Raw genomic sequence first — 288,358 nt, 5'->3', positions numbered from 1 at the left:
TGCAATATGAGGGGTGGGTGCATATGACTACCAGCAGTGGCCTGCAATATGAGGGGTGGGTGCAGAGGACTCCCAGCAGTGTCCAGACATATGAGGGGTGGGTGCATATGACTCCCAGCAGTGGCCTGCAATATGAGGGGTGGGTGCATATGACTACCAGCAGTGGACAGAGATATGGGGGTGGGTGCAGAGGACTCCCAGCAGTGGACAGAGATGTGAGGGGTGGGTGCAGAGGACCCCCATCAGTGGACAGAGATATGGGTGGGTGTACATCATTATCAGATGACCACACCTACATGGTGGTATGGACGCATCCCTAACTTTGGACTATGATTTTAGTGCTATTACAACACATCACTGACAGCAGTGTGCCACTCCCAGGAGGATGGATGTCTTTCACACACTGCATGACACACCACATGTGGGTATGAGGACTTTTACACATGCATACCCACCCATGGCGGATGCAGCATAATACACACCCTGATTTCATGCCAACAGACTGTATAGTCATGTAACTGCATACAAAACTAAGATAGCCAAAGGGAACACACACTGTCACGCACATCCCAGGAGTGATAGGAATGTTCAGGTGCTGGTCCAGCCACCAAGATGTTGTCTCTCATGGAAGCAATAGGGTTATATTCCACTAGATACAATTCCCACAATTGTCAGTCAGGTGCCCAAATACCCTGCATAACAAGAACCATTTGTGTGGTAGGCCGTGATTACACACATGCATAGTGCTGAAAAGGGCCAATTTGTCCCTGAAGGCATTCCTACATACCCAAAACACAAGTACAGTGACTAGCAAGGATGGCACAGACGATTCAGCAGGAGACATCGGTGAGCAGGCATGGCCATTGTTGAAGGCATCCCTCACCAACAAAGGAAATGTTGACACAGGTCAGCACAACAATTGTGCAACTGTTTGCAGGGAAGATGTCAGGTGCCACAGAGGAAGGAACACTCCTTGGGACAATGTCTCCAAACAAAAAGAACACACACTACCAATGATTCTTTGCAGAGACATTGTGATGGCACACAGATACCATGATCCACCTCATGACCATCATACAAAAACATTTCTCAGAACCCTAACACATTACCAGAACACCAACTTCAGGAGCCTCATCACCAACATCAAGTACCTGAAATGCAATAGTGTTGAAAGTAAAAGAAAAGTCTTTATTCAGCAGCAAAAAAAAAATAATTAAGAAGAGGCTATGTACAAAGGCCAATGGCCAGTCCATTTCTCAAGTCCAAGGGTGGACGTAGGGGACCGCGTCCACCCCTACCTTGCCTGCACAAAGGAACCTCAAGGTTTGTCGACCGGGGGGGCATCATCTGTGGCAGTACCAGGCACCTCAGGGACAGGAGGGGGAAGGGTAGGTGTTGTGGGTGCAGGGGGGATGTCTCCACCACAGGGGGTGGGGCAGCGCCGAAGGTGGAGGCGAGCTCGGCGCTGCACACCACTGCCAGTGCCTCCATCCGAACCCCTGCACCTGAGGATTCCCCAGGGTCAACAGAGGGTGTGGTGGGTGAGGGATGGGGTGCAGCGCTCTTGGGGGAGGGGTGGACATGGTGGGGGACTCAACTCCCGTGCCCGGGGACTTCCTCGCCCGCTTGTGGGTTGGTGGCTCAGTGGGGGCGAGGTCCAGCCCACACATACAGATCTCCTTGTGTGAGAGTTTGGCAGGGGAGTGGTTTTGGAGGAACAGGGTTGTGAGGACTGCGGACTGCATCTGTGGCTGCGTGTATGTCGTCTGCCCCCAGACCCTGTGGGTGTGCCTACAGCCCCCTGAGAGTGCGTGCCACGAGGTGTGCGCTGTGCCTTACTTGGGGGTGTGCTGGATGTGTCTGGTGGGGTGCGTGCCTGTGACTGTCTGGGTGTGCGTTGAGCAGGCATGGGAGAGGGCAGTGGGGATGGGGACGAAGCGCTGCAGGAGAGAAACTGCTGCCGTCAGGAAGGAGTCCATGGACAGCAGAAACCTGCGTTGGTCAGACATCGTTGCTGACATGCCCTCCATGAACGACACCATCTGTGTGAGCAGTTTAGTGTGTCCATGGAGGACATTCAGCACCGATGCCTGCCCAACCTGCAACTGCCACAGTATGTCCACAGACTCTTCACTGAGAGCAGCAGGGGTGACAGGGGCAGGGGGTGCGGTGCCTGGGCCCGAAGGAGACATGGTGGGCCTCTGCATGGACAGAAGGGACGGGAGCAACTGGGAGGGCGGAGATGGTAATGGAGGAGGCGGGGACAAATGTGGGGATGCTGCCAGTTGGTGTTGCAGCCTCCGCCTCCTCAAGGATGTCAGCCTCGGACCCGTCGGCGTCGTAGCTGCTCTCAGGTCCTCCGACTGACTCCCCTCGCCCTCCGTGCCACTGGGTCCTTCTGAATCCACAGCACTGGTGGCACTGTCGCTGGGTCCCTCCTCCAGGTCCATGCAGGTGTCTCCCTCGGTTGCGGATGATGATGCTGTGGGCAAGGAGAACAAACAGAAATGCATCAGTCACCTGTATACATCTGACACATGAGCACAAGAACAATTGGTCACAGTGCATATCAGGCAATGTATCATGAATAACAGCTAGATAACTCCGCACATATGTAAGCCCTGTACTGCCCAGATGGTAGACCCACTATGCCACTTGGACACAAGGAAAAAAAGAACACAAAAGGCCACAACTTGAATGAGGAATACACAGAGAAGCTAGTGTCTGTGAACCGGTGAGCACAGTAAATACAATGAAGTCATGCCACCTCTTGTTTACCCTGAAAGAAACAGTAGTGGTGCACCCAACGTAAACTGACATACCTCAATACTCAAGGTGTCACCACACTCAGAGACCAATAAGTACTTTGGAACACAAAACAAAAAAATTGTTGCTACCTTGGGACTCACAATACTTTACACAATCTACATGTTTTGGATGTGCCAATTCGCCATTTCGTGAAAAGAACACTCATGTGCCTGCACAAAATATGTCGCACAAGGCAGTGCACACAAAAGTACATTTACACTGTCATTGAAGAAGCTGGCACCTTTTCTAAGAAGCCACTGTTAGAAATAAATGGTGTTGCAGAAAGTACATATACATGGGCCCACGGAGGTCTTGATGTCTTGAGACTCGTCAGTTTGTATCACCAACAACAAAGGAGTCTCACAAAATCAAGAGCACCGTGGGAACATGTATATGGAGAATCTGCAACACCATTTAATTCTAACAGTGGCTTCTTAGAAAATGTGCCAGTGTGTTCCAGGAAAGTGGAAATGTCATTTGGTGTGCACTTCCTTTGGAGACTTTTTTCATGCAGGCACATCAGTGTTCTTAACACAAATAATCAAATTTCCACATTTAAAACATGAAGAACTGTTGACAAGTGCTGTGAGTGCCAAGGTACGATTTTTTTAGAGTAACAACTTGAATTATGTCAGTTGTCACATCGCCATCCGTCACCTGATTACACAGTTGGCTACACATATGACCTACTGCCTGTCATCTTGAGTGGCACACATGTCCACACTCAGGACAATGCATAAGCTAATGGGCCTGCAATTGGGTTGAAAAAAAGCCTAGCTGTACTGTGGGGACACCCTCATGGCAAGCCAGAATGTACACACAGATGTCAGCACACAAAGTCCAAACTGCGTTGCATCTGAACCACACACAGGTGCAACAAATGTATGAGCAGGAATCATGTTTTTAAAAAACTGACACAGGCTGCAAAGCATGAACATTAAGCACTGGCCTGCATCACAGGGGCACTGCACGGTGATTCTTTGTACAGCCAAGTCGCACAAACAAGTCAGACCTGGCAATGAAAAATCAGGGTTGCACATGTATGCCTCTCCCACACACCCCACCCCATACCAGAGTCAATGTGATTGATACAGATCAAGAAGTGACACCTCTTATTCAGGGTTAAAATAACTGTGCTGGAAAAATAGCTTCATTTACATAACATCACCTCGTGGGGCTGGCAACACATATTTGTGACAAACAACCATCAACAGATTGTTGTGAATAGCCACACAGGCACTGCCCAGCGTGAGTATGCACAAGCAAAATGGTGTATCCCTGTCCAGTGGACACATGTAACACACATTTTGCAAAATACTAACTAGGCCAGGGAACAATGCCACAGAGGCAGACCTATGCTGAACCCACAGAGAATGTGCACAGTGTTGGATGACACATATGATTAGGAGGCCAGGGTGTCTCAGGGGACTGTAGTGGGCACACTATCCGTGGTCCTGGAATGAGCTGACTGCACCATGTTCAACCGTCATGGCAATATGCATATCTCCCACTCATGCACATCATGTCTGAGGCCACAACATTGGTCATGCATGCTGCAAGGGTGTTCAGTTGAAACCTCACACTCCTATGTTGAGAATCATCATCAGTGACAACAAATATGGACCCCCAACATAGTGAACAGGTCATGGCACAGTCAAGGTACCAACACAAGTCACAGACCACCCTCCCACATGATGCAGAAAGCAATGTGCACTTAGATTTACTGGCACCCTAGATGACCATGTGCAAATGTGATTACACACAGACCAGGGTACACATGTCAAGGAGGAGAAGGGATGAAAAAGAGTACCATGTGACATTGGGGAACCGAAAAAACACTGCACATATAAACTCTGGGAGTGTATCCAGGCTACAGAGCACTTCCAAAAGCTGGCGACACATAACACGACAAACAGCCATGTACCTACCCCCTCCTTGCTGCAGTCTCTCCTGTAACTGCCTATCGAGCTCAGGGAATACCACCGCCAGGACACGTCTCATGTGGGGGGTCAGGCGTCGGCGGCCGCCGTGGGGGCGAGGACTGTCGAGCCCCAGCTGGACCCGGGTGATCCGCCGGGTCCAGCACCGGATGTCCTGCCACCTCTTGCGGACCTGTGGCAGCTGCCGACTACGCTCCCCCTCAGATCTCACGGCCCTGACGATGTTTTTCCAGATCACCCCCTTCTCGTAAGGCAGTTACCTGTCAGGATGACAAAGTGACACAGCATCAATACACCTGCTCCATGTCCCAGAGACACACATTTGAACATCATTGAAATGTTGAACAGGGCATAGGATGCAGACAGGAATTACATCATACACAATAAGAAATTGGCCTGTGTGCAAGCCCCAATGCACTACCTGGCATTGAAAGTCAACAGGTTGGCATGAGGGGTGCGACACACTCACTGATCATGCCACACACTGTGCAGCACATGCAACAGCAGGCTGAAGGCCAGCACGTGCCAAGCAGTCACATGTCCCACTCCACTGACGCACCATCAGCATATTAGACAGACACACCCAAGAACAGATCACTCGCCTGTCATTGACAACAGCGGATACAACTCTCACTCTGCACATGTGCCACTTGCCAGTGGGGTGTCACAGGTGTCATGCTAGCTCTGCAAGTCAGACACACAGCACGGCTTACTTGTCACATCAGATGGGTTGATCTGAACCGATCGATCCCCCAGGGACCTCCACGAGCCAGGAGCCCACCCAGGGAGACACACGAGGAGACCAGGCATCCGGCGGGTTGCAGAGGTAGACAACACCTGTTCCATTATCATGCCTCCCTATAGGCGGTCACCGGCGCCCCCGCGCCCCCCTCCTCCTCCGACTCTCCTCCCCCCCTCCCCTTCCCGCACCTGCGCAACCCCCGACATCATCCCACACGACGGTCCAGCTCCCAGGCACAAGACCACTGTTACTCATCATCCGCGACATAGTGCACCCCCCCCAGTTTATATATCCCCAGTTTGTTGAAGATTAGTTCATGGCTGCACCCCATAACTTGACGATACACCTCACAGGGGATCAGACGCACTACAGGGCCCTTATGCGGCGCGGTGACCACCACGCGCACTGGTAGGGCATGCCCAGACGCAGACCCCGGACACCTGTTTGCAGCTTAGCAAGAGTAAAGACACACACCCCCACTGGTCCCCGAGACCAGGAGCCCGCTTGGGGGCGCGAATGGGCGTTCCTGCCTTGTACATTTACACACCAGTAGTATTACAGAATGTGCCTATGTATGTAATGTTACAACAAATGCCAATAAAAAGAACTTTAAAAAAAATCAGATGGGTTGATCTGTTGCCTCCTCCATGCAGCTGTGGTGCAACACTTCACATAGACACTCACCCACATGACAAGGAACATTCACACACATCAATGTCCATGAGGTCATACACATCATTTGGACACTCTCACCACAGGTCCACTCAACTCATACACATCTGTGGGTACAGTCACCTTTTACACCGGGGGGGACCACTGAATCACCTCAGGACAATAGGAAAAAAAGCCACCAAGGATTTGCCAGGCTGAAAGTGTCATGCACTATGCAGTGAAAGTCACAGTAAGCACAATGCAAGTGAGGAGTGCACACAGGAACTACATCATGCTCTGCATGAGAGAAATCAGCATGTCCCCCCCCGGGACCCACTCTAAACAACATTGCATAGGCACCTGGACACAATATTGACAGTCACACAACAGGTGCATAGGCAAAGATAGTGGACTCAGCACTCATCTGCTCCCCTGGTCTCCCATACAGCTTGGTGTACTGTGGGAGGAGGCAGTCCAGCAAGGCCTCATTCTCCTCCTGGGTGAATGGCTGGGCTCTCTCCACAGTACGTGACATGGTCCAGAGGAAGCAGTGACAGCAGCAGTGTGGTCGACTGGAAAGTTGTGCAGGCAAGTGCCCTTTCATGGGTTCTGGCTGCCTTATATCTGTCTTGCTGAGGGGCATTCATTTAGAGGAGTACATAGTGATTGGTCAGACACATTCGCATCCTACGTTTACTCCAATCCCTTTAAACATACACCAATGACTTTAAACATACACCAATGACAGCATTCGCATTGTTCAAATTTTGAGCATCATGTCAAGTCAACAACCACTTTGCAACATTGTATTTTGTGGCCAACTGACTGTTCCAGGACACATGATCGACACTTTTCAACTAAAAACTCTGTCTCCATGACAACCAGCATGCATTTAGGGCCTAATACTTGTCCCTTATGTGTCCCCTATGTAATTTTGAAATCCACACACAGGTACGGTGCGTTTCACATGTACCCCTACGGCACAAGTACAATGGTGAAACGAAGCGTACACACGCGATGATAGCGGGTGTACGGTGCGTTTCACACGTACCCCTACGGCACAAGTACAATGGTGAAACGAAGCGTACACACGCGATGATAGCGGGTGTGCGGTGCGTTTCACACATACCCCTACAGCACAAGTACAATGGTGAAACGTAGCGTACACACGCGATGATAGCGGGTGTACGGTGCGTTTCACACGTACCCCTACAGCACAAGTAAAATGGTGAAACGGAGCGTACACACGCGATGATAGCGGGTGTACGGTGTGTTTCACACATACCCCTACGGCACAAGTACAATGGTGAAACGAAGCGTACACACGCGATGATAGCGGGTGTACGGTGCATTTGTAGTACAGTGCGTTTGACACGTACGGGTATGCACTAGTTCACACGTACGGGTACGCACTAGTAGTACAGTGCGTTTGACACGTACGGGTACGCACTAGTTCACACGTACGGGTACGCACTAGTAGTACAGTGCATTTGACACGTACGGGTATGCACTAGTTCACACGTACGAGTACGCATTTCACACGCTTACAATGTCAGGCGCACACATGCCAGGAATGGAGGACTATGAGTCGCACAAGGATGTCCATCAAGTACTTGTCATTGCATACTGTCATGTGCAGGCCCTAGGTGTGGCAGCCAGTGATATTGCACAGGTCATCTCATCTAGTTGCACAATTGATGTGTGATGACCTGTGGACACATGTCATGTGTGATGGGTCACTATGTGGCACACATCACCTTGACACTTGCCACATGTGTGTCTGTAGTCCTACTGCGTCATGCACAGCAGCAGTGGGATGGCACAGTCATCAACACCCGCACCTGTCTCCTGATGCCAGGGACAGGGACACTCTATCAACTGACATGACACGATCAGCATGCCCCTTTGTGACTATGTCAGGTGTGTGTCATGTGTTTTCATGAGCTGGAAGTCAGTGCTCCGTCAACTGCATCTGCTGTTGGTGCATCCAACATGGGTCTGTGTGGAGATGGGCATGGAACACAACTACGCACACCATGCCACATGTGGATTCCCACCGATGTAGGGTCTGTGTGCATCGGACATCATATTTTCCCAGTCATACATGTCTGCGTTGTCTCAATGGCTGTGTCTTTCTCTTGTCACGTGTACCCCTTCATCGCAATGTGTTTGATATGTACATTTGAAATTCCATGTGACCTGTGTGTGTGGCTTGCAGTCAGCTGTGTGGGTGAGATAACATCCTTCCAATGCAGCTATGTGGTTGTGTGTCACTCCGGTGATATCTGTGGCTCTTCACTCAGACCAGCCACCAACTCATTTCAGGGCATGTCATGTAGACTTGACAATCAACAGGTGTATCTGGCTTTTTGTAGGAGTGCCAGCAAGCTGGCATATGTGTCCTGTATGTATTGCACACACCCGACTCCATAGTTACCTGATGAGTATTAACAGTGTAGCATGTGCTATGTTCATTGACATTGATATTGGCAGACTCTCAAGCTTCATTCTTACAAACAATGTCTTGCAGGGCACAGCCTGTCCCAAGAACAATGCCAGACTTGGGTGCCATCAGGGAACGTGCCTACATCCAACGTTACAGATTCACTTGCAAGTCGATTGAGGACTTGACAGACAAGCTGGCACCACACCTGCAACTGCGACACAGGTATCCTACTGCACTGACCCCCAAGATGAAGGTGATGGCAGCCCTACATTTTTTTGCCACAGGTACGTTTCAATTCACCATAGCTGATGTTGGTGGCATGTCACAGACAATGTTCAGCCGTGTCCTGCGTGATGTTTTAGCAGCCATGTTGGAGCACCTTGATGAATTCATCCAATTTCCTACTCCTGAGGAGTTGACAGATGTCAAGGGTGACTTCTATGCCCTGGGAGGGATGCCCCATGTAATTGGGTCCATTGATGGTACACATGTGGCTTTGGTACCACCACAGGCACAGGAACAAGCCTATCGCAATAGAAAACATTACCACTCGATAAATGCCCTTGTGGTGTGTCTTGCTAACATGCTGATTTGCCATGTCTGTGCACATTTTCCAGGATCAGCACACGATGCCTACATCATGAAGCGTAGCAGGGTGCCACAAATGATGCTGCGGCTGCACAACGAATGAGCATGTCTTGTTGGTGGGTATACTCTGTTTGTCCTGTGTGTTGCGGTATCTTTGGCTCTTACGGCATCTCCTGACCCACTTTTTTACATGATGTTTCCATGTAGGGATATCCCAACATGCCATGGCTGCTGACACCTCTCCGCAACCCAAGAACAGCTGCAGATCACCGGTACAACAATGCACATGGGCAGACCAAGCGAGTGATTGAGAGGACGTTTGGACTCCTGAAGAGCCGATTCCGGTGCTTGGACAAGACAGGCGGGTCCCTCCCTTATGCCCCGGAGAAGGTCTGCCGAATCTTCCTCGTGTGCTGCATGCTGCACAACATGGCAGTTGAGAAGGCAGTGCCATTCATCCTGGATCCGGATGAGCAGGAACCTGTGGAGGATCAAGGGCTTGCTCACGAGGCTAGTGATGAGGAGGAGGATGATATCCGGATTCAGCTCATACGCAACTTCTCATAATGGTGAGTCACTGGGTATGAGTGTGCAAGCTTGTAGCATTGAGTGGCATGTGTTGCAATGTGTGTGTCCAGCTGACTGAATGCAAAGTGACTTTGATGTGTGTTCTGATGTGTCCCTCGAGTGATGATGTCATACCACACAGTTTTGCGGAGAGACTTTCTTTGAAATTTACATGTGTCCAACATTGTTCATGTTTTGTAAATGTCCATGTGTGCGGCGAGAATTGTTTTAGGTGACTTCTTGTGTGTCTGTCATTCCCAGGTTTTTGCGCATGTTGTCTGCTCCTGTCATCGTTGTCCTCCTGCCATCCCTCATGAGGATTGCAACGTGTGCAGAATCAGCGTTACATGCATGGACATGTGGAAATGTCAGTTTGGGTAAGGATTGCAGCAAGGCTTTTTGGTGGTGGTACAGGTTGGGAATGTGTGGGCCTGCTTCTGTGCATGTTGTGGTACCATGCATACATGTCTTCTCACCATGGAGCATATAACATGTAGCATCACTCCCATGACATGATAGTCACCCTTCTTGACAGTCATCTGTAGTGGAGCGTGGCGTCTGATGAAGGCATCAATGTGTGTAAACCTTGCCTCTGAAACATTGCGGATGCTACGGGTGGACATAGTGTGGGACATCACAACAACAGGCTCTATGGGGAATGGCAGCCTCTCCGTGTGCAGCAGGATGTGTTTGGCTCATCCCCTTAACTTGTGTGCCAGTTCATTGGGATTTACATCATCCGTGTTGTGAAGGGGGTGTCCAGCGTATGTCCCACATGTTCTGTCAACTGACCTGTGAGTCTGTTAATATGGATGCATAACCCTTTGTGTGTGTATGTGGAATAAAGGTCTTCAGCACAATCCAAAGTGCCTCATCTCTGTCACTGCAGCTCTCTTGACAGTTTGCATGCGTCATCTATGGCATACTTGTCAAATATTGAGCATATGTGTATGTGTACTTCGGCAACATGCATGCAGTTCTTCATGGCTAATAATATCTATTGTGCATGAAGTCCCTGATTGTGTATGTATTTGTGCAGGTTGCTCCCCACAACGGGACGTGAACACATGCTGATGGTGTGTCTCCTGTGCGCAGCTCCGCATTTTGTTGCCTGACCCTGTGACGGTCATTTTTGGTGATTGGTCATACATTTCCTTGTAGTGACCCATGAGTTACCTGACACTCCTTCCTTTACATACACCTGTTGCACTGTGCCTTTCTGACCTCCTTGTCTTTGTGTGCTACTTTTTGCCTAGTTTCTCACACCTTCCGCCTGCTGCTGCCTCACCTGCGGCACCGCCCCGCAGAGTGCCCTGATTCTGCAACCCACACGCCTCCAAAATGCTCCTCCCTTCCCCCCTCCACCCATTCTTAATGCAGCCAGCAGCTTGTCTGTGCCACTGTTGCGCCAACGCCGTGCCAAAGGCAGGACCGTCTGCGCCTGCAACGTGCACAGTGCACGAGTCTCTGGTCTTTGCATGACCCACGTCACACAACAGGCTCATGCTGCAGCCAACCTCCAAGCAATGTCCTCCAGACAATCATCCGCCTGCTATCAGGCAACCCCTCAGCGCGCACACGACACCTTCGCATGGTGAGTGTGCAACTCCAACTGCCTACACAGCGCTGCCCAGCTTACCAGACCCTGTCAGAACAACCAGGTCATGTGCCTCCTACTCCACACCCGCTCCGTCCACCAGCACGCCATTGGACTCTGTTACCTCCTCAACACAACAGCCCCACACATCACCTTCATGACAGTAACCTGGACATAAGCATCCTTAGCACACGACTTCTTCATTGCCATCTCAGACGGATACAAGATCACCCGCAGGGACGGCACCAACAATCCCGGAGGATGAATTGCAATTTATTCACAAGTACACCCTCAGAGTCACAAATCCGGGTTTGCACCAACTCCCTGGCAACCCTCAGAGTAACACTCATCTACAGATCTCCAGGCCTACATCGATAATTGCGCTAAGCCATCAACACGTACATCTGCACGCACGCCCTCCCCTCCACAGGCTACATGTGGCTGGGGGCCAGTAACTTCTGGCTGGAGGAGAACCACACCACCATCCATCATTGGTCCATCAACATTTTAATCGACGTCTCCGACAAGCAACACACTCCCCCACACCCCGCTAACGATCCCCCAAAGATGCTTGATGTAAGTCACCACAGACAAGCTGTGTGGGACACTCAAAACAACACCAACGCAACACCCTGAAACCTCACGCACTGGATCAGCAACTGATCCAACAATCTTGCCTTATTGACGGACTTTCCTGTGAAGCACAACAACAGTTAAGGCACCTGGGACAAGGCAGACCTACTGGACTCCTACAGACCTAGCCGGACTCTTGTGCAAACCTTGCAACACAAAGAGCCATCATTTACGTTACAGGCCTGGCAAAGACCACACACAGACATCACCATATTATCAGCAAGGACAAGTGGAGATCCTTCAGATAGTGCCGAGACACCAAAACACACAACATCAAGGAGTTCATCAGCATTGTGAGTGAACTGACAGCAGATCTGCATCCAAGACACCCCACTCTTGCGAGGCAGATCACATCCCTTGCAACTTTGTACCACTGCTAGCTCATGGCCGTACACAACAGCCTTGGCACACAGAGGCAGACAGCACTATTTTCCGCAGGACAAACCCCCCTCAGGTTCTGGACTCCCATCAGCAACAAGTACACCACCTGGCTCATGTGCACCATCCACTCTGGCTCTCCATCAGAAGCCTTCCCACACAACATCTCAACCACATCATTCCCCATCCTTGAAGCCCACGTCCAATGCATCATGAATGTCTCCTTTGAGTTAGCCACATTCCATGGGTGCTGGAGGCATGCAGAGACCCAGGCCCTTCTTAAACAACAGACGGCAGTACCGCAGGATCTCCTGGTACATCACCCTGCTTCCCTACCCAGCAAATGTCATCCGGAAGACACTCAGCAAGCAAATGACAAATTTCCTCCACGCAACCAGCTCCAGGCAACCAGCACCAGACCATATTCCACAGTAATCACACCACTGCAACCGTCATCATTGCCACCACCTACGACAACTTTGCCCTGCTCAACAATGGTGAGCCCACCCCCCTTGACCTCTTAACGGCATTGTACACCATGTGCTACCACACTGTCAGCTCACACATCTCCAACACTGGTATCCAGAGGAAGGCCCAGGTTTAAATCAGAAAGTAGCTCACCAGCAAGGCCCAGGGAGTCGGCCTTGCATGTAGTACACTGGGGTCATGTGGCACATGCCCCAGGGCTCTTCTCTCAGCGTGACAATCTTCAATGTCTCCATGACCCCCTTCTCCACCATCACATGCGCACACAACCTCATCATCATCTCGTATGCCAATGACACCCAGCTGCTCCTCAAACTCACCAAAGAGCCAGCCATTGCCAGATCCAAACTTCAAGAAGGCATGAGATCCGTTGACGAATGGCTGAACATCAGCCACCTGAGGCTGGACTTCAACAGGACTGAGGTCATCATCTGAGGATTGTCCCCTTATGGCTGGGTCAAATCCTTGTGTCCCACTGGTCTGGGCACCGCACCAGCACCCAGTGGCCACGCACGCAAGCTGGTGTTCATCATGGACCCATCGCTCACAATTACCATGCAACTCACCACCATCTGTACCTCATGCTGCAACACCCTCTGCATGCTGCAAATGATCCACAGATAGATCCACTACAAGGCAAGAAAGACCGTCCCCCAGGTCCAAGACACCAGCCGGCTCAACTACAGCACCGGCCTCTACGTAGAACAACAGCAAAACTTCAGGAGAACTTATCCACATCCAGGGTGCATCCGCACACCTCATCTTCAACATCCCCAGCCCTAAGGAACTTCGATTTTCGATTGTGATCGTATCGACCCGCCATTTTGTGCTCCGCCGCCATCTTGTGTTGCCCTCACTCAGGCAGCACGACGATCGAAGTCTTTTTCTGCTTTTTCTGCAGCTTCGTGTCAAAATTAGCCTTCTGCCTCTATATGCAAAGCTGGTGTTAGGTTTGGCCGAGTACACTAATCCCTGTCTGGTTTTTCTAATCCCCGTCTCAACTATCTGTTGGTTCACACTATCCTCCTCTGACTTTATCTTATCGTCTGGCCTTCGCTGTCCTTTGCTAGCATTCTCTCGTTTCACAACTGTCCTCCAATACACACAAACGTATCTCGGCACCTGCAAGTTAGTTGTGGATCTGTTAATGAATTAGTTTGAAGGAGGGGTGACAAACACAGTTGAAGGAAAGGCTTCTTCGAGTCATCTGATACTTTGTTTTCAAAGCTTTCCTATTGGTGCTGTCCTGTTTTACAACTTTTCTTATAGGCTCTTTTCTTTATGTTCTGGGTGTGTATTAGGTTAATATATATTTCACCTATGTGGTATATAAGACTGTGCGCCACGGAGTGAAGTGGCAGTCTCCTGAGAACCTACCTCGTGTACTTCTGGGACAACTGTACTAGCTGCAGCTAATAAATCTGATCTTTTACGCCGACAGAGTGTCCCCGTGGCTCTGTGTAGCTAAGCAGGAGAACCCAGGAGATTAAGGCGTACCCTGCGCCGCCAGGTCCAAAAGGTTCTGGTTCTTCAACTGGCGCCCAACGTGGGGCAGCTTCAGTGGTACCGGTTCTGTCCGAAGGTCGTGAGGAACCCCGCAAGAAAATTCTGGAGGAATCGCGAGTCACGTCAAGCGACCCCTGTATGTCGAAAGTGGTCCGAAGGTCTTTTGCAGCGCGGTTACTCCTTCCTGACGGCTACTAACGACTGCTGCCCTGACTGCCGCCCTGCCTTGGCCCTTCCTTTGATGATGTATGGTGAGGCAAGACGATAGACGGGCCTCTGTTGGTGTAAGAAGACGTCCTTAGTTAAGTATTTCGTGGGTCGTGCCCACAATTTTTGTCCTTTGTTCCTTAGTACCTCTGGTTCTTAGATTTGACTATTGCAATAGCCGAAGCCGAGGGTAAGTGCATTTGTGCTGCGTAAACTGAGTTTTACTCCCTTGAAGTTTGTGAACAGTCAGGTGAAATCTGACTAAGTTTGGAAAACTTTGTTGCTTTGGTTGTAATAGGGATTCCCGGCTTGAGGACTCTTGTCCGATTCCTTCGGTTGGAACTCCCACATATGAGCTCTATTCAAAACATGGTATTGGCCCCATTGCCTTTAACGAGACATGGACCCGATACACAAAGAAAGATGGTGTTTTAAAATGGCCAGAAAATGGTAGTTTCGATTCTGATGTGCTAGATAATTTTTATTCAAAAGAAAAGCCCGGCCGGCAATGTTTGACTCTTTCCGCCTTTGGCGTAGGTAAGCCAAACAGAGAGAAATTAAGCAAGCAAAACGAGATAGGAAAGCACAGGGTATGACTATTATACAGGCTGCCCAACAATTCAAAGATGATGAAATTAATAATGCGATGGAAATTTCAGAAAGACAGCATCGTATGACGATAGATAAATGTTATCCGGTATTGCCTGTTTCCCCTTCTGATAACAAGAAAGATTTAGAAGAAGATCCCCTAATGTCCCATTTATTGAGGTTGCCTCCGCTCTATGTACAAGGTACTAATGCACCCCAGTTGTTACAGCCTGTTCAGCTGCCAGTGGTACCTCCGCCTGTTCCGGCTCTTCCGCATTTGCCTCCTCCAGTTTTACCGCCTCTGCCAGTTTTGCCTTTAACTTCAACTTCTTTGCCCTCATCTCCTGATCTTCGATCTCCTTTGCCTTCTGCTCCTCCTGCAATTACCGGTTCTCCTTCCACTATTTAGCCTAATACCTTGTCCCCTATTCTTATGTCCAATTCTCCGTCTGTGCGTAAGCGTCTTACGGACACCGTCACTGGTATTCTACCTCCTTTCTTTGAAGCTTTAAATGTGTCTCCGGCTTTTGCTCGAAGACAATCTCGCAGTCAGTTCCCAGATTTTGAAGAACGAGAAATGTTGGACTCTCTCGCACGTAAATGGATCAAGAAGGGTCCTCAGTATAGTGTACCTGACATTATGCCTACTTTCTCACAATGGAATGCGCCTACGCAAAGATATGTTTTTAATGCAATGTGTGATACTCTCATTAAAGAATGGGAAGATGTGAATTTGAGTCCAATCCCACAAGATCTGTTAGATGTTCAACTGATTTTGATAAAGGACTTGTTGTGGGTTCTAAGGTTGAGAAAGCTGTAAGGACACTTATTTCTTATAGATCCTTATTGTCCTCTCAGGCTTTCCTTGATTCCGATCCATCGGTTAGACTGACACTGAAAAATTATCCCATGAGAGAGGTTCCTCCAGTATGGAAAGAAGAGGTCGCAGCAGTAGGTGCTAATCCAGCTATTCCTGCTCATTTTCAACGTATATGGGTACATGTTCCATGGAAACGATCTGAAGTTTTGGCTCTTAACCAGACTCTACCGGATCCTCGTAAGAATCCTGCAGGTTATTATAAAGAATTATCACAGACAGTTGACGCTTGCATCATGAACCTAGCTAATATCGATATGTTGATGGGAAATGTAGTCCCACAGACAACATGGGCTAGGATTCGTAAAGAGAATCACGCCCAGGAACTAGGTGCTAATTGGGATGTTATAACTGCCACAGATAGAGACCAAGTGGGTGGTGCAAAGCCTGACGCTTTGATTTCGGAACTCCCTGGTAGGATTATTGCATTAATGAAAACGATGATGCCTGCATTGAGAGTTAATTGGGATAAATTAGCAGCATGCAAACAGAAGAAAGATGAGAGTGTCTCTGATTTCCTCACTCGTTTTGAAGAGACATTTATTGATCACAGTGGTCAAAATATGGCTACAGAGGGTGGTCAGCGATTTTTTGTGGACAAATTTGTATTTAATTTGCTTCCCGAGTTGTCACACAAATTGAAAGATTCTGAAAGTTCATGGGCTGTTTCTTCCTCTGCCCAGATATTGGCTGCTGCACAATATTATGAAAACAGAGATAAAGAAGAAAAAGAAAAACAAGAGAAAAAGACAAAAGAATTAAAAACAAAGGTTCTTTTGCAACAAGCTTATCCTCCTCGCTATGTTCAGCCTCAGTTTCAACAGCCTCCACAGTTTCAGAGGTTGTATCAAAAACCTGAGCCATATATTCCTCGACCTTTGTTAGGTCCTAATCAATGTGCCTATTGTAGAGAAGAAGGTCATTTTAAAAGTAATTGTCCGGTTTTATTGCAGCGCAATGGAGCATTATCTGCTTCACGAGGTCTTGCTGGCCTCCAGTCCGCAAACAGAGGTAGAGGTCGAGGTATGTCAACCCAAGAACAACGTTCCCTTCCTCCTCCCAATTCTGTGAATTATTTTGATCAGCAAAATATCAGGACTACACAGTATTACAATGAGGATTGTTATGAAGAAGGCGAGAATGAAAGTCTTCATGCTAACTAGGACAGCCATGGACAAAGTAAGGGAGTTGTGTCGATTCCAGTAGATCAGAATGGACCCTATGTTAATGTCACTACAATGGGTGTTTCAGAGCCATTTCTCCTAGATACTGGTGCGATGAGAAGTTCTATCATTCATTCTAAACTCCCTGGGGCACCTTTGTCTGGCTTAACGAATGTTTCCGTAGGATTTTCTGGCGCCCCTGTTCGTAATCCGGTTTCTTGCCCTTTGCCTATTTCAATTGGCCCTTATGATTTGGAAGCTCCACTTCCCTTGACGAATGGTTGCGGTGAGAATCTGTTGGGTCTGGACTTGTTGAAAAGAATGCATGCTACGATATATTGTTCTCCTTCTGGTGTATATCTTACTTTAGGACAAAAACTGATCTCTCCAATGTATTTGTCCAAAGATCAGTTTCTACCTGAATTGCTTTCTCTTCCGGCAACGCTTTGGGCCACGGGTCCGAATGATGTGGGTTGTCTTGAGATTCCACCTTTTGTTGTCACTCTTAAGCCTAATGTTGAATTGCCATGTATTCCGCAGTATAGAATTTCTACTGAAGGTGAAAAAGCGCTTTTGGAAATCATTCAAGATTTGATTCAGAAGGGTGTGGTTGAGGAAACGAGAGGTAACATATGCAATAGTCCTATTCTTCCTGTTCTTAAACGCACTGATCCTTCTCAGCCTCCTGTATATCGTTTCGTGATTGATTTCCGGGAGGTAAACAAAATTGTTGTACCACAATTTCCTGTAGTTCCAGATATCACTGCTTTGTTGATGATAATACCTTCCACAGCGACTTGGTTTTCTGTTATCGATCTAAAGAATGCCTTCTTTAGTATTCCCATTGCTGAAGAGAGTAAGGATATTTTTGGCTTCTCCCTTGGAGTCCGAAGCTTCCGGTTTAAGCGCGCACCTCAGGGCTATTGTGAAAGTCCCTCTATTTACAGTCAAGCTTTAAAATGTCATCTTGATGCTTTTCATTTGCCGTCTGGTGCTGCTCTTATCCAATACATGGATGACTTGTTGATTGCTGCTGATTCAGAAGATATTTGCAAAGATGTGACTGTTGCATTGTTACGCCATCTGTTTGATCTGAATCATAAGGTTTCACCTTCAAAATAACAATATGTTCGTAGAGAGGTTACCTATTTGGGTCATCTCCTATCAAAGGAGGGACGACGATTAACCCCAGAACGAATTCAGGTGATTGCGCAAATGTCTGTGCCATCCACACAAAGGGAGGTACGTGCCTTTCTGGGTATTACTTCTTATTGTAGACAGTGGATCCCTAACTTCTCTTTGTTGGCCAAGCCTCTGTTGGCACTCACTATGAAAGATACGCCTCAGCCCCTTCCATGGACTGATGAATGTCAGAAGAGTTTTACTGACTTACGTACTGCTCTATGTTCCGCTCCTGTATTGGGTACTCCCGATTACAGTAAGCCCTTCACACTCTACGTTTATGAAAAAGAAGGTTGTGCGTTGTCAGTTTTAACGCAGCGATTTGGAGACAAACAGCAGCCATGTGCATATTTTTCGGCTACGTTAGACCCAGTAGCTAAAGCATTGCCTAGTTGTCTCAAAGCAACAGCAGCAGCAGCGATTTCTATTCGACAGTCTGCTGGAATAGGGTTAGATAACACACTTATTGTTATGGTGCCGCATGCAGTGGGTACCTTACTAAACCGAACAAAAACGCAGCATCTTACGAGTGCTCGTTTGTCTGGATATGAGTTGACGCTTTTGGCTAGTCACGTGCACATCAAACGATGTAATACTTTAAATCCAGCTACTTTGTTGCCTCTTCCATTAGACAAAGTTGACCAAGAACAACATGATTGTTTCCTCCGTACCAAGGAAGAGACAAAAGGAAGAATTGATCTGAAAGATACGCCGCTAGAGAATCCGGATGGAATTCTATGGGTGGATGGTTCTTCTTTCAAGCTTCCTAATGGAGATACAGTTTCAGCCTATGCTGTTACTACTTTACATACAGTTGTGGAAACCGCACGTATCAGACTCAATTCAGCTCAAGCAGCAGAATTGATAGCTTTAACGAGAGCATGTGTGTTGTCAAAAGGAAAGAGAGTGAACGTGTACACCGACAGTCAATACGCCTTTGGTGTAGTGTTTAATTTTGGACGTCTTTGGAAAGAAAGGGGTTTCTTTACTTCTCATGGCACTAAAATACAACATGGTCAATTAGTGACTGATCTTCTTGAGTCACTTTCTTTGCCTGCCCAAATAGCAATTGTGAAATGTAGTGCGCACAAAAAGATTACAGATGATTTTGGTCGAGGAAATGCATTTGCAGATGGAGTAGCGAAAGAGACAGCGAGAGATGCTACAAGTCGAATGTATGTGGTGGGTCCTGCAAATTGGGTTATAGAGAGAGGAATGTATGAGGATACAGTGGAAAGTGTAAGAGCGATTCAGAAAGAGGCTACAGAGAAAGAGTTGAGCAAGTGGAAAGAAAGTACAGGAATGTTGGATGAGATGGGATGTTGGGTGGAATTGTCTGAGCACCAACGTTGGCTGTTACCAGACGCCTATGTGCTGCCAGTAGTCACTATGGCGCATGGTCCAGCCCACCTAAGTGCAAAAGGTATATGCAAGCTTCTGGCTCCAGTGTGGCAAAATGAAGGAATCCCGAAGTGTGCAGACAATGTAGTGAAACATTGTATTGTTTGTTTGATGTACAATCCGGGAAAGGGAACCCCAACTCCAGCAGGTCACTTTGCTCCTCCGACATATCCATTTGAGGTGTTGCAGATCGATTATATTCATATGGAGCGATGCAACAACCTCAAATAATTTCAGGTGGTAGTATGCTCCTTTTCAAGATGGATAGAAGCATACCCTCTAAAAGACAACCCAGCCTTATCCACAGCTAAAGTTCTACTAAAAGAATTTTTCCCTAGGTTTGGTTTGCCACGCATTGTCTGGAGTGACAATGGGAGCGAATTTGTGGGCCAAGTCATGCAAAAAGATTGTGCGGGTCTTGGTAACAAACAAAAGTTCCATACGGCAAATCATCCACAGTCAGCGGGTTTAGTAGAATGCTATAACGGTACACTAAAGTTAAAACTAGCAAAAGTTCAGGCTAGTACAGGACTCAATTGGCCCGATGCTTTACCATTGGCTCTTCTGTCCACCAGAACTGCAGTACACTCTTGTTTGGGACTTAGCCCTTACGAAGTGGTTTTTGGACGCCCGGCTAACGTATGGGGAGTCCCTCGCCCTAAGAAATACTCAGACTTGCCATATCCAATGCTGATTGACTACTTGCATGACCTTACAACTAAATTACGTGTTCTCCATCAACAGGTTCAGAGTGCTTTGCCGGAGGTTTCCACAGACCCAGGTCATTCCATCCGACCAGGTGATTGGGTCTGTACAAAGAATTTCCAAAGGACGAAAAATTTAGAGCCCAGGTGGAAGGAGCCTTGGTTAGTACTTTTAACTACAAGAACAGCAGTCAAAGTCGAAGGAAAGAAAAATTGGATCCACGGTGTGCATTGTAAGAAAGTGCCTTTGCCTCTACCTTTCGATCAGTGGGTTCGTAGGGGTGTTGGTGACTCTGAAAGTGAAAAAGTTCCACGATTCATACCTTTTAGTGATGCACACCTGAATGGAACATTGTCTGAGAAAGAGGACGACGACATTCTTCAGGAAGCAATACCATCACATCGTCGCTTGAATACGACCAATCCGCGAACATTGTTCCGAGACCAAACAATATCTGATAAAGAACATTATCATTTGAGACCTAGACCAAAGAACTCTTAAGATTTCTCTCTCCTATGTAGTATTCTGTCCCGGTTGCAAGGTCACGGTAGGAGTCTTAGTTGCGGCCTGAGTAGTGGCAATAAGCCTGCAGGACTTGCAGTGTCATAGAACGGCAGACAATCGTGACTAAGTGATTGAGGAAGATTGCCGTGAGCATCCACTTAGAAAGATGGAGACTACATTAGGCAAAAGAGAAAGTAAAGATAAAAAGAATCATTGTAAAGAAATGTATAGTCGTTGCGGTATTGCTTTATGTATTATTATTTTATTGTGTATTCTTTTGGCGTGTATAAATTGGATTGTTATTGCTCTGCAGCAAAAAGTTGTCTCTCCTTCTACCTCTTCGTCTTCTTCTACTGTCTCTCCACATCTGTTTCATACCCTTCCTCAACATGAACTCATTGGAAGAACTGAATATTATAACAATTCCTTTGTCCAGTTGTTACATCAACATCAATTAGTGATCAATACAACTGACTGTTGGGTGTGTGGACTCATGCCACATACCGTAGAAAAAGGAATGCCATATTTAGTTCTTCCATTCTCCTATGAAGGTTCTGCTTGGGCTTATTTTGTTATCTTCTCCAATGCCTATCAAAGCAAATTCAGACGATCCGTTAGTTCACGTATTAGTGATCCGGATTTTAGTCATAGTTCGTTGATAAAAGGAATGGTAGCTATGGCTAAAATCATGGAAAATAGTAAGATCTCCATTGACGAAAGAAAAGCGTACACTAACTGGAACGTCACCCATTATGTCACTAGCCTTAATGATAAAGTTAAAAAAGGAAAATCTTCACCGATTTGGACTATACCACATCAGGGCAATTTCTGTTTACAGATAAATGGTCAGTCTGCTGACACTGTACAAAGAAATAGCTGTTCCCACACATATGTCTACTCCTCTCAAAACTCGCCTCCTCTAGTGCCGTCTCAAGGCACATATTTCATTTGCTATAATAGGGCTTACACATGGTTGCCAACTGGTTTCTCCGGTACTTGCTATATAGCTTTCCTTCTTCCCCCTACATACACCGCTTCTGCAAATCATCATCGAAACAGATATGGCAGAGGGATTATTAATTCCAAGGACACAGCAGGACAAGAGGGAGGAGATTTCCTCAAAGGATTTCTTCCTTTTTGGGGTCCAATGGTCAACAGCAGAAATATAAGGCAATTGGTTCGTGTCGTAGAAACCACCATAGACATCACTGTAGGAGCCTTAAGTAATATCACAGCAGAACTACAGGCAGATCGTCTTATGACTTTACAAAACCGAGTTGCCTTAGACTTTGTTCTTGCAGACCGTGGTGGAGTATGCAAATTGATCGGGTCAAGTTGCTGTATTTTCATACCTAACGACGCTCCGACAGTATACCAAGCTATCTCTAAGTTACACATGATCTCTGAGTCGATTAATCAGGACGAAGGAGATTGGAGTGGTTTTGGGGACTTCTGTCCAAATGGGGTTGGAAAATATTGACATTCCTTGGAGTAGTTTTAGCCATCGTATTCTCTTGTTGCCTTTGTATTACAACAAACAAATGATGGACGGAATGCTGACAATGCATACATTCTCCCCCAGTCAAGAGATCTGGGTTAAATCCATCGTTCTTTTGCCCACTACACCACCCCAGTTTAGACATGGCCATATGCAAATCAGTCTTGACCCTGTGCCTCATGGGAACAGTCCAGCCCGAACTGCCAAGCCATGTCTTCCCTGGACCAGAATCAAGCATCCTAGGACCGGTTTCTGGCTATCAGAATATATTTAATATTGTTGTTGTGTACTTGGTTTGTTTAATTATGCTGTCTAAATATATGTCCATATAATTGATGTATATATTTTAGACCACATAATTAAATATGTGATATAATAAAGTGGATTATTTATGTTGTGATAGTTGTTTTAGTAGAATTGTGGGTTAATATTTAGAAAAGGGTTTAGAAGAGAGTTTGAGCTATCTGCCAAGCCATGTCTTCCCTGGACCGGAATCAAGCATCCTAGGACCGGTTTCTGGCTATCAGCCGTCATCAGGGTATTCCCAGACGTGGGACCCGTGCTCACTACGCCACTGGAGTCAAGCTATCCTGGTTGATGACGGCTGATAGCCAGAAACCGGTCCTAGGATGCTTGATTCTGGTCCAGGGAAGACATGGCTTGGCAGTTCGGGCTGGACTGTTCCCATGAGGCACAGGGTCAAGACTGATTTGCATATGGCCATATGGCCATGTCTAAACTGGGGTGGTGTAGTGGGCAAAAGAACGATGGATTTAACCCAGATCTCTTGACTGGGGGAGAATGTCTGCATTGTCAGCATTCCGTCCATCATTTGTTTGTTGTAATGCTTTTCGCCCTAAGTGGGATGGGTATTCCCAGACGTGGGACCCGTGCTCACTACGCCACTGGAGTCAAGCTATCCTGGCTGATGACGGCTGATAGCCAGAAACCGGTCCTAGGATGCTTGATTCCGGTCCAGGGAAGACATGGCTTGGCAGTTCGGGCTGGACTGTTCCCATGAGGCACAGGGTCAAGACTGATTTGCATATGGCCATGTCTAAACTGGGGTGGTGTAGTGGGCAAAAGAACGATGGATTTAACCCAGATCTCTTGAGTGGGGGAGAATGTCTGCATTGTCAGCATTCCATCCATCATTTGTTTGTTGTAACGCTTTTCGCCCTAAGTGGTATGGGTATTCCCAGACGTGGCACCCGTGCTCACTACGCCACTGGAGTCAAGCTATCCTGGCTGATGACGGCTGATAGCCAGAAACCGGTCCTAGGATGCTTGATTCCGGTCCAGGGAAGACATGGCTTGGCAGTTCGGGATGGACTGTTCCCATGAGGCATAGGGTCAAGACTGATTTGCATATGGCCATGTCTAAACTGGGGTGGTGTAGTGGGCAAAAGAACGATGGATTTAACCCAGATCTCTTGACTGGGGGAGAATGTCTGCATTGTCAGCATTCCGTCCATCATTTGTTTGTTGTAACGCTTTTCGCCCTTAGTGGGATGGGTATTCCCAGACGTGGGACCCGTGCTCACTACGCCACTGGAGTCAAGCTATCCTGGCTGATGACGGCTGATAGCCAGAAACCGGTCCTAGGATGCTTGATTCCGGTCCAGGGAAGACATGGCTTGGCAGTTCGGGCTGGACTGTTCCCATGAGGCACAGGGTCAAGACTGATTTGCATATGGCCATGTCTAAACTGGGGTGGTGTAGTGGGCAAAAGAACGATGGATTTAACCCAGATCTCTTGACTGGGGGAGAATGTCTGCATTGTCAGCATTCCGTCCATCATTTGTTTGTTGTAACGCTTTTCGCCCTAAGTGGGATGGGTATTCCCAGACGTGGGACCCGTGCTCACTACGCCACTGGAGTCAAGCTATCCTGGCTGATGACGGCTGATAGCGGCTGATAGCCAGAAACCGGTCCTAGGATGCTTGATTCCGGTCCAGGGAAGACATGGCTTGGCAGTTCGGGCTGGACTGTTCCCATGAGGCACAGGGTCAAGACTGATTTGCATATGGCCATGTTTAAACTGGGGTGGTGTAGTGGGCAAAAGAATGATGGATTTAACCCAGATCTCTTGACTGGGGGAGAATGTCTGCATTGTCAGCATTCCGTCCATCATTTGTTTGTTGTAACGCTTTTCGCCCTAAGTGGGATGGGTATTCCCAGACGTGGGACCTGTGCTCACTACGCCACTGGAGTCAAGCTATCCTGGCTGATGACGGCTGATAGCCAGAAACCGGTCCTAGGATGCTTGATTCCGGTCCAGGGAAGACATGGCTTGGCAGTTCGGGCTGGACTGTTCCCATGAGGCACAGGGTCAAGACTGATTTGCATATGGCCATGTCTAAACTGGGGTGGTGTAGTGGGCAAAAGAACGATGGATTTAACCCAGATCTCTTGAGTGGGGGAGAATGTCTGCATTGTCAGCATTCCGTCCATCATTTGTTTGTTGTAACGCTTTTCGCCCTAAGTGGGATGGGTATTCCCAGACGTGGGACCCGTGCTCACTACGCCACTGGAGTCAAGCTATCCTGGCTGATGACGGCTGATAGCCAGAAACCGGTCCTAGGATGCTTGATTCCGGTCCAGGGAAGACATGGCTTGGCAGTTCGGGCTGGACTGTTCCCATGAGGCACAGGGTCAAGACTGATTTGCATATGGCCATGTCTAAACTGGGGTGGTGTAGTGGGCAAAAGAACGATGGATTTAACCCAGATCTCTTGACTGGGGGAGAATGTCTGCATTGTCAGCATTCCGTCCATCATTTGTTTGTTGTAACGCTTTTCGCCCTAAGTGGGATGGGTATTCCCAGACGTGGGACCCGTGCTCACTACGCCACTGGAGTCAAGCTATCCTGGCTGATGACGGCTGATAGCCAGAAACCGGTCCTAGGATGCTTGATTCCGGTCCAGGGAAGACATGGCTTGGCAGTTCGGGCTGGACTGTTCCCATGAGGCACAGGGTCAAGACTGATTTGCATATGGCCATGTCTAAACTGGGGTGGTGTAGTGGGCAAAAGAACGATGGATTTAACCCAGATCTCTTGACTGGGGGAGAATGTCTGCATTGTCAGCATTCCGTCCATCATTTGTTTGTTGTAACGCTTTTCGCCCTAAGTGGGATGGGTATTCCCAGACGTGGGACCCGTGCTCACTACGCCACTGGAGTCAAGCTATCCTGACTGATGACGGCTGATAGCCAGAAACCGGTCCTAGGATGCTTGATTCCGGTCCAGGGAAGACATGGCTTGGCAGTTCGGGCTGGACTGTTCCCATGAGGCACAGGGTCAAGACTGATTTGCATATGGCCATGTCTAAACTGGGGTGGTGTAGTGGGCAAAAGAACGATGGATTTAACCCAGATCTCTTGCCTGGGGGAGAATGTCTGCATTGTCAGCATTCCGTCCATCATTTGTTTGTTGTAACGCTTGTTGCCTTTGTATGCACTGTGGCCCCGCCATCTGCGACCTTTGTGCCACTATGTGCATCCCTAAACCCAAGTCACAAAGAACAGAGAATATCAGAATGATGCTACAGCAACAGCTCGATGACCTTATGGCCATCGACATTGACTCAGATTAATGTGAGTCTGAGTATCTTGCCTGAGTTCTGGCAAAAGGAGGGTCTGAGGAATTTCGATTTTCGATTGTGATCGTATCGACCCGCCATTTTGTGTTCCGCCGCCATCTTGTGTTGCCCTCACTCAGGCAGCACGACGATCGAAGTCTTTTTCTGCTTTTTCTGCAGCTTCATGTCAAAATTAGCCTTCTGCCTCTATTTGCAAAGCTGGTGTTAGGTTTGGCCGAGTACACTAATCCCTGTCTGGTTTTTCTAATCCCCGTCTCAAATATCTGTTGGTTCACACTATTCTCCTCTGACTTTATCTTATCGTCTGGCCTTCGCTGTCCTCTGCTAGCATTCTCTTGTTTCACAACTGTCCTCCAATACACACAAATGTATCTCGGCACCTGCAAGTTAGTTGTGGATCTGTTAATGAATTAGTTTGAAGGAGAGGTGACAAACACAGTTGAAGGAAAGGCTTCTTCGAGTCATCTGATACTTTGTTTTCAAACCTTTCCTATTGGTGCTGTCCTGTTTTTCAACTTTTCTTATTGGGTCTTTTCTTTATGTTCTGGGTGTGTATTTGGTTAATGTATATTTCACCTATGTGGTATATAAGACTGTGCGCCACGGAGTGAAGTGGCAGTCTCCTGAGAACCTACCTCGTGTACTTCTGGGACAACTGTACTAGCTGCAGCTAATAAATCTGATCTTTTACGCCGACAGAGTGTCCCCGTGTCTCTGTGTAGCTAAGCAGGAGAACCCAGGAGATTAAGGCGTACCCTGCGCTGCCAGGTCCAAAAGGTTCTGGTTCTTCAGCCCCAGCCACATCGCCGTCCACCTTAGATAGCTAGAATGGCTCACTGTCTGCTGCAGGATCACCTTCAGACTCCTCAACCACACTTAGGAGGCAGTCCACAACCCAAGGCCCAAAAAAAACCTTGGATGTCTGTCATCCAACACCCCGTTGGCCCAACTCCATGCAGCCCACCTTGCCCTGGCCACCATTCATCACATCCACATAAAAATTGCATGCAGGAGATAGTTCTCCAGCCTCGTCAAACAGACCTGGGACTCCCTCCCCGGGCACATCAACATGACCCATGACGTCTACACCTTCATGATACTCTTCCAAATTGGTCTGTCTCAGCAGTATTGCAAGCCCTCCCTCAGCAGCTTGAGGCCATCACGGGTGAGTATTGGGCTCCATGTCTGTATTTGGTGATACATTGAGACACGTGTGTCCTCGACCGGACTCAGATCCAAGTGTATGGATGGCTGGAGTTAGTTCCACACTCAGGCATACTTTCACATATTCCCACACGTATGTTGTGGACTCATGCTAAATGACTGCAACATAAAATTTCACGTATTAATTATTTAATTATAGCTCTGTAGCGTGATTTGTGCACTGAAAAAGGTGCAATGCAGGGACCATAGAATCCAAAGTTTACAGGGGGAGATGGGATCCTTGGCATTTGAAGTCATCAGAGTCCAGACCACAGTGTTTGGCATCATTAGTCAGACTGTGACCAGCAGGTCCATGTGGCAGATGATGTCAGTCAATGAGGTGATGCTGTCGCACATGAAGGCCAGGCCAGGTGACCTGGGAGATGTGGATGTGCCGCTGCCTCTCACGGTCTTTTCTGTGGACGACCCACCTTCCTCGGGGGACCCTCAGATGCAGGCCTTGACGATGCTTGGGACGCTCCATCGAACAAATCCTCCTCCTCCTCCCTCCCTGTGGCTGGTGGTGGTCTTCGCCTGGTGGCACAGGGAAGGTTGCCCATGTTGTCGGCGATCCGACGAAGTGAATGGCTTATGTCCCTTTGCACCACCAGGAGCTCATCCAGTCTTGCCTCCATCCGTCCTTGGTGTTCTTGTTGACTGGCGTGTTGCTCGGCCTGCTGGTTCTTGATCTCTGTGAGGGTCACTACTACCTGGCTGAACTCCCTGGTGTCACACCGGTATGCATCCATGATGTTGTGTATGTGTGACATACCGGTCCCTTCAGCTGGCTGGTCAGGTTCTTGCCTCTGCCTGCCTCCACTCCCACCACCCCTGCCCACACGAGCCTGGCCTGCCATTGTGGGCACATCGGGTCTACAGGATCCCTGAGGGATGGCAGTGGCGGTGTTGTTTGCCTCCTTCTGGGTGCCCGGCGCTCCTTGTCCCTCCTGGTCAGACTGGCTCAGTTGTTCACTGCGGGCAGGGCTCCTTGGTGTCTCCTGGGATGTGGCAGGAATGGGGGTGGTGATTGGCACAGATGGTCCTGAACCAGGTTCTGCAGGGGCTTGGTCACCAGAGGGTCCAGGTCGGTCGGGGTCATCCGCAGAGTGTTGAGAGGCGTCGCTGCCGGTGGGATCAGGTTCCTCCCGGGCCAGGGACTGTGAATCTTCACCCCCATTGTTGGGGGTAGATTCATCACGTTGCCCTGTGTGTAAGAGACAAACAATGTTAATGCTGTTTCATGCAACATGCATGTATCATACACATTCAAGTTGGCACTGTTCCTCCAGGTAGTTGTATGTGCCTAGCATTCTCCTCAATGTTCACTTGTGGATGGGTATGTTGCGGGGGACAGATTGATATGTTCTCCTGAGTCTTTGACATGTAGATTTTTGGCTTGGATGCTTCTTCGGCTATGTATTGGTGTTGTTGTGTTACATGTCCATTGTGACAGTGGGTAAATCCATTGCCTGTCCCGGGGTGTCTGCTTGTGTAAGGGGTGTGTGTGACAGGGCCTGCTGGTGGGTGTAGTGTGATTTGGCACTAGGGCTCCCAGGTGATGTAGCTGTTCCCCCATGGAGCATGCTGCCATGACAGTGAGTGTGAGTTCCTGTCCTAGATATCTGACCTTGTTGGCTTGGTGTTTGTGTTTGCACTGGTCACAGGAGGGCCTTGTGCTGCCTACACCCGGGCCGAGTGTGAGCTATCTTGTCAGTACTTTCCCAATCCCGGTGCATTGCGCATGGTGCATGGGTATGTACCTGGGCCATATGGGATGAGGGCAATTGTGTCTGATTTGGAGTTCAACAATGTGTTTTGTGCCACCCACCCTCCCAGCATACCGGACATCCATTCTTGGGTTGCTGCTTCGTGTAGCATGGGACATAGCATGGCCTTGCTTTCTCAATGGAGCATACACATGTTAGTGGCATTAGCGTTATTTTTGACTGTGGTTCTGGCCGGTGAGGGCTTGGGGGTAGTTGCGTGCATTTGGTGTAGTTGGGGTGTGGATGCCATTACCCCCATGTTACCTAAGTTGTTTGTGTACTTACCAGGCTCTGGAACTCCTTGCAGTCCATGTACTCCCACCGGCGGAAGCAGGGCCATCACCTTCTCCTCCCAGGGATGGAAATGTACTGGTCTGCAGGGCGCACCACCTCCAGTGATGTTGCTCTGGGCGTAGTCATCATTCATTTTGAGCTTGACTGCCCTCCGCAGATCGTACCACCTGGCTTGGCATTCATTCCTGGTCCTTCTGATGGGTGCAACAGCATTCACCCTATCGACGATCCTCTGCCACAGGCGTGATTTTTCAGCTATGCTGGTCTGTCTGACCAATGTACCAAACAGCTGTGGCTCGACTCTGATGACTCATTTACAAAGATCTCTAGCTCCTCCCTTTTAGAACTTTGGATTCTTGTCTGTGGGCATGGCGTGGGGTGAGGGTGTGGATGGTTGTGGGTGTGTGGGTCTGAATGTGACGGTGTGGCTCTGAATGTGAAGAGGGGGTATGTGTGAAGGAGGTTGTGTGAAGGTGTATATGTTAAGGTGGATGGGTGCAGTTGTTGGTGTGTGCTCTCTAGCTGCAGTGAGTCTGTTGCAAAGGCTCATGGTTTGTGTGTGTGGGCCCTTTTTATTGGTCCATTTGTGGGTGGGCCTCAGTTTGAATTTTTGGTGGGTGTGTTATAAGGGGTGGTTGTGAGTTTGCCCCTCTGTTTGCCTATTTGGATGTGTCCAGGTCAGTCATTTCCATTTTTTGTGCGCTGTAGACGTGTTTTGTGGTGTTGTGTGAGTCGAATAGACCCTCCTTGTGCTGTTTTACAGTGTCCGTGGTTCAGTACTGTACAGGGGTACGAGTCGTACAGGCACACACCCCCATGCATTGTGTATATACGGTGCGTACATGGACATTGCTATGTACGGTGCATACACCGCCATTGCTATGAACGGTGCATACACCACCATTGCGTATGTATGGTGCGTACACCGCCATTGCATATGTACGGTGCGTACACCGCCATTGCTATGTATGGTGCGTACACCGCCATTGCTATGTACGGTGCGTACACCGCCATTGCGTATGTACGTGCGTACACCGACATTGCTATGTACGGTGCGTACTACAACATTGGTGCGTACAACAACATTGCGTATGTACGGTGCGTACACCGCCATTGCGTATGTACGGTGCGTAATACAACATTGGTGCGTACAACAACATTGCGTATGTACGGTGCGTACACCGACATTGCATATGCACAAGTCATTCCCCGTGTACGGGATGTTTTCCGTACGAATCGTAAATCGGAAAGCCAGTCCGGATCGTACTTGTACGCTCGGCCTGTATTTTTATGATTCGTACGGAAACGTGTCCGGGTCCGTTTCGTAGAACTTTTCCCGCTACGATTCGTACGGATCGGGCCGATCCGTATGACTTGTACGATTCGTACGGAAAAAAATACGGATACGAGTCGTACGGGAAAAAAAATATCGGAATCGACCCCCTAATAAATAATAATTTTGATTAATTTTAAAAGGGAATAAAAATATAAAAAATGATACATAGATAAATATATATATGTATATATACATACACCTGTAACATAAAAATCAAATAAATAACTATTTATTATAAATAAAAATATTTAATATTTTTTAAATCTTCATTATGCACTACATTGAGTGCAATAGTAGAGAAAGTGTTAGATAGAGGAGAGGAATAATGTACTATTCCCACTCCAATGAGTGCCACAGAAGGGAAAGTGTTGGATAGCTGAGGGTAAAAAAAATACTATTCCCACTCCAGCTAGTGCAACAGTAGGGAAAGTGTTGTATAACAGAGGGGATAAAATTACTATACGCACTCCAGCGAGTGCAACAGTAGGAAGAGTGTTGGATAGCGTAGTGGATAAAATTACTATTCCCACTCCAGCGAGTGCAACAGTAGGGAAAGTGTTGAATAGCAGAGGGGAATAATTTACTATTCCCACTCTAGCAAGTACAACAGTAGGGAAAGTGTTGGATTCAGAGAGGAATAATATACTATTCCCACTCCAACGAGTGCAACAGTAGCGGAATAGTTAAATAGCAGAGGGTAAACAATTACTATTCCCACTCCAGCAGGTGCAACAGTAGAGAAAGTGTTGGATAGCAGAGGGGATAAAATTACTATTCCCACTCCAGCAAGTGCAACAGTAGGGAAAGTATTGGATAGCCGAAGGGAATAATTTACTATTCCCACTCCAACGAGTGCAACAGTAGAGAAAGTGTTAGATAGCAGAGGGTAAAAAATTACTGTTCCCACTCCAGCGAGTGCAACAGTAGGGAAAGTGTTGGATAGCGGAGGGTAATCATTTACTATTCCCATTCCAACAAGTACAACAGTAGGGAAATTGTTGGATAGTGGAGGGTAAAAAATTACTATTCCCACTCCAGCAATTGCAACAGTGGGAAAGTGTTGGATCGTGAAGGGAAATAATTTACTATTCCCACTCCAGCAAGTGCAACAGTAGGGAAAGTGTTGGATAGCGGAGGGATAAAAATTACTATTCCCACTCCAGCAAGTGCAACAGTAGGGAAAGTGTTGGATAGCGGAGGGAAATAATTGACTATTCACACTACAGCAAGTGCAACAGTAGGGAAAGTGTTGGATAGAGGAGTGATACAAATTACTTTTCCCACTCCAGCAAGTGCAACAGTAGGGAAAGTGTTGGATGCAGAGGGGTAAAAATTACTATTCCCACCCAGCGGGTGCAACAGTAGGGAAAGTGTTGGATAGTGGAGAGGAATAACTTACTATTACCACTCCAATGAGTGCAACAGTAGGGAAAATGTTGGCTAGCAAAGGGTATAAAATTACTATGTCCACTCCAGGGAGTGCAACAGTAGGGAAAGTGTTGGATAGCATAGTAGAATAAATTAGTATTCCCACAGAACAAAATTCAAATTTAAAAACAAACAAAATATCAACTACAATACAAAATATAATAAAAACCCAAAAACAAAACATATATAAAACATATAAAAATTAACAAAACATAAAAATTGTATTAATGTAGCAAAAGTCTAAAATTAAAAATAAATATTATTTTTTTTCAATGTATCAAACAATTTACAAACAAATAAATATTTTGTAATAAAAATTAATCTTAATCCAAAAATAAAATGTACATAAATGTAATATTTATTATCCTACCCTATAACACCACACAATTTACAACACACATCTAAATTAAACAAAAAAGTGTACTGCCATAACTAACACAATTAGTTATCTATTAAACAAATATTAAAAATTTTAATACACATTTAAAAATGTTAAAATTAATTGTACAAACCAAACGTTACAGCTATTGAACCTATATCCTCAAACAAAATAAAAACTAAACAATTACCAAAAATATTTATCAATTAATAAATGATTATTAATGAAAAAGTAATGATTAATTAAATTAAACGAAATTACTTTCCACCCTCTACCCCAATAAACACAAAACACACACCTAAAAATATTTAAAGAATTTCCATAACTCATTTTTCATTAATAAAGCCCAAAGATTGGAGAGGTGCACCATCAGTTTGATATTGGAGGATATAGTTCCAATAAATCACGTAGTATATAGGTGTTAGTCTTTTAAACAGTCTTTTATTAGAAGATCCAGATTAAAGAAACTTTCAGCCAACGCGTTTCATTCAAACAGATGAACTTCTTCAGGGCAAAATAAGTTCACTTGCCACCGGAGCGGACGGCTGCTCGACACTTCTTTACCGAGATTCAACAGTACACTGGCCCTTATCAAGGAGGCCTACGAGGCTGATTGACTCATGACTACTACCACTTGGATGTCCTCACTTATTTTGCCCTGAAGAAGTTCATCTGTTTGAACGAAACGCGTTGGCTGAAAGTTTCTTTAATCTGGATCTTCTAATAAAAAACTGTTTAAAAGACTAACACCAACATACTACGTGATTTATTGGAACTATATCCTCCCATATCAAACTGGTGGTGCACCTCTCCAATCTTTGGGCTCTGTATCTTCCTGCTTTGCAGATAGCACCAAACAGCGGCTGGTGCTGGAGCAGTCTGTGCACACCTAAAACAACCATATTAAGGGAACACTACAGGTTGAGTGCGGTCATCGTGTACGCCGTTGTCCGCCTCTTTACGACATTTTTCATTAATAAATTAATATCAATTAACAACAAATCATTAATATTTTTTTTTTATTACTTCCCACCATTTACCACTCTAGACCCCACAACTCACACATAAAAATTATTACACAATTGGCATATTTAAATATTAATGAATTAGGATTAATAAACAAATAATTAATTATTTATTTATAAATAAATTACCTCCCACCATATTCCCCTATAAATGCCACTACCAATTTAGTAAAACATGACACAATTAACATAATTAATTAAAAATTAATTAATTAATAACAATTAACAAGCAAAATATGAATACTTATAAAAAAATTATTCGCACAATTAACACTATAAAATAACATTAATTAAATATATTAAAAAGATTAATAAATGTATTAAAATTAAATTACTTCTCACCCTATTCCCCTACTACAATGTCCACGATTGAACTCAGATGTTTTTGGATGATGGTCACAGTTCTTAGTTGTGGAAGTGAACTTTTGCACATGAATGTTTTGGCGCTTGTGACCCTTGACTCAATTTATGACAGGGATAAGAACCCGAGATTCCTTTAGCACATGTTGTATGATGACAGGCAGGTACCATCTGGACAGGCCTTGCAAGGAATCTTTCTAGCTGCAGTATTTTCTCTGTGGTTTAGGCAGAGGGCTTTGCATAGTACCACTGTGTGGGCTGACAAGGCTACGCTTTCCCCTGGCTTGCAGTAGATGGCAGGAGATAGACTTTCAGGCACGGTAGATTCATAATATCAAGTAGTAAATGTCGACTTGCACTAATATCGAGTGCAAAATATTGAGAAACATGAATATTGACTGCAAGAATATCGTGGTCAAGAATATCAAGTTTCAGGTAAGAAATATACATTTTTAAAATATCGAAGTAATTAATATTGTTTGCAAAAACTATATTTGTAAAAAAATATCATTTTTTTAGTTAGTGTTATGTATTTTAGTATGTTTTCTAAATGTATGTGCTCTATTTTTTTAAGTATTGTATTTGTTTTTTAATGTATATGTTACATTTTTAGAAGTTATTAATTTTATTTTAATTAAATTTATCGTTTTAGTTCCATAGCGGGTTTTGGGTTTATGGGGTAATAGGGTGGGAATTAATTTAATTACAATAAATTGAATATTCATTTTTATTTATTAGTATTTTATTTATTTTTGATTTTATAGTGTTAATTGTGTAAATTAATTTATAATTAACTAATTATTAATTGTCTGTTAATTTATTGATTAATTAATTGGTAAATATGTTAATTGTGTCATTTTTTTAGGCGCGGGTTCTGGGTTTATAGGGGAATAGGGTGAGAAGTAATTTAATTTTAATACATATATTAAAAAGATTAATAAATGTATTAAAATTAAATTACTTCTCACCCTATTCCCCTATAAACCCAGAAAAATAAATAAAATACTAATAAATAAAAATGAATATTCAATTTATTGTAATTAAATTAATTCCCACCCTATTACCCTATAAACCCAAAACCCGCTATGGAACTAGAACCATAAATATAATTAAAATAAAATTAATAACTTCTAAAAATGTAACATATACATTAAAAAACAAATGCAATACTTAAAAAAATAGAGCACATACATTTAGAAAACATACTAAAATACATAACACTAACTAAAAAAATGATATTTTTTACAAATATAGTTTTTGTAAACAATATTAATTACTTCGATATTTTAAAAATGTATATTTCTTACCTGAAACTTGATATTCTTGACCACGATATTCTTGCAGTCAATATTCATGTTTCTCAATATTTTGCACTCGATATTAGTGCAAGTCGACATTTACTACTTGATATTCTGACTCTACCGTGCCTGAAAGTCTATCTCCTGCCATCTACTGCAAGCCAGGGGAAAGCGTAGCCTTGTCAGCCCACACAGTGGTACTATACAAAGCCCTCTGCCTAAACCACAGAGAAAATACTGCAGCTAGAAAGATTCCTTGCAAGGCCTGTCCAGATGGTACCTGCCTGTCATCATACAACATGTGCTAAAGGAATCTCGGGTTCTTATCCCTGTCATAAATTGAGTCAATGGTCACAAGTGCCAAAACATTCATGTGCAAAAGTTCACTTCCACAACTAAGAACTGTGACCATCATCCAAAAAAATCTGAGTTCAATCGTGGACATTGTAGCACCTCCTGCACTAGCAACTAATCAACAAATGGGAAAGATTTTCCCAGCAGGTTCGTGTTCACTGGGAAGAGTTATTTTCACTCAGTATGAAAATGCCTTTTTCTCATATTTCTTTTATATTTCACATTATGGGCCCGATTTCGATCTCGCTCGGAGGCGCTCGTGATGGCATCCATCAGTAGCGAGGCCAAGTCGTACGCGTGATTTCCGGGCTAGTCATACAGCTGTACGAGCGAGTATGATGCGATAATCGTTTCGCACTCCTAGCGACTCGAACACGTCAGCGACCCTCTCCGGATGACTCTGCCATGGCCGACACGCACAGCGTAACGGTGCGGATTCCCGGTCGACCAAGTACGATGCGTACACCGAGCAGCTAGATGACTGGAAAAAGCTCCAGGAAGTGGACTTTGGGGATTCATAGCGGGCCCTCCTTCACCCGGGCCCCTACAACTCGATCACTTGGGGATACCCAAGGGTTCCCCCTACACATGCATGCACAGAGTGGGCAGGACCGAGGTGTCCCCTTGACAGGGGGTGCCCTTGTCCTAGACGTGTGTTTATTGTCTTTGGGAGCCTATATACACAACGTACACCAGGCACCCATGGACTTCAATGGGGCTCCGAGCGACCCGAGTCCGAGAAATACAGTGCATTCTAGCATATATATATATATATATATATATATATATATGTATATAGAGATATATATATATATATATATATATATATATATATATATATATATTACACCACGAAAGAAGTCCTTCCGATCTCCGGGCCCGTAGGTAGGTGGTGCGTTGTGCCAGCGGAGTGTGCCGGACTGATTAATTCTCTCCCAAACAAAGTAAAGCGCACACTCAGGGAGAATATGCATGGCAGATGAAAATGCATTTCAGTTATGCTTTTCGGCATTTTGATATATCTCAAAAAAGAAGTTGCCCTCAAAGAAGACGCGCTCCCAGATAGGTTGTTGCTACTTTAATGAGATCTGCAGTGATGCCAGCAATCGACATGTAAACCCTTCAATGCAGCCTGACGCATTTCGGGCACCTCCGTCCTTGTTCACAGGCCAAGGAACGAGCAAGCGGTAATTCTTTTCAAATTATTTGATGAGAGTTCAGCCCCCAGTGGGTGTCATATGACTGAAAGGATCCCAGTGGGTGTCATGTGACTTATTGGACCCCCGGCCCCAGGGACCACCATGCCCCCGGGGCTTTACACATGAAGGGAGGGGGGCCACACGGCCCCCTCCTGGAGCCCTCCTTGGCCCTGGGGACCGCCACCCCCCAGGGCCGGCTCCAGCAATGTCCCCGAGTGCCCAACCCCAGGACATTGCAGTTTGTAATGTCATTGCAAACTTCTGCTTTGCTTCGTGGAAGCGAGAGCAAGAAACCTGCTCTCGCTTCCATGAAGCAAAGCAAAATTGCTTTTGGATAAGGAGAGCTGTATCTTTGCAGCTCCCCTGTCCAAAAGCAATGCTGACTCCCACAAGATGCCGGGACCGCGCGGGCACTGGGGCTCCCCCTGCGGTCCCCAACATGAGGGCCAGCCCCGGGGGATAGGGTCCTCTGGGCCAGAAGTGGCCCAGGAAAGGGGGGCCACACAGCCCCCTCCCGTATAAATTATTTAAAAATAAACGAGGCCGGGCCCCGAAGGCTAAAAGTGCCATCAGTGATGTCACTGACCATGTCATGAGTGATGTAATATGTGATGTCATCACCAGTGCATTGCGGGGGCGCAAGTTATAGGTAGCTAAACTTACTATAACAGCTGAATTTCTCTGGTTTTGGACATGTGAAATGTCCAAATAACTATAATGTCCCTGAAACCTATGTTTTTTCAGTGAATTTTTAAGGTTTTTTAAATGCTAATTACTAACTATAACGTCCCTGAAACCTGTGTTTTTTTCTGTGAATTTCAAAGGTTTTTCAAATGCGAATTTCTAACTATAACATCCCTGAAGCCTATGTTTTTTTCAGTGAATATATATATATATATATATATATATATATATATATATATATATATATATTCACTTAAAAAACCATAGGTTTCACACATGTTATAGTTAGGTGGATATTTCACTCGTAAAAAAACAATGAAATTCCCCCGTTATAGTTACTTCGGATAACTATAACTCGCGCGCCCGCAATCCTCTGCTCATGACGTCACGTATTACATCACTCATGACATGGTCAGTGGCATCACTCATGACATCACTGATGACATCATCCTTGTGATAGAGTGGCGGTCGCGCGAGTTATAGTTATCCGAAGTAACTATAACGGGGGAATTTCATTGGTTTTTTACGAGTGAAATATCCACCTAACTATAACATGTGTGAAACCTATGGTTTTTTAAGTGAATTTGCAAGGTTTTTTAAATGCTAATTCCTAACTATAACGTGTGTGAAACCTATGGTTTTTTCAGTGAATTTGTATGTTTTTTTAAATACTAAGTTATGTATGTATTTTTATATTTTTTATATATATATTTTTCAATAAACTACGTATTAAAAAATATTTATTTTTTTTGGTTTTTCACGTGCGCGCACGGTGCGTGCACCCCCGCGATTTAAAAAAAAAAAAAATTAAATGTTTTTATCTACCTTTGGGGTCCTTCAGGGACCCCCTGACAAAGGCTAGGGGGTCAGGAACTCTCTACCCTGCCCTCTTTTCACGTTCGCCACCTTCCTTTTCCACTCTCGCACTGAAAACAAACAAAATAGCGGCCGCCACTTCCTGATTTCGACCGATTTGGACGTTGACTGGCATGTAACAACCAATCAGAATTACGCGCGCGCACGGTGTGCGCATGGTGCTCGCGGCTATAGATATGTATGTGCTTTTAAATGCAATTTTCTCCGGAAATACTGAACAGATTGACTCCATATATGCAAAAGGCACTTCCCTGACCTGAGGACTACCTCTCTGCCAAATTTCAAGTAATTCTGTTCAGTTGTTCGGGCTGTACCTTCGACTAAAGGTCCTATGGGAAAATGCATGGGGAAAACGCGTTTTGGGACCCCCCTTTTTTCTCAGCCCCCGCTTGACGAATCCCCCCGAGACTTTCAGGGTAGGAGCTGAGCGGAGCGCCCCATTAGTTTTGAAAATTTCGCGACGATTCGTCAACATGCGCCAAAGTTATTCAAAATAGAATTTTGAGATTTCCTATGGAAACACGGTCCTAACTATAACTATCTACTGGCGACCAGTAGATAATATATATATATATATATATACATATATCAATAACGTTTTGCTTAGCAAAATGAGAGTGCACTCACACAGCAGCTGACCACAAAGAGTCTTTATTCTCCACAAACGGATATTCAGCACTCTGAATTTCAATTGGCCTGACGCGTTTCGGAGTTCTTAATCTCCTTCCTCATAGGCTGAAATAGTTCAGGGTTCCCGCCATCACACAATCAATAATTAACTGCCTTCCAATAGGCTGCTCAGATGAGCTTTATCCCTCGTTGCATCATGGGATTTGTAGTGTGTGATCGGCGCTATCTTCCCGATAATGTTACCCCAATGGGTTTCTGGGCGCTGGTCCGTTCAAATCCCCAAGGACTGCTGCTCCATAAGTGAGGCTTGGCAGATTCCAAACCCCATGGCCCCGTTCACATCCATCGGGTGGTGCGCTCTCCACGGCCCAAGCCTCACTTATGGAGCAGCAGTCCTTGGGGATTTGAACGGACCAGCGCCCAGAAACCCATTGGGGTAACATTATCGGGAAGATAGCGCCGATCACACACTACAAATCCCATGATGCAACGAGGGATGAAGCTCATCTGGGCAGCCTATTGGAAGGCAGTTAATTATTGATTGTGTGATGGCGGGAACCCTGAACTATTTCAGCCTATGAGGAAGGAGATTAAGAACTCCGAAACGCGTCAGGCCAATTGAAATTCAGAGTGTTGAATATCCGTTTGTGGAGAATAAAGACTCTTTGTGGTCAGCTGCTGTGTGAGTGCGCTCTCATTTTGCTAAGCAAAACGTTATTGATGTATTCTCGGCAGCTTGGGCCGTGGAGAGCGCACCACCGATGGATGTGAACGGGGCCATGGGGTTTGGAATCTGCCAAGCCTCACTTATGGAGCAGCAGTCCTTGGGGATTTGAACGGACCAGCGCCCAGAAACCCATTGGGGTAACATTATCGGGAAGATAGCGCCGATCGCACACTACAAATCCCATGATGCAACGAGGGATGAAGCTCATCTGGGCAGCCTATTGGAAGGCAGTTAATTATTGATTGTGTGATGGCGGGAGCCCTGAACTATTTCAGCCTATGAGGAAGGAGATTAAGAACTCCGAAACGCGTCAGGCCAATTGAATTTCAGAGTGCTGAATATCCGTTTGTGGAGAATAAAGACTCTTTGTGGTCAGCTGCTGTGTGAGTGCGCTCTCATTTTGCTAAGCAAAACGTTATTGATGTATTCTCGGCAGCTTGGGCCGTGGAGAGCGCACCACCCGATGGATGTGAACGGGGCCATGGGGTTTGGAATCTGCCAAGCCTCACTTATGGAGCAGCAGTCCTTGGGGATTTGAACGGACCAGCGCCCAGAAACCCATTGGGGTAACATTATCGGGAAGATAGCGCCGATCACACACTACAAATCCCATGATGCAACGAGGGATAAAGCTCATCTGAGCAGCCTATTGGAAGGCAGTTAATTATTGATTGTGTGATGGCGGGAACCCTGAACTATTTCAGCCTATGAGGAAGGAGATTAAGAACTCCGAAAAGCGTCAGGCCAATTGAAATTCAGAGTGCTGAATATCCGTTTGTGGAGAATAAAGACTCTTTGTGGTCAGCTGCTGTGTGAGTGCGCTCTCGTTTTGCTAAGCAAAACGTTATTGATGTATTCTCGGCAGCTTGGGCCGTGGAGAGCGCACCACCCGATGGATGTGAACGGGGCCATGGGGTTTGGAATCTGCCAAGCCTCACTTATGGAGCAGCAGTCCTTGGGGATTTGAACGGACCAGCGCCCAGAAACCCATTGGGGTAACATTATCGGGAAGATAGCGCCGATCACACACTACAAATCCCATGATGCAACGAGGGATGAAGCTCATCTGGGCAGCCTATTGGAAGGCAGTTAATTATTGATTGTGTGATGGCGGGAACCCTGAACTATTTCAGCCTATGAGGAAGGAGATTAAGAACTCCGAAACGCGTCAGGCCAATTGAAATTCAGAGTGCTGAATATCCGTTTGTGGAGAATAAAGACTCTTTGTGGTCAGCTGCTGTGTGAGTGCGCTCTCATTTTGCTAAGCAAAACGTTATTGATATATACATATATATATATATATATATATATATATATATATATATATATATATATATATATATATATATATCCGTCTCAAAACTCCATTTCGCAGCGCAAATGAAGAGACTGCACACAGCAAGGTACTCGGTTCTTTTTTATTCACCGAGAATTTCCCACAGGACGCGTTTCGGCTTGTGTGCCTTTTTTGACTGATTAACAAAGTGCATTTGCATAGACCATGATTATATCCGGGACACATTAAGGGTTTCCGGGTCAAACCCAATGGACATGGTAGACAGACTCAAAACATTAGTGTGCATAGAGGTGCCACGAGTAAAACAAGGGGAAGAAAAATGTGTTTCTTACTTTAACTCATTATTTGTTTAAAACAAATTATAAACAAATCCTGTCTCAGAAATAGAAGAAAATTCATTTTTTCTTTTTTTCAATTATGTTTCAAAACAAATTACAAACTTTTCATTGTGTATACTGCAGTGAAAAATAAAATGATTAATTCATTGTTCAATTTGATTCTTTCACAACAATTCAAAAGAACCCATTTAAACCACTGCAGATTAAAACACCCATAATAGAGCCCTGAATGGGCATATGTATATTCATTATCATGGCAATCTACTGGGGGGGATTAAAGACTCTTGCCCCCATGTTAAGGTGTCTAAGGGAGGTGAGACAGACATAACAGTTTTCAACTATTTAACTGTTCTGCAGCATTGTAAATTTCAAACATCAGCAACCATCAAATTTTCCCAATTTTACCCTAGGTGGCTTGCGAGTTCTTCTCCTGTGTTCAAGCCATCAGGGAAAGTGGTTTGTAAATCAATAATGAACCTAGATTCAAGTCGCCTCAATCGTAATTCCCGGTTGCCACCCCGTTCACAAGCTAGTACATGATCAAGACAAAAAAATGTCAACAAATTCCTAATACTGTTATGGAATTTGGCAAAGCGCCTGGCTACAGGATAAGTAAAATCTAGATTCTCGATGGCTCGTGCATGCTCTAAGATACGGCGCTTTGTAGGGTGGTTCGTGCTCCCAATGTACTGCTTGCCACAAGGACAGAGCAAGCTGTACACACAAAACGGCGTATTGCAAGTCAAAAACTTGTTGATGGCTCTGGGCTTAGGCATGTTAGGAATTCTATACGAGAGAACCTTTCTACTTCCTTTACAAGCCTTACATTTAAGGCATGGAAAAAAGCCTGTTAGAGTGTTGATACGTGAAACAAATGGGATTGATTTGTGATGACTTCTCACTAATGTGTCTTTTAGGGATTTGCTCCTTCTAAATGTCACTTGTGGATGAGCAGGAAGAGAATTTCCTATAATCCCATCAGCTCTCAGAATGTGCCAATTCCGGCACAACATTTTTCTCAAGGGGCCTGTTTCATCTGAAAAGGTTGTAATGAATCTAGAGGTTTCCCGATCTTCCTTATTAGGGTTCTCCTTCTTCTATAGTAGGCTTTGTCTTGGAATCCTGTTTACCTTATTTAAGGTTTTGGCCAACAATTCCGGGCAGGACAAAGGGGTTACAGGGGTTTCAATCGACAGGAACCCCTGAGAAACAATCAACCTCAGAATGGAGGACAGGAATACCTCACCACAAGGAGCAAACAATATTGGAGGTAAATGAACTTCCCATAATAAATCTTTCTCAAAAAATGTTAAGCAAGGAAGAGCAAGATGTTCTACAGAGAGGTTTTAGCTTTGCACCCACAGCTCCACATAACATGTTCGAATTAGAGAGTGACCTTAAAAACTTCTTCAGAAAAATAAGATTAAATAGGTTTTTTGAAAATAAAGCATATGTACCCCGCCAAATGTATCTGGTCTTAAGCCGAAGTCAACTTTTAATCCCAATTTGGCCCAAGTTGACCAAAATGTCGAAATTTTGAAAAAGTAGTCGAAATGGAGATCAAAAATATGAGAAAGGCAGTACATAACAATCAAAACAATAATCTGTCGGTAGATCACAGAAAGGCATTAAAAACTTTACAGAACTGTGATCAAATCACCATAAAACCCGCCGATAAGGGCGGGGGGGATTTTGATTTTTGATTCACCCGACTATGAAGACAGGATGAGAGAACTTCTCAATGTGAGAGACCATTACCAGCGGATTAAGTTCTCTAAAATAGGGGACCTAAAAAAAGAAGTGGAGGCCCTCCTTAGCACAGGTAAGGAGGAAGGCTGGATTTGTGAAAATGAATATACATTTTTAATGGATTCACATCCAGTCATGAAAAAAAGAGAAAACACCGGGCACAGTGTATATAACCAGTAGATTACCTGTCAACTCCAAATTCATCAAGAATACTAATAGCTATACATAGCGAATACATACATTTGTAAAAGAGAAGGAAAAATTAGAAAAAACGAATAGAACAAATTCTATTGTATATTTTTGTGCTTTTTTATTTTAATATAAAAATCTTATTTTTAAATAAATTAATCTAGCTGTGAACATATACAATTGTGATAATCAATAAGCAATCATAATATCAGTATACATACAGATTATATTCCCAATAAGTCTTGATATATCTTGATATAGATAATCCACTTCTATAGCCCCTATTTTTTCATTCTCTAAATTTGATCATAATAATGAATACTGAGCATATCAAAAGAACAATTGAGCATTTCAAAAGAACAATTCATACATATCAAAACATAATTATTTCTCAACAGGCGATTGATAGGCACTGAACATTTCAAAAGAACAATGTATACATATCACAACATGATTATTTCTTTACAGGCGGTTGGTAGACACAAAGCGTTTCGGCTAAGCCTTCGTCAGGAACCCGCTCAAGGTTGTATACTACATGCAAGGAATAATTAAAAGAAATTAAAAACCAATATTAGAATTAGGAGTCAACATGGAAATCTATACTTATTTACAAATTTTAATGTTAACATACAAATAATTAATCCAAAAAAGATCCAGTTTAAGGCTTTCACACTGAACTAAGGCAACCACTTGTAAGTTGGAAACACTCCATTTCTAAGGGGCACTGAAATTCTAAGAATGTCACATGGCTAACTAAAGCCTCTACTCTCTCACATTCAATGTTTATTCCAGAATTTTGTTTATGCATGATTAGAGTTACAATCTGTACACCTACCTCTTATATTCTTATATCTTTGGATGTAGACGTTATCCCTCCAAACCAGATACATCGATACCAATCGTATTTCCAAATCGTCTATATATGATAGAGACAGGAATATAATTGAATAATCTAAAAAGGCCTTGTAGGTGTTAAATAATCTACACAGATAGCAATATTGATAAGTAAATTCAATGCACCTGTTAAAGTTCTAATCTCTGATCAGTAGCATAGATCAATTAAATAATGGTCAACAGTACTCTCCGTACTTGTTTCAAAATGCTGTTCAGTAATAGCGCCAACTGATGAAAACAGAAGTAAAGATACGGAGAAGAAGAAAATTAGAACCTACAGGTGTGTTTTAGGGCTATGTATAATACTAAATCAATGCGCATATATAATTATGGATGCTTATTTATGAATAGAGTTTCTTGTAACTCGATACCATGGATACTCACTTCCTAAAACGACTAAATTTCAACTAAGTATATGTTTATTGAAATATTAGAAAGTCATACTTTCTTCCCATTTTTCGCATGATGTAAGGTATCAATGGCCCTATGTTCACATCCAGTCATTCCAGCCATCTATGGATTACCTAAAATCCATAAAAACGTATCCAACCCGCCAATGCGGCCTCTTGTGAGCAGCATTGGATCGGCATTAGAACCACTAAGTAGATACGTGGATTTCTTCCTTAGACCCATAGTACAAAGACAAAGGTCATATCCGAAAGATACTGCTCAAACAATTTAAATTTTTGAGGGACAGGGCTTCAATGGGGTGACCCAAATCTTGGTCACCCTAGATATTGAAGCCCTGTACACCAATATCCTCCAGGATGATACTATAGAGGTAATTTCCGCAATTTTAGATGGGGAAGAATTAAATGGAGGAAATAAAGGTTTCATCATGTCCTGTATCAGGATGGTACTAAAAAACAACATATTCCTGTTCAAGGATGAACTATACCTGCAGACGAAGAGGACCGTATGGGGGCCACTTGTGCCCCCAGTCTGGCCTGCCTCTATGTAGGAGACTTTCAGCGGCGGCACATATTCAATGAGATTGCCCCATACTTCGAGAACGTCACCTGCTGGCACCATTTCATAGATTATATTATCTTCATATGGAACAGTGCCAGCACTGATCTAACAGAATTTTTGGAGTGGATTAACCTGGGGGACCCCAATTTGAAATTCGCGGCCCGCTACAGTGACTCAAGTGTAGAGTTTTTAGATATAAAGAATAAAAACGTAAATGACGAACTGCATGTGGAGCTCTATACCAAGCCCACGGATAAGAATACCCTTTTACAATATACAAGTAATCAACCTCATTCGCAGAAAGACAATATACCCTTCGGGGAATTTTTAAGTCTGAGAAGGAACTGCACGACCATCGCAGATTTTTATTATCACGCTGAGTCCCTAAAAAAGAAACTAAAAGCAAGAGGTTACCCCAATAAATGAATTAAAAATTCTCTCAGAAGAGCGAGATTTTATGACCGAGACTGCTGATTAGAACCCAAAAAAGAAAAAAGAAATATAGCTACAGGAAGAGTAGTATATGTAACACAATTCTCAAATATAGTGAATAGGAACTGGATAATACTCAATTATGGCACTAATACCCAGTTACAAAAAACACTTTTTTCGTTCAGACGAAACAAAACCATTAGAAATTCACTTGTGAGGACTTACAAAACAACAGTTGAAAATCAAAGCACACTAACGGGTGAAAGATCTAAAGGTAACAATAAATATGGGACATGTTCGATGTTATTGTAATCTCTGCTATTGTAATAAAACCCGCGGACAAGGGTGGAGGGATTGTAATTCAGAATGCAGTTGATTACGATCTCGAATGCAGACGTTTGCTTAACGATGCTAAGAACTACATCCCTCTAACTACCGATCCCTCTGTGACTTTGAAAACCACTATATGCAACCTTGTTGAACATGCTGAGTCAAGTGGCTTTATAAGCAAACAAGAGGCGGATTTTTTGACAAAAGGCAAAGGTATTATCCCATATTTTTATACTTTGCCGAAAATCCATAAAAACAAGTCACCTCCTCCGGGTCGTCCAATTGTATCGGGCATTGGTTCTCTTCTAGAGCCTCTGTCGATCTTTTGCGACTTCTTTCTTAAACCTATAATACAGGAAACACCAACTTACCTAAAAGATACTAAGAGCTTTCTGGCAGCATTACAGGAATTAAGGATAGACCCTGACAATACTATACTTGTCTCTCTGGATATCGAGAGTCTTTATACGAGCATCCCACAAGACAACACCATCCAGGTTATTGGGGAAGCTCTTGACTCCGTTGACTGGCAGTTTCAAACACCTAAAGGATTTATCATTGATTGTGCCACTTTGGCCCTGAAGAAGAATTTTTTTGAATATCAAGGAACCCTGTACCTCCAATCAACTGGTACTTCGATGGGCAGCACTTTTGCGCCCAGTGTGGCAGGTCTTTATGTTTTTGACTTCGAACGTAAATTCATTTTAAGTCCACAAAATCCTTTTTCTTCTTATCTTTCCTTTTGGAAAAGATATATTGATGATATTTTCATCATCTGGCAGGGCCCTGAAAATATTCTTCATGATTTCCTATTATGGATAAACACCTGTGATCCTCATCTGTTATTTACCAACTCCTTCCATAAAGAAGAAATGATATTTCTGGATGTGGTAGTTACTAAAAGGGATGGTATTTTGGTCACAAAAACTTACCATAAACCGACAGCCAAAAACAATCTTCTGGCTTTCTCCAGTTTTCACCCCCGACCACTCCGTGAAAATCTTCCCTATGGCCAGTATCTCCGCATCAGGCGGAACTGTAGCAAGGTGGAGGACTTTCGTAAACAGGCCAGTGATCTGACACTTAAACTCAAACAGAGGGGCTATCCTGAAAAAATCCTAACGAAAAGCTATAAACGAGCCAGAAATCAACCAAGAGAGGTCCTCTTGCAAACCTTTCATAAAGAACCCACGGATCCACCACTGACGTGTGTAACCACCTACAACGTTGCATCTAACGCTGTTGCAAAATCAGTTAAAAAGCATTGGAGGATCCTGACGAGCAACAACAAGAACTGGGAAAGACCCCTCTTTGCATATAAGAAAGCCACAAGCATTAAAGACTCTCTCGTTCATACAAGACCGAGGACCCCAAGAAAACCTACTGTTTCCTCTGTTCTTGACACTTGGGGGTTACCACCTGTACATGGCCACTATCCCTGTGGGTCGTGCAGTGTGTGCCACCTCACGTCACCTACGAAAACCTTACTACTGGAAACGGGCAAGGTGTGGACTCAACGTAGCCATACCAATTGTAACACGACCGATGTGGTCTATTTAATCACATGCCCTTGTGATTTGAAATATGTGGGCATGACCACACGCAAGGTCAAGTTACGTATTGGAGAGCATCGAAGCAACATTCGGTGCAGAAAAAGTATGACGAAATTAACGGAACATTTTCTGCGATTCCAACACACTGCGGATGATCTGCACTGGACCATCATAGAGCAATCTAAACCCTCCATACTGTTTGAAAAAGAACAGCGATGGGTTTACCGCCTCTCGACACACCTCCGGGGACTCAATGATATGATCCCGTGGGGATCTGTTTTGAGACGAACTTAATGTTGCCTGGATGTCTGGATCTTACTGCCTCAGTACTGTTTCCCGGAAAAACCTGAACAGTCCCGATTTACTTGACCTCACTACCCGACTATTTTGGTCACTAAGTGGGTATTTAATATAGGCCTGATAAGGGACGTTACTTACCACTTTGATCTGGGGTGCTGGGAACATTTCTGATTATTTCCGGACCATTTCTAATCCAACTTTGGGTTTTTGTTTGCGCCTAATCGAGGTTGTCGATAAAGTTTTCAACAAAGGCTAATTGGAACTTAGTCCTTCATCTCACTCTAGGACTAGCGTGATAGTCCGCTTTCCATGTCTATAGCACGGATGCGTGCGCATACCGGCAGTGGTAGACCCTTCCTGGTTTCCCGCCATGGCTACTATTTAAACGCGAATACTTACTTTCACCTTGACTCCGGGCTCGGCGGTCATATGTAGGTGAATTTGCCTGGCTGAGGACTTGGACGATGTGAGTACCGCTGTAAAACGATCTTTTAGTCTCCTTCGAAACGGAACTTTGAAACTTATTGGGTTAACGGACTATAGGAGTCTGACATTTACCTCTTTGTCTGTCTCCACCATAGTTGTTCTGTAGTCCCGCCACCCGTTCGTTTGCCCAAGGAGCACTTCCTCGTCTTCATTTACGTAAGCCTCATTTAAACAATTTTTCTGTTGTTTTTATTCCGTCTTTCAAACTATGCCGAAGTATTGGGGATTATGCATTGCCCCCTCTCAAACGACATATATTTGCATGTGCCATATTATTTTAAAAGAGATCACCGCATAGTCAATAAGTAATTTTTACATACCCAGACCCTTGAGAGAATCGCTCAAATGCTGGTTTGCTCCTAATTGGTTGCAGACGTATCTGGATGATTGAAAAGAAACTGAGTTTTTTGTCCACACGGACTGTCCCGTGTTATATTACGAGTCTTGTATAAACATAGGGACAATCTGAATGACTGTTTGTTTGAGACTTGATCTGGTTTTTTGATATACACAATATACTTAATATTTGTATGTGGATTCTAACGTACATACATTTTTTTCAGACAGACGAGGTTGCCCTCTAATTTACGGAAGACCCCTGATGTAACCGTGAGTGTATCGGTTCAATCACACCTGAGGTTTGGATTAGCCTTAGCGTGCTTATACCGCCAAGGTGTTTTTTCTCTTGATTAGGTCCTGATGAAAGCTTGGTGAAACACAACAATAAGCTGAAACATGTTGACCATATGATCATTAGCAGGATTGACCTGACCAATTTAAAGTTCAGGAATTGATATCCACCACTTTTTTAATTTGTTCATATGACGCCATCATTAAAGTTTTCTGGCTGACGCCATGTGACTTTTAAATTCACTTTTTGATTTATCACACACTTCTCTTTCTAATCTGATTATAGCTGCTCCGCTATATTAAAGGCGTCGAAGCACACCAGAGGCGCACAAGGCACCACTGGCAAAACCCCATGATGAAGCATGTCACCAACTATGTTGGTGAGTGAGGGTTTTATTTTAATATCAGATTGATTTTGTCTCATTTACACTCAGAACTGTGTTTTAGAATTCGACCGGCTGGTTGTACTTCTTTCTACATACACTCTTATGTTGTTTTTTGTACATGTTCGATGTGCCCACAATGTTTAGAAGGAAAAAGTATCACTTTTGCTGGGAAAAATTTGATTGCAACATCCTTAAATAACGGTTGCAGCAAAAATGTTTTTTATTTTCTGGTCGTCCATGCGTACTGGGGTATGTGGGGGAAACAAGTAGAGAACTCTGCATATGTCTTCTGGAGCACAAGTCCGCAATCAGAACTAACAAAGAAAATGACCCACTGACAGACCACTTTCGAAGAATGAACCACGACTGTAGTGATTTTAAATGGTTCATACTGGAAAAAATCGTGATAGATAGAAGAGGAGGAGATCTGGACCAAAGAAGGAAAAAAAGGGAACAATGGTTTATATGTCCTCTTAATACAGTGGAAGGAGGTCTAAATTCAAGGGAGGATTGGATGAAACTTATACTGATACAATAAGGAGAACAGTATTTAATAATGATTTTGAGGACATTCTAGAATTGGGGTTGCCTACACGTTGACAGCTAGAACTGTGTAGACCACAGGGTAGGACCCAGTACTCCCTCGGATAGTAAGATGACATCCAGATAGAGATCAATCTGTTGGGCAGAGTCAGCACAAGTCCGCCAGGGCAACGCGACGAAAAGTGAACATTGGCATCCCAATAAACAACTCTTTTGTGCGTTTTTCTGTCCACATGCGAAGGAAATGTCATAACACAACTTACAATGATCATGAGAATGACAGTAAGGGCGAAGGGAGCTCAGGAGTTCCATAGGAGCTAGAATATTGTCAGTAGGTTTCAAGGGGGAGTAGTAACAATAAAGTTACAAAAAATTGGCCTGACCAGGTGACTTGATAAACCAATCACACAAGGGCATGGAGAAGCGGCAGGAAGACCCGAGTCATGTGACGAGGGAGACCAATCAGGAAGCAGGAGACATAAGTTAAATAGAGTCAGTCAGGAACAGCGATCGGTGTACAACATTGAACCCGACACTCGTATTCTCGAGGAAACACCGTTGAACTATAGGTAAGGCGGAAAATGCTAGCCAGCAGGGTGGGGGCTAGGACATAGAATCCAACGATAGAATGAACGCGGGCCGTTTTTTAAATATGTTTATGTTCTTTGTTCCATTTAAAGCTGCACGCTAAAGAAGAGAAATATAAGCCTCGCGGTGCTGCGATATTTATAAACAACTTCCAGAAATTAAATACGGGAGTTACCATCAAAAACGGAAATAAGGTTAAAAAATAATGGATAGTATTCGTCGCTATAGAAAGAAAGTGATATGTAGCACCATCTCAAAATAAGGCAGACAATAAGACAATGTGGATCTTTTTTAGATTCGTGAGGGGCGGAGCACCTTATATAAAAAAAAGGACATCGAACCCACGAACTGTTAGAGAGATTTCTCTTTAAAGTATAAAATTAGAGCCACGAGCATGCATCGAATTCATCATAAATTGAGGTGAGAAAACGTTATGCTTACCCAGAAGCTGGGGGACTCGTGTATAATCTAGAAGTGTAGGGGTACCGGACTTAAAAACAGTCAATAGTAGGGATCCCCACTGATAAATGTCTTTTTGTTTGGTTTTTCCGTGTGTTTCATCTGTCTCTATAATAGGAACGGTCAAACAAAATAGGAGAAAAGCGAGTGAAAAACCTTTAAATGAACAAAGTCCCACGAATTAAGGTACCTATTACAACTGACAGGCCTTGGATGGTCTTAGGAGGGACTGCATTTTCCAGAACAGATAGAAAACAACAGGTGGGCTATCTCAAACACCGACAGAACGATAGGTCAGATATTTGAAACCCTGAGGGAGGGTTTTGCCCACGTACCCTAATCTGCTGAGGGGGATATCCAGGTGCTCGCCCAATAAAGGAAAGGGGACAGCACTGTATCAAGAGAGTCTGGAGACTGGAAACAGATCAAGAGTTCGAGCATGTTAGAAAATTATTGTAATAAGAGAAAAAAATTATTATTCTGATCAATGATTATATATATTTGTTTCATTTAGGAGAGAGGAAATAGGATTGACATAAGAGAGAGACAGAATCATTGTGTCTTGACAAAGATGGTACAATTAATTTGAAGCCATCGAAATGCGTCGACGCTGTTGAAGACACAATCTGTTTGTCTCTATTATGCTGGTCATAATTGTGAATTGTTGTTAATCAATTCCCTCCTGATTGACATGTCCTGTATGTCTTTTTAAAATTTAAAAAAGAAAAATACCTTTTTATTGTGTATTATTGTGATGCTATATGCGGTTTTAATCTTTTTGGAATAATACGGACAAATTTATTTCAATAAAATGTTTTTGTAATATATGCATTGGATATAGTATTCAATATTTTATTGTATTGTTAACTACTGTATTTGGACATTGGAACTGTTGGGTCAAGGGAATTTCTTTTATTTTGATGAATCTTCATACCATTTTCCCAAATAAGTGTGCCGGTGATACCTGTTGCACATGGAAAGTTGGGATGATCCGTCGAGCGGGGTCCAAGAAAACGAGCTGTAAAAAAAAAAATTGTTTCCCATGTCAGTTCCTCTATGACATTTGATAAACATTTCTACAACCTGAACTACTGGATGGAATGACACCAAATTTGGCAGAATGAAGGTAGATTTGGTTACGCAGATTGTGCTTTTTGTTATTTGGCGTAAATCCGTATAGTAGTTGTTGAAAAATTTAGGAGAATAAAGTTAGTGATATCTGTGGCTGTGGATATTTCTTGACAATTTCATGATTAATTGCGAATGTGCGTGTGAAAAGTCCAGCTAACTATAACGCCTCTGAAACCTATGGTTTTTTCAGTGAATTTCAAAGGTTTTTTAAATGCTAATTCCTAAATATAACGTGCCTGAAACCTATGGTTTTTTTCAGTGAATTTCAAAGTTTTTTTAAATGCTAATTTCTAACTATGCCTACAGAGATAGGACATGTGAAGAAAGATGAAAAAAAGCACAGAAAGAAAAAAAAGAAATGCAGAAAGAAGCAACAGAAGTCCTCAAAGACGCAGAAAAGTGCAGGAAGAAGGATAACGTGCAGAAAGAACAAACAGAAGAGCAGAAAGAAGACTTGTTGCAAAATCATCCTATACCCTCAACTTTTTCAGACGGATTCTGGTGGTAACTGAGTCTGACTAACCAGTCCTAGAGCCAGTGCTATGTTAAAAGACACTCAGAATATGTGATCAGCATGACCTCCTCTGTAAGCCCCTAGTATATAATAGGGCAGGGGATTAAAACTACCTCTTAAAACACGTCACAGGGCATGTTTGCACAAGTCACCTCAGGCCCTTCCCTTCCCCCTCTCCTCCGATGTCTTTGTGCATGCCCCTGCTCCATCCTTTTTGACCACCATGTTCCATGGACCTGCCACTCCTATCTACTCTGAGTGTTCTGTTGAGCTGCCACTCCCCTCCCACCTGCCTAGCATTGTCAGATGACTGCAACCTGTCCCTGCCACCTCCACCCTGCCTGTCCACATGCCATGCCCCTATCCCCTTCCTCCTGTCCTCCATGGTCCATTTTACTGCCACACCCTTCTCCCTCCCTGGTCTGTTGTGCTGCAACTGCTCCTCCTGCCTGCCCCACGTGGTCTGTTGTGAGGTCCCTTCCCCTGAACTCTCTTGTCTGTGCCCAGGTCCTGACCTTCCCTTCTATCCTCCATGGTCCTTTGTGCATGCCCCTGCACCCTCCTTCTTGCCCATCATAGCCATTGTGCTGCCACTAACCCTCCCGCTTGCCATGCATGGTCTTCTGTGCTGCCATGGCCCCTCCCACCTTCCCTGTGTGGTCAGCTAGCTGCCCCTGACCCCCTCCCATCTTCCCTCCATGATCTGTGTGTATGCCATCATAGTCTCACTGTTGCTCTCCATGGTGTGTCTTGTTTCTAGTGCCCATCCTGCCTGACCTTCATGGTCATCTTGCTGCTCCTGCCCTGCCCCCTTGCCCCCAGCCCTCTGTTTCCATGTGCAGACCCCTATTCCCTCCTTCCTGGCTTGTCTGTTCCATTGTAATGCCCCTGATCTGCCCCTCCTGCCCTTTATGGTCTGTTATGCTGCAGCTTTCTCTCCTGTCTGTCCATTATGGTCAGCTAGCTACCACTGCCTCTTTCCCCTGTTCTCTGTTGTCCATGTGCATGGTCCTGTCCCCTCCCTATTGCTTTCTATGGATTGTTGTGCTGCACTCCCGTCCCGCATGCCCTGTGTGGTGTATTGTGCTTCTGCAAACCCTGATGCCTGCCCTGTAGGGTCAGTTTGGTGCACCTCTCCATGTCCCTCCTGTCCTCTGTTATCCGAGTCCATGTCCCTACCTCAATTCCTCCTGCCAACCATGATCCAATGTACCATACTTGCGAACATTTTGAACTTGGTAAGAGGGAGATTTTGAAAAAAAAACTGGGGTATTGATTTTCCCCTTTGAGTTACATTGAAAAAGAGGAGATTGTAGACAGGAGACAGATCAAATAAAGCCCATTTGAGCTTAAAGACATTGGACGTTTCCTGGCTAAAACGGGTCTATTGGCATGTATGGTTGTACGACCACTGCCTCTTCCTTCTGCCCACAATGCTCTATTATATTGCCACAGCCTCTATTGCCAGTCCTGTATTGTTGGTTTGTTGCCCCTGCCCCCCTTTCCACTGCCCTCCATAGTCTATTGTGTTGCCACTGCCCTTCCTGGTTGCCCAGTGTGGTCAAATTGTTGCCTCTGCACTCTCCTACCTGCCTTCAATTTTCAGAGTCCGTGCCCCTGGCCTCTGCCTCTCAACAGTATCCCAATGAACAACTAGATTGCTTACATTCTATATTTATTACAAAAGTGTGGAACGCCTGACGTCATCTTGATGTAATCAAAACTGTAATACCTAGAGCATTTCCTTTAGAAATTACATATATGAGAGTGTCTTATTTGCATCAGAATTATAGTTAGTGCGCTAAAAAACTAAAATGAGGACATATTTTCTGAGTTTTCAAATAGCGACAAAGAACTTTTAAATTATTTGTAATCTTTATGTTTTTTTATCCAGTTGACCACTTGATTAAATGTTGCACTTAGGGGAGAGGATGTGGTGTTACTTCCAGAGCTGCAGACTTTGCAACTGGGGAACCAGGTTGGAGTTTCTGCTTCAGCTCAACATTCGGGCGCCGATCACGATCCTGTAAAAACCGGGTACGAACCGTCGGACGGAGCATATTCTCCGTCCGACGCGTACCCGGTCGTCAAAATATACAAACATGGAATTACGATTCGCACGGGAACACCATTTCCGTACGAATCGTAAAAAACCCCGACCGAACAAAATAAACCTACAAATGCGATCCGGGAAAGCGCCGACCTGACGTCGGGACGCTCGCAGCCTGCCATTCACGAACCAGGGATTACGATTCGCACCGACGTCATCCCGCACGGTGAATATTTTCCGGCAGCCAAAAACTGCCGGGAAATCAGGACGACGCGAACAAGGACTACCAGTACGCGACGGACAGCCAGGACGACGCGAACAAGGAGGACCAGTACGCGACAGGACGACGCGAACAAGGAGTACCAGTACGCGACGGACAGACAGGACGACACGAACAAGGAGGACCAGTACGCGACAGGACGACGCGAACAAGGAGGACCAGTACGCGACGGACAGACATGGACCCGAACCTACGAGTCATCCCGGCCCTCATAGCAGTCGACCTCCTCCACAGGTTCGGACGCAGATGCCGCAGAAGGTCAGAACAACTAAGGGAGGGGAGAGAGTGGGGTGGGGGGGGGTGGCAGGACCAGGGCAGGCCTCAAACCCCCCACCAAAGTCACACAGCACACATGCCCTGGACATACCTGACTCCCAGGCCCTGGTCACTACGATGGGGTGGGGGCGTGTCCAGATAAGCCAGCGACCGCCACAACGGAAGTTCATCACGACGCAAACAGGCAACACAACCAGACAGGTACGTCCCGTACCCACGCCTGAAGAGCGTGGGTACGAGTCGAACCACGCCCACACCCACGTCACCCCAACAATGGCGGGACGGCTCGTACCCACGTGGCAAAGGCCTGGGTACGGCCCGCACAAGCATCACATAGCGTGGGGACGGATATGTACGGACCCTACCCCCACCCCGTATGCATGGAGCGTACCCCCCCACCCCAACAGTGTAAGTACGACACGTACCCACACCCGCGTACGTATGGAGCGTACCCCCACCCCAACAGTGTAAGTACGACCCGTACCCACACCCGCGTACGTATGGAGCGTACCCCCACCCCAACAGTGTAAGTACGACTCGTACCCCCACCCGCGTACGTATGGAGCGTACCCCCACCCCAACAGTGTAAGTACGACTCGTACCCCCACCCACGTACGTATGGAGCGTAGCCCCACCCCAACAGTGTAAGTATGACCCGTACACACACCCACGTATGTATGGAGCGTACCCCCACCCCAACAGTGTAAGTACGACCCGTACCCACCCGCGTACGTATGGAGCGTACCCCCACCCCAACAGTGTAAGTACGACTCGTACCCTCACCTCGAATGCATGGAGCGTAGCCCCACCCCAACAGTGTAAGTACGACCCATACCCACACCCGCGTACGTATGGAGCGTACCCCCACCCCAACAGTGTAAGTACGACTCGTACCCCCACCCGCGTACGTATGGAGCGTACCCCCACCCCAACAGTGTAAGTACGACTCGTACCCCCACCCGCGTACGTATGGAGCGTAGCCCCACCCCAACAGTGTAAGTACGACCCGTACCCACCCGCGTACGTATGGAGCGTACCCCCACCCCAACAGTGTAAGTACGACTCGTACCCTCACCTCGAATGCATGGAGCGTAGCCCCACCCCAACAGTGTAAGTACGACACGTACCCCCACCTCGAATGCATGGAGCGTACCCACATCCGTGAATGTCATGAGCGTACATATTGTGAAATTGGAGAGGTGGGTGCAGAGTCCTCCCAGCAGTGCCCTGTGACAGGAGGGGTGTGTGCAGAGTCCTCCCAGCAGTGCCCTGTGACAGGAGGGGTGTGTGCAGAGTCCTCCCAGCAGTGCCCTGAGACAGGAGGGGTGTGTGCAGAGTCCTCCCAGCAGTGCCCTGTGACAGGAGGGGTGTGTGCAGAGTCCTCCCAGCAGTGCCCTGAGACAGGAGGGGTGTGTGCAGAGTCCTCCCAGCAGTGGCCTGAGACAAGAGGGGTGTGTGCAGAGTCCTCCCAGCAGTGCCCTGTGACAGGAGGGGTGTGTGCAGAGTCCTCCCAGCAGTGCCCAGACACAGGAGGGGTGTGTGCAGAGTCCTCCCAGCAGTGCCCTGTGACAGGAGGGGTGTGTGCAGAGTCCTCCCAGCAGTGCCCAGACACAGGAGGGGTGTGTGCAGAGTCCTCCCAGCAGTGCCCTGAGACAGGAGGGGTGTGTGCAGAGTCCTCCCAGCAGTGGCCTGAGACAGGAGGGATGTGTGCAGAGTCCTCCCAGCAGTGCCCTGTGACAGGAGGGGTGTGTGCAGAGTCCTCCCAGCAGTGCCCAGACACAGGAGGGGTGGGTGCAGAGTCCTCCCAGCAGTGCCCAGAGACAGGAGGGGTGGAGGCCTATCACTCCCAGCAGTGCCCTGAGACAGGAGGGGTGTGTGCAGAGTCCTCCCAGCAGTGCCCTGTGACAGGAGGGGTGTGTGCAGAGTCCTCCCAGCAGTGCCCTGTGACAGGAGGGGTGTGTGCAGAGTCCTCCCAGCAGTGCCCTGAGACAGGAGGGGTGTGTGCAGAGTCCTCCCAGCAGTGCCCTGAGACAGGAGGGGTGGGGGCCTATCACTCCCAGCAGTGCCCTGAGACAGGAGGGGTGGGGGCCTATCACTCCCAGCAGTGCCCTGAGACAGGAGGGGTGGGTGCCTATCACTCCCAGCAGTGCCCTGAGACAGGAGGGGTGGGGGCCCATCACTCCCAGCAGTGCCCATGGAACGCAAAGGGTGGAGTAGTCACAGATACCATGCCCACAAATGTCAGTCAGGTGCACAAACACCCTGCAGTACATGTACCACATGTGTTCGAGGCTGGGAGTATACGCATGCGTAGCGCAGAAAAGAAAACATGTACACATGAAGTCATGTCAATAGGCCACATACACAAGTACAATGACTACCAAGGATGCCACGAATGACGCAGGTGGAGACATCGCTCAGCATGCATGTGCAAAGGTGAAGGACTACGTCACACACCCAGCTAATGGACACACAGCTCTGTGCCAAAGTCAGGGGACACCCTGCAGGGAAGAAGTCAGGGTATACAGAGGAAGGAATACACCTTGGGACAATTGCAACATGCAGCAACTGCTTACATGAATGGAGAAAGGTAGCTAACACCGTGTGATGGCACACAGATCCCAGGGTCCCCCCTATGAGCAGCACACTACTACATTTCCCACACACCCAACACATGACCAACACCCACAACCATGTAGCAGCCCCACCAACAGCAAGGCCAGCTATGCAGGAGTGTTCCAAGGGCAAAAATAAATAGCTTTATTCAGCATGAGAAAAAAACTAGTATGACGTGAGTCCAATTTTAACAAAGGCCATAGGGCAGTCCAGGAGTCCCAGCTGGATGGGGGACACAGTGGGATGCGTGTCCCCTAGCTTGCCTGCACAGTTACAATCCGTTGTCTTCCACAGGGGTCAGGGCATCATGTGGGGGGGAAGAAACGGGCACCGCAGGGACAGGAGGGTGAAGGGTAGGTGTCGTGGGTGCAGGGATGGAGGACTCCACCACAGGGGGTGGGGCAGGGCCAAAGGCGGAGGCCAGGATCTCGCTGCACACCTTAGCAAGGTCCTCCAGGGACTCCCCTGCACCCGAAGGAACCACAGGCCCCAAGGAGGGGGGGGGGTCAGAGGGATGGGTCGCAGCGCCACTGTGGGAGGGTGTGGACAGGGGGGGGGAATCAAGCACCCTGACCGGGGACCTCCTTGACCGCTTGCGGGGTGGTGTCACTGTGGGGCTCAGGGACAGAGCGGCCATGAAGGAGTCTTTGGGGGAGATGTGGCCAGGAGAGCTGAGGGGAGGGGATTTGGAGGGAGTGGATTGGGTGGAATGCGGACTCCCACTCTGGCTGCGTGTCACATGTTTGCCCCCCGACCCAGTGGGTGTGCCTACTGCACCCTGTGTGTGCGTGTCAGGAGGTGTGCGGCGGACCTTCCCTGCTGGTGTGGTGCCTGTGTCTGTTGTGGTGGGTGCATGCTTACGTCTGGCTGTATGTTGGACAGGCATGGGAGTGGGAAGTGTGGAAGGAGCAGGGGTAGGGGGTGGGACGTAGCGCTGCAGGAGACCCACTGCTGCAGTCAGTGTGGAGTCTATGGACCTCAGCAAGTTGCGTTGGTCAGCCTGCGATGAATGAATGCCCTCCAAGTATGCCTCCATGTTGTTGAGGACCTGGCTGTGGCCATGGAGGACATTAAGGATCGCAGTCTGACCAATCTGCAACTGCCGCTGGATGTCCACAGACTCAGCATTGGCGGCAGCAGTGGAGACAGGGGCAGGGGGTGCGGTGCCTGGCAGGAAGGAGACATGTGGTGACCGGGCACGTTGGGAAGGGACACGAGCACGTGGGAGGCGGCTGATGGCAATGGAGGGGGCGGTGCCAGATGTAGGGCTGCTGTCAGATGGTGGTGCAGCCACCGCCCACTCGGAGAGATCATCCTCGGACCCGTCAGCTTCATACTCTGTTGTGCCAGTCGACAGGTCCCCAGGTTGACTCTCCTCTGCCTCAGTCCCACTCGAAGTGCCAGCCCCAATGTCACCGCTGGCACTGGTGCTCGGTCGCTCCGCGCCGTCTGTGTCCATGTCTCCCTCCGCGTCCCCCGACGATGATGTGGGCAGGGTGAAGAGACAGAAATTAATCATACACCTGTATACATATGTCACATGAGTCAAATCTACTTAGGTTACAGTGCATAGCCTGAAACAAAGGATGAGTTACAACTACAAAACAAGGTACATATGTAGGCCCTGCAAGACACAGTTGTGTGACCCACCATGCCATGGAAAAACTATGGAGAGCATGACACAATAGCAAATGAGATGACATGGCAATCTGACTGAGGAGCAAGGCCCTGGGGACAATACAGCACTGCATCTGCACCACACAGCGTGGCAGGAAATTGGGATGAGCAGGGACCAAATCCAGGAACTAGAGGCACATGCAGCATAGGTAATACTGAGAACATGCCCACCCTGACTGGCACGCTGCACCTTGAGTGTATGTCCAGACAAACATCACACACTGGCCAGTCCGAGCAAGGAGATGACAGGTCTTGACATGTAGGCCATGGCCGCCCCACCCACCCCCTACATGAGACACATCTGTGGAGACACAGGAAGCACTTACATCTCTTAGTCTGGGTGAAATACACATGGGATGCAATAATTCAAGATTGCACACCAAATACCCAAGGTGCGCCTGTCCAAAGAATCATGTACAAATGGGCATCATCAGATAATTGCTACAAGACACACAGGCAATGGCCACCGTGAGTATGTACTTGGAAAATCATGTCAGGCTGGACAGTGGACACTTGTAATACATCTCACGTCAATAAACATGGTGCCAGGGGACAATGGCACAGAGCACAACCTATGCTGTAGACACAGAGATTGTCGGCATTCTCGGATTACACACATGATACCTAGGAAAAGATGCCCCTGGGGACAGTAGTGGCCACACAACTCCATGCTCCTGAATGGAAATGACTGCAACACACGCTAACATCCCAGCACTATGCGTAACGCACACTCATGCACATCATGTGACAGGCCACCACATGGGACATGCCTGCTGGAAGGCCTCGCACTCAAGAGATTAACTCCCATGTCTGAAATCAGCATTAGTGCCAACTGACATGGAACCCACAAGTCCAGATCTGGACAGGGCACAGGCAAGGTCACTGAACCTCTTACACACCACCCCCACACATGATGCTGCAGGCATTGTACACTTGGAGAAGGTGTCAGGCTACATAACTTTGTGATGGAGTGACTACACAGAGACCAGGGAACACATTGCAAGGTGGGGAAGGGAGGCAGGAGAGGCCTGCAACACTGTGGGTAACAGGATCGTCACAGCACCATAAACCCTGGAAGTGTATCCATGGAACAGTGCACTTACAAATGCTGGTGAAACACAACAAACACACACATGTACCTACCCCCTTCCGGCTGCTGCATGTCCTGTAGACGCCTGTCCAAGTCAGGAAAGACCACCGCCAGCACACGTTTCTGGATGTGGGAGAGACGGCGGCGCCCGCGGTTCTTGTGGCTCTCAGGTGAGTCCCCCAGCAGGAGCCGTGCGATCCTCCGCGTCCAGCACCGGATATCCTGCCAGCGATTCCTCACCTGGGACAGGTGCCGCCTCCGACCATCCGCACTCCTCACGGCGCTGACGGCGTCCAGCCATATCTGCTCCTTGGCAGAGGCGTCTACCTGTGAGGATGAACAAGTGACACTACATCAATACACCTTGCACATGTCACGGGGACACAGATTAGAACACATTTGCTGTTTACAACAAGGCATAGTATGCATCCAACGCATTGCAACTTTGTCATAGGGACATGATCCTGTGGGGGAAGGCCAAAAGCAGTACGTGCCATTGAAAGGACACAGGTGGAATGAGGGCAACTACACAATCAATGATCCAGGCTCACACTGTGCATCACACCCACCCCTCCTGTCTCAGGGCACTGCTGGGAGGACTCTGCACACTCCCCTCCTGTCTCAGGGCACTGCTGGGAGTGATAGGCCCCCACCCCTCCTGTCTCAGGGCACTGCTGGGAGGACTCTGCACACTCCCCTCCTGTCTCAGGGCACTGCTGGGAGTGATAGGCCCCCACCCCTCCTGTCTCAGGGCACTGCTGGGAGTGATAGGCCCCCACCCCTCCTGTCTCAGGCCACTGCTGGGAGTGATAGGCCCCCACCCCTCCTGTCTCAGGGCACTGCTGGGAGACATCAGGCATCCCCCCCCTGGGAACCCCCCTACAGTACAAAGCATGTGTGTCACACCTGGACACAATGGCAGAAGTCACAGTCACTAAAAAGGGACACAGTCTGTGCCAGTGGACACTGAACTCACCTGATAACCTGGTCGCCCATACAGCATGGGGTACCGTGGGAGGATCACATCCACCAAAGCCATGTTCTCCTCCAGGGTGAATGGCTGTGACCTCTCCACAGCCCTTGACATGGTTCCAGGGAATCAGTAGCAGCAGCTGGGCGTGGAATACAAAGATGTGCAGGCAAGTGCTCCCTCATGGGACCTGGCTGCCTTATATCTGCCTTGCTGGCCCATCTCATGCACAGGAGTACAGAGTGATTGGTCACTCACATTTGCATCCTATGTTTCCTCCAATCCCTTCAAACCTAGCAGTCTGTGTGTTCTCTATCGGTTTCATTCTCCTGCATGATGTCAGCCCCACAAACACATTGCAACAAAGTAGATTCATTCCAACTGACTTCTGCTGTGCACCTTCCAGAACAAATTCAAATTTTGAACTTGGTCTCCATGACAACCAGCATGCATGTAGGCCTTAATACTTGTCCCTCATGTGTCCCCTATGTAATTTGGAGCTCCACACACAGGTACGGTGCGTTCCGGGGCCCTAGGGCACCCCAAATGCATTGCAACGGACCGTACACGCGTGCCTACGTTCACTATCACTATGGGTGTCCTCGCGTATGCGTACTCGTAGTGGTACGGGCCGTACACATGCCTGTACGCTCCCTATCACTATGGGTGTCCTCGCGTATGCGTACTCGTAGTGGTACGGGCCGTACACACCCCTGTACGCTCCCTATCACTATGGGTGTCCTCGCGTATGCGTACTCGTAGTAGTACGGGCCGTACACACGCCTGTACGCTCCCTATCACTATGGGTGTCCTCGCGTATGCGTACTCGTAGTGGTACGGGCCGTACACACGCCTGTACGTTCCCTATCACTACGTGTACGCATACGCGAGGACACCCATAGTGATAGGGAGCGTACAGGCGTGTGTACGGCCCGTACCACTACGAGTACGCATACGCGAGGACACCCATAGTGATAGGGAGCGTACAGGCGTGTGTACGGCCCGTACCACTATGGGTGTTCTTGCGTATGCCTACTCGTAGTGGTACGGGCCGTACACATGCCTGTACGCTCGCCATCACGATGGGTACACATACGGCAGCACTCCCATAGTGATATGGGAACGTACACAGGCCCTCTTCGCAGCAGTACAGCGGTTTTCACACATCACAGTGGTGACAGGCGGCACAGAGGTAGGGATAGGGCGGACATACTTGTCCATGGATGGACATACTTGTCCATGGATGGACATACTTGTCCATGAATGGACATACTTGTCCATTAATTGACATCAAGGCATCGTCTGTGCATTACTACATGTGTGGGGCACAGGTGTGACGGCCTGTGATGTGGAACATTACTCCTGAGTCGAGAAGGCACCAGATGTATGATGAGATGTCTACAGATGTACTGTGTGATGGTGCAATGTGTGCCAGGCATGCCCTTGACTCCTTTGACATGTGTGCATGTCGTACTGCACACTTGGGGTGAGCGTCACTGGCATGGCACGGACACCAACACACGGAAGTGTCCCCTGATGCCCGGTACAGGGGTTATCACACCTGACTTGTCACTACCCACGGTGCACAATGTGACTATGTCATGTATGTGAGGGGGCTTCCCATCAGGTTGATGTTGGAGCACCCTCAAAAGCTGCAGCCGTTGCAGCAACCAACATGTGTCTGTGTGTAGATTGTCATTGCACACTGTTCCGCACACCATGCCACATGTGGTATCGGATGTGAGGTGCACATGTATGCATGGGACACGGAGTAGCGTGACAAGGACATGTCTGCATCCTCACAATGAATGTGTGGTGAGTCATGACATGTGCACCTTCATGGCAAGGTGTGTGGGCTGTCCTAGTGTAATGTCATGTGACCTGTGGCTCTAGTGTTCCGCTACCAGTCTCTGCAATCGGCATCCTACTTCTGCTGATGTGTGGGCGTATGTCACTCCTGTCTTGCGTCTGGCTGTTCACTTGCACTGGGACACAGCTATTCCCATGGCGTGGCATGGGGAGGTTCTCAATCTCTGTGTGTAGCTGGGTCTTGGTAGGAGTGTCACCTTGCATCCATACGTGTCCTGGGCATGTAGCACATACCTGACTCCCTATGTAGCATATGTGTATTGACAGATTAACATGTGCTCAGTACATATGAATTGTTGTCGTAGTGCACTCACTCTTCCTTGTCACTTCCAAATTACTGCAGAGCGCCGCCTCTTGCCCGACCAATTCCGGACTTGGCTGCCATGCAGGAGAATGACAGCATCCGGCTCTACCGCTTCACCCAACCGTTGATTCTGGAGTTGACGGCGAGACTGGCACCACACCTGCAACCGCAGCACAGGTATCCTACGGCACTGACACCCCAGCTGAAGGTAATGGATGCCCTACATTTTCTTGCCACGGGTACCTTTCAAAATACCATAGCTCATGTTGGTGGCATGTCCCAGAGCATGTTCTGCCGTGTGCTGCATGATTTCTTAGAGGCCATGTTGATTCACCTGGATGACTTCATCAAGTTCCCAACCCCTGAACAGTTGACTGCGGTCAAGCGTGGATTCTATGCCCTGGGAGGGATGCCCCATGTCATTGGGTCCATAGATGGGACACATGTAGCTTTGGTACCACCACAAGCACGGGAGGTGGCGTACCGCAATCGGAAGCACTACCACTCCATCAATGCCCTTGTGGTGTGTCAGTCCAACATGGTGATTTCACATGTCTGAGCTCGTTTTCCAGGATCAGCACACGATGCCTACATCATGAGGCGTAGCAGGATGCCTGAAATGATGATGCAGCTGCGCAACGAAAGAGCATGTGTTGTTGGTGGGTACAGTCTGTCTGTCCTGTAATTTGCATAGTCTACCAGCACGACCGCTTCACCAGTTCTAACGATGTCCATGTGCTTCCCATGTAGGGGACGCTGGATATCCCAACATGCCATGGCTGCTCACACCTCTCCGCAACCCCATCACGCCGGTTCAGCTCCGCTACAACACCGCCCATGGCTGGACAAGGCGAGTGATAGAGAGGACGTTTGGCCTGCTGAAGAGCCGATTTAGGTGCCTACACAAGACCGGCGGCGCGCTCCCATATGCCCCTGCGAAGGTCTGCAAAATCTTCATGGTCTGCTGCATGCTGCACAACATGGCAGTTGAGAGAGCTGTTCCACTCATCCTGGATCAACATGACGAGGACCATCCACCCGTGGAGGACGAAGGGCTTGGCAATGGGGCTAGTGATGTGGAGGATGTGGAGCCGCAAGAGGACATCCGGACTCGGCTCATACGCGACTTCTTTGCTTAGTGGTGAGTACCAGTGTCTGAGTGTGCACGCATTGGTCCCCGTGTGGCATGTGTTGTGATGTGTGTCTCCACCTGCATGTATGGCACGTGAGTCAGAGGTGTGTGTGGGTGTGTCACTGGAGTGATGGTGGCAGTGATGGTTGTATTTCCCCAGTCATAATTGTGACCTAGCATGTTGTCATCCATACATGTGTCGAGTAAATGCACATGCAAGTGGCTGTGCTTTTTGTGGCTGACTTCTTGTGTGTCTCTATTCCCCAGGTACTTGCGCATGCCGTCTGCTGCTTGCATTGTTGTGGCACTGCTATTCCTCATGGACACGTCATCGTGGGCTGACTCAGCGTTACAGGCACGGACACGTTTGGAAGTCTCCATAGGGTAAGGGATGCATCTGGGGTGTATTGGGTATGGCAGTTGTTCACGATGTATGCACACTGCCCCTGTCGATGTTTGGTTCCTCTGCAGCCATGTAGCATCCCCATGGGACACGACATGCAGCTGTGTACACCTGACTAGATGGTCTGCCTGGTTGACAGTCATCAGTGATGGGATAGTGGATTGTGATGATGGCATCAATGTGTGTGACACTGCCCTCGGACACATACGGTTAGCATTGGCTTGACATGGTGTGGGACTTCCACATCAGCGGATCAATGGTGTATGGCAGTCTCTCCGTGAGCAGCTGTGGGTGTTTAGCTGTTAGCCGACAATTGTGTGCCAGTTCCATGGCTAACACGCATTTGTGCTGCAGAAGGGGGGTTCCAGTGTTGGACCCACATGTTACTCCACAAGATGTGTTCATGTGTACTTCAAGTTGCCTCTGCAATCCCGAAAACATGACTAATAAAGGTGTCCCTATGCCTCCAAGGTGCCTCTTCTCCGTCAATGCTGGTGTGTTGCCACGGTGCATCCAGCATGTCTGGCATGGTTTTCCCTGATAGTGGCTATGTGTCGATGTGTCGAGTAGCAAGATGCAAGCTGTGTGTGTGGGCTGAGACTGTGTATTGGGCATGATGTCCATGACTGTGTGGGTATTGTGACATGTGCCATCCCCATGCATCCAACGTTAGCCAGGCCCCCATTCTCTGCATCCACCGGACTCAAGCTTGCAGGACATGGTTCTGCCACCTGTCTACACATACCTGGGTGCCCCCCAGGACCCTGGACATGATCCCTGACCTCTGCGCATGACTGTTGGTGTACTCAATGTGTCTGTCAGCACGGTTGTGCGGCCACCCCCTCAGCTGGTTGGGCCCATCACGGGTGTGTATGGTGCGCCATGTCTGTCTTGCCTAATACACTGTGACCCGTGTGTCCTCTGCCAGACTCAGGCCCCAGGGTGTGGATGGTTAGAGTCAAAAGAGAGCTCAGGCATGTTTAGACTTTACAACACACATGTAAGGTAATAATGCAACCAGCAGGCATCTTCTCTTCATGGTGTGAATTTTTATTGGGGGGGGGGGGGGGGATAAAGTGAGGGGCTTTCCGGGAGTTTGGAATCCAAAGTTCAGTAGGGGAGTTGGTGTCCTTGCCAATGTAAATCCTCATAGTCCATGCCACAGTCTTTGTCAACATTGGTCAGACAGTGACCAGCAGGGCCATGTGGCAAAGAATGTCTCTTGATGCTGTGATGCTGTTGCTCCAGTGGGCCAGGTGCCAGGCCAGGTGTCCTGGGAGATGGTGATGTAGCGCCGACCCTCACGGTCCTTTCCGTGGACGACCCGGCCTCCTGCGGGGACCCTCAGCAGCAGGCCGTGACGATGTTTGGGATGCTCCGTCGGATGTCTCCTCCTCCTCCTGATCCCTCCCTGTGGGTGGTGATGTTCTACGCCGTCGGGCACAGGGAGGGTTGCCCATGTTGTCGGCCATCCGACGGAGTGTATCGTGAATCCCCTGGAACACCGTCACTTGCTCAGCCTGTCTGTCCTCCATCCTCCGTTGGTGTTGCAGTAGACAGGCATGTTGCTCCGCATGTTGCTGGGCCTGCTGGGTCTTTATCTCATCGAGGGTCCCCTTGATCTCATTGAGGGTGGACACAACCTGGGCCATGCCCGTGGTGTCCTGCCGCTATGTGTCCATGATGTTACGGACATGGGCAAATACCGGTTCCCCAGCCAACTGGTCAGGCTCGCGCCTCCGCCGTCCTCCACTCCCACCACCCCTGCCCACTTGCACCTGGCCTGCCCTTGTGGGTACATCGGGTCTCCGGGACCCCTGAGGGGTGGCATTGGCGTTGTCGCCTGCCTCCTCCTGGGTGCCCGGGACACCGTGTCCCTCCTGGCCGGCCTGGCTGCATTGTGGAGGTGGGGCAGGGATCCTTGGTGTCTCCTGGGATGTGGCAGGAGTGGGGGTGGTGGTTGGCACAGTTGTACCTGACGCAGGTGCTGCAGGTGGTTGGACACCAGAGGGGCCAGGTCGGTCGGGGTCGTCCACAGAGTGGTGAGAGTCGTCGCTGCCGGTGGGATCGGGCTCCCGCAGATCCGGGTCCTGTGAGTCTTCGCCCCCAGTGTTGGGGGGTGAACCACGACGTTGACCTGTGTGTGAGAGAGACAATGTTAATTTTGGTCCATGCAACATCCATGTTTCATCAGTTTCAAAGTTGGCACTATTCCTCTTGGAATTAGGATCTGTCTTGCATTCCACTCACAGTGCACTTGTGCATGGGTGTGTCCCTTGGACACCACTTTGGCCCCTTTAAATATGTGTGGCACAGTCTTACTTGCTGCGTCAAGTGTGACTGCAGTCAGCAGTGGAGTGGGCAGGTGTGGCGAGCCATGCATTGGCGCCTTCCGTGTAGCACTGTACATGTGCACATGGAGTGGATCCACACACTTATATAATGCATGTAGCTGTCGTTGTGCTCGTGAACAGGTTGTGACATGGGCCTGTGTTTTGCCATGGGGAAGAGGGGGGGTTCTGGCACTGGCCACCCTTGGCTACATGCACGCAGTCTACCTGCTGACGAGCAGACATTCCCACACACCACACGGCTGATTTGCTCTCCCTGTGTCTCCCTCCCTCTCTGTCCCCCTCTCCCTCCCTCTGTGTGTCAGCCTCCTCCCTCTGTCCGTGTCCCTGTGTCTCCCTCCCTCTCTGTCCCCCTCTCCCTCCCTCTCTGTCCCCCTCTCCCTCCCTCCGTGTGTCTGCCTCCTCCCTCTGTCCGTGTCCCTGTGTCTCCCTCCCTCTCTGTCCCCCTCTCCCTCCCTCCGTGTGTCAGCCTCCTCCCTCTGTCCGTGTCCCTGTGTCTCCCTCCCTCTCTGTCCCCCTCTCCCTCCCTCCGTGTGTCAGCCTCCTCCCTCTGTCCGTGTCCCTGTGTCTCCCTCCCTCTCTGTCCCCCTCTCCCTCCCTCCGTGTGTCAGCCTACTCCCTCTGTCCGTGTCCCTGTGTCTCCCTCCCTCTCTGTCCCCCTCTCCCTCCCTCCGTGTGTCAGCCTCCTCCCTCTGTCCGTGTCCCTGTGTCTCCCTCCCTCTCTGTCCCCCTCTCCCTCCCTCTGTGTGTCAGCCTCCTCCCTCTGTCCGTGTCCCTGTGTCTCCTTCCCTCTCTGTCCCCCTCTCTCTCCCTCCGTGTGTCAGCCTCCTCCCTCTGTCCGTGTCCCTGTGTCTCCCTCCCTCTCTGTCCCCCTCTCCCTCCCTCCGTGTGTCAGCCTCCTCCCTCTGTCCGTGTCCCTGTGTCTCCCTCCCTCTCTGTCCCCCTCTCCCTCCCTCCGTGTGTCAGCCTCCTCCCTCTGTCCGTGTCCCTGTGTCTCCCTCCCTCTCTGTCCCCCTCTCCCTCCCTCCGTGTGTCAGCCTCCTCCCTCTGTCCGTCTCCCTGTGTCTCCCTCCCTCTCTATCCCCCTCTCCCTCCCTCTGTGTGTCACCCTCTGTCACCTCAGCCCAGCTTCCTGTGCACACACTGTTAGCAGATCTTTGAATGGCCCTTGGCTTGTTGATGTGAGTTTGTTTCTGATCTCCAGGCACCCATTGGGTGTAGTGTCTGTGTGTGCGCTGCTGCTGTGGTGGTGTGTGCTGCCACTCTTTCACAATGTTGGCTGTTCATTAGCTGCTGTCATGTGCAAAACAGTGCCTTCACCCCCATGTGTTGATGCAAGGCGTCCGCCATTTGCTGGCGAGTATTTCCTGTGTGTTTGTCTGGCTGTGACCTAGGCCATATGGGCAGAGGGCATTGTTGTCTGCTTCTGAGTTGCACTATGTGATTTTTTGGGGCCCACCCTCCCGCCATCCGGGTTACCGTGTCATGTGTTGTTGTCTTCTGTGACCTGTGACTTGACATTGTCCAGCTGGGTGCATGGGGCATGGTGGCGGTAGTGGCATGTGCGTGTTCATGGAGTGTGGTTGAGTCATGCGATAGCTTGGGGTGGTTGCGTGCCTGTTAGTGATTTTGGTTGTGGATGACGTTCCCCCCATGTGAGGTGCGTTGTTTGTGTACTCACCCGGGTCTCGGAGTCCTTCTAATCCCTCCACTGCCTCCACCGGCAGTATGGCCATCACCCTCTCCTCCCAGGGCTGGTAGTGTACGGGTCTGCGGGAGGGCCCTCCTCCAGTGGCGTTGGCCTGGTTGTGTTCCTCCTGCATCTTGGCTCGGACCCTCCTCCGCAGATCGTACCACCTGGATTGGCATTCCTGCCTGGTCCTTCTGGTGTCCGCAACAGCATTCACAGCATCGACGATGGTCTGCCACATGGCTGTTTTTGCTGCCAAGCTGGTCTGTCTGACCAATGTTCCAAAGAGCTGTGGCTCGACTCTGAGGATTTCATCAACAAGAACCTCCAACTCTCGGTTACTGAACTTTGGATTCTTGTTAGTGGGCATGGTGAGGGGTGTGGGTGTGGATGGTGGTGGGGGGTGTGGATGGTTGTGGGTGTGTGGGTGTGGTTGTGCAGGTGTGTGTGTGTGTGAATGTGATGAGGGGGTGTTTGTGAAGGTGGTTGTGTGAAGGTGTGCAAGTGTAAGGTGTGGTGAAGCTTGTAGTATGGTTCTGTGGTGTCTGGCAGCAGTGAGTCTGTTGCAAAGGCTCATGGTTTGTGTGTGTGGGCCCTTTTTATTGGTCCATGGGTGGGTGTGGCTGTGTTTGAAGTTTGGGTGGGTGTGTTATAAGGAGTGGTGGTGTTTTGGGCCTCTGTTTGTTTTTGGCAGTTGCAGGTCAGTGAAGGTGTTTTTGTAGTGTTTGTTGGCCATGTTTAGTGGCTTTGTGCCATTCGTATAGTGTATTCTTGTGTTGTTTAGTTTTGCCCTGGTTGTGTACGTGCGTTTTGAGCGTGTGTACGGTGTGTACATGGGCCATTTGGTTGTACGGTGCTGTCCTTGTGTGTGGCTTGGTACGACTCGTACATGCGGTTGTGATGTTGGGGCCTGGGGTGCGCTCCGTACTTAGGAGGTTGTGTTGGGGGTGCGACGGGAACGTACTGGGGTGTACATTGACGGTGGTACGACACGTACAGGGGTGGGGGGGTGTACATAGACGGTGGTACGACACGTACAGGGGTGGGGGGGTGTACATAGACGGTGGTACGATACGTACAGGGGTGGGGGGGTGTACATAGACGGTGGTACGACACGTACAGGGGTGGGGGTACGGCTCGAACGTACTGGGGTGTAGGTACACGGTGGTACGACACGTACAGGGGTGGGGGTACGACTCGAACGTACTGGGGTGTACACCGACGGTGGTACGACACGTACAGGGGTGGGGGTTCGACTCGAACGTACTGGGATGTACATAGACGGTGTTACGACTCGTACAGGGGTGGGGGTACGACTCGAACGTACTGGGGTGTACATTGACGGTGGTACGACCTGTACAGGGGTGGGGGTTCGACTCGAATGTACTGGGGAGTACATAGACGGTGGTAAGACACGTACAGGGGTGGGGGTTCGACTCGAACGTACTGGGGTGTACATAGACGGTGGTACGACTCGTACAGGGGTGGGGGTACGACTCGAACGTACTGGGGTGTACATAGACGGTGGTACGACACGTACAGGGGTGGGGGGGTGTACATAGACGGTGGTACGACACGTACAGGGGTGGGGGGGTGTACATAGACGGTGGTACGACACGTACAGGGGTGGGGGGTGTACATAGACGGTGGTACGACACGTACAGGGGTGGGGGTATGACTCGAACGTACTGGGGTGTAGGTACACGGTGGTACAACACGTACAGGGGTGGAGGTACGACTCGAACGTACTGGGGTGTACATAGACGGTGGTACGACACGTACAGGGGTGGGGGGGTGTACATAGACGGTGGTACGACACGTACAGGGGTGGGGGGGTGTACATAGACGGTGGTACGACACGTACAGGGGTGGGGGGTGTACATAGACGGTGGTACGACACGTACAGGGGTGGGGGTATGACTCGAACGTACTGGGGTGTAGGTACACGGTGGTACGACACGCACAGGGGTGGGGGTACGACTCGAACGTACTGGGGTGTACATAGACGGTGGTACGACACGTACAGGGGTGGGGGTACGACTCGAACGTACTGGGGTGTACATAGACGGTGGTACGACACGTACAGGGGTGGGGGGGTGTACATAGACGGTGGTACGACACGTACAGGGGTGGGGGGGTGTACATAGACGGAGGTACGACACGTACAGGGGTGGGGGGTGTACATAGACGGTGGTACGACACGTACAGGGGTGGGGGTACGACTCGAACGTACTGGGGTGTAGGTACATGGTGGTACGACACGCACAGGGGTGGGGGTACGACTCGAACGTACTGGGGTGTACATAGACGGTGGTACGACACGTACAGGGGTGGGGGTACGACTCGAACGTACTGGGGTGTACATAGACGGTGGTACGACACGTACAGGGGTGGGGGGTGTACATAGACGGTGGTACGACACGTACAGGGGTGGGGGTACGACTCGAACGTACTGGGGTGTACATAGACGGTGGTACAACACGTACAGGGGTGGGGGTTCGATTCGAACGTACTGGGGTGTACATAGGCGGTGGTACGACACGTACAGGGGTGGGGGGTGTACATAGACGGTGGTACGACACGTACAGGGGTGGGGGTACGACTCGAACGTACTGGGGTGTACATAGACAGTGGTACGACACGTACAGGGGTGGGGGTTCGACTCGAACGTACTGGGGTGTACATAGACGGTGGTACGACACGTACAGGGGTGGGGGTACGACTCGAACGTACAGGGGTGTACATACATGGGTGGGGGTGTACATACACGGGGGGTACGTGTCGGACGTACGGGGGCTGGGGGGAGTGTTGGGCGCATATGCGGGCACATGTCTCCATGGTTGCTATGGGAGTTCGGTGCGGACGGTGTTTTTTCCATACGGTTGTGGCCTCGGACGCACGGGATGGATCGTGATTCCTCGGTCGGACTTCACCTTTCACATTTGTACAGTAAATCGTACGAGGACGTGTCGGACACATTTTCCGACCCGAGGACGTGTGGGGAAATATTCCCAATGCGGTTCGTATGGACTTTTTACCATGCGAATCGTGATTGCCAGTTCGTACGGCACTTGTACGATTCGTACGGTAATAAGACCGGATACGAGTCGCACGGGGAACTTTTTTACCGGATCGTAATTGGCACCTCTGTGATTCTGGTCAAATCACTTAATCTCCCCATGTCTACAACCAAAATGAATTTGATCTTGTGTGATGTAACCAATGCTCATGTAAAGCAGTCCAATACCTGACAAATCTGCACTATATAAAGCTGAAAATACACACAAAATAAGTGTTTTGCACACTTCTGTCATTGGGCTGCATGTGGGATACATGTGGGTGATATTTGTGCTGCATTTGGGCTCTTTTGTCTCTAGTGGCCATCTTGGGAGATTTATTTGTTATGAAGTTTCCTAATTTCCTCATTTACTGCAGTCTCCTCAGTAGGAAATGCTTTCAGTTTTTTACTTTGATTCCATCAAGAAGATATTCAGAAATGTCACACATTTGCCATAAATTCTGAATGTTAGCACTCTAATTGCACATTAGATCACTGTAGTAAAGCTACTGCTCACTACGGAAGTCTGCTGCTGGTATTAAAAGTGCATGTTTCAGTCTGCATATCAGAATTTTTTAATCAAATAGAAGAGGATTTGAGAAGTCACTCAAAATGTGCCCTAATTTTTCTTTCTTCAGCACTAATCATAATTTCTATGGCAAAATGAATCCCCTCATTGTGTTCCTTTTTAAATTAAATGTTTTAAGTGTTACCAGTTTATTCCAATCAAGATGGCTTCAGGTGTGCCATACTTTTGTCATAAGTAAGACAGTAAGCGCTCTAGTTGTTCTTAAGAACACTCTGGGACATTCTGTCATTGAGCTATACTTGGGCTACATCTGGGTGATATTTGGGCTACATTTGGGCTCTTTTGTCTCTGGTGGCCATTTTGGGAGACTTAGTTGTTATGAAGTTTCCTAATTTCCTCATTTACTACAGTCTCCTCAGTAGGAAATTCTTTCAGTTTTTTACTTTGATTCCATCAAGAAGGCATTCAGATGTGTCACACATTTGCCATAAATTCAGAATGTTAGCACTCTAGTTGCTCATTAGATCACTGTAGTAAAGCTACTGCTCACCAGGGAAGTCTGCTGCTGGTATTGAAAGTGCACGTTTCAGTCTGCATGTCAGAATTTTTTAATGAAATAGAATAGGATTTGAGAAGTCACTCAAAATGTGCCCTAATTGTTCTTTCTACAGCACTAATCATACTTTCTATGGCAAAATGAACCCCCTCATTTTGTTGCTTTTTAAATTAAATGTTTTAAGAGTTACCACTTTATTCCAATCAAGATGGCTTCAGGTGTGCAATACGTTTGTCATAAGTAGGACTGTTAGCACTCTAGTTGTTCTTTAGAACACTCTGGGAAGCTGCAGTAGAACACAAAGGAATCAACTGACAGTCTCTGCCCTTGTTGGATGTACATGTTTTTCTGAGAATGTCAGACTTCATTCTCACATGACTGAGAAAGATAATGAGAATTTACAGAAAATATGCTCTCAGTTTAGCTTATAGATCACCTTCCAAACCTCTGTGGGAAAAGCATGAGAAAATAGTTTTCTCTCAAACATGATATCACAGCAGAAGGCTTTTTCACGTGGTAAAATCACCTTAGAACACACCACAATTCCTAAAATGAGTATGGTTCCATCAACAAATGATTTATAATTTAACTAAAGTCTTAAAACCTTCTATTAACTGCAATGTTTTTTAATGAGGTGCTATCATGTATATTGGTCCCAAGATGGCTGCCAACACTTCTTGGATGAAGTACTGACAGCCAATCAGATCTCAAAATGAGATGTGTGGTTAGGCTCCGCCCAGATATATCTATCTTTTTAACTCTAATTTTCTCAGGAACTACTGAACGGATTTACATCATTTAAGCAAAAGGCACGAATCTGAGCTGAGGACTACCTCTTTGCCAAATTTGGTGTAATTCCGTTCAGCAGTTCGGGCTATAGCTGCGTCAACACGTCCTATGGGAAAATGCATGGGGAAAATGCGTTTTGGGACCTCCCTTTTTTCTTGACCCCCGCTTAACGAATCACCATGAAATTTTCAGGATAGGAGTGGACCGGAGCTGGCCAAAAGTTTGGAAAATTTCACGAATATTCGTCAACCGGCGCCAACGTTATTTCATTTCATTTCATTTCATTTATTCCATTTGTAACGCGCTCGGCTACTCAGGAGTGTCCCGGCGCGAACCAAAAGGGGGGGAAAGAGACATTCATACAAAAAGGAGTGTTTTAAGCTTTTTCTTGAAAGATGCGAGCTCCTGAGTGTGGCGAAGATCAAGAGGAAGGGCATTCCAGGCCCTACTAGCTCTGACCACCAGAGAGCTGCCTCCCATCCTCTGAAGCTTGAATCGCGGGACGACAGCCAGGCGGAGAGCCGAAGAGCGCATGACCCTAGCAGGCGCATAAAAGGCAAAGCGTCTTTGAAGATAGAGTGGGCCCTGCCCATGAAGAGCACGATGTGCCAGGACCAAAGATTTAAATTTAATCCTGGCCGAGATCGGCAGCCAGTGAAGAGATTTAAGGTGCGTGGTGACGCTCGACCTAGATGGAAAACCTAAGACCAGCCTAGCCGCCGTGTTCTGGACCACCTGCAGCTTCCTGACCAAATAACCAGGTGCTCCAGTGAACAAGGAATTGGCATAGTCTAGCCGAGAGAGAATAAGCGCGCAGGCCACGGTTACTCTGGCTGCCTGCGGGATCAGAGGGAAGAAGCTTCTGAGTGTTTTAATCAGGCCAAAGCAGCATCCGGCCGTTTTCTTAATGTGTGTGGAGAAGGACAGGTTCTCCTCAAACCAAATGCCCAGGTTCTTAGTGGGCTGTCCTTCCGAAAAGGGAGGAGGGAGCTCTTGAGGCCACAGCTGTTGACGGAAGTCAGTAGGAAACGTGCCGAAGAGCAAGATCTCAGATTTCTGCTCATTGCACTTGAGCTGAGCATTAGCCAGCCAGGAAAAGATGGATCGAAGGCACTGTTGGGCGGCTAGTACAGAGCTGGAGGTCTTATCCCACGTAAAAAGTAGCTGGGTGTCGTCAGCATACGCCAGTACCTTAGCCCCCAGATCCTCTGCAAGATGAATCAACGGTGTGACGTAAATATTGAAGAGCAGGGGGCTAAGTGCAGAGCCCTGCGGGACTCCCGTAGTGACCAAATGCGGGGAGGAACTAAACGGGGGGATCCAGATCTGTTCGGCCCTTTCCTCCAGAAAAGACCTGAGCCAGCCCCACACGGCCCCAGAGACTCCAATCTCCGTGAGACGGGTCAACAAAAGGCCGTGTGGGACCGTATCAAAGGCCGCCGAGAGGTCCAATAGGATCAGGGCAGCTCTGCCCCCATCATCCAGGCAAGTTCGAACCGCCTCAACCACCTCGACCAGGACCGTCTCGGTGCAATGGCCAGTCCGAAACCCCGATTGAGCCTGGTGTAAAATACCCTCCGTCTCCACAAAATCCGACAACTGTTTGTGCACCACCTTCTCACAAACCTTAGCAATAGCAGGGAGGAGGGAGATGGGCCGATAGCTGACCGGATTGAGCGGGTCCAAAGACGGTTTCTTCAGCAAAGGAAGAATCTTTGCCTGCTTCCAGACCTGAGGGACCACCATAGACTGAAGGGAAAGGTTGATAATCAAATTAACCTCCAGATAGATACAATCGGCAGCCTCTGCTAAGAGTCTGGCCGGGCATGCATCAGCAGGGGATCCCGACTTGAGCCCTTTAAGAATTTTCAGAGTTTCCAAGGGAGAAACCGGGGAAAAAGCAGACAGTAAGGTAGAGGGAGTGGGCAAAGCAGTCCGTACACCATCCCGTACATCACTGTCAGGAGAAAAAGATGCCTGAATGGCCAGTATCTTATCTCTAAAAAACTCTGACAGAGTATTACACCAATCGAGAGAGGAGGGTGTGGAACTTTTCTGAGCCAAAGGAGAGATGAAGCTCTGAACTATAGCGAAGATTTCTTTGGAATTGTTCCTGGCCGCCTCAATGCGGACTGCATAAAACTGCCTTTTAGCCGCAGATATGGCGCCATAGTAGGATCTTTGCATAGCACGTAGTTTTAATTTCGCCTCGGGGCAGTAATTACTCTTCCGCCATGCCCGCTCCAAGATTTTGCAATCGTGTTTTAGAGCTTTGAGAGCCGGGGTAAACCATGGTTTAGAGGGGGATGCTCTGGCTGGTTTTATGGGCTGACGAGAGGTAACAGAAATCACCGCTTTGGACAGCCAATCCGTGAGTCCCGTCATACACTCCTCTAAGCTCCCGGACAGTGCCGGCCTGGTGGAGTCCAAAGCGTGCAGAAAGTCCTGGGTGTCAATTTTCCCCAGGACAGGTTTCGAAAAGCCAGGCAACCCAGCCTCTGTCCTGGAGACTGTCCAGGAAAAATACGATATATAGTGGTCGGAGGGAGAGGGTCGTTAACCGTGATGGCAAAATTGGAGCAAATAGGATCCAATAGATGGCCAGCCTGATGAGTAGGCAGGCGAACAAGCTGGACAAGTTGGGCCATGGCTAGATGATCCAATATGTCCATCACCTCCCTCTCATGAGGCATATCCAAGTGAAAATTCAGGTCTCCCAACACCAAATAATGAGAGAACCTGACCGCCCTAGCAGTAAGGGAATCTCCCCAAGTTTGGAGAAAAGAGCCGGGCGGGCCCGGTGGCCGATAGATCAGGGAGGCCCCAAGAGTGAAGTGAGCTGAAAGTCGGACACTAAAGTCCAATACCTCACAGCCTGCCCAATCCTGAGAGTCACCCAAGGAAAGATCCCAGCATTCTTTGTAGATGACAGCAACACCTCCCCCTCTTGACCCTTTACGATCAGCTCTCAAGATCTTATAGCCCAAAGGGGTGGCCAACGCGACTATAGGGGCCGCGGAGGAGTCAAGCCAGGTCTCCGTAAGAAACAGCATATCCAAGGCCCCATCCTCTAACAGCCCATGAACTTCCGCATGATGTTTTCTTAGTGAGCGAACATTGATGAGTGCAGCAGAAAGCTGCACCGGGATAGATCCCCCTTTAAAACCCGGGGTTATAGTAGGGGGAAGCGCACAAACCAACCCCAACTGGAAACCGCAATAACAACAGGCTCCAAGCGGGATGGCTGTAACATCCCACGCATGTGAATGACGACAGGCTGCCACATTCAAGCCCCTGAGAGCGGCCCCAGAATATACCACCCGACCGGCAGTAACAAGAGAGCGCACGGTTCGTGGTGCAGCGTTTCTGGCGCTGGTCGCTGCCGGGGCGCGGACGGGCGCAGACGGGCTTTCCTTTGGCGCGCCTTCGGCGCGCCCGCTGCGCGCGTCCGCTGCGCGTCCGTGCGACGCGCATTAAATGCGTCCCTGGTAAAAACAACTAGCGCGCTGACCTGCGCCAGTAGCAAGATGGCGTCGCGAGGGAAGGAAAAGCCCTCCAACCCTCGCCGCGACCAGCAGATAGGTAGATTAAAAGAGGAATGTGCAAAATAGGCAATTAGTAATCTTTTAAAGTGCGGGTATGAGGAAAATGAATAAGCAGCAGGCCAATGATAAAACTCGTAGCTCGTAACTTGTAACACAGTAAAAACATCCCCACATAAGCAGCAAAAGCGAAACACACAATCACAGTACGTGTCTCAGCCCGGGAACCCCCTTCAGGCCCAATAGAATGTTGCGGATTTCCTACGGAAAATAGGTCCTAACTATAACTACCTACTGGCAACTGCCAGTAGGTAGTATATATATATATATATATATATATATATATATATATATATATATATATATATATATATATATATATATATATATCAATGCTCAGGCTTGGGTCCAGAAGGCTTGAGGTGCACTCGAACATCAACTCGGGGCTCCAAGCACTAGCCCCCTTTATCGGTGCAGATGGCGCCAACCAGCTCCCTTTCACAGTTAAACACCACACTCGCCGACGCGTTTCGAAAATATCTTTTCTTCTTCCAGGGCTCGTGGTGAGGGAATAGGCACGTACCAGCAGCTGTCTCTCTTTATGCAAAATAAGCGCGCCCTCTGATGGGCTGCTCTGAATGAGTCCGCGCTAGGCATCCTGGAGGTTGCAGTGCCAGATGCAGTTCAATCCGTGCGTGCATTATCTGTGGGTAAAAAAGAACGCTGAATGAGTTCTCAGCTGGCAAGCGTCACCTCAATCCAACATTGATGCTCCACATGCAGAGGCTGTGGTATACTAGCCCCCGTGGCCCCCATGGGTTACTGAGGTGGTGCACACTCGGCGGTTATGGCCACCGCCAAATATCAATGCTCAGGCTTGGGTCCAGAAGGCTTGAGGTGCACTCGAACATCAACTCGGGGCTCCAAGCACTAGCCCCCTTTATCGGTGCAGATGGCGCCAACCAGCTCCCTTTCACAGTCAAACACCACACTCGCCGACGCGTTTCGAAAATATATTTTCTTCTTCCAGGGCTCGTGGTGAGGGAATAGGCACGTACCAGCAGCTGTCTCTCTTTATGCAAAATAAGCGCGCCCTCTGATGGGCTGCTCTGAATGAGTCCGCGCTAGGCATCCTGGAGGTTGCAGTGCCAGATGCATTTCAATCCGTGCGTGCATTATCTGTGGGTAAAAAAGAACGCTGAATGAGTTCTCAGCTGGCAAGCGTCACCTCAATCCAACATTGATGCTCCACATGCAGAGGCTGTAGTATACTAGCCCCCGTGGCCCCCATGGGTTACTGAGGTGGTGCACACTCGGCGGTTATGGCCACCGCCAAATATCAATGCTCAGGCTTGGGTCCAGAAGGCTTGAGGTGCACTCGAACATCAACTCGGGGCTCCAAGCACTAGCCCCCTTTATCGGTGCAGATGGCGCCAACCAGCTCCCTTTCACAGTCAAACACCACACTCGCCGACGCGTTTCGAAAATATCTTTTCTTCTTCCAGGGCTCGTGGTGAGGGAATAGGCACGTACCAGCAGCTGTCTCTCTTTATGCAAAATAAGCGCGCCCTCTGATGGGCTGCTCTGAATGAGTCCGCGCTAGGCATCCTGGAGGTTGCAGTGCCAGATGCATTTCAATCCGTGCGTGCATTATCTGTGGGTAAAAAAGAACGCTGAATGAGTTCTCAGCTGGCAAGCGTCACCTCAATCCAACATTGATGCTCCACATGCAGAGGCTGTAGTATACTAGCCCCCGTGGCCCCCATGGGTTACTGAGGTGGTGCACACTCGGCGGTTATGGCCACCGCCAAATATCAATGCTCAGGCTTGGGTCCAGAAGGCTTGAGGTGCACTCGAACATCAACTCGGGGCTCCAAGCACTAGCCCCCTTTATCGGTGCAGATGGCGCCAACCAGCTCCCTTTCACAGTCAAACACCACACTCGCCGACGCGTTTCGAAAATATCTTTTCTTCTTCCAGGGCTCGTGGTGAGGGAATAGGCACGTACCAGCAGCTGTCTCTCTTTATGCAAAATAAGCGCGCCCTCTAATGGGCTGCTCTGAATGAGTCCGCGCTAGGCATCCTGGAGGTTGCAGTGCCAGATGCATTTCAATCCGTGCGTGCATTATCTGTGGGTAAAAAAGAACGCTGAATGAGTTCTCAGCTGGCAAGCGTCACCTCAATCCAACATTGATGCTCCACATGCAGAGGCTGTAGTATACTAGCCCCCGTGGCCCCCATGGGTTACTGAGGTGGTGCACACTCGGCGGTTATGGCCACCGCCAAATATCAATGCTCAGGCTTGGGTCCAGAAGGCTTGAGGTGCACTCGAACATCAACTCGGGGCTCCAAGCACTAGCCCCCTTTATCGGTGCAGATGGCGCCAACCAGCTCCCTTTCACAGTCAAACACCACACTCGCCGACGCGTTTCATGTATGCCCATTCAGGGCGGAAATTATACATATCTCATATGCATTGGGAAAATTGCAATTCATGGGTATTTCAAACATTGTAATGTGTATCGATAAATGTATTTATCATGAATTGCATAAATGTATATAACAATGTATGATGAAACAATATGTTACAATATGTCTGCCCACAATGAGAGCGAGAAAGTGATACTATGTTTCCCTCCTCAGTTTCACTGACGAATAGATACAGATTTCCTCTCTCGATGTCGATGTAACTTTATTGTTTGGTTTAAAATGAACAAAAAAAGTGAACCCTACCGACATTGACAAAGGCGTGTAGCCGAAACGCGTCTGTCGGGTGTTTTCTTACTTTGTGGCTAATAAATCTATGAATATATTTCCCCTGGAGTGCGCCTCATTTACGACCCGTGATAGGATCGACGAAAAGGAATATATATATATATATATATACATAAACATAGTAGGTCGCACACTGCTCGTCATACCAGCAAATAGCCCCATAGAACTCTGGATAATGTAGTAGCAACGGCGAGTACGCCTATGCCACGAGTATGTCACTATAATGCCATCCCTGGACACGTGTTTCGAGGTAATTGCCTCTCGTCAGCAGGGAGCAGGTAGGTATGTGGGGTGCCAAGTAGACTGCCAAAATATTAAAGGTAAAATACCTCTCACGGCGTGCAGGTGCGGCACCAAGGCTCGTCAGCCCAAATCGCTCGAGGGAGCTTAAATACATAAACATAGTAGGTCGCACACTGCTCGTCATACCAGCAAATAGCCCCATAGAACTCTGGATAATGTAGTAGCAACGGCGAGTACGCCTATGCCACGAGTATGTCACTATAATGCCATCCCTGGACACGTGTTTCGAGGTAATTGCCTCTCGTCAGCAGGGAGCAGGTAGGTATGTGGGGTGCCAAGTAGACTGCCAAAATATTAAAGGTAAAATACCTCTCACGGCGTGCAGGTGCGGCACCAAGGCTCGTCAGCCCAAATCGCTCGAGGGAGCTTAAATACATAAACATAGTAGGTCGCACACTGCTCGTCATACCAGCAAATAGCCCCATAGAACTCTGGATAATGTAGTAGCAACGGCGAGTACGCCTATGCCACGAGTATGTCACTATAATGCCATCCCTGGACACGTGTTTCGAGGTAATTGCCTCTCGTCAGCAGGGAGCAGGTAGGTATGTGGGGTGCCAAGTAGACTGCCAAAATATTAAAGGTAAAATACCTCTCACGGCGTGCAGGTGCGGCACCAAGGCTCGTCAGCCCAAATCGCTCGAGGGAGCTTAAATACATAAACATAGTAGGTCGCACACTGCTCGTCATACCAGCAAATAGCCCCATAGAACTCTGGATAATGTAGTAGCAACGGCGAGTACGCCTATGCCACGAGTATGTCACTATAATGCCATCCCTGGACACGTGTTTCGAGGTAATTGCCTCTCGTCAGCAGGGAGCAGGTAGGTATGTGGGGTGCCAAGTAGACTGCCAAAATATTAAAGGTAAAATACCTCTCACGGCGTGCAGGTGCGGCACCAAGGCTCGTCAGCCCAAATCGCTCGAGGGAGCTTAAATACATAAACATAGTAGGTCGCACACTGCTCGTCATACCAGCAAATAGCCCCATAGAACTCTGGATAATGTAGTAGCAACGGCGAGTACGCCTATGCCACGAGTATGTCACTATAATGCCATCCCTGGACACGTGTTTCGAGGTAATTGCCTCTCGTCAGCAGGGAGCAGGTAGGTATGTGGGGTGCCAAGTAGACTGCCAAAATATTAAAGGTAAAATACCTCTCACGGCGTGCAGGTGCGGCACCAAGGCTCGTCAGCCCAAATCGCTCGAGGGAGCTTAAATACATAAACATAGTAGGTCGCACACTGCTCGTCATACCAGCAAATAGCCCCATAGAACTCTGGATAATGTAGTAGCAACGGCGAGTACGCCTATGCCACGAGTATGTCACTATAATGCCATCCCTGGACACGTGTTTCGAGGTAATTGCCTCTCGTCAGCAGGGAGCAGGTAGGTATATGGGGTGCCAAGTAGACTGCCAAAATATTAAAGGTAAAATACCTCTCACGGCGTGCAGGTGCGGCACCAAGGCTCGTCAGCCCAAATCGCTCGAGGGAGCTTAAATACATAAACATAGTAGGTCGCACACTGCTCGTCATACCAGCAAATAGCCCCATAGAACTCTGGATAATGTAGTAGCAACGGCGAGTACGCCTATGCCACGAGTATGTCACTATAATGCCATCCCTGGACACGTGTTTCGAGGTAATTGCCTCTCGTCAGCAGGGAGCAGGTAGGTATGTGGGGTGCCAAGTAGACTGCCAAAATATTAAAGGTAAAATACCTCTCACGGCGTGCAGGTGCGGCACCAACCTGCTGACGAGAGGCAATTACCTCGAAACACGTGTCCAGGGATGGCATTATTTTTTACACTCGTGGCATAGGCGTACTCTCCGCTGCCACTACAGTATCCAGAGTTCTATGGGGCTATTTGCTAGTATGACGAGCAGTGTGCGACCTACTCTGTTTTTATATATATATATACATCAAGTTTCAAAATATCACGCAGCACTCTCCAGAGGGTTTTCTTTTCTTTATTTATTAAGCCATCTTTACTCCACCTAAGCATTTCAACTGAACTGGTCTTGATCACGGTACATAGCAATAGTCCATCTTTGCTTTTCCCTTCTAAGACCAAACTCCCACATTGCCCATTAAGAGGCATTGTGGGATAGGTAGTTTATATCTCTAGTCACATATATTTACAAATATATTTACAATTATGTTTATAACATCGTTGGTTATTTCTCGAGTGATTTTCACATTTCTATTTATCTCAGAGTGTAAGTCTTATGACATGCTAAGAGTGTTTTAAATAACATGCCATTATATTTTTGTTATAATACTTAGAATGAGTTACCCACAGTAACATTCATAACTCTTTTTACCATATTAACACCTTTGATTAGACAAAGCAAAGGCCGGCTGCAAGGACACACCCACCGCCAAAAGCAAGAGGAGACGGAGAACAAGAAGGGGCGGGAAGGGGAAAAGCCGGAACATCAGAATATATGGTAACAAGGAGCAGACGTGGGGGGAAGAGAAAATAACAACAAATAAACAGACAATTATCAATTTATCACAAAGACAACTAACAGTGGAGGAAGAAAAAGTACTGGAGTTGGGACTTTCATTCTGCCCCACAGTTCAATTTGATTACGCGAATGTGCGCATTGACTTATATAAGTATATAAGAAAAATGAAATTGATGAAAATGCATCTCCTACACCCAGCGAAATTTAAACCCGCTAATGTAGACGTGGAGCCAGAAGAAGGGGGGATTACCACTGGTATGGATATTGAGATGCTGCAGGCCCTACATGAACTCGAATATGAGAGCACAATGACGAGTCAGTATGACATTACCAGAACAATTCAGGAAGCAGGGATTACGCAAGTAGGTGCCCCCAGCAATATACAAATCAAATCGCGATTTATTCCGCAAACGGCATATGACACAATTGATGCCTTCCATGATTTGATGATTAATGATCTAAAGGAACTACAAACTAGAGGTCCAAATTTGAACAAAGAGAACATTACACAAGCTCAATGGAGGATAATAACAGATTTAAAGAACGATGAAAACCTGATCATAAAACCCTCAGACAAGGGAGGCAATATTGTACTTATGGACAGGAAGCAATATCAGAAGGAAGCATGGAGGCAACTTTCGAACAAAGAGTGCTACAGCATTGTAACTCGATCAACATATGAACAAAGCATAACTGACTTTCATGCAATTTTGAAAACATGGCACGACAGAGGTATACTGAAAGACACAGATTACAAATTTATTTTGTGCGAAGCACCAGAAATTCCTACTTTTTATCACCTGCCAAAGGTGCATAAATGCAACAAAAAACCGCCAGGCAGACCGATAGTGTCTTCTCTGAATAGCCTACTGGAGAATGCTTCGATTTACATTGATTGTTTTCTGAATCCGTTAGTCCGGGACTTAAGTTCCTATATTAAAGACACAAAGGATTTTCTCCGTGCAGTCTCGAACATTCAATGGGAACCGGATATGTGGCTTGTGACCTTGGATGTCACTAGCCTGTATACGAGTATAGAACACGACAAGGGACTGAAAGCAATGGAATTCTTTCTTAAAAAACGACATGCGAAGTATTATGAGCATAATGCAATGATTATGGAACTAGCAACATTTTGTTTGAAAAATAACATTTTTATCTTCGCAGGAGAATTGTACCACCAAAAGCAGGGGACTGCGATGTGCACGTGCTTCGCCCCCAGCTATGCGAATCTTTTCGTAGGCTGGTGGGAGAAGCACGTGGCATGGGCAGGAAAAAATGAAAAGTGGCTAGACAAAATTGCACTGTGGGTCCGCTACATAGATGACCTCTTCATTATTTGGAAAGGGTCATACGAAGAGGTAATTTTCTATGTGGCGGCCCTCAATAACAATGAGTGCAACTTGAGGTTTACTGAATGCATTAGCAAGACCCAGGTACCCTACCTAGATTTACTAGTTTACATTGAAAATGAGAAGATCCAAACAACACTATATCGTAAACCAACGGCTGGGAACAGCACGCTACATGCGAAAAGTTTCCATCCAAATAGTGTAATAGAGGGGGTCCCGTATGGGGAACTTGTCAGGATAAGAAGAAATTGCACCATTGACAATGATTTCACCAAAGCGAAAGATGAAGCATTCAATAGACTAAGAGAAAGAGGATACAAAGAAAGGATACTTAACAGGGCGGAGAAGAAAGGGGAACATCTGTCAAGACAGGAGTTGATAATGGGGGAATGTAAGCCCCGTAGCACAGATAAGAGCAATATAGTGAGAATGATCACAGAATATTCGGCCCAGTCTTCGGAAGTCGTAAAGATTTTCCGAAGAAATTGGAAGGTTTTGAAAACAGATGTAGTTATAGGACCACATATTCCTAAGACCCCCCAGATTACATATAGAAGAGGCCCGGCCCTTAAAGATTATCTTGTAAGAAGCCACTTCTCTAAGAACCCTAAAAGAAAGGACTCAATAACTGGGTCTTACCCATGTATGAATTGTAAGGCCTGCAAGAATGGTACAAAGGTCAAAGAATTTTCTATCCCAGGCAGAACCACTAAAAGAAAAATTAATAAATTAATGAATTGCAACACAGAATTTGTTGTGTACTGCCTGTCTTGTCCCTGTGATCTAAAATACATAGGAAGCACAATCCACCCTACCAAAAAGAGGATTCTAGAGCACATGCGTGCCATTAAAAATTACGATGAAAATTATCCTGTGGCACGCCACTTCAAAGAGTTTCACCAATCAAATTCGAACCTTTTGAGGTTCTTTTGCCTCGACCACATCCCAAAAGATGAGAGGGGTGGGAACAGGTTGAAGAAATTAAGGAAACTCGAGTCAAAGTACATACTGGAGATGCAAACAAAGAGCCCCTCTGGATTATATAATGAGGAGGAACTCTGGGTACATATATCATAAGAATTTGACAAAATTGGAATCAACGGTAATTCTTATTACCCTCCTGCCTGCATGTGGAAGGCTTATGGGCAACAGAGGAAACAGGGGTAGGGAGACAATAGAGAATAATTCTAGACAACTGGGGCTCTATCTACATCATATAAGGTTGACTAAGTGCCTGACAAAGGATGTAAAGAGAAATTAGTGATAAAATCTGGCTTAAGAAAAAGAGACCCCAGACAACAGGTCATGTATGCCCATTCAGGGCGGAAATTATACATATCTCATATGCATTGGGAAAATTGCAATTCATGGGTATTTCAAACATTGTAATGTGTATCGATAAATGTATTTATCATGAATTGCATAAATGTATATAACAATGTATGATGAAACTATATGTTACAATATGTCTGCCCACAATGAGAGCGAGAAAGTGATACTATGTTTCCCTCCTCAGTTTCACTGACGAATAGATACAGATTTCCTCTCTCGATGTCGATGTAACTTTATTGTTTGGTTTAAAATGAACAAAAAAAGTGAACCCTACCGACATTGACAAAGGCGTGTAGCCGAAACGCGTCTGTCGGGTGTTTTCTTACTTTGTGGCTAATAAATCTATGAATATATTTCCCCTGGAGTGCGCCTCATTTACGACCCGTGATAGGATCGACGAAAAGGAATATATATATATATATATATACATCAAGTTTCAAAATATCACGCAGCACTCTCCAGAGGGTTTTCTTTTCTTTATTTATTAAGCCATCTTTACTCCACCTAAGCATTTCAACTGAACTGGTCTTGATCACGGTACATAGCAATAGTCCATCTTTGCTTTTCCCTTCTAAGACCAAACTCCCACGTTGCCCATTAAGAGGCATTGTGGGATAGGTAGTTTATATCTCTAGTCACATATATTTACAAATATATTTACAATTATGTTTATAACATCGTTGGTTATTTCTCGAGTGATTTTCACATTTCTATTTATCTCAGAGTGTAAGTCTTATGACATGCTAAGAGTGTTTTAAATAACATGCCATTATATTTTTGTTATAATACTTAGGATTAGCTACCCACAGTAACATTCATAACTCTTTTTACCATATTAACACCTTTGATTAGACTCAGTGTCTGCTTGGATCAATCTTGGGTTGTGTTTCTATTATGGGCTTAGTGCCCCCTTTTCACCACCATTGAAGCCTAAGGGTAAATTCTTGTCGGGCTTAGGGCCTCCTCTAATTTATTTAAACACATGTTATCCTCTAAAGACAGTATTAGATCCACATCCCACTCTGGATCAATTCCATATACCTCCCACATATTAAAAAAGTGCATTATTAAATTCATAATACATTCATCATGGAAGTCCATGTATGCAAACAGTTTCTATTTGTATCATTCAATGAGGGGTAAATTTTAGATATTTCTCAGAGTGTTGTTACAGATGTTTATACATCTCTTCGTTCCCATTCAAACCTGTTGGGATCTTTGTTTTGAACCTTATGATCAGCCGTGACTCCACACGTCTAAGATTGAGAGTTCTATTTTTTATGAATTGGAACATTTGCAAGTCCTGAATACGTCATGTTCTGCCAAGTTTTTCCTTCGTGCGTCATCATATGCTTTGCTATTGCATACGTGGTGTCTTTATTTTGAGTTGCCCTGATGTGTTCCAACATCTGTTTCTTGAGAGGGCATATTGTGCTGCCTATGTAGCGTTTCCCACATAGGCACTCAATCAGATAAACTACATAAGAGGATTCGTAAGTGATAGTTGTGTTGATATTGAAAACTTTTTCTTGTGGATCAATGATGCTCTTTCTATTTTTTTCCGATTTTACAAGCTTTGCAGCTACTGCAGAGTGCTGCGTGATATTTTGAAACTTGGTGACAAACAAATATATATATATCACACAGCACTCTGCATTGTGGGGACTGTATGCTGGAACATTATGAGAGTCACGTGGGGCATAGTTTTATAAAGAGCACGCAGCTATTTCATGACAAGCTGCTCCACCTGTGAACAAGACTCTTTATGGATTTGAAACGCTTAAGGGATATAAATGAGAGCATGCTGTCTTCTGCAATAAATGCTTTGATGTTCCTGGAACTGGGCTTCAGCACTTCTTTTTCGTGTGTTAATGGACAGGCTGCTCCGTGCCTGTTGATGCCTGAAGCCGCCCTGCAGGGTTGGAGGCTCCCTTTTCTCGGAGGTGTTTTGTGGTTTAAATTTGGGAGCATGACCCGCTCGCCTCTACGCCAGCAATAGGATTTACCCTGATACTCCAGGCAGAGGTGAGAAAGGTATACAAGAGGAGGGAAACCAATCTCCTCTTGACTTTTCTGGACACAAGGCACTATTCAAGACATTATTTTAAATAACTTTGTCAAAGGCTGTGCTCTGAAGAACTATGTTGTACTGTGCCAGGCTGAAGTATAATTGCACGACTCATGCATATCTGAAATAACTTTATTGCACAAATGCATTGAAAAACAAACAACCATGAAAATATACAACTGCGCAAGTTTGGACACATTTATGTTTTATTTCAAATCCTTGCCGCAGTTGTTAAAATGTAGAATTTCATCCTCAATGCATTGTGGGGAATGTATGCTGGAACATCATGAGAGTCACGTGGGGCATAGTTTTATAAAGAGCACGCAGCTATTTCATGACAAGCTGCTCCACCTGTGAACAAAACTCATTATGGAGTTGAAACGCGTAAGGGATATAAATAAGAGCATGCTGTCTTCTGCAATAAATGCTTTAATGTTCCTAGAACTGGGCTTCAGAACTTCTTTTTCGTGTGTTAATGGACAGGCTGCTCCGTGCCTGTTGACGCCTGAAGCCGCCCTGCAGGGTCGGAGGCTCCCTTTTCTCGGAGGTGTTTTGTGGTTTAAGTTTGGGAGCATGACCCGCTCACCTCTACGCTAGCAATAGGATTTACCCTGATATTCCAGGTGGAGGTGAGCAAGGGATACGAGAGATGGGAAACCGTTCTCCTCTTGACTTTTCTGGACACAAGGCACTATTCAAGACAATTATTTTAAATAACTTTGTCAAAGGCTGTGCTCTGAAGAACTACATTGTACTGTGCCAGGCCGAAGTATAATTGCACATGACTCTCGCATATTTGAAATAACTTTATTGCACAAATGCATTGAAAAACAAACAACAATGAAACTATACAACTGCGCAAGTTTGGACACAATTATGTTTTATTTTAAATCCTTAACGCAGTTGTTAAAACGTAGAATTTCATCCTCAATGCATTGTGGGGAATGTATGCTGGAACATCATGAGACCGTGGGGCATAGTTTTATAAAGAGCAGGCAGCCATTTCATGACAAGCTGCTCCACCTGTGAACAAGACTCATAATGGAGTTGAAACGCTTAAGGGATATAAATGAGAGCATGCTGTCTTCTGCAATAAATGCTTTGATGTTCCTGGAACTGTAAACTTAATAAATAATCTGTATTGAAATCCAATATAAACTACAAAACCCTTGAAAATTCGAAGTTAGAATTAAAACTTAACGTTTTAATTTACTCCCCCCCGCAGCTTACTATAACTCGTACTCCTCCGTACACAGTGTTGCCAACTTGCTAGCCAGACTACATGAACTATAACTCACACCTTCCCCTTGCACTGCTTATACACTTCCGATTTCTTGACTTAAAGCATTTTAGATCATATCCTTCATAACATCACTCATTACATTTGAGAACACTGCATGGTAGCAGGGCAAGTTCATGTAGTCTGGCTAGCGAGTTGACAACACTATGTACGGAGGAGGGCGAGTTATACGAAGTTGTGGGTGGAGGGTCGATGAGTGGAGTGTTGTTGAGTGGACTGTCGTAAAGTACAGTGGAGTAGAGTGTTGTAGAGTGTAGTGTTGTAGAGTTGAGTATTGTAAAGTGGTGTGCCATACAGTGTGGTGTCATAGAGTGTCATGACGTACAGAGCTGTGGCATAGAGTGTTTAGGTTTAGAGTGTCATGGTGTACTGTGAAGAGGCGTAGAGTGAAGTGGTGTGGAGTAGATTGGCACCTCATTAAATAGAGTGGAGTGGCATGCCATAGGGTGGCGTGTTGTAGAGTGTCTTAAAGTGGAGGGGTGTAAAGTGAAGGGACATTCAGTGAAGTGGAGTGGCATAGAGTGGAGTGGAGTGCTGTACATTAGAGTGGAGTGATGTGTCATAGATTGGGCTAGAGTGTGTAGGACATAGAGAGGCATGGTGTATAGTGGTGCAGCGTAGAGTGGAGTGGCATGTTGTAGAATGGAGTGGAGTAGCGTGTTGAATGAAGTGTCTCGTTGGAGAGTGGAGCCGCTTGTCATAGAGTAGAGTGGCATGTTGTAAAGTGTCATAGAGTGGAATAGAGTGGCATAGAGTGGAGGGACATGGAGTAGAGTAGAGTGTTGTAGAGTGGAGTGGCTCGCCGTACAGCAGAGTGGAGTAGTGTGTCATAGAATGTCGTAGAGAGAGCTACAGTGTGGGGGTGTAGAGTGGAGTGCTGAGGAGTGAACTGGCGTAGAGTGGAGTGGCTTAGAGTAGAGTGGCGTGTCATAGAGTGGAGTGAAGTGGTTTTTCATAGATTAGAGTGGTATAGAGTGGAGGCGCATAGATTGGAGCAGGGTGTTATAGAGTGGGGTGGCGCAGAGTGGAGTCACCTTGCTGCGCTGCGTAGTGTGATAGGGAAAGGGCAGGAATGTGCTGTACTTAATATTGTATGTCGCATTCAAGCCTTTTCTCAGTGCTGGCACACAATGTGCAGTCTAGTGCCAACTCAGGCGCTCTTGCACCATGGTGCAAGGGTGCCTTCATTGTTAGCAGGATTGTTTTTGTGCAGGAAGGAATACCTTCTTGCACAAAAACAAGTTTCCTCTTTCTATGTGTGCTGCAGAATGCAGCACACATAGAAAGAGGAAAGAATGAGGAGAAATAAATATATTTCTCCTCATTACGCCTCATCTTGGGAGGTGAAGCAGTTTTGGTGCTAACTATTACTTGCACTACTTATGACTTCACAAATTACATCGCTCATGACATGTTCTATGATATAATAGTTAGCTCTGCTAACTCTAACTGGTGAATTTCTGTGTTTTTTTTATTTTAGTTCAAGAAGTTAATGTTGTCACAAACATATGCACCTAACTATAACGTTACTTTAACTTTTGTTTTTTTTTAACTAAATATAAATATATATAACATTAAAAATAGGAAAATATGCTATCAATCCGTGGTTTTATGCAGGCAATAACCACACTTTATGGTATCATTTGCTTTTGTTACGGCTAAACAGCAAAACATCTGTTTGCAATACCATTGTCTAGTCTATTTCAAACTTGGTCAAAGAAATTAAACATGTTCCATGCCTACTATTGCCCAATTAAGAGTTGTAAACTTTCTGTGTGGAATTCTGTACTTCTTTCCAGTGGGATTTTCAAATCACCTTGTTTACCTTGTTTAAGATTCTACTAGATGTTACTCTCTTAGTTAGCTTGCAATCAAGATATGAAATAAAAAACAAAATCTAAGTAAGTTTGGCTTGAAAGTATGCATAAATTCTGTCCAGTTCCAGCTTAAAACATGACCCACATGGTCCACCACCACTCCTAACCCATACACCTTCCACCCTAAATGGACGCAAACAAAATAACCAACCTGCCACTCTTCACAACTTCGCATCTCCTTATATATTACACAACAAGACCACTTTACAAAAATAACACAGCTCACCCGATCTCACCACCATCTCCACCACCTACACATGCTATCCTCATACAGTTAATGCCAGCACTAATAATACACCTACTACAAGTTCAAAGAATGCTACTCACTCTTCTAGAAAACAAAGGCACACCACCACCAAACACAGTGTCTAGAATGCCTACTAATAAATGCTTGATCACTCTCTAACAACAAGCACCACATCTAGGACCTACACACTGATTCACAAACTGAATTACTCTTCAGAACTGAATCATGGTTGGGAGAGGACATGGCTCCAGTGTTGCAGGAAGCTGTCCCTCCAGTCTATCAAACTGTCACCATAAATCATATAGGTAAAAGAGGAGGTGACTAGCTGTTATATTCAAGGAAACAATACATTTCACCAGCGCTTACAACATTTCCATGCAAGGTTGTGAGGCCCTAATCACCGACCCTATACCAAATTCCTCCTGTAACGTCGTCCTTTAAAGGCCACCACCCACCTAGCACTGCAACATTCCCAAACTCATTTCTAGACACCGTTTTTAACGTTATGACACTATACTCCAATCTATCATTATTGGTGACCTAAACATACGGTTTGACAAACCCAATTTGCCCCATTCAAAAACTATTATCACTGGTCCAGACACACTGAACCTACAACAGATCGTCCAAAAACCCACACACAGTACTGAACGCATCCTAGATGTCATAACTAGTTACCTTTCAAAGAATTACCCCAGTTACATGGTCAGGCCACTATCTGGTAGCTTTCCGTCACAAAATATCACAAATCAACACACCTAGTGACATCTGACATGCATCCTCCTATCAACCAAGGAACAAACTTAGGGGCATATCATCTAGGAAGTGGCGGTGAGAGGCGTTAGTCTCCTTGGCTTAATGCTTCTCATCGCCACTTCGGAAGCACCAAGCTGCACCATATTACCAAGGATATGGTGCAGCATGACGTTTCCCCCTGCGATGGCGCTAAGCCTCATGACTTAACGCCAACACAGGCACCCTTGCACCAGAGTGCAAGGGTGTCCGCGAGCAGGGAGGTTTGTTTATGTACAGGAAGGTGTCCATTCCTGTACATAAACAAACCTTAATTGCCATTTTGTAACTTACATGTGTGCTGCTTCATGCAGCAAACATGTAAGTTACAAAATAGCATTTAAAAAAAAGGTTTGTTTATGTACAGGAAGGGACACCTTCCTGTACATAAACAAACCTTGGCATTTTGCTTTTTCCATGTGTCCTACCTTGCGCAAAAAGCAAAAACGAGGAGAAATTAAGCATTTCTCCTCGTTTTGCCACCTTAAGACCAGGATTTTCGTGGTCTTAAGCTCGGTGCAGCCACCTATTATCTCCTCTCTTGATGATAGGTGGCAGCATCGAAATGAATGGGTGAGGCGGTGGAACGCGCACCGCAACACCCGCTGCACGCCCCTTTCAAGCTAATTTTAGCGTGAAAGGGGCCCTATTACCAAGGCAGCGTCATGCCACTTAACGTAGCTTTTAGCCACGTTATGTGGCTTGACGGTGCCTTGATAATAGGGCGCTGACCCTATCGCCACCACAACGTCACAAAAAGTGACGTTGTGGTGGCGATAGGGGCTTGGTAAAATGACCCTTAATTTTGAATATTTAGAAACACAAAAAACATTCAACTCAGATCTAGACACAATTTCCATTCAAGAACTTTATGAGTGGCTCCAGGAAGGTTTTGATATCCTAATAGCGTTAAGAACAATAAAACAGAACAAAAGAAAACAAGCAGCTTGGAGGAATGCAGAACTAATAAAGATAAAACAGCAATTTGCAAAGCTGCAACGCATCTGGCTCACAACAAATAGCAATCAAGGCAAACCACCTACACAAACTGGACAGAGTATAGAAGTCAACAATAAAAAACGGTAAACATTTGTACTATTCAAACAGAATTCAAATGCTAAATGTGCAAATAAAGAATCTTATAAAATTCTAAAACAATTTTGTAAACCTAAATGTACAGAAGGAACTCATCCCACTACTCAAACATTTACTGGCAACTCATTATACAAACAAAGCAGTCATGCTGGACTCCTATATAAAACATTGGAAACCACCAGCACCAACCCATTTCCAACAACACCTATCAAGAGTAGGTTAACCTAGCCTCTGCATTCCTTCAAACAACTATCACAAAGGGAATTTATGGATCTTGACAAAGCAAGCAGGGCAGCCGGCTGCCCTTCTGACCATTGTCTACCGCAACTCTTCAAGAACTTTCTTTAGGCTACCTCTGCTGCCACACCAGAAACAAGAATCATTAATTATTCTTTAACTATAGGAATCTTGGGAGGAGGAGCCTAGCGCGCATCCAAGATGGTCGCGTGAGCACAGGGCTCCCCGGACCCTCGCTGCTCCTCGGAATTTATCCTGACTTTATCCTGACTTGGTTGGTGGAATCTGGAAGACGAATGCTGGCTGAACACTAAACTCCTTTCGGAAACCAAATCGGACCTGGCAATCCTGAGTTATGGTGGTTTGAACTTTTGAGGCCCAACCGATGGCTGTGCCCGATGCGAAGGTGATCTGTGGAGCCGGGGCGTAGTTGAACAACAACGGCAGCGGGGCTGTGCCAGTGGCCGTCCCATCGCTTTCGGTTTCACTTTTGGATCTCTGAGGGGCTGGACAGTGGAATTGCTTGGTGCGACTGGGCTTTCACTTTGCCTCCGCTTGATGCCTGTGTCTTCGCCTGCTACCAGTGCGCCCATCGACGGTGGTCCCTTCGCTCCGCCACATTGCGGCCTCTGGTGCGGCCCGCGTCTGCTTGGCCTGTGCCCCCTCGACGCTTCCTCGGTGGTCCCCTTCGGCGAACGTGGTTCTCATGGGAGGCAAGGGAGACCCCGAGAGGCGTAAGACCAAGACATCCCTACGTGGGGGACCGGTCCAGACGAACAACATGGACCGCTACACTCAGGGTAAAGGATCCCCCGGGACGGCCAGTGTCCCCCCGGATGATGCCAGTGGTGGCCCGTCCGTTTCTCCGGATCTGTCCCTGCAGGACATCATGGGCGCCATTAATGGCATCAGGGAGACCATCGCTACGCAGTATGAGGCCTTGGCCCGTAAAATCGACACGGTGGCTATTGATGTTACGCTAATCCAGGCAGATCTCTCTAAGACCAACGAGAGGGTTCAATCGCTGGATGTGCGGACGTCCTCCCTTGGTACGGACGTGTCGGACCTGCGGACTACTCTCGGCGATCTCAAGTCGGCCAACGATCTTATGGCCTGGCGGCTGGAGGACTTCGAGGGACAGGCTCGACGCAATAACATCCGCGTCATAGGCATTCCGGAGACCTCCGATAACCGCCCGGTTGATCTCATGGTTGAGGAGCTCATCCTCGAACAGCTTGCCCCCGCTGGCCTGAGTAAGTTCTTCGCCGTGGAGCAGGCCCATCGAGTTCCAGGTGGTCGGCCGCGACCGGGGGCCCCCCCGAGGCCTATTGTTGCAAAACTTTTTCATTACAGAGACCGAGATGCGATTCTGCAGGCCTCACGGGCCCATGGCCCGGTCCGATATGAGAACTCGTCCATTAACTTTTTCCCGGACTTCACCCAACTTGTCCAGAAACAGCGGATGGGCTTCCAGGGGGTGAAGCGTCGTCTCCGGGACCTGGGTCTCAAGTACTCTATGCTTTTTCCTGCTAGGCTCCGAGTGGAATATGAAGATCGGACTACCTTTTTTGACTCTCCTGCGACTGTGAGTGACTGGCTGGATTCGCTGCCGGACCGGGGTGATCGGACTGGGCCCTCTGCCGGTACCGAGGGTGGCGGGTCTCCTTCGGAGTGACTTTTGGTCCTTGACTTTGCCATTTTGTATTGTTCGGCTGGGTTCTACTTCTTTTGTGCATTTTGTTTCATTATGATCTGTGTGGGGGGCGGGCGGGGACGGGTCCCTTTCCTCCTCCGGGGTCTTTTCGTAGAATGGGGTTTGTAGGGCGACAGGCACACTGCAAGTTGGGGTGGTTTTTTGGACCGCAGGGGTGCAGGGTGGGGGGTGTTGGATTTGGGGGGGGGTTGGTGGGTGGGTGGGGTTGTTTGGATTTGTGTTTTTTGTTTTCAAGGCGAGGTATTGGCTATGGTTTAGTTTCGGGTGTTGCGCTACTTGCTAGGGGACCTTTGATCTACTGGAGGGGATGGGGGGGGACGGGTTGAGATTGATGTCTTGGAACGTCAACGGATTGGGGGACCGTATAAAACGGGGTGTTGTGCTGCAATATTTGCGTCGTCTGACTCCTGATGTGGTGTTCTTACAGGAGACGCATCTGGTTGGTAATGTTTGTCATGCCATGAACAGGGGGGGATACCGACTCGTGGCCCATTCTGGTTTCACCACTGGTTCTAGAGGGGTAGGCATTCTCCTGCGATCTTCACTTCCGTTAGAGATCACCAGGGTAGTCCTGGACGATAGAGGGCGCTATGTGGCTCTGACTGGGAGGTGGGAGGGGCAGTCCCTTTCCTTGATCTCGATCTATGTTCCCCTGGGCCTCCAGAACTCCACCTTCTCAGACTTGGGTCGTATGCTGCTTGGGCTTCCTGACAGTCTTTTGCTTATGGGTGGGGACTTTAATTCGGTTGTCTCGGGTGACCTGGATCGCCACCCGCCCTGGGCCCTCCCTGCTGCCCAGGCATGGCTCGGCGGACTCCTGGAGACCTTCGGTCTGGTGGATTGTTGGAGGTTAATGCATCCGACACAGTGTCAGTACACATTCCACTCTGGGGCCCATGGGAGTCTCTCCAGATTGGATTATTTTCTTATGCCCGCGGCCCAGACTGCCCGGATTCGAGAGGTTAAACACCTGGCTCGGGGTATCTCTGATCATTCCCCACTGTGGTTGCTTTTTGACACTAGGACGCGGTCCGCTGGGCGGATCGCTCCTATTAACCCTTGGTACCTGCGAGACCCCAAGATCCGTGCTAGCCTGATTAAGTCGATTGATCAATATTTTCTTGAGAATGAGGGGTCGGTGTTGTCCTCAGTGTCCCTGTGGGAAGCTTTTAAAGCAGTGCTCTGCGGGCATGCCCTGTCCCAGATAGTGGAGGCTAAGAGGGTTAAGAGAGAGGCGGTGGTGACGCTGGAGACTGAAATATCGGGGCTGGAGGCAGCCTTGGAGGCGGGTGTCACTCCGGATGGGCTCCATGCCCTCAGCCTGAAGCAGTTTGAATATAAGTCTCTTGTTACTGACGCTGCCAAGACCATGTATAGCGAGCAGCAGGGTAGGTTGTATGATGCCGGAGACAAGGCGGGTAAGCTGATTGCCTGGTTGGACAAGAAGGAGAGAGTGAATCGTGTGGTCCCGGAGCTTCGGGCTTCGGATGGAGTGTGTGTGACTGAACCTGGTGAGATTGTGGAGTGTTTTGCTGACCACCTCCGGGCGGTGTACTCTCCGGTGTCTGATAGAGATGAGGACGACTCTCGTCTTCTGCTGTGGGATATTGCCCTGCCCGGCCTAACCGACGAGGATCGCGAGCTGATGGATGCCCCTTTGTCTGTCGACGAGATTGCTACTGCGATTCGCTCCCTTCGCTCGGGCAAGGCTATGGGCCCCAACGGCCTGCCGATTGAACTGTATAAATTACGCCCGGATAAAATCGCGCCTTTCCTCCTTCCTTCCTATGTTTCAGGAGTCGCTCGAGAGGGGTTCCCTTCCCGACGACCAGCGTCTGGCTACTATAGTGGTGATTCCCAAGGATGGTAAGCCACGTGACCGCTGTGCCTCATATAGGCCTATTTCCCTACTAAATGCCGAACCCAAAATCCTTGCCAAGGTCCTCGCTAATCGCTTGCTGAGCGTTATATGTGACTTGATACATCCGGATCAATGCGGCTTCATCCCTCATCGTAATACCGCTCTCAACTTACGGCGTCTGCACGGCGTCCTCGCTAGGGCGGAGTACTTCTCTGAACCGGCCGTATTGGTTTCCTTAGACGCCACGATGGCCTTTGACACCATTGAGTGGCCATTCCTTTGGGCCGTCTTGGCGAAGTTTGGCTTTGGGGAGGGATTTCTTAGCTGGGTGAAGCTTCTTTATGCTGGACCAATGGCTCAGGTTGTTGTCAATGGGCGGGTTTCTCGGCCTTTCGCTCTCGGGAGGGGAACTAGGCAGGGGTGCCGGCTGTCCCCGCTGCTCTTTGCTCTCGCCTTGGAACCGCTCGCTGCCTGGCTCCGTTGGGAGCCCTCGATCAGGGGGCTCCGGTGGGCCCCGGGCTTCGAGGATCGGGTCTCATTGTACGCGGATAATATTCTCTTGTATCTCACCTCGCCAGTCGCTCAATGTTCTCTTTGATGTCCTTACTTCCTTCGGGAAAAATTCGGGTCTGATAATTTATTGGTCCAAATCTTGTGTGTATCCTCTCTCCGGTGGCCTTCCTCTCTTGCCGCCTCGGCTTCCACTCCAAATAGCCCAGTCCGGCTTTAAATACCTGGGGGTGTACGTTTCGTTGGATCCGGCGGTCCGCTATGAGCAGAATCTCCTGTCTCCACTCCGGCGTTTGAGGGCGGATACGGCTCGGTGGTGTAAGTTGCCCTTGTCTCCACTTGGTCGCGCGGCGCTGTTTAAAATGATGTCCCTTCCCAGATTTCTTTATGCACTCCAGAACTCCTTCGATGTCATTCCGGCGGCCTACTTTAGGGAAGTGGAGAGTTTGCAGAGGAGACTGGTTTGGGACGGGCGAGCGCGTATCGCTTTGGCAAAGCTGACTCTCCCCTGGTATGACGGGGGCATCGCGCTTCCTGATATTAGACGGTACTATTGGGCCTCCCAGCTGTCTGCATTAACCATGCTACGTACACTCCTGGTTTGAACCCGGCATATGAGATGGATAAATTCCTCCTTACCGGCGGTAACTATAACAGAGCGCTTTACTCTCGATCCGCTGGTAGGACCCTTACGGGCCCTACTAGGATTGCGGTACGTGTGTGGAAGGCGGCGAACGTCGCGATGGGCTGGAGTGAGCGTTTAACGTGTGCCACTCCTTTATTCGCCTCAGAACGTTTGGGAAGCCTCTGGACAACGAAAGGCTTCGAGCACTGGGACACGATCGGCATCAGCAGAGTGGGGGAGCTATGGGTTAAAGGTGCGGTCAAATCCTTCGCGGCGCTCCAGAGCGAGCACGAGCTTAGTGAAAGAGAGTTCTTCCGTTATGCACAGGTTCGGCACGCCCTGCTCTCGGTCTTTGGGGAGGGGACCACGGTCCCTGCTTCTTCGCCTCTCGAGGACCGCATACTCGATGGTCACGTCCCCGACAGTACTATCTCCTTGATTTACAAAAAACTGATAAATAATCGGGCTGACCTCTTGGTGCGTCTTCGGGAGGCATGGACGGGAGATGGGGTGGAGTTGGACGACGAGGACTGGCAGACCACACTGTCATCCCCTAAGGAGGTGGCCATCCCGGCCCGTCTCCGTCTGGTCCAGCTTAAGATTCTCCATCGTGTTTATGTGACGGGCCCCCGCTTGGTCTCGATGGGGTTCTCTGACGACGGACTCTGTAAGCGTGGCTGCGGGCTCAGTGCCACCTTTCTCCACATTCTAAGGGAATGCCGCGAGGTGGCGGAATATTGGCGCCAGGTGCATGATGTTATGAGACGAGTCACCGGGGTCGCTCTGCTGCCGGAGGTGCGTCGCTGTGTTCTGAATGTATGGGAGCCCAATGACTATAATGCGGCTCAGGCTCGGTGGGCGGCCTTGGGGAACATGATCGCAAAGAGAGATATAGCGCAGCTTTGGGGTTCCCAACGGCCTCCCACCGTGTCCGTATGGAAGGAGAACATGGACTGGTGCATGTTCAGGGAGAAAACTGTGTATGTGGCGCGTGGTAAACCGGGGGCATGGGGTAGAATTTGGGGGCAGTGGAACGTGTATCGCGGGTCTATCTGTGCTCCCCCCCTGGTGGATACGTCTGGGATTGCCTCGTCCCCCTGATCCTTGAGGGTTCCTTGCTTACCTTGTACTTCGGAGTACAGATTTGGTTCTCCCGTGGCCCCCCCTCCCTCTAAGGCCTCCTTTTATTGACCGCCCCCGGGTGGGCGGGTGTGGACTCCCCCGGCTGTGGTTCGACGCCCATTTCAAGTTGTTTCGCCTTGCTTCTTGTTTTTCTTTATTTTTGTTGTTATTTATATTAAAAGTGTGTATCCTGACTTCCCTTATGTGCAGTCTGATCTACTGTAATATAGCGGAGCCCCTGTGGGCCAGTCATTGTTTTTGATCTGCTTGACCACTTTAACTGCTAGCGGCCGGCCCAGGTGGTTGTAGGCCCGTGCTTGTAACCTTTTTCTGCACAACAAAACTTTTTTCAAAAAAAAAAAAAACTATAGGAATCTTTTCACGAGACTTAAAAAAGGCAAAACACACCACTTATTAAGTAAAACCAACATGGCCCCAACAAATACAGACCGATTACAAATGGAACGTTCCTGGGCAACCTGAGAGAAAGAGCAGCATCTACCCATATGTCACAATTCATTGAAGATAATTCCATACTTTACGACTTCCAAACAGGGTTCCGTCCAAGAAGAGATACAGAATTTGCCCTCATCGACATCTGGGATGACCTTAAAAACACAGTAGACCAGAATGGGGTTGTTGCACAACTTCTCTTGGACCTCTCAGCTGCCTTCAACACAGTTGTCCATTGCACACTAATCCAAAGACACTACAAAGCCGGTATAGAGGGGAGTGCTCTCGACTGGCTCACATCCTACCTTCAAAACAGGATAAATGTCATCCATACCCCCCCTTTCTCATCAAAACTGTACTTCACAAAAGATGGGTAGCTTCAAGGCTCTATCATCTAACCCATGCTTTTTAACATCTACATGAAGTCCTTAACAACAATGATCAATAAAGTTCAGCTCACATGCTATAACTATGCAGATGAAACACAAATACTTCTTACACTGGAAAGCCCCAAAGACATTGCAAACTCAAAAAACTTCAGTTGCCTCAGAGCAGCTGCTCAGTGGATGACATGGAGCCATCTCAATTTGAATGCTTCCAAAACTGAAATACTCGCATGTGTCGATTGTAACAATTATGATCCACTGTGCATGGCCTGACGATCTGGGACCACCTCCTTAAGTGTCTAAGGAAGTAGGAAACCTTGGATTTACCATATACTCCAAGTTATCAATGAATGCACAAGTGGACAAATTAGCCAAATTAAGTTTCATTACTTTGAAAACTCTGCGATCCATCTTCTCCACCTAGGATTTCCAAACAAGGTCCAGGCTACTATCTCTCTTGTACTGTGTAAGCTTGATTAGGGTCTCAAAATCATCTTTAGCAACTATGAAAAGACTATGAGGAATTCAGAGCTCTATTGCCAGACTCCTCCTACATGTAAAGCCACTAACTCACATCTCGCCTGCCTTGAGGGCTCTACATTCATTAGCAGTTGTCAGGAGATTAACCTTCAAGCTGCTTTGTGTCACCCGCAAAGCAATTCATGGTACAGGACCAATTTTCATCTGGATTAAAATCACCAAATACATACAACAAAGGACCCTCTGCTCTAGATTGTCACCTTGCCTAAAAACCCTAACATGCAAGAAAAAGACATGGGTGGTCCACCTTTCTCTGTCCGAGCAGCCAAATTATGGAATTCATTAGTCCAAACATAAGATCCATGGATAACTACTTGTTAGACCTGGCATCTTTTAGCGTGCTTCCCCAGTCTTTTTGCTTTCTGACCTCCTGGTTTTGAATGGTTTAGTGTCTCTGTGCACTTTCTCACTGCTGTCCAGTGTTAAAGTGCAAGTGCTCCTATTGTAAATTGTATCATGGATTGTTGTTTACATGATTGGCATATTTGATTTACTGGTAGGACTCTAGTTAAGTGCACTGAGAGTGCCAGGGCCTGCAAATCAAATGCTGCCAGTGGGCCCGCAGATCTGATAGTGCCACCCACACAAGCAGCGTTTCAAAGGGTTCTCAGACCTGCCACTACAGAGTCTGCACACAGTTTTTACTGCCCTGTCGACTTGGCAAGTGCACCCACTTACGAAGCACTAACCTTCCCTTTTATTAACTTGTGAGTCACCCCGAAGGTAGGCCCAAGGTACCCCTGGTGGCAGGGTGCAGTGTAGGTGAAAGGTAGGACATGCGCAGGTGTGTGTGACATGTCCTGAAAGCGAAATACAGTGTTTCATTTTTCACTATTAAAAGGCTATCTTGTGCGTATATCTTCCCATTGGGACAAGATAGAGAAATGTAGTTTAGTATGCCTGAACCCAGAATGAAGAAATGCATCTTTTAGGAAAGATGACATTTATGTCCTGTGTTTGAAAATACCACTTTTAGAAAGTGGGTATTTTCTTAGCCATTCGGTGTGCCTCTCCTGGGTGGGGGATTGACTGTCTGGCTTAGGAGTGACAGGGGCTGGGGAGTTGCATTCACTGTAGACAGCCACTGGGGGGGTGTCAGGGTGTGTCCTGCCCTCCTGGATGAGTCAGGGCTGGGCTGAAGAAACCGTGGCTGCATTTAGTGGGAGGAGATTTCCTTGCACCTGAATGGGACTGGTCTGCCTTGGAAAATGCTGTCTCCACCTCCTGCCAGGAAACTTGACCAGAGAGGACAGAACTGCTTTGGGCTGAGCACAGACACTCTGCCCAAAAGAACAAAGAGAAACTGAGTATAAATATTGGGGCCCAGACACCACAATTTTAGAACTCGCTTGGATCAAGGAGCCTACCAAGAAGAAGAGCTGGAAGAACTGCCAGGAGGAGTACTGCCCCTTTGCTGTGTTGTTGCTTTGCTGGGTTGGCCTGCAGTTGCTGCTTCTGACTTGGGCAGTGAAAAGCTGGACTGAACTTTCTTCACTTGTCGCTGAGTATCTCCCAGAGCTAGAAATAGAGCTTGCCTCATGTTCCATGTTCACAAAGTCTCAGGGACAGCAAGACTTCACTTCCCTCTGAGTACCGTCTCTGGAACCGTGGGTTTCAGTTGCCACAGGGGGGGAAAGCAGCCAACACTGTCACCAACACCGCTGTGGGCCATGCATCCTAAAGGCACTGCAGAAGGCACCCCTGCACGTCGCACCGCAACCCTGGTCACACCGACGACGAAGACCGCCGCCGTCACCAAGCCACTGCTTGCACCACGACCTGTGGGCACCGCACTCCGCACCCCCTCATTTCACCCTGTAAAACATACGATGCACCACTCCATCCCACACCGCAGTCTAGGCTGACCGACGCCAGCTCCCATCAACCAAGCCACTTGCTCCATGACCTGTAAGCACTGCAACGAGCACCGCCTCACTTCGCCCGAGAGCCCTGGTCTCACCAATGCCGCTGGATGACTGTCACCTAGCCTCTACCTGCACCGCGACCTGAGGGCACCCCACGCTGCACCGCTATGTTTCACACCGCAATCGCCACGGAATCACCAATGTGATTGGCCGCAACTTAAGGGCTGTTTACGAGTCTGCAGTCCGCACTGACGTGGTTGGCTGGAACTGTGGGATTTTGGTGTTTTCAGCACCGCAGTAGCTCCGGATTTAAGGAACTGTATTTTGGAATACTGTATGTTGGTATTTTATCATTTTGGTGTGGTTTACACAGATAAATATTGGTTAATTTTCTAAAACTGGTGTGTTTTTCTTTTGTAGGGTTTTCACTGTATTACTGTATGTTATGTGCAAATGCTTTACACACTGCCTCTGAGATAAGTCTGACTGTTCGTGCCAAGCTACCAAGGGGTTGAGCAGGGGTTGTTTTCAGTAGTGTATACCCCTTATCCTGACTACAAGAAAGGGTCCCTATCAGAGCTGGCAGCCTTGGCGTGGGTTTCCCCTGCAATTTTTGCCTTTACCGCCTGTGTTTTTGCTGTGTGTTGGACTTCATTTTGCTGGTCTAGATGCTTTGTGGAAATTTGCCACTGCTGTTCAATGCCAAAGTGCAAGTGCTCCCTTTGTAAATTGTTGTTTACTAGTCAGTCCCTAGTACAGTGCACTGTGTGTGCCCAGGGACTGTAAATCAAATGCTGCTAGTGGGCCTGCAGCACTGATTGTGCCACCCATGTAAGCAGCCTGTAAATGTAACTCAGACCTGCCACCGCAGTGTCTGTGCGCAGGTTGGTACGGCCATGTCGACTTGGCAAGTGCACCCACTTGCCAGGCCCTAACCTTCCCTTTTCTTACGTTAGTCACCCCTAAGGTAGGCCCAAGGTACCCCTGTGGGCAGGGTCCAGCGTATGTGAAAGGTAGAACTTGCCCTGGTGTTTGTGACATATCCTGATAGTAAAATACTGCTAAATTCATTTTTCACTATTGTAAGGCTATCTGTCCCATAGGATAGAATGGGAAGTTTGCTTATAACATCTTGTAAGCATAACTACTCCTGGGAACAAGATGGGAAAATAAAGTTTGATATGCCTGAACTCAGAATGTTAAGATGCATCTTTTAGTGAGGGTGATTTTTATATTCTGGGTTTGAAAATACTACTTTTAGAAAGTAGGTATTTTCTTGCCTAACCATTCAGTGTACCTCTGCTAGGTTGTGTATTGAATGTCTGGCTTTGGAGTGACAGGGGCTGGGGATGTGCATTCAGTTCAGACAGCCACTTGGGGGGGGGGCTTAGGTGTCTCCTGCCTTTCCAGGGTAAGTCAGGGCTGGGCTTATTGGACCTGGGCTGCATTCAGAGTAGGGGGAGGAGATTTCTTTCATACCTGAATAAGCCTGGTCTGCCTTAGACAATGCTGCTTCCACCTCCTGCCTGTTATGCTCCGCTAGCGCTGATCATCACTTATATGTGTTTTTAAAACCTGAAAAACTGAATTTGATAACTGTTTTTAACCCTCACCTTGCTTTGTGAATACTATTGCACTTCACTTGCTTTTGGTCGTATTCGTGCTCGCCGACTCCCCGGTCCACCGCAGCAACCCCATGCTGATTGAGTGGAGGGAGAATACCGAGCCTTAGACAAAAGTGTGTTTCTTAGTACTTCCTGGTAGGGACATCTACGAGCGGCCATCTTGGCAGGGTGACGCTCTAGTCTTCCAACTCTGCCGGCCTATTTTTAGAGCTCATGGCGCCGACGCGCAGCAGGTACGTGCAGCTGCGCCAAAGGCAAGCCCGTCTGTGCCCGTCCGCGGCTGGAGAACAGCCAGGGCCAAAGATGCTGCCCACATCCCCAGCGTCCACTGTCATATGTTTAGTCGGACGGAGCTGCTCTCCCTCAGACCGCCACCTTGCACTAATCTACCTCTGTTGACCCCCGGAGACCCTAAAGAAGCCTATACATGCCCGCACTGTGGGTTTATTCCAAATACCAGCAGTCTCGCAACGCGAAGTATGGCACGTAGCCTAAACACTGATACTCCACCCATGTAAGCGGAGTTAAAAGCCTGTCTTATCAATTACAGATCCATGCCCAAACACGCCTTGGACATACATCAGTCCATTGTAGATAACGACTGGGACCTGTTGTTCTTGACGGAGACGTGGCTTCGGGATGATACTAATCCTGCACTGACTCTAGCCATCCCTGAGGATTATGGCATAGTATGTGCTAATAGACAAAGCGGGAGAACGGGAGGGCGGTTAGCTATCATCCACAAAACAAGATGGGAGATCGCAACGTCCAATTTTGAGCAGTTTGATTCCATCGAAGGATTGCCCTTTTGTATCAAACTCTCGGCGTCCTCTTCCTGCTCAGGACTCCTGCTCTACAGACCCCCTGACTCCAGTCTCAAACTTATCCCCAACCTTGTGGATTACATTTCCCAGGCCAACACACGGTATTCCAACTTTACGATGCTAGGCGACCTGAACCTACATGTTGACGATCCTATCTGCCTGCATAGTTCCAACATTATTTCCACACTAGCCGGCTGCAATCTAGTACAACATGTATCACTTCCAACACACAAGGCACACCATACCCTGGACCTGATTTGCTCTAACCTCCCCGACATTGTAGTCCATCTACCTGTGCTGGTGGTCTGGTCAGATCACTTCTTGATCCCTTTCCAACTTCACCTGACAAGCATGGCAGGAGCCACCTCCATCCCCAAAGTTCTCAGACGGAATTGGAGGAAGGTTACCTCTGAGTATCTTTTGCAACATCTGAAGGACTCCAAGCCTTCTTTTTCAAACGATCTTGAGGTCAGCATCTCAAATTTAAATAAATGGGTTAGCAAAGCTCTTGATTCTCTGGCCCCCCTGAAACCAGAAAAGTCACCTAGAACGTCCCCCTCTGCACCTTGGTATTCGGAAGAGATCAGAGTAAAAAAATCAGAATGTAAAAAACTAGAACGTAACTGGAGACTAACCTACCCCGTGGAAAGTAAAACTTGTTATCGTGCTGTGCTTAAAGAGTACCGCAAGCTCCTTATTGGGAAAAAAAAGAGACTTTCAGGCCGAACGGATTACAAGTGCTAGGAACTCTTCCAGGGAAATGTTTTAAATTGTGAAATCTTTCACCAATCCACTTGCGCTTACCCATACTCAATCTCCTTCACAGACACTATGCAATAAAATCTCTGATTTCTTTGAGGAGAAAATCCCTTTGATATATGCTTCTTTCCCTGGCTCCTTCGACGTCTCTCAGACGATTAATGATCACGATTGGGACAGACTTTGAGGCCAGTCTTCTCAGAATTCGCTGAGATCTCTGTCGATGCTTCGCTGATTGAACTGCAGAAGTGTAAATCAGGATCCCCTGGCGATCCCTGGCCAGCCAAACAATATAGTGCCCTAGCGGAGTGTCTTAACCCCTGCCTGAGCACCATCTGGAATTCTTCACTCAGACAGGGTACATACCCTGTAGCTTGAAAACATGCCTTTCTCCAACCCATACTAAAAAAAGCCAACGCTGACCCTGAAATCACTAGTAACTACAGACCTATCTCTCTACTTCCCGCTCCAGCGAAGGTTTTAGAGAAACTAGTGCACCAGCAATTGGCTGGGTTTATTGAGACTAACAGCCTTCTCCATGAATCCAAATCTGGTTTCCGTCCTGGTTTCAGCACGGAATCAGTTTTGATTGAAATGGCTGACTCTATACGATGGGCCGTGGATGGAGGTTCTAAGGCTATGTTGGTGCTGTTAGATTTATCTGCAACATTCAACACATTCTCTCACCCCATCCTTTTAAATCGCCTAAAGGACATAGGCATCTAGGGAACCGTGTTGAACTGGCTATCATCCTTTTTACATGACCGTAAGCAACAGGTCCGGACTTACCCCTTCACTTCACCCGCCAAACCTCTCAAGTGGGGAGTCCCCCGGGGCTCGGCCCTAAGCCCGCTCCTTTTCAATGTCTATCTAACTCCCTGGTAGAGCTTATCTCCAAAACTGGGATCAAAGTAACATCATACGCGGATGATACCCAGTTACTGTTCACCTTTAGTGATGTGTCAGCTTCCACCTTTGACCCGCTAAAAGAATGCCTCAAGAACATCGCCGCCTGGATGAACTGCAATTTTCTAAAACTTGATGCGGATAATACTGAGGTCTTTTTTTTTAACCAACCCTCCCCCTCTTCTAACGTATGGTGGCCTTTTGAACTGGGTAATGCACCCTCACCTAAGGACTCGGTAAAACATTTAGGGGTGAGATGGGACAAAGATTTGTCCCTCTCAGCGCATGTTCAAACGGTCTCGGCAGCCTGCTTTGGCAAAATTTAAATTATTAGGAAATTCATCAACTATCTGCCTAATGTAACTCATACAACCGTGGTCCATGCCTTGATAACATCTCACCTTGATTATGCGAATGGTCTATACATGGATCTTCCACTTGGCCTGTTCCGTAGACTTCAGATCATCCAAAACGCCGCAGCCTGTTTGGTCTGCGGTGTCCCGCTTCGACACCGCATCTCCCCATACCTTCAACAACTTCATTGGCTGCCAATAGACAAACGCATCAAGGCCCTGACATTCCCTTATCGTGCAGACAAAGGAAGAGGGCCGGCATATGTAAGGAGGAGACTCCGACCCTATTAACAATCTAGATCTTTAAGGTCTAGCAACAAACCCTTCCTCGCCACTCCTCGGTTTGCAAAAGCTAGAATGGATGACAGAACATTTGAGGTGGGCACCACCAAATGTTGGAACAACCGACCCCCCCATCTACGCATAATAAGGTCTGAACAGGAATTCCGCAAGTCCCTGAAAACCTGGCTCTTTAGTCGGAATGACTAGTTTCTGCCCTCTGTATGCTATAGCGCCGGGACACCCCATTTGGGGTCGCTGCGTGCTCAACAAATGCCTTTATTATTATTATTATTATTATTATAAACTGCACCAAAGAGGACATAACTGGTTTTGGCTGGGCAAAGAGTTTCTCTGCCACAGAGAACAAAGGATTTTGTATTCTCAGACCCCATATCTTTAGATCACTTCTGGGAATAAAGATAAACCTTTGCCAAGGAGAAGAGCTGGAGTACTGCCCCTTTGTTGTTTGCTATCTGGGGTTGTCCTGCAGTGACTGTTTCTGCCAAGGAAAGGACAAGGACATTGCTGTTTGCTGTGTGCCCTGCTTGAGGAAGATCTCCGAGGGCTTGAAATAGAGCTTGCCTCCTGTTCTGAAGTCTCAGGGACACAAAGACAACACCACCTGAACTTCCTTACTGGGAGTTCTGACCTGCTAAGAGGTGCCTGCTGCTGTTTTGGTCCTCTGGAGTCTGTTTGCCGCTGGGAAAGTAATGCAACTTCAAGAAGCGTGACTCAACCATGCCTGTTTACGATGCATCGCCGAAGAAACTGACGCATCGCCAAAGAAACCGATGCAGCGCCTGCCTGAGGCTAAAAAAATCGCTACACGTTGCATCGAGTGTACTGATCTACGAAGGCCAAGATCGGTGCACTGATTCCGAAGCAGGCTGCAAGAATCAAGGCATGGTGGGACCGCGGCTGAAGAAACCAACGCAAGCGCCGTTACCACCGCCGCATCGAGAACCGACACATCCCCGATCCTATTGCATCACATCTGGGTGCCATGCCGGCAAGAACACCGGGATCACAATAAGAAACCGATGCTTCAACTCCCCATCAGTAAGAAACTGACACATCACCTCCCCTTCAGTAAGGAACCAACGCATCACCGCCCTGCATGGCAGTTAGGCTCCGACGCATCACCTCCTCTGAAGGAAGGAACTGATGCATCACCTTCCCTGGGCATAAGGAACTGCCGCATTGCCTTCCCTGCAACAGTTTTTGTTTGTGTGCAAGACGCACCTAAAGTACTTTGTGTGAAAAGTGTTGCATCTGCAATTTGCTTTGAACAGAACTATTTTTACCATTTCAAAAGTAAATCTTGATTGCTGTATTGTGGATTTTTGTTGTTTTGGTCTTGTTTGGTTTAGATAAAGATCACTTATTTTTCTCAACTGGTGTGGTTTCCATTTGTAGTGTTTTCACTGTATTACTGTATGTGTTCACAAATGCTTTAAACACTGCCTCTGAGATAAGCATGTCTGCTCGTGCCAAGCTACCAAGGGGGTGAGCAGGTGTTATTTTAGAAGTGCATCCCCCTTAGCCTTACTAGAAGCAAAGGTCACTATTTGGACAAAGGTACCTACCTCTGCCATCTAGAGACCCCCATTTCTAACATTGGTGGTCAGTGATGAGGATCTGTACTTGCATTTGTGTCTTACTGTTCTGCTTGGGTTTTCGGATCAGGTGGAACCCGCTCAACAGAGCCTTTCTAACCCAAACCAGAACGTTACCCCCTCCCTAGGGCCTTTTTACACCTAAATAACCACATATATATGTACCACCTAGGGACAGGGAATTCCTATTATATATATATATATATATATCAAGACCTCACAGCCTCGCGATCTCAAACAGACCCAGGACTTCCTACCCAGACGGCAGCCTCAGCCTCGCGGTCTCAGACAGACCCAGGACTTCCTACCCAGACGGCAGCCTTAGCCTCGCGGTCTCAGACAGACCCAGGACTTCCTACCCAGACGGCAGCCTCAGCCTCGCGGTCTCAGACAGACCCAGGACTTCCTACCCAGACGGCAGCCTCAGCCTCGCGGTCTCAGACAGACCCAGGACTTCCTACCCAGACGGCAGCCTCAGCCTCGCGGTCTCAGACAGACCCAGGACTTCCTACCCAGACGGCAGCCTCAGCCTCGCGGTCTCAGACAGACCCAGGACTTTCTACCCAGACGGCAGCCTCAGCCTCGCGGTCTCAGACAGACCCAGGACTTCCTACCCAGACGGCAGCCTCAGCCTCGCGGTCTCAGACAGACCCAGGACTTCCTACCCAGACGGCAGCCTCAGCCTCGCGGTCTCAGACAGACCCAGGACTTCCTACCCAGACGGCAGCCTCAGCCTCGCGGTCTCAGACAGACCCAGGACTTCCTACCCAGACGGCAGCCTTAGCACGAGCTCATCCTATTATTACCATAATACACGACAGGGGAATCAGGGTTACCATGTATCAGATCACACAAAGACTATTAGTTGAGCACAACCTGTTCTTTAGTTCGAGGGGCTCTTTTCTCCCTCATTCAGTTACCACTTACCTGATCAGGATTAACATCTGTTCATGTCAAGTTGAATCTGACTAGAAGAATAGGCTATCCTCCTATACAAGGATACACAACACATGCTGACTCACAACAAGCTAAATACTTTATTTAATTGCTACATGCACACTCACAGAATACATCATATATACAACCTGCAAGGAAAGTAAAAGGTTAAGTTATACACTTCAATAAAAAGGGGTCGACATCACCTTAGTCGTATGTAGCCTGTGCTCAATGGTCATCTAGGTTCCCTTCTCGTCTGTGCCTCGGCTTCGCCTGGAAGTCACACCTCCGCAGTCGCGGATCTACTCCCTTCTCCCTCTCCGAGTCACTGGAACCTCTTCCTCATCGGCTACTCTCTCCTCTTTAGATTCAAGTTCATCATCTGTCTTCCCTGAAATAAGTAGTAGCTTTTCTGCTAACGGCCAGGTGCCGCCTATGGACTAGAAGCAAGTGCCAGTATCTGCCTCAGACTTTCACTAATATAGAGGTGCATTTTCTCATGGAAAATTCCAGCCCGTAACCTGCCGCCCACCAAATTCTTGTACCTCCCCGTACCAAGGACACGTTCCCAGCCGGCCGGCCTGATGTAGTGTCTTCGGCATGAAGAAAAATACAATCCTTCGATAAGGGCCGGCCTGAACCGGTTCTCTCCAAGCGAACAACACCTCATAACTAAAACATCACCCTCGACCTAGAAACTTTCCAAGCTGCCGGAGCGGAAAGAAAGATGGAGTCTCTCCCGTTTAAGGCCTACCAGGCCTGGATTCAGCACGGCTCCATGAAATACCCTCACTATAGGGCAGGTTATCCTTAATACTAACGAATCTATCCCCTAGGCTATGTATGTAAGCCCTGATCTATGGGGAGGAGCACAGGGTCGTGTCAAAGTGTCTAATAAATAGGCTCTATTCACTACTCTAATCCTTAGACTTGGATGGAAAGAGACTGAAGTCATATTAATCGCTCTACAACACAAGAAGGCCGGGAAAATCGAGCAGTACATTTCACCCTTGACTTCAGTCTATTATACATCCATTAAACAGAACTAACATCGGTGGAAGAATAATATGAAACAAAACTAACTGATCTATGTCTAGTACCGAGTGTACAGAAGTGAAGCAGTGAAGGGATACACTGAATAAAGCAACAGATAGAAATCAAAACAGCGATAGCAATCAAAATGCCACCTAATGTGTGGCGTAACATATGCACGTCCGGTAACCAATTAAAGAGCCAGTCAAACCAGCCCTGATCAATGTGTTTTCTAACTTCATCCGTTAAGTCATGCAACTTATCTAGGTGTGCACGAATGGATTGTGTATGATCAGATAAGTTAAAACAGCAGAGGCCTTCAAAGTCCGAGCAACCATGTCCATGTTTAAGCAAAAGATAATCAATGGCTGCTCTATTTTGCAAAATGGCCCTACGTTCACCCTGGGCGTCCAATAGCAAGTCAGACAAGACTGTAGAAGTATGATTAATAGATTTCACCATCCAGCAAGCCATTTTCCCAATAGATTTGGCATTATAAACCGCCAAAGCAGGAACACCAATAATTGAAACAGCTAGGCTAAGATATTCAGACTTGGAATATAAATGCAAAGATGAGTCACAATCCTCCTGTAACATCATAGTATCTCGAAGCACACGAGAGTTGGCATTTGGATGTGATGAGAACATCAGCAAACTCAGTCTGGTAATGGCACACGGGCCTCCGGAAATGTTTGCAGGGACATATGGCCAGGAAGTGTTACCACATGAGAAAAGCCATCCGGCAGGTAGCAACATCGCACGATAGTGACTGGGAGTAACTACCAAACTATTGCAAGTCATATTGTTCTGGACTGAGACACATGTGGTCGGTGTCCTCTGAAAACACAAAGTCCGTTCGTGAGTTGTGAATGAAGTGGCGCCTCTTAACTTGAGGCGTAGGCATTCAGAAATTGCATTAGGATTACATGTAAGAAAGAAGCATAGGTCACCTTGTGTGATATTATACGTAATTATTTGGGACTGGATGGGGAGTTGCTCATTCGGCAGTTCAGTGCACAAAGGACAATATACATGGGTAGCAAAATCACCCAGGATAATATTCGGACGAGCCTTCGAAACGTTAAAGATACTAATTAAAGTCTCCAGTGAGGCGGGGACAGCAACTAGACAAGTCGCTAGAATGTCATGCACAGATCTCATCGGTGTCAAGCAGAAGTGAGGGGCATCAGTCACTCTCTTGGCCAGTAATGTCCAAAAGTTCGATGACGAATCCCACGCATTGAAGGAACGCAACACTCGGGTTCTCAGTTCATCCCGGGTTGACGGGATCCCTTCTCTCTCGCCGAACCAATCCAAAAGGAGTCCAGTTCCGACACATCCTGCAGCAACAATCCAAAGAATGATCTGAAAAAGAACCAAATACAGGCATTAATCATTCTCGTAAATAACATTTATCAGCTGGGACAGCTTCCCAGCTATCTTTCCCTGGCCTCATAACCAAAATGGTATTGTCCTGACCGGTGGCAATAACCTCTGCTTGTTCAGGGGGATTCTTAGGCGATTGCACCCAAACCCTGGCCCCAGGGTTATCCGTAGAGCCAAAGCCTTTCTGGCCACGTACAGTTAGCAAAGTTGGGGCAGTGCCTTTCAATATCTCGCCACTGAAAACAGGCATAATGAGTAATTGAGCCACTCGGTCAGTGCGGTGTATCAGTAAGTCAATCTCACTGCTATTTAGCAGAAGTACCTTAATCTCTCCCTGATAGTCACTGTCGATGACACCTCCAAGTACCTGGATGCCTTTTACAGCCAGCCCCGATCTAGGGGCGATCAATCCAAAATTCCCAGGTGGTATATGAATACCAACACCAGTAGCAATGATGACCTGATTCTTACTCTCCAGAACGGTGTCATCCATGGCGTGCAAGTCTAAACCTGCCGACCCTGGGGTAGCTCTGCATGGAGTCAGAGCTCCGGGAGTAATTTCCCAATACATCACAGTTTCACTGATTACATTAGGCATAGTCTCAACATTTGGGGGAAACAAACGCATAAGTGGAGATTCAGCATTTAAAAAAGGACGATTATTCAGAATCAATAGTGCTTGTGGTAAAAAGTCTCGCCAGTTTTTATACTTGTCATCTGTTAACTTTCGTAATTGGTCCTTTAACAGGCCATTCAATCTCTCCACCAGGCCCGAGGCCTGCGGGTAGTAGGGTATATGAAATATCCATTCAATATTATTTTCCACACAGAATTCTTGTACCAATCTTCCACGAAAATGGGATGCATTATCAGATTGAATTTGGAATGGCACACCATAATACATCATAATTAATTCTAATGTTTTTATGGTATTCAATTGGGTAGCTTGCTTACATGGAAGAGCTACCAGCAAGCCACTATATGTATCGACAATTGTGCAAACATATTGACAATTCCTACTCATGGGAAGGGGTCCGATGTAATCAATCTGCCAAATTTGAGCGGGCAATTTCCCGCGATGTAAATGGCCTCTAACAATTTGGGGTACCTTACGCTGTCTGATATGTTGACAGACGGGACAATGTAAAATAACATTTTTGATTAGATCCAGGGGAATATAAATTCCTCTATCAGCAGCCCACCTGCTAGTGGCCTTCTCTCCAAAGTGTCCTGCCTTCTGGTGTGCCCATTTCGCCAATCCCGCAATATCAGGATCTTGTCTGTCCACCACTGCCTCAGCAATTTTAGATTTTTCATCTGCAATGTTATGAAAAAATTTGTCAAGGGAGTCTATTGGAGTGTGAGCATCCACATGGAAGATTGTAACAGTACTCTGTGGGAGCATCTCCCAAATCTCTTGCCATAACTCTTTTCCCCACAATTCTTTGGAATGTAACTTCCAATTATGGGAATGCCAAGTTGGCAACCAAACAGCCAGTCCATTGGCAGTTGACCAAGAATCGGTAAAAATATGACATGTACCAGGTAATTCTTGTTTCAAAACTTGGTAAACAGCGTAAAGCTCGGCAAATTGGCTACTCTTCCCTTCACCAGTTGTGCTCAACAGTTTCTGTGTGACCGGATTATAAGACACCGCCTTCCAGTGCCGTGTCGTCCCAATAAACTTCGCCGACCCATCTGTGAACCAAACATGGTTTCTGTCCTCAGCGGACAAATCATCAAAAGGTCTACCCCACTTAACAGGAGACTCCTGTTCTAAAGGTACGGAACATTCACTCTCAGTCTCAGTCGACGGTGCTTGCGCCACTTGCTCATGTAAAGACGCAACTCCTTTCGGGCCCACACGTGCCCTGTCTTGTATGTACCATTTCCATTTAATCACGCTCGCCTCTTGAGCATGCCCAATTCGATGAGTTTTCGGTGAACTCAGAACCCACTGCATAATAGGAATTTCAGGACGCAAGAATATATCATGTCCCAAAGTCAATTGCTCGGTATCCACCAAAGCCCAATAACAAGCAAGTAGCTGTTTCTCAAAGGGTGTATAACGCTCACCAGCATCAGGTAGCTTTTTGGTCCAAAAACCTAACGGTACCTTACTCCTGCCTTGTTTCTGCCACAAACTCCAATTTGCATAAGGGCCTTGCACAGACACATTCAAATCCACATCACCATCACGTACAGGCCATAGATCCATAGCATGTTGAATTGCCTCTTTCGCCAGACTAAATGCATCTTGCTGTTGCTTATCCCATTCAAATGCATTCTTTTTACGTGTAATTCGGTACAAAGGGGCCAATATTTGACTCAAATGAGGAATATGCTGGCGCCAAAAACCAAATAAGCCAATGAAGCTCTGGGCTACCTTCCTATTCCTCGGAACCGAAAAATCAAGAATCTTCTGTTTAACTTGAGGGATCACCTCGCGGAGTCCCTCATGCCAATTAATACCTAAAAATTTTACAGCTTGGGACGGACCTTGTAATTTATCCGGATTGATCTCCCAACCTTTCTCACGCAGACACTCAATGACTCTATCTAATTGTGTCTGAACATCCTCTTGTGTTTCGCCTTGGATCAAAACATCATCAATATAATGACATATCTGAATTTTGGGATGAACTGGTACCTCAGCCAAATGTTCTGCCACCAGCCGGTGACAAATCGTAGGACTATGCACATAGCCCTGAGGAAGACTTCTAAACGTCATCTGACGCCCGTTCCACGTAAAACTGAACTGTTCCTGACACTCAGGGGCAATTGGAATAGAAAAGAAAGCATTAGCAATATCGATGGACGCATACCATGTACCTGGATGTGTTTGGATTCTTTCAATCAGGGTAATAACATCCGGTACTGCAACAGTCAAAGAGGGCGTGTGTTTGTTCAATTCTCGATAATCAACAGTCATGCGCCAAGAATTATCACTCTTACGCACCGGCCAAACAGGATTATTCCAAGCAGAAGTAACTGGAGTTATAACACCTGCATCAACCAACTCCTGAATGGTGGTACTAATCTCTTCATGACCACCCGGAATACGATACTGCTTCTGACAAACCACTTTGGTCGCCTGGGGAACTTGTATGGGGGGCATCCTTAAACGACCAACCCGTATAGGTCTGGACGAGATATAATGCGTCGTCCCAAATTGGTAACACCCATCATCAAGATGCAACGTCATTCCCTTCAAAATATCAATTCCAATTATGAATTCTAAGAGTGGCACCACTAATACAGAATATTCCTTTCTAGGGATTCTACCTATTCTCATTTCAAGCAAAGTTTGAACTGCAGGGGTTTCTTTTCCTCCTAATCCGGTAATAGTAAAAGGCTGCCCTGTAAACTTCTTTGATTTTCCATGAATAAGAGTGGCCTCCGCTCCTGTATCAACTAATGCTCGGGCCCTTTGGATATTACGATGTCTCCAATAAATATCAATATCTACATAGGGTCTATTATCTCTATGAGCCCATCTGTGTACCGGAGCTTGACCTATTTCCTAGTCATTCTTACTGCATTCTGTGTACCAGGACAAATCAGGATAAAGACTCTCACGTTTCTTAGGTATCGGTACCTCCTGTTCATATCCATTCCCCGTACGGAACGGATTCAAGTCTTCAGTATTATACCGTGGGTTACGATCAACCAAGCTGTGACGATTCTCTCTCCTCCTCAACTCAGGAGATTGATCCCTATCATCTCTACGCCTGCTGTAAGCATGATCATTTCTCCCCCTTTCCTTTTCCCCCTCTCTCTCCCTGTCCCGCTCTCGACGGGGGGACAGATCACGTACAGGACACCGATCATCACGACGACCAGAACGCCCACGGCGATCGTCATCACCGCTACCATCAGAACAACCACGATCACACTCAGTCGTTCGAACACGCCGGGCACCCTCCTTCCGATCCAAGCCCCGTTTGCGAAACAACTCCCACAAATGAGCAGTAGTCTCACCATCAATGTCCTCCCGACGTACACCATCAGCCAAAAGACCAGTAAAGATATCACGTCTAGTAAATTTATATTCACCAGGAGTACGAGTGTCAGACCGGGGCTGACGTTCAGGTTTAAACCACTCACCCAACTCACCGAGTCTGCGCACCGATTCCAACACCGTAGATAGCACATTACCAGTCTGGTTAATCAACAAAGTCATCATGACCTGCTTGTAGGCGACAGGAGAAGAGCGAATGATACGATTCCGCACAGAAGAAGTCAACATCCCATCAAGCAACCTGTCAGCAGTGCCCAGAAAAATAGCCGTTTTCATCACTTCCTCCTTAAGACGTTGCGCAGCATCACGCAAGGTATACCACGGCTTGTCATTGACAGGCCAGTCAGATTCAGTAGGATACTTCAAATTACAACCCTCAGTTGCCAATTGGAGCAAAGAAATTTGACCACCACCATTATAGTTACGAAAATGATCTTGCACAGTAGAATCCAAACTCAAAGAACAAAATTTCAAACAGTCGCCAGTATCCAGCATAATACCGGCAGCGCCCAGTTCATAAAGGCGCACCATCCATGTGAGCAAGGCCTCACCAGTCCGCTGCCGAAAGCGCTGCAAAATATCACTAATTTCTTGTTGAGTAAAATCTTCTAAACAGTCCAAAGAAACACCCTGCGGAGCATTAGGAGATTGCTGCAACTTCCGACGAAAAACCGGATGCGCAGAGACCACGGGACGAGCATCACAAGGAGCCCGAGCAGTACTAGTAGAGGGACAATCAGTGTAAGAAGCATCGATCCCGCCCGAAGAACGAGCATAATCACGGGGTGCACCATCAGAGGTGCGAGAAGCAGACTTACATTCATGACGGGAACGAGAAAACTCGTGCGCAACAGACTCCTCACCCGAGGAACAAGAGGTACTCGAGTCCCAGATATTACCATCCCATTCATCAGGATTCCAATCTAGTCCAGCTTTCGCCACGACCAGACGCACCTTACGCGTCGAAACTCGACCACGCCTGTTCTTGTACTTATAACGAGCAATCCGCACAGCCGCCCTTTCGGCAACCGTTTGGTAAGTGTCAAGTTTGTCAGAAAGCAACTTATTTTGACATCGCAGTAGAGTATTAGAATTCTGAATCTCAACAAAGTGTGCCTCCACATCCTTAAGAGAGATCTGTAATTTCAACAATCTCTCATGCAGAATCCGATACGCAGACAGAATAACCCAACCTCTGCGCCCCAAAGCGGGAACCTCCTCACCCTTCAATACAGGTGCCGTCTGCAAACAAGTAATCACGTCAGCCGGTTCCGCCGACTCCAAAGAAGAGTTCCAATTTTCACTCAGACCAGTAGAGTCAGCCCACTCACGGGCTAAGGCTCCATAAGGCGTTGAATCCCATCCGGGAATATCAACGGACAATTTAAGAGTAGATTTAGATTTCTTAGAAAACATCGCGAAAAAAGAAAGAAAAAGAAACGCAGAGAAAAGAAAGGAAGAGAGAAAGAGAGAGAGGAAAAAAAAAAACTATACACGCAAATATATAAAAAAGAAGGCAAAGAAAACCACGCACACACCGAAAGCAAACATAAGACAAACAAAACGCACACAGGTTTCGTAAACAGTTCGTGACGCCAAATGTTCTGCTTGGGTTTTCGGATCAGGTGGAACCCGCTCAACAGAGCCTTTCTAACCCAAACCAGAACGTTACCCCCTCCCTAGGGCCTTTTTACACCTAAATAACCACATATATATGTACCACCTAGGGACAGGGAATTCCTATTATATATATATATATATATATCAAGACCTCACAGCCTCGCGATCTGAAACAGACCCAGGACTTCCTACCCAGACGGCAGCCTCAGCCTCGCGGTCTCAGACAGACCCAGGACTTCCTACCCAGACGGCAGCCTCAGCCTCGCGGTCTCAGACAGACCCAGGACTTCCTACCCAGACGGCAGCCTTAGCACGAGCTCATCCTATTATTACCATAATACACGACAGGGGAATCAGGGTTACCATGTATCAGATCACACAAAGACTATTAGTTGAGCACAACCTGTTCTTTAGTTCGAGGGGCTCTTTTCTCCCTCATTCAGTTACCACTTACCTGATCAGGATTAACATCTGTTCATGTCAAGTTGAATCTGACTAGAAGAATAGGCTATCCTCCTATACAAGGATACACAACACATGCTGACTCACAACAAGCTAAATACTTTATTTAATTGCTACATGCACACTCACAGAATACATCATATATACAACCTGCAAGGAAAGTAAAAGGTTAAGTTATACACTTCAATAAAAAGGGGTCGACATCACCTTAGTCGTATGTAGCCTGTGCTCAATGGTCATCTAGGTTCCCTTCTCGTCTGTGCCTAGGCTTCGCCTGGAAGTCACACCTCCGCAGTCGCGGATCTACTCCCTTCTCCCTCTCCGAGTCACTGGAACCTCTTCCTCATCGGCTACTCTCTCCTCTTTAGATTCAAGTTCATCATCTGTCTTCCCTGAAATAAGTAGTAGCTTTTCTGCTAACGGCCAGGTGCCGCCTATGGACTAGAAGCAAGTGCCAGTATCTGCCTCAGACTTTCACTAATATAGAGGTGCATTTTCTCATGGAAAATTCCAGCCCGTAACCTGCCGCCCACCAAATTCTTGTACCTCCCCGTACCAAGGACACGTTCCCAGCCGGCCGGCCTGATGTAGTGTCTTCGGCATGAAGAAAAATACAATCCTTCGATAAGGGCCGGCCTGAACCGGTTCTCTCCAAGCGAACAACACCTCATAACTAAAACATCACCCTCGACCTAGAAACTTTCCAAGCTGCCGGAGCGGAAAGAAAGATGGAGTCTCTCCCGTTTAAGGCCTACCAGGCCTGGATTCAGCACGGCTCCATGAAATACCCTCACTATAGGGCAGGTTATCCTTAATACTAACGAATCTATCCCCTAGGCTATGTATGTAAGCCCTGATCTATGGGGAGGAGCACAGGGTTGTGTCAAAGTGTCTAATAAATAGGCTCTATTCACTACTCTAATCCTTAGACTTGGATGGAAAGAGACTGAAGTCATATTAATCGCTCTACAACACAAGAAGGCCGGGAAAATCGAGCAGTACACTTACATACAGTGATTGGTGTACACTACTAGTAGAGTGCAGACCATCATGCAACCACATACAATTGGCATACAATTGGACTATTTTTTTCTTGCAACTGAGAACTGCCAATCTTCACCATGAGTAAACCAGCATCATTTGCATCTTTGGATATTGAGTTTGAAGAGGATAGGGTTGAATCCTACACTGTGCCGCAGTTAAAAGCTATCTGCGAAGAGTTTAAAATCTCTGTAAGAGGCCTCTCCAAAATTCCCTAAGGTGTTGAGGGCCGGGTTGGAGTCAAGGGTTGCCAGCGAGCATGACGACCAACCTATGGAGGTGGCGGAGAATTTAAATGGACAGCAGGATAGGCTATTGGGTCTGCCTGGGGGGAGGTTACCTTCCCCGGGGGGTAGCAGTGTATCTTCAAAGGGGCTGTCTCCAGCAGAAGAGCTAGAGGACAGGGGGCAAAACAGGATGAATGAATTGGAGCTCACGAAGCTCAGGCTGGGGAAAGAGGAAAAGGAGTTGGCATTTCAGAGGGAGAAATAAGCCCTGGAAGAGAAAACAATGCTCTTTGAGCATGAAAGAGGGTTGAGGGAACTGGATCTAAAAGCAAAAAGTCCAATCCCAATGGTGGCAGTGCACCATCAGTTTCTGAAGAAGGGAAGGTATACATCCCCTAGGAGGTTATTAAGGATTCTGTGAAGCAGGAAGACATTGGCCAGTGTTTTATGGCCTATGAGGTAGCGATGAGGTCCTACAGAGTCCCTGAGAGAGACTGGGGAGTGGGGTTGTGGAGCCGCTTTGTTGCTGAAGGGAGGAACATGTTACTAGCATTGTCCACTGAAGATCAGATGTCTTATGCTCCCATGAAGGAAGCCTTGATAAGGAGGTATGGTTTGACCCCAGAGCTATACAGGCAGAAGTTGAGGGCTTGTAAGAAGCTGAAGTCAAGCACTTGGATGGAGTATAAACTCCTATTTTTGCCGAGCACTGATTTTCAGGGGCTCTATAATTTGGTTGCATGGGAGCACTTGTCAGATAATTGTTTTCCAGAGCTACGCCAGCACCTGATTGACAGTAAGCTGACTGACCCCAGGAAGCTTGCTGTGGAGGCGGACCACTGGCTCAGTACCCGGGTCCAAAAAGGTCATGTGGGAGACTCCGCCAAGGGTGGGCAGTGTCGCCAGCAGAAGAGTGGGGGGGACAAGGGTAAACAGAAGGAGTTCCAAATATTGCCCTAAACTACATCCCAAGGGAACCAAGAGAAAGGTTCCCAGCTTCCCACTGAAAAGAAGCCATGGGTCCCTGCAGGTAAGCAGACCCAGAAGGGTCCCGTGCATGTTATGGTTGTAGTCAGGTGGGTCACTAAGTTTCCCAAAAAGATTGCCTCTGCACCCGCTGGTGCATCACTCTGGGAGATGGCTAATGTAGCCGTGAGGGAAGAGTCAGTGCCCAAGAGGGATGGGGTCCCGCAGAAATGACCCGGGTCTCTTTAGGAGACAGTGAGATTGTCCCAAGAGCTCATCTGCATGATAACACTAAAAAATACAGGCAGTGGGTAACCATTAATGGCCATAGTGTGGAAGCTCTGAGAGACACTGGAGCCAGTGTGACAGCTGTCAGTTGTGGGCTAGTGTCCGAAGTGCAGGTGGTCCCCAACACATTCTACGCAGTAGTTGCAGCTGACAACTCTGAGTGTCTCTTCAAAGTTGTACAGGTTCTCTTTGAGTGGGGGGGGGGTCTCGGGTACCTTGAAAGTAGCTGTGAGGCCAGCCATGCCTGTTGACTGTCTGCTAGGCAAAGATTTGGTGAGTTACCCTTGGGAGAAGGTGGAACGTAATCTCATTTGGAGATGTTGGGTCTGCCTGAGTGGGCGTGTGCGACTACTCGATCTATGACAGCTGGTAAACGTGATCAAGAGGACCTGGAGCCTGAAAGAGTGGCCCAGGTGCCTGCCAGAAAGATAAGAGGCAGGGGGCACTGGAAACCGGCCCCCGAAGTTCCAACGGTCCAGGAGGAGGCAAACCTTGAGGGGGATGTCCTGGAGCCTACAGGGAAAGAAGTGGCCGACCTGGGAGACCTGCCTGAGCTGACCCATTGGCAGCAGTAAGGGGGCCCCTCCAGGGAGTAATTCTGCCAGGATCAGCAGAAATTCCCTTCACTTGTTGGTTTGCGGCAGCAGGCTGCAATCCAGGCAGCAGGTGATCAGTCTGGATCACATTGGAGTTACTGGGAGAATTTTCTCCTGTATATTGAGCCTAAGGTTGCTGAGCCTGGGTCAGTCCGTGTGCTGGTGGTACCCCAGCGCTTCAGAGCCTTCCTACTGGGTCTGGCTCATGATGTGCCTTTGGCAGGGCAAATGGGGCAAGACAAGACCTTTGAAAGGCGTAAGAACTCTAACACACATTGTAGGTCTTGCCTGACTTGCCAGGCAAGTGGCAAGAGTGTAAGGAAGTGCAAGGCACCTCTCCAACCTTTCCCTGTAGTCAGCACTCCCTTTGAGAGGGTGGCTATTGAGATTGTGGGGCCTCTGCATCCCAAGACAGCCATGGGCAATAGGTTCATCCTGGTCTTGGTAGATCATGTAACCCGGTACCCGGAAGCCATCCCTCTCTGGACTGTGATCCCCCCCTGGTGGGTCGTGCGTTGATGGGGATTTTCTCCAGTGTGGGGTTCCGCAGAGAGGTGGTGTGTGACTGGTGTACCAACTTCATATCCAAGTATATGAAGTCTATGTGGCAGGAGTGCTGTGTTACCTACAAGTTTACCACTCCTTACCACCCCCAAGGTAATGAGCTGGTTGAGAGATTCAACTGGATCCTGAAGAGTATGATTATGGGTCTTGGTGAACCCAGGAGGCATAGGTGGGACATTCTCTTACCATGCCTGTTGTTTGCTTTCAGAGAGGTACCGCCGAAGTCCTTAGGGTCCAATCCCTTTGAGCTCCTGTATGGGAATCCTGTAAGAGGACCTCTAAGTCTGGTCAAAGAAGGCTGGGAGAAAGCTCCCAGTAAACCTCCCCAGGATGTATATAGCTACATGCTGGCCTTCAGGAACCAGACTAAGCGCTCCAGGCAACTCGCTCAGGCGAATCTGGAAGCCAGCCACGAAGAGATGAAATGGTGGTATGATCAGAATGACACTCTGATCAAGTTTCAGCCTGGTCACAAAATGTGGGTCATGGCCCCAGAGAAGCCTTGTGCACTCCAAGATAGGTAGACTGGGCCATTTGAGGTAGTGAAGTGCAAAAGTAAAGTCATCTACCTGGTGGACTTGCAGTCTCCAAGGAACCCTTTGCGGGTCCTGCTTGTAAACCGCCTTAACTTAAGCCCCACTTGGAGAGGTCCGAAGTGGGCATGCTTCTAGCAACAGATGCTGGAATGGAGGAGGAGACAGAGCCTCTTCCTGACCTCCTGTCTGCTAAGGAACATAATGGGTCAGTCAACGGTGTAACACTCTCCCCCATTCTGACTCCTTAACAGCAAAGTGACTGCCACCAACTGTTGGGACAGTTTGCTGATCTGTTCTCCCTGACCCCCGGTGTCACTCAATGGTGTATCCATGATGTGGACACTGGGGACAGTCCTCCTGTGAAGCACAACATTTCCAGAGTGACTGACAGGATCAAAGCTTGCATCAAGGAGGAGGTCTCTAAGATGTTGGCGCTAGGGGAATTGAGCCCTCAAACAGCCCTTGGGCCATCCCATTGGTCTTGGTCCCAAAGGCTTCTGCACCAGGTGCCATGCCAGAACTCTGGTTCTGTGTGGACTACCGAAGGCTCAATTCAGTCACCAGGACTGATGCCCACCCCATCCCCAGCGCTATTGAGCTCATAGATTGGTTGGGAGCTGCCAGAACCTCAGTACGCTTGACTTAACATCTGGCTACTGGCATATTGCCTTAACTGATGGGGCCAAGGAGAGGTCTGCATTTTTAACCCCAGAGGGGCACTACCAATTCTGGGTGGTGCCCTTTGGGTTGAAGAATGTTCCTGCTACCTTTCAGAGGTTGGTCAACCAGGTGTTGGCTGGAGTGGAGGATTTCAGTGCTGTCTACCTAGATGACATTGCAGTGTTCACTGCCACTTGGGAGGAACATCTACACCCCCTCTGGGGAGTGTTGACGGCTCTGCAAAGGGCAGACCTCACAATCAAGACAAGCAGTTGCAAGATCCGGCATGGTTCAGTGGTGTACTTAGGACACCAGGTAGGAAGTGGCCAGGTACCGCCCTTACAGCCCTAGATTGACACCATTCTGGCTTGGGAACCCTCCCCAAGACCCAGACAGAAATTAGAGCCTTTTTAGGCCTAACCGGATATTACAGGAGATTTGTCAAGGGGTATGGCACCATTGTTGCGACCTTGACAGAGCTGTCTTCCAGGAAGCAGCTCAGGAAGGTGAATTGGACTGACGCCTGCCAAAAAGCTGTTGATGCCCTGAAATTTGACATGTGCATGGAGCTCGTGCTCAAGGCACCCAAATTCTCACTGGAATATGAGGTGCAGACAGATGCTTCAGAACATGGTGTATGGGCTCTGCTCTCACAGCTAAATTAGGAGGGCCTAGACCAACCTGTAGCCTTCTTTAGAAGGAGGTTACTTCCACCGAAACAGAGGTGGAGTGCGATTGAGTGTAAGGCTTGTGTTGTGGTCTGGGCACTGAAGAAGCTGAGGCCCTACTTGTTTGGGACTCCCTTCTGAGTTCAGACCAACCACAGCCCCTCAGATGTTTGATGCAGATGAGGGGTGAGAACCTAAAGTTGTTGAGGTGGTCCATTTCCTTACAGGGGATGGACTTCACGGTGGAACACCGCCCTGGTACAGAACACGCCAATGTTGATGGTCTGTCCATATTTTTCCGACTTAGTGAAGAGAACTCCATAGATGGTGGGTAGTTATCCCCATATTTCAGCTTTAGGGGACACGTCTTAGACCTGACAGCCTTGGCATGGGTTTCCCCTACAATTTATGCCTTTATCTCCCATATTTTTGCTGTGTGTTGGTCTTCGTTTTGCTGGTCTAGCTGCTTTGGGCACTTTGCCACTGCTGTTCAATGCCAAAGTGCAAGTGCTCCCTTTGTAAATTGTCGTTATGGATTGGTGTTTCCATAATTGGCTTATTTGATTCACTAGTCAGTCCCTAGTGCAGTGCACTGTGTGTGCCCAGGGCCTGTAAATCAAATGCTGCTAGCGGGCCTGCAGCACTGATTGTGCCACCCACATGAGCAACCTATAAATGTAACTCAGACCTGCCACCGCAGTGTCTGTGCACAGTTTGGTACTGCCATGTCGATTTGGCAAGTGCACCCACTTGCCAGGCCCTAACCTTCCCCTTTCTCACCTGTCAGTCACCCCTAAGGTAGACCCAATGTACCCCTGTGGTCAGGGTGCAGTGTATGGGAAAGGTAGGACATGCCCTGATGTGTATGGCATGTCCTGATAGTGAAATACTGCCATTTGTTACTATTGTAAGGCTATCTGTCCCATAGGATAGAATGGGAAGTTTGCTTATAACATCTTGTAAGCATAACTGCCCCTGGGAATAAGATGGGAAAATAAAGTTTGATATGCCTGAACTCAGAATGTTAAGATGCATCTTTTAGTGAGGGTGATTTTTACATTCTGGTTTTGAAAAAGGACCTGGGCTGTGTTCAGAGCAGGGGGAGGAGATTTCTTTCACATCTGAATAAGCCTGGTCTGCCTTAGACAATGCTGTCTCCACCTCCTGCCTGGAAGCTGCACCAGAGAGGACTGAACTGGTTTTGGCTGGGCAAAGACTTTCTCTGCCACAGAGAACAAAGGATTTAGTATTATGAAAAGAGGGTCCCAGACTTTTAGATCACTTCAGGGAATCAAGAGGAACCTTTGCCAAGAAGAAGAGCTGGAGAAACTGAGGAGGAGTACTGCCCCTTTGCTGTTTGCTGTCTGGGGTTCCCCTACAGTGGCTGTTTTTGCCACGGAAAGGACAAGGACGTTGCTGTTTGCTGTGTCCCCTGCTTGAGGAAGATCTCCAAGGGCTTGAAATAGAGCTTGCCTCATGATCTGAAGTCTCAGGTACACAATGACTTCACCATCAGCTGCCCTTAACTACCTGGCTGGGATTTATGACCTGCTAAGAGGTGCCTGCTGCTGTTTTGGACCTCTGGAGGCTGTTTGCCGCTGGGAGCTGGGAAAGTAATGCAACTTCGAGAAGCGCAACGCATCCTTGCCTGTTTCCGATGCATCGCTGAAGAAACCGATGCAGCGCCTGCCTGGAACTCATGAAATCGCTGCACGCCGCATCGAGGGTATCGATCTGTAAAGGTCGAGATCACCGCACCGATTCCGACGCAGGCTCTGCTGTGTGGCTGCAAGAATCAACGCATCGTGGGACCGCGGCTGAAGAAACCAATGCAAGCATTGTTGCCACCGCCACATCGAGAACTGGCGCATCCCCGATCCTCATGCATTGCATCTGGGCGCCAGACCAGCAGGAACACCGAGGTCGCAGTAAGAAACCAGCATATCACCTCCCCTTCAGTAAGGAACCAATGCATCTGCATGGCAGTAAGGCACTGACGCATCACCTTCCTTGAAGTAAGGAACCAATGCATCACCTTCCCTGGTCGTAAGGTACCGACACTTATATATGTAGAAAACAATGGTCCTGAGCAGACACTAAATTTTACATAAAATTAAATATAGACCACAATGGGTTACTATGCACATCCAATGTCCAGCCGGACAGGGGATTTTTATTTTTCAGATACTAAAGGATATGGTCAAGGATAATGAAAACACTACATTTATCGTGGGGCACAATCCTGCACCCTACAGCATGGGGAACATGCGGGGGGGAAAAAGGGAATAACAATGCAGACAGTTTAGGACAAACAACAGTTACAGGCAAAGACTGAGAGCCGTTGCAACTTGCAGGCATAAATGAAGTTGTAGCAAGTTTGACAAAATAGAGACCACAACGAGTAAGCACAATGGATATTTGTGGCACTATTTTTAAAAAGTCGACGTTTCGATCCCAAGCTCATTGATTAACGGGATCATCTTCAGGACTAAATTTATAACATTTGCCTGGTTTTTAACGCCCCAATTGAGGACATAGGGGTATCACATATGGCAGGTCAGAGTGGAAACTGACAATGAAGAACAGCGTTGTTGCTTTTGGTTTGGTCGCTTGCAGTTAGGGTTTCTATAAAACTTAGTGGGTGCTGGAGCGTGCTGCTCCTTGCCTGGATCGGCTGTTGGGTAGTTAGACTGTGGTGCAGATGGGCCACATTTCAATGCGCCAAGGTATTGCTTCAATATACTAATATGTTACAGTCCAAGCTGTGGAGAGATACAGCAATGGAGATCTCTGTCCTCAGCAACAATGTGCTGTGTAGTAACCGGCTCAATGGCAGGCACTGTATAGTAAGGTACCGACACATCACCTTCCCTGCAACAGTTTTTGTTTGTGTGCGAGACTCATCCAAGGTACTTTGCGTGAAATGTGTTGCATCTGCAATTCGCTTTGAACAGAACTAGTTTTACCATTTAAAAAGCATATCTTGATTACTGTATTGTGGTTTTTTGTCGTTATGGTTTTGTTTGCTTTAGATAAAGATTGCACATTTTTCTAAACTGGTGTATTGTCCATTTGTAGTGTTTTCACTGTATTACTGTATGTGTTCACAAATGCTTTACACACTGCGTCAGAGATAAGCCTGTCTGTTCGTGCCAAGCTACCAAGGGGGTGGGCAGGGGTTATTTTAGAATTGTATCCCCCTTACCCTCACTAGAAGCAAAGGTCCCTATTTGGAAAAAGGTACCTACCTCTGCCAACTATAGACCCACATTTCTAACATTCCCTATTTGGACAAAGGTGCAAAACATTACCAACTAGAGACCCCCATTTCTGACACTACTCAAGAGTTGGCTCTTTCCTATATAACCACCACACTCAAACAGAAATGTACAGAATATGCCTGAGTATGTAAAGATTTATAAATTGACTAAATGTATGTATTTAGATATATGCATTTCTTTGTACAAATATATATACTACCTATAGTTTAAAAATATATAGATATTCTTTAGGTTTGCTTAACATATGTATATATTACTTATGGTTAAAATATAAATATAATTAATATTTTATTCTTAACACTCAGAGAGTCCAAGGGGCGATGCAAACGATTAGAAAGAAAATGGAGAACCTCACGAGAGCCCGCCTCCAGGAAGGCCTGCAAGACCTCACTAAGGAGCTACCACCATGAACTGAAAGATACCAAGAAGAAAGCTCTGACCCGGAGGATTGAAGCCAGCAACAACAAATACAAAGAACTCTTCATCATTGTTAAGAAATTCACCCATCCGGCAGCTACCTCTAACTCCTTCACCCTGTCACAAGGACTCTAAGGTACACTGACAAAATGTTGACACCTAAAATATCCCCATACAAAAATATTGTGACCAAAATATCGATGTCAAAAATATCTACATCCTTTACTTATAATGGCAATTACAAAAATATTGAGAAAAAAATATTGATGTCATAAATATAGTACAAAATATTGTGTGTGTATATATGTATATATATATATATATATATATATACATATATATATATACATATAATAAATTAATAAATATTTAATATATTAAAGAATAAAAGTAATTTTTTTTAAATCTTATTTAATATGCATTTTCCCCCCCTCATTCATCTCTAACTACAATGTCCACTCCAGTCGCCGTGCCCTGGAACCAAAAAAGTCGACGTGGGGGAAAAACCCACTTGCGGGTACGCATGTGCACAGAAGGGCACTGTCCCAAGTGGGTAAGTCTCTCTCAAGCATAGTCCAGAAAAAGCGGCAGCTGCACAATAAGGAGGAACCATAGCAGCCTAGAGAGATTTTATAGGTGTAATCATAGGGCAATCTGTTGTAAACATTTTGCCTCCTAACGATTAGCCCCCGTCCCTTCTCCTGACCATCTTAGTATCAAGCTCCAAAATGCCTTCTTTGTATTAGAGGGTCTCCACCTTAGATCAAACTTAGATGTATAGAGCAGGGAATCTAACCACTCTGAGTGTTGAGGAGAGGTTCCTCCTACCCACTTAAAGCATATTTCCCTTCTCTCTGGTATTATAGCATAAAACAAGAAGTATCTAGCCGGGCCTGTAATAGTATCTGTTACTCCAAAAATAATCAACGAGGGGCTTACCTTAAGTTGCAGCCTCAGTATATTTGAGATGGCCTTACCCACTTCCTCCCAGAATTCGAGAATAGCCGGACATTGCTGAAACATATGGATATCCGATGCTTCCTCTAATCCGCATTGCATATATTTGACGGGTTTCCTTTTGCCATCTTTGACAACCTTTTCAAAGTTATGTAGGCCCTAACGAGTGAAAAAAACTGTTTTCTCCTTAACCAAGCAGGCTCAACAATTAAGAATAAAGTGCTTATCGATACTTGCCAGATACACTGCCACTGCTCTCCCGGCAAACAATCTCCCCATAGATCTTCTGCCAATGTAAAATCTCCATCTATAGCCACTTGGATTGCCCAGTATCACATTGATACTTCCTTGTTCCCAGGAGGTTTCACCACCAGTTGCTCTTCCAATTAGCCCAACTTCTCAATTGGATGTATTTAAATTTTGCGATTTTCCCCTCGAGATTCATTTTTAGCTCTGCCCATGATATAAGATTGCCGTCCTGGGCAAGATCTCCCTAGCAATATATTCCTGTTTCTCTTATTGGAATGGCTAGTTTGTCTTTTAGGCAGTCTGGCATTCCTAGAGATTCCGATATAGGAGCCAAATTCAAATAATAATTCAATACCTTTCTAACAATGAGGGAAAGACCCGTGTGCACAGTGAGATATTTTATAATTCTGAACCGTTTTCAATTAAGCCTTCCTGCGCTCAACTCCTCGTGGCCCACCGTTAAGCCACAGAAAATACAATAAAAACCACCATGAAGAAGGAGTGCCAATGTGATCACAATATTAACAATTAACTATTGAAGTCCATAAATAATCCAGTTCCAATGCAAGCTTCCTTTTTTACTGTATCCAGTCTTTTATTGATATACGTTGACTTTTACTTTTTCATCTTCTTTTCATTCAAAAATAGTTCTTCAAGAAGACATTCACAAAATATATGATTAAATGTACAGTCCACAGCTTACGCGTTTCGTCCCTCTTGAGACATCATCAGGGCTGTAAAGAAAAGAAACATGATAAGAAATTCTGTACTCCGATGCCTTACTTCGACAAGTGCTTAATTAATCTCTAGTTTTCTACATTTCCACCAAAAACTATAAATACCAGTGTTTGGTGAAACGGAAGCCTGCCTATTAACCACACTATAAACTGATTGTTACATTCATGTACCTGCCTATATAACAATCTACTTCACAATTAGTCCTTGACAAACCAACAAAAAGGTGACAAAAATACAAATCATAATCTACATTCCAACAAATTTCTGAGAACAACTTTATCAAAACACATTTAATACTTCTTCTTAACCCTGAATATCCCTTTGAATTACTATTCAACTTCGTAATTTCAAAAATTGATTCTTCCTTAAAAGGATGGAATATATATGTGTAATATCTTTGTCGGTGTATCCTCCTGTTTCTAATTTCTATTCCCGCTCATAGATCCAACTGTACCATTCTCTGTGAATACAAAGCTTTCCATCAGGTTAATGGGAAATGGACTGCCTGTTTCCCACACAAAACATTTTATCCTGTTTAATCATATTCCTTATATGATCTCACCTTGAGTCTTTAATCTGATGAATTTATATTATGGGCTTCATCCCTTCATTCTTCAATGTTATCCCATCTATTGAATATTTCACTGGTACCTATTACTTTTGATGATCTTGACGAGGACCTTCTCAAAGAATGGGAAGAGAATTTATATGCCTCATCTTTAACAATGATGCACATCCTAATTAAGAATTCGGAAAGGAAGGTGGAAAAATTGAAAAGCCAAAGAGCAGAACTAGAGAAAGAGATTCAGGATATGAGTCTAAAGGATCTAATAGAAAAGAATTATGGAATTCTTAAAGAAGTAATAAATCGCCATCAATTACAAATAAAAGATAAAAAACTGAGCAAAATTAGACGTGATGAAAGAGATTACAGCCAGGGTAGGATTTTCACCTTTGTGAGAGGTTTTGACGAAGTATTGAAACCCAAACAAACTGCATCTACAGATGGACGGGGGAATTAAGCTCAGTTAATTACAGCAGTTCCAGCATTTCATCTAGTGATGAACCAGGAACAGGGGCACTAGGAGCCAAACCAGTTACCAACTCGTCTTTTTTTGAGAAAATTTCAAGAATAAAGAGAGGTACGAAAAAAGTGTTAGGAGAAAAAGAAGGGGGAGGAGGAAACACAGGATAAATCAGAATGGGGACGAGGAGCCAGGACAAATTCAGGAAGTAGAGGGGGAAATGGAGAATGGTGGGCTAACTGAGAATAGAAATGAAAAAGAGTTGGAGGTAATCAATCTTTCACATAGAGTCCTAAACAAAGATGAATTGTCTGTTCTTAAGAAAGGTTTATCTTTTTGTCCCAAACATGGATGTGATTACACTGATCTAGAAATTGATCTATTTAGATGTTCAAGAAAATTGAAATTGAAGAGTTTTTTTCTGTTATGGATAAAAATATCAATGTCAAATCTATCAGTAAAAGTTCCGATATGACCATTACTCAGTTACGTGAAGTACAATTACTTATGTCTCTGACTGAGGGTGAACGGTTTGGGGTCGAGGAAATTGCTACTATGTTGAATATTGAAACTGATTATAGTTGTACGAGTGGGTTACGACCTAGCTCAAAGTTCACACCTCAGGGAGCACAATTTGCAGCGATTGACCTTTTTGTACAAAAAACATTAGAGGAGTTCCATAGATTGGAAGACTTAGAAATAAAAGGGAAGGAGAGAATGAGGAGGGTGGACAATTTATCGCAAGAAGAAAGAAGGGCCCTGAAGAATCTTAAAATGGATAAAAGTATAGTTATTCGGGAGGCGGATAAAGGTGGGAATATTGTGGTACAAAATAGAGGGGATTATTGTCAGGAAATCAACAGACAATTGGGTGATAGGAACTGTTATGTAAAATTAGGCTCAAACCCCACTAAAGAAGCCATTAGACAAATTTCAGAACAATTATTTTCTTGGAAAGAATCAGGATTGTTGGATGAGGCCGAGTTTAAATATCTGAGAGTAACTAATCCCACATACCCTTTTATTTATACTTTACCAAAAGTGCACAAATCTAGATCGAATCCCCCGGGTAGACCTATAGTCTCCAGCATTGGGAGTGTGAGAGAACACTTATCAGAATTTGTGGATCTTTTTTTAAAACCTCTGGTGATAATCCTACCATCCTATATAAGAGACATGGATGTTATAAATAAGTTACAGGATGTGAAGTGGGAACCAGGCATGAGTCTGGTCATACTAGATGTATACTTGTATACATAATGATAAGGGGGAACAAGCCCTGAACTATTTTCTAGGTAGTCATAGCGCGAGTTTACATGACCACTCTCAAATGTTTGTAGAGATGAGCTCGATCATTTTGAAAAAAATAAAATTTCCTGTTCCAAGATGAATGGCTCCACCAGGGGGACAGCGATGGGCTCCAGGTTTGCTCCTTCTTACACCAATCTATTCATGAGCTGGTTTGAGAAGGAGCATGCCTGGAGCAGAGGGGCAGCTAAATGGATGGACTTCATTCTGTTTTGCGGTCGTTTCATAAACGACATTCTATTGTTATGGAGAAGAACAAAGATTGATTTGATTGAATATTTTGAATACTTAAATCAAAATGATTTTAATGTAACCTTTACAATGAATCACCATCATGAAAGAATAGAGTTCTTGGACGTAGAATTATTCCTGGAAGGTGATTCTATTGAGAGTAGGTTATACAGAAAAAGTACGGCTACCAACTCGATTTTAAGTGCTGCCAGTGCCCATCCGGCATCAGTAATTAATGGAATACCGTTTGGGGAGATGGTAAGAATCCGTAGGAACTGCAACTCGTAAAGTGGGTTTAGAGAAGAACTGGATAAATTAAATCACAGCTTACTAAATAGAGGTTATGTGAGAAGAAACCTAGAAAGAGCCAGAAATAAAGTCATGTCCATCAAGGGAGAGACCACACTGGTGCAGAGGGACAGGTCACAATCCAATCAACGATTGGCTTTTGTGACCACATTCAGCACCCAAAAAGACAATATTTTTTAGAGGCCTGGGAAAAAACTGGCATTTTCTTAAAGGGGTTCCCGGTTTAGTGAATGTAATCAGAGATAAACCAGGAATAATTTACAGAAGGAGCCCTACCATAGGGAGTATGATAATGAGGAATTACATTGAACCTACAATAGGAATTAACACTAACTGGATACCGCAGCAGCCAAAAGGTTTTTATATTTGTGGTTCATGTAGTATTTGTAACTTGGGCATCAATCGAATTAAAGTTTTGTTACAATACAGATAGGTGCTATCAAATTAATGAATTTATCAATTGTAACAGTACGGGTGTCATTTACTTAATACAATGTGCATGTAGTAAAATCTACATTGGTAGCACCAAAAGAAATCTGAAAATCAGGATTCAGGAACATAAACAGGCCATAGTAGATCAAGATCTTAAATCACTCATTTACCAGCACATAATGGAAAAACACAGTACATTAAAAGAGTTCAAGTTTCATGGAATACATAAAATAGTTCCTAGGACCAAAGGAGGTGACTGGGAACTAATGATTAGAAAACAGGAAGCGAGGTGGATTAGTCGTTGTAGAGCAGTCACTTTGGGATTGAACAGGGACTCTGAATTGCACTATTTTCTGGAGTAATATTGAGTTGTGAACAGATCATTATGGTTAAATCTGGTTGTTCAGAATGTCTGAACTTGGGTACTCTTTGTATAAGTGGAGTGAAGGGTAAAAACAAGCGATTGGATTGACTAATTTTGTGTAAATTTGCATGTGATGGTATTTATGGTGGATGTCACGTTAGATATTGTTCGCAGTAGCGTTAGTATAATGTAAAGCAAAAAGGATGGAGATAGGTACTTATTGACAGGAGATGATTTCAAGATAGAATTGGGTTAGAGGAGCGCGTACACCTCCGCGGAGACAAGAATTTATACAGAAAGCAATAGAGGCCATGAGTATTGTCTTTTGTTTGGACTTATCGACTAGTGATGGGAAATGGAAGGCTGAGTTTTTTTAAGGTAGCGTGGAAACAAGAAGTAATGGGGTGTAAGATAATCGTGACTTAATATAGGGGTCTGAGCAATAATTGCAACTTTTTTTAAAACGGTGAAGTGGAAGGTCGACGTTTTTTAATGCCGCATGGAAATAGTAGGAAGCGGTGTAAAAGATAATCACGACAACAGCGCACAGGTCAGTTTAATAATTGCCACAATTGTTAAAAACTATGGAAAATAAACACAGACGGGGCTTTTGACAATTGGGAGAATTAGCGCGGGACGTGCGGGGATGTTTAAAACGCGAGGAGATAGGTAGAGGGATATGACAAGCTGATTGGAGGAGGTTGAAAAGTTAGCTTCACTATGATTGGCAGGGCAAGAGATGATCCGGATAAACAATAATGTGAGCAGACCAGAGAGGAAACGGGTAGAAGGCTTGAAAGATGTGAAAGTGATTGGACGACACACAAGGCCAGGATAAACTACTTTGTATTTCAGGCAGCTAATGGAAAGGATACTGGATGTACTGTGTAGCCGACCGAGATGAGCGCATGGGCGGAGCAATTGTTTGCAATTAGGACGTGAATTGCGGGATTACGATTGGATGATAGGGATTTAAAAGCGGTAATTTTCAAGGTTAGCATTCGCAGCGGAATTTATCGGGCCAGGCTGTCGAGGAAGGAGGATACACAGCAAATTTAGTATTTAAAAGGTGAGAGGCTTTCTAAAACACGGGATTGTCGATTGCCGGATATCGGGCTAAGTTACAAGTATAGAAAAAGGGCTATTGTATTTTTATTTTGAATACAGATGGGACGCTATTGATAAATAACAAGACACTTGGAAATAGAAATTGGATATTTTTGGACCATAGTTCTAAGATAGTGGACTCATGGAGGTGAGTGAATTAAGAGTAGAATAATCAACTAATATAGTATATGGCTGGCTAGTGACTGAAAGGGTTGTCTCCTTGCACTCTACAGGTGCTTTGAATTTAACATTGAAAATTTGAGAAGACTGAACATTAATTGAAGAGACTGACTAGGGACATCTTATCGTGAATAAGAGAGAGGAATGTCTCAGGAGGGGGTGGTGAATGAAGGCAGGAGATATAGGCATTTTACAGAACATTCACAATAGCTTGTTTTTTCACGGATAGAGGCACTTCGTTTTTGTAAAGAAAATTATGATTCTGTATGGTGGAACATCAGAAGTAGCCTTAATTTAGGTGAGTTAATTAAGGAAGTGATCCAAGAGCGTTGAAATTTAAGTAATATGGGCAGATTAAAATTTAGCTTTGTTTGCACATAATAGGTACCAGTGAGATATTCAATAGATGGCATAACATTGAAGAATGAAGGGAGGAAGCCCATAATATAAATTCATCAGATTAAAGACTCAAGGTGAGATCATATAAGGAATATGATTAAACAGGATAACATGTTTTGTGTGGGAAACAGGCAGTCCATTTCCCATTAACCTTATGGAAAGCTTTGTATTCACAGAGAGTGGTACAGTTGGATCTATGAGCGGGAATAGAAATTTGGAACAGCAGGATACCGACAAAGATATTACACATATATATATTCCATCCTTTTAAGGACGAATCAATTTTTAAAGGTACGAAGTTGAATAGTAATTCAAAGGGATATTCAGGGTTAAGAAGAAGTATTAAATGTGTTTTGATAAAGTTGTTCTCAGAAATTTGTTGGAATGTAGATTATGATTTGTATTTTTGCCACCTTTTTGTTGGTTTGTCAAGGACTGATTGTGAAGTAGATTGTTATATAGGCAGGTACATGAATGTAAAAATCAGTTTATAGTGTGGTATATAGGCAGGTTTCCGTTTCACCAAACACTGGTATTTATAGTTTTTGGTGGAAATGTAGAAAACTAGAGAGTAATTAAGCACTTGTTGAAGTAAGGCATCGGAGTACAGAATTCCTTATCATGTTTCTTTTCTTTACAGCCATGATGATGTCCCAAGAGGGACGAAACACGTAGGCTGTGGAGTGTACATTTAATCATATATTTTGTGAATGTCTTCTTGAAGAACTATTTTTGAATGAAAAGAAGATGAAAAAGTCAACGTATATTAATAAAAGACTGGATACAGTAAAAAGAAAGCTTGCATTGGAACTGGATTATTTATGGACTTCAGTATTTAATTGTTAATATTGTGATCACATTGGCGCTCCTTCTTCATGGTGGTTTAAGTTCAAATAATACCCTAAGCCTGTCAGCCGTCTAATGCTGGCCCATGTTTTAGCCATCACTTGTAGCACTTTGAGTCTAATCTTTTTGGAATATTTTGAGTCCCCAAACTTGAATAGGAGGCGAGCTGTATCTATGTCAGCCCCCTTCAGCAAGGCGGAAAACATGGATCCCAGGTCAGAGCAGTCTGGAGATTTTAACAGCATTCTAGAATGAGTCAGCTGGTAAGCCAATGCATAGTATTGGAAATCTGGGAGGGATAGACCCTCTTTCTCCCTTCTGTGCCACAACTTCTTCAAAGAGATTCTTATGCCCGTATAGGCCCAGATATATGAGTTGATGGCCTGCTGGAGTTTGTTGATCACTGGCTTTTCAAAGTGCAAGGGGATTGCATTAAATAAAAAGATGATTTTGGGCAGTATCATCATTTTAACCAGATTCACCCTCCCAAAGATTGACAGAGGGAGATTTATCTAGCTCTTCATTAGCCGTGTACATTCTCTTACAACGTTATTCAGGTTTACTTCTGGAATTTTATCCATATCCTGTACGATCTTCAACCTCAAATATCTAATTTCTTTTTTAATCTGAACATTTCCATCTTCTAGATTCCATGTCATTCTCTCTGTTTTCTTGGCGTTCACTACATACCCTGACACCTTACCGAACTCTGAAGCACCCTGGAATATAACTGGCAAGGCAGCAGAGAGGTCTGAGGTATAAACCATTAAATATCGACGTAGAGTGCTGCCGTTTTCTCCTACCCTTCAGATCCAAAGCATGGAATGTTTGCGGCAGCTCAGGTTTTGTGCAAAAGGCTCTATATAGAGGTTAAAGAGGAGAGGAGACAAAGGGCAGCCCTTTCTAGTGCCTCTAGATATATTAAAAGGCTCAGTCAGATTTCCATTTACTAACATTCTTGCTGATGGATCCTCATTTATTAGCTGGTTGACCTTACGGGAATTCTCTCCCAGATTATACTTTTCCAAAATATCCGCCAACTATACCCAATTTACTCTATCGAAAGCTTTGGTGGCGTCTAGGATCACAACTGCTAAAGGAAATGAGTGAGCGGTAGCCAGGTCGATCGCACCTATGAGGCTATATGTAAGTTCATGTAAGTATCTGCCCTTAACAAAACCCTTCTGATCACTGTGTATCATAGCTCCTGCTACTATACTTAATCTATCTGCTAAGAGTTTTGCAAAGATCTTATAGTCTGCATTGAGCAGAGATATGGCCTATAAGACTCACAGCTAGCGGGGTATTTCCCTGGTTTTAACATCAGTGTGATTATCGCCTCACCCCAGGACATGGGCAGTTGTGAAACGTTATCAAAATCTCATTGAACATCAGAGTCATGAAAGGAATTAGTACCTCTCCCAAGTTTATATATAGCTCTATTGGTATCTCGTCTGGCCCTGCAGCTTTTCCCCCTTTACTTTACTGCATGACTTTCTTAACCTCTTCCTGAATAATTTTCTGATCTAAAAAGTTCTGTTAAGTTGCGTCTAGAGATTTAATTATGTTCGTGTCCAACCGCTGAACTACTTCTTCCTCAGTGATTGCCCTCTCTTCGGTGTACAGCTTCTGAAAGTACTCATATAAGGCTCCCTCTATTTCTAATTCAGTGGTTAGTTTAGCCTCATTCTGTGAGCCCTCTATTTCTTTCATCAACTTTCTATTTTATCTGCTTCTACCTTCCAAGCCAGCAGTTTTCCAGCTCCTTCCCCATATTTGAAATGGGCCAACCTACTAGCCTCCCATTGCTTTATGATCCGAGTCTGCAAGATTGTATCTAGTTGTTCTTTGAGGGTGCATAACTTTTCCTCATCCATATGCCTAATCTCATAATCCCGGTTACCAATAAAACCTGCCTCTAAAGTCTTCATTTCAGTTTATAACCGGTTGACCTCCTCTCTAAACCTCCTACTTCTGAAACAGAGCCTAATCGGGATTCGACCCCTTAGGTAGGCCTTAAGCGTATCCCAAACTACTACAATGGAGGCAGACCCAATGTTGTATTTTAGGAATTCTTCTGTGTCTCTGCAAAATAATTCATTTTGTCTATATCAGTAAGTATAGTCGGATCTAAAGTCCATTTTTTCCTGAAGATCTACTTTTTAATTCCATTTCCAAAGTAACCCCCGAATGATCAGACAGGTGAGCAGTTAGATAACAAATGTCTTGAATAACATCTCTCAGGCTTAGGCTAACCAAGAAATAATCGATTCTAGATCTATGTCCGTACTTTTTATTATAATAAGAAGCACCTAGCGAATGGCCCGACCTATCCCTCCAGACATCACAGAGTCTGCTTTGCTTCATCATCGTCTGAAGATATATCCGTGATTTGGGGGTGGCTATTGCTCTACTGTTTTTAGATTTGTCCAATTTTAGATCCAGTACCATATTAAAATCGTCAGCCATAATTACTGGAACTGGGAGATCTAGCATATTGCTTAAGACTTCTTTTAGTGGCTCAGGATCATCACAATTCAGACCTTAATATCCTACCAAAGTTGCTAGATTCTCCAGCAGTTTAATTCTAGCAATAATCCACCTACCGCTCTTATTAACCACAGAAGCTATTTTAAGTGCCTTCACCTGTTTTTTAATTATTATTGCGACTCATCTTATATTTGCACTCTGGTCAGTGCATACCATTTGTTGAACCCACGTTAATTTTTCAAAGATCTCCATACACTCACTCTTTACTAAGTGAGTCTCTTGCAGGATTATTATTTGCACCAGGGAGTCCCTAAGATATTGCAGGATTTTTTCCCTTCTCCCTTTTGTGCGTAAACCGCTGACATTCCAGGTTAGAATCTGAATGGTCATCTTACCTATCCTATCTCAGGACTCTCTGGCTGGACCACTGAGTCCTTAACTACTATAACCTGCCTTGTTGAGGTGTATGCAGCCGCGGTCACTGCAGGTAAGAGCGGTGAGGCGGAGGGGCCAGGAGAGGGGGGGATTTCAAGAGACGACCTCGAGGGATAATTAATTATTTATTTAATTTTCCCTCGTGGTTGTTTCTCAAAATCTTGCCTCACCTGGCCCCACGGCCCCACCCTTCTTACCTGCAGCAGCCGCGGCTTGGTGTATGAAGTATTTTTGTGCTTTTTTCCCTTATGCTCCCCACCCAGTGCATTCCATTTACCCCCACAACGCCCCCTCTCTGGAGAACCCAACCCATCATCTCTCTGGACTTGATGTTTGTCCTCTTTGTTACGCCTCGGGCAACCCACCACCATTTACTAATCTAACACTTAGGAAAGCCTTTCTACCGACTCGGTTTTGTAATGCTTTCCAAACGAGTCAACTGCGAGCTGCCCGAACGAGGGAGTATGATGCTTTGCATGTGAACTCTCACCGACTCGTCCGGAATTCAATCCGTTAGACCGATCAGTCCTGAAACCAGCCTGAAGCTACCGGCTCATATGTAAACGCATAAAATATTGCATTGCGGACATGATTCCAGACTTTATTTACCCCGCGAACAGATGACGATGCGTACGACACAGTTTTTGAACCGTGTCGGTTTGTGTCACAAAAAAAACAACTGGAAAATGTCAAATAATGTCAATAAAAGCATTGGCAACGCCTCCCAAAAAATTCTAAATCATTAGCCACACCCACCAATCCACCTATAAAAAGGGCCAAGCAGATGATTATGATCCTTTGCAACAACAGAACTGCTTAGAGAACACATACATAGCCACTGATTCACTGCTCTCTGCCTCATACACAACCTTCACCCACCACACAACTTGCACACATTTTTATTTTGCTAAAGGACACTCAAACACACACTTTTTTACTTATTCACTCGCTCACTCACCTTCACACTCAACCCCACCTCCATCTTCACCCTCACCATGCCCCGAAAGAAGCAGCCAAGGTTCACAGAGAAGGAGTTGGAAGTGCTTGTAGATGAAATTGTCAGGGTAGAGCCACAGTTATTTGGGAACTACTCCAACAGACCCCCTGTCCCAGAGAAATAGGACGTGGGAGATGATAGTCAACAGGGTGAACGCTTAAGCACCTTGCCTGCACACAATGGATGATATCAGGAGTTGGTACTATGATGTGCAAAGGAGGATCGAGAAGCTGATTTCAAGAGAACACGCTCTAAGTCGGCAGACTGGTGGTAGCCCTCCTGCACCATCCGTGCACTTCGCTTCCTGGGAGGAGAAGGTGCGTGCCATCCTTCCGCCGGAGGGCGTCTATGGAATACCAGGAGCACAAGAGTCTAGTGAGTACCTACTCAACTGCCCACTAATGTTACTTATCACACATCCAGAGACATCACTGTCAAGGATACAGTGATAAAATTACTGTTAGCTTGTGATGTGTATGACAGATTGACAAACAAAATACCTGCAATGAAAGAAAGTTTAACATTTTCCTAACATGTACATACTTCTTACAAACTCACAGCAAGGCTTTGTGCTCCAAACACCAGTCATCAGCATCAGCCATCTTGCCAGCACAATTACACTCACTCACAGGAAAGCTGAGTCACAGTAAGAATGGTTGAGATGCCTGGAAAGGTGGGTGTGGGCACAGACCTGATGGGAGTTGTAGATACAGCTAACACTCTTCCTACCACATGGCCCAACAAGCCCACCTGGTATTGTGCTTTCTTCACAGTGAGTGGAAAAGTACTGGCAAGATGACTGACACTGGGGACTGGTGTGAGGAGCACAAGGCCTTGGTGGGAGTTGTGTGCAAACCAAACTGCAGGCTCCAGTGTCAGACATCTTGAATTTACACTTTACTCATTGTCATGACATCACTCTTTCTGATAGTCTGGTTGGGCTGCCTTGGAGGAGGAGTGTCTGCACTGACTACATCTACAATCAGGCTCTGTCCTACATAAACCTTCCCACCCAGTTCAAACAGCACACCTGGGACCATGCTGTCCCTGAGACTGAATGGAAATGTACTGGCAAGACACTGGTGCCTGCTGTTTCATTTTCCCACAACTCCCAGCAGGGCCTTGTGCTCCTCACACCAGTCCCTAGTGTCAGCCATCCTATGAGTACTTTTCCACTCACTCTCAAGGACTGCATAGTTCCAGGTGTGCTGTTTGAAGTGTGTGGAGCACAGGTCATGATGGGAGTTAAAGACAGTGTAAATCCTCCTCCTTCCACATAGCCCAACAAGCCCACCTGGTACTATGCTTTCCTGACAGTGAATGAAAAATACTGGCAAGATGGCTGACATTGGGGACTGGTGTGAGGAATACAAGGCCCTGCTGGGAGTCGTGGGCAAATCAAACTGCAGGCACCAGTGTCAGACCTCTTGCCAGTGCATTTCCATTCATTCTCAGGGACAACATGGTCCCAGGTGTGCTGTTTAAACTTGGTGGGAAGGAGTGTGGAGGACAGGGCATGATGGGAGTTGAAGTCAGTGCAAATTCTCCTCCACCCACATAGCCCAGCAAGCCCACCTGGTACTATACTTTCCACACAGTGAGTGGAAAAGTACTGGGAAGATGGCTGACACTGGGAACTGGTGTTCTGGACCACTAGGCCCTGCTGGGAGTTGTGCACAAACAGGCAACAGTTATCAGTGTCACACCTCTTGCAAGTACATTCTAACTCTCTGTCAGGGAAGCTGAGTTACAGGAAGGCTTTTTCTGCTGGGGGAAGGTGTGTGGGGGGCAAGGTCTGATGGGAGTTTTAGCCATTGCAAATACTCATCCTCACACCCAGGCCAGAAAACGACTCTGGGCCTATGCTCACCTCACAGTGAGGGTAAGTGTACTTGCAAGGTGACTGGCACTGGGGCATGGTGTTCAACTTGATGCCAACCCCCACCCGGGTTGACTGGGTGGGGGTAGGAATGTTTGCACTGACTACATCTACCATCAGGCTCTGTCCTACACACCCGTTCCTACACATCCCAAATAACTTACCTGAAACACTGATTCCCTGACAGTGAGTGGCAATGTGCTTCCAAGATGGCTGACACTGCTGCATGGTGTCTGGAGCAGAAGCCCTTGATGGGTGCTGCAGACAAGTCAAACAGGCACCAGTGTCAGACATCTTGAATGGAACGTTCTACTATCTGGCAGGTAAGCATGGTTAATGATGGGCTATTTGGGCTGGGTGGGAGGAGGAGTGCTAGCCCTGACTACATCTACCAGCAGGCTCTGCTCTATACACACTCTTCTCACCCAGCATAAACAGCACACCTGGAACTCTGCTTATCTGACAGAGTGGAAATGCACTGACAATATGGATGATACTGGGGAATGGTGTTTGGAGCACAAGGCCATGATGGGAGTTGTGGTCAACTCTGACAACAGGCACCAGTGACAGACATCTTTACAGTACACCTCCCACTCACTTTCAGGAAACACATTTCCTGTTGGTCTGTATGTGCTGGCTGGGAATGTGTGTGGAGGATAGGGTCTGATGGGAGTTGGAGTAATATCAAAAACTCATACCCACACACAAATCAACCAGTTCACCTGGGCCAATGGCTATCTGACAGTGAATGGGAGAGCACCAGCAAAATGGCTGGCACTGTAGCATGGCGTTATGTGCACAAGACCTTGTTGGGAGTTTCCTACAAGTTTAACAACGTGCAGCAGTGTCAACCTCTTTGCTACTGACAGTTAGCTATCGTCTCAGAGGAGTAAGCTGGGTTGGGTGGGAGGAGGAGTAATTGGAAAGGCTACAACTCATATCAGTCCCTGTCCAACATACACCTTCCCACCCAGCACAAACAGCCAAACAGGAACTAAGCTTACCCACAGTGTGTACAGTTTTACTAGCAGGATGCATTTCACTGGTCCCTGGTGTCTGAGTTTACCCACAACTACCAATAGAGCCTTGGGCTACAAACACCAGGCACCAGTGTCAGACCTCTTTGTCAGTACATATCCACTCATTCTCATTGATACCATAGTTCCATGGGCGTTTTTGCTTGTTGGAATGTGTATGTAATGCAGGGTCTAATGGGAGATCTGGCCATTGAAAACACTCCTCCTCCCTGCCAAAAGAGGCCAATCTATGTACATAAAATCATCATTAGGTTCAGTAGCCTATGTAATGTGTATGATGTGAGGGGGTGTGGACATTCACATAAATCATTGTGTCTTTTATGTACCCACAGGGCAGGCTGGTAACACCTCTGCCACAAACCAGGATAGCCAGTCCCAGACTGTGGTCAACCCTGAGCCCTCTGGCGTTGAGGTCTCTCAACCATCTTCTGATGACGATGAACTACCTGGCACATCAGGTGTGGGTCAGCACGCAGCACCAACAGCAGTAACATCAGCACCCTCTGCGACCTCTCCCACCTCAGCTGACAACACCCAGCTGACCCCTACCCTCACGGACACACCATCCCGAGTCACCACCGAAAGCGCAGCAACACAGGGCACACTGGAGTTGGCGGATAACACCACCACTGTCAATGAGGAAGGAGGCTCAATGTCGACTGTGCCAGCACCAACTGGTCCTGCTCGGGTGGGTAGGGGTGGTTGGAGGGGCAGTGGGGACATGCACCATCATGCAGCTGGTGCTGGTGCTGCTGCTAAAGATGGCCCACACCTATCCTAAATCCTCCATGCGTATGAGGGCTGCACAGGAGCTTTTGGCACGGTAGTTGGGATCCTCAAGGCCATGCAACAAAAGCAGGCAGTCCACTATGACAAAATGGACACATACATGGTCAAAATTGATGACTTGACTGTGGTGCGCAGGGACATTCTCACCTGCCTCTGCCAGTTTCCACCAACATGTCCACACCTCCCTGTATGCCCACAACATCTGGTGTATCAACATCTGCACAAGCGAGGGATGTGGACTCTGGCGGAGAGCCCCCTGCACTGCCTCTGCCTGCACCTGAGGATCCCCCCGAAAAAAAGAAAAAGGGTCGTCTGAAGAAAAAGACATGAGAGACCGATGGCTACGCATCACCCCCAGGAAGGAACAAGCTGCTCCTGATATCCCCGATTTTGTGCCAAGGGTTTATTTTGTTGACTCTCATTGAACTCTTCCACATTGGCTGGAGGGTCTAAGTTGGACTTTGAACTTAAATAACTGTGGATTTACTTCTGGAGTCTTCATCTAGAAACACTACCCATTCCTCTCTGCACTCTGTTTTCAATGTTTTGTTTGAGCACTCCCCCATTGTCTGAATTTTTATCATTAAATCATGCACTCAAACAAATCACTTTGCACAAAATACTTGCTCATGTTCTGACCTTGAAACACAAATGTACAGTTTTAAATGACGCACCACATAATAAAAAAGAAAGTGTCAACAAAATTGGATAACTGATCAATTCAGATATGTTAACTACTGGCTTGGGAGTAAATGTAACCTGTCACAGCATGATAGATAGACTCAGCCAGGTTATCACACAACCCATAGTACATGGTACTGCAATTGTAGTCTACTGTCTGCAAACATATCACCATTTGCAAGCACAAACAACAATATTTGTCACCAAAACATATCATCATGGAATATGTTTTGTTCAGGATAACCTTTGGATGTGTGCAAACAGACAAGGCACACCTCAATGTGGAGCACAGGTTTATTCAACTGATACAACCTTGCACCTTAACACAAACTGTAATGATATCACACAGTAACAAATGGGTCACAAGTTAAAAGAAATGAACATCAGTTCAGAAGGAAGTGTCGTCCAGGGATTTCCACAACCGTTCATTGTTGAAGTTTGGCACAGTATCATGGGTGTGGTCAAAACTCTGCAGTTGACATGGTGAATGATCCTAGTAAGGAGAAACATAAAATAGAGTCAGAAACTCAGAAATGATGTGGCTTAATGTTGCTAACTGTCTCAGCTAAAGCATACAAATTTCACTGTGAATACATGCTAGTATTGAGTGTAGTATTGTACTTGTCACATGCAAAATTTGATCAAGCAACTCAGTACAAACCGATTGAAGAATAACATACACTCAGCATCATATATACACATAGTACAACAACAGCACACAAACAAACCTTTGGGGTTGACACCTCTCATTGAATACTCACATTTAGGTCTCCGTCATCCAGTATAAATAGTATTTCCTTCCGAATTGCAAGGCTGCAAGGTTGTGGAGCATGTGATAATCTTGCACCCTTCAGGGGCCATATTGAAGTGCTCCTCCTGTGCGATCCAGACTTAGGAACCTTGTTTTCAGGAGACCAAATGTACGTTCAACCACTCACCTGGTATGACCCTGCGCCTCATTGAAACGCACTTCTGCAGGGGTGACTGGGTTGCGCAGAGGGGTCAGCAACCAGGGAAGGTTGGGGTATCCAGAATCACCTACATAGAACACATGAAAAAGTTCAGTTTTCTGACAACAGAGCACTATCTGATATGCAATCAACACACTACAACATAGACATGAAACATCACCTACCAACAATCCAGGCACGGTCACATTGCAGCTGGGACATCTTATGGGGGATGAAGCAGTTCCACAGGATGTAAGCATCATGTGCTGAGCCAAGGCAATGTGCACGGATGTGGGATGTTGACATGTCCGTCAAACACACGACCTTGACATTAATGGAGTGAAAGTGCTTCGTATTGCAGTAGACCTGTTCATTGGCCGAGGGTGGTACCAAAGTAACATGGGTTCCATCAATTGCTCCAATGACGTGGGGTATATGTCCCAAGGTGGAGAATTCGCACTTGATGTCAGATAACTCTCCTGGTGTAGGGAACTTGATGCACTGGTCCAGGCAACAGAGCAATTCCTCCAACACATCACGCAGGGCATCGCTGAACATAGTCTGTGACATACCATCAGGTGTTGCCACAGTATACTGGAAATAACCAGTAGCAAAGAAATGTAAGGCGGCCATGACCTCCACCTTGGGGTCAGTGCAGTCTGATATGTGCGACCAGGCATCTAATCTGGTGTAAACTGATTAGCCAACTGTTCTACTATTGCCCTGGTGCAACGATATTTGAGATTTTGGTCACATTCCTCCATGGTCTGCAGGTCTGGGAAGGACCTGTAGACTGTTGGTCGTCTGCGATACCTATGTGTAGAGTGTAAGCACAATTATTGTCAGATACAAATATACAGGATAACATGCATCATTAGAAACAGAACATGACATTTGAGCCCAAAATAGACTGTGGAACATTTGTAATACATGTTTGAATGTATACGGTTGATCTTGGATACATATCACAGCATTATGATCCTTGCCAGATCTGTTACCACGGTATGATCACACAGTAATTTGTGTGCCATACTGATAAATTCCCTACTGTCAGTCACCGGTCATGTCAATCAATCATCACATACTAAACTAATCAGCACAATCTAAGCTGAGATATAGGTGTATGAATAAAATTACATGCTTAAAATGTACCCACATAAGGATCAGTAATTGACAGATATGTGGGACACCACATACATACAGGGTGCCACTCTGAAAATTATGCAAACTGCTGTCCCGGATGGACACTGTCATGTTGTCATGTCAGCATCACACATACAATTACATACACAAACCTTGAACTTTTTTGGAGTTGCATATATGATGCCTTCATACACTTGAGTCAGGAACAACAAAGATACACAGCTAAAACACCCAACACACACATTATTTGTCTGGCTGCATATTGTCACGATCTAATCATTCAAATGTAAATGCTTGAACAATGAATCACACACATTTTATTTAAAGTGAGAAATCACATTGATTGCACACTGGGTCACAGACTTACCTTATGCCAAGAATATGTTAAAATATGGACTTGAACATTCCCATGGAGTCACTGGCACTGTGACCAAGCCAAGAAGGGTAAATGGAAAACCTAGGAGGATTGTTGGTATCAGCCACAATTAGAGTGCATCATGTGCCCCTCAGATTTAGCTCCTCATGGGTGTGTGAGCTATGCATATAAAAGGTCCATTTTAGCTTGTAGAAACATGAATATACACATGGAATGCTCAAAACATACAACAATCACAGAAGTGTCTACCCTGCAGAATTAACATTCGAGGGATGCGGTAGCTGCATCCGAACTAAATCAGTCATAGCCATTGGCTGAAAGTTATTCTGGTGTGAGACACGGGTGAGTATTCAAAGAACGCTGCAGTCACATCCTAACCGAATCGGTCACAGCCATTGGCTGAAAGTTATTATGGTGCGAGACGCGGTGAGTATTCTAAGGATGCGGTAGCCACATCTGAACCGAATTGGTCACAGCCATTGATTGGTCATTATGGTGACATACGCGCATTTCAATTCCAATTGTCATTGCGTGGAAACTGACTTGGTAACCTCCCACCAACAATGTATCGAAATCACTTGCGGTCCGATGATGCAAGCAATGTAATGCATTGGACCAATTCGAATCATGCGACCGACACAAACCTATCACCTTTGCAGCATGGCTTTGAGACCTCCTCTGCTGTCTAGATATAAGTCTGTCTATTCCCTAGAGACTTCACTTGCCTGCGCTACCTGCATCATTCCTGCACTTCCCCATCTCTCTGCTGCTGTTACCACATCCTCTGGGAGCTACCTACCATGGCACGTACAGTGGAGAGGGCCCCAGCTTTCAGCGAGGAGGAGGACCAGGCCTTGTTGGACACCCTCCTGCCACTCTACAGCCAGATATATGGCAAACCAGAGGTGAGTGATGATCATACTGCATTTTCATTGGACATGTGCAATCACCATGCTATACTACCATTAGGAATCTCAATTGCAAGCATGTAAAAATGTCATCTGTGACATTAAAAGTGTGTAGATAGCTGTTGTGGTCAGGTACACTGCTGTAGAAGTGTGTGTACTGGGCTGAACATCTTATCACTGCTCTCATGGGACAGTCATCATTGAACCCAGGACAACTGCACAGACTGCCATATGCCTAGCCTTAAGACATTGTTGCCAAACTGAGCATTAACAGTGTGTACAGGTTTCTGACTTAGACAAATCTTGCATGTGCACTAAGGTTCTGTCACCATGTCATCCTTACAGGTCCACCCCCATGAGAAGGCCAGGATTTGGAGGACCATCACCAGGAAGGTGCGATCTGTAGGGTTGGAGCTTCCGTCATTACCGCAAGAGGTGGAAAGACCTTTGTGGCTGGGCCAAGCACATCACAGAGGTCCAACCGGGCCTGTTACGTCTTGGCAAGAGGGGCAGGTGCCAAAAACTGACCTTCCACATGCTCTGCATCTTAGCGGTAGTCTTCCCTGACATGGATGGGCAGTTGAAGGCAAAACAGCAGCAAGGAGGGAGTGAGTATGTGCCTTTTTGCACACCTTTGTTAGCCATGCATGTTACAGTACCTTAGCCTGCTGCCCCTTTTACTGGTTGTAAGTCAGCCTAACCCACAGATCCGTTTTGTAAGATGCATATGCACAGGAATCAATTGATGTTCGGTTATGCCCCTTTCATCAGGGAGATGTGAGTCAGTAATGTTCAGAGAAGTGACGGTAGTGCCATGCTCATGTGATCACCACAAATCACAGAAACATGTGCATAGAAGGAAGCTTCTGGAGTAATGCAAATGCCCAACATGTGCCAGCACATTGACTAATGTATGACATGTTCTAAGTGTGCTTTCCACAAATGTGTGAGGCATGTTGTTATTGGAGCAAACAAGTGTGAATAGGCCGTGCTGTGCATCCCTGCGGCAGGTGACATCAAGTTGAGGCCTAGGTGAGTTTTGCTTGCTCATTGTGCCACTGTTAGGTCCCAGCCGTGCTGCTCTGTGTAATTAAATGTATCCCATTGGGCCATTTTCAGGTATGCTAATTCTGGTCTTCTGTCACACTAGCCTGTCACATGATTGTGTTGAAGGTTCCATTCACTCCATTCATAGGAGTGATTCCATGTGTCTGACTCTGTAACAGTGACAACACGTGCCATTCACATACAAACACAGGTGGTCACTGCTTGAAACATGACTGAAATTGTGAGATCTGATGTTAGAAATACATTCACAACAGTAGCCATGTGAGCATCTGCTGTTGACTATGCATACTTGGGGCTTTGTTAAGTATGTGTACGATGCATCACTGTCAGCCTGAGTGGTGTGAAATTTGCATCGTTCTGAAGTGAATCAACAAAATGAGATGGGAAAGAAGAGTAATGTAAGCTGTAGGAAGTGTGCAATGTGTCTAATGAACATTTTGGAAATTCAGACTTCGGCCCTACAAATGGGGACCTCAGCAGTCTAGACAGGATTGGGGCACAGTGTTGACTGGACTCATGAAGGGTGGAGGTTCAGTACTGATAGTCTGTACAGACAGCGCACCCAGACGGGCCTTTGGCATGGTGTCCCACCATAAGCATAGTGAAGAATCAGTCATCGGACTTGGAAGTGTGTAGACCATTGTTCACATCTGTTTTTAGTGAGCTGTTTACAATGTGCACAACATTCAGATTCATCCTCATGACACTGTACATAGATGACACAATACAGTGGGACACGTGCCTCTCAACCTAGCTATGTCTACTACCTTGGTGAATCCTCAATCAGATTCAGATGTGTGACCTGATGGGAGAATACCTAAGTTTCAGGACAAATGATCCCAGTCACGGTTATCTGTGTGTCATGACTTATGCAATGAGTACACAAGCTTAAAGTTGGACAAGGATGTCATTTGACCTGTGACATGGAGCCAATGTTTCCAGATTTGTTGACTAGGGATTGCAGAATGGATACCATATCTCAAATAAATTGTGTGAAGCCACATGTGTGAGGGAGTAATGGTTAACTTGCAGATCAACAAGTGCCATTTATGTAAATGTATGTCAAGTCGATAGCACAAGTCAAAATAATATAGTTGGTTGAACTGTGAGGTTTTGCAATGTTACATACGTGTCAAGTACATAAAGATGACTTATGTGAATCTTTTGCATTTTTGTTCACAGCATCAGCACTGGCCAGACGAGGAAAGCCATGGGTGTAGAGGGAGCAGTTTTCCAGTCTGGATCCAGTGCCAAATTGGACGTGGAGGCATCAACTGGTGGGGAGGATGAGGGGAGCCACACTGAGGGCAGGTCTGCAACCACAACTGCAGGATCCGAGGACCAGTCAAGTTCCAGAGATGACTCCCTGGTGGTGGAGGACAAAGGAAAGTATTCCTCAACATCAGAGTCCACCACCACTCCCATCTCCATCCTCCCAACTGCTCCCAGTGTCCATGGCCGGTCCCGTGGCAGGGGGCAGCTTTCCTTTGTGCCAGGCACCTCAACCCCTGTCCCAGTCTCCCTGCTGCACTCAGTGCGGAAGCGGTTGACATCCTGAGGCACATCTCTGTGGGGTACACATCTGTGCCAAATATCCTTCATGCACATATCACTCTTTTGACATAAATGGTGGCATTCAGACTGACATGTCTGCGCTCCAGAGATCCAATCAGGCTCTGGCCTCCATACTGATGGCAGCAGTGTCCCAGCTTCAGCAGTCCCTCCCCCCTCCTGCCTCTTCCCCATCTGCAGTCCCAAATCTCTTACCTGACCGAAGCACATGCAAACATGCACACACCTCACCTGCCCCATGCAACACGCAGACACACAGTCAGAAACCCACGCTCACGCACACTCAGGAGATAGACAGCACACACACCGCCAGGGGCATGCCAGCAAAAGACACACATGCATCCACAGACACACCACGGACATCAAAACCCTCAGCCTCCACAACCCCTACCCTTGACCCTCTTGCTCCCCCCTCTGCCCATTGACTCTTCCTCCCTGACCTTGGCCTCTTCCCTTCTGACCCATCCAAACCCCCCTCTCAGAAGGAAGGGGCAACCTCCCCCAGCCCTGACATCTCAACCTGCCCCCAGCCCATGAAGAAGAAGAGCACCTAGCACCCTACATGCAAATCCCCCTGTTCTCCCGAGACAAAACCCCCTCCACCAACCCACTCTTCCCCAGCCCAGACCATTACCTCCCACAGCAAGAAACACCCTCCCAAAGTCAGAATCCATCCCCATCCCTGTTTAACTTTGTTCCATCCACCAATACACTATCCCCAAGAAGCTCGAGCCCAGCCCCCCCTCAGTCTACTCCTACCACTGCAGTGGACCAACCACCCCCTCCATCTGGCCCATCCACTGCAGTGGACCAACCATCCTCTTCATCTGGCACATCCACTGCAGTGGACCCACCCACCACTCCTGCTCCCATCCCTCCCAAATCCCAAACCAATACTCCCTAGTTCTGTCCCTTTGGTGCCTGGCATGCCCCCTAGATGCCCCTCTCAGGGAAGGTCAACCCTTGAATTCACAGTGCAGGCAAGAGTTGATGGGTATGTGTTTTTTAACCCCATCAAAAGTTGGACTTTTACAGACTGGTCATTGGACCTGCATTTGTTCTAATGAATTTGGTTACAACATGCCGAATAAAGCATGTTTAAAGTTTTTAAATGCTGATTTCTGTGTACCACAAATTGATCATAAGTCAACTGTCATTCATGTACAATTATTGGTGTGAGTACACAATGCTGATGGTATGTCATAGATTGCATGTGGTTCATGGGGTATGTGAGCTTTTACAGTATGTATTCCAGGTTTACTTGTCTGCATTTGCTGGATGTTATCACCCACATCGGTTTTGGCTATAAGAGTGACATACATTCACCACTTTTTATCAGTTTCCATCACAATTGCACATAGGTCATGCTACCTTATGTCAAGATAGTGCAAGTGTTGCAAAGTGCTACAGTTTAGGAGGAGCACGCTGAATATGTTTGTGATGTGTAGAGTCACCTGTCTCATCAATACATCTGGCTACATATGGAGTTTGAGTATGTGGTGGTGACTTTGGACACACCCATGTACACAAGGGGAGGGTACAATACTTGTATGTGACTTGATAGTGGTTGAGCCATTTCTGTGTCTCCTTTTGGTCTGGTAGACCAGTGGCAAAGACAAGCTTGACAACGTAGGCTATTTTCCAATCATGTCTGTGGGTTCATCTGGTTCATTTCCTGAGCCCATGGTGAGTGTCAGCTGAGCTGTATTCTCACAGTCTTCACACCCTGTTGCCTACAAAGAGTTAAGTATCTGCAGATGGTCCTGTATGGTAAGGAGTCTGTGGTCTCACAAGTCCAGGGATTGTTAATTCTCATGTGAGTCGTGCCAACCTGCTTCTGTCTGGCTGCATCATGTTGATGTCTTGTTTGGTCTGTCCAAGATGGAACGTCAGGTTTACAGCCACACATCATTCGTAGTTGAGCATAAGATTTGTGAGTAGGTAGTCATTTATGCATGACTGTTAATGGTGTCCTTTTGATCTATGTGTAATGCTGTGCCCGCTCACACACAGCTGATCTAGGGGTGCTGTGATGTCTGTTGGATTGGCCTGTGCTACATGTGGTAAGCTGATTGGAGAGTGGGTGCACAGAAGTGTAGTGTGTCTGTCTGCCGTGCATATGCCACTGGAGCCAGTGTCACATCCATGCTCTTCGTTGCCACTGTGGTAAATAATTTAATTACCGGTACTTAATTTGATGCGGAAAATCTATAATAATAGCTCAGTAAAATAAGAGGCAGAATCCGTGGTATTAGAGGTTCGGAACGGGCTTTATTCCAAAATCAATTCGAATTGAGGACTTCATATTCCGTCACCACGAAGGTTCAGGAAGTGAAGGACCATACTTTATTGACAGACAATCATATTTATAGAAGAGGCATTATAGTGAAACAGATGCAGGAGGCGTAACAGTTGATAACAGAGATAGAAACATACATGCGTAACTAAAATGGGTGTAACTAGGCGTAACTAAAGATCGTCATTAGGTATGATGTCATAAATGGGTGGTTCCATGAAAGAATTTCGCAATGTCAGCAAAAATACTTGGCAGAGATGCGCGCGCGGCAGCATGACGTGTGATTGACGTGTAACTAGAGGGTGAAGGGGACTTGACATTTAGCTCTACATGTGGAGACAGAAGTCTGGGGTTATGTCAACCTAATCCCAAATCATATCTAATATCCTATGTTTAAAGAACTGTGTTATCCAAAAAGAGAGGTCTCTTAGGATAGAATCTTATTCTATACTGACTATACTGACTGTTAGTGCGTGTACAAGCGTCTAAGTGTCTACACTAGATGCAAGGGCAGAAATCTTCCATAGTAACAGGGCTATGAATTACTTGCATAAAGACAGAGAAGCCGGGCCCTTTGCTCGGTAGCTGGAAGAATGTTTACTTAAACTGCTAGACAGGAATGCATTGGATGAGGAGCGGAGCAGAGCAGATAATCTTGAAGGTGAAATACAGTTTTTGGCAAGCAGACAGGTCGAGTCAGGCACCGTTAGCCGCGCAGGGAGTAGGACAAAGTTCATGGATACAGATGCGAGCTCAGACTGGAGCTTTCAGAGGCAGAAGGCAGGAAAAGGCTTAATGGCAGAATCAGGGCCTACTCGCCTGGACTGTAAAATGGGATAAATGAACCATATAAAGCCGGTGGCCTTTCATACTTAGGAATAGAATATCCGGCCCATTCATGGCGGATCTGAAAGAGGACATGTTGACGGTGGACGCACATGTGTTTGCGTCTTCATAACTGGAACTGGAGGGAACATACATGTACTTGGGATTTATACATGAAACCGTTGGGGTCCAAGATAGGGGACATAACTGATCATAAAAATCCATATTTCCACATTCCCTCCTTGTCCCCTACTTGCCCTTAAGAGATATCAATCTTCATCAATCCGTTGATCTGTTCATATAACATCATTTGTTCTTCTTTCTTCTTCCGGGATCTTGAATGAAAACTTGGATGTGGGATACACGAGGTGGCACATAGACCACAAATCGCTGGCCCACATTGTAGACATAAGCAGCAACTGAATAGTATGAGAAAGCCAATACCTAGGAAGGAGAGCATTCTCCATCCCCAGGCTGACAACACGCCCCAGAACCAACCGGACCAAGTCCAGGTGCCTGGACTCTGGTGTATCTGGCTTACAATCTTATGAAGGCGGGTTATGGCTTTATATACTGACGGTGAATTTTCTGGTATGAAAATGCAACAACTTGATCCGATGACCCTACAAGCTCCGCCCCTATCGGCCAGGATGACGTCAAGGACAAGACGATTCTGAAGCACAACAATCCGCATAGCAGACTGCTCTTCTGTTAAATTGCCTAAGGCGGAAATAGTTTCGTTCACTACTGCTTCAAGGGTTCTGGTTAATCTACGTATCAACTTACTATTAGTAACTGTACCTATATAGGGAAAGAAACCTTTATTGAAATCTGTGTATTTCTCCCATGCTGTTTTAGTGTAATCGACTATTGGGAGATCTCTCTGCTGTCTATTATGTACTAAATGAGTATTTCTATGATAATCAGGAGGAGCTAGGACAACAGGTGGTAGAAGGAATGCTATGTAACAGGTACCATCCCAATCTAGAGGTAGGCGTATATATGCGGTCTGGCCACATATAAAGTAGGAATGACGAGAAGCTCTAAATGTAGACTTGCCTTGATCACTGAATTTTATCACAGTGGTGCATTTACTATGGCCCATGTGTATGGAGCCATTCTTTCTTATGCATAGTTCCCCTTTTACTGGGAATACGGACATGGTGGACAAGATTGGTGTAGCTTCAGATTCAATGTTCAGGATCATGAGGTTAAGTGTAAAATTACCTAATCCATATACTTCATTTTCTAGATCAGTTCCTGTTCTTTTGGGAAGTCCCTCCTTGTTAGGGTAGCAGACTTTAAGCAAAACTAAGTTCAGGTTTCCCCATACCCAGTTGTCTTGATAAGCTACTGAGTTTGAATCTAAGGAATTAATTAAACTAAACCATGCTCCACAGGAGCCATTGTGTGTGAATGGATATGGAAAGAGGGGCAAAACTCCCTTATAGTTCTGATAGGGAGGGAGTCGGCCACATATCCAACAATTTGTAGCATTACTAGTCTGATGGGAATGATGTAACATACTAATAAAAGTGTTGTTGCGCAGCGCAAATCTATAGGACAACTCATGCGGGGGTAATTCACTAAAAGAATGTTCAGCAGTAACATTGTAAACATGTTTAGAAATAGGATAATATATGTGCAACAATATACTTGCAGCGATTATAAAAAGACATAAGAAAAACAAAATTAATAACGTCACTGTGCAATGACTACGCAGTGATTTACAGTACGCATGTTTCTTGAGCTGCATTTGATTATTTCTTTCTCTATTCAGGTCCAGAGGATACATGTCAGAGACAAATTCAACCGATTCACCTTGGAGAGGACTTAAACAATCAAATTGTCTGACTGACTGGACCTCAATTTTAGTTTATAGATTTCTGAGTTCGATTGCTCAACCAAGGGGAGCTTTGAGTCTGTCTTTGAGGAAATACAGGGTTTAGTCTCTATATCGGATGGTAGTCCATAAAATTTCTTGATATGACTCGAGTGTATCCAACCTTTGCGACCTTCGATCTTCACGGCTGTCCTCGTGGTGAGCAGTACAAGTTGAGGCGATTTCCACCTAGGATCCAGCTGAGTCTTCCGGTCAAAATTCCGCACTAACACCAAGTCCCCGGGAACTACGTCATGGGGTTTCACCTCGGTGTTGTCGGGAAAGGCTGCAGCTACCTGTGAACGACAAGATTGTAGTGCAGACATCAAGGAAGCCAGGTAATCTGTCAGCATATTACAGTCAACGTCAGTGATTTTACGAGGTATAGGCGTCCCCCACATATTTGGTGGTCTACCGAAGATCACCTCATACGGGGATAGCCCTGTTCGAGAGTGTGCTACCATTCTCATGTAAAAGAGTGCAACTGGTAAGGCTACTACCCAGTCGACACCTTTCTCTCTACATATTTTGGACAATCTAATTTTCAGAGTTTGATTATGTCGTTCCACGAGACCTGCTGCCTCGGGGTGTCGGACACAGTGAAATCTCCATTGATAGCCTAACAGAAGTGAAACGTGTTTCATTAGTTCGGATGAGAACGGCTGGCCGTTATCTGAGTAGACAACACGTGGTAAACCGTACCGTGGGAAAAATTCTCGAACTAACTGTTTGGCAGTAGTCGGGGCAGTGTAATCTGAAACCGGGTATGCTTCTGTCCAACGGGAAAGAGCACAAACAACTACAAGGACATATTTGAATCCTCGACATCGTTCCATCTGGATATAATCCATCTGGAGGACTTCAAAAGGGTGATCAGGAGGCTGAAATCCACCCTGTTCTACGGGAATGCTTTTACCTGGGTTAAACTGACAACAGATCATACAGGTACGAACTTTTTGTTTAGCTGCTGCTCGTAAATGTTTGTTGAACCAAATGTGTTGAATGCTGTCTAGCATAGCTTTTTCTCCTAGGTGCGCTGGACTATGTATTGTATTAATGATAACTTGGACCATTGAGTCGGGAAGAAACCATACAGATTTTTCCTTCGTCATCCATCCTTGATCCGTTTGGATCCCTCCTAATTCAGTCCATTTCTTTATTTCATCTGGTGTAGCATGTGTCTGTATGTCAATTACGTCAAGAGCGGGATCCTTAACCGTCATGCAATGTGTTGGTGTCAGAACTATTGTCTTTGTCATGTCAGATGTGTGAGTTTGAGCAGTCTGTTTAGCTGTTCTGTCAGCTAGATCATTGCCTTGGGAAATGATATCAATAACTTTCGTATGAGCTTTACATTTCATAATTGATATTGCAGTGGGTAGATGTATTGCATCTAATAAGGCATGAATGAGGGGTCCGTGCTGAATGTGGGCACCGTGAGAAGTTAAATAACCTCTCTCTCGCCACAGCACGCCGAAGTCATGTACAACTCCGAATGCATAACGTGAATCAGTGTATATGTTGACTTTTTTATTCGTAGCTTGAATACAGGCTTGTGTCAGAGCGATGAGCTCTGCTGCTTGAGCTGACAAGGTATTTATGCAATTTGTTTCAATGACTTCAGTGTCTGTTGTGACTGCATACGCGGCCACTAGCTCTCCTGTACTTGTTCTCATACATGAACCATCTACATACAACGTCAGGTCTGGATCTGACAATGGGACGTCTGTCAAGTCTTGTCTGGGTTTCGTCGTGATAGTAATAACCTCAATACAATCATGTGCTAGTGGGTCTGTTCCGTTTACTGGCAAAAGTGTGGCAGGATTCAATGTACTACAACGTCTGATTTCTATGTGTGGCTGAAACAATGTTAATTCGTAACCGGTGAGTCTTGCTATAGTCAAGTGTTGTGTCTGTGTGCGGTTCAAGAGAACTTCTACTGCGTGTGGTACTTGTACTGTCAATTGATGTCCTAACACTATGGCATCGCTTTGTCTGATTGCTAAAGCTGTCGCTGCCACTGATTTCAGGCACGCAGGCAGAGCCTGAGCTACTGGATCTAATGTACTAGAGAAATAAGCACATGGTTTGTGTGATCCTGCTTGTTCCTGTGTGAGTACTGACAAGGCAGTACCTTCGCGTTCTGTAACAAAGAGCGTAAAATGTTTATTGTAACATGGTGTTGCTAAAACAGGTGCTTGACATAAAGCTTTCTTTAAACTTTCAAAAGCTTGTGTATGTTCCTGAGTCCAAGGGAGGACAGTCGATGTGGCTGCCTCCTGTGTTGTCAACTGAATGAGTGGTTTTGCTAGAAATGCATACTGAGGGATCCACTGCCTACAATATGAAGTGAGGCCTATAAAAGCCCGTACCTCCTTTTGTGTCTTGGGTATTGGCATGTTAGCAATTAACTGGATGCGATCGGGTGTAAGCTGCCTTCCCTCCTTGGACAGCGAGTGCCCAAGGTAAACAACTCGCTGGACACAGAATTGCAGCTTAGAAGGGGACACCTTGTGCCCCTTTTCGGCCAAAAATTGTAAAACCGCCAGTGAGGCTTTTTCACATTCAGGTTCGCTTCTAGCGGTGATCAGCAGATCATCGACATATTGAAGCAGGGCAGTGTTGACTGGCATGTGGATACTGTCAAGTTCTCGTTTCAGTGCTTGGCTATAGATGCTGGGGCTTTCTGTGAATCCTTGAGGTGCGCGTGTGAATTTAAAGCTTCGTCCATTTAAACTAAATCCGAACAAGTATTGGCTTTCCGGATCTATTGGGACGCTGAAAAAGGCATTCTTGAGATCAATTACAGTAAAGAATTTTGCTTCGGAATCAATGGCTGTCAGTAATGAAGAAATGTCTGGGACTACGGGGTATTGTGGTACAATACATTTATTTAATTCGCGCAGATCAATAACCAATCGATATACTGGCGGGGCTTTTGGATCAGTTCGTTTAAGAATCGGAATTATCGGGGAATTACATACATTGGAGTCAGTTTCCACAACCACTCCTTGGGTAATAAGCTCGTCAATGATTTGCAGTAAAGCCACTACAGCATCTGGGGGTAACTTGTATTGTCGCATTCGTGGTAGTACCACTCCTGTCTTTAGTGTGACTCGATATGGTGTAATGTTCATGCAACCAACATCTGTAGGGCCTTGTGCCCATAAATGTGCGGGTAAAGTCTGCAGTCGGTGATCCATGTCTCGGGACACATAGTGCCCTTTGAAATCACGTAAAAACAATCTTACTCCTTCCGGAGAACAACATATTATAGCTCCTAGAGCTTTCAATGTTTTTATACCTAACAAGTTTTCTGGACATGATTTAGTAAGCAATAAATCTGTAGTTCGTGTCAAGGGACCAATCGTAAGTGGAAGAGGCTGTGATACTTCGTTAATGATAGGTTTTCCTGAAAAACCAAGGGAAATATTCTGTGAGCCTGAGAGGGGTGCCCCTGGAACTTCACTACGTTTTATGGTTGTTCGGCTTGCCCCTGTATCAAGTAAAAATTTTCTATCTTGGCCTAATAGTTCACTGTGTACATAAGGTCCTTCTTGATCTACAGGGACCTCGATAAGGGGTAAGCCAACTTCCCTCTCTAGGCTGTTTCATGAGTATCGTTGATAATCAGGATAGTCATACTGTGCGGTCTGGTACATCTGTTGTGTCGTTGTCTGTGTGGCAGCAATAGGCTGCGGTGGTGGAGCTGGCATAGACTGTTGCGGAGCCGGCATGGACTGTGCATGCTGCGGGGCTCCTTGTTTGTTCTGATCCTGTCTAAGTGGCCGTGGTCTTTCTTTTGTATTACCTATGGCGATATTATGTTTTAAAACTGGACAATCGTGTACATAATGACCTGGCTGTTTACAATAGTTGCATGTCCCTTTTACAGGACCTGCTGAAACACTGGACTGTGTCATACCCTTTTTATGACCGTCAGCTGGAACTGTCTGAGAAACTAGCATTTTCATTTTCGTGTCTTTCATGCGTCTTTGTTCATGTTCTTGTTCCTCTCTAATTCTATTGTGATGGTACTGTAACATTTGTAACATTTGTGACGGCGTGTTACCTTGCCAGGTACTCTCGAATTTCAATACTCTATTCTTAACTTGGGGCAAGGAATTTTCAACTAATTTTGTCACAAACAGATGTGGATACGATTCGCTACTTGCTTTTATTCCACTATTTATACCAAAACATTTTTCGAATCGGGCATAGAAATCACTAGTGTCCTCATCTTGCTTTTGTTTACAGGCTGAGATTGCACCCCAGTCTTCCTTTTTCGTAGTTAATAAACGTGGCAGTACCTGTACTAGTAAACCTGGTAGTATTTTGGTCTTTTCCCCAAGCCCTAAACCTGGACCTCGAGCTGTTTCTTCGTTTTCTAATGCTGTCCAATCTATCTTTTGGTCTCCCACCTCCCAATCCTTTTCCTTGAGTTTTTCGTAAATGCCCGCAGGCATTAATACCTTTAATATTTTCATAATGTCGGGATAGGTATACTCTCCCATGAGCAACATGTCTTTAATTTCCCGGTGGAAACCCGCTGGGTCTTTGTCATGACTGGGTACCACTTTCTTCATTTCTAATAGTTCCATTTTAGATATGGGTGTGTATACAAACACACGTTTAAACTGATTGTCATCACCTTTTATCGGGTGCACTTCGCGTAAGGGATTCTGTCTATCCATATAATACGTCGTTCTTTCCTTGATGGGCAGTGAGACATGTTCGGGGCATACAAAAAGAATGTACTGCTTTCTGGATTCTAGTATCTCTCTAATTAACTCGGTACCTGAACCTCTCCATTTATTCGTGAGTAATTCAGTCAATATATTAGGTAAGGGACCAGGATCGGAGTGTTGGCTTTTATATAATATAAGGAGTTGTTGAATCATGTAGATACCAGCTAAACGCTGTTCATCTGGGGTGAGGTTCAAAAACGTGTGCGCTAATGTATCATCACTATATTTTCCGGGACTGTCAACCCAGTGAACGGCTGACCTGGCTAATTCTTGTTCGTTCATAGAATCGAGTATATGATAACCCCTTCGTTCTCGGAGTAATTTGTCAGCGGTTTGGAACGCATGTTCGGGGGACCTTATATTTATTATAGGTGTTTGGAAATTTCTGTTATTATCTGGACGTATCGGACATATCGGATCAGTAAAGCATCTAGTATTATTACAAGATCTTCCTCTACCTACATAGGCCATTGTTTCTAACTGTCCTGTGGGCAGTTCTAATTCTTCCTCCTCTTCGGTTTGTTCAGGCTGGTCTACTGCTAATCTTTCTTCGTGTATTCGTTCTACTTCTTTGCGGATTTTACGGCACATAGCTATTATACTTAATCGTTTATCATGTCTCCCTTCTGATATATTCCGACTCCATGTGGTAAGAATTTGCATTTCTTCCGGATTTACTCCTGGTCGGTCTTGATTTCTGATCACACAATTTATGAGGAAACGTAACAGTTCCCCCTGTATTTCCAATTTCTGGTACTCCATGGCTCTATTAATACTCTCAGAATCTCGCCCTGACTGGACAAAATGATATATATTTTCTAAATGTGTAGTCATTCCTGGTAGCCTCCCTAAATATATTGCAGCTCGTCGGATACGTAATGATGCCAGCAGCATTTCGTCCTCTTTGCCGGGCACAGGATCATATCTACAATCTATTAGAAGTTCCTTAAGCATGTCGGGAGTTACTAGTTTGGGCGTACGTTGGTGGGCTAATTCTTGAAAGGAAAGTTTATTTACTCTGGGTGGCGTGGAAAAAATGTTTGTTGTACCTCCTGTAGCACCGCCTGGGGTGCTGGATGTGAAAGGATTCGTTGAACGTGATATAGCAACCATAGGTGTGGGTACAGCTGTAGAAACAGATGTGCTTGCCGGAACTTGTATCGGAGTTTGTTGTTGCGGAGGTACAGACGGAGGAGGGTCTTGGCGTTGAACCCCCTCGGCAGGCGGTCTATGTGGCGCGGTATTAGCATACTCAGGAGCTGCGTCGTCTAAATAAGAAGAAAGGAAAACATCTTCTGCGGTTCTGGGATGCCCTTTGGGATGTGCTTTTATCGGGAACAATGGGGGTGGCAAGTCTTTTGGTATCTCCGGAGTAGCCTTAGGTAACCCTTCGGCCAGAAGAGGATACATACCATTCATAAGGGCATTTCTTTGTCTGTCTACTTGTTCTGATTTTACTCGGGTACCTTCTTCAATTAATAGATTTTCTCGTACTTTATTTGAATTCTCCTTACTTTTCTCTTCCTGTCTGAGTGCTTTTTCTGTACGTCTATATGATTCTTTACGCCATAATTCAATGGCATCTTTCTGTGATTGTCTAGCTTTCTTTTTCCATAATTCTTCCTCTACTTTCATGATGCAATCTGCATCCCAGGTCCCAGCTGCGGGCCACCTCTGACTTTCTGGTAATTCCTTGGTGTAGTCTACCCATAAATCAAGAAATAATATGGCGTCTAGGCCATGTTTATGATACATGAAGTACCCTGGAGTGTCCCTAGGAGGAATGGGAACAGCTTCTTCGAGTACCCCTTTTCTAGTTTTGATCTGTCTTAATTTCTAAAAGAGCGGCATATTGAGAACTGATCTGATACCTAATTCTGAACACGTTTAATACAACAAAACACAATAATGAACAGTCATTCACACCACAATATGCAGAACGTATTTAAAACATTTTAACATTTAACATTTAATGAACAACAATGATGGCCATTTAGGGAACTAGTCACTAAGCATAATACTCGGCACTAACTAGGTAATTCTGGATTATATACTAGACATACTTGATATACTGCTGAACAGTACAGATACACTGCTGAAACAGTGCAGACCGGATTTGTGTACCCAAACCCGTCTTGACCGGCACAACCTATGTGCACGTCAGAACGCCTCCCCGACAATGGTACTCACCGGGTAGCTCGGAACGGAAGGCCTCGGAACTGAACTGAACTGGACTCGGACCAGACGGGACTCGACTCGAAACTTCGGAACTTCGGAACCTGGTGGGCCTCTGTATACCTCGGATCTTGCTCTCTCAGCTAGGCTCTGGTCGGGATACTTCGCACTTCTCACCGCCTCGTCTGGGTGTTGATCGCAGCCTCAGTTACCCCCGCTCGGCAGGAGGGAGATACAGGAAATCCTGTGGGTACGCGTTGTTGTCCGTCCAGCTGTGGCAGGAGACCGGGCCTGCAACGCACCTCCGGCGCGTGAGATGAGAAAGTGTCCCTGTTCGGGCGCCATATATGTGGTAAATAATTTAATTACCGGTACTTAATTTGATGCGGAAAATCTATAATAATAGCTCAGTAAAATAAGAGGCAGAATCCGTGGTATTAGAGGTTCGGAACGGGCTTTATTCCAAAATCAATTCGAATTGAGGACTTCATATTCCGTCACCACGAAGGTTCAGGAAGTGAAGGACCATACTTTATTGACAGACAATCATATTTATAGAAGAGGCATTATAGTGAAACAGATGCAGGAGGCGTAACAGTTGATAACAGAGATAGAAACATACATGCGTAACTAAAATGGGTGTAACTAGGCGTAACTAAAGAACGTCATTAGGTATGATGTCATAAATGGGTGGTTCCATGAAAGAATTTCGCAATGTCAGCAAAAATACTTGGCAGAGATGCGCGCGCGGCAGCATGACGTGTGATTGACGTGTAACTAGAGGTTGAAGGGGACTTGACATTTAGCTCTACATGTGGAGACAGAAGTCTGGGGTTATGTCAACCTAATCCCAAATCATATCTAATATCCTATGTTTAAAGAACTGTGTTATCCAAAAAGAGAGGTCTCTTAGGATAGAATCTTATTCTATACTGACTATACTGACTGTTAGTGCGTGTACAAGCGTCTAAGTGTCTACACTAGATGCAAGGGCAGAAATCTTCCATAGTAACAGGGCTATGAATTACTTGCATAAAGACAGAGAAGCCGGGCCCTTTGCTCGGTAGCTGGAAGAATGTTTACTTAAACTGCTAGACAGGAATGCATTGGATGAGGAGCGGAGCAGAGCAGATAATCTTGAAGGTGAAATACAGTTTTTGGCAAGCAGACAGGTCGAGTCAGGCACCGTTAGCCGCGCAGGGAGTAGGACAAAGTTCATGGATACAGATGCGAGCTCAGACTGGAGCTTTCAGAGGCAGAAGGCAGGAAAAGGCTTAATGGCAGAATCAGGGCCTACTCGCCTGGACTGTAAAATGGGATAAATGAACCATATAAAGCCGGTGGCCTTTCATACTTAGGAATAGAATATCCGGCCCATTCATGGCGGATCTGAAAGAGGACATGTTGACGGTGGACGCACATGTGTTTGCGTCTTCATAACTGGAACTGGAGGGAACATACATGTACTTGTGATTTATACATGAAACCGTTGGGGTCCAAGATAGGGGACATAACTGATCATAAAAATCCATATTTCCACACCACACATGGCAGTATGTGGAATTTTGATTATGAGACCTAATTGCAGGTGTGTTTAGCAAGGTTAATATTGCATGTGAAGATATGGCACACGCAAGGGTAGAGGTGAGAGAGACTGGTGTTTCAAACTTTGTTATGTAGTGGAGACTCCTACGTGATGGGGCTGGTCAAATATATAGAATGTCTGAGAGTGTGAGGTATGAGTTTGATTCATAGGTAATTCTTTTGCATGAGATGTGGAGTGTCCACATTGTCCCAATGTGAGTGCTTCAAATGTGGGAGTGGGAGTCAGAGTATGCTAGCTTGTTAAACTGCTTTCATCCTGTGCAAGGTATGGTAGGAATCAGTAGATTTGATAGGGGTGTATCCAGATAGACAAAGTTGGATTATGGCAGTTGGAGAGAGCTGTAGTCTGTGACACTATTGTAAGATTTGACTGTAACAGTGCATTTTGGATGAGTGAGTTTAGGTTTTACTGTGCATGAGTCTATGGGGTCATTGGACATGGAAGTCATGTGTGGATGTCACAAGGCCACAGTGACACAAGGTTAAACTAGTCATATGTGACAGAGTGTATAAGTGTATGTGAAGGGATTTACACCAATTGTGTAATTTAGGGTGGTGAATGGTGAAATGTGAGGTGTTGTATAGTTGATGTACGTTGTGTTTGGATCTGTGGACGCATCTTTTTTAGGAGTGACAAGCTGTAAAAGTTGAGCTGAGTTGGGTAGGTGTAAAATGATGTGCAAATGACTGAGTACATATTCATTGAGCTATGTAAGTGTCTTGTTGTGAGATGTGGTGATGTGTTAAGTGTGCATATCAGAGTGGGCTGTGACGATGAGTACAGTATATTGTGTACATGTCATGTACGTGAGAGCTGTTGGGTTCTAGGCCTGGGCGGTAAATTCCGTTCCGCATGTGGGATTTGGATAATTTTGCGTTCCGCGGAGAACGCGGAATTGCCACAAATTCCGCAATCCACGGCTTTGTGGAATTTTTTGCTTGTTCGCACTTTCAAACTGCATGTTTGCGAGATATTTCACAAGAGCATGCAAACAGCGTTCGCAAACAGGAAAAAAGCATTGCAAATGGGCAGAACGAGCAATTCCACGTGTTTGCGGAACTCTGTGTGCTCATGGAGATTTTTTACCGTTTTGCGGAGCTTTGCGTAGTGCGACTACGCAAATTCCGTCCACTCCTATTGTGTACATAGTGATGAAGAATGGTGCTGCAAGTGTAGGTGTGGATGTGAGAAGGGTAGTGCAAAAGTGATTTAATATGACTCAGCTTCGTAAAGTTTGAGAACATGTCTGGAGCTTGTGGTGCAGACATGCTTTTCTGTCTAGCTGCACCAGAGGGGGCTTCTAACGTGCTTGTGTGTATGGTAGTTTTGAGAGATGAGCATGTACTTTGAAGGGTATGTGGGAGGGGTCATAACTGTACAAGCTGAGTTCATGAAGGCCTTGTGGGTGTATGTTGCAATGTACATATGTGGGGATTATGTGTATGTGAGTATGCAAAAACATTAGCCAGAGTGAATATTTAGATGTGTGATGTGTTTGCTGCAGCTGGCTGTCTGCCAATGTATGTTCATGACTGATTGTTGTGATGGCCACTTTGAGTACACTGCATGTGCATAACCTATTGATATCACAGGACAAGTGGCCTCCACCTAGGCTTGCCTTTTCTGAGTTGTGTGTGTGCATAAGTGGCAAGTTGCCATTTGTAGGTAGTTGTGGTCACTGATTGGTCATTCCTGCCATTGGATGACGCCCTGGAATGGAGGTGGTGATTGCTTCTTATGTTATGTCATGATGCAGGAACATTGGATAGCAGTCCATTGCGTAGGTGGTATTGCCCCCTCAAGTGAATAGTCATGGATGTGTGTTGTTGTGCCAACTGGGGGCAAATACCTCCAGAAATGCATCCCCACACTTCCCAGTAGACCACGCATGCAGGTGTATACATGGCATTCTAACTTTGAATGACAAAGGTGTGGGGGCACCAGGGGAGTGGACTCATTGTGATGATATCTCTGGTTGTACTAGGGACAACACTTTGTACTGTGAACAAACTCACATGTGACACTGGAACAGTACACCCAGTTCCCTAGGTGTTGGCATTGTCAATATTTTGGAAGGGGGCTAAGTGTACCCACCTGATGATGCCATTCCCTTATTGGTCATACACAACATGCTATGGACACATGTTCGGACTGGGATCACAAAGATGCATGGGCACTCTGAAAGTAATTGGCACACATTCCGTGATCCCCGCTTTCATAGTAGCCTCTGCAATTTCACAATTTAAAGGATGTTTCAATGAGGCACATTGCTGCTAACCGGAGGGGTGGGATATTTTTAAATGGCCAAATGTTACTAGCCTCCTTGCAAGGCCCCTACATCCAATTCAACCTTCCTACCCGTGCCGTGCCCTGATACTCTTGGGTGGGTGGGGGAGATGATACTGCTTCTTGCAAGGCACGTGACAGAGGGCACCAAGGTGAGTATGCGCCAAAGTAAGGCCCCCATCCTCAATTTGCAGCACAGCAGGTTACCGGACAGGATTCTGGCAACACATTACTGTGGCCTGGTGGGGACTGGGGAAGTGAGCCAGGGTATCGGTGTGGTTTACAAAGTCCCCAAAACCGTGGCCCACAAATGACCCTAGTGCACCAGCCCATGAAACAATGCCAAATTGCCAGCAGGGCCAATCCAAGGACATGCTGCACACTTTCTGATTGGACTGAACACCCAGAGGGCTATATTGACTTTGGCCTCCCATCATGTGTGCCAGCCCAGACTGAGACAACTTCGACGCACACACATACAGTCCTTGAGCTGCTGTAGGTGGCTGGTCTGTCTTGTTTGCACATCAGTCCCACAGTATTTCATAGGTTTTTAAGGGACCAATTATTGGATGATGACACTTTGTTTGCTTTTTAGAAGTTCCTAGAGCACTTGCATCTCCACTCTGCCCACCCCTCAAATGGCCCTGTTACTTCTGCTGCAACAGTGTGGGAATGCATTTCATGGAAAATTTATTTTGTGTTTATTCATTTAGACATTCCTGCGGCATGTACTAAACCTGTAGGTATTGGAGCACTTTGCATGTGCACCAGTTACATTGTTCATGTACACATTGCTGAGGGTATTTACCCACCAAACCCCAGATTTGCATGTACTTTAACGGGGTATTTGCCCCCAAAAACCAAATTTCATCAACATTATTGGGGGCATTTATCCCCCAAACCCCAGATGTGCATCTACTTTCATGGGTGTGTTTGCCCCCCAAGCCCCACGTTTGCATCTACTTTACAGGGTGTATGTGCCCCCCTAACCTCAGATTTGCATGAACATTACTGGTGGTATTTACCCCCCAAAACCCAGATTTGCATCTACTTTAATTGGGGTATTTGCCCCCAAACCCCACATTTGCGTCTACTTTAAAGGGTGCATTTGCCCCCTAAAACCCAGATTTGCATCAACATCACTAGTGGTATTTGCCCACAAAAGCCCAGATTGGCACAACATAGCTGTGGCTATTTGCCCCACAACTCACAATTTGCATCAACATTGCTTCCCCCAGATCCCAGATTGGCTCAACATAGCTGTGGCTATTTGCCCCACAACCCACAATTTGCATCAACATTACTGCCCCCAAACCCCGGATTGGCTCAACATAGCTGTGGCTATTTGACCCACAACCCACAATTTGGATATACATTGCTGGGGGTATTCGCCCACAACCCAGTTTTGACTCTGCATTGCTGGGAGTGTTGGACCTCCACCTCCCAATTTTGGCTGGCCCCTCTTTGTGCCTGATTTGCTGTAACTGTTGCCCCCGCCCCCCTTGCCTCTACATTGCTGCAAGTAGTCCCCCAAACCATGTGTAACTGTGGTTTTGCCCATGCTTTATCTTATGTTGCCTTTCGCAGTGTAGTGACGTTTTTGTGTAGGGGTAGGTGTCAGACTTACCTTCTGCGGCAACCGCAGCAGTTGGGGTTGTAGTATTGCCCGTAGATGTAGAGTATAGGGATGACATGCGCAATAGGATACATGGCTGCACCGTATGGTTCGCAGGAATCGTGTTGTGGTGCGAATCGGAGCCAAAATACATCTGTTACGGATGCTCTGACGTGTTGCTGATGACGACAGATTCAGCGCATGGGAAGTATGGATCGTATTTGGGCATATGGAATCAGACTGGGAATATGCCTCCGGATGACTCCATTCAGCATTTCTAGAGAGTTCTCTTTGGGAAAATGAAGACGGAATTGGAGTGACCGAGTCGTTCCGTAAGAAATGGATTTTGGGCATCGCACTTCGCCGTTTGTAGGAACCGGCTCCCTGAATGAGTCGGTTGGAGGGTCTGGCTCTGGACTGCTCTGGGAAGGCCTTCCTAACAACTTCAAAATTGGGCCCTAAGTGTATTGCATTTCCCCAACAATAAAACCACTTATGTGTGCTTGTATGGATAGAAAACTAGGATCTCGCATGGATCAAATAATAATGGTACCACAACCAGACAGCGTTAGAGTAATTGAAAATGCCATGTGAAACCACAATGTGTTACTGTGAACCAAGTGTATTCGTATGACCTGAAGGAGGCCGTAAACAGCACTGCAATATACCATGTATAACCCGATGCGTGTTACGAATGCCTAATAGTCATATCACTTATGCCTAGGTACCAAACAACAATCTAAATTCTACATTAATCAAACTTTTATAAAATATCTAATCAATGTCAAATAGGATACCGATACGTGATGAACTAAGTTCCATAGTTTGTCCTGACCATATTTGAGTTGATCAAAGATTTGTCATATACATTGCCATCAAATTGATTTACCTAATTCAATTAAATGAGTATTGCACATTCTTGTTCGAATTGAAATATACTAAAAAATGAACTGTAACAGAGATGACTGTGATTTGCCATGTACATTATCACCCAAAAACAAAATATATATAAAGGCACTAATGTAAACCTATATAAATAACCAATTTGCTTTATCCAGGGTGAGCAGTGGCAATCAATCACAATCTCAAAGACTATTAGGCATACACTCAATCAAACTTGATCCAGCAATTTCTGAGTATCAATCAATAAAATTAAACAAATTGTAGATTGTGAGAAGGCATATTGATATTGATATATCTCAAATATCACCACACATTATATCACAACTGAGGTCCATTAATAGCATTCTGCTGATTGGTGCTACGTGTTCCATGTGAATTGACTCTGTGAACAGCAGTGCAAAGGCGTTACCTGGAGGCAGAGAAGCTTTACCAGGATACGGCGTGTATTGACGCAGCTGGGTCTCAGCGTATTTACCCCGTTGCGCATCTCCACATTGCTCGCTGACCCGGAAGTTCTTTTCTCTTCTGATTGTTTGCCTTCGCATTTACAGCTTTATCGGAGATGGCTTGCAACGAGGTGCACCATGCATTCTTTGGATAGTTATGCGAGTAATGCTCCATGTGTGAGTGTGACATTAATTATACCTGTGTCTACTGTTTTTGTTTCAAGTGCTCCTTCTAATTCCGACAATATTGTCCAGTCTACCATTAACTATTCTCCATGTTGTCAACATTCCTTTAATTTACTCATTCATCTTGTTTGCTAGTACTTATTTGGGAGGGTTAAAGTTATTCTGTGCAGATCATTGACACTTTTGTGGTTGTATTGCATAGTTGCCTAAATGCAATTTGATCCACCAACTACATTTCTACAAAATAAAGAGAAACCACCAATTCCATGGATTAGATGGAAAGAGGAATTCATTACATACTTAAAGGCCATTGATGGGGAAAGGATGTCATCAGAGAGGGAAAAGAACATTATTTTACATTGTTTAGGCACGGGAGGGCAAGTGGTATTTAGAACATTACTGCAAATTGAAGGTGGTGGTGATAGTAATGTATATGATGAGGCCATGCTACGGATGAAAAATCACTTCAAACCCATGACAAGTGTTGCCCTCAACAGATTTAAGTTCTATACCAGAGCACAAGAAGAAAGTTAAACTTTTGAGGAGTTTCTCACTGGGTTGCAAGCTTTATCCACAAACTGAAAATTTGGACCGATCACTGATGAGATGATTAGGGACCAGATTATTGTACACGTCAGGAGCAAGAGGGTTCAAGAACAATTGTGGATAATGGGCGATACAAATTTGCAAGTGGTTATTAATACTACCAAAGCGTTAGAACACTCTGAGAGGTGGATTAAATCTGTGTTTAAGGACAGTAAGACATCTGACGGTGTGTGTAGTGTGACGCCTAGTAATTTGCGGGGAACTTAGATATTTTCATCTTTTCGCCATACTACACACATAATGGTAGAGCACAATTCAAATGTAAAGAAATTGCAGAGCAAACACCCCAGTCATTCAATCTTGCAAATACAATCATAATAAATTCCTAGGTTTTGTAGAAGAGGATCATTGGTATTTTTCCTTACCAGCTAAAAAATGCACTGTAAAAGAATATGGGGCATGATCTCAAACCCAGGCCCACAGAACTGGCCTTGGCATACCTCTCACTCCTAACAGCAGAATACTCCCAATTTAAGTATCATGTAAGTGTGCCTTACTCTTTAAGGCAGATTCACATGTTAATAGGGTTGATATTCTCATAATTATGGAAATAACATATATGATGCAAGAGAGACCTTATATAATAGCAATGCGAATTCTGGATCATTGAGCAATCCTGCTGTGCAGATCAGTTACTCCTCCAGTAGACATACGTCACTCCCATTACAATAAACCTCAACAGGTGCCAAGTGGGTTCATTACTGTGTTAGCTGGTGTAGTAATCTTCCTTGGCTACTAGCCCAGTTTCATGGGTTAATTTATTCGGATTGAGTGTTCTCTTTTGATGCCTTCCGAGGCTTCATTTCTAGAGTAGCTAGATCCATAATCTTATTTGCTCTATTTTGGGGGCTTCCTAGGCCTCCACATTTATTGCAGTTACCACCAAGGCATAAAATCCTAGGAGTTATCAGAGGCCACAGTCAGTTAAAGAGAGCCTTCCACCATTACACCTCTCGCAGCCACCTCTGCACGTAAATGCAATACAAACAAAATAAATAGTGCCATGCTCTTACATGCCCTATCACAGTTGGCACTGTGGTTCACTGGAGGCATCTAACTGGCTCCCTTGCCATTCCCTAGAAGTCCATCTAATAGTCCAGGAGCCCAACGCTTCCCCAAATCCAGTGGCACACTCCACAGCCCCTACCTGTGTGACTCTGTAAAGTATTATGGGGCATATTAACAAGGAACAGGGAAAATTAACGCTAAGGGAGCTTAGCGTTAATTTTTTTAACGCCCGCTATCGCTGGAGAATATCGCCTGGTTATCGCGTTGTTAACAACGCTAACCGCCTAGGCGATAAAAAATCCAGCGATAGCGACATTTTGGGAGGTTATCGCTGGTAATGCAGCGATAAAACTACAAGGATAGGGATATCCTTTTTGATAGCCCATGGTGGACTTAGCTATGTAATCCACCTCCCATTGGATTACATGGCTAAATCTGAAAATTAGCAGACGTAAAAAAGCAGCGTTAACCGTGGTTAGCGCTGCTTTTTTTTGTCTCTAACAGGGTTAGCGTGAAGCTTGATAATAGGAGAAATGTCGCTTAGCGACATTTCTCCTATTATTTTGCTCTGGAACGCCCACTTTGCATCTCATTAGAGTTGTAAAGGGAAGCGTAGTGAAAAAGGGTGCTAACATGCGATTTTGCATGTTAGCACCCTGTTGTTGATAGGGCGATATTTTTATCTCCGCTTCTTTGACTTTTAAGGCCAAAAAAGCGGAGATAAAGCCCTTGTTAATACGCCCCTATGTTAGTGGCATAGGTGGCTGCCAATGCTAATGTGGAAAAGTTATGTGGCTAAAATAGGACAGTTGAATCGAGCCAAGAAGGGCAGAGCATAGGAGAGAAAGGAGGTAGGTAGACAGACAGACAGGAGACAAACAATGGGTCAAGCCTACCAGTATCCCACAATCCAACCCATATCTCGGCAGGGCCCCCCTGGTGCACTACACTTAGGCATAATGGTTCTGGGCAACCCTCTTCTGCCACCGCTATTTCTATTGACATAGGGACATATGCCCCGCAGTTCAGGAGCAATACCAAGCCATCACTCTTAACTTTGCAGTTGTCCCAATCTTCTTCGCTGCAGAGAGCACTCCCAAGGTGCAACTTTACAGTTGATTCTCCTCTGCAAATTCCCAGTGCTATTGCATGAAGAAGCTTCAAACACCGAGATACCTTTGCAGTCTCATCCACGATCAAAGTCCATCAGCTTGTGCTGTACAGCTTCCTGGTTTTGCAGAACCCACACTGGTGAACAGGGGACATCTCTGCTTGCACCAGACAGGTCTGTATTGTTATTTCATGTCCACTGCCTCCCCGCTCCAACCCACTTGTATCCCCCCTGCCCCAAACCACCGCTACCGGGACAAACGTTACTAGGGCTCATTCACAAAGAGAAGGATTACTCATTCTCCACTTGTCGATTTACATCCGCATCTCAGTATAGGTGTACTACTTTCTGGAATTCACTCAAATATCCATGAATCCACGCTGAAAGTCATTCCTGCCTGGGATGGCATGTGATATTGTGATTCCATTCCTGCTGTGCAGAGTTCTTCTTAGCAGAGGTAAACTTGTTTTCCTTTCACTGAGGAGATATTTTTCACCAAGGAGAAAACCCTTTTCCTACACCGCTATATATCTTGTGGTGTTTCATTCCCCTTTTCACCGTGCAAATGGATTACACCAGCTCTTTCCAGGCAGCAAACAGGAGTGATAGAAGTTTGTGGCGGAAGTTTGCGGGCAGTTCCAAACTTCCAAAGCTAACCTCACCTTGGAAAACCTACGAACGCCCATATTCCCACTCCTTAAGTGGAATATAGGGTGCGGAAAACTGCGCGCTTGTGGCGGGAACGTCTGCACCCCTAAATCGGCGTACACTCACTCCCTTTATGAATCCTTGGAAGATGGCCCACTGCGCCAGTCAGCTAGATGGGTTTTTCTGCTCAAGAGTCTCTGTCTGCAGCCCGGACGGCTGGACGTGCTTGTAAACTCTGCAGGCCATTTGCGGTGGTCCAAGAAGGTATACTCAGCTCTAAAGAATCTATTCTCTTCTGGCGCAAGAGAGCATTGAAACAGGAACAAGATAATTAATAGAGTGCTAAAGTCAGATGAGGATAATTTGGTGATGGCTATAATAATGAATAACAGTTATGTAAACACTGCCGAGTATTTGTTATCAGTTCTACAAGTGGTGCTAGTCATAATACATGTGCTCCTAGCCTTGTCTGGCAATGCATCCTCGTTACCACCACTGTACATTCTTGTGGGAGCACATCTTGACAGGCCTCTTTATACACACGATAACCTCAAATAAATGATTGTAGAACAGCATTGTAAAATCCCATAGAACGTCCCAGTTTTAAAGCTTTACTTGGAAAGACAACAGAGGGGAGTGCACAGCAGGCGGCCTCTTTCTCCAGAGCACAGATTAGCTCACAGCAGCAGCCTTGTGCAATGGGTGGCTCGAAACTTCTTTCTGAGCAGGTAGGATTAGTGCTTAAGTGAGTAGTCGTAAAATATTCGGTATCCTCACTAAGCCAAGCAATATCTATTGTTTTATCAATTAAAATGTGAAGTATGTGCGTTTATCTGTTACTATGTTGTGGCAGGACGGGGCAATTACGATGCTGCAATCAGAATGAGTGAGCACGAAAGAGCAGTATGGAATGATAATATATCCTACGTTGTTGCTAGGCATTTAGGAGAGAAACATAATAATGTCTGGATGATTGCAGTTGATAGGAATTGATAGGGTGAGGATTCCAGGTAGCGAAGGAAACACATTAGATCAAGGATTAAGAAATCAAAACATTGCACTTCCATTTTGGATGAAAAAAAACATCTCAAATGAATGCCACTCTGTTAGCAAGTTGGAATGGTGCCCTCGTGCTTAGTTGGCTAAAAAATGTCGTTTGTTATCTCGCCCCACATTCGAAGAGCAGCAATGGTTCATCTGGGAAGTGACGTGAGTGGCAGGGTTCTATGACGAGGTCACAATAAGGCGAGAGGAAGCAGCATATACAGTTTAGAAGGCTGGCTCTGTACTGTTCTATTGCTGCTGCCACTACTCCTGGAGTTACAAACCCTAACATAGAACTGTGATTGCAGATTTTCTATTTACTCAAAGTTATGTGGTCATATTTGATTATGATTCAAAAATAAACAGATGTTACTGTAAACGGAGAAAATCTATAAAAATGTCAAAAGAGGTTTTGCTAAGTAGACTCTAATGCTGGATGGATGTAAAATTGTGATTGAAAGACTGATAGGGTAGTTTACTGCTGTGTAATGAGCATAACATAAAAAGAGCAAGGACAATAGCAGAGAAATTCACATGAGCTTAAAATGGCCCCATGTTTCTAAAAGCAAAGCAGTCTGATCTCAGAAAATCAACAAAAAGATCGCGCAGAGGATTAATTCAGCGAGATGGGAGACAGCCTCTGCATTAAGCAAAACAGAACATCCTATGGCAGGAAAGGAGTCAATATCATTGGCAAATCCTGTCTCCTCTCTGTGAAACCTACACTAACTTCAAGAATTTGCTTCTCAGCAGGGTTCGCACTAGTAAAAATGGAAGAAAGATGATATATTAGGCTTGGGAGAAGGGAATAGTGGGTGTGTATGTGATGAAGACTAAAGTCGAAATGTATCATTGCTGAAATAAAGTACACATTGGAACTTGTATCCCGGAGTGCTGCCTTCTTAGCTCTGGAGTTGTGCATATACGCGTCCGAAAGCTGACAATTAAATCATTATTTTGTCAAGACATGGCGTTGTCATCCTTTATTGGTCGAAGGAAAGTTCACTGATTCGTAACGGACCGAGCTTGGTGGTCCACAAGACGACGCGCCCTCTGGTTTGGAGCAGAAGCGGTCAAACATAAGCAACGAGTGTTTAAGATTTTGCAAAAGATTTTGCAAAGATTTTGCCTCCCACCACTTGGTGATTTCTGTGCGCATAAGTTTTTCAAGTGTTTTGAGTTTTGCCTTGTAACTATCATCAGTGGTACCTGTATTAGCTTCTGCGCATATGGCAAGTATACTAAATATATATATATATTAACTGAAAAAACCATAGGTTTCAGGAACGTTATAGTTAGTTGGATATTTCACTCGTACAAAACCATAGAAATTCCGGCGTTATAGTTAGTTCAGCTAACTATAACTCGCGCCCCCGCAATGCACTGCTGATGAAGTCACATATTACATCATTCATGACATGGTCAGTGACATCACTGATGACATCACTGATGACATCTCAAATGACATCACTGATGACATCACTGATGACATCATCCACGTGAAAATCTGATGCACCTCCTCACACCTGAATATAACCTTTGATACACCCGCTCTAAAATACAGACTACCATTTTCGAAAAAATAGACACATCAATACCAGTTACTAAATACGCACTGACTGATTCCTGGGTCTACACACACATCAACTCATTCACCCATACAGTCACTCATACATCCAGTCACTCATCAATACAACACAATCATATGCACTCATACACCTATACAGACACTCACCCACTGCCACATATCCAGAGTTACTCACACACTTAGTCAGTCATGCAAAGAATCAATCATACTTCCATTTACTCACCTATGCAGTTATACAGACACAACCTCACTTATTCATACAGATACCAACACATAATTACTCTCTTATAGAATCACTGATACAAATACACACTCATCCATGAAGCCAGTCTCACAATTACTGACTCTCCCATATACTTATTTATATACACCATCACTCACATATACTGCCTTTTAAATATGTGGTTACTTGCACATGTACCACTGAGACATCCATTCACTCGCCAACACACCTATACACACACTCACCCTCCCATACAGCTTTATCCACATGCACTCTTGAACCCATACACCCAGTGAATCAACCACTCACACATTTATGCACAGTCACACACCTCCCACCCACCCACACACACACACTCAGGCAGCCATACAAATACTCAGGCAAGCAATCAATAACCCATACAGACACTCATACAGCTACTCCTTAACCCACGCAGAAGCTTACACAACAACAGACAGACTGATACAGACTTTCACACAGTTTAGTCACTAACCCATGCATTCAGTAAGACACATTTAATCACTCACTTATACAGTCAGTCACGTACCTACTAAATCCTCCATACAGACACTTATACAACCACTCATTCCTCAATACAGCTTGGCATATATATAAAATGAAATTAAGCTTTACAGAAACACACAGTCACTGGATGATGTCATCAGTGATGTCATTTGAGATGTCATCAGTGATGTCATCAGTGATGTCACTGACCATGTCATGAATGATGTAATATGTGACATCATCAGCAGTGAATTGCAGAGGCGCAAGTTATAGTTAGCTGAACTAACAAAAAAGCCGGAATTTCTATGGTTTTGTACGAATAATATGTCCAACTAACTATAACGTTCCTGAAACCAATGGTTTTTTCAGTTAATTTCTATGGTTTTTTAAATGCTAATTTCTAACTATAATGTGCCTGAAACCTATGGTTTTTTCAGTGAATATATATATATTTAGTATACTTGCCAGATGCGCAGAAGCTAATGCAGGTACCACTGATGACAGTTACAAGGCAAAACTCAAAACACTTGAAAAACTTATGCGCACAGAAATCATCAAGTGGTGGGAGGCAAAATCTTTACAAAAATACCGAGAGGCAGATCGGGTCCCACGAGGACTGAGAATAATGCTGGCGCCCAGCTTTGAGCAACCTAACCCTGACATGCTAAAGGAATGGGCCACAAGCAATCTAGAGGCCTCAATGCGTTTAGTCATCATACTAATCAAGTATGCAGAAATTGACAGGGCCAACTTACAAAGAGAGATTGACGTTCTGAATGATGAGTTGGATGCCATGAACCAAAAGGATGCCATCTCTAAGGGCAAGGATGAGCTCAAGATACGCCTCAGGAAGCATGAGGACACTATAAAAGCACGCAAGGTGTTCAAATTTGCCCGGGACAAAACAGACTATGAATGCGGGCAAATTTTTATGTTCACCAGAAAATACGACTCCATCAGAACACAGCGTATGAATAAACAAAATCAACAGGGGCAGCCTAAGCCACCAGCAGGCAATACTGAGGGCGTTGATTCTGCATCCCTGTCTGATTTGAGTTCCTTGGCAGAGAGTGGAGCGGATTCAGATGACGGGGGCAGATGGAGAACAAGTAACATGCCCGGCAGAGTAAACCCCTGCCCAGGAGAAGAGATGGATTTTTTAGTCTACGACCGGCGTCAGACCCTCAGGCCCTAGCTGCCAAGGAAAACAAACACCGACGCAACCGAAGGAGGCGGGAAAGGCGAAAACTCCGAAAAACCAAAGCAAATGAACAAAAGAAGAGGCAATTGGAGAAAGAAATGAATAATGATACCAAGACTATTATAAACTTGAGCACAATGGATCTCACTGAAGCGGAAAAACAGCTCCTCTCGTTGGGCCTCACCTTTTGCCCTGAAAGCTCATTTGATTACAGCAACACCCAGATTGATGTCTTCAAATTCATTAAAAAATTAAAATTGATTACATTTTTCAGACTCAAACAAAGCAATGCCACCGCTATCGCCACGGCACCCGCTGGTCAAACAGTTGAGCAACCACTCACAGTGGCGGACATCCTGACTTTGCGCATCTTGGGTGAACTAGCAGTGCCTTGTACACAGAGGCCTACTCAACAACTTTTACATGATGAGGGTATTGAAAGTTCATACCGAATCCCAAGCCCTTTCAAGCCGCACTCCACCTTTACCCCAATGATGCCGAGGGATGCGATTGACATATACAGTGATGTCATCATTGATGAGCTCAAGGTTCTGCACCTCAAAACCAGGAGGCGTGCTACCGGAAAACGCATGCAGAGTCTCAAATACAATGAACTTATGAAAAAACTACAAAGCAATAATGAAGTCATCATCAACAAGGCGGATAAAGGAGGGAACATTGTGCTGTGGCCACGCAATTTGTATCTGGAAGAAGCTAATAGACATCTGAGCGATACCCTTTGCTACAGGCTCTCTAACCACAATGAAATGGCTAGCAGTAATAAGGAACTCAGGAAACACCTCAACGAGTTCAGATCTCAGCGCCATTTGAGCAAAGACGAATGTGCATTCCTTAACATGGAGACTCCAGTCCTCCCTATCCTTTACTTTCTGCCGAAAGTGCACAAAAACGTGACCCCCATTCCTGGTCGACCCATCATCTCAGCCAGAAAAAGCATCTGCGAAAATATTTCCAAGTATGTGGAGTTTTTTTCTCCAAGATCTTGTATCATGCCAGACAACCTACCTCAGAGACACCATTGTTTTCTTGCTCAAAGTAAAAGACATTCCATGGCACGAGGACTATTTGCTAATTTCCATGGACATTACATCGCTGTATACCAGTATACGTCACCATGATGGTCTAGCTGCATGCAAATACTTCTTGGGTACAAGACCCATCAATTGTCACAAACACAACAAACTCATTTTGTTTCTAATTGACTGGTTTCTCACACATAATTTTTTCATGTTCAATAGGAAGGTATACCAGCAACTCAGGGGCGTGGCCATGGGAGCCTGCTTCTCGCCCAGCTATGCATGTTTACATGTTGGCTGATGGGAGGAGTGGGTTCTTATGGTCAAGCACCAGACAGCTTTCAAAAACAATATTGTGTCTTGGCTGCGTTACATAGACGACGTCTTTTTGATTTGGCGAGGTGATGTTAACAGTGCTAGAATTTTCATTAGTGAAATCAATGACAATGATCTTACTTTGGAATTCAATGCCAACATTAGTGCCACCTCTACAGAATTCTTTGACGTCAATCTGTACATCGCCAATGGCGCTTTGCATTCCAAGCTTCACCGTAAGCTTACCGCAGGAAACTCCACACTGCGAGCCTCCAGCTTTCACCCTAAGCACCTCATAACTAGCATTCCCTATGGGGAGATGTTACGATTGGCCAGAATTTGCAGTACACATGAAGATCTCCTTGAGTGCCAGGGGGAAGCAGCCGAAAGATTCAAGGCACGTGGTTACTCAGCGGCTGTCATACGTAAAGCCATTGTCAGAGCCAATGCCATCCCTAGGGAGGAATTGTTAGTGGTCCCATCCACCCCTGAGGTCACCAGTGCGACCAACATAATAAGTGAGCCAAATAGCCTAGTCACCCCGAGATTGATTATAACGAACAACACTGAGGAAAGAGCTATCAGAGCAGTAATCAACAAGCATTGGGGTATCATTAAATCAGACCCCGCACTAGGACTTGTAGTAGCCCACAAACCTGACATCACATACAGAAGAGCTTTTTCCATGAGGGATGCACTAGTCAGAAACAGTCTGGAGATCGCCACGTCACAGAATTGGCTAGCAGACAAAAAGGGTTTTGTTAAATGCCAGAGTTGCAGGGCATGCAGGTTTGGTAAGAACATCACAAAGTAAAACTCAGCCTTTGGACACGTGCCACTTACCATCAAACATAGACTCACGTGCAGAACGAAATTTGCGGTGTACATGCTTGAATGTAACTGCGGGCTGCGTTACATCGAGAGCACTAAATTGCAAGTGTACCTGCAAATTCTCCAGCACCTCAGAGCGTAGTCAACAATGACCCAGCCTACCCTGTAGCCAGGCATTTTAAGGAGATGCATAATAACAATCTAGAGCACCTCCATTATCCAGTCATTGATTGCGTCCCACCACTTAGACGGGGTGGCAACAGGGAGAAGCCTTTGAGGCAATTGGAGAGTAGATATATTCTGCAATTTAACACCAAGGCATCCGCTGGTCTCAACACCACGGAGGATCTGCACCATTTCCTGTAACATAGCATTGCATTCACACCCTTAGTTTCATACCATCGTATTGTAACTGTTTATTAATGTTATCACTTGTATATATTTCACTGTTTATATGAGGCTCTACCTGTGCACTCTCAGTATTCACATAGAGTTGGGTTTCATGTCATCAGGCTATGTGCAACCACGAAGAGAATACCCAGTATGCATACTATCATTTTGGTTGTCTATAGTCGGTCTGTAAGCATAGGCACCACAGGCTTGTAACCAATTCTCGGGCAGGGATGGCAACACATGTATTTAGACCATGTTTGCTTATGATTATGAATTAGAATGTCCCTTTTTCACAATACGCTATGCTAGACACCCATTGCTTCATTGCAAGGGATACCTTGAACAAGCACTGGCAGACTCTAGAATATTTCCTGCGCTTTCACACATTTTTTATTAGTACATTCTATGCATTTTTATGTCACTCAAATGCTCTTGAGGAGGTACAAACACCACACTTATATATCTTGGCCTATATACGCACTCACGCCTTCCTCAACATGTATATACACACCTATGTGCACATTTCACCCTCACTCACACTTTCAACTTTTGTTGTATTAAGTGGCAGCTTTGTTTTGCATTTATGCAGTTATTTAGTTTGTTTGCATTTTTACTGTCCCGGGGCTAGAAGCGCACATCTTATCACTAGCCTTCGTTCACATGCAGCGCTTTCACTTTGTGCTTCATGAGACGTGCCGAGAGCAGGGAGTTACGGACACACACACTGTTGTGCTAGGTCTCGCGTTTCTAGTTGTGAGCAATCGGTAACACTAACATGATTGCTTACGAGGGGCATGCTTTCCGTTTCAATGTGTACTTACACGATCGGTTGGCTGCATCTGGGGACGCCATATGCTCTTGTACCTTGTACCAGCTTCCACAATGCATGTGCGGGAGGACTTAGGCAATCTCTGGCTTCAGCAGTTGGTTGACAGTGTTATAGTCTGTTTACACAGGTGTTACTAACTGTAGTAAAACATGATGTCACACATGTGCTTTACTACGTCTTGCCCACAGTCACACTCTACAAAACTACTCAGTCATAGCAATGAACATAGTAAAAACACGTTGGAAAGTATAGATCCCAGGCAATGTTTAAGATTATTAATTCAAACTGATAAAGTACAGAAATAAGTTAAAACAATCAAGGAATAAAATTTCACAATTTTAATTTGAAAAACATAATAACATAATAAAATACATACTCTAATGAGGACAATGAACAGATAAAATGAATATTCTAATATCTTAAATCAGACTAATGCAATACAAAGGATGACACACTTAGATTTTTTCATAAATAAAATGAATTTTCTAATAACATTATTAGAAAATTCATTTTATTTATGAAAAAATCTAAGTCTGTCATCCTTTGTATTGCATTAGTCTGATTTAAGATATTAGAATATTCATTTTATCTGTTCATTGTCCTCATTAGAGTATGTATTTTATTATGTTATTATGTTTTTCAAATTAAAATTGTGAAATTGTATTCCTTGATTGTTTTAACATATTTCTGTACTTTATCAGTTTGAATTAATAATCTTAAACATTGCCTGGGATCTATACTTTCCAAAGTGTTTTTACCCTGTCCCAGGAATTTAACTATTCCACAGGGGGTCCTTGATACCCTTATCCATAGTAAAAACACTGCCACTCACACATATATATAAATACCACTCATTCACCAGTACAGTGCTATGTGATCAAGGCTGCATGTCTGGCGGCCAAAACGCGTCATTTGGACACTTGATGCTTGAATAAATCATCATTTAACTCTCAACTTTGCCTTTGGAGTCTGTTTCCTGGGGTTGCGCCTTTCTTTGGATGGTGGTACCCCTGGGATCCTGCTATGGAATATTTAGTATACTATGTATACATGTGAAAATGCGTCGACCCACCTGTTTACCTCGGTGGAACGGAAAAAATGGGTGGAACTGACATCAGCACGCCGACGAGGTCCTCTTATGGCTCCTATGACATCATGCGGTGTCGCGAGCGGAGCCGTGCTATTATGACATCGTCGTCGACGTGGGAGAGCTAGGAAAGAATTTCCTCGGAATTCTGGCGCAGGGGATATTCACCTAAGTGTTCAGGCTAGGCCTTTGGGAGCAACTGTTTATGTTACCACTCCAGAAACCGATACCAGTGATCCGAGGGCAGAGGCCCTGCAGATGGCACACGAGGTGGGGAGCCTAGTCGTGTGCACCGGCGGGGCAGCGAATTGACAAGCACCACTACCCACAGAAAAGGTAACGAGGGCACTGAATAACACAGGATCTGGCAGGAACAACAAGGTTAAAATACCCTAGTTCCAAAATGTAGAATTAGCGCTACAACCGTCTTCAAGAGGACCTGCGATGGATGCCACTACTGCCTTCAGTACACTGGAGGCGGGACATGGGTCACGCTGTACAGTCATACTGTGGTGGGACGCACACTCGTTGACCTCTCATGGCACTGCTCCACACTTCGGGGACAACGATTTCCTTTAGCTGTGTTTTCTGATGACGTGTCGCGCTGGCCCCGTCCAACAGCAGAACCCCTTTAGATCCAAACAGACTCTTCCACTCTCTCACCGGAAGTGAAACCAGGCCACGCGGACACTTTCACAATACAACAGCCGGGAATGCACTTTTCGGTAAAAAAATCACATTCCTTTCTCCTAATTTGTCAAAAAAACAACTCACTGAAGAACAGGGGCTAGCTTCAATCGGTAAACAGCCATTACAACAAATCTTTTACTTTGCGATACCATTACAATGCATGCATTACCACCCATGCGTTGTACATCGCGAAGTCATCACTACGCCTGGTCATTTACCACACATGACTTTACAACGAATTTTGTTGTAAAGGTATGTATGGTAAATGACCATGAGTTCTAAAAAAATGTAGACGATCCACGTCGTTGTAAGGGTACAGAGGCTGTTCCATTTCCTCACAACGACGTGCACCGCCCCTCAGAGACGACATGAAGCAGGAACCATGAGGAGAGAGGAACCACAAGGAGTGAGAGGTAAGGGGGATTGGGCATGGGGTGGTGCTTACCTTTCTAGGGATTAGGGTAGTGCAGTGGTGTTTGAGTAGTGTAGGGGTCGTGCTGAGGGTAGTGTTTTAGGGTTTAGGGTAGTGCAGTGGTGTTTGTGTAGTGTATGGGGTCATGCTGGGGGTAGTGTTTTAAGGTTTAGGGTAGTGCAGTGGTGTTTGTGTAGTGTAGGGGGTCATGCTGGTGGTAGTGTTTTAGGGTTTACGGTAGTGCAGTGATGTTTGTGTAGTGTAGGGGGTCATGCTGGGGTAGTGTTTTAGGGTTTAGGGTAGTGCAGTGGTGTTGGTGTAGTGTAGGGGTTGCACTGAGGGTAGATTTTGGGGTTAGGGTAGTGCAGTGCTGTTTGGGTAGTGTAGGGGGTCGTGCTGGGGTAGTGTTTTAGGGTTTAGGGTAGTGCAGTGGTGTTTGGGTAGTGTAGGGATCGTGCTGAGGGTAGATGTAGGGTTTAGGGTAGTGCAGTGGTGTTTGGGTAGTGTAGGGTGTCATGCTGGGGTAGATTTAGGGTTGAGGGTAGAGCAGTGGTGTTTGTGTAGTTTAGGGGTCATGCTGGGGGTAGATTTAGGGTTTAGGGTAGTGCAGTGGTGTTTGGGTAGTGTAGGGGTTGTGCTGGGGGTGGTGTATTAGGGTTTAGGGCAGTGCAGTGGTGTTTGGGAAGTGTAGGGGGTCGTGCAGGGGGTGGTGTTTCTGGGTTTGGGGCAGTGCAGTGGTGTTCGGGCACTGTAGGGGGTCGTGCAGGGGGTGGTGTTTTAGGGTTTAGGGCAGAGCAGTGGTGTTCGGACAGTGTAGGGGTTGTGCTGGGACTGGTGTTTTAGGGTTTAGGGCAGAGTAGTGGTGTTCGGGCAGTGTAGGGGTCATGCTGGTGTTTTAGGATTTAGGGCAGAGCAGTGGTGTTCGGGCAGTGTAGGGGTCATGCTGGGGCTGGTGTTTTAGGGTTTAGGGCAGAGTAGTGGTGTTCGGGCAGTGTAGGGGGTCGTGCTGGGGGTGGTGTTTTAGGGTTTAGGGCAGAGCAGTGGTGTTTGGGCAGTGTAGGGGGATGTGCGGGGTGGTGATTTAGGGTTTAGGGCAGGGCAGTGGTGTGCGTGCAGTGTAGGAGGTCATGCTGGGGGTGGTGTTTCAGGGTTTAGGGCAGTGCAGTGGTGTTCGGGCAGTGTAGGGGTTTGCGCAGGGGGTGGTGTTTCAGGGTTTAGGGCAGTGCAGTGGTGTTCGGGCAGTGTATGGGGGTCTTGCTGGGGGTGGAGTTTCAGGGTTTAGGGCAGTGCCGAGGTGTTCGGGCAGTGAAGGGGTCTTGCTGGGGGTGGTGTTTCAGGGTTTAGGGTAGTACAGTGGTGTTCGGGCAGTGTAGCAGGTCTTGTTGGGGGTGTTTCAGGGTTTAGGGCAGTGCAGTGGTGTTCGGGCAGTGTCGGGGGTCTTTCTGGGGGTGATGTTTCAGGGATTAGGGCAGTGGTGTTTGGGCAGTGTAGGGGGTCGTGCTGGGGGTGGTGTTTTAGGGTTTAGGGCAGTGCAGTGGTGTTCGGGCAGTGTAGGGGGTCATGCTGGGGGTGGTGTTTCAGGGTTTAGGGCAGTGCAGTGGTGTTCAGGCAGTGTAGGGGGTCGTACTCGGGTGGTGTTTCAGAGTTTAGGGCAGTGCAGTGCTGTTCGGGCAGTGTAGGGGTTGTGCAGGGGGTGGTGTTTCAGGGTTTAGGGCAGTGCAGTGGTGTTCGGGCAGGGTAGAGGGTAGTGCAGGGGGTAATGTTTCAGGGTTTAGGGCAGTGCAGTGGTGGTCGGGCACGGTAGGGGGTCATGCAGGTGGTGGTGTTTCAGGGTTTAGGGCAGTGCAGTGGTGTTCGGGCAGTGTAGGCGGTCTTGCTGGGGTAGTGTTTCAGGGTTTAGGGCAGTGCAGTGGTGTTCGGGCAGTGTGGGGGTCTTGCTGGGGATGGTGTTTCAGAGTTTAGGGCAGAGCAGTGGTGTTCGGGCAGTGTTGGGGGTCTTGCTGGGGGTGGTGTTTAAGGGTTTACGGCAGTGCGGTGGTGTTTGGGCAGTGTACGGGGTAGTGTGGGCGATGGTGTTTCAGGGTTTAGGGCAGTGCAGTGGTGTTCGGGCAGTGTAGGGGGTCTTGCTGGGGGTGGTGTTACAGGGTTTAGGCAGTGCAGTGGTGTTCGGGCAGTGTAGGGGGTCATGCGGGGGTGGTGTTTCAGGGTTTAGGGAAGTGCAGTGGTGTTCGGGCAGTGTAGGGGGTTGTGCTGGGGTTGGTGTTTCAGGGTATAGGGCAGTGCAGTGGTGTTCAGGCAGTGTTGGGGGTCATGCGGGGGGTGGTGTTTCAGTGTTTAGGGCAGTGCAGTGGTGTTTGGGCAGTGTAGGGGGTCGTGCGGGGATGGTGTTTCAGGGTTTAGAGCAGTGCAGTGATGTTCGGTCAGTGTAGGGGTCGTGCGGGGGTTGGGGTTTCAGGGTTTAGGGCAGTGCAGTGCAGTGGTGTTCGGGCAGTGTAGCGGCTTGTGCAGGTGTGGTGTTTCAGGGTTTAGGGCAGTGCAGTGGTGTTCAGGCAGTGTAGGGGGTCGTTCAGGGGGTGGTGTTTCAGGGTTTAGGGCAGTGCAGTGATGTTCGGGCAGTGTAGGGGGTCATGCAGGGGGTGGTGTTTCAGGGTTTAGGGCAGTGCAGTGGTGTTCGGGCAGTGTAGGGGGTCATGCAGGGGTGGTGTTTCAGGGTTTAGGGCAGTGCAGTAGCGTTTGGGCAGTGTAGGGGGTTGTGCAGAGAGTGGTGTTTCAGGGTTTAGGGCAGTGCAGTGGTGTTCGGGCAGTGTAGGTGGTTGTGCAGGGGGTGGTGTTTCAGGGTTTAGGGCAGAGCAATGGTGTGCGGGCAGTATAGGGGTCGTGCTGGGGCTGGTGTTTTAACGTTTAGGGCAGAGCATTGGTGTTCGGGCAGTGTAGGGGGATGTACGGGGTGGTGTTTTAGGGTTTAGGGCAGAACAGTGGTGTTCGGGCAGTGTAGGGGGTCGTGCTGGGGGTGGTATTTTAGGGTTTAGGGCAGAGCAGTGGTGTTCGGGCAGTGTAGGGGGATGTGTGGGGGTGGTGATTTAAGGTTTAGGGCAGAGCATTGGTGTTTGGGCAGTGTAGGGGGATGTACGGGGGTGGTGTTTAAGGGTTAAGGGCAGAGCAGTGGTGTTGGGGCAGTGTAGGGGGTCGTGCCGGGGGTGGTGTTTCAGGGTTTAGGGCAGTGGAGTGGTGTTTGTGTAGTGCAGGGGGTCGTGCTGGGGTAGTGTTTTAGGGTTTAGGGCAGTGCAGTGGTGTTTGGGTAGTGGAGGGGGTCATGCTGGGGTAGTGTTTTAGGGTTTAGGGTAGTACAGTGGTGTTGGTGTAGTGTAGGGGTCGCACTGAGGGTAGATTTTGGGGTTAGGGTAGTGCAGTGCTGTTTGGGTAGTGTAGGGGGTGGTGCTGGGGTAGTGTTTTAGGGTTTAGGGTAGAGCAGTGGTGTTTGTGTAGTTTAGGGGTCATGCTGGGGGTAGATTTAGGGTTTAGGGTAGTGCAGTGGTGTTTGGGTAGTGTAGGGGTTGTGCTGGGGGTGGTGTATTAGGGTTTAGGGCAGTGCAGTGGTGTTTGGGAAGTGTAGGGATCGTGCTGAGGGTAGATTTAGGGTTTAGGGTAGTGCAGTGGTGTTTGGGTAGTGTAGGGGGTCATGCTGGGGTAGATTTAAGGTTTAGGGTTGAGCAGTGGCATTTGTGTAGTGTAGGGGTCGTGCTGGGGGTAGTGTTTTAGGGTTTAGGGCAGTGCAGTGGTGTTTGTGTAGTGCAGGGGGCCGTGCTGGGGGTAGTGTTTTAGGGTTTAGGGCAGTGCAGTGGTGTTTGGGTAGTGTAGGGTGTCATGCTGGGGTAGTGTTTTAGGGTTTAGGGTAGTGCAGTGGGGTTGGTGTAGTGTAGGGGTCGCACTGAGGGTAGATTTTTGGGTTAGGGTAGTGCAGTGCTGTTTGGGCAGTGTAGGGGTCGTGCTGGGGTAGTGTTTAAGGGTTTAGGGTAGTGCAGTGGTGTTTGGGTAGTGTAGGGGGTCATGCTGGGATAGATTTAGGGTTGAAGGTAGAGCAGTGGTGTTTGTGTAGTTTAGGGGTCATGCTGGGGGTAGATTTAGGGTTTAGGGTAGTGCAGTGGTGTTTGGGTAGTGTAGGGGTTGTGTTGGGGGTGGTGTATTAGGGTTTAGGGCAGTGCAGTGGTGTTTCGGAAGTGTAGGGGGTCATGCAGGGGGTGGTGTTTCTGGGTTTAGGGCAGTGCAGTGGTGTTCGGGCACTGTAGGGGGTCGTGCAGGGGGTGGTGTTTTAGGGTTTAGGGCAGAGCAGTGGTGTTCGGACAGTGTAGGGGTTGTGCTGGGGCTGGTGTTTTAGGGTTTAGGGCTGAGTAGTGGTGTTCGGGCATTGTAGGGGTCATGCTGGGGCTGGTGTTTTTGGATTTAGGGCAGAGCAGTGGTGTTCGGGCAGTGTAGGGGTCATGCTGGGGCTGGTGTTTTAGGGTTTAGGGCAGAGTAGTTCTGTTCGGGCAGTGTAGGGGGTCGTGCTGGGGGTGGTGTTTTAGGGTTTAGGGCAGAGCAGTGGTGTTCGGGCAGTGTAGGGGGATGAGCGGGGTGGTGATTTAGGGTTTAGGGCAGTGCAGTGGTGTGCGGGCAGTGTAGGAGGTCGTGCTGGGGGTGATGTTTCAGGGTTTAGGGCAGTGGTGTTTGGGCAGTGTAGGGGGTCGTGCTGAGGGTGGTTTTTTAGGGTTTAGGGCAGTGCAGTGGTGATCGGGCCGTGTGGGGGTTTGCGCAGGGGGTGGTGTTTCAGGGTTTAGGGCAGTGCAGTGGTGTTCGGGCAGTGTATGGGGGTCTTGCTGGGGGTGGAGTTTCAGGGTTTAGGGCAGTGCCGAGGTGTTCGGGCAGTGAAGGGGGTCTTGCTGGGGGTGGTGTTTCAGGGTTTAGGGTAGCACAGTGGTGTTCAGGCAGTGTAGCAGGTCTTGTTGGGGGTGTTTCAGGGTTTAGGGCAGTGCAGTGGTGTTCGGGCAGTGTTGGGGGTCTTTCTGGGGGTGATGTTTCAGGGTTTAGGGCAGTGGTGTTTGGGCAGTGTAGGGGGTCGTGCTGGGGGTGGTGTTTTAGGGTTTAGGGCAGTGCAGTGGTGTTCGGGCAGTGTAGGGGGTCATGATGGGGGTGGTGTTTCAGGGTTTAGGGCAGTGCAGTGGTGTTCAGGCAGTGTAGGGGGTCGTACTCGGGGTGGTGTTTCAGAGATTAGGGCAGTGCAGTGCTGTTCGGGCAGAGTAGGGGGTTGTGTAGGGGGTGGTGTTTCAGGGTTTAGGGCAGTGCAGTGGTGTTCGGGCAGGGTAGGGGGTAGTGCAGGGGGTAATGTTTCAGGGTTTAGGGCAGTGCAGTGGTGGTCGGGCACGGTAGGGGTTCATGCAGGTGGTGGTGTTTCAGGGTTTAGGGCAGTGCAGTGGTGTTCGGGCAGTGTAGGCGGTCTTGCTGGGGTGGTGTTTCAGGGTTTAGGGCAGTGCAGTGGTGTTCGGGCAGTGTGGGGGTCTTGCTGGGGGTGGTGTTTCAGAGTTTAGGGCAGAGCAGTGGTGTTCGGGCAATGTTGGGGGTCTTGCTGGGGGTGGTGTTTAAGGGTTTAGGGCAGTGCGGTGGTGTTTGGGCAGTGTATGGGGTCGTGTGGGGGGTGGTGTTTCAGGGTTTAGGGCCGTGCAGTGGTGTTCGGGCAGTGTATGGGGTCTTGCTGGGAGTGGTGTTACAGGGTTTAGGCAGTGCAGTGGTGTTCGGGCAGTGTAGGGGGTCATGCGGGGGTGGTGTTTCAGGGTTTAGGGAAGTGCAGTGGTGTTCGGGCAGTGTAGGGGGTTGTGCTGGGGTTGGTGTTTCAGGGTATAGGGCAGTGCAGTGGTGTTCAGGCAGTGTAGGGGGTCATGCGGGGGGTGGTGTTTCAGTGTTTAGGGCAGTGCAGTGGTGTTCGGGCAGTGTAGGGGGTCATGCGGGGATGGTGTTTCAGGGTTTAGAGCAGTGCAGTGATGTTCGGTCAGTGTAGGGGTCGTGCGGGGGTTGGGGTTTCAGGGTTTAGGGCAGTGCAGTGGTGTTCGGGCAGTGTAGCGGCTTGTGCAGGTGTGGTGTTTCAGGGTTTAGGGCAGTGCAGTGGTGTTCGGGCAGTGTAGGGGGTCGTTCAGGGGGTGGTGTTTCAGGGTTTAGGGCAGTGCAGTGATGTTCGAGCAGTGTAGGGGGTCATGCAGGGGGTGGTGTTTCAGGGTTTAGGGCAGTGCAGTGGTGTTCGGGCAGTGTAGGGGGTCGTGCAGGGGTGGTGTTTCAGGGTTTAGGGCAGTGCAGTGTTGTTCGGGCAGTGTAGGTGGTCGTGCAGGGGGTGGTGTTTCAGGGTTTAGGGCAGAGCAGTGGTGTGCGGGCAGTATAGGGGTCGTGCTGGGGCTGGTGTTTTAAGGTTTAGGGCGGAGCATTGGTGTTCGGGCAGTGTAGGGGGATGTACGGAGAGGTGTTTTAGGGTTTAGGGCAGAACAGTGGTGTTCGGGCAGTGTAGGGGGTCGTGCTTGGGGTGGTATTTTAGGGTTTAGGGCAGAGCAGTGGTGTTCGGGCAGTGTAGGGGGATGTGTGGGGGTGGTGATTTAAGGTTTAGGGCAGAGCATTGGTGTTCGGGCAGTGTAGGGGGATGTACGGGGGTGGTGTTTAAGGGTTAAGGGCAGAGCAGTGGTGTTGGGGCAGCGTAGGGGGTCATGCTGGGGGTGGTGTTTCAGGGTTTAGGGCAGTGGAGTGGTGTTTGTGTAGTGCAGGGGGTCATGCTGGGGGTAGTGTTTTAGGGTTTAGGGCAGTGCAGTGGTGTTTGGGTAGTGGAGGGGGCCATGCTGGGGTAGTGTTTTAGGGTTTAGGGTAGTGCAGTGGTGTTGGTGTAGTGTAGGGGTCGCACTGAGGGTAGATTTTGGGGTTAGGGTAGTGCAGTGCTGTTTGGGTAGTGTAGGGGGTGGTGCTGGGGTAGTGTTTTAGGGTTTAGGGTAGTGCAGTGGTGTTTGGGTAGTGTAGGGATCGTGCTGAGGGTAGATTTAGGGTTTAGGGTAGTGCAGTGGTGTTTGGGTAGTGTTGGGGGTCGTGCTGGGGTAGATTTAGGGTTTAGGGTAGAGCAGTGGTGTTTGGGTAGTGTAGGGGTTGTGCTGGGGGTGGTGTATTATGGTTTAGGGCAGTGCAGTGGTGTTTGGGAAGTGTAGGGGGTCGTGCAGGGGGTGGTGTTTCTGGATTTAGGGCAGTGCAGTGGTGTTCGGGCACTGTAGGGGGTCGTGCAGAGGTTGGTGTTTTAGGGTTTAGGGCAGAGCAGTGGTGTTCGGACAGTGTAGGGGTTGTGCTGGGGCTGGTGTTTTAGGGTTTAGGGCAGTGCAGTGGTGTTTGGGAAGTGTAGGGATCGTGCTGAGGGTAGATTTAGGGTTTAGGGTAGTGCAGTGGTGTTTGGGTAGTGTAGGGGTTGTGCTGGGGGTGGTGTATTAGGGTTTAGGGCAGTGCAGTGGTGTTTGGGAAGTGTAGGGATCGTGCTGAGGGTAGATTTAGGGTTTAGGGTAGTGCAGTGGTGTTTGGGTAGTGTAGGGGGTCATGCTGGGGTAGATTTAAGGTTTAGGGTTGAGCAGTGGCATTTGTGTAGTGTAGGGGTCGTGCTGGGGGTAGTGTTTTAGGGTTTAGGGCAGTGCAGTGGTGTTTGTGTAGTGCAGGGGGCCGTGCTGGGGGTAGTGTTTTAGGGTTTAGGGCAGTGCAGTGGTGTTTGGGTAGTGTAGGGTGTCATGCTGGGGTAGTGTTTTAGGGTTTAGGGTAGTGCAGTGGGGTTGGTGTAGTGTAGGGGTCGCACTGAGGGTAGATTTTTGGGTTAGGGTAGTGCAGTGCTGTTTGGGCAGTGTAGGGGTCGTGCTGGGGTAGTGTTTAAGGGTTTAGGGTAGTGCAGTGGTGTTTGGGTAGTGTAGGGGGTCATGCTGGGATAGATTTAGGGTTGAAGGTAGAGCAGTGGTGTTTGTGTAGTTTAGGGGTCATGCTGGGGGTAGATTTAGGGTTTAGGGTAGTGCAGTGGTGTTTGGGTAGTGTAGGGGTTGTGTTGGGGGTGGTGTATTAGGGTTTAGGGCAGTGCAGTGGTGTTTGGGAAGTGTAGGGGGTCATGCAGGGGGTGGTGTTTCTGGGTTTAGGGCAGTGCAGTGGTGTTCGGGCACTGTAGGGGGTCGTGCAGGGGGTGGTGTTTTAGGGTTTAGGGCAGAGCAGTGGTGTTCGGACAGTGTAGGGGTTGTGCTGGGGCTGGTGTTTTAGGGTTTAGGGCTGAGTAGTGGTGTTCGGGCATTGTAGGGGTCATGCTGGGGCTGGTGTTTTTGGATTTAGGGCAGAGCAGTGGTGTTCGGGCAGTGTAGGGGTCATGCTGGGGCTGGTGTTTTAGGGTTTAGGGCAGAGTAGTTCTGTTCGGGCAGTGTAGGGGGTCGTGCTGGGGGTGGTGTTTTAGGGTTTAGGGCAGAGCAGTGGTGTTCGGGCAGTGTAGGGGGATGAGCGGGGTGGTGATTTAGGGTTTAGGGCAGTGCAGTGGTGTGCGGGCAGTGTAGGAGGTCGTGCTGGGGGTGATGTTTCAGGGTTTAGGGCAGTGGTGTTTGGGCAGTGTAGGGGGTCGTGCTGAGGGTGGTTTTTTAGGGTTTAGGGCAGTGCAGTGGTGATCGGGCCGTGTGGGGGTTTGCGCAGGGGGTGGTGTTTCAGGGTTTAGGGCAGTGCAGTGGTGTTCGGGCAGTGTATGGGGGTCTTGCTGGGGGTGGAGTTTCAGGGTTTAGGGCAGTGCCGAGGTGTTCGGGCAGTGAAGGGGGTCTTGCTGGGGGTGGTGTTTCAGGGTTTAGGGTAGCACAGTGGTGTTCAGGCAGTGTAGCAGGTCTTGTTGGGGGTGTTTCAGGGTTTAGGGCAGTGCAGTGGTGTTCGGGCAGTGTTGGGGGTCTTTCTGGGGGTGATGTTTCAGGGTTTAGGGCAGTGGTGTTTGGGCAGTGTAGGGGGTCGTGCTGGGGGTGGTGTTTTAGGGTTTAGGGCAGTGCAGTGGTGTTCGGGCAGTGTAGGGGGTCATGATGGGGGTGGTGTTTCAGGGTTTAGGGCAGTGCAGTGGTGTTCAGGCAGTGTAGGGGGTCGTACTCGGGGTGGTGTTTCAGAGATTAGGGCAGTGCAGTGCTGTTCGGGCAGAGTAGGGGGTTGTGTAGGGGGTGGTGTTTCAGGGTTTACGGCAGTGCAGTGGTGTTCGGGCAGGGTAGGGGGTAGTGCAGGGGGTAATGTTTCAGGGTTTAGGGCAGTGCAGTGGTGGTCGGGCACGGTAGGGGTTCATGCAGGTGGTGGTGTTTCAGGGTTTAGGGCAGTGCAGTGGTGTTCGGGCAGTGTAGGCGGTCTTGCTGGGGTGGTGTTTCAGGGTTTAGGGCAGTGCAGTGGTGTTCGGGCAGTGTGGGGGTCTTGCTGGGGGTGGTGTTTCAGAGTTTAGGGCAGAGCAGTGGTGTTCGGGCAATGTTGGGGGTCTTGCTGGGAGTGGTGTTTAAGGGTTTAGGGCAGTGCGGTGGTGTTTGGGCAGTGTATGGGGTCGTGTGGGGGGTGGTGTTTCAGGGTTTAGGGCAGTGCAGTGGTGTGCGGGCAGTGTAGGAGGTCGTGCTGGGGGTGATGTTTCAGGGTTTAGGGCAGTGGTGTTTGGGCAGTGTAGGGGGTCGTGCTGAGGGTGGTTTTTTAGGGTTTAGGGCAGTGCAGTGGTGATCGGGCCGTGTGGGGGTTTGCGCAGGGGGTGGTGTTTCAGGGTTTAGGGCAGTGCAGTGGTGTTCGGGCAGTGTATGGGGGTCTTGCTGGGGGTGGAGTTTCAGGGTTTAGGGCAGTGCCGAGGTGTTCGGGCAGTGAAGGGGGTCTTGCTGGGGGTGGTGTTTCAGGGTTTAGGGTAGCACAGTGGTGTTCAGGCAGTGTAGCAGGTCTTGTTGGGGGTGTTTCAGGGTTTAGGGCAGTGCAGTGGTGTTCGGGCAGTGTTGGGGGTCTTTCTGGGGGTGATGTTTCAGGGTTTAGGGCAGTGGTGTTTGGGCAGTGTAGGGGGTCGTGCTGGGGGTGGTGTTTTAGGGTTTAGGGCAGTGCAGTGGTGTTCGGGCAGTGTAGGGGGTCATGATGGGGGTGGTGTTTCAGGGTTTAGGGCAGTGCAGTGGTGTTCAGGCAGTGTAGGGGGTCGTACTCGGGGTGGTGTTTCAGAGATTAGGGCAGTGCAGTGCTGTTCGGGCAGAGTAGGGGGTTGTGTAGGGGGTGGTGTTTCAGGGTTTACGGCAGTGCAGTGGTGTTCGGGCAGGGTAGGGGGTAGTGCAGGGGGTAATGTTTCAGGGTTTAGGGCAGTGCAGTGGTGGTCGGGCACGGTAGGGGTTCATGCAGGTGGTGGTGTTTCAGGGTTTAGGGCAGTGCAGTGGTGTTCGGGCAGTGTAGGCGGTCTTGCTGGGGTGGTGTTTCAGGGTTTAGGGCAGTGCAGTGGTGTTCGGGCAGTGTGGGGGTCTTGCTGGGGGTGGTGTTTCAGAGTTTAGGGCAGAGCAGTGGTGTTCGGGCAATGTTGGGGGTCTTGCTGGGAGTGGTGTTTAAGGGTTTAGGGCAGTGCGGTGGTGTTTGGGCAGTGTATGGGGTCGTGTGGGGGGTGGTGTTTCAGGGTTTAGGGCCGTGCAGTGGTGTTCGGGCAGTGTATGGGGTCTTGCTGGGAGTGGTGTTACAGGGTTTAGGCAGTGCAGTGGTGTTCGGGCAGTGTAGGGGGTCATGCGGGGGTGGTGTTTCAGGGTTTAGGGAAGTGCAGTGGTGTTCGGGCAGTGTAGGGGGTTGTGCTGGGGTTGGTGTTTCAGGGTATAGGGCAGTGCAGTGGTGTTCAGGCAGTGTAGGGGGTCATGCGGGGGGTGGTGTTTCAGTGTTTAGGGCAGTGCAGTGGTGTTCGGGCAGTGTAGGGGGTCGTGCGGGGATGGTGTTTCAGGGTTTAGAGCAGTGCAGTGATGTTCGGTCAGTGTAGGGGTCGTGCGGGGGTTGGGGTTTCAGGGTTTAGGGCAGTGCAGTGGTGTTCGGGCAGTGTAGCGGCTTGTGCAGGTGTGGTGTTTCAGGGTTTAGGGCAGTGCAGTGGTGTTCGGGCAGTGTAGGGGGTCGTTCAGGGGGTGGTGTTTCAGGGTTTAGGGCAGTGCAGTGATGTTCGAGCAGTGTAGGGGGTCATGCAGGGGGTGGTGTTTCAGGGTTTAGGGCAGTGCAGTGGTGTTCGGGCAGTGTAGGGGGTCGTGCAGGGGTGGTGTTTCAGGGTTTAGGGCAGTGCAGTGGTGTTCGGGCAGTGTAGGTGGTCGTGCAGGGGGTGGTGTTTCAGGGTTTAGGGCAGAGCAGTGGTGTGCGGGCAGTATAGGGGTCGTGCTGGGGCTGGTGTTTTAAGGTTTAGGGCGGAGCATTGGTGTTCGGGCAGTGTAGGGGGATGTACGGAGAGGTGTTTTAGGGTTTAGGGCAGAACAGTGGTGTTCGGGCAGTGTAGGGGGTCGTGCTTGGGGTGGTATTTTAGGGTTTAGGGCAGAGCAGTGGTGTTCGGGCAGTGTAGGGGGATGTGTGGGGGTGGTGATTTAAGGTTTAGGGCAGAGCATTGGTGTTCGGGCAGTGTAGGGGGATGTACGGGGGTGGTGTTTAAGGGTTAAGGGCAGAGCAGTGGTGTTGGGGCAGCGTAGGGGGTCATGCTGGGGGTGGTGTTTCAGGGTTTAGGGCAGTGGAGTGGTGTTTGTGTAGTGCAGGGGGTCATGCTGGGGGTAGTGTTTTAGGGTTTAGGGCAGTGCAGTGGTGTTTGGGTAGTGGAGGGGGCCATGCTGGGGTAGTGTTTTAGGGTTTAGGGTAGTGCAGTGGTGTTGGTGTAGTGTAGGGGTCGCACTGAGGGTAGATTTTGGGGTTAGGGTAGTGCAGTGCTGTTTGGGTAGTGTAGGGGGTGGTGCTGGGGTAGTGTTTTAGGGTTTAGGGTAGTGCAGTGGTGTTTGGGTAGTGTAGGGATCGTGCTGAGGGTAGATTTAGGGTTTAGGGTAGTGCAGTGGTGTTTGGGTAGTGTTGGGGGTCGTGCTGGGGTAGATTTAGGGTTTAGGGTAGAGCAGTGGTGTTTGGGTAGTGTAGGGGTTGTGCTGGGGGTGGTGTATTATGGTTTAGGGCAGTGCAGTGGTGTTTGGGAAGTGTAGGGGGTCGTGCAGGGGGTGGTGTTTCTGGATTTAGGGCAGTGCAGTGGTGTTCGGGCACTGTAGGGGGTCGTGCAGAGGTTGGTGTTTTAGGGTTTAGGGCAGAGCAGTGGTGTTCGGACAGTGTAGGGGTTGTGCTGGGGCTGGTGTTTTAGGGTTTAGGGCAGAGTAGTGGTGTTCGGGAAGTGTAGGGGTCATGCTGGGGCTGGTGTTTTAGGGTTTAGGGCAGAGTAGTGGTGTTCGGGCAGTGTAGGGCGTTGTGCTGGGCGTGGTGTTTTAGGGTTTAGGGCAGAGCAGTGGTGTTCGGGCAGTGTAGGGGGTCGTGCTGGGGGTGGTGTTTCAGGGTTTAGGGCAGTGCAGTGGTGTTCGGGCAGTGTTGGGGTTTGCGCAGGGGGTGGTGTTTCAGGGTTTAGGGCAGTGCAGTGGTGTTTGGGCAGTGTATGGGGGTCTTGCTGGGGGTGGAGTTTCAGGGTTTAGGGCAGTGCCGAGGTGTTCGGGCAGTGAAGGAGGTCTTGCTGGGGGTGGTGTTTCAGGGTTTAGGGTAGTACAGTGGTGTTCGGGCAGTGTAGCAGGTCTTGTTGGGGGTGTTTCAGGGTTTAGGGCAGTGCAGTGGTGTTCAGGCAGTGTAGGGTCTCTTTCTGGGGGAGGTGTTTCAGGGTTTAGGGCAGTGGTGTTTGGGCAGTGTAGGGGTCGTGCTGGGGGTGGTGTTTTAGGGTTTAGGGCAGTGCAGTGGTGTTGGGGCAGTGTAGGGGGTCATGCTGGGGGTGGTGTTTCAGGGTTTAGGGCAGTGCAGTGGTGTTCAGGCAGTGTAGGGGGATGTGTGGGGGTGGTGATTTAAGGTTTAGGGCAGAGCATTGGTGTTTAGGCAGTGTAGGGGGATGTACGGGGTGGTGTTTAAGGGTTAAGGGCAGAGCAGTGGTGTTGGGGCAGTGTAGGGGGTCGTGCTGGGGGTGGTGTTTCAGGGTTTAGGGCAGTGGAGTGGTGTTTGTGTAGTGCAGGGGGTCGTGCTGGGGTAGTGTTTTAGGGTTTAGGGCAGTGCAGTGGTGTTTGGGTAGTGGAGGGGGTCATGCTGGGGTAGTGTTTTAGGGTTTAGGGTAGTACAGTGGTGTTGGTGTAGTGTAGGGGTCGCACTGAGGGTAGATTTTGGGGTTAGGGTAGTGCAGTGCTGTTTGGGTAGTGTAGGGGGTGGTGCTGGGGTAGTGCTTTAGGGTTTAGGGTAGTGCAGTGGTGTTTGGGTAGTGTAGGGATCGTGCTGAGGGTAGATTTAGGGTTTAGGGTAGTGCAGTGGTGTTTCGGTAGTGTAGGGGGTCGTGCTGGGGTGGATTTAGGGTTTAGGGTAGAGCAGTGGTGTTTGTGTAGCTTAGGGGTCATGCTGGGGGTAGATTTAGGGTTTAGGGTAGTGCAGTGGTGTTTGGGTAGTGTAGGGGTTATGCTGGGGGTGGTGTAGTAGGGTTTAGGGCAGTGCAGTGGTGTTTGGGAAGTGTAGGGGTCGTGCTGAGGGTAGATTTAGGGTTTAGGGTAGTGCAGTGGTGTTTGGGTAGTGTAGGGGGTCATGCTGGGGTAGATTTAAGGTTCAGGGTTGTGCAGTGGTATTTGTGTAGTGTAGGGGTCGTGCTGGGGGTAGTGTTTTAGGGTTTAGGGCAGTGCAGTGGTGTTTGTGTAGTGCAGGGGGCCGTGCTGGGGGTAGTGTTTTAGGGTTTAGGGCAGTGCAGTGGTGTTTGGGTAGTGTAGGGGGTCATGCTGGGGTAGTGTTTTAGGGTTTAGGGTAGTGCAGTGGGGTTGGTGTAGTGTAGGGGTCGCACTGAGGGTAGATATTTGGGTTAGGGTGGTGCAGTGCTGTGGGGGCAGTGTAGGGGTCGTGCTGGGGTAGTGTTTTAGGGTTTAGGGTAGTGCAGTTGTGTTTGGGTAGTGTAGGGATCGTGCTGCGGGTAGATTTAGGGTTTAGGGTAGTGCAGTGGTGTTTGGGTAGTGTAGGGGGTCATGCTGGGATAGATTTAGGGTTGAGGGTAGAGCAGTGGTGTTTGTGTAGTTTAGGGGTCATGCTGGGGGTGGATTTAGGGTTTAGGGTAGTGCAGTGGTGTTTGGGTAGTGTAGGGGTTGTGTTGGGGTGGTGTATTAGGGTTTAGGGCAGTGCAGTGGTGTTTGGGAAGTGTAGGGGGTCATGCAGGGGGTGGTGTTTCTGGGTTTAGGGCAGTGCAGTGGTGTTCGGGCACTGTAGGGGGTCGTGCAGGGGGTGGTGTTTTAGGGTTTAGGGGAGAGCAGTGGTGTTCGGACAGTGTAGGGGTTGTGCTGGGGCTGGTTTTTTAGGGTTTAGGGCAGAGTAGTGGTGTTCGGGCAGTGTAGGGGTCATGCTGGGGCTGGTGTTTTAGGATTTAGGGCAGAGCAGTGGTGTTCGGGCAGTGTAGGGGTCATGCTGGAGCTGGTGTTTTAGGGTTTAGGGCAGAGTAGTGGTGTTCGGGCAGTGTAGGGGGTCGTGCTGGGGGTGGTGTTTTAGGGTTTAGGGCAGAGCAGTGGTGTTCGGGCAGTGTAGGAGGATGTGCGGGGTGGTGATGTAGGGTTTAGGGCAGTGTAGTGGTGTGCGGGCAGTGTAGGAGGTCGTGCTGGGGGTGATGTTTCAGGGTTTAGGGCAGTGGTGTTCGGGCAGTGTAGTGGTTTGCGCAGGGGGTGGTGTTTCAGGGTTTAGGGCAGTGCAGTGGTGTTCGGGCAGTGTATGGGGGTCTTGCTGGGGGTGGAGTTTCAGGGTTTAGGGCAGTGCCGAGGTGTTCGGGCAGTGAAGGGGGTCTTGCTGGGGGTGGTGTTTCAGGGTTTAGGGTAGCACAGTGGTGTTCGGGCAGTGTAGCAGGTCTTGTTGGGGGTGTTTCAGGGTTTAGGGCAGTGCAGTGGTGTTCGGGCAGTGTCGGGGGTCTTTCTGGGGGTGATGTTTCAGGGTTTAGGGCAGTGGTGTTTGGGCAGTGTAGGGGGTCGTGCTGGGGGTGGTGTTTTAGGGTTTAGGGCAGTGCAGTGGTGTTCGGGCAGTGTAGGGGGTCATGATGGGGGTGGTGTTTCAGGGTTTAGGGCAGTGCAGTGGTGTTCAGGCAGTGTAGGGGGTCGCACTCGGGGTGGTGTTTCAGAGTTTAGGGCAGTGCAGTGCTGTTCGGGCAGTGTAGGGGGTTGTGTAGTGGGTGGTGTTTCAGGGTTTAGGGCAGTGCAGTGGTGTTCGGGCAGGGTAGGGTGTAGTGCAGGGGGTAATGTTTCAGGGTTTAGGGCAGTGCAGTGGTGGTCGGGCACGGTAGGGGTTCATGCAGGTGGTGGTGTTTCAGGGTTTAGGGCAGTGCAGTGGTGTTCGGGCAGTGTAGGCGGTCTTGCTGGGGTGGTGTTTCAGGGTTTAGGGCAGTGCAGTGGTGTTTGGGCAGTGTGGGGGTCTTGCTGGGGGTGGTGTTTCAGAGTTTAGGGCAGAGCAGTGGTGTTCGGGCAGTGTTGGGGGTCTTGCTGGGGGTGGTGTTTAAGGGTTTAGGGCAGTGCGGTGGTGTTTGGGCAGTGTACGGGGTCATGTGGGGGGTGGTGTTTCAGGGTTTAGGGCCGTGCAGTGGTGTTCGGGCAGTGTATGGGGTCTTGCTGGGGTTGGTGTTACAGGGTTTAGGCAGTGCATGCAGTGGTGTTCGGGCAGTGTAGGGGGTCATGCGGGGGTGGTGTTTCAGGGTATAGGGAAGTGCAGTGGTGTTCGGGCAGTGTAGGGGGTTGTGCTGGGGTTGGTGTTTCAGGGTATAGGGCAGTGCAGTGGTGTTCAGGCAGTGTAGGGGGTCATGCGGGGGGTGGTGTTTCAGTGTTTAGGGCAGTGCAGTGGTGTTCGGGCAGTGTAGGGGGTCGTGCGGGGATGGTGTTTCAGGGTTTAGAGCAGTGCAGTGATGTTCGGTCAGTGTAGGGGTCGTGCGGGGGTTGGGGTTTCAGGGTTTAGGGCAGTGCAGTGGTGTTCGGGCAGTGTAGCGGCTTGTGCAGGTGTGGTGTTTCAGGGTTTAGGGCAGTGCAGTGGTGTTCGGGCAGTGTAGGGGGTCGTTCAGGGGGTGGTGTTTCAGGGTTTAGGGCAGTGCAGTGATGTTCGGGCAGTGTAGGGGGTCATGCAGGGGGTGGTGTTTCAGGGTTTAGGGCAGTGCAGTGGTGTTCGGGCAGTGTAGGTGGTCGTGCAGGGGGTGGTGTTTCAGGGTTTAGGGCAGAGCAGTGGTGTGCGGGCAGTGTAGGGGGGTGTGTGGGGGTGGTGTTTTAAGGTTTAGGGCGGAGCATTGGTGTTCGGGCAGTGTAGGGGGATGTACGGGGAGGTGTTTTAGGGTTTAGGGCAGAACAGTGGTGTTCGGGCAGTGTAGGGGGTCGTGCTTGGGGTGGTATTTTAGGGTTTAGGGCAGAGCAGTGGTGTTCGGGCAGTGTAGGGGGGTGTGTGGGGGTGGTGATTTAAGGTTTAGGGCAGAGCATTGGTGTTCGGGCAGTGTAGGGGGATGTACGGGGGTGGTGTTTAAGGGTTAAGGGCAGAGCAGTGGTGTTGGGGCAGTGTAGGGGGTCGTGCTGGGGGTGGTGTTTCAGGGTTTAGGGCAGTGGAGTGCTGTTTGTGTAGTGCAGGGGGTCGTGCTGGGGGTAGTGTTTTAGGGTTTAGGGCAGTGCAGTGGTGTTTGGGTAGTGGAGGGGGTCATGCTGGGGTAGTGTTTTAGGGTTTAGGGTAGTGCAGTGGTGTTGGTGTAGTGTAGGGGTCGCACTGAGGGTAGATTTTGGGGTTAGGGTAGTGCAGTGCTGTTTGGGTAGTGTAGGGGGTCGTGCTGGGGTAGTGTTTTAGGGTTTAGGGTAGTGCAGTGGTGTTTGGGTAGTGTAGGGATCGTGCTGAGGGTAGATTTACGGTTTAGGGTAGTGCAGTGGTGTTTGGGTAGTGTTGGGGGTCGTGCTGGGGTAGATATAGGGTTTAGGGTAGAGCAGTGGTGTTTGTGTAGTTTAGCGGTCATGCTGGGGGTAGATTTAGGGTTTAGGGTAGTGCAGTGGTGTTTGGGTAGTGTAGGGGTTGTGCTGGGGGTGGTGTATTAGGGTTTAGGGCAGTGCAGTGGTGTTTGGGAAGTGTAGGGGGTCATGCAGGGGGTGGTGTTTCTGGGTTTAGGGCAGTGCAGTGGTGTTCGGGCACTGTAGGGGGTCGTGCAGGGGTTGGTGTTTTAGGGTTTAGGGCAGAGCAGTGGTGTTCGGACAGTGTAGGGGTTGTGCTGGGGCTGGTGTTTTAGGGTTTAGGGCAGAGTAGTGGTGTTCGGGAAGTGTAGGGGTCATGCTGGGGCTGGTGTTTTAGGATTTAGGGCAGAGCAGTGGTGTTCGGGCAGTGTAGGGGTCATGCTGGGGCTGGTGTTTTAGGGTTTAGGGCAGAGTAGTGGTGTTCGGGCAGTGTAGTGGGTTGTGCTGGGTGTGGTGTTTTAGGGTTTAGGGCAGAGCAGTGGTGTTCGGGCAGTGTAGGGGGTCGTGCTGGGGGTGGTGTTTCAGGGTTTAGGGCAGTGCAGTGGTGTTCGGGCAGTGTTGGGGTTTGCGCTGGGGGTGGTGTTTCAGGGTTTAGGGCAGTGCAGTGGTGTTTGGGCAGTGTATGCCTGGTTGAGGAGTTTTCTTACTGGTCGTACCCAGACTGTCACCATGGGTACGTACCGTTCTAGGGAAGTAGAAATTATGAAAGGGGTGCCACAGGGCTCCTGTCTGAGCCCTACACTTTTTAACATCTATGTGGCACCCCTGGCAAGAGTGATGCGTAAATTTGGTTTCATTCCCGTGTCCTATGCTGATGACACGCAGCTCCTCTTCCCCTTCAAAACCCTTACGACGGAAACTAAGAACTCTTTCTCGGCAGGCATGAAGGCTGTAGGACAATGGATGTCCTCCAACTACCTACAATGCAATGTCAGTAAAACAGAGATGATGTTGTTTGGAGAAGCCAAGGTACTGTGGTCCCCCGATTGGTGGCCCTCTGATCTGGGTATGGTTCCTGAACCTAAGCAGGTCTTCAAAAATCTTGGGATACGTCTTGATCAGGATTTAGTATTAAAGCAGCATACCCACTACATCACAGGCGTATGTTTTTATACTATTGGCCTGCTGCGTAAGGTTTTCCCTTTGTTGCCGGATTCCTCCAGAAGGACCTTGGTGCAGGCTCTTGTTTTGAGTCGGCTGGATTATTGTAATGGCCTGCTCCTCTCAGCAAATGAGGGAGTGTTGGCCAAACTACAGGTTATTCAAAATACAGCGGCTCGACTGGTCCTTAATGCCCCTCCAAGAATAGCTTCAAAGCCTCTTTTAGAAAAGTTGCATTGGCTGTCAATCCGTCAACGGACTAAGTTTAAAATATGCTGCCTGATTCACAAAAGCATAAATGGGCAAGGTCCCCTATACCTGGAAAATAAATGTATTCCTTATACCCCTACCAGGACCCTTAGATCCAGCAATGGTCATTTGTTGGTAGTGCCTCGTGCCAAGAAGGCTAGACATGGTGGCAAAGCATTATCAGTGGTGAGACCTACATTGTGGAACAGTCTCCCGCTAACTCTAAGACTATGTCCCGAACATTTGAAATTTAGGAAACAACTTAAAACTCTTTTGTTTAAAAATGACATTTAGGCCAGCCCTCCCTTGTTCGCTACTGATCAGCTGAAAACCCGACCCAAAGCGCAGAGATACTCCATTGGAGTCGATTCTAGCGCTATATAAACCCGCAAATAAATAAATAAATAAATATGGGGGTCTTGCTGGGGGTGGAGTTTCAGGGTTTAGGGCAGTGCCGAGGTGTTCGGGCAGTGAAGGAGGTCTTGCTGGGGGTGGTGTTTCAGGGTTTAGGGTAGTACAGTGGTGTTCGGGCAGTGTAGCAGGTCTTGTTGGGGGTGTTTCAGGGTTTAGGGCAGTGCAGTGGTGTTCGGGCAGTGTAGGGTCTCTTTCTGGGGGAGGTGTTTCAGGGTTTAGGGCAGTGGTGTTTGGGCAGTGTAGGGGTCGTGCTGGGGGTGGTGTTTTAGGGTTTAGGGCAGTGCAGTGGTGTTGGGGCAATGTAGGGGGTCATGCTAGGGGTGGTGTTTCAGGGTTTAGGGCAGTGCAGTGGTGTTCAGGCAGTGTAGGGGGTCGTACTCGGGGTGGTGTTTCAGAGTTTACGGCAGTGCAGTGCTGTTCGGGCAATGTAGGGGGTTGTGCAGGGGGTGGTGTTTCAGGGTTTAGGGCAGGGCAGTGGTGTTCAGGCAGGGTAGGGGTGGTGCAGTGGGTAATGTTTCAGGGTTTAGGGCAGTGCAGTGGTGGTCGGGCACGGTAGGGGGTCATGCAGGTGGTGGTGGTTTCAGGGTTTAGGGCAGTGCAGTGGTGTTCGGGCAGTATAGGCGGTCTTGCTGGGGTGGTGTTTCAGGGTTTAGGGCAGTGCAGTGGTGTTCGGGCAGTGTGGGGGTCTTGCTGGGGGTGGTGTTTCAGAGTTTAGGGCAGAGCAGTGGTGTTCGGGCAGTGTTGGGGGTCTTGCTGGGGGTTTTAAGGGTTTAGGGCAGTGCGGTGGTGTTTGGGCAGTGTATGGGGTCGTGTGGGGGGTGGTGTTTCAGGGTTTAGGGCAGTGCAGTGGTGTTCGGGCAGTGTAGGGGGTCTTGCTGGGGGTGGTGTTACAGGGTTTAGGCAGTGCAGTGGTGTTCGGGCAGTGTAGGGGGTCGTGCGGGGGTGGTGTTTCAGGGTTTAGGGAAGTGCAGTGGTGTTCGGGCAGTGTAGGGGGTTGTGCTGGGGTTGGTGTTTCAGGGTATAGGGCAGTGCAGTGGTGTTCAGGCAGTGTAGGGGGTCATGCGGGGGGTGGTGTTTCAGTGCTTAGGGCAGTGCAGTGGTGTTCGGGCAGTGTAGGGGGTCGTGCGGGGATGGTGTTTCAGGGTTTAGAGCAGTGCAGTGATGTTCGGTCAGTGTAGGGGTCGTGCGGGGGTTGGGGTTTCAGGGTTTAGGGCAGTGCAGTGGTGTTCGGGCAGTGTAGCGGCTTGTGCAGGGGTGGTGTTTCAGGGTTTAGGGCAGTGCAGTTGTGTTTGGGCAGTGTAGGGGGTCATTCAGGGGGTGGTGTTTAAGGGTTTAGGGCAGTGCAGTGATGTTCGGGCAGTGTAGGGGGTCATGCAGGGGGTGGTGTTTCAGGGTTTAGGGCAGTGCAGTGGAGTTCGGGAAGTGTAGGGGGTCGTGCAGGGGTGGTGTTTCAGGGTTTAGGGCAGTGCTGTGGTGTTTGGGCAGTGTAGGGGGTGCAGAGGTCTAATATTTACTTTTAAACAATTTTAAAAACAATTAGTACAAACAGTACACAAGTGGGACACAAGCCTGTGTCCTACTTAGCCATGAGGTACAGGAGAGAGCGGTGAACAACAGGAGGCTCAGGCAATGCTAATTGGTTTGTTACACATGAGTATACACAGAATTGTGAGGAACAAATCGCAAAAAACACCTTTACAAAGAAATAAATAGCAGTTTTTCGTATAAGGTCGGACGTGTATACGTCCGACTGATTCCGCCATCGAGCCACAGCTTCTAATCGGCGATCGAGCCGTCCAAGATACATAATTGTACCTGTCCTTTACTGGGTATTCCCGAAGAATTCTACTGACGCCGCCATTGTAGCAGCGCCCTCACCGCCAATCGCCGCCAATTCAGCAGCGCTCCAGAAGCACCTTCTGTTCCCTAACCCAAACCCGTTTAGGCTAATAGGCTCTACCTAACAGGCATGTCCTAAAGATGAACCGCTCATTCTCTCCACGGTTCAAAACGCCGTCAATACTTTGATACACCTTATACAAAAAACTGCTATTTATTTCTTTGTAAAGGTGTTTTTTGCGATTTGTTCCTCACAATACTCATGTGTAACAAACCAATTAGCATTGCCTGAGCCTCCTGTTGTTCACCGCTCTCTCTTGTACCTCATGGCTAAGTAGGACACAGGCTTGTGTCCCACTTTATGTACTGTTTGTACTAATTGTTTTTAAAATTGTTTAAAAGTAAATATTAGACCTCTGCCCGGCTGGGCAAGTCAAGCCAATATAGTAACGAATGAGTCTATATTAATTTCGCTCTCAAAAATTCTTCCTTCTAGGGACCATTGTTGTCTAGAATAAGTACTTCTCAAATAAGCATGTCTCCAAGCACTCTGGTTCTTGATGCTTGATTTCTCTGACACACCCTTTAGCTAAATGTTTCAGTCTGATAACCTGGACTTCCTGTAATAACAACTATTAATGCTCCTACTGTGACCAAGAACCCTCGTAGTGTCATGTAGTCATAACCTGTACCACTATGTTTCCATTCTCCAATTTAACATTGATTCAAAGTGTAATTCAAAGCTCCATCGCATAACTGGATTTCCTTTTTTTATGTTTGAAAGCTTTATTAAAGAATTGATAACAAAAGGAAGATATCAGCATACATTGCAACAATACAGAATCCAGTGAAAAAACTTAACACTGCTAATATCAATGTTAGAAACCCAAAAAGCATTTTAAGAGAATTTTAACATTGAAGGAAACAAGAGAAGGGATAAGATAAGGGAGGAAAAGAGGGGGGAGGGGAGGGGAAGAAATAAAGATAATAATACAGACCATGCGTTATCTAATAATTACGGCATATATTCAAACTATATAAATCAGCGATGCAAAATTACCATCATAAACAAGCAGTAGTATTAAATAAACCTATATGGGATAACAAAAGGAGAGAGTTCAAGACATTCAAGGGGGTTTAAAATTTTCTGCATTGAGACGTATAGGTTTCTTCAGGGCCAAGCAGTCCAGATACGTGGTGAGGGGCAACCAGAAAAGATCAACATTACGAACAGGTTTACAAGTGGAGGCAAAGGAGACGTCCAGTCTGTGAAAATGGCATAAAGAATTCCACCAGCCTTGTAAGGAAATAGTAGCTAGAGATTTCCAGTTGGAAGAAATGTGTTGGAAGGCAAGAGCAAGCGTCAGGTCAAAGAGTCCGTGTAGATGAACGGGTAGGTTCAAAGGTTCAGAAAGACTACCCAAAAAGAGAAAGGAATTTGTGAAAGAGGAAGGGAGAGGGAAGATACGAGAGAGGCATGACCACACTTTCCCCCAGAAGGTAGAAACAACTGGGCACAGAAAAAACATATGGAAAAGGTCAGCATCAGAAGAGCCGCAAGTCCAGCATTTAGAGTCAGAGGAGGGGGAAAAACGGGATAAAGAAAGAGGAGAGAGGTAGAGTCTGTAAAATAAGGATTGAGTAAGAGAAGCAGAGCGAGAAATTTTTAAAGATCTGGACCACAGCTTATCCCAAAGAGCAATCGGCCAAGTACAACAAAAATCTGTTTCCCAAGAGATCTCCACTTTAGTTTTGACACGATTAGGGTTAGGAGATACAAAAGATTTATAGATGAGAGATGCTTTAGGGAGTGTAGCAAGAATACTGAGAAGAGGAGGAGGAGGTGACGATGGTGGTGTAGAGGGGAGAGAATAATAACAATCAAGGATAATTGCCATGAGGGTTGTGAATTTCCGCAAAAAGGAACGAGGGCATCGAAATAAAAGTTGAAATTGGGGAAAAGAGCAAGGGGATATGCCGTCAAAAAGTTGGTTGACCCACATTACGCCCTTGACCCTCCACGATCTCCAAAAAATGGGTCTATTTTTTAGAAGAATAAGAGAATTATACCAGATAGGGGAATTTAAAAAGGACGTACGTGTGACCATGGAGGGAAGAACCAAAGGACTTAAAAGAGAAGAGGTATGTTTGAATAGGGGACAAAGAGAATAGGGATTCCTGGTAGAGAATCGTACCACCTCGGCAAAGGAGAAGGGTAATAGTAAAGAGTGTTCAATGAGAAGCCAAAGGGGCGTGAAAGGAGAAAGAGTTGATGAGATCCATCTCGAGGCCTGACGTAAAGAAAAGGATCTATGATAAAGACGGAAATCAGGGAAGTTAACCCCACCATTAGATTTGGGCTTACGGAGGGTGGCAAGAGAAATTCTGGATTTCTTATCTTTCCAAAGAAATCGAGAAAGAAGAGAATCGATTTTTTTAAAATAAAATGCAGGAATATGAACCGGCAACATAGAGAAGGTATAAATTAGAATAGGAGCAATCATCATTTTAATTGAATCCAATCGACCCCACCAGGAAAGAAAGAGGGGATTCCAGGCTGAGAGCGATTGATCAATCCTAGAAATAACTGCCGACATATTTAATTTAACCGAGGATGAGATGGAGTTGGAAAACAAAATGCCAAGGTATTTAATCTTGGAGCTACTCCAAGCAAAACCAGTAGCAGAGAAAAGATGGGGGAGACAGGATGAGGTGAGAGGGAGAATTTCCGTTTTGTCCGAGTTGATCTTATAACCTGAGACCAAAGAGAAGGAGTTAAACTCGGATAACAAGGGGGGTATGGAGGATTCAGGATCAGAAATAAACAATAAGATATCGTCCGCATAGGCAGAAAGTTTCAATTGATTAGAACCATATGGGAAACCAGAAATGGAAGTGTTATTGCGAATGGAAGATAAAAAAGGTTCAAGAGATAAGACGAAGAGGAGTGGAGAGAGAGGACAACCTTGACGAACACCCCTCTGAAGGTTAAAAGACGGAGAAAGCTGTCCATTTACAAGAACCGAGGCCTTGGGGGCAGAATAGAGAAGAGAAATAAGGGAGATAAATTTGATACCAAAACCATGCCACCGCAATGAAGCAAACAAAAAAGACCAGTCAACCCTATCAAAGGCCTTCTCTGCGTCAACAGAGATAGCAGCAAGAGGGGTTGAGAGTGAGGGAGCTTTATTTAGGACGTTAAGAAAAAGGCGAGAGTTGTCCGAAGTAAGTCTACCCTTAACGAAGCCACATTGCTCTTTGCCAATGAGATGAGGCATAAGGGGATCTAGGCGCATTGCAAGTAATTTGGCAAAAATTTTGTAGTCTACATTGACTAACGAAATCGGCCGATAATTTTTACAAAATTGATGATCGTGACCTTCTTTGGGGATCAAACAAATGATAGCATCTTGAAAAGTGCCTTCTGCCTTGCCGGAGGAGGAAAATTATTGAAAGAGGGTTAAAAGTTTAGGCAATAAAATGTCTGAAAAGTGCAAATAAAATTCCACAGGAAAGCTGTCAGGGCCAGGGGTTTTGCCTTTAGTAAGGGAGGTCAAGGCTGCAGAGAGTTCATGTAGTGAGAGATCGAGGTCAAGATCCGGAAAATTAAGATGAGAATTAGACGGTTTAGGGAGATTCTCAAAATAGCTCTGAATAAGAGAAGGAGTGGGAGGACATTCTGGGGTGTAAAGATTCTGGTAAAACAATTGAAATTGCTCAAGGATTTCTTTGTCTTTGTGGAGAAGAGTGCCTGCAGAAGAATAAATAGAGTCAATAAGAGTGCGCTCCTTACGGGATTTAAGATAGTTAGCCAAGAGCTTACCAGATTTATTGCGACCTCCGTAATACCTTGCACTACTGCGAAGAAGAACCGAAGAAGCATTGTCCGTAGTTAATTTATTGATTTCCAGCTTAGCTCGTAGGAGATCCGGTGACATAAATTTATCTGAAGATGTGTAAAACTGATGCTCCAAAAATTTTATATGGGCCAGGGAGGATTTCCGCTTTTGAGTAAACTGTTTCTTCTTCCGAGAGACAAAGTCAATAATGAATCCCCTCGCAGAGGCTTTAAAGGAATCCCAAAGAGTATGGGAAGAAATACTAGGATCCGAATTAAGAGAAAAGAATTCTTCAACAAAAGAGCGAAAAGAGGAAGAAAAGTTGGGATCAGTAAGAAGTGCACTATTAAAGCGCCACCGGGAGGGTTTAGGATGTGGTGGGAGTAGATCAAAATCTGTCACAATGGGAGCGTGGTCCGAGATGACAATAGGTTCAATGGAAGAAGACAAAACATTCTGAGATAAAGATTTAGAGAGAAAAATATAGTCAAGGCGAGAAAAAGATGAGTGAGGAGGAGAGAAAAAGGAATAGTCCAACGTGTCAGGGTGTGCAAGACGCCAAGAGTCAATAAGGTGTGATTGTGAAATAGTATTAAGAAATTGTTTGTGGGGTTTGTGCGGTGCGAAACGGACTGTGGCTTTACGGTCAAGGAACGGGTCAACAATCTGGTTGCAATCACCACCAAAAATAAATGATACATCCTTATATTGAATACATTTCTTTGTAATTAAAGGCCAAAAAGAACAATCTGCTTGTACAGGCCCATAGACATTGAAAACAGTTAAAGGAATAGAGTTCAGTAGTAATTTGGCTAATATCCAACGACCTTCAGAGTCCGTCTCCTGGGACAGAACCGTACATTTAAGCCTTTTGTGACAAAGGATAGCGACTCCATTCTTTTTGTTGTCAGAGGGTGAAAATAAAACTGTACCCACCCAACTTCTTTTTAACTTCAGAGATTCAACATCATTAAGGTGGGTTTCTTGCAAGAGAGCTATATCTGGGTTATAGGAAGCCAAATGGGAAAGAACTCTCTGCCGCTTAATGGGGTTAATGAAACCTTTTACATTCCAGGTAACAACTTTGAATTAACAAATAACATAGAATCAAATAGGACAGGAAAAGTGAAAAAGAGGGGGCATGCGCAGAAGACAAGCCGAAAAAGAGAAAACTCTGAGAAATATCGATAAAGTAGGTTGAAAAAGAAAAGTGAGGGGTAAAGAGAAATAAAGGAGAATCGGAATTGATCAACCAGTAAAGGGGAGAGAAAAGGAAAAAGGAAACAGGAAAAGAAAGCGAATACAAGGAGAGACAGCACATATCCCAAAGGGATGACTGAAGTAAACATACCTGAGGGGAGTACGAAATAGGACAACGGGGAAATGGCGACACTCAACGAGACAGATCCCCCAAGACGGGAGACCAGGCCGGATCGCACCGGAACAAAGAACATAACCGAAGAGCCAGGTGGAGAGGAAGTCGGTCCATCTAGATAAATGAATAAAGAATGGGTAACATTTGAGAATAGGAAAAGACACTGCGACGATCAAAGGGTGAAAATCCAAGAGTGACACATAAAGGAAAGAACTGAGGAAGCATAGAGCAGAGAAGTCAAAAAGGATTGTTGAAGGACAAAAACAAGATACAATTATTAAACAAAGGATAGAGGGAGATTAAAGTTAGATACAAGGGAGTAAGAAAAGTATGTTTTATAATCTAATACGAAAAGACTAATAAACGGAAACAAAGACAGGGACAAAAATGGATGACCTGTAAGGGAAGCAAAAGTTAGACATTTTCAAGTAATCTGCAGGCGTAAAACAGTTAAACAATCAGCCACAAGAAGAGGAAGAGGTCTCCATAGCAGAATTAGAACGGATATGAATGAAATTTTTGAGTTCAGCAGGATCCTGGAAGGTCCAAGTCTGATTTTGGTGCGTAACTTTGAAAGTGCATGGGTGGAATAAACCATATCTAGCGCCAAGAGACCTCAAAGGAGCTCGTAGAGATAAAAATTCCTTCCGACGAGAGGCAGTAGCATTTGAAACATCTTGGGAAAGATACACTCTCTGACCCAACCAGGAGACCTGACGCTTGGCCCTGGACGCTGAGAGAACAGAGAGAAGATCTGTGAACTTCAAAAAAAGAATATTGACTCCTCTTGGCTTGGTTGATGTGGACGAGCGAGGACCAAGTCTATGTGCTCTCTGAATATTGAGGGAAGTGGTGGACGGCATATCCAAAAGCTTCGGCAGAAAGGAGGAGAAAAAGAGCACAGGGTCGTCCCCTTCTAAAGATTCCGGCAAACCATAAATACGAAGGTTGTTCCTCCTATTTCTGTTTTCCAATTCTTCCGTATGCTGTTGAAGCGCCAAAACAGATTTTTCCAAGGAGGAGACCCTCTAGGAAGTAGACTGAAGATCCGAAATCTGTTGCTCCACAGATGTAACTCTGTTATCCATGGACGACCATTTCTCCTCAAGAAACTACATCTTACTGTTGGTCTCCTCCACAAACGGCCGAAGAGCACGAATTTCCTCAAAAAGCATCTCCATGGAAATAGGGGATGGCGACTTCTCTGATGAAGAGGAATCTTGTTTGAGACGCTTAGAAGATGTTGACGGAGGCGAAGATTTGTTTAAAGGCGGCTGTGTTGAGGAGGAACGAGGGAGAGCTACTCCCGCCATTGGCGCTGCTTTGGGAGGAGAGTCTGCCGTTGAGTGAGGTAAAGAAGTTACCACAGGAGAGCTCCCCGAAGGAGTAAAGACAAATTTTGGGTTACGTAACTTGCCCATCGAAGCCAATCAGAAATAACAAGCAGCAAGCAAGAGGACGACTATAAAGGAAGACCAGAAAGTGAAGGCATCCACTCACATATAAGGTGAAGCAGTAACCATAGGAGAGCTTGTGGAGTGAATAAAGAAATGTTCCAGAAAGCAGTCCAGGATAATCACATAGGGACAAGCAAGTGCCGGTCTATGCAGAAATGAAGAGCGCAGGGTCAGTGACCAACCAGGCCATGGACGCTCCCATCAGAGGCAATGTTGAACGTAATCAAAGAGGAGGCAGAAACATAGTATGGAAGCCATCGTCAGAGGTTACCTCATTCCAGTAGCGTGAAGCAGCACAAGCAACAAGGCAGTCATAGGGCAAGGCAGCGTCCAAAAAAAGGATGAATCAGCATTCAGGAGGCGCAGGACCCTAAAAAAGGGCAATATGGAGCAAATGCAGGCAAGCCAGCAGTAAGCACGGGCATCGTGCTTCAAACAAAATGGCGGCCGCTCTCTGAGGAGAGAACGAACGGGGTGAAAAAAGAGGCAGCCCGGCCCTAAAAATGAGTCAAAAAGCGCTCACCAGAAGCGCGCTGCATTCCCACATCTGAAACCGATGTCCGCAATGTTTTTAATCCTCTTCGGAGGAGAACCGGCATAAAAGAAAAGCTCCGGTGCGCCGGAGGTCCCGCGTCAGGCGGCCATCTTGCTCGGCGTCGTGGCCACGCCCCCAACTGGATTTCCTTTTAACGATTAAGCATAACTAACTCTACAGCAGAACAGGGAACACCTTTCTAATCAGTCAGAGAAATCTCCAATCAATATTAACAGATGTCTCCACATTGATGTTCAATGTGTGGCCCCTCAGGGTAGTTTTCCAGGGCCCTATGTTCAGTGGGTGCCATGTAAGCAGTAGATTTTCTTGAGCCCCCAATCTGCGCATTTATATAATCTTACCATTTGGAGTGGGGAAAATAAATTGGCGCCCCATAAACCTCCACCAAACCTGCCCAGATAGGATCCACTTTAGGAACTGACATTACTTGCCCGAGACTGCATGTATTTTGTCCGGGGACCCTGAAACGATTTCCTCAAAGTGAGCATGCACAAGACACTTTTATTTGAAGCCAAACGAATGCAGAGCCTGTGTAAAAGTATTGCAGCAAATGTCACAATTATTGTGGTGATAAACAATTAAAAGAAAATACATAATTTGAAAAAAGAATTGTGTTTTTTTTATATAATTCCCCTTCCTATTGAGTCCCTGCTAATCAGGAGGGGCGCAGTACATTATCATATACCTATTTAGTAAGGGTGGGCTGTCCTCTGGTCACAAGGCCATGCTCTGTCACAGCTTCTTATCAGTCAGAAATGAGCTGCATGTATTCCTTTCTCTATGTAAAAGAACTGAAGATGTTGTATTTTTATTTCACAGGACTATTGTGAGAAACTGCCTCTGTGATTATTGATGCAGTGTGTAAAGAATCTTGAGGCGGTTGTTACAGTCCTCTCAAATTAATATCCACGTAAGAAACCACTGGGTCTAAGCTACAACATTGTAAAGTATATAAGGCACACTGTCACAATATGTCCTACACAAGCAAGCATATTCCTTTATTGTTACCATCTGTAAGAAACGGGGTTATTAGTTGAAGGTGGTAAGTACCGAGCTCAAGTAAAAATCACCACAGTTGTCAGGGTGAATCACTAAAGTCACTTAACGTCCTTGTAGCTATGGCACAGAGCAGACAGTATTAACTTAGAGACAATGTGTAAAGAATGTATGCATTAATAAAACAGGAATAAAGTTGAAATGCAAAACAATAAAAATCCCAAAATGAATTGGAAAAATAGAGTAACAGTTAATAAACAAAATGGCATCAATGTGACAAAATACAATAAAGGGAACCGGAGATAAGATTTTTAAACATTTTAAAGTAGAAAGAGCACCAAGAGGCAGAACGTGCCAATGATAGTCAATGGATGTGGTAGAACAGGAGCTAGGCAGAAATTTATGTTGATGGCGGTGGAGCGCAGGTCAGATACACTAACCGGGCTTATCCTGGTTAGAGATTCTACCTTGGGACTTTAGGCCTTTAAGTCTCATTCCACCACAGAAGTACACTTCTGAAGCCCCCCAGGAACTCATGGGAGGCACTTAGAGACTCACAGGGTGCCAGGCTGAGGCCAACAATAGAGTCCAGTCCAGGTCCAGATGCCACTGGTCAGTTGGGCAGTAGCAGGAGGAACCCCCCTGTAGCTTGTAGTATCCTTGTAGCTTTATCATGAGCTCAGCCTTATGCGCTTGGAGTCCACTTCCTTGTCCTGGGTGCAAGAAAGAGCAGGTCTATTCCTCCAGGGCTCTTCTCAGATTGCAGGCAAAATGTTCAGATCTGTTCTGATCTTCCACAGGTCGAGTGTTCTGAAGTGTGCGCCTCATGATGCCACAATTATGCGTTGCACAAACTTGCAGATGGGATTGACTCCTGGGGCCACACTCTAATTGGGGTAAAGATTCCCAGTGTTAACGCTACCCACTTTGGGCATTTTCAATAAGTCTTTGGACGCATTAAACTTGGATTCTGAGGGCTGGGGCGATGTGGGTAGTGTACTATGTATGATGGTAATCCTAGTGTCCTCCCGCATCTAGCACTAAAATCCAGTTTTAGGCAGTCCCTGTACCCCCAACAAATGCAGAGCCAAATGTCTGGCAGAACAAAAGCTAAGTTCATCAGCAACCAGACTGTGAATAGATCAGCATGTATTTGGCATCTTCTTTCCCTCCTTTCCAGTGCACCCCAAATTTCATATGAACAACTCCAGCAGACCTGTACAGCAGGTCTTGACACTCCAGCAGGATCTGACACTGTGATGTCAACAGAAGCTTGCTGGTCTGGCTTGGGGGGTGGGGGGAAGAAGGTTCAGGCCTGGGTGTTAGCTACATTTGCTTGTGGCAGGGTAGGCCCTTTTAAAGTTAATCAAGTCCTTTGGCCAAGCCCACTGGCCATCCGGTCAAGGGCACAACAACACCTCCTCCAAGGCCTTTTGACCCTGTCCTGGGAACAAGTTCACACCTCATTCATGCCTACTGAAATGCTAATTACTGGCTGGCAGAAAGAAGTGTGCAAAATGCAGATATAGCTTTCATGGACTTCAGGCAGGGAAAAGGTGATCATCTATGGCTTTCTAAAAGTCATCTTTTCAAACAATATATATCAAAAATTCGACGTCATCAGTAAATTGAGTTTGTGATAAATATTTCAAAAGGTTCACAAATTAAAGTTGTAGCTGTTGCCTAGGTGGGGCTAACTTTTATTAAACTTAATATTGCATCCCAATGCTTTCCTATTGGACAGACAAGTCTGCTACAGTGAAAATAGCTTGTAGGGATTTTTCACTGTAAGGACATGTTTCACAGTAAACTTTTACATGTCTTACTTTTGAATGCCTTATGGGCAATAAGGAATACTTAGGGGTGACACGAAGACATTTAAAAGGAAGATTTAGGCCTGTGAAAGGGAGTTATGCTGACAGGGTGAATTTGTAGTTTTGAAACTGCATGGGCAGGCTATGACTGTAGGCTCGGAGGCATGCTTTCCAGCAAAGCTGCAGAGGATGGCACAATGTGTGCTGCAGCCCACTGGTAAAATTTAACTTAAAAGCCCTGGCTATGCCTGATACCATATACTAGCGACTTATAGGTGGGCTAAATGTGTCACTCCAGTGTATACCAATTTCATCATGTGTAAATGGGGAGCACAGCCACTTTGCCACTTGCTAGCAGGGGCAAAGTGCCCAAAGTTATATGGCCAAGAAAATGAATCAGGGTGAAGATCATGCAAACAATCGTCATTTCCAACACATCATAATGCAAAAAAAGAAGAAGCACTAGTGATAAATGCTTGTGAGATTTAGGCCATGGGCAAATAGTGGGTGAGTGCTTGGAACCAACTGAAATTACGTGTAAACGTACAACAGTGTGACGTTATGTGTGCTGCCTAATGTAGTCCTTTGAGAGTTTTTAGGTAGAGCCTAGATGAGCTCTTGGAATCACTCTTGACTTTTCTGAAACTCGTGCGTGTGGCTTTTTCTTTGCATTAATTGTATTGGCCTTTGCGTGCTTCTTTCCAAAAAGAAAGCATGTAATTGGGCAAAGGCGGGTACATGTCCCACCTTTTTAAGCACATGCTTCCACCCATGGCATCCACTTTGCGGGAGCAATCAGCGGCGTGCAGGGCGACATCTGTTTTTAATTAGCGCGGTGTCTTTCAGTTTCCTTTTTCATGGCACACAGTCGTAGTGTGCTCATGACGAGTCCAGCTCGTCATGACACCCACCCACGGGGGAAGCGCTGGCGCTCCCCCCGGGGGCGGTCGATGCGGGTGTTTTTACCGGGGACGGCAGGGGAAGACCTTCCCCTGGCTACCCCCGCCCCCCCCCTCTGCGTCATCAATGACATCAGTTCACAAGCCTTGCTGACGTCATTGGAGGTTTCCCTTTGTTCCCCGAAGAACAAACAGGTAAGTATTAGGGCTAGGGAGGGGGGAATTTAAATGAAAGAGGCATCGGGGGAAACTAAAGCGTTTTCCTTTCTCTAGATGCCTCTTTTGTGCATTCCTGCTGCACGATCGTGCGATCGTGCAGCTAGCACCAGGGATTTTTTTTTTTTAAATGTGTTTCGGTGTGAGGTTTGTTGTTTGGGGGAGCGGCCCCTTAGGCAAGGGTCGCTCCCCCTTTGGGGGCCTCAATTTTAGCTTTGTCTGCCCCCCGGGGGGGGGCAGATTTTAATTTTGTTTTTTTTAAATCGGCCCCCTGGGCCAATTGAATAATTATACTGGGGAGTGGCCCCCTGGGCAAGGGTCACTCCCCTTTGGGGGTCATTTTCAAAAGCCTATGTTTGTTTGGGGGAGCGGCCCCTTAGGCAAAGGTCGCTCCCCTTTTGGGGGAAAACATTGTGGCTTTGTCTGCCCCCCTTGGGTAAGTGCAGTAATCAGCACACTGGGCCAATTAATACATGTAGTGGGGAGTGGCCCCTTCGGCAAGGGTCACTCCCCTTTTGGGGGCATAAATTGTGGCTTTGTCTTCCCCCTGGAGGGGCAGATTTAATTTTTTTTAAATAAAATCGGCCTACTGGGCCAATGGAATAAATGTAGTGGGGAGTGGCCCCTTGGGCAAGGGTCACTCCCCTTTGGAGGCCATTTTAGAAAGCCTATGTAGGTATGTTTTGTTTGGGGAGCGGCCCCTTAGGCAAAGGTGGCTCCCCTTTGGGGGCATACATTTTGGCTTTGTCTGGCCCTTGGGGGGGTGCAGATTTACCTTTTTGTAAATAAAATCGGCCCACTGGGCCAATAGAATAAATGTAGTGGGTAGTGGCCCCTTGGGCAAGGGTTGCTCCCCTGTGGGGAGCATTAATTTGCCAGTTTTTGCCACCCTGAGGGGCAGTACCAAAGGGGATGATGGACGGAGCGCTTGAGCAAATCAAACACTCACCCCCATTCAACTGATCTGGGTTTAATCCATCATCATTCTTTAGCTCACTCCACCACCCCAGTTCAGACATGGCCATATGCAAATCAGTCTGACCCTGTGCCTCATGGGAACAGTCCAGCCCGAACTGCCATGCCATGGCTGGACCGGAAACAACCATCCTGGGACCGGTTTCTGGCAAATCAGCCGTCATCAGCCAGGCTAGCTTGAGTCCAGTGGCAAAGTGAGCAAGGGACCCACGTCTGGGCACACCCTGCCAACTTAGGGTGAACAAAGCGCACAGGGTCAGACTGATTTGCATATGGCCATGTCTGAACTGGGGTGGTGGAGTGAGCTAAAAAATGATGATCGTTTAAACCCAGATCAGTTGATTGCGGGTGAGTGTTTGATTTGCTCAAACGCTCCGTCCATCACCCCCTTTGGTATAACCCTGAGGGGCAGATCGCCTGATTTTCGTTTTTTTTGTAGGGCCACTAGGCCACCAGGGTTTTTTTATGTTTGGGAGCGGCCCCTTGGACATTTATGGGAGGATGATTGTGGCCATTTCTGCCCTCTTTGGGTGGCCGAATAGCAGTATGTTTTTAGGCCCATCTCAGAAGCCACTAGACACCAGGGTTTTTAAAAATGTGGTGTTGGGGAGTGGCCGCAAGGGTTGCTCCCCTTTTACGGGGGTGAATATTTAATTTATACTCTTAGGTCCACCTACCCCTTATCTTGGCTCGTGGATTGTGTGTGGACTGGCGCATTATTTGCAGATGTGATTGTAATGTTTTTTTCTCCTTTTTATTCTAGTGTAAAGCTTTTGATTCCTGTTTGCGGTTTCGACAGTGGTTGTTCTGCAGTTTTGCGTAGTTGCATTTTTTTGGTAAGAAAAACATTTTTTTTTGTATTTACTTCAAATGAGTAATATTGTAATGTATGAAATAATTTTTTTGTAAGTGGTGTCATAATGGCAGCATATTTAGTTAGTGTTTTGAGCATGAAATTCTTTGCATGGTCTTATGTGTAATTTCTTTTCTCTTTCTTTTTTAGTGGGATATTGTTGATCCATACTGTGTCTGTGCAGAGTAGGTGGTGCTGTGTTTAGCTGCCTCTGGCAAGTGAGTGGTATCGTTTTTGAGTATATATGTGTTTTTGATAAAGGTGCTTTTTGTTTATTACTTATTTTACAAAGTGTTTGTTGTTGTTGACTTGTTTGACAAGTTACCTTTATTAGTAAGCATTATGGCTAGCCGTAAAATGACTGCTCAACAGGTGGTTGGTATGCTTCTTGAATCTTCCTCTGAGCAGGATTATGAGACTGACAGTGCGTCTGAGGGAGAGGAGGGAGGGGAAGATTCAGGCAGTGAGTTTTCTCTCCAAATGGAATCATCGGATGATGAAGGTTCTCTCAGTGCAAAAGAAGGTACTCTTGGTGTGGATGAAGCAACTCTCAGTGTGGATGAAGTGCATGTTTTAGAGGAGGATATTGCTGTGCCGATGGTGCAAGAGGCATCTGGATTGCAGCCTGAGGCTGCTAGGCTTCCTACTGGAAGTGCTGGACTCTGGGTTGATCCAAACATGGTGTTGCATGCCTTTAGCGGTGATGCAGGGTGTAGAGTGGATTGTGAACATGTTTTGTCTATACAATTTCTTCAGTTGTTTATGGATGATGTATTTTTGGGTGAGATTGTTGAGCAGACTAATTTGTATGCTGAACAGTTTTTGAGGGACAACAGTGACAAACTTAGGCCCCACTCTAGAGCTACCCGGTGGACTCCCACAAATCTGGAAGAGATGAAGAAGTTTTTGGGTTTGACTTTATTGATGGGTTTGATAAGGAAGCCGTCCCTGGCTTCATATTGGTCTACCAGTCCCTTGATGGCAAAAGCCATATTTCCATTTTTGCCTTGCCTGTCGCGGGTACTTGGGCCTCCCACACAAGTGAGGCACCATTTTTATCAGGAGGCCTGGGGGTATGCTGGGTGGTAGGAACTTTGTGTGAGCCCGGTGATGCCACACTTTCCCACACAAAAATGTGTGAAAAAAGTTATTTTTTCAGCTAAAATTGAGGTTTGCAAGGGATTCTGGGTAACAAAACGGTGGGGGATCCATGCAAGCCATACCTCCCTGGAAGCCCCCGGGTGTCTAGTTTTCAGAAATGTGTGGGTTTGGTAGGTTTCTCTAGATGGTCACCGAGCACGGGGCCAAAAACCCAGGTGGTGACCCCCCTTGGAAAACCAGGTGGTTTTCAGACAGGCAATTTTGATGTCACCTCACTACGTTTTGGGCCCTTGCCTGTCGCGGGTACTTGGGCCTCTCACACAAGTGAGGCACCATTTTTATCGGGAGACCTGGGGGAATGCTGGGTGGTAGGAAATTTGTGTGAACCTGGTGATGCCACACTTTCACACACAAAAATGTGTGAAAAAAGTGAGTTTTTCAGCTAAAATTGAGGTTTGCAAGGGATTCTGGGTAAGGAAACGCTGGGGGATCCAGCCAAAGCCATACCTCCCTGGAAGCCCCCGGGTGTCTAGTTTTTAGAAATGTGTGAGTTTGGTAGGTTTCCCTAGGTGACGGCAGAGCTAGGGATCAAAAACTACAGTTAGGCACTTTGCCAAAAAAGGGTCATTTTTCACTGCGAAATTGAGGTGTGACCACGTTGAGTTTTGCGCTGTTTCCTGTCGCGGACACTAGGCCGACCCACAACAAGTGAGGTACCAATTTTCTCGGAAGACTTTGGGGAATGCGGGGTGGATGGAAATTTGTGGATCCACGCAGATTCCAGAACTTTCCACCACAGAAATGTGGTGAAAACGTGTTTTTTTGACAATTCTTTAGGTTTGCAAGGGATTCTGGGTAACATAACCTGGTGGGAGGCAGCTAAGTCACCCCATCCTGGATTCCCCTGGGTGTCTAGTTTTCAAAAATGTATAGGTTTGCTAGGTTTCCCTAAGTGCCGGCAGACCTATGGTTCAAAAACTAAAGCTAGGCACTTTGCCAAAAAAGGGTCATTTTTCACTGCGAAATTGAGGTGTGACCACGTTGCGTTTTGCGCCGGTTCCTGTGACGGGCACTAGGCCGACCCACACAAGTGAGGTACCATTTTTCTGGGAAGACTTTGGGGAGCGCGGGGTGGGTGGAAATTTGTGGATCCACGCAGATTCCAGAATTTTCCACCACAGAAATGTGATGAAAATTTGTTATTTTGGACAATTTTTATAGGTTTGAAGGGGATTCTGGGTAACAGAACCTGGTGGGAAGCAGTCAAGTCACCCCATCCTGGATTCCCCTGGGTGCCTAGTTTTCAAAAATGTATAGGTTTGCTAGCTTTCCCTAGGTGCCGGCAGAGCTAGTGTTCAAAAACTACAGCTAGACACTTTGCAAAAAAAGGGTAAATTTTCCTTCTGAAAATGTGGTGTGTTCACGTTGGGTTTTGAGCCATTTCCTGTCGTGTGCACTATGCCTACCCACACAAGTGAGGTACCATTTTTATTCTGAGACTTAGGGTAATTCAGATTTGTAAAGCAATTGTTATTACATATTGATTTTCGATGCATTTCTGCCTTCCAAATGAAAGACATTGTGTAAAAAAGAAGTCATTATGAAAAATGACCGATAATTCTCTAGTATGAGTATTCCCAATTTCGAAAATGTGCATATATGTACTGTTTCTAAACTCTATAATTTGTTCCCATTTCAGAAATACATAGGTGTCTTTCATACCGATTTTTCCATGTATACATTTTCCCACAATTATTGCTATATACAGGGCCGGACTGGGAACCAAAACCGGCCGTGTCAAAGTGCTCGGCCGCCCCCCCCCCCACCCCGGGCTTGGGGGTGCCGCCGAGCTCTTTGCCAGGGCCGATTTTGTTACAGGGCCGATTTTGCAGCTATGCTGCAAAAACGGCCCTGTAACAAAAACGGCCCCCAGGGGCCCAAAACCGGCCCCCACCCATGCGGCGCACCGGGGAATTGCCCGGTGCCCGCTATGGCCAGTCCGGGCCTGGCTATATTCCGGGTACATAATGAAAAGCCATTGCAAATTGCTGCTCAGTTTTTGACTCTGGGTTCGTCGGGTTCTTGGTGAACCTACAAGTCTTATATATCCCCACAACCAGGACGGTCCAGTGGATGTAACGGTATATTGCTTATAAGAGCTGACATAATTAGAAGAAGTAACAGGTGAAAACGTTGACACAAAAGGCTGCTTTTTTCAACTAATTTTCAATTTTTACTATATTTAACTGTTAGTTTCTATAAAGAAACCTTGCTGGATCTACACAAATGACCCCTTGCTGAATTCAGAATTCTGTCTACTTTTCTAAAATGTATAGCTTTCCAGCATCCATTATTGCTTTTACACCCATTTCTACCATTAACTGGAAGGAGGTTGAAAGCACAAAATATAGTAAAAATAGGGTATGTCCCAGAAAAATGCCAAAACTGTGTAAAAAATGTTGGTTTTCTGTCAAAAGTCTGTCATTCCCTAAAAGCTGGGAAAATGGTGATTTCAGCCCCACAAACCCTTTTTTGATAACATTTGCAGGGAAAAACCCAGACGCTTTCATTTGCAGCCCGTTTTTCCCATTTGTCCCCCCAAACATTTTTTTGCTGTATTTTGGCTAATTTCTGGGACCCCTCCAGGGGAATCCACAAACCCTGGGTACCTTTATAATCCCCATGATGTTGGAATAAAAGGACGCACATTTGGCGTGGATACCTTATGTGGTCAAAAAGTTACAGGGGCCTAAGCGCACACTACCCCAAATAGCAAAAAAAAGGCTTAGTACAGGGGGGGAAAAGGCCTAGCAGCGAAGGGGTTAAGCAAAAGTTTCCTCCCACGGCATCCACCTTGCGGGAGCGAGCAGCAGCGTGCAGGGCGCCATCTGTTTTTAATTAGCGCGGTGTCTTTCGCTGCTGCGCATTCACATTTTTTTTTCTATTTCTTATCGCTAACAAAGCAGAGGCATACAGTGGTAACGTTATTTTATGGGAACTTTGACATACTCTGTTTCTAGTGACTTAAAATTGTGTTGTTGTGAGCTTAAAAATCCTTGGATTAAAACATGTCGCACTGCATTGGCTGACAGTGAATTCTTTTGTATATATGTTTGAACGCGTTGTTATATATACTATTGAACCCTTGTGTATGGAACTGTTGTCTTGCGCAGTGGGTGCCCCTAAGTGTCTATTAGGCTACGTTATAAAGACAGTGGTAATCCCGTGACGATAATGCAACGTGCCTCTGTTTCTTTGTTTCTGTGTATATGTCTGCCTTTTCCTGTCTCTGTTCAGTTATTTGTATAGCCTTTCTCATTGACCTTGTTTTGCTTTATATCTGTCTATCCCTGTGTATGCTTGAGTATCTATCTATACCTGTCCCTCTCTCACTGTCTGTGTCTTGCTCTCTCTGTTTGCATACACAACTATTTATGTTGCTCATTTGTGTTTGCTTGTTCGTACGTTTTTCCCTTTTCATTTCTTTCTGTGTGCACTTTTCAGGGCATGCTAAATGTACAACGTTGAGAGCATAAACAACCCTCCGGATACGCATGAAAATCGCTCTTTTTTTTATATAGTTATTTTATTGCAATAGTTTGGAATGAAACCCTGTGTTCTGCAAGTGAGGTTTATTTATAGGTGCAAGATGAAATAAATGTTGCTAAGTGTTCTTGTGCATGCCTATGCTAAGGTAAAGTATGCGCCAAGCAGCGGCTTGGCCGGCAGTCTCTGTTTGGGAATCACTCTTAATAAGAAAATGTTCTATTTACATACCACTTTTTACAAGCTGTTAGTTTTTTGTACTATAACATATGTGCTGTTATTATTACCTAACGTAATGGTAATGCGCTAATGCTTTTTGAACAGTGGGAAGGATGAAAGTCAGAGTCAGCCCTGCTTTTATTTGTACCTGTGGCTGTTGCGTGCAAATAGATTTCTTCAGTACACGTGTTTCCTGTTTGTGGACTTAAAAAAAGACAGAAATTCTGACCTAGGCTTCTTTTAAAAAGTTGTTGTTTGTGGTGGTATTTAAACAGCAGCAGAAACAGGCCAAAGGTTAGCTTTTGGCTCTGCAGCAAAGTGTGCAAAAGGTAACAAAATGTGGCTAGCGACTTTTTGAATACACTCTACCGTATTTAATCCCTGGCAGGCACCACGACCCTTATATATACGCACACAAAATGCACATTGACTTCAGGGAACATAAATTGGGTTTGCAAAGAATCTAAGCTTGTGAGGTGGAACCAAAAATAACCCTGATGTGAGCAGGTTACCAAGACTTGAGTTTAGTTGTTGCTTAAAGTGCATAAATTTGCTTTATTAATGAAGAAATAGGTTTTTAGTATGCAATTTGATTTGAAAAAACATTCCGCTCAAATACGAATGTATTCACATATTTCTAATATATGTATACAAAAGAACTTACTCCTTAACCATGTTAAACCAGCTGCTGTTGCCAAGTGTTTTTATACCATCCCAATCCTTCTGTTAAATTCTCTGCCAGTTTAATTTGGTACCCTATTATTAGTATTGTTCATATGCACCCTGCAGTTTAGTTGTACAAAAAAACAAGTTAAATAAATACTTCTCAATGCAGTTCTATAATATGCCTAATACATATGTTAAGGCTTCCACCCACGATAATGTAAAGCATAACTAAAAACGTATAAGGTCCCAAAGGCGAGACCTATTGGCTATGGCAATGCTTGTTGGTACTAGGCAATGCCTAGTGCCTGAGTGTGAAGCTTCTGTTTCCATTGAAACTGTTCTTATCGCCTCCTGCCACATTCTAGAAGTCATCAATAACTGCAGGTATTTGTCAAGGTCAGTAATTATTGAAGTGCTGCAATACCTTACCAACCTTAACAACAGCCGTCTCCTGCTGCTGTCCTTCACTTGGTTCTGTTTCAGCCTGGGGTCAGATCAGCCTTCTGACAATCTGCAGTCATTTACAGCTGCTGCCAGGCTTTGAAATCTAAATGTTATGACCTTGAACATATAACTAATTCACTCGACCTGAAAGTGAGCAGCAGTACTCGGTTTACCTGCCAGCACTAGTTCAAAGATGCATATAGATGCCAGGGGAGCAGCCGAGACCCACCAAGCCTCAGTTTCAACCTAACCCCTCTTTACTGCTATGAAAAGGAGGAAGCCATCTTAGTTGATCCTAAAATGTAGACCACTCACCTAGGTGCCCTCCAACGTGGGCCCATGCGCACCAGTGGTCAGTTCACTTCTGCTGCGCAAAGGGATCAGGGTTCACACAGGCACATTCAAGAACACGCATTTGCAATGCAATAGGTCTCTGAGTTTGAGCTTTTGACATTGTAAAGGACAATGTCTTTTATTTACGTTTTGGTTTGTAAAACAAATAAAAGGCATTGTCATTTGCAATGCTAATAGCTTAAACCCTGGCACGCTGCAGCACCGATGCCCAAAGACTGCACGCTGCACTACTGATGCACAAAGACTACACGCTGCACCACTGATGCACAAGGATTGCACGCTGCACCACTGATGCACAAAGACTGCACCACTGATGCCAAAGACTGCACGCTGCACCACTAATGCCCGAAGACCACATGCAGCACAACTGATGCCCAAAGACTGCACGCTGCACCACTGATGCCCTAAGACTGCACGCTGCACCCCTGATGCACAAAGAACAAGCTGAGCCCCTGATGCTCAAAGACCACACGCTGCACCACTGATGCCCAAAGACAGCACACTGCACCACTGATGCCAAAGACTGCACACTGCACCACTAATGCCCGAAGACCACATGCACCACAACTGATGCCCTAAGACTGCACACTGCACCCCTGATGCACTAAGACTGCACGCCGCACCCCTGATGCCCTAAGACTGCACGCAGCACCCCTGATGCCCAAAGACCACGCTGCACCCCTGATGCCCTAAGACTGCACGCAGCACAACTGATGCACAAAGACCGCACACAGCACCACTGATGCACAAAGACCACACGCAGCATAACTGATGCCCTAAGACTGCACGCAGCACCCCTGATGCCCAAAGACCACGCTGCACCAGCGCACTCCTACTGGCAAATGTCTAGTGAACATATCTTATTACACACTGCATCACTGCTGCCCAGAGATGAGATGCTGCAGGGCAGCTCAACTGTGCAAACTCACTACACACTGCAGCACCGCTGCCCAGAGATGAGATGCTGCAGGGCAGTTCAACTGTGCAAACTCACTACACACTGCAGCACTGCTGCCGATAGACGACACATTGTACCCCTTCAGCCAACAAACTGCAAGCAGCAGCTCAAGCACCCTAAACCTACACGTTGCGCCCGGATTGTGAAAGACTCTGCTGCCCGCACACTGCGCCATGTGCTCCAGACCAGCAGCAGCTGCTTGACTATCTAGCACCCTGAGGCGGGGGGTAGGGGAGGTGTCTACGGATGCAGGCAGAGAGACTGCCTGCAATGGAGACGCAAGGCAGAGACACCCTCACGGGCACTCGCGCTGTTTGATTGGGGGCGGGAGGAAGGGCGTGGGCCCCGCACAGGGACTCTCGTTGCCTCTCCATGCTGACCGGACGCCACGTGGAAGGGACTGCTACTTTGAAACACTAGAACTTGGCAGAGACGGGGGCAGAAAAGCAGCACTTGAGGAACAAACAGCATCTGTGGCTCTCACTCCTTCATGGTTATCCCATATAAGCTATATATGGTATATAGCTTCCCTATACCACAAAATGCCACGTCAGATTAAAGACAAATTTGTCAGACTGGCATCCAGCCACAGACATCTCTTAAAAGTGTTCAACAATCACAGACAGATAATGAAGACCAGGTCCCTTGGGGATGAAGACAGAAGGACAGGGCCTCGGAACTGGTGCTTCGGACGCCTGAGAGGGAACACCTCTGGCCCTCCATGTGAATCACTTTAAAACCTGATGGCGGTCAGTGCCCCTGGGATCAATCCATCACACTGAATTAGAGTTTAGCATCTCCGCATGCCCCCCAGGAGCGTGGAGAAATTAAGTCATCCGCCTTATGGAGTCATCTCGGTGGAAAAGGTGCCAGTCTGGGGCCATTCAATCTGTACCGAGGGTGGCAGGAATAGCCGGGGGGGGGCGTCAGAGACTGTGCTGTCCTACCCCACCCCACCAGGCATCCTCATGCATCTGAACGTGTAATGCAATCATTATAATGCCATTATCCTAGGCATGTCGGTGCCCTACATTTACGGTCTGTCAATAAATGTTCACATGCTTTGAGGTGATGCGACCGCACTCCTTTAGCTCATGTGCTAATATCACCGCTTCAAAGCACTGGACCCGATCTGACAGACATGGACAGCGGGTCTGACTCTCTACATAGAGAAGCCAGCAGCCCTGGGTGCCGCGATTATAGCAAAATCAAAGAAATAGATGTTTTTCTATTTCTTTACTTCTGGTATAATCGCGGCACCCGCGCTTTACTTCTAACATTAAACGTAAAGCGCGGGTGCCACGATTATATAAAAAGTAAAGAAAAAAAACCACGGTCTGCCGATTTCTTGTCTTTATGGGGCCATGTGTTTGAAACACATGGCCCCATAAAGATAAGAAATCGCTTATGACACCCGTAATGCAGGCGAGGCCGTCCAAGTGGGACGGCTCAAAAAGACAAAAGTCTACGTCATCAAAAGCTCTTTCCCAATGGATAGCCACCGCTTAGCATAAACGGTGACGCCGGCCAATGGGAAAGAGGGGCGGGGCTTAAAACCCGATACTGAAGCTCCCTCAAAAACATAACATCTTGCCAGCGAGACTGCGCATGTGCGCAGCCCATGCAGGCGAGACCTAAAAATAAACTTGGGAATCCTTTCAAAAGTCAGCTGAGAGCAGAGTACTTGCTCTCTTGGATGAATGCTGTTGTACACACTTCTCTAAAGAGAAAAAGAAAGTGTGTTGTGTTAAGCTAAAACTCAGTGCAAACAGGAAAGTTACGCAACACTGATTTGCATTGATAACCCTTGCAGTTTTCTGTTTTTAATTGCACTGTCGTGAAGGTCAACACCAGCTTGGCAAATTCCTTCCTTTGTCAAATCATTCTTTGGTTTACAGCTCATCTCTTTAAGCAGTTGAGACATTAGCACAGTGACAGTCTGCTTCAGCGGCCCTCTCACCCTCCCCGACCCCACACAAGGGTGGCAACCAGAGCCACCCAAGTCCAAACAGACACAGGTTTATTTTAGGTGTGGGGGTGCATTTCGTTTTAGGCAATTCCAATAGTGAGACTCAATTCATCAGAGCAAGTGTAGTTCGAATGACAGTTTCTGACATATTTTGTTACTTTGTTCTCAGTTTGGTCTGCTTTTGTTGCATTTTAGAGTAGAAGGAATGCACTAGGCTGCAACTGGAACGATCATTTCATTAACACAGTTTATCTTATCATTTAAAGGTAACAGACAAGTATTTCTTTGTTATATGTGATACGGTCAGCCAGTGCCGACTGGCTATTCAATAGGGCATTGCATTATGAAATCTGTAGTTTTCCTTTCAATGTAGTAAAGGTAACATTCAAGCATGCATGACACTGCCATAAAAAGTAGCAACTGTAAGGTAAATGTGTCACTCATTAAATGGGGCAACTTGATATGTATAGTGCAAGTAGATTAAATTGCTGAGGGATTCGGTTCTGCCTGTGCTGGTCACAAAGAAATTGTTTTAAGAGTGTGCTTGCTTTAAAATATCTGCCTCCCACTTCCTCTTGCAATTTGCATTGGTTTCCTAACTGCATGTTTAGACAAAATCTTCCCTGCTTCGGAAGAAAACTTTAGGACATATTTATGACCCGGTTTGCATTGCTCTTGCACCATGCAATGTGACCTTGTCATATTTTTAAAGCCACACAAAGCCACTTTGTTATGAATTTTCGAAGTTCTAAATGAAAAATAGTGCCCAAAATATCAAAGCGCCAACAATGGACATCTAGTCACACAAGACCAGGGCAAAGTCAAAAGTTATGATTGACCGCGATGGAGCACAATGCCTGGAAGGTAAAGTTCAGCGGGGCAAGGAAGCCAGCGGTGCCCAAGGAGGGGGCGTCATACTCAGGGAGCTGCTGGACGAGATTACAGTGAAGATTTCTTCGTTCGAACTTCAGAGCATATTCACAAGCCCATATCGCCGCAGGAACATCATTTTTTATGATGTTCCTGTGGCGATAAACCCTTCGCCTTATTTATTAGCCGACGTTAAGCCACTTAACATGCCTTAACACCGTCTTGTAATTAATGCCTCCTTTCACGCTACACTTAGCGTGAAAGGGGCATGCAATGGGTGTTGCGGTGGCCGTTCCACTGCAACATCCATTGATTTTGATGGTGTCCCCTATTTACGAGGGTAGCGTAAATAGGAGGCAGCGCCAAAATTAAGACCAGGGAACACCTGATCCTAACACAGCAAAAAAGGAGAAATTTCTCCTTGTTTTTTTGCTGTTTCTATGTGTGCTGCATTTTGCAGTACACATAAAAACAGGAAGTCACCATGAATGATTGTACATGTGCAGGAAGGTATCCCTTCCTGCACATAAACAATCATTTGAAAAATGATGATTTGCAAATTGTATGTGTGCTGCACAATGCAGCAGACATAGAAGTTACAATTTGAAATTCTGGGTTGTTTATGTGCACAAAGGGACACCTTCCTGCACATAAACAATCATTCCCCGCCACCCAGACACCCTTGCACCATGGTGCAAGGGTGCCTGCATTGGCACTAGGCAGCTAGATTTAGCATCAGCAGAAATAAAGGGGTGCACCACATTCTTGTGAATACGGCGCATCCCTGCGTTTTCAGAACGGCAGAGCGTGGCATTAGCAATGTTTGATTAACGCCACCCTTCCCCATTCCCTTGTAAATATTCCCCTTAGTCTCTTTTTTGGAAGTTGAGGATCTCCAGTGGGTGCAGGTAATAGCCAACAAGGGCTCAACGGAGCTGGATACCCCTTCTGCGAGGGTGCCCCAGAACAGAATTTGCTGCTGTGGAGAATAACGTACCGACAGTGAAGTCAGGCCGACTGGCAATGTACCTTGGGCGTATCAGTGGGCCTCAGTCTTTTATCAGTCCTCAGAGCACTTTTTAGCAGGAAGTCCTCTGAAGTACACAGCAGGCCACAGGCAGCAGGGCAGTCCCCCGGGAGTCCTTCCACAGGGCCAGTAGTGCACTGAAGAGTGGGCCAAAGGGTACCATTTTTATAACTGATGTCAGATTTGAAGTGGGAGAAGCGTCTGGATTTTTGCCCCAACAGAACTGTTTGGAATTTTCTGCCTCTCTGCTCTGGTCCCAAGTTGTCTGCAGGCACAGTAGGCTAGTTCGAAGTTCTTTGTGCGTGAGCTGAATCAGTGACTTTTTAGTGCAGGTGGGACTGTGCACAGCTCCATCTCCTCTTTCTGCCTTGGATAGCCCATCCCGCCAACATCCTGGGAGGAATACACAAAGGCTAAGTGCCCACTACACCTAGACATATGACCCAGTAAACAGGCTGCAGGCACCAAATGGTTAGGAAAAGAAAATGCCAACCTTCAAAAAGTGGCATTTTCAGAATTGTGACTTAAAATATGACTTTACAATTATAACATGACATTTCCCTGCTCCCAAACAAAAGTTATCACTTATTAAATGTAATAGGATAACCCAATGTTATCCTATCAGAGAGGGAGGCCTCAGACTAGTGGTAAACAAATTTGTGAGTTTTTTGCTACCAGTAAAACTTAAAAGTGCATGTCCAGCTTTTTAAATACACTGCACACTGCCCTACGGGCTGTTTTGACCCTTCCCTAAGGGTGACTTATATGTGTTAAAAAGGGAACTTTAGGCTTGGCAAAGGGGTTATTTACCAAGTCGTGTTAGCAGTTTAAAACTGCGTACAGGCTGCAATGGCAGGACATGTTTTAAGGGGCTATGTAGTGGGTGGCACAATTGTACCATGTTTTAGGGAGTGAGCACAAGAACTTTAGCGCTGGTTAGAGTGTAATGTGCACAAAGTTCTAAGGCCAACAAAATTGAATTCCGCTAACTGAGAGGGAAGAAGGCAAAAGGTTTGGGGAAAGACCACGCTAAGGCAGACAGGCATAACAGAAGGCTCCTCATTGTGGTGTTTTCTGGTGCAGAAAAGAGGAGAGCTTGAAGTGTGGGATCTCGGCCACCCTACTGGGAGGTCTGAAAGAGAATCTCAGTCATGAAAAGGGAAGGGTTATCGGAGGGATTTTAGCCAAAGAAAGTGGATGATTTAACAGGGATATTAGCCTTACAAAGGATGACTTGAGTGCAATACTTATTATTATTAATGAGCGCCCCAAGTGCTCTCAAGAGCAGCTTCTACACTGCATTCCGCATAACCTCGCGCCATGTCTTGGTTGTGCACATTACTGAGTGATGTGTGCACACTAAAAATCATTTACCCCACGCCATGAGAAATAATTAATGGTAACACAGCTACTCACACTCATTTCCTAATTTTCAATCAGAACCTCCTGTATTGGTGAAGAAATGGGGACCAGAAAAAAGTGTAAAATTACTACTTGGTGCAGTAGTAGACATACACATGAGTACATTTACCTTTCTAAACAAGTGCTGTAAATATCTATTTGTTTAGAGTGGATAATCTACTGAGACACAGAAAAATATTATTTTCTTATTTTAGGTGCATTCTGACATAAGAACGTGCCTGTAATAATGAATTTACACCACTACTCCCTTTTAAAACGTTATTGCAAGCAAGTAGTGACATCCCAGCACATGTACATCTCCAATTGCTGGTTAAACGGATCCTTCCTCCACCCTCTGGAACTTCACCCATGGGTAAAGAAAGTTCTATATGGACTTTTGTTCTCCTTGCAGCAAGCCAATCGTGCATGCTGGCACTGTCCCAGTGGTCTGCCGCAGCTTCTCAGTGATACGAGACGATGCAACAGGAAATGACACATATCGCTTTGCCAGTTCATCTACATTCTTCTGGCAGGGTACAAAACGTATGCCTTTCTCTCTTTCTTACTAACAAGAGAGGGCACGCACACCAACACCAGCCCAGGTATTCACACAGACTTTAATCAGCCTAGCCAATAGAGAAGAAGGTTTTCAACACTCAGGTAAATACACCCACCAATTTGTCAATAAAACAGAACTTATACACTACTATTATTCACACAGTATTCGCAACCTGGAGTGAGCCAAAGGGTACATCGAAACACGTGAAACCAGCATTTCGGACCGCAGCATACTGCTCTGGGTTGCTTATGTGAGCAGCTATCTGGACCCTTATAGTGAGAACCGCTGATGTCATATAAAGACCATGTATAAATTCTTGTGCTAAGTACACCTTGTGCAGCCAGCAGTGTAACATCATGCAGAGATGCTATGCTATGCATACCACCGGCATGGCCACACATTACACAGCCTCCTTCTCAGAGTTTAATCTGTTCTATAGATGAAGCTATATGGTAAATCCAGCACAAGCTGGTTTCCAATCAAGAGTCTACTAACTTTGCTTCATCATACTGCAGTACGAAATTGATGTTTCCTTGGATAATCACCTATTCATAATCGAACAACTCCTCCAGCAATGCCTCTGTGGCACACTCCTGCTGCATATAGATACACTTAAGCTACACAATGGTGAGTGTAGACTATCATGGCCAGGCCACATGGCAGAGGTAAGTCTATGGAGGGTCAGTGCCGGATATCTGCACTGGCATTCCAATAGGTGAAGGGCTGAGCGTAGTCAGTGTGGTGTGTTACATGGCAAATACTTGCATCATATATTGTGAAAGATCACAAAATGCCAAGTTGCAATTCCACTTCAAATATTCCAGAGATGTGAACCCTATCAAACATACACCACATGAGTCCCTATGTTACAATTTTAGGTGTGTGATCTACAGAGTGGGTGCTAGTGGCTGCAAGGGATGCAGCTGAGTACCTACTTGATCATGCTTCTAGCACTCACACATGTTACAGTGAACCAAGTGTCAGGAGGTGTGGTTGGTTCTGCTTACTTCTTTGTGTGCACTGCAAGGCCATACTCCAAACATGCTTGCACTGAGTGCCTTTCAGTGAAGGAAAGGCTGGCGGTCATCACAAAGTGCTGGAGCGGTTTTGACTGACGTTACACGCATTTGAAGGACAAATAGCAATGCAGTGTGCTGGCAATGAACTACGATTCCCAATAGACCACAAACTGTTGCATGTCCTAGGGAGAAAGTGGCTGTAAAATACTGGATTATAATTTGGGGGGGGGGGGGAGGGGGTGACTAGCCACCACAAGAAATAATCACAACCCTGGTCAGGGTGAAATATCAAAGTCTCCAAATTAACCCAGGTTCACCTCGCAGGTTGCCATGGCACAGAGCAGACAGTCTTAACTTATGGAAACGTGTAAAGTATATAGTATTTATTCAGTACCAAAACAGTAATAAAGTCAAAATGCCAAAAGAAGAAACTGAATTACAAAATAGAGAAACATTTAATAAACAAAATGAACCTGAAATAACAAAAGCCCAATAAAGGGAACTAGAATCATGGGGCTTTAAAGATTTAAGGGAAAATAAACACAAAAAGCATAAAACACCGTTGATAGTCTATGGTCACCATAGATGGGGGCATAGCACAATTTGATGCTGACTGTAATGGAGTGCAGGTCGTATACACCAACTAGGTTTGTCCCGCTCAAAGATTTTATCTCCTGTTTTAGGGCCTGATTTAGTTTTTGACAGATGGCCGGATGTTCTGTTCCCATGACAGAGGGACCTCCTGACAAATGTATATATGTTCACCAAGCAGGTGGTCATTTAAAATGCATTGGCAGGAACCGCTGTTTGGTACAGGACTGCATCAGCATGGCGCAACCCTGCACAAAATAGTTTTTTTTTTCAAATATAAAATCCTGTTTCAGGGTTTTTTTAAAGAAAAAAACGAGTAATGCTTCTCTCACCATGGGATTTATCTCCCATGGCGGGGAGCATTATTTGCTTTTTACTTTCCCTCAATGCCAGGGTTTGCCTGCAAGTGACGGACAGTTAGAAAATGGCTACATGTCCGCCCTTCCTAATTCGGTGGGCGGACATGTAGCCATTTTTCCAGAGTAAAGACCGTCAGAGAGGTTTGGCAATGCCGGCGGGCCCAACTGGCCTTTTATTCTATCAGGTATTTCCCCGGTGGGCTGGAGCCATCAAAGGCTGTTTTTTAAAACCAGGGACATTCCTGGTGCCTCTACCACTTTTCCCAGCTCCCAGAGGTGAACTGTAGCAGGTGCATGCACTTCATGACAGAGAGAGAGGGATTGAGTGAGGTAGAGAGAAAGAGATGAGAGAGGGAGAAGAGAGAATGGATGTATGGAAATACAGAGATAGAGCAAGGAGAAGAAGTGAGCGGGCTGGTGTGAGCATTTTTGCCTGGGCTGCTTTTTGTTCCCCAGTCCGGCTCTGAATGCTGGTGATGGAATAGTCATCGCAATAGCGTAACCTAAGGTTCGCCCGCAATTAAATCGTGTAGGTGGGCCATTATGTTGGCGGTGTCACGACTGAGTATGCACACACACAACATATAAATCAGGCCCTTAGTCTTTTCATTCCCAATCGACCACAGGAGTACACTTCTAAAGGCCCCCAGAACCTCAGAGGAGGCACTTAGAGACTCACAGGCCGAGGCCAAATGCAGGGTCTTGTCCAGGTCTAGCTGCTACTGGTCAGTTTGGTACTTCCAAAAACGGACCTCTTGCAGCTTGCAGCTTGTTGCCTCCCAGTAGCCACACAGGAGGTCTGCTAACTAGCCTTTAACGTTCACTTCTTTTTCTTGGGTAGAAGAAGGAGCTTATCCAGTCCTTTAGGGCTCTTCTCGGGTCACAAACAGAAGGTCCAGTCGTCTTCTGATCTTCTGCAGTTCCAGAAAGTGTTCTGAAGTGGGTGCCTGGAGATGCCACATTGATGCTTGGAACAAGATAGGGATAGGGTAACTCCTTGACCCTCCATAACCAATGTTGTAAATGTTCTGGGGGTCACTGCTTATGCCTTTTTTCAGTAGTTTCTGTTTGTCTTATTGCAAACAAGCCTAAAAAGAAATGTTTTGGGGCATTTTCAAGATGATTAAATCTTCAGCAACACTAAACTTGGGCTCTGAGCACTGCAGATGTATATGGGAAGTGTAGTATGGTAATCCCAGTGTCCTCCCTCATCTAACACCAAAATCCAGTTTGCAGCATATATTGTACTCACAACAAACCCAGAGACAGAAGACAGGTGGGACAAAAGCATTGTCCTTCAGCAACCAGACAATGGATATACAAGAATTGTCTGAGCATCCTGTTCTCTCCCTTTCCAAGGGTGCCCCAATTGTAATATATGAACCCAGCAGACCTGTCAAGCAGAATTTGACACTCAAGCAGGACTTAACACTGTAGTGCTAAAACGAATGTCCACAGTCACCACCCTGCATATTCTGTGGAGTTCAGCGGGGTAAATACTGCTCATTCAGGTTAGCCTAATATTTGCTCTTGGGAGATGTGTAATACCTTTTTTGCACCTATTCAAGGCTAATCACGGGTTAACAAAAGCAGGAGAGCCAATGCAAACTAGCCTCCAGGTAAATCAGGCTTGGAAAATGTAATATTGAAAAAAATACCTTTTTCTCAGTATTGATTAAAAATCTAACTTCACCATTGATGTGAATTTTTAATAACTATTGAAAATACTTGTTCAACTATTTTTCTAGCTGGTCTGATTCCTGGTCTGATTCCCGAGATAGAGTATTAGTATTTTAATTTATACTTTGGTTTTCTATATAGGACACCTAGGCCAATCACAGTGAAAACAGCTTTTAGGAACTTGTCACTGCAGGGAACTGGTAATATCAATTTTTCTACAAAACCCATTTTTAAATACATGCACACTGCATTATGGCATACAAGGCTCACATAGGGGTGACTTAGTATTATTTGAACATTGTTTTTAGCTGTCAAAAGGTTTTATTTTGACAGGTCTCAGTGCATATTTTACGTTATCATCAGGCTACAATGATAGGCCTGAAGCCATGTTTGTGCTGGCACTATAGTGATGTGACAATGGGTGCTGCAGGCTACTAGCCGCATTAACTTCCTTGTCCTGGGTACATTTTGTACCATACTCTAGACACTTACTAGTAAGTTAAATATACCATTTAGGACTATTCCAATTCAACCATGTTTAAAGGCATAGCACAGGCACTTTACTACTGGTTAGCAGGGTTAAACTGCACAGAGTTCTAAAGCCAGCAAAACAGATAGGGTGAAAATCATGAGCGAAAATAACACAAAAGATGATCATTTCCTACAGAGGGCATGTACTAAACATAAGTCTATCGGCCTCTTATGACTGCAAATGTAAATATTACTTTTGGCAGTAGAACACCTAGATTTTCACAAAACCTTAGAGGTTCATGCAAAGTGTGAAAGATTGGAAGATATTGAGGGTTGTATTTTGGGAGCAACTTAAAAACAAGTGAACAGAACATATGAATAAGAATGATTTGGAATACCGAGTAGGACCCTTATGTTGTGTTTTTAATTAAAAAAATCTTGTAACTCTTCTCTTGAACATTAGTATGAGCTATTTAGTCTGGGGTTATTTACTAGGTATGGAATGAAGAAACAGGTCAAGTAGAAACCATAACTCATCCTTCATCAAAGAGTGTGTAGTGATGTAGCTTACGGTTTTAATTTAATACGCAGGACAAAATACTAAGATACATTTCTATTTGAGAAACTGATTTCTTCAATGTCTTGTATGTATTTGTTGTATATTTGGTTTTCAAGAATTAACTTTCACATTTTAAAATACATAGAGTATGTTACAGAGAGATAGTGCTTAGGTATAGCCATTTAGTTTTGCAGTAATGCATAGTATTCTAAATTTCAAGGCACATAAGATATATTTTATCTTGTAGGGTTTTCCTACATTCCACAAACATCAATCACCAGCCAAGTGATGATGCTTGAACGGTGGAGTCATAGGCCTCTGTTTACTAACTTATCTCACTCATTGTATCTACCACTGGCCACCATATTTCAGTATATGTGTTTACTTGTGGGGGGTGATGAGATATGAAAAAAGATTTTCAAAACACGGGGACTGATTCAGTTAAGGAACCTAGAGGCTAGAATCTAATAAACCTTGAAATTGAATATTGCCTCTCTGACCATAAATTCACCCAAAACTTTTCTAACATAGGTGAAGGCTCTTTCCTACGTTGCTGTTCAGCTAATGAACCATATTTCTCGTGTCCACTCAATTTCGTGGGTCAACAAGCAAATCAAGACATAAACAATTCAAAGAATAGTCAATATTCAGTTTAAGCATTTCATTGATGAAAGTTTACTTCAAAATTACTTCATATTTCTTTGTTTTTATTGTTTGTATATCTGGGTTGGAATACATACGTTTTTCCTTTCTAACAATACTTTACAAATTCATACATGTTTGTAGTGCAATAAATATTCGATATACAGTGCATAAACCAAATTATAGAAAATGCAACACTTATTCTTGAACAATGTAATGAAACCTGCGGGTCCTACTGCATTGTAGTCATATATCGGGATATTAAGCTCTACTTATCCTCGATATTAAATCAATGCATGGTCCAAAAAGTCTAATTACGAGTCTTCAGCGTGCACCTCAGTGAAGTGGAACGGGTCGGTGCCTTGATAGAGAACCCTCATCCAGCCCGAAAACGTGTGTATCCAGATCTGAATTCTCGCGCTACGCCGCTTGTATCCAGCTTCTTCGGCGCTCTATTCTCGGGATCCAACTTCCGTATTGGTCACGTGACCAATTTGCTGAGGTGCACGCTGAAGACTCGTAATTAGAGACACATGGCAGGCGCTGTTATTGAATCGGATGCCTCAAAGCTGTCCCCCTAAAAACACATGCTTTACTCTAATCCAGAACTAAAATATGCGGTAAATACCAAAACTTTAGCACTGCAAAGCCTTGCCAAAGTATGGTGCATGCCAAACAATTCACAATAATTTTGCGTCCTTGCACGTAAACTGATAGCTTTCTTCTAAACACGTTAGAGCTATCCCTTTGGTTCAACCTCCATTTGAATGAGCACTGCAAATGCATGGCAAGCAGCCAACATGCACTTTATACCCCTCTTAACATGTTTAGGATAGAAACCTGACATTACCCCCCTTTCTGTGCCCACAGAGAGCAAGTGAACACAGAAGTGATATCTGTACCTGCCCGAAAACACAAAATTCAGGGTCCATTTGGAAAAACATGCCCTAACTGACAGTAGGTACGAACTTAATGTATGGCTGTTGGTAAAACAGTTTTATTCATTTTCACAATACAGTTAGAATGAGAGTTTAATTTTCTTTTCACATCCTTTAACCCATAGTGTCCTACACAGAAAAAAATCCCAGCCCTGAGGAAGACCTTTCTTGAATCCTCCTGGTCCCCACACGAAGGTCGAAATGTGTCGGTACAACCCCAAAACAACCCCTTCACTTCATAAGGCCAAGAGCATCGCCATACGCAATTGAAGAAGACATCACAAACTCTTTAGTTTAGCCAACAGACTGTGGTGTAAACTAACACAAAATATACGAAGGCGCTCTCTGACCATTCCCCTTTTTCGACCGCGTATTGATTTAATATCGAGGATAAGTAGGGCATAATATCCCAATATATGACTACAATGCAGTAGGACCCGCAGGTTTCATTACATTGTTCAAGAATAAGTGGTGAGTTTTCTATAATTTGGTTTATGCACTGTATATAGAATATTTATTGCATTACAATCATGTATGAATTTGTAAAGTATTATTAGAAAGGAAAAACGTATGTATTCCAACCCACCCAAAAAACAAAGAAATATAAAGTAATTTTGAAGTAAACTTTCATCAATGAAATGCTTAAACTGAATATTGACTATTCCTTGAATTGTTTATGTCTTGATTTGCTTGTTGACCCACTAAATTGAGTGGACATGAGAAATATAGTTCATTAGCTGAACAGCAACGTAGGAAAGAGCCTTCACCCATGTTTGGAAAAAAAAATTGTGAATTTGTGGTCATAGAGGCAATATTCAATTTCAAGAGATATGAAAAAAGAGCATCACTTCCATCGATACCAGACACAAGGTTAGTGCAACCAGACCCCAAGCTGAAAATTTGGTCACCCCCTAAGGCTTTACATAAGACTTAACACATAGTGGGTCGAACTCATACATATATTTGCAATTTAGGCCACTACGGTAAGGGACATGTATATTCAGTGGTGTTGTCAGGTGTTAGCGGTCAGGTTCTCCAGTCTGACACTGCAGACTATAAGGTCCTATACACGTAACCTCTGATAAGTACTGCATATGGTTCTAGAAAAGGCTAGACTTCACAGGAGATGCTATAGGTGTGGTTGGAAAGAGTGAGTGGGCTTGGTATGACCATGCTGTTTGTGGAGGTATTTCAATTTCTGAGTAGGCAGAGGTGGATTTGAACTAATTTATGGGCCATCACTAATCTTCTTTCCAAGAAATAGGCCATTTAGGGATTGTACCTTTGTCATCCATAGAGCATGCTGTCATCAAGACAGCAACTCCTGTTTGTGGATGAGGAGTACCAACTACTCAGGGTACATCATTTTGGCTGATGAGGACTGAGCAGCATCATTTACGTGTTATTATAAGGGTCTAAAACCTTTTCGCACTGTATAGTTCTTAGACATATTTCACCAACAGGGCTTTGCATTGTGGCTTGGCTTCCCCTCAAATAATACCAGCAAAGTTACTGAACTTTTGGTTCACACATCTGTTTTAGTATACAGCGAGGAGCAGACTGCTGTTGTCTGGTGACGTTGAGTTTTAGGGTGCCTTGTCTGCCCACCACGCTGCCTCTTCCCAAACTGTTGCAAAGCTGATAAGAAGCATGTCCTTGTGCACCCTGATAAGGTGTGTGGGCTGCCCCTTTGCTGATGCCCAACCCACACTGTAGCCTCAGCGAGATATGTCCAGTCGGTTGTAACTTGTGCATGGTCTACCATCTTGAATCTGCTCCTACGGAGGTCGTGACCTACTATGTTCCTGGTTGCACAAATACACCCAATTATAATTGTATTCAGTGCTGGAAACTGAAAAGTTGTGCTCTGATATTTCTTACATGGGGATGTAAGGGTGGCAGCAGAAAGAGTGTGGAGTAATGAATGCAACAAGGACAGATGTGCTAGTAATCTGTTGTTGTTCCCTAATTGGACACAAGCTGACTGCAATTTAAAATATCTCACAGATTAAGGCATCTTCTTCAGAGACCTTTGTGCACCCAGAAATCTTCAACTCTGCTGGTTAATTAACTTGCTGGTAAAATCTGATGGTAGTCTATTCACAAGTCTGATTTATTATAAAAGAGCATGGAGATTTAATGAACCTGTTGAAAAGCCCGATGTGTAATATGATAATATGCAGGTCCCAGATTTGTAAACAGATCAGTGGGTTGCTGGATTTGCTGCCGACATCTTGGACATGGTAGCTACTCTCCACCACTGGATACTCTCTTTTTGAACTTATGGATTAAATGAAATCAAGAACTTTGTCTAATGTATACTGTCCTGATGGGCTAGGTGTTTAGCCTAGCAGACAGTGCAGCTGCCTGGTTCTGAAAAGATTTCTTGCGAACATTCTGCAAGCTTCCCTTGGAATGCATTCAGCCCATTGCTTACCATTGCCGTTGTGGTTTGTAACTCGCATTTGCTTGCTTTTGATTTGCTGGCTTTATTTGTTTTAGGCTGTCCAGCATGTCTTTGTCTGTGCCAGGGAGCATAGCGTGTTTACTATCGCTCCTTGTATTCTTCCACGAATGCTTGCTTTCTGTAAACAGGCCTTTACATTTTGTTCTTATCTTATGACATTTGCTGGGCGTTCAAATACAGGTGTCAAATGTCAGGCTCGGTCTTCCGAAGAAACTTGGTGTGTACTTTTCATTCTCTGAGTTCAAGTCAAGTCAAGTCAAATTCCACTTTATTCGATTAATTAAAATCATAAAAGCATACTACAGCAAATATCAAAAGTTCATCTATAAAACAATTGATAGAATTAATACAATATTAAACAGTTATAGGTTAAAAAGCAGATTAAAAGGGCGATAAGTACATAAAATAGATTAAAAAGCACTTGACTGGGCGATATTGCTAAGTCCAAATTCCTATTGTTCTTCCAAACTAAGCCTTGTTCTCTTGCATCGCACAGATGCGGCTAAAAAACTAGCAGTGCAATACATAATAAGAGGAGAGAGCAACATTTGTAAAAAAAGCAGTGCAGGCTTGTACTGGATAAAACCCAAGTCCTTCAGAATAGATTTTAGGTATTTTGAACGCGGTTCATGATAGAAGGAACAAAAAAACAAAAAGTGGGCATTATCCTGAATGGAGAAACCATCACATTTGCATGGGGCCGATTCCTCCAGCTTGCACCAGTTTTTCACATCCCACAGCACTGTATAAATTTGGTTGAACCGAAATTTCGACAGAAGCCATCTATGGAAAGGATTAGTTACCATGGTTAAATAGGGGGCCAGCTCACAAGACGGGGATATCAGAACGTGAGCCCTCACAGAGGTTTTGCATAAATCGCTTGCTTCACGCTCAGCCGTGCGAATTCTCAGAAAATTAATTTTCACCCACTCTAAGTCAGCTCTACACAGGGCTTCAGGGCAACTAAAAATTTCAGGGCGACCCAAAAGAGCTGTCATAGTTTCGATATATGACAGCCACTGAATATCCCTACTGTGGTCAAGTTGGAGGCAATCTTTGATGATCCGGTGATTTAGGCTAAGGTTTGGGTTTAGCCAAAGCTTTATCCACATCAAAAGTGGAGCTAGATTTAAAATGTCTAAGATGTAACCCATTCCCAGCTCTAAATGTACTGAGAAGGTAGCAGTAGACTGGGGTAACCCCAGCAATGTGCGAAAAAATTTATTTTCCTCTGTCTGGATATCAATGACGTTAACGTAACCCCAGATCGCTGCACCATATCTAGCAATAGCAATTGTCTTGGCTTTATAGATGGCCATAATGGCCTCCATAGGTTTCCCCCCCAATCTTTTCGCAAAACCCATTCTCTGAGTTAAAAGTGAGAGGATTTATGTGACAATCTTGCTGGATATTGGCGGTGGGAAATTAATGGGGGTTTTTCTAGCACTCAATAAAATGTAATTGCCTGTAAATAAACTGGACAAATATTTCAGAATATATAAGAAATAGGAAAGCACAAATGAAGCCCATTTTTTGTAATTCTGAAGTGTGGTGAAAATAAATATTTTAATATGATCAAAACAAATCAATACGCTAGGTGATGGCATTTCCATCCATTATCGTTTGTACCCTGCATAGTTTTATCAGTAAAACTGTATATGAACTGTAATGGTAATTTCAATTGAAAATATGTCATTTGAAATGGCAGTGCACTACCACACCATGCATACTCCACTTTATACCACTCCACTCTACACAACTCCCTCTACATCACTATACTCAACTCTACTCCACTCTAGGCCTGGGCTAAATTTCCATTCCGCTCGCGGAAATTGCGATAATTTGACATGTTCGCGTTCCGCTAAGGGCGCGAAAATGTCAAAATTTCCGCAATCCGCATCTTACCGGAAATGTTTTTCTTGCTCGCGCTGTAACAATATACATTCTCGCGTGCGCGCGATCGCCTTACCTGAATCCCCGCGTTCGCCGACAAGTTTTCCTGATCCGGTCGCGTTCTCCACGAGAAGTTGGATTGTTGGTAGCCATTTGCGCTGTCTCGCGACAGTTCGCACCGGCATTAACATCATTTGTCACGCGATCACGTCATTCGTCGCGCGATTACGTCTTTCTTCTCGCGATCATGCACCGCGAGAGTATGAGATGATTGAGATCTCGCGCCCGTGAGCAACCGCATTGGTAAGTTAGCGAGCCGCGATCATGCAGAAAATACCGCGAACAAGCGGGAAAAAAACTTCTGCGTCTTTGCGATATTTCCGCGTGTTTGCGGAGATTTTTAACATTTTCGCGATAGTTTGCAAAAGTGAATTTCGCAAATTCCGCCAACCCCTACTTCACTACACTCTGATACTCTATTGCACTCGATTCCACTCTATGCCACTCCATTCTACTCCACTCTACTCCACTCTACACAACTCCCTTTATGCCACTTCACTCCACTCTATTTCACTCCATCTTTGATTTATTGAAGGTAGTATATACCACAAGGCATGTACTGAGCACACGTTCCCACGTTTGTGCATCTTGGCGCAGAATAATGAAAGTTTATACGCACTGTTCAGTGAAAAAATATATCAGAAAGCAATGCACGTACTTTGCTATTATGTACTTCCGTCAGCCTGTGATAGGTATTTACTGACAGGAGTGCTTTCTGCCAACAATATCCACTTATGAGCGGCTGACAACAAATCTTTATTGAATTGTCCATTTTTTTTTACTACATACTGGCAGAATTGGCGTCATTCTTGCAAGGACAATGCTAGTTTTCTGCTGGCAGTATTTATTTGATGGAACAATATATATTTCTGAAACTTGACCAACAAAAAAAGTCTGGCTCAGTGGACTAACACAGGTTCAAATCCCGACGGGTCCACACAGCTTTTCATCCTTGCAAGGTCAATACAATAAGTACCATTTAGTTGGGTAACAGTAAACACCTGTTATACAGCGCCAAGATGCTTTAAGTGGTGAACGTGTGCTTTACTAATACACGCTATGTATGGGTTTCTTAAAACGTTGAAAGTTTTGCAGGTTTATTAAAATACCGCATCTACCTCAATTTCAATTCAACTCTAAATTGCCCATTAATAAAACAAAAAATGGAATCAAACTACTTAAACAATTACAAAATCCACATAATAATGTACACATATTATAAAATAAAAAGCTATCTGTTAAAGATTTTCTATATTTAGAGATGAATATCAAAAAGTCAACTTTCTAAAGCATTTTTCAAACTGAGGGCCTGTCTCCTCTGTATATTATGTAGTCTTTCGATAATCCTTTTTCATTTGTATGTCTGAGACCACCTTATTCCATTTACAAAGCGTGTTCCCAGAGCCCGCTCAGTGCTGCCTGGCCCAGCTGGGCCATGTGGCCGGGTGTGTAATGGATCCAGACTCCAGAGGCGTCTTGGCTTGCCTGCTGCCCCTCCCAGAGCACTCCCACCCTGACAGGGCACTGCTGCTCGCACCCCCGCACCCCCGCAGGTCATTCTTCAGAGCCGGAGGCTGAACGCATTCGGTTTTCAATCCCTGTGCTGAATACACGATTTTCACTAGAGATCGAATTAAGATAACCGACGACGCCTGTCTGGGGCGGTCTGCAAAGTACCTGTATGTTTTCTTTGCATTTCTTCCCTTTGGAGTGAACTGGAGATGCGACGTTGATTGTGACCGCCACGGGCCTTAAAAGAACGGCGCATGAAGACAGTGCTGCGGCCATGAAGGCTCGATGGCTGGTGTACCGTCGCGCTACCTTTAAGGGGAGCTTCAAAAACACCGCAGGGTACCAAGAGTATGAAGTCAGCAAACATGCTGGCGATGTATGTTTAAGATAGCGCCGCTTCATATGTTGCAACAGTTTGAGAAATACGTGATGAAAAGCAGGTTGCTGAAGACAGTGCAAGTCGGAGCCTGCCACAGGATGCGCCGCCGATACTTCCTCTTCTGGCTTGACAGGCCCCACAGGTGACAGCACGGGTCAGCGCGAGGGCACCTGCATCACGTGCTGGACTGAAGCTCGCTTGGCGCTAAGTGCCCACAGCCTGTGTGTCTTGTGGGAGCGCGCCATAGCATGTGCTTCATAAGAGGAAACCATTATCTGGCATGCACATTCGGCCTGCTATGGACAGGGAAAGGCAGTGGGTAACCCGAGTTTCCGAAATGTTTTCAATACTGACGTTGTCAAGCTCTACCTATTTTATTTCATCCAATGATGCACAGAAGGATGTGCACCTTTGCTACCACTAGACCCAGTTTGTTGTAGTGCCTTTCTGCAATTGTCTGTTGCCCCTTCATAATTTTATTGAAGAAAAGTTGCAAAGTCGCTTACTTAGCTCTGTAATCCTAAATCCACGAGTGAGCAGGTGAGGACAGCAGATGGGACTCAGCTAACCTTAACCCCTTCGTGACCATCACTCACGTCCTCATCCGCCATGAGTCTAGAGACCTCAAGAGCATCTAGTGCATGATCTGATCAAAGCACCCCTTCCTAGTCAGTGGGCCACAGCCCTCAGATCAACTGGACTCCCAGGTCTTTGGCATTGTTTTCTGACTTTGCATAGTGAACTGCAAAGCGCAGAGGCTGGAGGAGTTTATAACATATCAGGAATCAGATGTGCATCTAATTATGAAGGTTACACAAATGTTTTAATAAGGTGGAAAACTCCCTTGCTCCACTTAGGGCCTCTTTTGTTTGTTTGACTTCAAGCCAGAGGATCCAATAAATTGCAGTTGTATCAATGCCTTTGCTGAGACGAAGAACAAACAACCCAACACTTTGCCTATTTTTTGCTAGACAGACACGAATCTAAGTATCTGTAGCAATTTCAGAGCAGCAGATAAAATCACAATGATGAACTTCTTATCTCTTCAGTTGATTTTGTTCCTCTTGGACGAAGTTTAGACCAGTAGCGTTTATACAAAGATGGATCTGTGCAGTTCAGAGAGGGAGAGAAAGACAGAGCAGAGAACGAGAGCTGGGGGAACATGAACAGGGAATCTAGAGTGACTCTTTCAGGACACCGCCCATGTAATACCTTGTGACATAACCAGTTTCATTTGACAATACAAACAATTACTATGATAAACTGCAAGATTAAGTTCAAATTAGGAAAAATCTCCTCAGCTTTTCTGTGAGCAGAAACCAAGCCTATACTGTTAGACTCAAGTGCCTCAAGCTTCAGGTAACACCCCAAAAGAGTACCATATTATAGGAGTAGTCAATTGTTTTGTAGATAGCTTTGCACCATCTGCAAAACCAACCGGATCATCTACAAACAGAGGTAAAAGTGGGACAAAGGATATGAGGGACACAACGTGCCCATACCGTTTTTTAATTTGACAACAACAGTTCCCCTTCTATATGTTGGAAGGCAACGGTCCTTGGACAAAAACAAGCCTTTTTGCCAGGGTGTCTGCTTGCCTGGAAGAAAAGTAAATGTTCACATTGTGTTTATCTGCTGCAAATGTAAAGGCTGCTCGGAAGCCGGTATTGGCTTTAACTGATGGAGCCACTTGAAGGGTGCTCTTTGTAAGAGGTATTGTAAGGTGACCCGATGAGCTTTGGAGTGTGTGCTTTTAAGAGACAGTTAGAAACAATGTAGATACTAGGTGCAATCTGCATGTTACTCAGTTCTGTATTTTGGAGGCACTTTTTTTAATCTTATATCTAAATCGTTTTGTGCACTTTAAACAGTTCCCCTAATTTATGTTAAAAGGCAAGAGTCCTGGGATGGGTAATGTTGACATTTGAGATGCCTCAGCTGAAGTGGAAGGGGAGAAAGTCTCCTGTTCTGTTAAGCAAAGGGAGGGGTAGACAGCTGAACAAGAAACAAGCCTTCTTGCCAGACTGTCCACTGCCTAAAAGAAATGAAAATGTTCACATTTGATTAATCTGCAAATGTAAGGGCTGCTTGGAAGCCAGTATTGGCTTTATTTGCTGGAGTCACTTGAAGAGTGTTCTTTTTTGAGAAGTATTGTAAGGTGTCCTGATCAGCTGTGGAATGCGTGTTAGAAACAATGTATGTACTGGGTACAGTCTGCATATTACTCATATCAATACTTTGGAAGCACTTTTCTTAAAAACTTAAACCTAACTCTTTTGTGCAATGTGTGGCAGCCTATCTTATGCTGTGTGTAGTGCCATACATATTCACAGGGATTTCTGTCACAGGCTGAGACCGTGTAACACCAGAAATATGCAAGTCACTATTGCCCACTGCAACATCCAAAATCCAATTGTGTGGCTCTTTGGTTACACACACAGATATCTGCAGTGCTCACATTAACTAATAGAGGTTTCACAACATAAGCAAGTGCATGTCTGACTGATTAGTTTAACTTGCATGTATTTTTCATTTAAGGTGTGTTATTTTATATACAGTTACTTGAAGGTGAATGTTTTGTTCGTTTAGCCACGTCTTTGATCTTGGCACCACTCTCACTGACCCTACCCCATTTGGACTAAGGATGACAGTTCCCATACCTTTTTTTGAAGCACTCCGACCACTGTCTATAAAGCTGCCATAACCGGCATTTGGTTGCCATCAATTTTACATCACTCAACTCTTAAGGATTCTAAAAAATTAAACCATTGTGAAATGTCCAAGAGTCACAAATGAGCCACGCCCATTCAGCAGGAGAGTGGTAAGGGGGTAGTATGTAGCTGGTGTTACAATTAGGAGCACAAACACACTGTTACAAATATGTTACTAAAGTATGGTTTGGTAGCCACTATCATTTACAGACAGATTTACAGTGTGCCTGGGAAGGGGGCTACTGTGAAGGCAAGCTCGCCACCTGTGTGCGGGTCTTAGTGGGTGACTCTCATGTGTGCGGAAGAGGGTCACTGTTTCGCCAGGGCTATCACCCCGAGTCATTGAGCCTAGAGAAATGCGGTCATCCAAAGACTGAGGAGGCTGATGGGACAAAAAGGAAAGATCACAAGAGGTTTCAGGCCCTTAGTGTGTGGAGGCTGGGACCTGCAAAGGAGCGCACCTATCATCTGGAGTTGCCAGATGCCATTAAATTGAATAAGACTGTACAGGCCATCAGGCAAGCAGCAGACTTGCATGAACTTACCAACCAGACACTCCTGAATTAACTCTGAAGGTCAAACATTTGTTTGCTTGGGGTTAGCGTGAGTAACATCTCGAAGTCACCTCCAGTATCAAATATTGAATAACAGACCCCATTAGATGGCTCAGAATGACTCGGAGATTGCGCACAGGACAACGCTAACATGCCAATCTTAAGAGGCAATGGAGTTTATTTTAGTGTGCCTATGCTATGCTTTATATGTTACATTAAAGTACTTTTTTGTGTAAAAGCAAGTATTTGACTGGACAATCACCTTATTGTTTTTACAGTTTGTACTATGAGCCTGTGTATGTATTACACCTACCTCCCCCTGAAGAACCTTGTACTGCTCGACTCGTGCTACCACTAAGAGTCAAGTGCTGGATGAGGTAGTACTTGGCCATGTTACTCAAGAACCATAGTAGGTTGTGCCTCAGAACATCATGAGTGAAAGGCCCTAACCCCTATAGTTGGACCCAATAGCTACTAATTGCCCCATGGCCCTCTGAAAGGGGTTCAGACAAGGTAATTTCCAGACCTTAGAGCAATTCTACCCTTTGTCTTACATGCCATTGTGGGGCTCACTACTTTTTGGCATCTGCGCTTGTGGTAAGCACATTCCAGCCAGCTGTTTCACTTTTGGGGAATTTGTGTGGTCTCTGGTAATCTGTACAGGGCCAAGCTCAATTATCGCAGGACTTTGGATCTTGTTGAACATGTAGGGCTGGACCCAAAATGTTTCCCAGCAAAAGCCTTAAGGTCCTTGTAGTTTGGGATTCTGCAGTGATCATGAGCTTTGGATCTTTTGCTCAAAGTGTATAGTAGATGACTGGCAGATGCTGTTCAGAGTCCTTTTCTGCATTGCCATCAATAAACCAATGATGCCCAGATAGAGACTGTTGCAGATTAAATCCACATTTTCCATCTCTAAAATGGCCCCTGAAATTTATAAATTACTTTATGCAAGGTTTTAAATATAAAGTAAGTCATGTCATGAGTTTTCATTTCAGGCAGTTTTCTGTGGTCACAAAGTATTTTGTGAGAGGCATCAATTGATAACTTGGATTAAAATATAACAGTGAAATGGAGTGGCAAATTGCTGATGCAGAATTCTGAGCCAGACTTCACCCTGGGGCCGATTACGATTGGAGGCTTTCCGACCCCCATCGTCGGTTTCAATTCTGACCTAATCAGCCGGTCGGAATCCACCTACCACCCTTGCACATCACAAAAACTCTGCCTCAGCTCACTCTTTCACATTAGCCTTTTGAGCCCCCGGAAAAGTTGAAGCCAGGGAAGGGAGGCAAGAAATTCAAGACATCTATAGAAGCTTCTCCCACGTCAAAGTGAGCACCAGGTTTAAGTAGTGGACCCTCAGACCGGCTGATTATGTATCAGCCAGTCGGAATTGAAACCGGACGGTCATTCCGGCTGCATTCTGATGGACTCAAGGAGCCCATCGGCCAGTCGGAACCGTCTCGTAATCCCAAAGGGTGGTTCTTTCTGCCCTTGGGATTACGATGCACAGTTTTCAGCATGGTTTCCATGCCGGCCTGCCCTACATGGAAACCATGTCAGAAAACATGTTTGGGGCCCCTCACCAGGGCCCCCTTGTGTGTGTGACCTTCAGTGCCTATGGTGCCGCCTTGTTGATCCCTGCACCCCGTGGCAGGCACCTTAAAGGGCCTGCCATGGGGTGCAGGGATGAACAGCACCTCCCATTTCCCTATGTGAACATATATTGTTATATTTCATATCAGTGCCCTAATATAGGTCCAGGTACCATCGTACACTTTCCCTACATCAGCTCCCGTTATTTCCTATTAACAAGGCTTATAAGGACATAACTCCAAATAAGGATAGAATGCATTATAGGGACATCACACCTTATAAGGACTGTAGCCTTTTATGGACTAAATCTTTCACCTAGTTCCATGCCGAGGGTGGGTTTTTCCCAATCGATATTGCTAGGACGTCATCCTTAGCACATATGAATAATTGATGAGTACACTCTTCAGGAGGTATACTTCACCTCTTCCATCGACGCACAAGGTTTAAAGCCCAATGTCATCCTCATACTGAACAATGGGTAACACACGTACATAGACTGTATCAATACAGCACCTCTTGCTATCAGAAGGCAGGAGGGACCCGAGACTTCAAGGCCGACACACTGATTAGAGACGCTGCAGCTCCGGCATGACATCGCTCCAGCTGATAGCGGTCTAACTATCCCTTGCGGGGTGTCCAGGTCAAGTCCAGGATGAAGTCCCACATTCTCACTATCCAGGTATGGGGGTTCGACTCAATCCTAGCGGGATTCTTTGCTATTAGATTCTAGACTATTAGGCATTTAGGCTCAGTAGCTCTTTCACACCTACGTACATGCTAGGTACACTCAGGTACATCTGGTCAGGCATCTTAGGAGTACACACTTTATTTTATAAATGCATTTCATATTCATGTCTATGTTTGTGACTATTGCAAAATGGTAGAACAATACTATTCCTTTTTATTTACTGTACTGCTGGTTCTATATCTCTGCTACTGTTTTACAGTTGTAACAGCGCACTTATTCTACATGAGAAGAACTACGGTACAATAAACTCTTATTGTAAAAAACGCTGTTTCTTCTCTGTATCTCTCTGAGAGCAAAACAAGCATACACGAGTGATTGGGTGAAACGTAGTATATTGTTTCCACAAGTCTGAAGTTATTGTGTTCTGAGGTTGCCAAAAACAAAATTCTCTGATAGCAGGAGATTCTAGTGGCACTGCGAGCTAGATAATGCAAACCATAGGCTAACATATGCGGCGGGGGTGCAGTCTGCCACGAGTCCCACAGAATATGTTATCCGTAAACAGTGTAGGTCCTGCATGACAGGGTACTATTAGGACTACACTACAATTTTATGACCGGTTTGCAGCTGTAATGCATGCTCCCATAGGGAAATGTAGGAATGAGACCGAAAAGTGTTCGGTCACATCCTAATTAGGCAGTCAGGATCACCGACCGGAGGTCAGTTGGTCCCAGGACCGAGACGGTGACGGGCGGACTTAAGTCGGCTCGCTATCGTAATTAAGCCGTAAATATTTGTTTGGGTGACTGAATCTAAAGTCAACACTAGGAAAAACATTCAGGCCCCATTTTTATTTATTTATTTTATTGAGGTTTGTAGAGCGTGAACTTGGCCCGAAGGCATCCGAGCGCTTTACAGAAATAGCACATAAAACATATCACATAAAAGCAAATAACAGTATATAGTTATCACATACCATGCAAAGCGCTCTGATACCTTCGGGTCTAGCCAGCGCCATATAAAACTCAAGATTTAGACTAGTCTGATCCCTCAGGAGCAGACCAGGGGGACACGAAAGAAAAACAACCATCATTCCTGATGGAAGAAGGAACAAAAGCAAAGCTGAGCGAACACAATGGCTCCAAAACACCGATAGGACACAACGGTCCCAGAAAGGCCAAGGAGGCCAAGACACCCATGAGTCAGAATGGAAGAAGGCCCTTCAAGGCCGACAAAATGTCCCCAAAACCTCCTTGCCTTTAAAAGTGCCACATGTACATAGGTTTCAATTTGCTATTACCTAGTGGCGACTCGGGAATAGGTAATCGCAAACACCTATGTACTTATGTGTCTTTGACACATTTTGCAATTCCTAATGGGGTCGCAATTGACCTACCTCGTTAATATTCATGAATGACCCATTGGGCATCGCTAAAAACACAGGTATGGTGGCATGCTGGGGCCAGCTAACCGCCATTTCCGGTGTTTGCTATTAAATAAAGCACAGGTTTTTTAATGTTTTCTTTTTAAATGCAGCCCATTTTCCATAAAGGAAATCAGGATGCATTTCTAAAACAAAAATGAAAAGATTTCTTTGCATTTTTTAAGAGTAGGCAGTGGTCTTGAATTTCTTTTTTGCATGCATTCACAAAGTGGAAGGGGCCCCCTGGGGACCGTTTCCTGCTAGTAAATGGGCTACTACCAACATCAAGTTGGTGGTAAAATGCAAATATTTTGCAACCATATTTCGGTCGCAAAATATTCTCACATACCACTGTGAATGGCTATTAGTAAGGAATGCCCTTAACACACCCCTTCTTAATACTGAATCATTAACCCATTTTGCGATTTTGTAATAGGTTACTGAATTGCAAAATGGGCCTCTGTACATAGAAAAATGTTTTTTTTGCCACTTGCAAACAGCCCAATTCTGTGAATCGGGCTATTTGTAAACTGAAAAATGCTACGTACATGTGGACCTTAATTCTTTGATAAACATCTTGGTGGAGGTGGTTGACTGGCTGAAAATTCATTGGATGAAGCTTAAAATATGAACAAGATTGAATTGATGATTGTGTTATGTTATAGATTGTGCACAGGAGTGTGAGTTGCTATACATTACGACCACTCTCCATGACTCAAGTGTCTAACCTCTCTGTCTGTGAATGATCTTGTAGAAACAATGGTCAAGACTAGATTTTTTTAATTGGAGGTCAATCATGGTTTGCATTCACCTCTATCATAGTCAAACTTAGGACTCAATGAACTCATAGCTGGGTCGCAAAACAGTCACCCTTGACTGCTTTGGGACTCGACCTCTATTTTGCTCTATCACAGATGTAGTGCTCTGTTGAAGCACATTTGGTGGGATTTATAGAAGACCGTCCATTAATATTAATGAGGCAGGGTTCTGTTTTTGATTCAAACCAAACAGGCTGCGACTGCAGAGATGGAGAACTGCAAGGGACAGCAGATATCCATCATTTCATTTGCACTTACAGAATGCCAGCACCTGTCCCTTAAAGGATCAAGGGATGCAATTAAAAAATTAAATGAGAAGGACATACTGCAATGTTTTTTGGAGAAGGATGCGTGGTCCTCTGGACTGCTGTCCTATCTCCCCAAATGCCACCAGGCCACAGTCGGAAAGGGGTAACTGTCTCCCTATGAATGTATATACTTTCTTTCAGGTGCTTGTATACAATAAATGGTTTTCGACCACAAATGAAGTGTAAAACCATCGATATGTGATAAGGCAATTTGGAAGGAGTCCTGAGTCACATCAAGCCCCTTCCTCCTTTCCAATCCAAATAGGTCACTACATTCACATTGCGATCTAGAAAGACTTTTCAGACCTGCAGTCTGCCTGAGGTACCTTGTAACTTGTGATTTTGAGGTTACACAGTCTGCTATTTCGTGGTCACAAAGGTTGTGATTTTGCAAATACCAGACTTTGCAAACACAAGCCCACTTATAATCAGGACCTTAGAGTCACTAGTGTAGTTGGTGCAATGCACTGATGTGGTTAAAATGGGAGGGTAGACTACCGAGGGAGACTCCTCTTTAGCAGGGAAGGGGGCTTAAACACAACTGAACTAGAGTGAAATCATCCAAGGGTCCTAACAATAATCCCAAAATTGGGGATGTATGGGCGGGCATTAATATTAAGTCATTGGAAGCATTGAAGGAAGAATTCACACTGCGCAAGACTCAGCTATACTATTAACCCCAGGGGTGGCACATGTTAGATGCACACAAAGATGGACTACTGACATAGCCAGATTTGAGCCCATTGGAAACCAATTTGACCATTGACCTCACTGAGAGAAGAGGGTCTCTCAAATATACAAATCCATTGTAGTCAATATTACTCATCCTGTACAGACCCAAGGGAGTCATTGGAATGGCGTTTAGGACCATTGGAAGAGGCAGTCTGGACAGAGGTAAAAACAACGCCCTGGGTCTTGACAGTCTCACCAATGTAAATATTTATACGGATTGTAATACTCTACAGAAAGAGAGGTGGAGATGGGAGAAGGCGAGAGATTAAATGTACCTAGATGTGAGATAATGACATGCACACTACTACATATGATATGGGAATGTCCGACTATAAAAATGAATTGAGCATGAGTCCACAGTACTCTTAGGCTGTGATTATAAATTACACAATGCTGGGGTAAAGGTAAAATCGCGTGCAATTTTACAGTTACTAAGCAATAACTCCAAACCAGTATAATGTAATTCCGAGTACTGCCTTACCTGTGGGATGGATTTTTCTAGTTGTAAAACCACGAGGAATTTGCCATTCATTGAGGAATGCCACCTGCTCTTAGCAGGTGGTAAATGCCCTATGGAATCAGACCCTTAGCAGGGTGATAATGAGGCCGATGGGCATGAACTACAAAATTGCAATCATGAGACTGATGGACAAATGGGGCGGCGCTAAAAGTACCTGAAAATTATTCATAATGGGCCTCCTTCTTGCAAAACAACACATCTTGCATCTCTGGAGATCAGACACAGTCCCTCACCCCTCACTTAGCTGAATTTCTTTAAGGAGAAAGTTATGTATAAGAGTAGAGGGTGCCAGTAAAAACACTGGAAGATATGGGGACCCAGGTAAGACAGGGAAAGATTGATGTTTTCATTTTTGGGTCAAAGAAAGATGCAGACTCTTCACACTAGATTTCAGAGTCATACAACGATGTGCACTAATTATCAGTGGCCTTCCTTTCATTTTAGCAATGCCCCATTGTACATGCAGTCATCTTTATTATACAAAAGGTCCAATGTGTACAGACTTGTGACTTGACTTAGAGTTTGGTGGATTTCCATCCACCATGTTGGCAGATGTACATCTGATGCTAAAGAGACAGAGGGAATTTGCTATATTTGGAGTTATCCACCGGGGAAACGGAGAGTCCTCACCCAAAATGGCAGTACCACAGCGAGTGAGCTACTTTGGCAGAAAATTCACCAACAGTTACGACTGCTAGTGGAATTATTTCCAGTACAAGAGAGCACTGAAAATGTACCCCCAAAATAGGGGTCCCTTGTCAATGCCCATATGCTACTCTCTTTAACATGCTGTCGGAGGATTCTCGGTGTAGTATGTTCACCACACTCAGCTTTATAAAAATGTGCATCATTTCCGTGGCTCGTTCACAGACCCTATGTTGGCAGATGTGTTGGAGAACCATTTACCCTACAATGAGCGACTGATCCACCACTACCTCTGGCCCTTAGCCAAGCCAATGGCAGAGACAGGAATATCCACTGCAGGGTTGTCTACCACTAGCGGCTTATCAAACATGGCAGTTTTACCAACAGAAGTGAGAAAGAAAAATGTTTCATTTTTGAATGCAGTCTTTGTGTTACCATGCTCCTCTAAACCAGACTGTTCGATTCTGATAGGGCGTATGCTAGACCAGAGCAATATATTCTCTATGATGGTACATTCATGAGTGGTCAGCTACTGTGCTCCAAAGACTGTCATCTGGAGGCTGAAATTAGGAAGAGAGCTGGAACACTCTCAGCATCTCCATTTGAACTATTGTCCAGTGTAGTATTGGCCATTCTCCTCCTGTAGCAGCTAGGGAGTTGCTGTTTCTTGCCACGGCTGCAAGCAGGGATTATCTACCAAAACAAGGTTTCATTTGAAGAGCCAAGGTTCTTTACATCCAGTTGTATAGAGAATGGCCCATTATTGTCAATCTTTGACAATCTCTGTTGGAATTCCAGCTCAGCTGAACATCCTATGATTCTGGGCAAATCACTTTAATATCACGGTGCATAAAAATGTGCAACATTATCTGGCTCGGTTGTAAATCTCTCTATTGTCCTTGGGACAGGTTTGTGCTATGAACAAACTGCATAAAACCGGCTAACTCTTGGTCAATGTACCACATTAACATCTGATAATGCTCCTCTACAGCAGCATTAACTCCTTAAACTCTGCTCCAGGTCACAAGGGAAGTAGGAGGGTTGAGTGGTGTTACGTGAGGACTGGAGTGCCTCTAGCAGCCTAATCTAAATCCCGCAGCAGCAGGGTGGTCTAAATCCTGCTATGGACTGGATCTAAACCAGCATGGGGCGGAGCCTAATGACTTTCATGCAGATCGCAGGCCCCGATATAGCCTGATTGAGTTATGGACCCCGTAACGGAGGCTACCCCTAGCATCCCAAGTCTTCAATAGAGAATTAGTAATTACTTCACTGTTTGGTAATCGCAGCCAAAGGCACACAAGCATTGTCAAAGCCAATAGGTCTCGCATTTGTGACTCGTTGCCTTTGTCAGTGGTTTTTAGCCAAGTTGTACAGCATCCATCACGCGACTAAAGTTAAAAAAAAGCCTTTGATGCAGCTGCCTACACCACGCATGCGCATCTAGAATATGTTACAGGTGCTTTTTTTTCCTTTTTCCCTTCTAATCCGAGTTGAATTAGTAACTAAAAAGAAAATAAAAACAAGCATTTGCAATGCAATAGGTCTCGCATTTGAGCTATTTGCATTGTAATGACACTGCCTTTTATTTGTGTTTTGAAAACCTGCAAGCAGTGCGTAAACATGCACTTTGTCCTTATAGTCCTTGCTTTCAAGAAGCAAGGTTGGCAGTAAAAGAGGAGCAGTTACTGCCAGCCTTGCTTCTGGTAAGCAAGGACTAGAAGTACAAAGTGCGTGTTTACGCACTGCTTGCAGGTTTTCAAAACACATAAATAAAAGGCATTGTCATGTACAATGCCAATAGCTCAAACTCTCATAAATGCGAGACCTATTGCCTCACAAATGTTTGCTTCTTTTCCACTGCACATAACAGGCAGGTCCTGGCCCACCTACAGCTTAAGCTTCGATTCACTGTACCAAGATCTCGAGGTCCAAGAGCCACATATGATATTTGTCGGCTGTGCACCAAAAGTTAATGTTTGAAGAGGAAGCTCTAAATTTCAAAGTCACAAATCAGTACAGACCACTGAGACGGCCCTGGAATAAGACTGTGCCCTTGGGCGTGAGATGTGCACTTTATGTGGCAGGTTAGGTTTGTGATGCTTTCTATAGAATTGGCTGAAGTCAGCCATTAATAAATGAATGTCTCCTGTCCATGTCTTCATGTGGGGTTAGCCAGTGCTTTAAATGGGCCGGTACTCACCGGTACTAAGTACCGGCACTTCTAAATTTTCGGCCCTTGAGTACCGGAACTTTTCCTTGTACAAAGAGAGTACCGGTACTCATGGGGCATCCAGCCAAGCTCAGGGAAATTTAACATACAAAAAAGAAGCGCGACACAGCTGACGAGTTGGTCCGTTTTCCTGAAGCACTCTGTTGGAGTGCTAATCTCCCCTCCGGCTGGCATGGCAGAATACGGCAACGTTTGTTTGGAGTCCGATAAAGGAGGAAGGTGGTGATAGTGACGCTGTAGGGGGTGGGGGAATCAAGGCTTAGTAATGTGCGCAGACTCCCTTTATCGGACTCCAAACAAACGTTGCCGTATTCTGCCATGCCAGCAGGAGGGGAGATTAGCACTCCATCAGAGTGCTTCAGGAAAACGGACCAACTCGTCTGCTGTGTCGCGTTTCTTTTTTGAATGAGGGTTTTTGAACACAACTTATAGACCCTGGCACAGAAAGAAACATGATTAATTTCCCTTTGATTCATACCATTACCAACTGAAGACAAATTCATCTTTGCGTAGCTCTCAATCTGTATGATATATGGATGTCCAAGAATGTCCACAGAATCTGTTTTTGATAATTGAACGTGGAATGTGATTGGCTGGTAGGTTCTGCTCATTTCACTCCCTCTTCCATTTTCTGAAGACAACAGACAGCAAAACTTATGCAGACCTTATTGTGTAACAAAAAATAAAAGGGGCACCATTTGTTGGGCCAGAGTTTAAAGGACTGTCGAGGTGATGAATATACTAAAGGAAAATTCTCCCTCTTAGCCCCCAAAGAAAAGAAATGGGTATATTTTTATAGAGAAATTGCATTAATGAGCCTGCATCCCATACATCTAATCCTAAATCCAACTCTGTGCGGTGGTCTGTGCACTGTTGCTGTTATCAGTTGGTACCATTACTTACTGGTACTGAATGCTGCTGTAGAAATAGCATGTATCTATTGTCTGTAAATTGTGGCCTTTATATTGCAGCAGAAAAAATTCAAAACATGCTTGCATTTGTTGGCGTGCAGGTTGCTCAATTGGAAGTTAAGTTTCCCAAAAGTTGCCACTAGACCGACCCATTAGGTAATAATGCCAGAAGTAGTGGCCACAAGACACGGCTGAAAGCCACGCCTTCCGTCCGTTCCTCCTAGCTGGCCTGCAGGCCCTTCTATAAGATGCATAAAATAATTACTCCGATTTAATCTGCTTTCCTCACGTTTTGCTGGGTTTTGTGAGTAGACTTAGCTGCTGTGAAGATTGTTAGCCTATTTAGTGAAGAGTAATCAAATTGTTCTCAGGCTAGATTAGAAGCAAATTTGCATTGAGTGGCTCATGTGAATGTATGTTTGGATCTCAGTATCATTCTGCACATCTGCGCATCTATTGAATCTCAGTCAAATTAAATGTGTGTCTTTGGCCGGGTCCCTTAGCATTGTCAGTAGCCCCGCCCCCATAGCCCTACCCAAAACCCCGCCCCCTAGTGCACATTTCAATTTGGTGAGTACCTGCACTTATTTTTTTCCATTTAAAGCACTGGGGGTAGCCCGACATTGTGTTTCCTTAAGCCAGAGTCTACTAACGAGACTGCGCAGTATCACAAGGAGCACCCATGCCAGTCTGTTAGCTGTTTTTAGTTAATGATGGGGCTATAACTCTTCATTTTCAAGTTTCCTTCTAAAGGGAATCGGGTCTAAATGTGGGACTTTTCGACATGACTTATGCTGGCAGCGTAAGTTAAAACTTACCCAGGCCAATTTTGTTGCAGAAGATAGATGTCCAAAAACATCCCTCCTGGACGAAAGAAAGCTAATGAAAAAAGTATCATACAGACAAAGACAACTTCATACCTTCAAAAAGACTTGATAATTATCGGTATCTCCTTTTCAGTCATCAGTTGCGCTGATTTCATGATATCTCCTAATAAAGCGAGACGCACAGGCAGCTTGCAACAAGTGTCTGCTGCAAGGAGTGCAGTGCCAGACGGTGCACAGAGGCAGCCTGTGCTATGCTCCGTGAACAGCTGGCTGCTTCAACGAGTGCCGACTGAAGAAAAGTGGCTGAAGATGAAGCAGTCTGTCTGGCCAGCAGGCAGGCACTGTGCACGGAGGGACGTGGAACATGTGCCGCCTCCCCCAAAAAACAGTACAACCAATGTGGGATTGTGGGCAAATCACGTAATCTCCCTGTGCCTAAAGCAAAATGAACGCGCCCTTGTGTTCAATGTAAGTGCTATTTATTAAAGGGCTCCAATAGCTTCCGGTCGAGACTATATAGAAAACCAAGCATTTGCAATGCAATTGGTCTTCCATTTGCGAGAGTTTGAGCTATTGGCATTGTTAATGACAACTTCTTTTATTTATGTGTTTTGAAAACTTGCAAACGGTGTGTAAATACGCACTTTGTACTAATATAAGCAAGGCTGGCAGTAAAAGAAGCGCAGTTACTGCCAGCCTTGCTTCTCGTAAGCAAGGACTATAAACACCGCTTGCACGTTTTCAAAACACATGAATAACAAGCGGTGCGTAAACACACACTTTGTACTTATAGTGGTTGCTTACGAGAAGCGAGGCTGGCAGTAAAAGAGGAGCAGTTCCTGCCAGCCTCGCTTCTCATAAGCAACAACTATCAGACTTTCAAAACACATAAATAAAAGGCATTGGCATTTACAATACCAATAGATCAAATTCTCATAAATGTTAGACCTATTGTATTGCAAAATCTTCTTGTTTTTGTAAGTAGTGTGTTTGCCAGTTCAGTCCCATTTTAGGTTTGGCGGGCATGGTTTCCCTGAGGATATTATATCTTTTAATTGGATTTATTACTGAAGAACTGCAAAGTGGAAATCTCACAATAGGTGTAAACCACGAGTGCTCTGCAAGGCCTGTCCTTTGCAACAAAAAAAGTGGAGTTGAAGGGCGGGGCTATCGTGAACAGGTGATCTTCCCTCAAAATGTGTATAGGCCACCTGCCCAGCTTTGTTTGATACATTAAATGGCAGCAGCCCCAGAGACATACGGTAATATAAATAGCTCCCAGAGCGCGGAGTCTCTAGGCACCCGTGAGTTTAGGTAATCCCCCAGTAATGTGCGAAGAATGACAGGTGCCTTCGTTGGTTTGGGGGGAGGTTCATTCCAGCCGAGTGTGAGGGAAAACCTGAGTCCTGAACGGGGGTGGGAGGATGTTATCACTATGCAGTGTGCACAGCGGAGCACAAGATCACACAGCTCTGCATACTTCTGCAGATATGCGAGGAATAGGATTGTTTCTTGTGGGGGGACATCCCCAGCTCCCTGCGAAGCTTAATCAGCAGCACTTATTTCATGCACTGTTTATAGTTTCACAGATCACATAGAAACGGGCAGTGTTTATTTACAAATGCTCTGGTGGAAAGCAAGGGAGGAGTTGCCATCTGCCAAAGGACTGCGAGAACACACAAGGAAAACCAGAACTGTGACTTTTTTACGAACTGCGCTTTAAAAGGTCACAGAATAGCAACAAAAATCCACTTTGGGAGTTTTAGAAAATATATCATTCGATTCCTCCGGAGCAATATCAAGCAATGCGCCTTTCAGGAAACAGTGACAACAAGCACTGGAAAAACCACCAGATACACTAAGCACAATATAGGCACCCCAGGCCAAGCAGTCAATGAATCCAGGGCGATGTGCAAACTAATAAAACAAGGTTACTTATAATTGTAGATTTACACACTAAAACATGGTGGTAATAGTGCTGGTTGACAAGATGCGCGATCTTGGGCAAAATTAAAACAACACAGGGAACAGAAAAAAAACAAGCGGCCGTGCAAGTGATCGCGAGCGCGATCAAACATCAAAGCGGCCGTGAAAGTTAAAGTAATGGCGGTCAAGCGCGGCGCGCGCACCCGAGCACATGCACTGTACCTCTAGGCTGGCCTGGTAGCACTTTTTGGAGCCCTCTCAAAAAGTCTCGCCAGACTAGCGCATGCGCTGGGTCAGGCGAGACCTAACGAGCAAACACATGTTTTTAAGACATAGGGAGTGGAAGCAGCATCACGGAAGGTGGTGGGAACATCAGACCAACATGGAGGACATTAGTGGGCAAACGGCAAAGCAACATGGGGGCATGAGGGAGAGGACGAACGCTGAAGCAACACGGGGAGGTGGGCATGCAGAAGCAACGGGAAAGGCTGGGGGCGTAAAAAGCCACAGGGGGTGGCAGGAGCGAAAGCAGCACTAGAAATGGGGGAAAGCAGCACAGAAGGAGGAAGCTAGTGGAAGCAATGGAGAGGAGCGCGAGCGAGGGGCAGGGATAGGGACAAGCAGTCAGGCAACAGGAATGTGGGGGGAGACTACACGAGGGAGACAGCTTAAAATGTATGCATTCTATAGGAGTATATCAAAGACTGTAAAGGAGGCTCCACACGCTCTTTTAAGATGACCCTATGCTCGGTCGACAGGCAATCAAAGACTGTAGAGACCCCGCGCACACTTTTAAGATGTCCCGTGCACACTTTTAAAATGTCCCTATGGACACTATCTCAGGCAGCAGAGATGGGCATATTTTACTGCCTCACAAAGCAGTGCTACTGTTTGCCGGCTTTTACTGACCATGCGCAACATCCTAATTTCTGTTCCCATCGGCACTTACCTGCATTTGCTGGGGTACACGCTAATATCACAGACTCCGCATGCTCCTAGCTGCAACCACATTGGAAGAGCAGGCGGAGGTTTAAGCAGAGGGCGCATGGAAGTGCACAGTAACCTACCCGTGATGGCCATAGAATGTCTGACCGAAGGCGGGCGCAAATGTGTTGGGGATATATCCGCCCATTCAAGCGCACAGGGCAGGCTTTCGGTTTTGACATAGTAACATTTGTTTTATCAGGTGAACTGTGCAGTTTGTCCCCTGTTCGTGGCTCTGCTTCTGAAAACGGAGCAGGGCAACAGATAAATGGTTCGATGCACCCAGCGGTAGAAGTGCGGCCGTGCGAAAGTGAAAGCGATGCGCACTCTTGTGGAGGGGAAGACGCGTGCGACCACAACGTGAACTCGACGAGGCACTTGAAATAGGAAACCAAACAGATAGCACACAGCGCGCCCCTGCTCCTAACTGAATTGGAAACAGATGGCGCAGCTGCTCTCTCCCGCAAGGTAAATGCCATACATGCACTAGTGCGAGCCAGTGCTCATTGGAAACAGTGCAGAACATGCATGAGTTTCCCAAAAAGTCCTGAGTGATTCCAAGAGGTCACTCCTACGCAGCGCTTGCGCGCTGCATTAGGCTCAAACTCATAACAGCACAACCTTCTCTGAGGCTGAAGGATGCGGACAGCGCCCTTTCCAGCAACTGAGGCCATTACCTGATATGATGATTGTAAGCTGGGTTCATCAAAGTTTTGGGCAAGAGAAAAATCAAGGAAGAGGAAGCAAACATTTTCTATATTTATTTTTTTCATACAAGGAATTTAAAATCTGAATAAATGCAATTTGATTTTAAAAAGGGCCCTGTTATTTCTACCCTCATGCTTTAAATTATGATGCGTAGCACTTACATGCTGGGCAATTTCAAGTACTGTGCACTGTAGAGAATAACTTTTGCCAGGGTTGGGAGGCCAAACTATATTATATCTCTTCTTGTTTTGAAATCTCCCTCTTAAATGATCCCAAAGATGTTTTCTGGTCTGCTTAGGCAAAGAACAAGTTCTGTCAATCACTAATTTCATTTGAGGGAAAAAGAAAACCCTTCAACATGGACTGCACATAATGCAGCTGAGAACGCTCTAAACCTGTTAGTCTATTTCCCTCCTTGGTCGGTGGACCTTTTTACTTGACTGAAAGGCAAGAGGGAGTAAATATATATTGCATATCTTGCATATCTTGCATAACAACTGGTCACATAATAAAAGTAGGACTACTGAAAAAGTTGAAATTTTTGATTACAGACTCAGAAACAAACTAATATAGATGAGTTTCAAACGCATATTGTAGAGATACAGTATTACAAGGATTAGACCAAACTGCCTAAAATAATTCAGTCTAAACAATAGGAAGCACACCAAAAACTCAGTGGCTGCAATACAAAAGATGAGAAAAAGAATCTGAATGTTTATTTGCAGAATTCAATTATCCTGCCTAGTCATTAGTATCTCTAATAAAGTTAAGCTTATCCTACTCTATGCTAATTTCAGGAAAACCTGGTAACGTATGGGAAGCAAGGAACAGGTGTCAGTATGATAGTATCTTTCGTAAAAGTACTCCAAGTCTAGAGAGTATGGCATGAAGTTACACAGTGAGAGGAATCTCATAAGAGGTCTGTATCTCATGAATCCTAAAGGTCTTTGCTCTCTAACTAACAATACAACATCGATTACCACACAAGTAATCTTCTTTCAGTACATTTTCATTGTTCTAGGTAGAAATTTGCAACACCCAGCTCTTCTCCCACACTCTTGATGGGGCACATTTGATTCTCCTCCAGCGTCCCTCTCCACCATGAGAACTCATCTCCCACCTCGTTAACACATCTTGTTCTTGCCAAGAAATACCTCCTGTACCTTACTATCACTACAAACAAACAATGTCTTGCTCTAACTAATGAAACCTTGTATCTACACCTGCAGAGGAGAGAACATTAAAGCAAACAATTCTCATGTGAAAGTTAAACATTGAAATTCAGAAGCTTGGGGCTTTTGGTTATGCTAAGTTAACACAGCAGTTAGAGTTCACTCTGACATTTGTATATATGCACACACACATTCAAATGTAATACATGTATTAAATATTAAGTAGAATAAATCATGGTTACATAAAATGTGTGTTACATTCAAATTCTTCGCCTAATTGTGAATAGGAGCTACGTTTCTAATAAAATCTTCAACATTAATATGCACTCATTAAATGATTCTGTTAGGGGCGTTCATAGAGCATTTCAGTAAAACCTTCCAAATCCCCTCTTGTTTATAAAAGAAATACTAATCCATATCAAACATCATAAATAGGTGATGTTTAAGGGCGGAGCCAAATTAAGTTGCTCCAGAGCTGATCCACTTAAAACCTTTCTGCTTATATTTGCAAGCCATAATTTATTAATTGTTTTCATATGTGTAGATTTGTGAGTGCACTTTCTAAACATTCAGATTTGAGCACAAAAACATATCATAAAATTGTTTTTACTAGCTTTAAGATATTTCACTGCTGCCAGAACCGTTTCCTGCAACTTTACACAGATGAAACATTTAATGAAATGCTTCCATGTATGGTTTCATGCCTCAGCTGCACTGATGTGAACTCGTGGGCTAATCGGCAGCTTCTGCTCAAGGATTCGCAGTAGTTTATGGACTGTGGCCCTGCATTTTTATTCATAAATCTCACTGCATGCATTACATTCATTCAAGACAGAGCAGTCAATTTAACATGCCTTTGTTTGCAGTGGAGGCCGATAATTTCACCAGGGAGGAGGTCGGGGGGCACATACGCACACCTCACTCACACCCATGCATTCACACATATGCACACAACCATTCACAACAATCACTAACAAATACACATACATTCATACATACGCACATGCATGCACAAAACATAAAAAACACATAAAACTTACCTTAACTGCAGCTCGTCGAGAGGGAAGCCTCAGAGGTCCTAGGAGGGGAAACAGCGTTTCCAACGCTGTTGGTACAATGAGGTGCCATAACAAAGTGGTCAGTACAACAACCGCGCTGTTACCACGCATACTATTACAACACAAGTCATTACAACGACTTGCTGTAGTGGTCTTTAGGTGTTGGATTTTAAATCCAACACCTTCCCTACTGTTGCACAGACTGGAGTTGGAATAGTAAATTATACTATTCCAAACTCCAGTGCCCCCTACAGCAAGTCGTTGTGATGACTTGTGTCGTAATGGTACACATGCTAACAACGCGGTCGTTGTACTGACCATGTTGTAAAGGCATGCGTGTAAACGCATGCGAATTAACGTCATATATTCCACTGTAGGGTTGGGACTACTACCTTCCCTCCTGGCTGACCTTAGGCAGGGTCGGATTGGTAAGGCGGGCACTCGGGCAATGGTCGAGGGGCCGGTATCGAGGTTCCAGCTGTGGGCTGCTTTTTTGGAAGCCTGGGGGCTGATTTGGGCTGTGTCTGCTGTGTTCAGATGGCGCCAGCGGCCCAATGGGGCACTTAGTGATCGCTCTGGAGGTAATTGGGGGTCCATTACCTCCCTTTTATCAACAGGCAGAGTTGTCAGTCTCTTTCTCTTGCTGGGCCAGCACATTAATGTGTGCATTCTGAGCAGGGGCATGGGGCCTGAGCAGAAGTGGCTTCATTTGTTTTCAGGTATATATAAAACTTCGCCGAAGCAGTGTTTTGCGGAAAGCCAATAAGCAAATTTGGGCCACTTTTTTTTTGCGTGCCCGGGCCGATTTCTAATCCCAATCCAACCCTAGCCTTAGGTCCACCAATGAGGGAAGGCAGCCGGCCCAACCTCATCCCAGAGTGGGAGGGGGTCAGTGAGACTGCTGACAGCATCCTACTCTGTGACAAGGTGTCACCGATTGATACTGGGCTCTCTAGGGCTTAAAACTGAAGCATCCAGGTCTGAGGCAATGGATGATGCTCCCCCTGATTACGAGGGGAGGGCCTCAAGACACTTTTACCTGTCTGCGTAAGTCACACCCACAGGGCTGTGAAATCCTCTTTGGTATTATAGAATGGACCGCAGATGCTTGCGCGACCTGTTCTGTAATACTGATAGCGCTGGTGCACATGTAGCGCCAGCACTATCTTAAGAAGACATTCCCTCATTTTCATGGGGGCGTGGCCCACTGCAAATGAGGGCATCTCTTTGCCTCTGTGCCAGCGTTGTATTATGGGCGTGGGTGCATAGGCAAAGAAGCTGTTAGGAGGTGCACTAAAAGTGTGCCTCAAAAAGGTGGTGCACTGTTAGTGCACCCCCTAATGGCAGCCCTCTGTAGGGGTGAATGGGGTCCCATGGACCCTCCAGACATCCCCTTGCAGGCAGTATGAGCAGGTGACCTGATATATGCTGTCCACTAGTTCTAGTGGGCACCTTGTATCAGTCCAAACAACCCCTTATGGTGAATTGGTTAAATACAACCTTTATTGAAAGCTATCCTAGTGGTAGCTATGGAGAGCAGCCTTCAGGCTAAGTCTTGAAGGAATGTAAAGCAGCTTGTTTTACCAGTCTATAATCTCTTGAATGGTCAAATGACAAGACAACCACACCAGGTATATATTCAAAATATATGTATTTAGGTTAAAACACACCCCTCTAGTCTCTTTATGAGACTGGAGTTTGAAGTACTTTGGTTACAAGTTAGAAATTATCAATAATAGCACAAATACACGTTTGGGCCCTAGGGGCGTACCAAACCATATACCAAAAAAGTGGTATAAGAACCACGACTGGGGTAGACACAAGGCCTACAGCCTGTACAATCGTTGGGACCCCAAAGAACCACCCAAGGTAGTGACACAAGGGACCCACGGGGACTGTATACAGTGTGTAAACACAACCACGGGTTCCCGTTATCTTCTATGGGCAATGTCGCGGTTGGAAATTTAAAGATTAGGGACACTTCTAATCGAGTCAGGACCAAATCCTTTTGGACTTTAGAAGTTCTAGGGCTAGCACCCACGGGAGCACCGGAGAACTCGAGTTACCTCACACAGGGAAACCGGGTGCATAGGTGTCTTTTGGTGTCGGGTCGCGTCGTCGATTGCAATGGAAGCCTGCAAAGAACTGCTGCTGCCGTGAAGAGGAGAAGTGTCCGGAGAGATCCAAGCCTGGATCTAGGATTTAAGGAACCTGAAAGCAAGGGGACCAGATTGGACCCAACAAGCCTTGGCAACGGCAAGTCACAGGAATTCAGAGAAAGGACTGCGGTGCAGACCAGCAAGGTCTGAGGGACTCACCCAGCAAGGGTAAGTCAGGGCACGTCTGGAGCAACCAGGAAAGCCCACTTAGAAGAGGAGTTGCCTTCATGGGGACCTGCTAGCCAACGGGCTAGTGATCGCGAAGGAGCCTCAAGTGGTCGCACTTGAAACTGGCCCACGGGTCTCTCGTAAAGTGGAGGCCAGCAATCTTCGGTGCAGGAGGTGCTCAAGGCTGGGGCTACTCGGCGCCCAAAGCACAACTTCGAGGAGGACCAGGAAGATAGTGTTGCTACAAAAGTTCATGGTGTCCAGAGGTCACGGTTCCACGTCACTCATGATAGCCATGGGCGTCAGCTTTGCTGTGGACTCAGGGTTATCAAGAAAGTCAGGAAATCCCCCTCTGCTGATGCAAAGACTTCGGCGTCCGGCGGGAGCTTCAGTGATGCAGACCGGTCAGTTGCTTCTTTAGTGCCTGCCAAGCAGGGGCGTCACTCCTTGACCCCAAGGAAGATTTATTCCGTCTTCTAGTCGAAATAGAAAGTCGAAGGTCCAGGATATATGTTGCAGAGTTTCGTCCAGGGTAATCTAAAGTCCTAGGGACTGGATTCCTATACTTATACTAAGTTTAGAGGATGGACTAACTCTAAGGCCCCACCTGTGGGTGGGCTTGGAAAGAGGGGTAGTTACACCCATTTCCTTTTTCCAGTTTCGTGCCAGAGCACGGGCAGGTAGCCCCTGCAACTGGTTTGAACTGGACTACGCACAGGGACACCAAGTGTGCCCCCAGTGCAGGACTTCAAAGCACCAGAGAGTGCTCCCGCCCAGCCCCAATACACATCTACCTGTCTGGGTAGGTGGTTACACCTCCCTTCGACAGGAAACCTATTGTCCAGGCCTCCCCTGCCAGAGTTTTGGTCAGCAGCAGGAGGCCAGACCCGTTTCTGTGGCAGAGGCATCCATTTTGGGATGCCAGGGCTCAGGAAAGTCCTACCGGGTTTGACCAGTGTGAACATGTCTTTCCCTCTAGAAGGGTGGAATGCTACCCCCGCCGCCAGAATTGGCGGGGGGGTAGTATTCCAAAGCGTTTGACACCAAACACATGTTTGGATGCAGCCATTCCAAAGTTAGCATTTACCGCGAGGCTATAATGCACTTAAGAGTATATGGTATGGCTGTATCACAGAACAGCCATAAGGAAGTATTTCCGAAAGCTGCAGAGGGGCTCAGCTCATGGTTGGGCACCTTCTCACACAAAACCAAGCACTCTGCCTTCAGGATTGTCAAGGCCTGCCAGAGGAGGGGTTTATAGGTTTATATGTGTTTGTATATATGTGGACATAGGTAGCCTATACCACAGTAAGGGGTGCAAGCACACCCTTACCCAGGCTGCAGTAGCAGACCTGCGGTGCCATTTTGAGTGCTTCCCATTGGTGGCATAATACATGCGTCAGCCCCTGGTAGGCCCCTGAGGTACCTATGCCCTAGGTAAATAGTATACCATACACTAGGGGCTCATAAGGCACTCCAGAATCCAATTAGATATGTACCTAATGTACATGGAAACCATTTTAGAGAGGAAGCAGCTAGGCTGTGGTCCTCATTAGCAGGGACACAGCCAGACTAAGGTCGAAAAACAGTGAAACACCAGCAAAAAGTGGGGGTACCCATGTGAAGCAGATCCTACTCTCCGACACAACCCCCACCCCCCAACTCAGGGACATTAAACTAACCTTGACCAGTTGAGTCTTCATGTTCTAAGTGGAAATACCTAGAGAGTCCATCTGCATTGGCATGGTTACTCCCAGATCTATGTTCCACTGTAAAGTCCATCCCCCGTAGGGAAATGGACCACCTAAGCAGTTTGGGGTTTTCACCCTTCATTTGTTTTAGCCGTAAGAGGGGCTTATGGTCTGTCTGAACAAGGAAGTGAGTACCAAAGAAGTATGGCCTCAACTTCTTCAGAGCCCAAACCACAGCAAAGGCCTCCCTCTCAATGGCTGACCAACGTTTCTCTCTAGGGGTCAGCCTTCTGCTAATGAAAGCTACTGGCTGATCCTGACCTTCATCATTCATTTGTGACAGTACAGCCCCTACCCCCAATTCAGATGCATCTGTTTGGACAATGAACTTCTTGGAGTAGTCAGGACTCTGCAGAATGGGAGCAGTGCACATTGCCTGCTTCAGGTCATCAAATGCCTTTTGACAGCTAGCTGTCCACTGAACCTTTTTGGGCATCTTTTTAGAAGTTAAGTCATTCAAGGGTGTCACTATTGATCCATACCCTTTGACAAATCTCCTATAGTACCCAGTGAGGCCTAAGAAGGCTCTCACCTGAGTCTGGGTAGTTGGAGCAATCCATTCCATTATGGTCTGGGTTTTGCTCTGTAATGGTTGAACCTGGCCTCCACCTACAAGGTGGCCCAGGTACACAACCTGACTCTGCCCTATCTGGCACTTAGAAACCTTGATTCTTAGGCCTGCTTTTTGCAGGGCCTCCAAAACATTCCTCAGGTGGACCAGGTGATCCTCCCAGGTGGAGCTAAAGACAGCAATATCATCTAGATATGCTGCACTAAAGTCTTCCAGGCCTGTAAGGACTTGATTCACCAACCTTTGGAAAGTGGCAGGTGCATTCTTCAAACCAAAGGGCAATACCACAAATTGATAGTGCCCACTAGGGGTAGAAAATGCTGTCTTTGGCTTTGCATCATCAGCTAGTCTGATCTGCCAGTAGCCAGCTGTTAGGTCAAATGTGCTTAGAAACGTGGCTGAGGCCAAAGTATCTATCAGCTCATCTGCCCTGGGGGTGGGATGGGCATCAGTCCTAGTGACTGCATTGAGACCCCTGTAATCTACACAAAACCTCATCTCTCTTTTTCCACCACTGGTGTGAGGTTTAGGTACCAGGACTACTGGGGTAGCCCAAGGGCTAACTGAGGATTCAATCACACCCAGATCCAACATCTTTTGGACTTCTGTCCTTATACAATCCCTGACATGGTCAGGTTGCCTGTAGATCTTATTCTTCACAGGTAGACTGTCCCCAGTGTCCACTTCATGAGTGCACCAGGTGGTCTGACTTGGAGTCAGAGAAAACATATGTCTACACTGGCTGAGAAGGTTTCTGCAGTCAGTCTGCTGCTGGGCAGTTAGGCTGCCTGCCGAGGCTACCCCATCTACTGACCCATCATCAGGTTTCTGAGAAAGCAGGTCAGGGAGTGGGTCACTCTCTTCCTCCTGTCCTTCATCGGTAGCCATGAGCAAGCCCATGTCTGCCCTGTCAACATATGGTTTTAGTCTGTTGACATGAAGTACCCTATGTAGACTCCTAGGGGTTCCAAGGTCTACCAAGTAGGTAACCTCCCCTTTCTGCTCAACAATTGTATGGGGGCCACTCCATTTGTCCTGGAGGACTGCTGGGGCCACATGCTCCAACACCCACACCTTCTGTAATGGCTGGTAAACAGTCAGTACAGCCTTTTGGTCATGCCAGGCTTTTTGCAGTTCCTGGCTAGCCTCAAGGTTTTTGTTTGCCTTTTTCATGTACTCAGCCATCCTGGAGCGGAGATCAAGTACATAGTCCACTATGTCTTGCTTTGAGGGCTTGAGAGGTAACTCCCATTCTTCCTTCACCAAACACAATGAACCCCTGACAGGGTGTCCAAACAAAAGTTCAAATGGGCTGTAACCAACCCCATTTTGAGGCACCTCCCTGTATGCAAATAAAAGACAGGGCAAGAGCAGGTTCCATTTTCGCCTAAGCTTCTCTGGGAGTCCTTTGATCATGCCCTTTAAGGTTTTGTTGAATCTCTCAACTAAACCATTGCATTGTGGGTGATAGGGTGTGGTGAACTTGTAGTTCACTCCACACTCCTACCACATAGCAGTCAAGTAACTAGACATGAAGTTTGCATCCCTGTCTGATACTACCTCCTTTGGAAAGCCTACTCTTGAGAACACACTCAAGAGAGCTCTTGCCACTACAGGTGCTGTAGTGGTCCTGAGGGGAATTGCTTCTGGGTACCTGGTGGCATGATCCACCACCACCAGTATAAATCTGTGCCCATATGCTGTTTGGGGATCCATGGGACCAACAATGTCAATCCCTACCCTTTCAAAGGACACCCCCACCACAGGTAGTGGTATCAGGGGGGCCTTTGTAGTGCAACCTGCTTTGCCACTGGCTTGGCAGGTTACACAGGAGTGACAAAACTCCTTTGTGTCTTCAGACATGTTGGGCCAGTGAAAGTTAGGAACAATTCGGTCCCAAGTCTTGTTCTGGCCTAGGTGTCCTGCTAGGGGAATATCATGGGCTAGTGTCAATAGGAAACCCCTAAACTTCAGAGGTATAACCAACCTCCTGGATGCACCAGGCTTGGGGTCTCTACTCTCTGAGTAAAGGAGTCCATCATACCAATAAACTTTATGGGTGCCACTAGCATTCCCAGCAGCCTTATCAGCAGCTTGCTTTCTGAGGGGTTCAAGAGAGGGGCAGGTTTTCTGCTCCTGACTCAGATCAGACCTGGAAGGGCCCCCTGTCCCCAAGAACTCAATCTGGTCAGGTTCAAGCTCATCTGGGACAGTTCCTTTTTCAGGCTCAAGATCATCTCCCTGAGGAGACTGATCAGTGTTCTGAGTCAGGGGAGAAGGCTCTGCCTTAACCCTCCTGTTCCTCCTCTTGTGAGGCACCTGGTCCATTATTCCAGAATCCAGGGCCTGTCCAGTTTTAGGCATTTCAGCCTGTGACCTGGTCACAGCAAAGACATGTGCAGAGATCCCTCACATTTCTGCATGTGTCCTGAGCTCCACTTCAGCCCAAGCTGAAGTCTCTAGATCATTGCCAAGAAAGCACTGTACTGGTAGGTCTGCACTTACCACAAACTTCTTAAGGCCAGTTACCCCTTCCCAGGAGAAGTTGACAACTGCCAGAGAATGGTCTGTTCTGACATTGCTGGCATTGGTCACTAGGTACATTTCACCAAGTATAATCTGCCCAGGATCCATAAGATCTTTTGTCACCATTGTGACACTTGCTCCTGTGTCCCTGAATGCCCAAGCTTCTACTCCATTTATCAAAGGCTGCTGTCTGTATTTGCCCAAGTTACTGGGACTCACACAGGGGGACATATCCCCGCCCCCATCACAGACAAGCACAGCCTGAGTGGGAACTCTGACTAGGCCAGAGTCCATCTCAGAACCCAGGGTCAACCCTACTACACCCTTATTCTGTGTATTCCCACCACCAATGCACTAGGGGGAGCAGGTGCCTTAGGGGCATTGGTGGGGGCTGGAGTATTTTCTTTGGCCTTGGTGCAGTCACTGGTCCAGTGCGTTTTCTGCTTACAGATTTTGCACCAAGGTTTCTTTTGGCCTTTACCCTTTCCTGACAGTGAATCCCCACCTGAAGAAGATTTTTGGGGCCCTTGAGAAGACCTCTGGTCTTTACCCTTGTCCCCACCCTTGTCAGAGTTTTTGGAATCTTGCTTCTTTGGGTCACCACCTTGGTTCTGTACCTTCTGCCTCACCCTGGTTCTGACCCATTTGTCTGCCTTCTTTCCCAATTCTTGGGGAGAGGTCAGATCAGTGTCTACCAGGTACTGGTGCAACAGCTGATTTTGACAGTTATTAAGAATCTGCTCCCTCATTATCAGATTGTAGAACTCTATGAAGTCACGCACTTTACTGCCCAATAACCAACCTTCCAGAGCCTTAGCAGCACAGTCAACAAAGTCAACCCAGTCTTGATTTTGTGCTTTTTGGGTGTCTCTGAACTGTAACCTGTATTGTTCAGTGGTTAGGCCAAACCCATCTATCAGTGCACTTTTCAAAACCTGGTAATCATCAGCATCCTCTTCTCTTACAGTGAGGAGCTTATCTCTACCTTTGTCTGCAAAGGAGAGCCATAAGATTGCTGCCCACTGACCTTGAGGGACCTTCTGTACTTTACAGGCCCTCTCCAAGGCAGTTATCCATTTGTGGATGTCATCCCCACTCTGGTAGGGAGGGACAATCTTACTTAGGTTTCTATGGTCATAAGACCTCTCCCTATCTCTAGGGAAATTGCTGTCACCAAGGGACTCTAGTCCCTCCTTTTTACTAGCTCTGTAGAGCTCTAGGGTTTCCCTATCTAAGGCCATCTGCTGCTTTCTGAGGTTGAACTTGTTTTGCTCATACTTCAGCAGTCTCTTTCTCCTCTCCTGGGAGGTTTCCCTCCCTCTGTGAGAAGAGACAGAGGTCCCTATAGAGGAGTTAGACTGGATAGATTTGACTGGAAAGATCCCCTTCTAGTCCTGTTGTCAGGTCTACCTGGAGGAATAAAGGAAGGAGCATTATTGTCATCCTCCTCATCCTCATCCAGGAGAGCTGGGTTCATCAGAGTCTGGTCATTGTCACCAGTCATGGTCAGCATCAGAGGTAGAGTCAGGGGAGTTTCCACCCCTAAGCCCACCCTCAGGTGCTGCCCCACCCACACTGCCTACCCCATCAGGCCCATTAGGCCCTGCGATATCATCCAGCTTCAGTATCTTTATGAGATGCTGGGTAGTTGGGCGTTTGCCTGTCTTCAGCTTCCTAATGGAACATAAGGCCCTAAGTTGAGCAAAGGTGAGATCCTCATATTTATAGGGAAGGAGCTCACTGGTTCCTGGTAGGGACCCACTGGTTCCTGGCTGGTTAGACATTATTAATGTGGTGTGGTGTATTGCACTACCTACACTAGTGTGGCCTACTAAACTCTCTTGAGTTGTAGAAAGGGTGTGCTATCCCTTAACACACAACTCTAAGTTCAGTAGAACTTACTGTAGCTAAACTTGATATTCTATGTACCTTAGGTACCTTTAGTGGTTTTCAGTTGATCAATTCAATTGAGATTATCTGGTAAAACAATAGCAAGCTGGAATCCCACACGCTGCACATCAGTGTGAGAAGGTGGCCTGATATATGCTGTCCACTAGTTCTAGTGGGCACCTTGTATCAGTCCAAACAACCCCTTATGGTGAATTGGTTAAAGACAACCTTTATTGAAAGCTATCCTAGTTGTAGCTATGGAAAAGCAGCCTTCAAGCTAAGTCTTGAAGGAATGTAAAGCAGCTTGTTTTACCAGTCTATAATCTCTTGAATGGTCAAATGAAAAGACAACCACACCAGGTATATATTCAAAATATATGTATTTAGGTTAAAACACACCCCTCTAGTCTCTTTATGAGACTGGACTTCGAAGTACTTTAGTTACAAGTTAGCAATTATCAGTAATAGCACAAATACACGTTTGGGCCCTAGGGGCGTACCAAACCATATACCAAAAAAGTGGTATAAGAACCACAACTGGGATAGACACAAGGTCTAGAGCCTGTGGAATCGTTGGGACCCCAAGGAACCACCCAAGGTAGTGACACAGGGGACCCACGGGGACTGTATGCAGTATGCACCGCGGGTTCCCGTTGTCTTCTATGGGCAATGTCGCGGTTGGAAATTTAAAGATTAGGGACACTTCTAATCGAGTCAGGACCAAACCCTTTTAGACTTAAGAAGTTCTAGGGCTAGCACGCATGGGAGCTCCGGAGTACTCGAGTTACCTCACCCAGGGAAGCCGGGTGCATAGGTGTCTTTTGGTGTCGGGTCGCGTCATCAATTGCAATGAAAGCCTGCAAAGAACTGCTGCTGCCGTGAAGAGGAGAAGTGTCCAGAGAGATCCAAGCCTGGATCTAGGATTCAAGGAATCTGAAAGCAGAGGGGACAGAGTCTGGGTCACTAGCCAGTGACCGAGGGCAGGATGGACCAATGCCCACAGATGTTGAGTGCTTCAGGTGAGTTGATGGGTGTCTTGACTCTTCAGCCACGAGGTCCAGGAGGTGTCAACAAAGTCCATGAGCCGGATTCAAGCTGTTCCACAAAGTCTGTCGAGTGCTGTGGTGTCGGTAACCAGATTGGACCCAACAAGCCTTGGCAACGGCAAGTAACAGGAATTCAGAGAAAGGACTGCGGTGCAGACCAGCAAGGTCTGAGGGTCTCACCCAGCAAGGGTAACGCAGGGCACATCTGGAGCAACCAGGAAAACCCACTTAGAAGAGGAGTTGCCTTCGTGGGGACCTGCTAGCCAACAGGCTAGTGTTCGTGATGGAGCCTCAAGCGGTCGCACTAACTGGCCCACGGGTCACTCGTGGAGTGTAGGCCAGCAATCTTCGGTGCAGTAGGTGCTCAGGGCTGGGGCTACTTGGATCCCAAAGCACAACTTCGAGGAGGACCAGGAAGATAGTGTTGCTGCAAACGTTCACAGTGTCCAGGGGTCACGGTTCCACATCACCCACGATAGCCACGGGCCTCAGCTTTGCTGTGGTCTCAGGGTAGCCTCGGGGAAGTCTAGAAATCTACCTCTGGTGATGCAAAGCCTTCGGCGTCTGGCGGGAACTTCAGCGATGAAGACCGATCAGTTGCTTCTTTGGTGCCTGCCAAGCAGGGGAGTCACTCCTTGAACCCAAGGGAGATTTCTTCCATCTTCTAGTCGATATAGAAAGTCGAAGGTCCAGGATATATGTTGCAGAGTTTCGTCCAGGGTAATCTAAAGTCCTAGGGACTGGATTCCTATACTTATACTAAGTTTAGGGGATGGACTAACTCTAAGGCCCCACCTATGGGTGGGCTTGGAAAGAGGGGTAGTTATACCCATTTCCTTTGTCCAGTTTCATGCCAGAGAAGGGGCAGGTAGCCCCTGCAACCGGTTTGAACTGGACTACGCACAGGGACACCAAGTGTGCCCCCAGTGCAGGACTTCAAAGCACCAGAGAGTGCTCCCGCCCAGCCCCAATACACATCTGCCTGTCTGGGGAGGTGGTTACACCTCCCTTCGACAGGAAACCTATTGTCCAGGCCTCCCCTGCCAGAGTTTTGGTCAGCAGCAGGAGGCCAGATCCGTGTCTGTGGCAGAGGCATCCATTTTGTGATGCCAGGGCTCAGGAAAGTCCTACCAGGTTTGACCAGTGTGAACATGTCTTTCCCTCTAAAAGGGTGGAATGCTACCCCCGCCGCCAGAATTGGCGGGGGGGGGATAGTATTCCAAAGCGTTTGACACCAAACAAGACATGTTTGGATGCAGCCATTCCAAAGTTAGCATTTACCGCGAGGTTATAATGCACTTAAGAGTATATGGTATGGCTTTATCACAGAACAGCCGTAAGGAAGTATTTCCGAAAGCTGCAGAGGGCCTCAGCTCATGCTTGGGCACCTTCTCACACAAAACCAAGCACTCTGCCTTCAGGATTGTCACGGCCTGCCATAGGAGTGGCTTATAGGTTTATATGTGTCTGTATATATATGTGGCTATAGGTAGCCTATACCACAGTAAGGGGTGCAAGCACACCCTTACCCAGGCTGCAGTAGCTGACCTGCGGTGCCATTTTGGAGTGCTTCCCAGGGGTGTCATAATACATGCTTCAGCCCCTGGTAGGCCTCTGAGGTACCTATGCCCTAGGTACATAGTATACCATATACTAGGGGCTTATAAGGCACTCCAGAATCCAATTAGATATGTACCTAATGTACATGGAAACCATTTTAGAGAGGAAGCAGCTAGGCTGTGGTCCTGATTAGCAGGGCCACAGCCAGACTAAGGTTGAAAAACAGTGAAACACCAGCAAAAAGTGGGGGTACCCATGTGAAGCAGATCCTACTCTCCTACAGGCAGGAAAAAAGACACTCACTGCATTCGCCTGCTCTCTAATCCCTCCTCAAAGTGCAGGTGGGTTGCCGCGTACACAGTGAAACTCATATCGGCTTTTGAAACAGCTGGTCTGTATTTCACTTGAATGCGCTGCCCCCAGCGCAGCGCAAGTTCACGGCTGCCCTGAGGACAGCACATTCTCTGAGATGTGGCTCACCTTCCCTGTTTGCACATGGCGCACCTATTTAAAGGTTCGCTGTGGCTCAAACAGGAATAGTGCGCCCTATGTGTACTAAGAGACCACTTGTTTTTATGATCTGGCTTGACAGTGCAGCTGCTGCCAAACAATTATGTGAGCATTTCTAGAGATGAGCTTTGGCTCCCCCCATGTGTGGGGCTGTTATGTTCATGCTGGTGGGCCATGCACAATATAGTAATCCTCGAAGGGGTGTTTAGTGTCACCACCCCCTGTGTAATCCTGGATGGTCACGGCTGTGACTTGGGAGCAGGGGAGAGTATAAATAAATGGACCTGGGGTGTGGCCTAAAGGTCAAAATGTGTTCCGTATGTGAGCCTGTAGTTAATGAGTAAATTGGGGAATGTAAGCCTCGAATCATATGCTGAGGTACGTCCATCCTGCGTAACAATTGGCTACAAGTGGATGTGGACCTGCAATATACCTTGTCTCTCGTCCACGTGTATGTCGGGGCTCCCACGAGCACGAGCTCCCTGCTTGGATGGCAGTCTCCTTTCCAGCACTAGTGCTGTGCTCAGTGTTGCGACAAAGGCTGTTGGGACACCCTGCGAGAAGGGGCTGAGGTGTTCTGCTGCTGCTATTCAGGTGCCCCGACCCCTGTTTTCACACAATGCACACACCATCCGGTGCATTCTAGCCCAGGCAGATTCCTGGCCGGAGCCCAGCGACCGATGCTTCCTGAGTGCGTGGCCCAGTCTACCGGCACACGGCAGAGGCTCGGTGGAGGCTGCAGCTCCCTAGAAGGTGAGAGAGCCATCAAGCAATATGGCCCCAGGGGATTTCCTTGCTGGAGCCTGGTGGCTGACACCCAGCTCTCCTGGGGAGGCGTGGACTAATCGACCTGTACAGCCACAGCCTGGAAAATAAAGGAGAATAGTGCACTGAATACAAAGAAAGAACATATAGTCACACAACACAAGGAGGTATGTAGATTCACACAGTACTAAGTGGGTGATCTCTCCTCATAAGCGTCTATACACCCTCAGCACTGTGATCAGTAGGGGGAGCCTTTGTTTTTCTTTTGCCATTTGCCACCCACACGGAATTACCTCTAAGGGAAGTAATTAGGGCCAAAATCATCAGTAATAGTGTCAATTAAAGAGGAGAGCCTTGTTGTGAACAGGACATTTTTCACTAACTAAGCCCCACTCAGTGTGGCACAGTACAGCTACCATGTCTGCCATACCCCCAGTGAAACAGTTCTTGATTGATGGCCCTCCCTCAGCACAGGCAACAAAATGGAAAGACTGGGTAGAGCGTCTAGAGACATATTTTTTTGAGGCAATTGATCTCGACGATGACAGATGATGTCCCATGCCATGCTCTCACACTTAGGAGGGCCAGCCATACACAAGCTGGGAAAGTCAGTAGCGGATGCTGGACCACCACACACATACAACACACTGAAGCGAGCACTCACAGCCCATTTCGAACCCCTGGCAAACCCTGACAATGAACAATTTCTACTAATACGTCAGGCCAGGCAATCGCTCTGAGAATCCGTGGACACATTCTATGCTCGCCTGAGAGACCTAGCTAGCACCTGCACACTTACAGACACAGATGATAAAATCTGGGCTCAATTCATTCAAGGCTGTTCCTCCATGAAGTTGCTAGAAAACATTCTGCAAGTTCTGGGTCTGACCATGGCTGACATGTTAACCATGGGTGGGTCGAAAGAACTGTTGAAAGTACGAGCCGCCTACATGGAGGCAGCATTACAGCACACCATCAAAACAGAACCTGCCAACGCCGTGGTTGCCAAGACCCCAGACAAGAGGTAAGTAAAGAACAAACCCACATAAGAGCCTAAAACTTGCTATGGAGGCGGGGGACCTTACCCCCATAAGGGAACTTGCCCAGCACAAGGGAAACGCTTCTCAGCAAGCAATAAGGCAAATTATTTTGCAAAGGTGTGCTGTTCTTCAGTATTGTCGAGGGGTCAAAGACCAAAATCAGTCAATACCTTACTTGCCAAGACAGTCCGGTGGAGGAAGGGGACATGGACGATGATGACGTTGAAGAAGCAGTCCACATAATACATGCCTGGCAACCCGAGGGATATCAACTCAAACAAATCCCGAAGTGTAACATACTCCTGGGGGGGCATCAAGTGAAGGCATTGATTGACACTGGAGCTTCCATCAACATCATGACCCAGTCGATGATGCTCACTTTGCAAGCCCAACCCGTCCTGAGACCCACCATTACTAAGGTATTCGCCTATGAGTCTACCTCTCCACTCCCTCTAGCCGGAGTGTTCGCGGCCAAGATTGCACATGAGTCTCGATCAACATGGGCCAAAATCTATGTCACAAAAGAGGGCATCGGGATGTTACTAAGCTTCCAGACAGCAAAGCGTCTTCACCTTGTCGCCTTTGCACTCAGTGTGCAACAAGAGAATGTGAATGATTTACTAGCCCAGTCTGCATCATTATTTGAGGGCATAAGTTGTATGAAAAACAGATTAATAAGATTACATATTGATGACTCAATCCAGCCAGTAGCTTTGAAGCATTGACGAGTGGCATTTCATCTCCAGCCAAAGGTGGAAGAGGAAGTGAACAAACTGGAGCAGGCAGACGTTATGGAGAAAGTTGATGGTCCAACCCACTGGGTGTCCCCGATCGTGGTGGCCGGCAAGCCCATGCAACCCATAGAAGTTTGAATATGCTTGGATATGCGCCTACCCAATTTCTAGCGGGGACAACATCTAATGCCCACGGTCGATGATATAGTGGCTGAAGTGAGTGGTTCAAAGTGGTTTTCGAAAATGGACCTACGTGCTGGTTATCACCTGTTGATGTTGGATCCCGCATACCGAGCCATCACCATCTTCTCCGCCCAAGTAGGCCTGAGGAGGCGCAAGCGGCTCAGCTTTGGAGTCTCAAGTGTGGCGGAAGTATTTCAAGACATTATCAGAAGTGTGCTTCCAGACCTGGAGGGAGTCCTCAATGTCAGTGATGACATTTTGGTCCATGCCCCCACATTGGAGGAACACTTTGATCGTCTGAGGGCCATGTTCCAACGTCTGATGGAAAATGGACTGACGCTCCATGGGGATAAGTGTGAGCTTTTCCAAAAGGAAATAGCGTTCTTTGGGTACCACTTTTCCCAGAGCGGGTTGTCACCAGATTCCCTCTAGGTCCAGGACATCCAGGCGGCCCAAGCACCCACCAATGTGACGGGGGTAAGAAGCTTTCTAGGCATGGTCGCATACCGTGGCCGATTCATCCACAATCTTATGGACCTCACTGCTCCCCATAAATGGTAGTCAAGTCTAATGCTGTCTGGAACTGGGGGCCTGAACAGGAGGATGCTTTCTAAGCCACGAAGTGTACCCTGTCGGCTGAAACCACCCTAGTCTATTTTGACCCGGCGAAGAAATCCAAGCTGTCAGTTGATGCGAGCCCCATGGGCCTTGGAGCAGTGTTATCTCAATGGCAAATTCATTGGTGAGTGGACCCCGATGGCATACGCCAGTTGAGCACTGACCCCAACAGAACAGAGATACTCCCATATTGAAAAGGAAGCCATTGCTGTGCACTGGGGTTGGCGTCATTTTCATTTGTATCTTTATGGATAAACTTTCGCTGTACACACTGATCACAAACCCCTCGTCCCTTTGTTCATGGGTTCATCTACCAAACCCCCACCTCCAATCAAAAAATGGATTCTCCAATTGCAAGAATATCACTTCTCAGTGATTTTCCGCCCAACAACTTAGAACCTGGTGGACTATCTCTCTAGGCATGCCCGCCCTGCCACCAAGAGTGAGGAACTTGCTGCGGAAGGGATGGAAGAATACACCCGTTTTGTTGCTGAACATTCTAGACCACTCCCGATCTCCCTGGAGGAAATTATTGAAGCCACCACATCGCCGAATGTATCCAAATAGCATCTCCACAATGCGATCTGGAAGGTGGAACACTCTACTCGATAAAACCACTTATCACACCTATAATGCCAGAATAGCTTTGGCCTCCCTACACAATGTGCAAAACAAGTTGGTAGTGTCCCCGGAAGGTTGCCTCATGAGAGGATCACGTCTAGTGGTTCCTAGACCTTTGCAGCAGCAAGTGGTCAGTCTGGCCCATTTGACCCATCAAGGGGTCGTTAAGACAAAATCTCGACTTTGGTGCAAGGTGTGGTTCCCCAGTTTCGATGCTCTGGTAAAACAAGCCATTCGCTATTGCTCTCTCTGTCAATCCGCCGGTCCTGCCCACCCACCTGCTTCCATTATCACCAAATGAATTCCCCCATTCCCCTGGCAGCGAGCCAGGGTGGATTTTGGGAGTCTCCCAGATGGGCGGCACATGCTGGTTGTTATGTTCCATATAGGTACCCCAATATAGGCTCTGGTAGCATCATAACCTTTCCCCTATATTATCACCTACTATTACACTACATAACGGTTCTTGGGACTGACCTTTTACCTCGTTACGGTACTGCTTACTGGACGTGGGGTTTTCCCTGAGAACTAGCCTTATCCATTATGCATGAAGGTTCTTGGAAACTCAGCAGGACTACCATCTCCTGCATAATAACTATGTATAAGGGTCATTCCTTCTGTCATCCTAAGTCCGACATGACACATCAAGGTAGAACCCCTGAGGGTAACACTTTGGGTATATAAACGCCATATCTTGCTGGGGTAAGGCAGAGGAGAAAAAGGACTTCCATGCTAACGCGAGACGCTGAGGTTCCTACACGCAGATACTCCAGCTCGCAGTGGTCTGACACCCCTCGCAGGGTGTCCTTCTCGAGACCTAGACCGGGTCCCACAGTCTCTCACTTCATGTAATGGGGTTGACTTTATCCTAGAGGGATTCTTGGCTCTACACACATACATACATGCTAGGTATACTTAGGTACATTTAGTTAGGGTCACAACGTATGAGTATGCACTTTTACTGCCATGTATTTTATATACATGCCTGTATTAATTGTTTTAACACTATGGTAGGAATCTACCATCCTTTTACTCTGTTGGTGCTTATAATCATTGATATTTGTTTCTGTCTTATGGTTGTCTCAGCACACCTATTTTACACTAGAATGACGCTGGTTCAATAAATGCTTATTGGAAAACGTCCCCACCATTTATTCTGTGTATCTCTCTGAGACAAAGTGAGCACAAGTGACTGAGTGAAGTATTGCACTGTTTCCACGATCCTTGATGGGACAGAGTTGTCAAGTTTTATAGTTGCCAAGAACTATTCTCTCCTTGGTAAGAGAGGTTTCTAGTGGCACTGTGAGCCAGCTGGTATACAGGCTAACATACCCGGTGGGGGTGTCTGGAATCAGTCTGGACACCAATCCCACAGTCTATGTTGTCTAAATGCACAGATCTTATATAGGTTTATAGGAACTAAACAACATGTTGCTCATTGATGATTTTTCAAAGTACCCGGAGGTGGAAGTCCTGGCGTCCATTACCGCTAGCCACACTATTCCTCGGCTGGATAAGATTATGGCCATTCATGGATTGCTCAAAGAACTGTGCACTGACAATGGCCCTCCATTATCGAGCCAAGAATTCACTGAATATCTACTATCCAGGAGTGTCCACTATTGGAAAATTGCACCCTGTTGGCCACAGGCAAATGGAGAAGCAGAGCGCTTCATGTGCACTCTAAACAAAATCATCAGAGTCGCTTTTGCCAATGGACTGTGCTCTATATGGTTTCTTGAGAGAGTATCGTCTAACTCATCATTCTACAACTCTTGAGAGTCCCATGTCGGTATGCATAAATCGCCCAGTTGGTGATGTCATCCCGCAGCTAGAGGTTGTGTCGGCATGGCAGGAGGAAAGTCGCAGACACGCTGCAGAGATATAATGTACAGAATGAATGCATGTCCCGGGCTCGCAGGGCCAATTAGAGTTCTATCACAGTGGGGGACCTGGTGATGGTAACAAGCCAACACTTCTGAGGAAAGCTCGATCCATGGAAGGTGCAGAAAGTGTGAGGGTCAATAATCATCATGCAGAAGGATGGAGCGACCATTACCAGGAATGTTTCTTTCTTTAAGGCATATCCGACTCTTGTGTACAGTCCCCAGATGGACCCCAGTACCTCACGGGGTGTCGAGTTGTCTTCGGAGGGTGAGTTTTTGCACTTTGGTCAGCCTGCCTGTTCCGGATGTCCAAGTCTGGTGCCCGTACCCATCTAGGCTGGAAGCAACTGCTCCCAAGCGGAGCCACCACAGCTGTCCTCTGATCGAGATACCTCACTTCTATCTATGGAGTCAAGTGAGTCAACTGAAGGGGTTTGTTGTCAAGGGACAGAAAGGTATCATCTTCGACCCCACCCAGTGATGTCATCTCGTTTGAAGAACTTTTGGGTACAGTGAACATGTAGTTGAAGCTGTATCTCTATTTTATTTCTTGAGTTGTCTCTTGTATTTTCTTTGTTTATTTTGATTGTGTTTTGTTGGTGAAGGAGGAATTTTATGTTCATGCTGGGCGATGCTCACTGTAGAAATCCTTGAAGGGGTATTTAGTGTCCCCAACCCCTGTGTAATCCGGAATGGTCACGGCTGTGACGTGAGAGTAGGGGAGAGTAATATATAAATGGACCTGGGGCATGGACTGAAGTTCAAAATGTGTCTGTGTGTGAGCCTGTATTTAATGAATAAATTGGGGAATGTAAGCCTCGAATGATATGCTGAGGCACTTGCATACTACACAAAAGGAGGTAGGAGTACATGTTTTGATTGGGTAAAAGCTGTATGCTTCCACAAAAAAGTGCTTGTCCTTCACACAGCTGTGAACATTTTGTTTATTTAGCCAGCAGTCTGAGGCTGAACTATCAGGGGCATTCACATGACACTGTAATGCTATTAAAGTGTCGTAGATAACAAGATAATTGATTTAGTTTTTTCCTAGCAGGATAACAGATGGGAGGAGGGCAGTCATAGCAGTCATGAATGTTTAGGTTTGACTAGACAGTGCAACTGCCACCGGCCTTTTAACCAACACCAATATCATTCAACAGCTCTTTGCTTCTACACAAATATATATACATTCCAGTGATATTTACTTGTGATGCTTTACCTTGCCATACACCATTCTTGTAAAGTCAGACTTATTGCCATTGCCAATGCTTGTTCTAAATATCTTTTGTGTGGATCTCCCTGTGATTTATCAATAGTTTTCTTCTGGTAAGCTTGCACTAAGCTTTGGTGATGTTAATTATTGTGATGTCACTAGGATCAAAATCATGTGGCATCACTTTTTTAGTATTCATGTCATTGGTAATATGTCACCATCCGTTATGTCACTGATGTCAAATGTGATGTCACTTCTGCTACCTCTGGCATTTTCATTGATTGACATTCCAAGTATCAAGGGCTGAGTCAAATATACAAAATTAAATAGCTTGCACACTGTCATTGATATGTGATTGTATGTCAGAATATCATGTTTTTTAAGCTTCCTGCTACCATAACATAATAGTGAATAATATCATCAATCAAAATATCAAGAAGGTAAGCATAGGCAAGTATAGATTTACCTCTCTTAACACCACATCTATGTACTTGGAAGACATGGATATCTTCAGGGTACATGTATGTGGAAATAAGTATAGTAAACCTATGGTTACCTATACATATTTAACTTGTTGGTATTTTGGTCATTTATATTTTATCTCAGATATTTTGGTAGCACGATATTAAAGACTCATTATTCTGGTAACACACCTGCTAGGCCTTGCAAGCGTTCATAAAACTGATGGTCATCCTCCTCTTGTTCCTAGTTAGTAATCAGAAATTATCATTGGTGCACCCTTGGATTAATTGCAGAGTGGAGAATTCTGATTTGCGTACCTTGGAACACTTTCCAGGGAATGAAAATCAAAGATTTGCACAATTTGCAAATAAGATTATTGGCAGGTTCCATCTGTGGAATATTTGTGTGTGGCGCTATGCAATATGTACAAGGGGAAATAGCACATGTACAATTAGCAAATGTACAAATACCACCAGACTTAGAATCTCCTATCATCTTCAAACTGAAGTTTGCACCTGAAATGCAATTAAACCTTCAGGTGTAATAATTGCCTAGGGCTTCAAAGGAGCTTCGAGAAGGCCTCGACATTTGAGAATGGCATATGCTCCACATATGGTTCTTGCACCACTTTAATATTAGAGCTATAGCCCCAATAAGACCAAATTGTTTTTCATTTTCTTGAAAACAAAGAGTTCTTAAAGTAAATACCCAACCTGATTCACAAAGCATATTAGTCCATGTATACCAAAGCATTTTCCCAAGGGCACAAAGTGGGTAAAACCCTTTGATCCATCTGCCCCATTGTGTCCTATGCTAGGCCTGATGACTTAGGGCACGATTTAGACTTTGGCGGATGTTTAGGCGCCGCCAAAAACGGCCTGCTCCCCAGTTTTCTGCCACGGAGGTCCGTTAGTCCGATTTGGAGTATGGTAGGTTGACGAACGAAAGTCCTTCCAAACACAGCGGACAGAGGATGTGAAGCCATAACTCCGCCCACGTATTTAAAGTTAGATGTCCGTCGACGTAAACATGGCAGTCGAGCCTCCACATCTGCGTTAGCGGGAAAATAGCATAAATAGGCAAACCCTGTCCACAGCAACCCTAAATCGACTCAAACAAAAGGGCATATTCTCAAGGCGATATCGCCGCGTTAGCAGCACTTTTCGGCCGCTAAAGCGGCAATATTTTTATCACCTTATTCTCAAGCTGTCGCTAAGAGCCATTAAAACTGTAAGTTCTACAGTACTCATATGTCATAGGTGTGGGTGCGCCTTAGCGTGCGCATACCCCGTGACATTCCTGGTCCAGAAGAAAGCCTTGCTAATTGCAAACGAAGGCTGAAACATGTAGACCGGCTATTACACTTCACATTTGGATGTGACTTGCCAATTTAACCAGTTTTTATATCCACTATCACTAGTTTTAATATCGCCTTACTTATCCATCAATAAATTCTTTTTCTGGGATAGGTAGAGGTAATTTTAACCCTTCACTTCCACTTTCACGAACTAAAAAACCCGCTCCACTGTAATCAGGCGTCATAGCACACCCGAGAGGCATTCGGCCCCTCAGGTGGGAGCCCACTGATGAAGCATGTCACCAACTAGGTTAGTGAGTGAAGGTTCTTTTAAATAACAGGTGTGACTCATTTCTGGAATCACTCTTTTGTTGTATGTTTATACTTTACAAGGGGACCAAGAGTGTCTCCATTACCATTCCCTTTCTCTCTTGTTGTTCTTCATACAGTAACAAATAACAAAATATGCTGTGTGGTACACACTGGTGTCCAAGTGCAAAAATATTGCAGAGTGAGGTGGGAGACGTAATGCGTTCACGCATAATGTTGGCACATCAGAGACACAAGGCTGCATCATATTGGCAAGCATAGGGTGCAAGTTTGTTTTACCCACTGCGCTGAAGCAACACTTATCACTGTTGTGGCAAAGCTGGCACACCTGTGCAAAAATACATGCAGAATAAAGATTGTTGGTGTACAGGAAGGGTGACTGTACATTAACAATCCAAGGCATTGTTTCTGTGACCTGTGTGCTGTCCAAAAGGAAGTGTAAATACTGCTGTCCTCATAAATTGTGCTACGTTAGCTACGCTGCCCTTGTACATAGTCTCTGTGTGACAATGTATGAGATAGGAACACATGCTGAACGGAAATCTCCAGAGTGTCATACACCACCAACATCTGTGAAACTGCTGTATGTGATCTGGAGCAATGCATTTGCACACAGATCATGTATTACATCATATTGCATATAAAAATGGGGCCTTGTGAATGTGTCACACCACTAGTATGTGCAGGTTTGCTAGCATTATTGTCTTGTTTGGCCAGACTCAGCATTCACAGGTCTTGTGTGAATGGAAGGCAAAGTAGACCCAATCATGAAGCCAACATGTAATGCAACCCTACAGTTACGTAGCATTTCCAGTAATGGTGATGATTTGTATGATGAATATGACACGTGTGATTTGAGGTATGATACCAACACAAATTTATTTTGCTATCTCACAGCTGGACGACCTATCATCACACGGGGGGACATTGACAGACTCCAGGACCCACACTCCACTGGTGAGTTTGGACATCATATATTTGCACAGTGCGGTGTGATAAATGTCTGTGTCAAATGATCAACGTTGTAGTATGCAGTATGTGTGTGTATCACATGTACCTGGACTACATTGTTTCTGTGACCTGTGTGCTGGCCAAAAGGAAGTTTAAATACTGCTGTCCTCATAAATTGTGTTACCTTAGCTACGCTGCCCTTGTACATAGTCTCTGTGTGACAATGTATGAGATAGGAACACATGCTGAAAGGAAATCTCCAGAGTGTCATACACCACCAACATCTGTGAAACTGCTGTATGTGATCTGGAGCAATGCATTTGCACACAGATCATGTATTACATCATATTGCATGTAAAAATGGGTCCTTGTGAATGTGTCACACCACTAGTATGTGCAGGTTTGCTAGCATTATTGTCTTGTTTGGCCAGACTCAGCATTCATAGGTCTTGTGTGAATGGAAGGCAAAGTAGACCCAATCATGCAGCCAACATGTAATGTAACCCTACAGTTACGTAGCATTTCCAGTAATGGTGATGATTTGTATGATGAATATGACACGTGTGATTTGATGTATGATACCAACACAAATTTATTTTGCTATCTCACAGCTGGACGACCTATCATCACATGGGGGGACATTGACAGACTCCAGGACCCACACTCCACTGGTGAGTTTGGACATCATATATTTGCACAGTGCGGTGTGATAAATGTCTGTGTCAAATGATCAACGTTGTAGTATGTAGTATGTGTGTGTATCACATGTACCTGGACTACATTGTGATGATGTATTGTGAAAGTCAGAAGTGTGTACAAAAGGTGGAGCAATGCATTTGTCTCCCAGTTGTGACTTTGCACATCCCCAGTCAGTGATACACATGGAAATTATAGGAGAGGAGACATGTAAGTGGTGCTGCCGATGAGTATCAGCAGACATGGAACGGATGTACATCCTTGACTGAGATGACTGTGCAAGTGTGCCCGATCATGGACAAGGAGGCAGTGGTTTTCAGGCCGTGCATGCTCAGACACAGGTCTGCACTGTGATTTCGTAGGTATGCTGCAAACCAGCTTCACAGAAGTGGCAATGCACAGCTTTGAGTTAAGCATATCAATGGCATCTTCCACAAACACCTAGCAAAGATGGCCCTATGAATCTCATTGGCATGTTTGGCCACTGCAATGGTGTTGTCAAGTTGTCTCCTTGGGGGTCATTCCCTGACCGATTCTGGATCAGGTGTATGAGCTCCTCTGTCTCAATTGCTGACATTACTCCACATGCATTAACCCTGCATGCTTTAGCCTTGCTTTTATCGCTGTGCCATATTTTTTACAATGCAGGCCTCTAGAATGCTAACAGTGAGAAAGCATTACCCATAACAACACTATAACCATTATGACTCCAGGGTGCCGTTACAATGGTGAATGCATTGTAACAGTTTGCTTTGCCTGCGTATTTGGTTTTACTACGGAGTGATATTAGCGGATCCAAGACATGCATCAGTGACAATTTAGAGGAAAGGATGTTTCCCCCTTTCTAGCAGCAACGAGTCACCCATTGTGAAGAAGTGGTGGAGAGAGGGACAGCGCCTCATGTACAAGTCAGTGCTCAGCCACCCAACGTGTTTCCATGTGTGCTGCATGTTGCAGGACATATGAAAGTGTGAGTAGGGCTGTCCCAGGATTGCTCCTGTGCAGGTAGGGTAACCTTCCTACACATTAACAAGCCCCCCTAATCACAGACTCCCTTACACTCTTGTGCAAGAGTGCCTGTGTTAGCGCTGACTTGATGAACTGCACACAGTTGCTGTGGGACACACAGGGCTGCACATGAACATTGTACATATGATGCAGCACTGTGTCACAGGAGAGGATGAGGGTGGAGCTACAAACCGAGGGCTAATGCCTCCCTCCTCCGATTCCGTGTGCGTGCTACCCTCAGTCAGGCAATGTCATGGCAACATAATTTGACACCGTCAGTCTAATTTGCTTGTGGCAATACATGTCCCATGCCATGCACTGTCATGTCATTAACCCCAGCATGTAGTCAGTGATCTAGGATTCAACATTTAGTTGTCCAGATCACTCTCTGGCTTCACATAGTTACGCTAGAGTGTAGGCTCCCATGTTGAAGTGACCTTGTATTATAGATTTGAATGGAGAACATTGACAGAGTCTAAAGGACTCACATTTTCCCATTGTTCACATTTTACAGACAACATGACGCCAGCTAAGTCACACGCCTTCCAGGTGAGGAAGGAGCGGTACCTACACATTAAGAATGTCGCAAAGGGGTACCGCAACATGACGCAGAGGTACCAGGAGGACCGGGTGGCTGGTACGTGGAAATCGGTGACCGAGGTGGCAACACGTGGTAGACGCAGTGGCACACAGCCCATCCCAGGTCCCTCTGGCATCAGTGGTGGGTCCCAGGGTGGACAGTCAGTGTCCCATCCCCCTACAACAACCCCCATCCAAGGGACAATCCCACCTGCCCCTGCGGATCACGTGTTGACATTTACTGTCCGGGACAGGAGGCTCATGATGGACAATAACGTGCTGCTGGCTGAGATGAGGCGGGAAATGGCCGAGCAGACAAGGCACCTTGAGGACATAAAAAAACACCTTGGACTACCATAATCTCTGGACATGTTGTGCCCCATCCCCCTCTTCTCCCTTCCACCAATGTTTTATCTTGTAATTTAGATAGTATTAGGTAAGTATTTTAAGTGTTAGGTAGTGTCGTTTTAGTGTAGGTTTAGTTAGTGTTAGATTTTACGGTAGTTTTAGATTTTTATTATTGTATAGTATTTGGGGATACGTTTCCTTTTCCTTTGGGTATGGGGGTTGAAGTCTTTTTGGAAAAAATAAATGGAAAAAAATACATCTTTGTGTAGGTTAAATGTGTAGTTAGTGTATGTATAGCTTAGTTGTCTTTGTCCTGTCTCGTGATGTGCCTTAAGGGTGGGAGGGAGGTTGATGTCTTAGATATGTTTTGTGTGGGTAGGATTAGTTAGGGTAGATCGTTTAGGTACTTTTTCCCTTAATTAAAGTCAGTTTATATTAGATTAGTAGTAGTTATGATTATAGTGAGTTTAAGAGAGCTAGAGTTTCAAATTTTACAATAAATGGTTACTAGTTTGGATTTCTGCTTGCACTTATGTCAGGGTTGATGTGGTGCAGTGTGTCTTATTACCTTGTATGCATCTCGTATCATCAATGGACTCTCCGTTGAATGTGTGAGTGTGGTCATGACATGTTACTTAGCAGGATGGATTGTACCAGGATACCTTAGATGTGAGCACAGTAAATTTGCATGGATAACAGGGTGGCAAGTAGGATTTACGGCCTAGTCTAGGGGCAGTTCATTTGGGAAGCTATACATCTTAAGTGTGACTCACGGAGTTGGCCAGCACATTGTTGCACATTTACAACACAATGTAAGGACATGGCATTGAGATGATATTGTAGTAGCTACTGTTAGCCATCATGTAGATGGATGTATGCGCCGGGCGCCACAGATTGTGTCATAGCCCTGCATCTCACATGCTCATCTCACATGCTCCTTGCGCAGAGTCCATCTACATTGTACAGACCTTGGCACACTTGCTGCATAGTGCAAGTGTGTCAGATTAAATTCAATTACATGTTCCTGTGCATGGAGGCTGAACCTCCGGGCCAAGCCAGTAGGAGTCTTTATCTGGGTCCATGGAGAAATGCATATGGCAGAACAGTGGGCCTGATTCACGTAAGTCATTTGAGAGTAAGTCCCGAGTTTCCTTTTCCCAGTTTTCACAACTGGCATTGAGGAGTAGTGCAGTTAGATGTACTAACTACACTTCTCCTAAATCCCTTTTGTGAATCACAAAAGTTTTTAGGTCATGATTTTGTGGGTGCACACCATTCTGCTGCACACAAGAGGGAAAATGTTGCATTGCTCCCTCTTGTGCCAGTGTCATGGCAAATTCTCCCAGCTGTTACCTTTTGGCTCATAGTGATGCTACCCTTAAAATGGCAGCACTGCTTCTGACTATATGGTCAGTGCAGTGCACCACGCATCCCTTGTCACATTGCCCTACCCGCTCACAGTGGTCACACCATGTGGGGCTCCAAAGTCAGTAAGTATTGTTCATCCACAGGAAGGGGCTGACTGACGCATTACACATTGGGGTGAGTCCCTATTGCCAACTCTAATTCACTGAGGCAGACATTGTGGTTAAATTAGTGGCTGGTAGACATGTGCCCTTACGTATCTTCATAAATGTGTATGTGGTGTGTACCATCTTGGGATGTGATATGCAATGTGAACCTTCAC

General features: G+C 46.4%; 1 long non-coding RNA gene across 1 annotated transcript; it reads left to right on the top strand.

Moving 5' to 3' along the window:
• The first annotated feature begins 86,531 nt into the window (after nucleotides 1-86,531).
• Nucleotides 86,532-286,929, top strand: LOC146865391 (uncharacterized). Its single transcript, XR_014976628.1, has 5 exons — nucleotides 86,532-87,863; nucleotides 127,485-127,732; nucleotides 283,987-284,046; nucleotides 284,652-284,711; nucleotides 286,259-286,929. It is a non-coding gene; the product is annotated as an uncharacterized LOC146865391 (long non-coding RNA).
• The last annotated feature ends 1,429 nt before the right edge of the window (nucleotides 286,930-288,358 follow it).

The sequence above is a fragment of the Triturus cristatus genome, chromosome 2_1, assembly GCF_964204655.1.
Source record: "Triturus cristatus chromosome 2_1, aTriCri1.1, whole genome shotgun sequence".
In the NCBI taxonomy this organism is placed as follows: domain Eukaryota; kingdom Metazoa; phylum Chordata; class Amphibia; order Caudata; family Salamandridae; genus Triturus; species Triturus cristatus.
This window is presented reverse-complemented; position numbering and strand designations above follow the sequence as displayed.